Source organism: Astatotilapia calliptera, chromosome 8 (assembly GCF_964374335.1).
Source record: "Astatotilapia calliptera chromosome 8, fAstCal68.1, whole genome shotgun sequence".
Lineage (NCBI taxonomy): Eukaryota > Metazoa > Chordata > Actinopteri > Cichliformes > Cichlidae > Astatotilapia > Astatotilapia calliptera.
The window spans coordinates 29,383,971-29,629,080 of record NC_137429.1 but is presented as its reverse complement, the minus strand read 5'-3'; the positions used below and the strand labels follow the sequence as shown (position 1 = coordinate 29,629,080).

The following is a 245,110-nucleotide window of genomic DNA, read 5'->3' as shown; positions in this document are numbered from 1 at the left end:
TTAAAGTGTTAGTATTATCTTATTTTTCTAGTGTTTAAAGTTTTTTTCCATGTTTTTGTCCATTTATTATTTCATTCGTTTAGTTTTATGGAGCTTTAACCATCAGCTTAGTTGATTTACTGTTCCAGCAGGTTCCAGTTCTATATTTTTGATTTGCACTTCACTTCCTGCTTTAAGTTTGTTATTTTTCGCTACCTGTTTCCCATCTTTCTGTTCTTTCCTGGGGTTATAATATGAACCATGGTCATCCCAGCCAGGCTTTCTTTGTGCTAGCTGTCTCAACAAAACGTAAACTTCCAGTTGGTGATAACAGGTACCACACCAGTGCTTCTCATCTAAGCTGGCCTTTGATGAGAAACGCTGGCGTTTTGCAGGCGATGTGATTCTGCCACAGGAAATGATCCCTCTGAGGCCCAACCAGAGACGTTATTAGCCGATGATGATAATAAAAGGACAGTATATTTAAATATACCATTACATTACGACATTAAAGACCAGGTAACAAAGTTTTGCTTTATACATTTGTGTGCAGTGCTGTGAGATGAAAAAATATAAAGTGAAATACAAAATTGAAAAAGACAAAAAATATTAGAGGATAATTAAATATAGTATAATAGTATTCAATATAAGTAAAATAAAGTATATGCAAAGTGTGTTTGCAGGGCAAGAGATGCATGTATCACAGAGCCATGGCAAAGTGCCACGCGCATGAATGTGAGCCTGGCCTGACCCGAATGGTTTTTGAGAAGTTGAGCCTCAGTGGCTCCTAAATTCAGTCTAAACTGAAGAATCACATGGATCAGTCCCTCCTAGTAACACTCTTTTGCCTCGTTGTTCAGCTTCTCTCTGTATCATATTGTGTTGCTGATCTTCTCGCAGGTCAATTGGGTGCTTTCTGTAGCGTTTGTTAGTGGTTTCGTCCATATTACCTGTTTTCTCCTATGACTATAATCTGTCTAAAAATCTGTGTATTTAGCCTCCATTTGCTGAAACTTGGTGAAAGACAATAAGAGAAAACTGTGTAGTTCAGTGTCAGCCTGCTTCACAGTAAATTTATATGCAAAAACAATTCAATAGTCAGACTGATTTTTGGGTGGATGGCAGCAGCAGGGAGGTTACAGTGAGGCATATAAGACTGTTGAAGTGGGCTGGCATCTCCTCTAACAGGGTTTGTCACAGAAAGTTTTCACTTCCACATCTTTTGCAATAGATCTGCGATCTGTCCACATTGTACCATAAAAGCTTGAATAAACTCCAGCCCTGAATCGGATAAGTGAAAGAAAATGAATGGACATTGATGCGTATAGAGCTGTTTGCAGCAGGCAAAATGAAAGGAACAGAGCTGTGTCTAAAAATCAACATGTATTTTTACTGTTCTGCTGCCACAGGCGGTCAGAATAATAGCTGATGGTTCAGTGTGCAACAGGACTGCACTGTCCCCACAAATATTGACAATATGTTCTTGTGCATAATCACAGCAATATCAGCTCTTTGTTCAACGAGGTACTGGCATATAAAAGTTCTAAGCTTTAATACTGTACCTCAGGGAAAACTGAAACTCTCTGCATTGCATGATAACACACAGACAGGGTGTGAGACCCTGGTGATAGCTGACATTTTCTTTCCTTTTGCAGTTGTGTCAGGAAGTGCAGCCAGCGTAAAACTGCTTCCCACTGACAGACGGGAGCAGCCTTTACATACATACACGGCTTTTCTAAAAGCCGTGTATGTATGTAAAGAAAGAAAGTGACAGTATTTTACAAAGTATGTGATTTATTAACATTATAATATATGTAAATATATTCATATCCCAGCCAATTAATTAATTAACTAGCATTCTATGAAAAGCAGCAAATTCAAAAATCAGCAGACCAAGTGAGACAGTGTGATGGAGAGAGGGATGCAGGCCTAATAACAAAATAATATCAATGCGAGCTCTGGTTTTACTCGTGTGCTTCTCTATGAAAACAGTGAGAGGAGGATGAAGGACATGTGAAAGGAGAACCTCTGGTAGAAATGAGCACTGAGGCTCAGCGTGCAGCATTTATCCAGAGAGGAGCTGCGTTATTACAAACTATCTCACTGTGTAAATCTGAAATCTGTGTAACGGCTGAAGAAACAGAACTTTGCGGTCAGTGTGTTAATGAATGTACTCTTACTGTGTAAATATGAAGGCTGTGTTCTTTTTCTATCAAAGGAGAAGGCTTGAGGGAAAGCGCTTTGCTCAGATGAAACCAAAATCAAGCTCTTGTGTATCAACACAACACGCTGCGCCTGGAGAAACAGAAATGCTGAGTAAGACTCAAAAACCCACCATCCCAGTACTGAGGCACAGAGATGGAAACACAGGACGACTACAGGACGGGCTATGAACTCTGACGCTGGGTCATAGAGTGATCCAGCCATTCTTCATTCCTCAGTCCTGGAAACCCGTGGACGGAGCCGAAGCTTTGAGTTGCCGAGATAAGAAACCTGAAGGATTAAGAGAGTTTGTGTAAAGACGAGTGGCCAGAATCGTGATGTGTGAGCAAAGCTGATGACCAAGAAACAAGTGCTGTGCTGCCAACAAGGGTTTCTGCACCAAGTGCTGAGTCCTGTTTTGTTTGGGGATCAAACACTAATTTCACTCAGTGACGTGAAAATCTGGTTATAACTTTAATGGTTTTTTGGATTTTTGGTTGATTTTCTGTCTCCGTCCATTTAAATGAAACTGACTTAAAAAGTAGAGACTCTTCATTTCTTTGTAAGTGAGCAAACTTATAAACTCAGCAGAAGAAAACTAAAAACATAAAAATGAAAATAAAGACACACACACACACACACACTGCCATTGCAGTGCTTCGTGGCCTCAGTGCCAGCAGGAGTCACATTTCTGCAGGAAGTCCCAGTAAAACATTGTGGAGCATGAAACTGACAGCCTGCTCCATGGCTGCCAGCCCAGCAGGCGCTGAGGTGACTCTGAGTGATTACGCGTGTGTGTGCGTGCGGCGTGTGCGTGCGTGCGTGCGTGTGTGTGTGGCGTGCGTGCGTGTGTGTGCGTGCGTGAGTGTATGTGTGTGTGTGTGTGTGTGCGTGCGTGCGTGCGTGAGTGTGTGTGTGGCGTGCGTGCGTGCGTACGTGCGTGTGTGTGTGTGTGTGTGTGTGCGTGTGCGTGCGTGCGTGCGTGTGTGCGTGCGTGCGTGCGTGCGTGCGTGCGTGCGTGTGTGTGTGTGTGCGTGCGTGCGTGCGTGTGTGTGTGTGTGTGTGTGTGTGTGTGCGTGCGTGCGTGTGTGTGTGTGTGTGTGTGTGTGTGTGCGTGTGTGTGTGTGTGTGTGTGTGTGTGTGTGTGTGTGTGTGTGTGTGTGTGCGTGTGTGCAGGGCTTCCAGGGGACAAACTGGCTTTATTCAAAGCTCGATCAGAGATGAGCTCCTGACCTCATTCACACTCGTGCTGCATCTGTGGTTTGTTATTGTTTAGGACTGATGACACTGCAAGCATGACAATAATACATTTCATATTACAGACGGTGTAATGAGTCATGTTTATTGTTGTCTATGGTAGCATTAAAGCTTTACACCGCTGCTGGTGGGCTGTGGGATCTATCGCCTGTAACAGTGGCTTGTTTTGAAACGTCCTACTTGTTTTTATTAAGGTAGAAACATGTCAAATGATTCAGCAGAATAATAATGATTCCTACAATAACTTGGTTTTCAGACTTTCTGCTTACTTAACCCTAACACACCCTAACAGAGGCGGTGCAGTTACCAGCTTGGACATACTCAAATAACGAAACGTCTGCTTTCATGTTTTTAATCAAGGGACAAATGAATATACTGTAATTACTGGGACATGCATTTACATTGGGTACAGTAACAATATATCTACCCTGTCACAGCTTCATCTGTTTTTTATTCACACATATGAGATGATGACACCTGTACTGCTTTCGGGCACACACCCATACTTCCACATGGTGGGACGGGCCCCCGTGGTTCACGTGAAGAAGTCGAGGGGGTCGTTCAGAGGACAGAAACACGCAGGCAGTCTCCCGTCTGCCCTCCAATTAAACCCTTACAGCACACGCCTCCTCTCCTCTCTTTCCCCTCTGCCCTCAACTTAAACCCTCACCCCAATCTTACCTCAACCCTCTCCACGCAACCTTAACCCCCACCCAGCATCCAACGCCCACTGCCTTTTCCCTCTGCCGCTTCTCCTGCCCACACACACACACACACACACACACACACACACACACACACACACACACACACACACACACACACACACCCTTTCCCAGAAGAAAACAAAGACATTGGCCTTAACATGGCTAAGAAATGACAGGAACCAGTACCTTGTTTTTAATGCCTGCAATGAAATATTGTGTATTTGATGACTCCTGTCACGAACCTCTGTACTGTATTTAAATGGTCACATGGTCTGAAACAAAAAGATGGCAATAGAAGCTTTAGAGTTCATCTGACATGCACGAGGCAGCCGAAATCTGAAAGTAAAACCATCTCTCAGATATCTGTGTGTGAAATTTATAATCAGAGTATAACATTAAGTCAGTCGTGCCTCTGGGATACTGACCTCTCAGCAGTCATTAGCAGGGTTGTTAATCAGTTTCAGCTGCTTTGGTATTAATGAAACGATCAACAGCTGCACTGGAGGGCACTTTGAAAACACATCAGATGTAAATGGGGTGAAAAACATTATGAAATCATGCTGTCAGTACTGATGTCGAGTAATGTGTCAGGAGTGAGAGGATGCGACATCCTTTGATGGAAATGAAATGATCAACCTGCAGACGACTGGAATTAAAGACCCGGGAAGTAAATAGACAAAATTATGCAGCCGACTCGTCCATTTTGCAGAAATTGCAACAAATCCAAATATTCCTCAGTAGTATGTTTGGCCCACACGGGGGTGTCAGATGTACCGAAATATAACGTCCCCGTGGTGTTCTATTGGAGTGAGGTAAGTGAGCGTGGGGGTCAGTCAACAGCATCAGTCCCTTCATCCTCCAGGTACTGCCTGCATGCTCTCACCGCATGAGGTCAGACATTGTTGCTCAGCAGGAGGAACACACTGCACCACCTAATGGCAGCCAGGGTGTTGTTGTTTCCCATCCTGTAGAGCGCAGGGGGGACTCCAGGCCTCGAGGGCCGGTGTCCTGCAGGTTTTAGATCTCACCCTGGGCCTACACACCTGAATCACATGATGAGTTCGTTACCAGGCCTCAGGAGAACTCTCTTAAACCAGCTGTGTTGGATCAAGGACACATCTAAAACCTGCAGGACACCGGCCCTCGAGGCCTGGAGTCCCCCCAGCCCTGTGGGGTGTCCCTCCATGGATATGACCCCCCAGACCATCACTGACCCACGACCAAACCGGTCGTGGCAAGCTTTAGATTGTAAGGTAGAATAATACATACAGAGAAAAACCCTCGCCTACGAGCAAGCACTTTGGCGACAGTGGGAAGGAGATCGTGTCATTTTGAAATGTGACAGTGCTCTTCCTGGCACCTACAGCTGTACAGCTAGCATGTTTCCAATATGCTGTTTTATGCTGCTGAATTTTAAAGGACTGTGGAATATGGTGACAGAAGGAATGCTTCAGAGAGTATTGGAGAGCTGGTTTGTGTGATGAATGACAAACACACCTCTGGTTCAAACCTCAGTGACCCAAATGGAGGCATGCTTACACACACACACACACACACACACACACACACACACACACACACACACACACACACACACACACCCAGGTGTGTCTGGCAAGCCTTGTGCGTGTTCACGTTGGTGAAGACATGGTGGGAGGCTGCAACCTCCACGTATATTAATCTGTGAGGCTGAGCCACAAAGAGTCAACACATTTTATGAAAAGAGAGCAAGAACAATGGGGCGAGCGTCTGTGTTTGACATGTTTCAGTGCAGGGCTTCCACAGAACGAGTGCAACAACCACACCAGCCAGTTGTGTTTGACCCATTAGTAACTGCTTTTGTTACTGTGACATCGCTGAAGGGTTTTCAGAGTCAAAGACTTTCTTCTCTTTACCACTTGTTGCATCTTCCACTGAGCGGTCTGGGATCTCTGTGCTCCTGCATTTACACAATACTGAATCCATGCACAGATCGACCTACTGCAACTGACAGATAATTTATGCTCACAGACATTGTTCTTGCGCTTTAGTGCCATTTCAGCTGGTGGTGTAAATATATATATAATCCACCTTTTTTAAGCAATTAAATGAGTTCAGTGCGAGAGACATGGAGTGCCTCCAAAGGTCACTGCACCTCTAACCTCCCTGATGTTTCAAAAGAAACAGTAAATACATCACAAGTTTAGAGAAAGAGAGAGCAGATTTCTCCTGTTTTGGCTTCCTGTTAAATCCAGAACTCAAAATCCTGCTCCTCACATACAAGGTCTTAAATAATCAGGCTCCATCTTATCTCAATGACCTTGTAGTACCATATCACCCTATTAGAGCACTTGGCTCTCGCTCTGCAGGCCTACTTGTTGTTCCTAGAGTATTTAAAAGTAGAATGGGAGGCAGAGCCTTCAGTTTTCAGGCCCCTCTTCTGTGGAACCAGCTTCCAGTTTGGATTCAGGAGACAGACACTATCTCTACTTTCAAGATCAGGCTTCAAACTTTCCTTTTTGCTAAAGCATATAGTTAGGGCTGGACCAGGTGACCCTGAATCCTCCCTTAGTTATGCTGCAATAGACGTAGGCTGCCGGGGATTCCCATGATGCACTGGGTGTTTCTTCCTCACTCACTGTGTTAACAGACCTCTTTGCACTGAATCATTACTTATTATTAATCTCTGGCTCTCTTCCACAGCATTGAATTCTGAAGTGCACAATCCTTTACTTTCTGCTCAGATTCAGAGAGAAATGGTGCAAAACTGAAGGCGCTTCAGTGCAAATGGTTAATGTGCCAACGATTACTGCAAAAACAGTCCAAGAGAAGTGTAGCCACACAAATACACTCACAATTTTGTTATCTTTGTAAAGAAATGAATCCCTTCCTATCCAAAATTCAATCATCATAACTATGTGAGTGCTACCTCAAACCATGATAAGCTAAAATATTTCTAATTTTAACCCTAAAACGAAGTAATAATTTAAACCTTTATGAAACGTCATCAATCTTATTGTGTAAAACTGCTCCTACAAAGGTGGCTAAACATGATTTTATTCTATTGTTGTAGGCATCCTGTGACAAATGACTTCAAATACTCATGTGATGTCACAGCAATGTCATCAAAGTTAATTCAGCTAGAGCTCGAGAAATTTAAGAAACTCTGCTTTGCAAACTGATGGTGTGTAATTTGACAGGTTTGATGAATAACACTGAAGATGAAGGTGTCCCAAAAATCCACCACCAGATTTAAAACCATTCCAAGTTATTCCTTTCACATCCAAATTTAGAACTTAGAAAACATCTTGAGGCGACTGATGTTCTCAATAAAAGTGAATTGAATTGAATCACATTACAGTGATTTATTTGTGTCTTGTGTCACTAAACCCCAGCATCTCACACCACCAAGCTTCAGTGGACACCACGTTTTAAAGGGTTTTCTTACCATCATAACCATGAGAGGAAAGAGACCATGCAGGTAGGACCAGGTAAAGGCTCAAATGAAGATGAAAACCTTTCAATAGTTAAAAATATACAAGACAAATTATTATCTGAAAGCATGAGAGACGTGGTATGGCTCATCTCGCTCGGGCGCCTCCCTGTGAGAGCGGTGGTAAAATGGAGTTGTTTTGTTACCACCATGAAATGCCCTATGACAGGTTGTGATGAAGATGAGACCCTAGAACATCTTCTATTGGATTGTTATAGGACAACTGAGATCAGGCAGAAAATGACAGAAATTGGCTATGATGTGGATGTTAATATTAAAGCAGTTAAATATGGTTTGTTTAAAGAAAAAATGTGTGACGACAAAAGGAGACTCTTTTGGTTAGTAATGTGTGTAATAAACACACATATTTGGAAAACTCGTGCCAAAGGAGTGTTAGAACAAAAGATGATAAGTAGTGATGTGGTGAGTAAACATATCATTACAGACCTTCGGAGAAGACGAACAATGGACCTGAAACTTGGGAAAGTTTTCCCCTGGAACGAATTAAAACTGTAAGTCTTGTGAGCGTTGTGTGGACTCAGATGCTAGATTTTCCTCCTTGTTTCTCCCTTTTGTATGTGCTCAAGGTTTTGTATATGTAATTGTATGTGTATGTGCATTTTATATGTAAAATTGTTTACTTTAAATAAAGTTTTTTTAAAAAAAAAAAGTAAAGGCTCAAAAAAAGGGAAAAAAGAAATAAATTAAAGAAAAATAGAAAAAATAAGAAAAAACAGAAAAGAAAAAATTAAAGAAAAATAGAAAATAGAAAAAAGAAGAAAAAACAGAAAAGAAAAAAATTAAAGAAAAATAGAAAATAGAAAAAAGAAGAAAAAACAGAAAAGAAAAAAATTAAAGAAAAATAGAAAAAAGAAGAAAAAAACAGAAAAATTAAAGAAAAATAGAAAAAAGAAGAAAAAAGAAGAAAAAACAGAAAAAATTAAAGAAAAATAGAAAAAAGAAGAAAAAAGAAGAAAAAACATAAAAAATTAAAGAAAAATAGAAAAAAGAAAAAGAAGAAAAAACAGAAATGAGAAAATTAAAGAAAAATAGAAAAAAGAAAACAGAAAAGAGAAAAGGAAAAAGAAAAAGAAAAAAAACAGAAAAATTAAAGAAAAAAGAAAAAAGAAAAAAGAAGAAACAACAGAAAAGAAAAAATTAAAGAAAAATAGAAAATAGAAAAAAGAAGAAAAAAGAAGAAAAACAGAAAAAATTGAAGAAAAATAGAAAATAGAAAAAAGAAGAAAAAACAGAAAAGAAAAAAATTAAAGAAAAATAGAAAATAGAAAAAAGAAGAAAAAACAGAAAAGAAAAAAATTAAAGAAAAATAGAAAAAAGAAGAAAGAAGAAAAAAACAGAAAAATTAAAGAAAAATAGAAAAAAGAAGAAAAAAGAAGAAAAAACAGAAAAAATTAAAGAAAAATAGAAAAAAGAAGAAAAAAGAAGAAAAAACAGAAAAAATTAAAGAAAAATAGAAAAAAGAAAAAGAAGAAAAAACAGAAATGAAAAAATTAAAGAAAAATAGAAAAAAGAAAACAGAAAAGAGAAAAGGAAAAAGAAAAAGAAAAAAAACAGAAAAATTAAAGAAAAAAGAAAAAAGAAAAAAGAAGAAACAACAGAAAAGAAAAAATTAAAGAAAAATAGAAAATAGAAAAAAGAAGAAAAAAGAAGAAAAACAGAAAAAATTGAAGAAAAATAGAAAATAGAAAAAAGAAGAAAAAACAGAAAAGAAAAAAATTAAAGAAAAATAGAAAATAGAAAAAAGAAGAAAAAACAGAAAAGAAAAAAATTAAAGAAAAATAGAAAAAAGAAGAAAGAAGAAAAAAACAGAAAAATTAAAGAAAAATAGAAAAAAGAAGAAAAAAGAAGAAAAAACATAAAAAATTAAAGAAAAATAGAAAAAAGAAAAAGAAGAAAAAACAGAAATGAAAAAATTAAAGAAAAATAGAAAAAAGAAAACAGAAAAGAGAAAAGGAAAAAGAAAAAGAAAAAAAACAGAAAAATTAAAGAAAAAAGAAAAAAGAAGGAAAAACAGAAAAAATTAAAGAAAAATAGAAAAAAGAAAAAAGAAAAAAGAAGGAAAAACAGAAAAAATGAAAGAAAAATAGAAAAAAGAAAAAAAGAAGAAAAACCAGAAAAAATTAAAGAAAAATAGAAGAAAGAAGAAAAACCAGAAAAAATTAAAGAAAAATGGAAAAAAGAAAAAAGAAAAAAAAAACAGAAAAAATTAAAGAAAAATGGAAAAAAGAAAAAAAACCAGAAAAAATTAAAGAAAAATATAAAAAAGAAGAAAAAACAGAAAATAAAAAATTAAAGAAAAATAGAAGAAAGAAAAAGAAAAAAACAGAAAAAGAAAGAAAGAAGGTAAATGACCTGTATTTATATAGCGCTTTACTAGTCCCTAAGGACCCCAAAGCGCTTTACATATCCAGTCATCCACCCATTGGTGATGGCAGCTACATTGTACCCACAGCTGGGGCGCACTGACAGAGGCGAGGCTGCCGGACACTGGCGCCACCGGGCCCTCTGACCACCACCAGTAGGCAACGGGTGAAGCGTCTTGCCCAAGGACACAACGACCGAGACTGTCCAAGCCGGGGCTCGAACCGGCAACCTTCCGATTACAAGACGAACACCCAACTCTTGAGCCACGATCGCCCGCTCCAACTCATTAAAAGAAATTCATCACAGTGTTATCTTATCTTGACAGCAGAGGTTCTCACAATGTTTGAAGAGTAAAGGTTAAAACGTGGTGAGGAGTGAAAGGACAGACAATCACAGGTGAAGTGCCCACATTTACAATATCAAGCAGAGCCTCGGGTGGGTTCAGAGCCTCGATTAAGGCTCCTCAGCAATGATTGGTTGGTTTTGGTTGAATCATTTCTTTTTTAATCTGCATCGTCTCTGATTTGGTTTTGTTACCTGCTGCTTTCACAGTCAGACTGAAGCAGCCTGTATGAGATGACCTCATGTTCAGGTACATGTGTGTGCTGCAGGCACAGACGGGGGGAGCAGCAGGCTGCCTGCTGTCAACACTCACAATTTATGATACCTCACCTCACTTTGAGGAACAGCTGCTATTTGTACACACTGACAGTTGGAAGCACTTCACACACAGATACACACAGAAAGCAAAGGAAAAACAAGTCACAGTGTTTTGGCCAAACACTATGAAAATAAGTCTTAAAATGTTGTTTCATTAAATACATCTGTGGGTTTGGGGATTGGAGGGGAGATGGAAATGTAAGTAAAAAGGGTTTTCTGTTGTGGGTGCATGTGACAAAAGAGGAAACCATGGAGACTTAAAAGAATAATGTACTTCTGCTTAAATACAAATGCAGTTATTAAAGAAAAACAGAATAAAAAAGTTCTGTGGAACAAAAGCCAGAAAGTTTGACACAAAATCAAACTAAAAGTCCTTCACTTATGCTACGAATACTAACATCTAGGAGTATGAGTCCCGACAAGCTCAGGGTCAGAGCATAAGGAACTGGAAACTACTAAACTCTGATCAAATGTTTGTGAACCAGCTGATAGAAATGCATCATGTTTATTTATACATGTAACAAACTATGTGAAGCAGCTGAGTATATAGAGCATGGATGTAACAACTGTAACGTCACCTATTGCTTTGTGTAGCCTCGGCGTTAAAGTACCGGCAGCGGTGAACGTTAACATTTATGACGTTGAAACAAGCATATTTGGATATAAACTGGGGTGGAAATTATCAGCTGTAGAGCACAGACACTAACAAAACACAATAGCTTCACTCAGTAAAAATCTTCCTTGATAGTCTGTACCACACAGCATGTTGTTTGTAACGACAGACACTCAGCAGCACAATCCTGTTGGAAAAGTCCGGACAGTAACCGGAATTAGTGGAAGTTATGACTCGTGGTTACTTTTAAGTTTTACTCATCATTTGGAAAAAGAAAACAAAATCCCGACCATTGTTCATCTGTGTGTGCAAACGTGCTTTTTAATGCTGTTCAGGCACTTTGACAGTGCTGTCTATAGGGGACGACTCACTTTTGGGGGGAGTTGTGTTACAAGTAACCTGTGGCTGAACCCTGAACACACTTCCTCTGGTTACAGGGCCGACTCTCAGGAAAGGCTTCAAAACAAGAAAGAAAGAAGTAAAGCTCCGTAATGACACGCATGCCCCAAAAACTGCAAATGGAAAAAACTCTTTAAAAGAATAATTTAAAAAAACAGAGCGAGAAACGAAAAGCAAAAAGGCAAGAGAGACAGTGACCTTTCTCTGAACCCAGTGATGAACTTCTGCCTCAGTGTACTCCACACACACACACACACACACACACACACACACACACACACACACACACACACACACACACACACACACACACACACACACACACACAGCACATTTTCAGCTTATGTAATGGAGAGCAGGATCGCGTGTGTGTTTCCACTTCAGTATGAATAGGAGGTGATCCCAGCATCAGTCAAGTCAGCACTGTTCCTCTCTCACACACACGCACATGCACGTACACGCACACACGCACACACGCACACACACTACTGGTTTCAGCACAAATGTGACCTTCAGTTTTCAAACTAAACTGGTCACAGAGTAGAAATCGTGGCTCGGGCTGAGGACGAGCACCCACATGTTAATCAGAGCTGCAGAGGTTTAACCCAGGACAAAGCTCTTACCTGCAGTAATTTATTTTAACACCTTCCTAATCAGGAATATGCATGAGTATAACTATCTCTAAAAGACACTGCTCCCACTGTGAACCTGAGTGTGGGATTCCTCGTGTCTGCGCTCTCAGGGCAGTTAGCTGCGATGGTAATCACTGTGGTAATTACTTACCCAGTGCTGACATTCAGCCTCATTTAGTGAAGATTCATGAATTTATTTCATTCCCTTTATTCTGATTTGTGGAAATCAAATGTTCTTCTGTAGTTGCTAGAATTACTGAACACAGAGTTCTGTAGACTCTCATCGTGCTCAGTGGAGCCGTGTGCCACTGAGCATGTGCAGTGTCACCTCACAACAAAGGGTTTGTGGTTCCCACATTCTCCGTGTCTTTGTGGGTTTCACTCCATAGTAAAGAGTAAAATAAAAAGTACAGTTACCCTCCATAAATCCAGTTGTAACCTCCAAATAACTTCAGGATTGACCCGTAGCGTCCTCTTCTGGTGAAATGGAAGTACTGTATACTAATGCGCACAGGGTGTATGCTCATGCTTCTGTCTTACTAGCTGCACCATGCGTCCTGCAACTGCATCAGAAGTTGAACTTGTTGTTTGCGTTAGTGTTGTGTAACACAGTGATTTGATTATGTTAACTTATTATAAACTGTCAAAGTTCAGCTGGCGCAGGGAAAGAGGTGAGTTACTCTCTTTCTAGTCCCTGTCAGGACTCTTGCTGCAGCATTTTGGATCAGCTGAAGGCTTTTCATAAATGCATGAACTAGTTTTTCAGCGTCACTCTGAGACAGGATATTTCTAACTTTAGAGATGTTGCACAAATGGAAGAAAGCAGTCTTACATATTTGTTTAATATGTGCATTGAAGGACATGTCCTGGTCAAAAATGACTCCAAGGTTCCTCACAGTGTTACTGGAGGCCAAGGTAATGCCATCCAGAGTAAGAATCTGCTTAGATACCATATTTCATGGGCGTAGATTTGGCGTGGACGGAAGGGACATGTCCCCACCCATAATTTGATCTCCTCGAATAAAGAAAAACAAACCCGATAGAAAGAAAAACCGATCTGTCAGCGTCTCAGTCTATGGAACGCCAGGACTGCCATAATGAATTAATTAAATACACCATTAAATAATTAATTAAATGTGTCAATAATTAATTAAAATTGGAATTAATTAATTAAATAAATAGTTATGACACATGTAATTAATTAATTATTGACACATTTAATTAATTATTTATGTATTTCACATTTTAATTAATTATTGACACATTTAATTAATTATTGACACATTTAATTAATTATTTAATGATATATTTATTTATTTCATTTTGGCAGTCCTGACGCCTGGCTCTCGTCATGAAATAATTTTATCTGTCAGCCTCACCCATCAAACTCAGGGGGCGGGGTTAACGCTGCCCATGCAGCTTCTCTAACATTTGATTGGTTGCCGTGCAAAGTAAGTCAAAACAGGTCGATCCTAGATAATCGATTGCTTGTGTAGACTTGGGGCAGCCAGTTATCCCAGAATGCAGATCAAATCACAGGCCGTTTTTCTGTCACCAGCTACACTTTTAACAGTGTTTTAGCCGCGAATGTCGCGCCGTATGTCTGGTCAGGTTGTCAACACAGAACATGTTTGCAAAAGTGCTCAGATGTTTTCAGAGATTTCACTAGCTCTGCTAACAGTTAGCATGCAGAGCGCACCGAGGGGGTACATTAACCGGTTTGTTTACATATTCCACTCTCCGTGTTCCACATGTTGCATTCGCAGATTCTCATTTTCACCGAACGATCGTCTCTTTCCGCCTGGTCTTGTGTCTCTGTGCTTCTGTAACATAAAGAACGAGCTGACATTTTTCTCACGAAACCAGCGATCAGCTCAGCAGACCCTCAGTTTACCTGCATGCATCCTCCTCCTCATCTGTCAGCTGTTTAACACCTGCTGCTAATTCAAGAAACAGCCTAGTTACCTGGTGATAGTCACAGTTTAACTGCACAAGATAAGTAAATATAGTATTTTCCCCGAGCGCAGAGCTGCTGGAGCTTGTTTCCTTACAGAGCACTTTATAGGCGAGCCAGCTTTATCAGCGGCTGATGTCCAATCACCGGCACACAGCTTTCAAACCTCAGCTGAGTTTTAGCTCTCAGTGGTTAAACGCTGGACTTCATTCACTCAGGTTCTGTCTGTCGGGTCACGTTTACTTCGCTGTTTTATTTACAACTGAGCAAATCGGTTTGGCTGAGGTTAAAGTTACGTTTCATAACTGCATAGTTTCACAGACGTTTAATGAACCACTGGCACATGTGTTAGACTGAACTATCATCTAAATATCATCTGTTTTTTAATAGTTATTCAACTGTATTCTAAGCACCAGCTGTCTGTTAGAATGTGATTTTTTTTTCTCTCTCTGTTGGCAGAGGTATAAAAATGCGCAGGAAAATCTGACGTGCATGGCGAACTTCACCGACGATATTTAGGGAGGAATAAACACACATCAAACATAAATGAACCATTTGCCTGTCTCCATAATTGAGAGCATTTTCTCTTCTTATGTCAACACTCTCTCTCTCTCTCTCTCTTTTTTTTTTTTTTTTTTTTTTTTGCTTTTTCGGTCATGTTATGTTTACCTGTCAAAGGCTTGTTACAAACTATGAAACACATCGTGCAGACTTCTGGATGTTAGAAGAAAACGAATACTGCTCATGAATGAGACTAAAGGCAGGAAGGTGTCCTTTAAAACTAAACATGTTAATAGGACCTCCCTGTTTATATCATAGTTTATGATATAGCACGTGTATTTCAGTAATAGCCTGCTGAGGCCACTATACGTGCTGGCCTCATATCAAATGTGAAGGCAGACTGAGTCTATGTTTGACGTTTTTTATATCTAATCTTCCTTTTCAAACATTTAAACAGCAGCGAGTCTGCAGCTGAGGGAATACAAATTCAAATTGTCGGAACAGGTTTGCTCGTTTCTTGGATTCATTTGGTGATTTATTAAATGTATAACTGTGTGGTGGGGCGTGGTCTGCGGTGCCGTGCAGGGAGGGCGGACGCACCTGCACGGCATCCTTAATCACGCCCGCCTAGTTAAAAACACGGGGACTGAAGGGTTTGGGGGTGTTGTGGTGTGGTGAGATGTAAATAAAGATGACTCTGAACGTTGCTTCGTGGTCCCGCCGTGTCTTATTCACGCCACAAACTGTTATTCTAATCTGCTGCTGAGTCTCTTACACTTTTCTTTATGCTGTATATTTTCACGTCTCTGGAATAGTTGGCAGTTAGATAGTCAGCTGGCAAACTTTGTGTTAACTCATGGAGCTGAGGATATCGTGGATATGCTGACCTCGCTGCGTGGTGTACAGAGCGAGGTCAGCATGATTAATATTCACAATAAAAATATTAGCCGAACATCATGAAGTCTGTATGTGTTTCATAGTGTCGAACAACCTTTGTACAGTTAAAGCCAGCAGTTACTACATGACGGAAACACCAACGTTATCTCTTTTATGCGTTTATACACAGGTCACGCTGATTACTGAACAAAAACCCAAAGATCAGATGTTAAACAGATTTATTTGCTCTCTCTCCTCCTTAAACATGTTTTTAATGTTAGTTATAATTCAGAATTGGCGACTGAAACACGTAGGACACATAAGAACATCAGGAAACAAAACACCGATAAATATAACCTCAGTAAAAGAAGTCAGCGGGGGTTACTACAGCTGTGTACCGGGGCCTGCGCTTTGTCGGTGGGATTGCTTGCGAGGCGAGCGGGTCTATCCCACGCTTTGCCGTGAGACTGGGACGACATCTCCGAAATCATCGAAACACTTTTGCAAAGAGGCTGTATCTTGACAAACCGACCAGACACATGAAGATTAAACCACTACATTCTCGGCTAAAAAAATATTAAAACGGTATTTGGTAACACACAAACAGGGTTTTTCAAAGCTCAGTTCTGTTAGCTTCCACATGCCGGTTGTGTGCTAGAAACAATGGCCACCAGGCCAAAGCAATGGTTTTGACTCGATCAGCGTTAACCCCGCCCCCTGAGTTTGATGGGTGAGGCTGACAGATAAAATTATTTCATGATGAGAGCCAGGCGTCAGGACTGCCAAAATGAAATAAATAAATATATCATTAAATAATTAATTAAATGTGTCAATAATTAATTAAATGTGTCAATAATTAATTAAAATGTGAAATACATAAATAATTAATTAAATATGTCAATAATTAATTAATTAAATGTGTCAATAATTAATTAAAACATGAAATACATAAATAATTAATTAAATGTGTCAATAATTAATTAATTACATATATCATAACTATTTATTTAATTAATTAATTCCAATTTTAATTAATTATTGCCACATTTAATTAATTATTTAATGGTGTATTTAATTAATTCATTATGGCAGTCCTGGCGTTCCATATCAGTCACCCAGCGGTGCAGAAAGAGTGAAATTACTTCTCTACTGGAGTCCTACGTCATGTGACAAATATGGCCAATGTGATTGGCTGAGCCTTTCAGGGAGCTCTGTTTTGTTTCAGCAGCGGCAAACCTGCGCTGCGAGGAGGAGGAGAGGAGGACGGCAGCAAAGAACCTGGATACAAGAAAGTGTTTTTCAAAGAAACCTGTGAGTCACTTAAAGCCAAGCTCACTCATAAAATGTGTCACAATAACGTTACAGGCTGTGCCAGGCTTTGGCCCACATCAGTCTGAAACTGTATGTAACCATGAAGAACGTGTTTGCACAGCAGGCAGCACTGTTAGTTCTCTCAGTCTCAGAGCAGCGTTTCTCATGTTGATTGAAGCTGTCAGAGAAAACGGAGCCTCGAGCAGCCCGGATATTAGTTTACAGAGGCTGTTAGAATTATATGTCTAATGTTGCTGACACAATAATTTCATCCTAATGGCACTGACGTATTCATAGGGTTCATCTTTGAGACAAAATGTCATGAATAGTCATGATTTTGCAAATATTCCACCTTGTAGTGCAGTTTGCACAAATTGTTTTAAAAATGCACTCAGCCTGCAAACATCACTGATGAGTCATCAGTGATGTTTGTATAGAGCCCAAAATGTTGCATAACTTTGCTGAGAGATCTTTGACTCTGTGGTCATCTTAGACAAGCAGTTTTATGGACCAAACCCAGCAGGTCACTCAGTGTTGCCTTAGTGCTGATGTGTCAGAGATGTTGGTGTAACTGAAGTAATGTTGTTAAGTCCTTAAAGTCATATTCTTTTATTGTCACGACTGTATTTGAAGCTATTTTTACTTTTGTATGATACCTGATTTATATGGAATGTGGCTGAAGTAAACTAAAGCCTAAAATACTTAGTCAGTCATTTGTTTAATAGTAACTTAACATTATATAATTCACATAAAACTATGAATTGTAATTTTAAATGGTTTAAAAGCAGGTAGAATAGCATATGTAGGCAAGTATATTTCTCCTTTTATCAAGAAGCAAAGACAAAAAGGAAAAAGAGAAACGGGGCAGGTTGGGTGGTCGAATCATCCGTCCCCACCAACGCCAACACCAAATCTACGCCCTTATTTCTAAGCTTTTCAGGGCCGAGTACAATAACCTCAGTTTGATCTGAACTAAGAAGCAGAAAGTTAGCGGCCATCCAGGTCTTTATGTCTTTAAGACATTCCTGCAGTTTAACTCATTGGTGTGTGTTATCTGGCTTCATGCACAGATAGAGCTGGGTGTCATCAGCATAGCAGTGAAATATTCACAGGCTGCTTGGATTGAATGACCTGCATAAAATGAATTAACGAATTAAGATGCACATCTTCTGCACATTGTAGTTTCAACACATCTGTGTCACATTAAGGAAACCGCTGTGACGTCGTTTGTCCTTATCAGTTCTCCCACCCAGAGGTCGGGAAAAGGAGACGGCACCCAGTGAACAGCTCCCGTTCACCCTCAGCCCTCAATCAAAAACACAAAAGCAAATCTTAGATAAATCCATTTTAATGGAAAATGTAAAACCCTTTTGAACTTCAATGTACAAAGCATGTAACACTTGCAAGTTAAAATTTGAAATTGAAGCAAGCCATGTTTTAAAAAAATACCTCAGTGGATGTATATATGTACATATTATAGTTCATTTTTTCTTTATTTTATGTTTTAACTTCAAAATGTCACCATAGTAAATCCTAACAAAAACAAGACAATCAATTCTTTTCTTAAATAAATTACATCTTTTCTGTAAATGTCTCATTTTTACAGCAAATACTTATTTCATAAAATGCTGACGTGTATAAGCCATTTCGTTTGTTTTTTCCTTTACATAATACAACTTTACACAGTCTACAATAGTTTGGCAGGTCATTTTCAGAAAATGTATTTATGGCATGAGGACTGTAGAGCGTCAACATTTCCCAAAGTACAGGCATTAGCTGGTGTGTGTGTGTGTGTGTGTCCTCCATCACAGTAGAGCCGTATTACAACTGAAAAACAGCAAAAGAAAACAAACTGTACAACTCACATTTACATAATGCATTTTGTTTCAATAACACTGCATTTAATAGAGCTATGAAATAAATACATCTTCACAGAGGAGATAAAACAAGGTTAGATGAAAGAAATCCTGAAAAAAAAGCACAACAAAACTAGAAAAAAGGACAAGAACGACACGAAGGAACGAGAAACGAGGGAGCAGCAGAGGCTACTGACTAAAACAGCTGAGATTTCTGGTTTGCATTTTCCGCCCTCGTGTGTCTTTTTGCCTTTTGAAACATCAGAGATGCCAGTTTTGATCCTAATGCTGCTGGTGATGCTGACGCCATCAGCTGTGTTAGCTGCTGCCATAGGTTAGAGTTCCTGGCCTTTATCGTCCAAAGCAGTGAGCGCGGCTCCACCAGTGCTGCTACGACAGTCTGAGCCTCCGTGGAAACTGCATTTCAGCTGGATGCAGACGCGTTTGGAGGTTTGTAGTGCTGATTCACTCCATCACACTGGCTCTAGTGAGGCTCCCAGCCAGCGTTCGCTTTGTGTTTGGAGCCTGTGGGGCTTTCAGCCCTCTCAGCCCAGCTGCTCTTCAATTTGTCTCCTCTTGGCACTAAAGGTTTGGGGTGATGACAAGGGCGGCAGTGCCTCTCACTGGCCACTGGATGTGTGACATGAATGTGGGTCACACTGTGAGGTCCTCTGGATCACATGACCAGCTTTGAGCCAGCCATTTATTGTGGTCACGTGACACAGCCCTCCATGGCAGAAGGAGGAGGGTGTGGAAAGGGCGAGGTGCTGATGGGAGTCGCAGCCATCTGTGGAAGGCATGAACGAGGCTGAGAGGGCATCATGAGTTGTGTTCCTCGTCGTCTTTCTCAGAGCCGCTCTTTCTAAGGGAACTCGCTGCCTCCTTCACACAATGATACAGGATGTTCTTCACCTGCAGGGAAACAGCAAGGCGACACGGTGTAAGTGCTGGACCTCATCCATTTCTTTTACAAGACTTATGTTCAAATCTCAAACGTCAAGCAGCCTGTCAAATCGCAGACACACACCCAGTACTGCCAAGCAGCAACCTTTGGACCTGAGAAGCTGCCGTTCCTCTGAGGACCCCTTGAGGCTCCACAAACAAGTCCATTCCCATAGGTTGCCATATAACCAACCAGCATTAAAAGCTGTGTTCACAGTCTGCCCCCCCAAAATGTTTTTTTCCCCTGTGTGGATATTTCATAACAAGCGTGCAGCAGCAGTGAAGGTATGGCTGCTCTGACTGACTCGTGTAGAACTGCTAGCTGCTAGGCTTCACCAAGAGTCACTGAACTTGACCTCCCACTGTGGAGCATTTTCATGTCGTTGTCTGACACAATAAGATCCCTCTGATGATGACTGCCCCTCTGACAGACTTCGCTTTGGTTTTCAAACACAAACGCAGCAGAATACAGACGATACGGAGACGGAGTCTAACTCAGCCACAGAGCTTTAACCACAACGAGACTGCTGTGCTCGGTGTTCTGCTGACGCTTTTTGTGTGGCGTGTATTGTATTACCTGTAGTTTGTCTTCATAGTTGACCTCCTCGTTGTTGGGTCGTAGCTCCTGGGTCAGGTGGAAGGAGTTAGCCACGTGCTCAGGAGACACAAAGTCATTGATGACTTGAACACAGCTGTGGAGGTTTTGGACCTGCAACAATCACAGAATATCAAGTAAAAATAAGCCAAACATCGATAATTGAGTGTGCCTATGCAGATTTAATATTCTTCTTCTTATTTTTCTTCTTCTGCCTAAACCTTTGCAGCGAAACGCGTCGTAGCTTTGAGACAACGCTTCCATATATCGTTTCAAGCGGCTCGATTGGGTACGGTGTGCCGGGGATTTTGGTGGCAATTCGTGGTTTTTGCAAAATTCCCCAAAACGAATAGATTTTTAATTGTTCCCCATTCATTTGAATGGGAACACATCTGAAAAAGGCACAAACGCAGGCCACTTTGAAGGCCTACTGCTCGGCCAGAGTTGATCACAGAAACATCATTCAAACATCACATGGGTCACAAGACTTTGGACTGTTATTGACTAAAACCATGCTTCGATAGCTTTTATGGTTTTTTCACAACATCAGTATAAATTTTAAGAAAAATTAGATTTTTCCTGCCACGGAATGATCATGTGACCTGCTCTAAAGACGGCGTGGAGAATCATTTGAAACAGAAGTCTTTCTTTCCCAAACCTTTTGCTCTACATGTATATTATATACATCAGAGCGTAGCTCCATTGTCCTCTTTCACCCAGTCACGTTTGAGACAGCATGTATGGATCTCTCAGAGATGAAGCGCAGCCTCCTCCCCGTCTCTCCCCCACAGGCAACCATGTGTCTTTACACTGTTACCACCATGATAAACACTACAGATATGATAATGTAACAACGGGATATTTTGTAGACTGGAAACGTCTTTCACTCACGGTGAAAGACGTTTCCTGAGAGTTTTCTGTAGGGAAGCAGTTGTTTCAAAACTTGAATCTTGTTTGGCAGCTGTGTGTCTGAGTGTGCGTTTCTAGTTAGTTAGTTACTATAGTAACCAGTCCTCACAGCTGATGACTGTTTGAAACGCCACGCACGCAGAGCCTGACGTCTTTGAAACCTGACCCAGCAGCAGCTCAGGCACACTCAAAATGACTAGTTTGTGTAAACCATCTGCTGCCACAATATTACGTACAATCACACCATCACCCAAACTGTGTGAAACTGTGTGAAAGCTCCACTGTGCAATAAGAATAATAAGAAATAATGTCAACTACGCTGCATTCAGTTTAAACTATGAAACATCAAACACCATCACTTCCTCTATTTTAATTGTGCGCTTCACAAAGAGGCCGCCGACTATTAGACTGATTTCATTTCTGCTGCATTACATTTGGTAGAGTTGGACGTGTTGTCCTTATCAGTTAGTGATCAGTGTGTGTGTGTGTGGTAAATACCTGATGCATGGCCCCTGCAGGTATAAGGACAGAGTCTCCCAGGAATTGAACGACTGTCCAGCCCTGGACGCCATGCTCATCCAGCAGCCGCTGACGCTGCTTCCTGCTCAGGTACCATGCGTGCTTTCTGATGGAGTCCTGGTCCAGCGACACGTCCAAACCCTGCTCCTTAGAGAGCTGAGGTGGTTGTTGTTGAAGGGGAGGAAAAGGGTTTTCTAGGTCAGCGCTACGCTGAAATTCACTAAATTCACGTTTTGAGTGTGTTTCTGCGAGTGCCGACCTTGTGCAGGAAGTCTCGGACTTTGTCCATGTCTCTGTTGAGGTAGATGTGCCACAGCGCCCCTGGTGTTTCACTCGAGTCTTTTAATCTCTTTCGAACCCCCTCATCTAGATCCTCCTCTTCCAGACGCTTCAACACTCCTTCAGAAAAACAAACTCGTCGTTCATGTATTATCATTTTTTAACAACGACCTTTGTCAAACTGTATCTATGTCATTCAGCTCTCAAAAATCTAAACTAACAGTCGTTTAGTTTATGACATAATACAGTAAACAAACCACAGATTAACTCATGTTTAGTTTTCTCCATTTTGACTCTTTGACAAAGTTTCTCTCAGCCAGCGATTCAGGTAATGCTAACAGCTCCTGTTAGCCCTCACACGTTTCACCAGCCTTACCAGTTTTGGACAGGACTCCATTGCCTTTGGCTATTCCAACATAGACCAGAACAGAGACCACATCGGACACTTCCACGTGGAGTTTTGCAGTCCCAAAGTCCTGGTCCTGAGATGCAGCTACACCTACAGTGACACCATAAGAGCACTTAAAATAATGCATGTGTGGAACTTTATACACATAGTTCTGAGTATTATGGTAAATGGCCTGTATTTGTATAGCGCTTTTACGAGTCCCCCCTAAGGACCCCAAAGCGCTTTACACACCCAGTCATCCACCCATTCACACACTGGTGGAGGCAGCTAGGGTTGTAGCCACAGCTGCCCTGGGGCGCACTGACAGAAGCCAGGCTGCCATATCGTGCCATCGGCCCTTCTGGCCAACACCAGTAGGCGGTAGGTGAAGTGTCTTGCCCAAGGACACAACGACCAGGACTGTCTGAGTCGGGGCTCAAACCAGCAACCTTCCAATTACAAGGCGAACTCCCAACTCTTGAGCCACGATCGCCCACATTATATTATATATGTGGTCATCCTGCTCCTATGCCAAAAAAGTAATGAGCTGGTAAATAAGATGCGATTTAAGACCTTTAAATGTGTAGTTTTTATGTCCTGGGGACTGAAACTCAAAATAACAGCTAGTGTTGGTGGGAGGGCTTTCTTCTCAAAGAAAATGGTTTTCTGGGAAACCTCGACTCCAACTGGGAACGTGGAGGCAACCTTGACACACTCAGCATCATTTTCAAGTTTCTTTGTAGGAACAAAGAAATCAATGTCACGATGAGCCCCAGAAAGTTGATTCTGATGAGCAGAATCTGGCACTGCTAGATATAAACTGACGGCTCCTCTTACCATAGGCACAACAGAGTCTTGGCCCCAGATCTGGCCTGACAAAGAATGAAGGCAGGTGAGAAGCCAGGTTGAGGTTCCCTTCTGGATCAGAGTACTCTGGCAGAGGCAGGTTCTTCATCAAGTCATCATATCTGCAATGAATACTTGTATTTAGACGGCTTCGTCGTCACTACTGAGTCATTTACGTACCTTCAGACCTGTTTTTAAAAGCAGTCTGAGGATCAACACCGGTGCTGTGTACCTTGAAGGCATGAGGGCCATAAACTCTTCTCCAGATGGCCAGTCCATCAGTCGGTAAACCATGGGCTCGCCATCTTTGGACTTTGGTCGCTCTGAACAGTTGCAAAGGATCCAGTCAGACTCGGTCACTGATGGTTTACCATAGTAATGCTCACAAGACTAAATGCAGATGAACTTACTGGTGATGTCTTCAAATCCATCCCAGAACTCCTTGATCCCAGAGTTGGACAGCACCTGGTCTTTGCAGTTCAGGAGGTCTCCCTGATGGTCTGCAAACTCCTGGTTGAAGGAGTCGGCCTTCCACAGACTGGCATTCAGTCGCTTATGGATCCCAGACACCAGCACAGGCTACACAAACACACAAGACACACAATGCATCTCAACACCAGGGTGATGAAGCTTAGTGGAGCACTGCTAAACCGACTTGCTGTACACGGATGTGCACCTGTCCGAGCTTCCAACACTCTCTGAAGAGCTTCCAGTTGTTCTGGTTGCGGTGATCTCTGAGCCACAGTAGCCGTCTGTTGTTCAGCCAGCAGTGAGGGATGTCTGGATGCTGACTGCTCGAGTCCTCCGCTTCTGCTGCAGTAACAGGTGCTGACTTCTTCTTCTCTGCTTTGGCTTCCTCAGCTGGGGCGTTATTGTTGATACTTAGGGTGATGGGCTCTTGCTTCGCTGACAACTTAGTGGTGATGTTCTGGCGGCTGGCGGGGATTTTATTCTCTACAACCGAAGCAATGATGTCATCGAGGATATTGGGCATGCTCCGCCCACCCTTCCCAGTCTACAGAAAAAGGAAAGAGGATCACACATATTACAGGAAATAAAAACCTGTGGCTTCTGTTTCTTTTTCCTTTCTTTACATTATGCTGGGACATGGGAAGTGGTCGGGTAGGACTGGACTGAAAAAGCAGCCCATGTCCAAAGATAAGCTTTAAAGAGTTTCAGAAAGACGGGAGAACTATGGCTCGAGGCCGCTTTAGACAATTACACAAAAGTCTGGCTCCTTGGAGCAAAAATCTAAAAGAATAGGTGCAGCTTAAATAAATAAAAAAATAAATGATTGCACACAAACATCCTCTTACATCCAAAAACAGAAGTGGAGGTGATCAGTTATCCTACCGTTTGCTGCTTTGTTACTTGTTCAGACTCCTGTTTGAATTGTGAGCATGTCCTGCATTTGTTTTTTGGGTTACAACTTAATGTATCCTTTAAATTTCTTTAAACTGTGCAAAAGTCTTGAGCCACCCATCATTTGTCTATATTGTGACTAAGCGAGGGGAGACTGTCACTGTAACTTTCTATAAGAGAGTTTGAAGGTTGGTCTTTCTCTGATTCAGTTCCTGAAAGAAGGAGCTTGAAAAGAAAAGAGAACTGACTTCTTTAAGTTTCTTGAAGGCGTCTCATCTCTGATCCAGAAAGCTTCTTCAGTTCTAAGACCAAATGGTGGAGAGTTCCGGGGTATTTAGGTCCTAGTGGGAGCCCTCTCTTCAGAGGGTGGCTGACCCACTGTTGATCATGTGGCTCATCCAATGAACCACGACGTGAAAGTCATGGGTCACTATCAGCAGAGGTCTGGGGTGAAACCGCTGTCAGAGAACCGATTAGAACTAAAGAAGCTTCTCGGCTGAAACTTCCAGTCCAGTCACTTTTTGCTCCAAGCTCCTCAGACTACCATGACCTGGATGACTGAGGATCTATACAGGCCTAATTTTAAAAATGTCATAAAGTTTGGGGAAATGATTTTTATAACAGTGTTCTGTAAATACTTCCTGCAAAGAGGGCTGTGTACGAGTGTTCAGAACCACTGCCAGGCATGGAGAGCATATTTGTCACTGACCTAATGATAGTCTGGGCTCTTATCTGTCCCTGAAAAATATTGGCCTTAAAATTATTGCAGCGATTTATCAGAGATGTGCAGAAAAAAACTTGCTGCATTCAGGATCCAGAAATGAATGATTCACATTTAGTTTCTGCATTTTATGCAAGAACATTAGCAGTGCAGTTAAATAATCACTTTATGCTTTCATTATCAGAAGTCACCAATAATCAGAGTGCACGCATCACTTCCTGTCTCCTATCCTGCTTGTTCAGTTTGCACAATCTGTATTTGATCTGCTACACACAGATGTCTGTATCAGTATTTAGGCTCAATGTTATGATTCTGGTATAATTACAGAATGCCTGTACACTTTACAAGCTACATAAATGCATGTGCCTCCACACAGCTCCCCCTGGTGGCTACACAAGACATCGCCATATCTGCTGTTTAGGCCATTTTAAGTGGCTATACCTGTATGAATCATATTTAAACACTGAACACAGCAGTACCTGTGAAGCAGCGGAGTAGACCGGTGCAAAGGCAATTCCTGCGTCAGTGGAGCCCAGCTTCAGCTTCCCTGCTGTGCTGGTGAGGAGATCTCTGAGTGTGGAGCCCTGCTCTGTACTGTTACCCAGTGAGGGGGTTTTGCACTGCTGCAGGACTTCCAGGCTGTCCCCTTCTTTGTCCTCCTTCACAGATTTACCCAGCACCACCGACTCTTTGTTTTCTGTTACAAAAAGAGGACGGAGCCAAACTACACATTCAGCGAAACATTTAAACTTAAAGAGTTAATGGTGTGGACGGATTATTAATAATAATTTGTGGCTTCTGTTCCTCTCACCTTTCTTTTCCTCCCTGGATTTCCGCTCTGCCAAGTCTGCCAGGAAGTGCAGAGGCGACTGGGACTCTGGCGGGGTGATGGGAGCATTTGCACCGTCGTTACCTGGACTGGTTCCTCCACCACCTCCTCCGTTAGTTTCTGACTTAACTCCTCCTAGGTCAGAGGTCTGCAGAGAGCCTGGCTCAGCTTTCACCAGGGACAGCTTGTTGCTGTGATTCAGAACATTCTGCAGAACCTGGACAGAAGGAACAGTTGGATGAACTCACTTAACTGCATGAAATCACAAAGCCTTCATGTCAGAGGAAGAATAAACTTTATTTAAACAGTGACCAAGCAAAATGCCTGTCCACAGTATTGATATCCCCTGGGTTACGGGTTAATAGATAGCTATGATCACCACACACAGCTACTGTATTATTAGTTCAACCACAAAGCTGTTAGAAAACTACTGTTAAGCCTGCTTAAAGTCCACCATTCATTAGATAGAAGAGCCCAGATAATAGCACCTGTTTTCGGTTCACTTACTACTAAACCACAGTCTATGATTAACTCTAGTGCAGGAACTGATGGACCGATGATGCCATTTCTGTATGTTAAAGCTATTAACCATGATGTGGCTGGTGTCGGCTGCAGGTCCTGTGTCTCTCACTCAGCAGTGGACCACAGCGACCCACACATGTTGATCTAGTCTGTGCCACAAAGGTAGCATCATAACAATGTCATAAAAGACTGCCCCCACCCTACCTATCACTTAGAAAACGTTGTCAATGACGTTACACGGTCAGTGCTTACAGCTGTGAATGGCCCGATCGATATCTATCATCTATTGTTTTGCTTTACGAGTCATGCCCACTGGTGAAAGCTATTCTTTTCTCTTGATCCCATTTTATCTTTTCTTTTCTTTGCAAATGTGGTTTACTGGTGACAGCACTCATGTTCCAGTGGTCCCACTTAACATATCTGTCTTATGAGCTATCATTCCAGCGCATGTCTGTATCCCGTCTTACTTCTCTCACCCCAACCAATCACAGCAGATGGCCCCGCCCCTCCCTGAGCCTGGTCCTGCTGGAGGTTTCTTCCTGTTAAAAGGGAGTTTTTCCTTCCCACTGTCGCCAAAGTGCTGCTCATAGGGGGTCATATGATTGTTGGGTTTTTCTCTGTATGTATTATTGTAGGGTCTACCTTACAGTATTTTTTGTTTTTTTGGTTTTTTTTGGATTGTTGTTTTTCCATAACTTGTGTATCTGCAAATATACACATTCTGTATTTTTCATATGAAAGAAACTATACTGTGGTGGGGCTTGCTAATTTCTTGTTTTTGATTTATGTATGTTATGTTTTGTTTTACTTCATATGTTTATATGTTTCATATATTGTTTGTTTAATTTAAGACAAAAAAAAATTAAATGAATGAGAGGTAAAACTTGAGGGGGTAGGGACAAATAAGTAAATACTTCAGCCTACTCCTTTTCAAACAAATAATGGAATGATATTTTGTAATGATTGTGAAGGCACATGTTTGAAATGTTTGAAATAAAAATGAACTGAACTGAACTGAACAGTATAAAGCACCTTGAGGCGCCTGCTGTTGTATAAATAAACCATCTGCGATTCATCATTTTGTGTTGCAGTCAAGGCCAGACTGACTTGCTGCACCATCCTGTGGAATTACATGTTCTGCTCTGTATCATGGAAATTAATGAAATGAGTCAGAGGCAGAGAACAAGCGTTTTCAATGTAACACAAATCCAATGTCAGAGGAAGTAGATCTGCAGTGTGTACGCACTGCTGAGCAAACACACAGGCCTTTATCTCTATATCGAAATGTGACTACAAACCTGAAGAAAGCCAAAGCCCGGGGTCCTGTGATACTGAACAACATACATGTCATGATCATTTCAGCTAACTCTCAGCGTGTTGGGCCATGCACCCATCTCACTCTACATTACCACCACTAACAATCACAGGCAGCATCGCACTATGCTGCTTTTCAGCAGTGAGCGACCTGCCACAAAAGCACAGCTAACAGGTTTTTCTGACCTGAACTCTGCACATTTTAAATTCAGCACCTCTTCAGAAAGTCTTGACAGTGAGTCAGGATGTCATTGACTGGAAGAGGGTGTGGTACCTGTGAGACTCCGTTGGTGGCAGGCAGTTTGGTGAGAAGGTTCTGTTTGCTGGCACAGGGACAGTGAGAGCTTATGTTGTGTTTTTCTCTCAGGGCGTGCATGGACGTCACCAAGTCTGTCAGCACTGAAACATCAAAATCAAACACACAATATTAAATAATTGTGCTGCAAAGTATCATTCAGTCATAAAACTACACACCAGCTGTTGTTCAGGGAAATGGCAACACAAAGAGCTAGGATGGACTGTACCTGAGCCAGGGATGATCTGGGTGGGCATGAGGTGTTTGTGGTCGTGGGCTTGGCCTTTAACACACTTTAGCCATCCATACAGCTCTTTATCTGATCATAGAGAGAAAAAAGTCCCGCAGTGAACACACTCAGACACAGTGGAGAGAAAGGTTACATACACGCGCATGTTGCTGAAAAAGACTCCGGTTCAACTGCTTCTGACTTTTGGTGAACTGTCCAAATAGCCACACTGACCTTTGGAGCTCTTTCTCTCCTTGGCCTTGTAGCAGTCTAGGCAGACGACAAAGCCACATTTCTGACAGACCCAGTGGATGTTGAAAAGTGTGGCTTCACATGCGTCACACATCTCCCTCACCCCTCTCACTGCTCGCTTCCACGCCAGCTTGGCTGAAACACACGATAAAGGTTCAGAGGAAAACACGCTAAGACGTGTTCATCTAAACTCTGACACTATTTTTGAGAAAACTTACCATCCTTCTTAATCCAGCTGGATGCAGTATTCTCTGTTGCTACCATCTGACAGAACTTGTCTCCTATGAAGCTCAGGATGTACTTGGCTGTGCTTTGGTCCAGGTGGCTCTGCTCCATCGGCCCCGGGACCCACAGGCTGAGGGCCTCATCGTCAAACTGGTCTGGAGTGGAGAAGCCATCCATCCGGATGACGCCATTCTTGCTGTAGGAAAGCCTAGATGAGAAGAAACATGAAGGCTATCTCAGTAAGGTGGTGCACACGTGTAGGCTGGCTGTCCAAAGAGGAAGCTGATGAAAGAAGCGCATCTACTATAAAAATGTTCAAACAAGGTTGTGCGTGACTGTATTTTGGTTTCGGACGTGTTTTTGGTGACAAAAAAACAAATGTTGCTTATTTTGTCCTTACAGTCTTAATCAAATAGCTGAGAAAAAACCAAAAGTGTGACATGTTTTTAAAGCGCATGTAGTTTTAAACATGACGTTACTCTGAATCCAGCATTAAAGTGCCAGACTGCAGAAACAGACACACGCACTAAAGCAGCTTTTACTCTCAAACAGAAGCACGAAAGAGGCCTGATGTCACAAACAACTGTTAACTTGTTACACACAAAGTTCAATAGTCTGACTCGTGTTAGCCAGGATGGGTGAAACTGTCTAACACCCAGGCAGCCTGCTTCAAACAAAGACTTTATTACCACAGAGGAAACAACAACATCAATATGACCTGGACGGATCATTTCAGGTAAATCTCAGCAGGTGTGCCACTCTACGAAGGAGCCAGTGCACAGATAAAGCAGGAGAGTTCATAGAGTGAGTGCTTTACCGTCTGAAATAGTAGAAACGACAGAAGACGGGGGAGTGAGCGGGCTCCTCCCCTTTCTTGCTGCGGACCACCCTGCACTCCCTACACTTCTGCAGGTTGGGGCCAATTTCTGAACATGAATCATCCTGCAGGAAGGACTCTCCCGTCTGCTTCAGCTTCTTCACTTTCCTCCAGTCCTTGAGCACAGAGCGAGGGATCCCATCTAACATGCATAACATCATAATCATTAACTGTGACTACGCTTCATTTTTAAATATTAACATAGAGTTGCTCGTCAAGAGAAACACAGAAAATACATCAGATAAAAGAGGAGATTTTCTTTATAAGCAGGGCGTAGATGGAGACGCGCTCACGTCTTTGCCACATTTTCTCTCATCTGAAGTTACAGAAATCACTCTGAGTAATGTGACTTCAATAAATAACATTTGATTAAGAAAAGCATCCAAGCAGTTTCCCTTCAGAAAGAATGAATATTATATCCTCTGATAGAACATATGAGACCAGCAGTCACATGGGTGCTTCATGCCACACATGCTGTTTAGCATCTACACAAACAACCTTTTATGTGATAATGAAGCTAAAGCTGGGAGGTCATAACTGTCACTCCTGTGTATCAGAATATCTTCACTGTCACTGTAACAACAGAATTAAGAGCAGTCCCTGCAGTGCCACGAAAGTTTAAATATACTTACAAAAGAATAATAACAGAAAAGAGGCAGAAGCTCATAATGAAGGAAACCTTACTGCACCTGCCAGGCTGAGCTGCAGGCTGTGTCAGACACCTATACTCATTTATAAATGTAATTGTTACATCAAACAACACCTTCACCTGGACTCTGTATAACATGCACGATGATGCTTCTGGAAAGTGAAGCCATGCAGAAATACTAAAGCTGTGCTCAGAAAGAATATTCAGACTCTTTAGAGTGTGCGTGAGTATGAGCACGGCGAAACTACTCCCTGAGTTTATGATCGCAGCTGCTCATTTTGCAAATATAGCCCGTGTTATGTTCAGGAGGAGGATGATTCATTGATCTGTTACACAGTTTTGTTCCTTCGAGCTTCCCGAGAACACGTGAGAGACTCTGGCTAACACTGATTCATTGTGTAAATGTTACCCCCACAGCTCCCAGTTGCACTGCTGTGACAAAAACACTGTTGCATGCTCCCTAACAGCAGTGACACAAACCTACAGCGAGACACGAGCGAGGACTTACTGCTGCTGGCCAGTTTGAGTTTAGTCTTCTCTCGGGCTGATCTGAAGATGCCGTTGGGCTTCACGTCGTCTTCCTCTCTGTCGTTGTCTCCTTTCTTCTTGGCCATGTCGTTCTGCTTCTTCTTGTAGGTCGGTTTAGGCTGACGCTTGGCTCGGCCCTCCATCTTGCTCTCGCTGGTGTCAGAATCATCTCCCCCGCTCTCCGAACCAGACTCGTATGTGCGTTTGTTCACCCTCCTTGACCCCACTTTTCTCTCCTCCCCGCCTCCTGGAGCTCCGGCCAACTTGTCCTCAGGCTGTCTGTCTCTGTCACCTTTGCTTCCAATGTCTTTGCTCATCTCGACCTCGTTGGAGGTGGAGGCGCTGAGATTGACGGTACAGGGCTTGATCATTTCTGACATTGCTGCTGTGTTGCTTGTGGTAGTGGTGCTCGGACTTTTCTCCACTTTCATACTGGAGCTTGTAGTGGTAGCGGTGTTCCTGTCCTCCTCGGAGTGCCGGGTTAACCAGGCTTTCTTCAGCTTGTGGTAGTTGTTGGGCTGCGCAGAGCTCGGTAAGGCTGATCCCAGGGACTGGCCATTAAGCAGGGGACTTGACTTGCCTGGTGTGGTACTCCTGCTCGCTGAGCTATTGCTGCTGCTGTCAAACGAGACCGAGGAGGCCTGACTAGTAGCAGGTGGAGGCGGGGAGCTGGAAATGGGGGTTTTCTCAGTGGAATCCACAGTTAAGGAAGAATTTTCAGCTGTGACTGACGAGGGAGGAGTAGAAAGGTTGCTTCTGGACTGTGCCGCAGCTAAAGCAGCTTTGTGCTTCTTGAGGTGGATAAACGAAGAGGCGTAAGGCTGACTCGAGCCAGAGATTGAGCTAGGTGTTGGGGTAAGGCTTGGGCTGGGGCGGGGTGCTCCTGCTACACTCGCAGGATTCAGAGAGACGCCTGGAGATGCGTGTGAGCCAAAGCCCTCCTGGAGCTCCTTTTCCGTCTCTGGTCTTATATGGCAGAGCACCCGACCCCCAGTGCCAGGTTTGAGCGCTGCAAAGTCACATCGAGCCGAGTAAACTGGCTCAGGAGTAGCGCTCCTGGTTTTACTCTGAGAGCCAAAAGCTGAGGAGACTAAAATGGCAGTCCTGCACACAGAGTTTGTAGCACCGGCTCCCACAGGTCCTGACACACCTGGCACAGGAGTCTTTTTATAACCCTCCAGGTTCAAGTTAGGCTGGATGACCCTACCTGCTGCAGGTTCTCGTGGACATTCGTCCTGAAACTTCGATGTGTAGAACCTCCCCTGGGGGAGCTCTTTGTGGATAAGAGCACCAGATTTCTTAGCACCAACGGGACTGTCGTACTTTATAGACGATCGCACAATGACCGATGCCATTGCCGACTGGGGCTTATTTTTAGAGAACCCCTTATCTCCAGAGCACACCCCTCCTCGTTCCTCGATCAAGTCTCTGCCTTTGCACCCATCTGCGGATGGAGCCGCCATCTCTCCGGGGGTGGCAGAGGCCACAAAGGTGATGGCAGCAGCAGTCCCGTGACCTTTGATGTCCCTGAGCTCTGGCAGCAACGTGGGGGGCTTCTGCTGCTCTGCTGATGTTTTGCTACCAGTTACTGGCTGAATGGGAGTGAGGGTTGGAGGAGAGAGGCGTCCACCGTGCGCGGCTCTTTCCCTCTCTGCAGCCTCTTTGCGTTCCAGCGCGTGCTGTGTGGGTGGATGGAAGACAGGTGCTCGGTGGAGAGATGGCATTGCCCTGAGCTGTTGCTGCTGCTGCAGGTGATGATGGTGATGGTGTTGGTTAGAGGCTGAAGATGAAGAGGACAACGTGGAGGAAGGAGGAGAAATAGCAGGGCTGCGACGGTCTATCCTGTCTACGCCTGCGTGGAGCTGATGCTGCGGCTGAACGAGGGTCACCTGCTGACTGAGCTGCTCCGTGATTTTCCCCGCTAAACCTTCTCCTCCCTCCGGCTGGTGCTTGATGAGAGGAGGGGGCTTGGAGAGGGAGTTTTTGGAGCTGGTGTGGTAGCTGCTCATCGACAGAGCTCCTGGGCTCTGCACGGCGGCCCCAACACCGGCCACGACCCCCGGGGCCCCCATCGACACTTTGTCATAGTAAGGACCGACATCTTTGGAGGGGTAGAGTCTGGGAGGCTCATTCACCACACTGTTAGACAGCGTGGTGTAATAGTTGCTCTTTTCTGACTGCATGGTATGAGTGAGGGCGTGGCTAGTCTTGGGGCTTGGCGAGGGAAGACCCGGCATCCGAACACAAAAGCTCGAATCTCTGCTTCTCTCTCTGTCCCTGTCCATCGCAGGGTCGACGGAGCGCTGTATTTTAGCCGTGAAGGGAGCGACCTCAATGCTCTCCTTCAGGATTTGACGGTTTTCCTCTTTGTATTTGCAGGCGCGGTCTGCTGCCTGGAGCGCCTCCTGAGAAGAAAACAGAAACGCTGCAAGAAACGCTTCTCACACTTTCTCCTACATTTGTCACTAAAACAGAGACCACGGCCATCACAGTCAGTTTAAATGAGGGCTACACTGAGAAACGGGAAGCAAGGGCCAGACGATCCATAGACTTTAATCAAGTGGAAAATAAATGTCTGCAAAGGCATTTGACATGCAAGCTTAGCTGAAAGTGTCTGTGCAGCATCAGCTTTGCTTCTTAACAAAGTGATAACAACAGGGTAGCGCGCTGATATGGCCCATGTGCTTTAATATTTACACATGACAGACAAATATACGACTCTGATGCCTGAATGTGTCCGCTACTCTCAACCCGCCTTTCTTCCATCTGCTTTAAAAGTGAGTGTTTATCAGGAGAGTGTGCGAGCAGCCACGTACCTGTGGACTCGTCAGACGGGCCTTGCTGTGGGGATCCAGGTAAAGGCGGTGCAGATGGACGTCTTTTCCTGTTGGAGTGCGACTTCTGTCTGTCTGCTCCTGCTTCAGCTGTGCCAGTGTCATTGTCCTCATGGGATCCACGTAGCCTTTCTTATCCACATCTCTGCACACGGACAGGACAGATATTCAACTTCATGAAACAAGCTTTTACCATCTTTTTCAACAACTGCTCCTACTGGAAAGATCTAACTGTGTGTGTGCAGGTCAGTGTTCATGACTCAGAAACAACTGATGGATGGTTTAACCTCAGCCATGTTTTGTGTTGGGTAGTCAGTGATGTTGGTTGTGTAAGGCGGCTACAAGCTGCTGAATGAATGGCATTCTGGGTAGACTGCTTCTGTCATGGTCCGCGGCTGGTGTCCAAGGAGCTGATGGGATGCCCACGCCCACGCGTGTGGCTGTCGACTCCACACCTGCATCCCATCCCAGGCGATCAGGTGGACCATTTAACCCAGCTCTGCCAGCTGCTCCACGCCAGTCCGTTAGTCGCCTCTCAGCGGTAACATGCTTCCACGTGAAGGTGGTTGCGAAATTCTCTTTTGCTGGAACAAACGCTAACCCTTTCCTTGTGCGCTTAGGTAACAGCTCGGCGTGTTTGGAGCCCTCTCCTGCCCGCCTGGAGTTTTTGGATCACTACTGGCACTCGTCTCCTCTAATCACCTGGAGTTTCCCCGCGGACCCTCAGCCCTCCCTCCGGTTCCCACGGCCCCGTCTGGACCGTAAGATTAATTCTCTACCCACGTATGCTGTTATTTCTCCGTTCCCCAGTAAGCCTCTTCCTCTTTCTGTTGCAGCCTCCCACAGTCCCGATTACGGCGTTCCTGAGTTATTTCCCGGTCCCTTGGTTTTCTAGTTACCTGGCGTGTTTTCCTTTGACCCTTCCGGGACACCCTTAGTTAAAATAAAGTTTTTTGCGTGCACCCTGGCGTGTGTCTCTGCTTCTGGGTCCAGCTTGTGTGCTGAACTACGGTTCATGACAGCTTCAGTACGGCATTAGTGCCACTTCATCTGAGGTATTCCCTGCAGCTCAGAGCCACCTCAGGTCTGCTCTGTGAGAGCTCTCTGAACACGGAGCTTTTGAAGTAAAGAGGAGTTCAAATGTCCAAAGCAAATATTCAGCGGCTCCTATATTTTGTGCTTCTTTTTACCCACAGTAGTTAACTTTTTAATGCATATTGAAGCCACCAAAGAATTTCCTGCTTCCCCTCAGTGCACGTTTTCATTTCATGTGTGAGGTTCAGTAAGAAGTGAAACACAAACATTTGTGTTGTACGGAGAATGAAGAATCTTAAAGACTCCTTAGAGTACCGTGACCTGCGAGACCGTCTGGTTTGACAGGAAGTAGTTCTTTTCCTCAGCGTGGATTTTCTCCACTCTTCAATAACAACAAGTCACAATGGCAACGTGGCCAAACTACGATCTTTATGTTAATTAAGTGTTTTTAAGTCAACACTTAATCCAACCATCCATAATCTGTCCTGTTGAGCCTGATTTACCTCGCCATCACCTCCTCTAACGTTTTGAGCTTTTCCCTCCATAGGACACAAACACAGGTAGGAAACACAAATCAGCTACTGTGGGACTGTCGGTCTGTGTCATTCATCTGGTGTTGCAGGGTGTAACCCATCAAACATCAGCAGCTCTTTGTTTTCACAAGTTCATATTTTCAGTTTTCACTGAAATGCAGAGAAACAATGATTCCAGGTTTCATCAGTATTAACGCGGGTTTGGTGACAGAGCGACGGTGCAGCTTTAACTACAGCACTGATCTTTCTGCTTACTCTTTATGAAGATCCATGCTGGTCTTTGACAACGGAGGGCTCGTGTGGGCGATCTTGACGGGGGGGCGGTGGGCATCGGCGCTGGCTGGCCGGACAGGAACGTGGCTCAGCATTCCCAAACTGTCAGCAGCAGCAGTCTTATGGAGCCATGGACTGGCAGCATTCTACACACAAACAAAAACACCACTGTTATTCTGCTCATGGCAAAAAACTACGTGAGGAAACATGTGGCCAACCAATAATGGGGGGAGGTTATTATGTGCCTTAGACACTCGCGTCTGATTGGCCGGTAGCTTTTTTAACACAGGCTTCTTCATCAGAGGTCCAACAACACAGCTGGGAAAAGCAGCTTTATTTCAGCTTTGATTAGTATGACGAACAATCCAGTTCAACCAGGACATGTATGAAAATAAAAGTCTCGGGTCCTGAGTGGAAAGTATCTTTAACAGATGCTGTAATTCACCTTTGGGTGAACGAACCTGACATGAGCTTTCAGTTCCAGCTGAACAGGGTTCAGGCTCTCTTGGCGCATGTGTGGGTAACACAGTTCATTACTTTTAACCAGTAATACTCGATACAGGAACTATAAATGCATTAGGGGTGGGGGAAAATCGATACTGTGTAGTATCGTGATATTTTGTTTGCTAATAATGTATCGATACAGCGACAGCAGAAATCGATATTTTGTAACAAAAAAGGTTTTTGTGCTCTGACTTCAGAGCATGTTGATACTTTTTCTGAGCAACAATCCTGACACTGTCCAAATGTGTTTAACTTGTTTTTTGGCAGCAATAAACATGACAGTTTACTTATTTTAATTTAAGACATGTTTTATTTTAATTAAGTTTAAAACTTTTTTATTTAACGTAAAATTATATTTTGTTTTAATTTACTTTCAAATTCTTCAGTTGCTGAAGGGGCTGCATAGTTTTCATATTGCATAGTTCAGAATAGCTATAATTGTACCAGATGGTTGCATTCAGTTAAGTTGGACTAGACTGTAATACAAACCGTTCAGTTTGTCAACAATAAAACTGAAATGAGAGAAAGACTGAGTGTGAGACTTTGATATTAGATAAAATGAATATTGATAAAGTTTAACTTTATGTTCAGAATCTGAATATCGCAAAATATTTTAAAAATTGCAATAATATCGTATCGTGCGTTAAGTGTTGTGATAATATCGTATCGTGCGTTAAGTATCACATGATATGCTATGAATATGAAGATACTGACAGACAGCCAGTTTGTCTGACCTAACAGCAATAATGTTGAAACATGTCATGAATCACACTGTAAATGTTTAGATAGTTTTTTTCTCACAGCATGTTTCATATATATGATTGGAACATGTTTGTGCAGCCTGTTTACTAAAACTACTGAATATATTTAGTCAAGTTTAAAGGTGTCACGTCAGTCGTCCTCAGCTCTGACCATCCTTCACTTCATGGTTAACGAATGTGTTTTTACCTTTGGAAGCGCGCCTCGTTTTAGAGACACATGCAGGGTTGTGTATTATCACTATACAGGGCTGATCAGGGGAGGAGCTCAAAGGAGGGGCGTGGATGCTAGGGACAGGATGAGATGAAGGTAACGATCCACCCATGAAGAGAGCGGCCGAAAGATAAAAGAAGAAGGTGGCAGGTGTTGTCAGCTGATTGTGCGTTTCCTCTAATCAACATGAAATGGTTAATGGGCTGATATGGACTGATAATAAAGGCCTTGTATTCCACTTTTCTGCTCACCTAAAACATATTTGTGTTGTTGCTTTGAGTGTTTTAAGTCACATTCAACAACGCACACCTACACACAGCACTTTCTAATAATCACACTCAAACTCTGACAATCACACCAAACTCTGGAATACAGATGGAGGGAACAAGCTGCTGGATGTCATCAGCCTCCACATGAAGGGGTCCGACCCCAGGTTTCCTCCACGGACTACGAATAATGACTAATGCAACCTGAAGCCAGAAACTCTCCCTGGATTGGACTAGTCACTGCGATGTCACCCACCGGTGAACCCACTCCACACAGGGAGGACTTTAGTCTGCTCAGCTTTTTAAAACCAAACGTCGTCAGCGCGTCACAATCCCGGGAACACGAACTGTGGATCTGAGGGACGCTGCACGCTCACTAGCTAACAACCTGTGATTTATAAGTCACATGTCTTTACTGAGGTCACAGAGCAAGACAGCAAAAGGTCACGTAAACCTCTGGTCACCAGTGAAGCTCCTGCTGGAAATGAGAAATAACTGGAGGTGTAAGGTGCATCGTAATCGTCTGCATTTCTCAGAAACAGATGCTATATCGCTCTTTTACACCCATTCTACTGATGCTAAATGTGAAAGTGGACATTTCAAGGCTGTCAGTTTAAAGTCTACGTTTCTGAATGAACACACAACTGGTGTTACTTTGGCACCAGCTCCAGAAACAGATCGCTCACCTGACCTGTTAATAATGGTTTAGACGACTAAAACATAAAACTGAACAAGCGCTACACACCATTAAAATACTAAAAGAATAATTCCTTTCACACCAGCCAGTTGTATGTTGTTAAAATATAATCCACAAGGTGGCAGGCTTCGGTATCACAAAGCTCTGTACTACTGCTATTACTAGGATCAATGTAGCGTTGTAGTGCTGGCATTTTAGGAAGGTGCAGACTTTCACAGATCCATCCATAGAGCTCAGCGACGTGCATTTGGGCTTTACAGGTGAGCGTCTTATTTCATTATTGTGTCACACATCATGCTCACGGCCAACAGGCTTATAGGAAACCAGGGGAGCAACAGCATCTGCCAGTGTTAAAGAAAAAACCAGCCTTTGGAAACCACAGCAGCGAACTTTTGAACATCAAAACGGGTAAATCACTGTAAGCGTCAGCACGCTGGAAACAGACATCTCGATAAAATAAATATGGACATATGGACACGTGTCATCCTGTTGAATGAACTGTCGTATAACAGAAACAGACTATAGCTTAAAGGTGACACTTCTTCTTTCTGCCAACCAAATCTTTCCTTCGCCTTTACCACATCCTTTATCTTTGTTCACCAGTGGAAATATGAACACAAACACGCTGACATGGGTGCTCCTGTACACCTACCCTCCTGAGAGAGGCCTCAGAGTTCACAGTAACAGGATTTTCAGGGTGGACCCACTTAGCCGTGGGTCCACCCAGGTTGAGCCCTGGTGGGTAGGACGTTGGCGTTCCGTTGGGGTACTGCCACAGGATTGGGTACAGACCAAGTCCTGCAGCCCCGCTGTGAGCTTGGGCTAGAAGAGATGGCGAATGGTGGCCCTGGCCCTGAAACACACAGACGCATCTTTAGCTTTTCTTTAATGAGGGTAAAAAGACAAAGACACTACTCTTCTCCACAGTACAGGACTGCAGCACACAGGAGGCACACCTGTAGGTACTGCTGCTGGTGGGGCAGAGCAAGGTGACCCAGACCTCCCGGAGAGTCGAGTCGAGGGTGGAGAGATGCTGCAGGAGGGGCCATGGCTGGGAGCACAGTGGGAGGCAAAAGGTGTGGGTGAGGCAGGGCGGAGGTGTGAGCAGGAGCAAGGAGATGGGAAGCTGCGTGGGGGTGTGACGCAGGGGTAAGGCAGGGCGAGTGGGGGGAGTGCAACGTGTGCAGGTGGGGATGGAGATAGGCTGCCACGTGATTGGATGAGACTGTTGCAGAGGCGGAGTTCTCTGCGTCGGAGCGAACCAGAGCTGGGTCTCTGTAAACAGTGAAGGGCTCATTCTTCTTGATAATCAGCGGACTCTTTGTGTTGCTGCTCGTACTGACCGCGCCCGACTCTAGCCGCACTGGCTTGAAGCCAGACCGCAGAGGTTCTGCCAACTCTATTTTAACTGGCAAACGAGACGGTGGAGGCGGGGAAGTATCCGAGTACCTCAGCATTTTATGTTTAGATACCTCGGGGGAGGTGTTAGGTTTAGGTTTAGAGATGTCCGCCAGGCCTGCGTGGGCCTTAGCTTTGACGAGATCAGCTTGACTTGCGTTGGGGTAGGAGGGGCTCTGAGAGCTGTCGGGGCGGGATTTCTGCTTCAGGGAGTCCAGGTGAGCTGAGCCGGGGTTTGGGCTGGAGCTGATCTGAGGTTTAGATATGTCAGGGGGGAGCACCGTGTTCATCTTGTGGGAGGCTGGTTGCTGCTGAGGGTGCTTTCTTGTCTCTTCAGATAAAGAGGGACTCTTCATGCCAGCGTGGAACGACTGTAGTGTATGGTGCTGCTGCTGATGAAGATGATGGTGAGGAAGGACATTTTTCTCCTTTTCCACCAGCAACACATTTTCAGCTATAGATGTGACAGGCCTGGGAAAAAAGCACAGCAGGAAAAGTAAGAAGCAAGTATGATGTTGACCATATTTGAAAGACTATAAAGTTAAACGTTGAGAGAAGTCCTCAGATCACCATGTGGTCCAGGGCAGGTTTCTGTGATTGCATTCAGTTACGATCCAGGACTGGGGCACGTTTCTTTTTCAGTTTCAGATCCTCAGTCCACTTTGTCTAACCCTGACCCGACCAGGTCATTTTCCATCTATCCATGTACTTCCTGTTAGCCTAGTCACAGGTCTATCCGAGTGTGACAGGAGAAACAGCAGGGTGCATCTAAACATGCTGCTAGTCTATCTCAAGGCTACAAAAGGCGAGAGAAGGTGGGAACCTAACATTCATGTCTTTGCACTGGAGCCTACAGTAACCAGAAAGAGTCTACATGAATGGCAAAAACATGCAAACACAGAGGGGTCCTAGTGGGCTGCTCTATTTAACAGTGACATCCACCATCCAGTGCGCTGCCCTACATCTTGGCTAAGTGAGCAATACTTTTGGTACACAAAGCACACTGGAGGAATAAACACATACGTAAAGAATATATATTTATGCATACCAGGTAAAACAAAGTTCAGTATCTCCCTCAATCTGCAGGTTTTAGGGAATCACAAAGCCACAAATGTGCAGTAGCTAGGAGCCAGAGCAGGCCGCGATCACAGCTGTGCCAGATGTGGTTCTAGTTTTGATGACCAGAGATCCATTGTGTTTGCTAAACTTGTGTTGACTGCTAATATTTTAATATAAAAAGGTGTTTTACTCTCCTAAAATAGGCCCACAAATCCAGCAGTGGTTGAGCTTGCTTGCAGTGACCTATTGACCTATTGTATTAAATTCTCTGCTTTCTTTCCATTATTGGTGTCTTTTATCATGGTGGTACAGTCTTACCTTGCTATAACCTATGTGCTGCAGTTTACTCTTATTGGTGGCTTTATCTGTGAACATAATTCGTTACCTTTATGTATTTGATGTGTGAACTGTTTTATTTTTTATTGTTTTATGTAAAGCACTTTGGTATGCCCAAGGCTTTTAAATGTGCTCTATAAATAAAGATTGTTGTTGTTGTTGTTGTTGTTGAGCTCTACGATCAAACAGCACCGGAAATATGTCCAACTCCTGGTTTTGGAGTAAGGAAAAGGCCCTGGGAAAAGTAGTCCCACTCCACAGCTGGATCACCACCACATTAATGTTTTTACAGCCGCAGCTCAGGCACCACACCTACGGGATGAATTTCAATAGAATATGTCGCCTTGATCTCGAATTATCGCAGTCACCAGATTTTCAGAAACCTTGACCTCTGACCCCTGACCTTGAGATAACAGCTATTGTATCAATGTAAACTCGTACGTCGCTTCATTCTGTCACAGGCATCCATGTCGCTCGGGCGCCGTCCCAGCATCAGGTAAAAACACGTGAGCTGAAATATTTAAAACGTTGTCTGCACTCACCTGATGACCTCAGAGGACGCAAACTCCAGCCTGCTGCTTACGCTCTTAGTCGCCGTAACGCCGCCTCCCAAGATGCCTTGATGCTGCACGGGAGGTTCCATCTCCGTCCTGCGGCCTCCCTCCGATGGCGAGGGAGACGGCGCTACAGGAGGCGATGAGACGGGTGAAGGGTTGAGAGAGAGGTAAGGTGAAAGGGCCGTGGACTCGGCCTTTTCGGAAGCGAGCAGTGCCGACACAGCCTCTGAGCTCTCGCGGTGCACGGTGGCCTGGGCGTCATCTGTGATGTCAATCACACCGGCGCTGTGGAGGTGGGACAGCGACGGCGTCTGGGATCGAGACGACGCTAAAACAAAACACAACAAAGTAAGAACACTGAAGCGTCGTCAGAGATGAGAAACTTGCAGCAGCTCACCTTTCACAGTGTTCTTGCTGTTCTCCAGAACGCCGCCCTGGACAACATCAGACATCAGCGGCGTCTGTTGCCGTGGAGACTGGGTGATCTGCGTTACGGCGACCAGTTCCTCGTCTTCCTTTGATAACATTTTGCTCGTTTCCTTCACTACGCTCTTTTTGACATCCTCTGTTGCTTGAAGCTCCGCCCATGGAGACAGGCGGCCAATGACAGACGAGGAATCGTTGGTCTCGGGTCCCTGCAGAAGCGGCTTCTCGTCCTCCTCCATTTTAGAAATGGCACTTGGTTTCACGTCGCTGCGAGTCTTTAGCTCGTTCTCAGAGTTGGGCTCTGAGGAGGAGGAAGAGGAGGAGGAGGAGGAAGATGAGGAGGTGGAGGAAGAAGATGAGCAAGAGGAGTGGGCGGCTCTCTTATTGTGAGGATTTTCTGAGTCGCTGCTCTCGGACAGATCGGATGTCATGTCGGTCTTCGGCTTCTTTGGACCCGCCTTCTTCTCATCTTCGTCACCTTTCCTGCGTTTGTTCGCAGACTGCTTCACCTTGGACTTGGGCTCTGAACAAACGACAAACAGGTGGGATCATTCTGCACCTGTGTGAGACTCGTGGTAGCGACAGATTTATGTTGGACAGATCGTCGTGTAGCTGGGTTCCTTTACAGACATTTGAAACATTTTCAGTATCACAAACAAAGGCAAGCTGCTGCTCAGATGTTAAGGAAAGAGACAAGAACACTTGCACAGTCACATAACACACACAACTTTCTGTTAATATGTTGGACTGTTGAATCATCATGTTGTTAGGGGCTGTCAGAATGCACAGTTTTAATATTCAGCACTGGAGGTAAAACCTCAGTCTGACCATGACCGTAATCGCCGCAGAGCCAGTGAGAGGTTGGACTGGTTTAGCCACTAAACTGGGTCAGATCCACACACATGGGTGAGGCGCAAAAGTAAACTTTCCTGAACAGAAACCTACAAACTAAATATGATGGTGCATAATACATCTAACATCTAACGTCTGGTCCGAGTCTTACGTTAAGCTAACCTTTGCACAGCGACCAAAAATTGCTTCTTTTTTCCATAGGTTAGGTTAAGGTCATAGACTGTACATAAAAGATGGGGAAAGCCACCGTGACATCACATTCTGGTGAAGTCACTTTGTGAAAGGTGAGCATTTATGCTGTTGTGATTTCACTGAGACACAGGCATGATATTTGTTCTGTTTGACTCGATTTATTGTTCTCAATATGACATGAAACTGGGCTTTTTACCACAACCACTAACTGGAGTTTTAAGTGGCTTCCATGAAATGCCTTCACGTGTGTGCATGTTTTAGCTCTCTTGTGATGAAACCCGACTCACCTCGCCCTGCGGGCTCTTCTCTTCGGTCCTTTTCCTCCTCTGGAACGCTGCTATCTGATCCCTTCCTCCTGGAAGAACGAGAGATGCGCTGCTCTCTCTGCTCCCGCCCGCTGCCACCAGGCGAGTGGTGTAATTGGCTGGCCGGTTGCTGACTCTGCTGCGATTGGCTCAGTTGTTGGGAGGCCAGCATGCCCTGTGAGGCTTTAGAGTTGGGGCCTATTGATGTCATGATGGGGCGAGGGCTGTTAGCCTGGGCTCGTGTGTAATGACTCTGCAAGAATGAAAACAGAAATAAATAACAAATTCAATTTATGAACAGAATCACAAACACAAGTCTGAGTTTACCCACCAGTACGTGCACCTCAACAACATCAGTAAAGTCTACATCAGATTCTATTGTCTGGTTTCACTGTTACGGCTGGCAGGCTGTATGCTGCACACAATCAAGCATTGGCTGACACATTTACACATGACATCAACAAACAAAAGAAGTAACTGGGCTACCATGGGTGTGAAGCAACTGTACAGATTATGAGGTAAGAAAGGAACACTGAAACAACTACTACAAACACACCGTTCTTCTATATGGTATCTATACGACAGTCAGATATGTATGACTGCTTGATATACTTCTGCAATTAATTTAAAACACGCCTGAGTTTAGCTTCAGTCAGAGGAACGTCCACAGACACGAACACTCCCTGCAACAGGCTGGAGTCATCAGGCTTTACTTTGTACTTTCTAGTTTCAGAGAATGTTCCTATTTATCACGTGGACAGGAACAAACCTCCATCTGTGCAGTGTTGAGGTTACCCGACAGGCTTTGGGTCCCAGTGACAGCACAGAAGCTTCTGGTAGACAGTAGCTATTATGCAGTTGCCTAGTTTAATATGTGAAATCATGTCAGTGAAGTTTAAACTACTTAACTTGGTGGGTGAAGATGCACAGCTAACACTATCAGTCTGCTGGGGGGTTGGTGTGAAAGAGCACAAAGTTAACATCCCCGACTGCAACTGAGGGTCACTGCCTACTGTCATTCAAATGACCCACAGCAGACAGGAAGGACAATATTGCTATGATGCCCCCACAGCAGTGATGGAAGATGACACACGGATGACTGGAGCTGTCCTTAACTTGGGTTTTATAGGCTGCAGAGTGCAGGGCAGTGAGCTGATCTCAGGCTAGAGAGAGCTCATCAGTGACAGCATCACTGCCCCAGCACATCCTGATACTGTGACTCTCGCACAGCAACAAAGACACTGTCATTCTGCTTCTTGTGGTATATTAGGTAACGAGGTCCCAGAGCTGCAGAGAACATGAAGGTGCATTTGTCTGTAAAGTAGATGAAAACCTACAAACCAGTACGCTCAAATGATTGTAACCAGTATAGTAAAAGACAATGCTGCACCTGCTGATCTATTTCTGCTGAAGGTGTTCAGGGGTCTGCACGCTGATAACCCCTGTCCCTGAAAGCACACCTGCTCAATACGATTTACTGTACGCATGCAGCAGAGTACTATGCAACACAGCAGTCAGTGCAATTCACAAGATGTTTACAAGGAACTAAATTTGCTAAATGTCCAATTTGTATTTACAATAAACGAGCTGCATGTGATTATCTAGGCTTAGCTCTGCTTTGGAAAACGACATGTTTTTCATTATAGATGACAGTGATGCCGATCTGGCTACATTTGTGCTGCACGAGAACGTCACCATTTGTAAGTGAAATAAGTGAAATGAGGTCTTTAGGAGTTTTTTGTTTCCATCGCTGTGAAGGCTGACACCGAGGCCTCATTACCAGGCTGCGGCTTCACTTCCTGTTTGTGGCAGTGGGCGCTCCTTTCTCTCCCATTAGTCAGCGTTATCCTTAATTCCCAGCGTCAGCAGGTCAATGAAGTTGCCTCAGAGTGAGTCATTGAACTAAGCACCTATCCACTTTTCATGACCAACATGGGCCCGTGGTTATTTCCCCGTAATCACTAGAAGCTGACAAACACTGACATTCAGCGCCGTGTGGTCGATCTTAGTCTGTTCCTGTTAGCACAACTCCTACAGACTCTGACTGACATGTTGGAGGCTGCTGTGCCAGTGTGTTTATTCACTCTGTCCCGTTGCTGACCGTGAGAGGGACACGTGCTAAAGCGGTCAAACCGTGGCTTTGATAAGGACAGAACCTACAGCCAGGCACATGATGCACAGCACATTCAGTGTCTGTGAGAGGTAGTTCTTGAATCACGTGATCTAATCCTTGGTGAAAGGCATAGCAAAAAGCAACCCCACACTGCTGCACTGACCTCTGTGGTCACACACACCGTCACAGCTGGGAGCAGCTATATTACCCGGGGTGTGGCGGAGGCTAAAGCAGCCAGTAGATGGCGCTGTGAGAAGCACTTTGGCCCGGTTACTCTTTTAATGAACATGTGAAACGTTGCAGAGCACAGATTTAGGTTTAATGCAATCTGTGTTCACAGAAAACGTTTTAAACTGAATTAATGGCCGAATATTACACGTTTCAGATGATTTAGGCAGGTCAGCTATATTCATTTAACAAACACTGTCACAGAGTTTAATTTGTCTGCTTATTCGATTACTCCACGAGCAGTCCAAAAGACCAATGGAGTAAAACTATTGATAGTTGATGTGACCGAGTGCCTGCTGAGGCAGCCAGTAGTATTTAATAAAACCTGACTTACAGAAATGAACCTATAAGACTGAGAAGACAGATCAGTCCGCTTCCACTGAAGCTGATCACTGACCGTGTTTCCAGCTTTGTCCCAGTGTGTGACGCTGGCTCCAGACTGCATCTCAGTGCAGATGTGTGGAATTAGAGCTCCACTGCAGATACTCAGCTTGTTCTTTTATAAGTACCAAATGAAAACAGTAATCGCTTCACGGCGCTTCACACTGTAAGTACAACCCTGGGCCTGAGTTAGATTTAGGGGTGTGTGAAAATGTTGAGCACAGAGGACGTCTGTCAGCTTTGTTCTACTGCAGAAAGTGTAGGACTGGAGGGTTGGGAGGTGGTGTAGCAGTGGGGGTTCTGGGGTACCTGAGTGCTGCCAGTGGTCCCGCCGGGTCTCCCTCCCGCCATCTTTAAAATGTCAACGACAACAGGAAAAAATAATAAAAAGAAAAATAACAAAATGAAATGAACACAAAGAAAATGTGGGACAAGGAGAAATGTTGTTATTGACTGCGGGACTGGCTAAGAGTTCAACGTTAGCTCCTTACACCAGCTTGCTTCAAACGAGTACGTGGCAACTTGACATTACATCACCACAGTTTAATGGTCACCTGCTGACACCGCAGGCACATTACACGGAGCCGAGAGGTGAGCAGAACAACAGAGCGCCTGAGTGTCTAACCTCTTAGGCGAGGTTCATAGAAACTTTTACGTTAAAGGCAAAGTTGGCAATTTAAAGATACGGTGAACACAGAAAATAAGGAAGGACATTGGTCAAACAGCTCTGTGGAAGATTCGGAGCCACAGCCCTGTTCAGGGAATGCTGAGGATAAGGATGACGACGCGGAGCGTTCAGAGATCTGTGTTGACCAATGTCTCTGACACGGACAGATACACAGGAGGATGCAGATGATGCTGAGATTAGATGAAAAGCAGCAGCTGCTCGCTAACAGAAACAACACCAAAAGCCACGTGCTGGATGCATTCAGCTCGACAGTCATGAGTACACCAATCTTTGCTATTCTACAGCTTTGTGTGTTTCGTCTCAACTCCACACCCTCATCAACTCAATATTTTGCATACAATCCATCTTTATTCCTCATTTCTAATTTCTCACTGAGTACCTACAGCACAGGTGACAGATAGTTTATCACTGTATGTCATATTTGCTTCTGTGTCTGTACTCACGTGGGCAGCGTTGTTGTTCTGACTGGATCGCGACCTGCGCCTGGAGGTAATGCCGATGTTTTCCCCTTTCAGCAAAGAGTGAACAACGTCATCCAGAAAGGTCATCTGGACCATGGATGGATCCACGTTCTGAGGCTCTAGCACCTGAGCACACACACCAGGTTCATTCGACACTCGTATCTTGGAGAATTCAAATGATATCAAATGATGAACAGATGCAAATGTAAACAACATCATTAGAGTATTTACGTTACTCTGCATGTACAGGTCTATAGCAAGAACAGAATATCTGCGGACTGCTAACCAACCATTACAGGTATCCTTCAGCCTCAGAGTAGATACACCAAAACGGCCTCTGACTCTGAGGTGACTAAGATTCAAACACTTCTGAGACTGAGTAGATCCATCTATGGTATCAATCTGATTTCAGTGTAAATCAGTAACTGGGCGGTGTCAGATTCATGCCTGCTTTCATTGAAGGCTAACGGGAAAAGTCAAACTCCACTCCTTTTGCCTCTGTCTCTTAATAGCAGATGAAATCAGATGAAACGTCTGTAAATGATTATTATTTTAAACACGATGAAGACAGAGGGGTGTGTCTCAGGTTAAGGTCACACGTCCCATCCTTTCGATCCATTTCACACAGTGTAAAACTACTTAAATAATAACATCACATAACTGTGTGTGAGTGCATCCACGTACCTGGTCATTCATAACGACCATGTTTCGACTGAAGAGGTCGTGATGTGTAATGATACCAGTGAACCACTGGGTGGCCGAGTCTTGTCTGTACACACGCACACGGTAGCCATTTAATGAGTAGGGACCTGCGAGCCACAGGAAACAGTTCCCACTGCAGTTATAGTCCCACTGCATGTTCCTTATACAACAACTATTACAGTAACGATGTCACTGACGTGGTGAGCTTTAGCGAAATAAGACGGCATGCTAAAATGCGACCACACAGTCCAAACAAAGACTTACCTTGCATAAAAATCTCCTGCACCTTCTGGTCTTTGAGCCAGCCTTTCACTTCTTCGTGGAGCTGAGGGTTGTCTCTTAACACTGGGCTTTGACTGTCCACCTCATCCTTAAAGACACCAACAAGTACCAGCAAATGATTAAACATGTGTTTGAGTCAAAGCCAGCTCAGAAACAACCAGACTGACACAGACGATGGTTTCTCAGCTACCGGTGCCACCGTGTTCATTTCAACTTCAAAAGCTAATAACTCTTTAGAATGTTTACATTTCTTTATTAACGTGACCACAAAAGTCCTAAATGTAAGAAAAGAAAGAGTTATGTAAGTGAAGCCCACACGTCACAGTGTGTCAGAGCCTCCGTGTCCTTCTTGCACAGGCTGCTGCTAGCTCGTGGATCTTCTGCAAAGTCTAATCTAGACGTCTCTTCCTTGATGAATGGTTCACACCCTGTGCTCAGTCCAGACTGGGATCATCATACTGTACTTGCTGGAATGTGGGTGATGAAAAGATCCAATGATCCTTCTTTCCGGTTCTGGATTTTTCCGTCTGTAATAACAGACTGATTTTGCCTCTGCTAACATCCCTGCTTCCTCTGATGGATGTGTCACTCGCACAGTATGTTGTGGGTTCAGATAAAAAGCCTGGAATAATCTTCAGACACTTTTCCTGCTTAATTCAGTTCATATCTACAGAATAAAGGTTTTCTAATGCATTACATTTCAGTGTTTTATGATGTTTTCATGCGTGTTCATACAGCAGTCGTGTCAACAAAAACGTGCCTTTTTGATCGTCTACATGAGCTTTAGCACGATGTACAGCAGCATTGTTGTTTAATGACTGAACATGAGGCTGTTAAAGGATTAAATACTAACTAATGCAGTCTCCTCCCTCAGTCCAGACTTCTGGGAAGGGTAGCAGTGCTTGTTTATTTGTGCAAAGGCCTGTCTTGGTAAAAGCTAAAGCAGAAACATGATAGAGCTAGCACGGGGAGCTGAACTCTGTGGGTGAAGTCAGCAGTAGTAACTACAATGACAGAAACTTGCACAGGAAAAAGGGTTTTAACGACCTTATTTTGGGGCACAGATACAAGCTCTTTGTTGTTGTTTTGTGCATTCAGTTTATTTATATCCCGATGACCGCTGAAACTATTTATATAAAGCTGCAAACTGCTCGTCAAAGGTGGCTTTGAAGCAGATGGCAGTTACTTGCACACGTGTCATCCTTTGGTTGTCTCGGTAATCCTGTAAAAGCAGGTCATGTGTCAGCCATCGTATCCTGCCCTGGCGCTCGCAGTCACCGCACACCTCCAAGGTGAGAAAAGTCGGGACCATCTCGCATCGCCGCTGGTTATTTTTCTCTTCGTCACTTGAAGTCATCAAACATCATCAGAGCAAATCCCGCCCAGTGTGGACGCAGCATCTAAAGCGCCAGCATTACCACCATGGCTGAGACATCAGCGGATTCTCACCGCAGTGACTGAAAACATCTAAAAATCCAACTCCTGTCAAAATCTGATGATGTTTATAAAAAACCAGATTCAGTCTGAAACTAGAAACCAGGAAAAAATGAAGTGTTTTTGAAAGACGTGATATTATGTTTCATACAGCTGTGAAGCTCTACTGTCAGTGGCACCGAGCCACAACCAAGTGAAACAAATACCAGAAAGATTCACACACACATATCCCTACATGACACCTTGTTGGAGTAGTTTCTTAGATCTAGTGTACTGGTTATTTATTTTTAAATTATTTGCTGGCTTTATTTACAGACACAGTGAAGAGTGACAGGACAGCAGAGTGAGAGAGGGGAAGGGCGGCCAAGGGCTGCAGCTCGCCGCTCTTCACCATCATACGGCCGCCCGCTCATCCCTCTGAGCCGACTCATGTATTAATGTACACTTTGTACCACAAAGTGTTCGTTTTTACTCTTCTGTGACCTCGTTTTGATTTCACAGTATAAGGCCCTCACTCTGCACACTACTACGTGCTCTTTTATTCTTTATCCCTTCGCTGTAACACATTCAAAGTATCAATAATTACGTTTTTCTATAACAACAGATTTTCTGCTGTGACAGTAAAAAGGTAACAGGTATCACAGAGACATCACAGACACAAAGGGATGCTAAAAGACGACGAGTAACCAAACCACAGACACCACACCGTCTCACAGCTCCGTGCAGCTCAGTCAGGAGCTTATGTGCACTACAGCTCGTGTAGTAACGATCCATTCTGAGATGTTCCAGAATAAAACGGATTACTGGTGTTTCAATCAAATAAGACGAGTTGCTCCTTATCCTGGTGACGGGCTGAGACAGCTCAGAGCTGCTCTGATCTCTGAGCGTTTTCTCATATATGAGATCATCTATAATCTTCTCTATTGTTAATTACTGTTTACAAAACTGTGAGATAAGAACTGGGTGTGAGCACCCGTCCGTGTACGTCTCCTCACAGATAAAGAGTGGCAGGAGTCAAAAAGACACAGAGGCAGGAAGTGAGGCCGCTTTCATTTCACCTTCTCTTTCATCTCCTTCCCCTCCCTCTCTGATCCTGCTGCAGTGCTCTACTTTCAAAACCTTTTTTAACTCCAAATTAAACCAGTGTAGCCTAAAAATAGCCCAGTGGAAAGCAGCGTGTCTCATATTCTAGAGTTTGTCCTTCTGATGACTAATGACCTCTGTTAATAGACTCCTCTAACTCGTAATCCATCCCAGTGAGCGCACACACTATTCTCTGTGTGTGAACAGCGGGGCTATGATGTTGCCTGGTTTGTTAGTCAGTATGAAGCTTCAAACCTGCAGTAATGTCAGTTTGAAACGATGTTCTGAAACTAACTCGAGTCCAGCAACAATTTGACTCCTTTTTCTGACGGCAGTCAAAACTGAATGAGTGATGTAAGCTGGCAAAGACGAGCAGACTTCCAAAGCTTTTGTTTTGTCAGATCTGAGTGCTGACTCTATACACGTGGTTTTACGGCGCTCTTACATACGTTGCATCATAGTCTCCCACACAAGTCTCAGTCAGACACAGCAGGTGACTGTGCAACAGCACAGAGCAGCTTTTGTATTAGGAACACTGCAGGGCATAAAGCCAGAAACTTGCTCTGAGGCTGTCAGCTGAACACTATTAAAATGGGTGTGTCAGCTGCTTGCTGCCTTCCTCCCCCAACAGTCACATTCATGGAGGAAAACAAAGAAAACTTCTTAATTTTAAACACACAGAAGTGATCCTGCAATGTGAACAATACTGAACGTCCCCTCATGACACCATCAACGGTTCGGGCTGGCAGCAGCTTCCATGAAACCCAATACTTGGTACTTTGTGGTTTCCAGCCACATCTCCATTGGATGTTCCTGCTGAGCTCCTAAACCCCATATCCCCTTCATCAGACTCGACTTTTCAAAGTGAATTTACACTTAACAGAAGGAAACTGTGTTTGGTCGGCTCTATTATTAACAGATGAATCTGTATTTGGTGCTCTAGTAATAAATTGGGGCAGCGGGACAGCATCTGTTCTGTGGTTTATATGACTCGGCTGTTTTGATACTGGACTGATAAGCATGCTATGTGGTTAGCACTTGCCTCCTAAGCTTGCTCCTGTCCACTGTGTTTGTGCTGTTGAAGCATTTTAGGAGCATTTAATGATCACATGAAGTAAAGTTCTACTCTGCTGTACGTGAGAGTAACAGAGAGCATCTCTGCAGAAAGGTGGAGCGACAGATCTGAAACACAGTGTGTGCATCGTTTGGTCAGATTGGTGAGTCAGCACAAACAGTTTTATTATCTGGCTGCTGCTCTTCAGCTTCAGACCACAATTTTCTAGTAACAGACACACACACACACACACACACACACACACACACACACACACACACACACACACACACACACACACACACAGAACTGAGCAGCAGCCTGGGTTGGCCCACTAAACACTGACTTCATTGTAGCGTTTATGCCAAACAGATTGCAGTCCCCGCCCCCTCCCACTCTCTTCTTCCTGTCCAACTCCAAAAAGAAAGAAATAAAACTCTCTGAGGCTGCAGCGCACAGAGAGTGAGAGACACACGACTGTTTTTACTAAAGAACGGGGAGCTCTGTGTGAACATGAGTGATTTAAGAATAGAGGAATTTGCATTGTGTGTGTGTGTGTTACAACTCCTCTGCAGTCAGCACTGCCCCCTCCAACCTGACACTCCTTCCTGTTTCAGTCACCACTCATGTGGCAAACTGTGTAGTGTCAGTGTGTATATTGTAGTCATGTGGTTTATCATGAAGTGTGTATTCATTTGACTTCCTTTCAATATTATTTATACAGCACCAGATCACAATGAGTTGTCCCAAAGCATTTAATATTGAAAGGTAAAGACCTCTATACTGATACAGAGAGGCCCCAACAACCAAGCAGCCCCCTACGATCTGCTGCCACCAGCTGAGGGTGAGGGGAGGTCACCTGGTGATTCTAAATCGTCCACAGGTGTGGATGTGGGTGCTCGTCTCTCTCCCCTGTGAGCAGATCTGTCCACAGAGCACCCCCGCCTCTCGCCCTATGGTAGCTGGGACAAACTCCAGCCCCCGCGAGCCTGATAAAGATAAGTGGAAGAGCATGGATGGATTTGCATGCCTAATTTTGATATACTGTATTTGCACATTCAGTGGCCGTGTTGTTTACTCTAACAATCACGCTACATCATGCATAAAAGTTGTACAGTGTGTGGAAATCTATAAAACAAATCACGGCAGCAGCTGATTCAACTTCTGTGTGACTGCAAACACAATACATGTTGCTTTTTTTGACTTGGGTTAAATATGAACTTCTGCCCAAGGTGTGAGTCAGTCACGTGCAAACATGTCAATCAGAGGACAGACTGCACACGCAGCTTATGGTCATGTTCAGGTTTGGCAGTGTTACATCCAGCAGACAGACCTCCCTGCGCTCCACAGCCAGCGTCCCTCCATGGCTGCTGTATCCAACATAATTATGAATGACTCATTTTTCATTAGCACATTTAATTTGGTTACAATGTGTACAAAATGTGCTCAAAATCAACAAATCTGACGTTCTTAGTAAAGAAATCCTCTTGATGAAAATCATCACTCGCATAAAGGCAGCAGGGAGGTCTGAGTTTCCACGCTGCTCTCAGTCGCTGTGAGCAGGTTAGGACAGGACAGCCAGAAGGCTCATTTCAAATCAACATTCCTGCTTTAATGAGCCTTCTGGCCATAACAGAAATGGGACCAGTATGGTTGGAGCGTAGAGTAAAGCAGGAACGACGTGGCCATTTTCATTTCCGCTCATTAAAGAAAAGGCACCAGCACTCAGCGGCACACATATCAAAAGTAACAAAGTACTATGATTGTTCATCATTTTTATTAAGGCTGTTTCAGTTTCATCTCATTTTTATAGGCTGCTTCTTCTTTCCAGCTACAGCCTTCAGGCGTTGCCACAGCAGATCATTCACCTCCATCTCACCCTGTCCTCCGTATCCTCCTCTGTCACTACATCCATGAAATCTGCCCAGTAGCTCCACATTCATCACACTTTGTCCAGTATTTCCACCATCCCTGCTTTGCACATGCCCAAACCGTCTCAGCCTGAACTGCTGCTCCGATGGACTCGTTTCTAATGCTGCTCACTCCCAATGAACATCTGAGCATCCTCAGCCTCCTGTCTTGGTGTAAGAGCCTCATCGGCACCTGCTTCTCTCTCTCTAACTCCGTCTTGCTTCTAATGACTTTGATTTCTCTTCTCTGCCGTCTGCAAACATCATACTCCGCACACACTCCTGCATGACCTCATCTGAGGGGCTCAAAGCAGATGCTGGTGTAATCCAGCAGCTGCACACTTCACCACTGTGTCGCTATCCCCGTGGATGCCCTGCACCATCCTCACATACTTCTCTTCTCCTGACGTCCTCATGCAGCACCACATTTACTCTCCTGGCACCATCATAGTCTCTCTAACTCCACGAGACAAAGTGCAGTTCCTTCTCTAAACGTCTTCATAAACACTCGCAAAGCTAACAGCACACCTGCAGTGCTGCCCCGTGAGCATCACATCAGCGCGTCCCTCTGTAGTTACTACAGTGCTGCACATCACCTTTGCTCTTTAAAACAGGTAACAGTACACTTCTTCATGCATCCTCTCACTCATTATGTTTCCATCTGTATCCCTGATCTCTGCCCAGCCAGCTGATACAGGTCCCACTGTGTTTCTCTGGTATCCAGCCTCGCCTATAACTCACTATAAACCATTCCCACCTCTCTATATGCCATACTAGTCTCCCAGTACTCCTGTCTACTGTCTACATCTCCCTGACTTTTCTTTACTCATTCTAAACCGCAGCTCTTGCTCTGTAGGCTCCAGAGGAAGAAGTTAGTAATGAGATCAAACACCTTCCTGGCAGCTCCCCTCAGCAGTACTTTATCAGTCATGTGGTGACTCGTCCCTACCACTCATCGCCCAGCTCAAATCTTCCCCTCACCAACATTCTTTCTTCGTTAGTTTCCACCATGTAATCCAAGCCTTTTGTCTTAGTTCACTTCCTCTTCTTGATTTCCAAACTCATCCTACAAACTAGCCCCTGACCACTCCCCCGGCAGCTACTGCCACCTCACAGTCCCTCTTTCAAATTGCAGCTTCTGAAAATCATGCAGTCCACCTGTGTGTACGTTCATCCACTTTTGCACGTCACTCTATACTGACCACAGCCTTTTCACAACATCCACTGCCCTCCTTATCGACCCAACACCATCTAATCAACCTCTGTTCAGGGGCGGCTGTAGCCCTGGAGGTAGAGCGGGACCATCTACCCACTGAAAGGTAAGTCTGCATGCCCAATGTTCTTAGGCAGGGTATTAAGACCAACCTGCTCTCTAATGGGTCCATCAGAGGGAGACTGTTATGATAGCAGTCTCCCTCTGTCAGTGTAATCATAGAAAGCACTTTAAACAAGTGCTTGAATGGATGGATGAATGAGGCACGTAAAGAGAGAAGTCTGTTTACTTCCTGTGCCTACGCGTCCAATGAGCTGCAGCCACCGATTTCTACTCACGACCACGTTATCCAACTTACCCCAGAATGTCTTTTTCTTCTGACACCCAGCCTATGAGGAATACATCCTGACATTCAGCCTTAGATTCATGATCGTAGCTGACGCTCTTCACCTGCACACACTACAACCCGATCAGCGGATCAGTGGATCAGTCCTCCGCTCATCCAGTCCAGGGCCTACTCAGTGTTTCTTCCTATCTGCACCTTCACTACCTGCTATTCAGTTGTATATCCAACCCATCATAATCGCTGAAGGACACATTTCTTCATTAAACAGACAAACTGTGGATTTTAAACTGTTGGTCAAACAAAACAAGGTGTTACTGATGTGCACTGTATAGCTTTCATCATCCAAGGCTCCTGCCTGGGTGCTGCAAACACAGTGACCCACTGTTGGCCTACAATAGATGGATATCAGACATATATCAGCCTCACTTGACCACTTCTATCTGCAGTGTGGGTTTGTGTGCTAATGTAACAGCAGACCACTCAAAGCTCGCTGTCAGCGCCGAGTTCCTGTCAAGTGTTTCTGCAGACAAACAGACAACATGAACTAGCATCAAAAACATTTATGACGTAATGCTGTTCAACCTGCAGGTGTACAGGTGACATGCTCACTATTCCCAGGAGCTCTGTATGTTTTACTACTAACTAACAAGTCTGTGTTACTCTGTGTTAAAGGGCCACCCTGTCTCCCTCCACTCTTCCTGACAGAAATCTCTTGCAGGACAAAAGTTCAGGAGATGAACAAGCGTCACGAACGTGCCCATCTGTGCCACCGCGCACCTGGCAGGCTGACCACCAGAAACACTCTCCGTCTGTTTTCTCTTATTTGATGATGACGGATCGGTGCAGACACTCACATTATTTTAAAGGGTTAAAGTCCTGTGTGTGTCCACGCGTGCCTGGACACGTATGTGTTTGTCATATGTGGAGATGAGACATGAAAGTCTAGAGAGTGAATAGAAATCAAATAATAACTGTAATGCATGATTGCATCAGCAGGAAATTCCTTCCACTGCTTATCAAGCTGTTTCCTGCTACTATGACCACGATCGATTTCATCACCGTCTATGGCACCACTCTAAGTGCAGTGACGTAGTAGAAACTACAATGAAGACGCTAAATTCTGCTTTTAGGTTAGTAGGGCCAAGTGCAGTGACTCATGCAACAAGATCCTAAAATACGTCTGATAAATTTGTTTAATATCACGAATAAGCGTGATCACAGCGAGAGGCAGGAATGCTGAACAAGTGGCATGAAACAAAAATTCATCTCAAGGATTTTTTTTACCTGACTTTCAGACATTTTAATGAAAGTATGTGCGTAAAAGCAAATATCTGGAAATAGAAAAGCACAGCTGCTGGTGTAGTCTTTTCAATCTCTGCGTAATCGAAACAGCAAACACCAACACTGAGATGAAAAAAGCCCGTCCAGCTGTGAATACCTGGTACGGATGGTAGGCTGAGTGGTCTGACAGGAAGTCCAGCTGCCGGTCCAATAAGAATTCCACTGCTGCCACTGAAGACAACAGGCGCTCCCCCACCACCGGCTTAAATGTCTGTAAAGAAAACACATCACCGTCAGCAGCTGCAGTTTTATGGTGGAGCTCGTTTCTGCGAGCAATCGTTCAGATGTCACCAGAGTATATTTAGATCTCAGTGTTTCATGGAAATATTCAATTCTACAATACATTTCAGGTACGATTCATTTGGAGCTGCAGCTAATGGGACGAAATCAGATGTCAGAAATGTAGGAAGAGGAAACGGGGAGAACGAGAGACAAATAACAGAGCTATGGAAAAGATTAGGGAGGAAAAGCACGAGCGGAGACATGATGAAGAGAGACAGAGACGCAGAGCAGGGCATGAAGAGGAGCTCCAGAGTGATGAATAAATTAATGAGCAGAGGAAGGCTGACAGTTGAAAGGCAGCACACTCCACTTTGATGTTCCCGCTTTTACACAAAGACACGCACACGCTCTCTGACAATGTCAGCCTATGGCTCAGCTGCCCATGCTGCGCAGAGAGCGGCTGCATCCCGTTAAATAGAAATATATACGTTTATATTTCAGCGCCTGACGTCAGTCGACCAGTCACAAAACTAAATGGAAACGTGAAAGAACGAGGCTCACGGCAGTGGACGAGTGCATGTTTGTGCTGCTGTGGGTTCATGGTTACATAACGAGGCCAGTCTGGTGGAGAGATTAGAGGTGAAAACCATGGCTACTGTGAAGCTCTGCTCCCAAACACACACCCACAGGAGGCAGAAGCACATCGTGTGTGTGTGTGCAACTCTATTTCTGTCCATGCAGATCATATTTCCAGCATTTACGAGCAGAATGCAATTGCTAGCATTGTATGTATTTAAGAGGGTTACGGTTACAAATGTCACAAGTGTCCAGGATGTCATACATCATCAGCATTTCTGGCCAGCAGGGTCTATCCAGGGTTCTTCTGGACCCTGGTGATGCAGGTCTACCCAGGTCCAACAAGCAGATCTGCCGTTTCTAGTCTTGCTTGTTTTTTCTGCGACTCTGCTGGATTTAAAGATCGTCTCCAGCTGATCTTAGAAAGAAGAACTCAGTAGCAGGAAACACGTCATCTGTATCTCAAATTCACAATCTTCCCTTTTTATGGGAAGCATTGAATTATTATTTAACAAAACCAATGGTCAACACATGAGTCAGGACATTTTATAAAGGTACAGGAAATGATTTGCAACATACTAGTTTCTAAAAACCAAGACTGCCCAGCGTGCACCGTCAGGTTGTTTAAAGGACGCAGCAGGAGGTTAAACCTTTCACACTTATGTTTCATTATCACCACAAATGTCTTCAGAAACATCCACAGCTATGTGCATGTCCTCTCAGACCCCTCTCTTTGGTCTCTGTCCTTTGCCCCACTGCTTCAGTATCTGTCTGTGGACGCCTCCATGACTGCATCATTTAGCAACAGCAGAGGAAATGCAAAGGTTATATGCAATTCACAGGTGCAAGGCTGATGAGTCACGGCACTCTCAACAGCTTATTGTGAAAGAAAATTTCACAACGTCGCTTGTGCCAGCGTAGCTCAGCGGGTAAGCAGCAACCACAGAGCAGTGTCCTGGGTTCGAGTCTGTCTTCCTCGTCACTATGTAATTAAGGCAAATGCCAAAAAAACGATATTTAATTTTTCGAGCATTTCACGTTGATTCAAGACGAATTTCAAAACTGGCCGAACAGTTCAGAAAGCTCGGCCATCGAAAATGAACATCGAGCCCAAATTCAGGTCTCAAAACGTGCGTCAGTCTTGTGTTCAGGTGAGTGTTTACCCACTGAGTCACTTCCACACACACAGAACCCATGGAAAGGTTTTATAAACAGATACTGGAGCTGTCCTACACATCAGAAGTTATGCTTGGTCCATTTTTATAAATAACACTGGAATCACAAACTTCACCAAATTATATTTGAAATAACATTTTTGACTTGCATCAATCAGAAAAAACAAAAACAAGAAGCAAAGATCAAATGATTTTTTCTACATTCCACTTCACCACGATGGGTTTGGCTCGTAAAACAAATGCAGGTGCTCTCTAAGCTGAAACTCTGGTGTTCATGCATTTAGTCCAGGTCATGGAGAAAAAACACTTTGTTCTCCTAAAGACAACAATTAATGCTAAAATGAGTTTATTTAAAAATGAACAAATGCTTGAGTCATAAAAACGTGACGAGATTATGTTTTTAAATCATCAGTGGTAAATCACTGAGACTGCTGGATTAAAGAGTGGAACTTTTTAAATAAACCTTGATCGCCTCCCTCTGAAAGGACTTCAGCTCCTCCATCTTCTTAAAGACACTGCACACTGATTCAAGACAGGCACACACACACACACACACACACACACACACACACACACACACACACTGAGGTCCTTGTATTTAGAGATAAAAATACAATGAAAACTCTCGGGGAACCAGAACATCTCGGGAGAACAGACACGGCACAGCGGCATGCTGGGAAAGCAGATCAGTCCCCGTGAGCACAAAGACATCTCTGCTGCTGTGTGTCTATAATTGACAGAAGTTCAATAGATTGTAAAGGAGAATGAAGAGGAGATTATGAGCTCATGTCTCGCTAAGAAACCTCAAGAGGTTACCACACGCGAGCTTCAAGGAAGCCGCTGCCTCATCAAAGACAGAGCGAGAACGAGCATCAGAAAAAGATTGCGTCAAATTGAAACACACATGAGCAGTTTCCTCTCGACTCTCCGTATCAATAAGATGTCCAGTGAACCATCAGAGCGCCCTGACTGCTCAGCCAGGGCCCAGAACGCCACCTACACGTGCAAACATCCCTCACTCGGTGAATTGTGCTGCTAGGAGACACTGACAGATGTGCATTCAAACATTTGGTGTTTAGTGAGTCTCATTAAAGTTGTTTGTGTTGCTGTTTTTAGCACGCTTCCACTGAAGGGTCAGTGTTTCAGGGATCAAAGCCAGGAGTTGAATCCACAGTAAGTAATGACCCACAGCATCCACATAAATGCACTCAGAGTGTTGGTCTGTGTACAGCGGGCACATTATGTCTGTGCTATAGAACACTGCTAACTGTACGAGTGCTGAATAAACAAACTTATATGATCACTTACAGATCTCATCTGCTTGGATCACGTGACACATGCATGCATACTAAAGTGTTTTTACCAGCTGGAAACGTCCAGCTGGGAGCTCTTGGGAACACTTGGGAAGTGCAGGGTTTTTACAGCTGAGATATTGTGTATCATAGCAACTAAAGTAAGGGCCCTCAGTGACTGCGAGTTACCCGATGAACCCATGAAGAGTGAGACGTCCTTTAACCATCACTTTGTAAATGAATTCAGATAGTGGACCAGGTGATATCTGCAGGTGACTACACCAGGTGACGATACTGTGCATGGACAGTATCGTTTGATAATTTCACAAACTATACTGTCGCTGTCAACAATTATTCTAAATGTCATCATATAACTCAAAAGCAGCGTAGTGCAAAGCTGGGTTTGCACCAGTACTGTCCCTCAGTGATCCCACATTACTGTGGCAAAGCCTGAACTACAGAGCTGCATGTCTGCTGCATCAGACTGCTGCTGTTTCCTCTTGATAATAATAATCAGTAGGTTCTCTATTGGCTTCAGGTTAGGCAAGGTGGTTGGCCAATCAAGCACAGTCTCATGGTCAGCCAATCACTGGTAGTAGTTGTGGCACTTTGACCAGCTCGTCAGCAGAGGAATGCTCTAAACGTTCCTGGCAGATGGCTGCGCTGTCTTTGACTTTGATAAGACATAATGGACCAATCAGCATCAACGAAGCGCATGATACAGCATCTACAATCATCACAGACTGGAAACTGTACACTGCACAGCGCTCCCTCGTTTATCACGCGAGTTACGGTCTAAAAATAACCCACGATCATCAGCAAAGTCAGCTTTATTTTCTACAATTATTATAAAGTTTTAAGGCTGTAAAACCTCACTACACACTTTATACACTCAGACAGGCGTGAACATCTTCACACATTTGTCTCTTGTTTAAACTCTCTCAGAGTTCAAACATTCGTGGAAAAATAAGTCCAGTATTATATTATAATCTAAAACATACAGTAACTTCTAGGGCTGGGCCATATCATACCAGTAATACCAGTATAATGTTGGGCAATGATAAGAAAATGAGATATCGCAATAGAATATGGGTAAAACGCGCAGGCGCAGTGCCTTTGTTTTCATACGCACATGGCGGAAAAAGCATGGCGGCGACGCAGAACGAGAAGAGCGAAAGCGGATCGTTGAATGAAACGATGAACCAGAGCTGGTTTGTAAAAATGCTGCAGCTTCACTGGTGTGGAACTGGTGTAGCTTTCGTCCGTCAGATACACAACAAAGCACATTTTTTGGTAGCGTGTGCTAGCGGGCCGTCGTTATTACCGAAACGATTTTATGTGCACGGCGCTCGAAAAGCCGTCAGATGTTTCAGTGCGACTCTGCTAAGCTACGAAGCCGCACCGCTTGATGGATTGTCGGAGCATTACAGCTGTCGTAGGCGGAGCCTCGCGGAGTGATACGTGCTGTGCTTCAACATAATGTTACTGTATTGTGTGTGTATAACCTCTTAAGTTTTGTGGATGTTATACATGTTATGCTGAGGATATGTCGGCCAGTTTCCACTGGAAATGCCTTTTGGTTAAACTGGAATTTGCATTTGCACTGTTACATTTTTATATAACTTTAATGCACATAAACAGCTGCTTGTTTAAGTGACAATACATTGATTTTTTTTTTTTGCACTAATAAAGTTGTGGAGTTGTAAAGTATTTTGTTTCACGTAAATTATATCGTTATCACAACTTTTAAATATATATCGCAACAAATATTTTTGGCCATATTGCCCTGCCCTAGTAACTTCTACCTTCCTTTAGCATCTTGCTCTGCCTTTGGGTGCTACCACAGGAGCCTTTGATGGTGCAAAACGTTTCATCGACGTTGTTGTGTTTGTTGGGGAGAAAACGTACAAACATACAGTGCAGCAGAGTCACACTGCTGGGATCGAAGATTTATGTAAATGTGACAAGCTGAACGCACTCTGTGCTGTACAGGAGACACAGCACGAGACTGATTGACTATGGTCTACAGCCAATCGGGACGCAGAACACAATGTGCTGTAATAAAACAAAAAAAACCTGCAAAATCGACAAAAATAATCCGCAAAAGAGCAAAGCTGCGAAAGGTGAACCGTGTTATAGCGAGGGGCTGCTGTACTTCAAAGAATCTTCCTCCACTGGGGACAATACGGCACAACTGTGCTCTACACAACCGCACAAACAACACTCTGCAACACAGACATGATCCTACCTGAAACATGAAATGACCTTTAAATCCAAATGAGGCTCAACTGTACGTGAAAACCTCTCTTAGTATCAGAGATTTATTCTTCCATGGCGTTGAAAGCAAACGAGCAGCTCAGCTCTCCGAATAACAACGTCGTCTGTAGGTTCTCTACACGAACACAAGAGCGTGTTGGGCACTTTTCATGTTTGCGATGTCTAAAAACGCAAAAGATTTATAAGATTTGTGAATCTGATCTTGGTGCAGTGCTGCGCTGACGAGCGGTGCTGTCTAAGTGGGTCACACACACAACGGTTTCTACTCCAGAAATCCACAGGCTGTGTTCAAAGCTACTCATTACTTTGATGGTAGATGACTGGAGTCATCAAACCAAACTGCTGTCGTACATAGTAATGAACCGTTTGCCTCGGCTGCTGGAGGTCGAGGCCTGTGTGTCAATCAGGCCCGTAACAATGACACGACTTTGACACTCATTACATGTGCCCTGCAATTTGATACAAGGACGACATATGCAATATTGCAGAATCTCACAGCATCTAATAAACTGTAGAATTTATTATATAAAATTATTTGTATAATAGTTTCTAATAAACTCCTTTCATGCTTTGGCTGGATTTCACCTTTAGCTTCAATATCCACAGCTCTTTAAGCTGCCTCATCATTACTGTCTTACATCCACAGCGATATGCTAATCTGATTCTCTGGTAGTTTTGGAGAAGCAAACAGGATCAGCTGGTCCTGGATCAGCCGGTCCTGGATCAGCCGGTCCTGGATCAGCCGGTCCTGGATCAGCCGGTCCTGGATCAGCCGGTCCTGGATCAGGGAGCTGCCTACATGCTCCCGGTTTGTCTCACGGGTTAAGTTCTCACTTCTTCCAACTGCGATTTCTGTCCGAGTTCACAAAAAACCAGATGAATTTGCTGCTAAACACATTTTAGTAAGAGTAGTTCCCACTGAGTATCCCATGTGATTATGGATCACACGCGTCGTGTACAGGAACATCTGTGTTAATACAGCCTTTTATATTTGTTCATTACAGCTTAATGGCAGCTTCTGCTCCACAGCAGTCGTTACACATGTAGGACGGGCAAAGTACGTGACATTTTTTGGAGCAGGTACAAGCGGAGGCAGAAAAAGCAGCTCTCCAACACTCAAACACCCCAGAAGACAACACCTAGGACGGAGCAGCATTCCCAGAATAGAAGCTGTGGGTAGTTTCCACAGTTCACAGCCAGTATGTGTTACTCAAATGCGTTACTTCATCAATCAAACTCAGGCCTGCTTCAAAATGTAAACCACAACAGTTCTTCCGAAACAGCAGAGGATATAAAAGTGTAACATTACCTCTGTCCTCCGTGTCCAAACTAACACTGAGAGGCGATGGCTTTGGAGAAAAACTAGCTCTGATCCAGCAACCGGGGCAGAGACAGGAAGAAAGAAAAGGATGACGAAGTGAAAAAGAACGGGCGAGGAAGAGCAACAGAGTGCGGTTTCCTCCTGTGGTAAGAAGAGACAGATGGCCAAGAGGGAGAGAGCAGAGCGGAGGACTAGCTACACAGCCGACATTTTAACTGCTGCTGACGCAAGGAGGGAGAGAGATGAGAGGGAGGGAGGGAGGGAGGGAGAGAGGCAGGGCCGGCTGACACACACTTCCTCTCTCGCTCTCTCTGTGTGACGCAGGACCGTCCTATTTCCTCACAGCGCTCTTTGACTGAGCGTCTTTCACTTTCTCCCCTCGCCTTTCAGATTGTTCCCTCGCCACTGACCCGCCTCACTTCTGCTCCTCCACTTCCTTCCCCTTCAGCTCCGTTCAACACAAGTTTACTGACAATCGTGTGTTTACAAAATGACAACATAGCAGGAAGGAGACAATACTACGAGTGCCATTACTCCTGCTATTATTAGCAACTCCATTCAGTATTATTAGCAGGCGGCTACATTCACCAGATGCTGGCAAAATGTTGCCCAGCATCGAGTCGCTGTAGCAGGTCTAACGTGTAGGAAAGTGCCTGGTGGTGCTCAGAGGAGACAGCAGCAACGACCCTGTTACCTTCCCTCCCTCAGGGCTGCTTAATATTTGAGCTCATAATTTATTTCTCACATACACATTAGGCAAAACGACAGCTGCCAAATGTGCCACTGATCTACAGTATTCATGTAGACCAACCAGCATTTAGAAAATGGGCTTTTTTGGCCTTCCTGCCTGTGTACACAGCCAGGTGATTTAAACAAGATGTGACTGTACGAGTTTACTTGAACTCTTTAATGATTACAGTGTTTCTTACATTTTAAATGACTCCATTTCTCCTTATATACACAAGACTAAATCAATAAAATACAGTTATCCAGTGTTCAATGATGAAACTACAACAGACGATCTACCAGCAGAGGCAGCAGCCAGCCTCATTCGTCCCTCTGTGCTGAGAAACCTGATTGGAGTGTTTGAAAAGCCTCATTTAGTCAAAGTAAGCAATCAGCTGTTCAGTGACGATCGCTTCTAAAACCCTGGAGAGAAAGTGATGTTTAGAAATGGGACCACAATTATCCAAAGAATGAGGGTCAAAGAGGTTGCTTTTATTAAATAGGTTGCATGACTGCACTATTTAAAACAAAACAGGGACAGAATAGAGGAAACACTACCTTTCTGCAGGAGGAGCGATTAACTCTATGAAAATGTCCCTAAACTTTATCAACTCAGATAGTCAGTTATCTCAGTGTCTATGGAGCAAAAAACAACCACTGATAAGGAAAGAAACCCTGCAGCTACCTCAGACAATCAGTGGCCGGTCCCTTCCAAACTTTCTACACCATTACTGGGCAGCAAATATTCGGCCATTGCTTTACTGGATGAATGGAGCCAGATGCGGTTGGGTGGCTCAACTAAACAAACTTGTCTTGCAGCTCTACAGGTTATTCATTCATTTCTAATCTGGAATCAATTCAAAAGAGCCTTTAATCTTCCTGAGCTGTGGCTTGCTGCTCCAATAAGGAAAGCCCACCTGTTTACACCGTCAGTTAGACACAGAGCATTGACGGCTGGCTGGAGTCAATGGGAGATACCGGCTTTGCTTCCTTTGCAGAGTCGTCTCAAAGGTTTCAGGTATTTTTAAGATATTTGCAGATTAGATGTTTAGTCTCATCTAATCCTGGATGTTAACCTTCACCTTCTCCAATGGACATGAAGTCCATCATTTAAAGGATCAGACTTGAAAAGAAAATGGACTTGGAACAGATCCTGGGTGAAACGTGTTTAATGAATCCAGGTTGACTTTCTTAGAGGGCCTTAAACACAGATGGGAGGCGAAATGGGACAAACAATACCAGAGACAACCTGGCTGCAGGGTTTAAAGATCATCTCCACCTCATCAGCGTCTCCACTGGTCTAAGGACAAACTGTGGACCCCAGCTCCATCCACAAAGTGTCCAAAGTTACATGGAGTTCAATCTTTGAGACCCACCAACCCCTCTGACTTCACTGCTTGGTCTGATTCCATCTGATCCACCTCTGAATACGCGTGAATCGAACACGACTGCGTCCTCCTCTTTGCTGGCTAGAAGACCGATTCTGACCAGGTGGGAGGACCCTCGACCCCCAACATTTGGGAAGCGGATTAGAGACGTGATGAGACGATTAGGTTCACCATCAGAGGCTGTGCTGGAAAATCCCAGGTTCCTGGCAGCCATTCATCAGTTATGTTGAGAATATGTGATATGGTTTCATGATTATGTTGTGTTTGATGTGTAGAGCCCACTGCCTGACAGTGATCTGTGCACACCCTGAGTATATATCAGTGTTTGTGGAGGGAAGCGGTGGGAGCAACGCTGCACGTTTACCTGCGTATGTTTATGTGTTTAACTGCTGGAAAAACAATAAAAAGAGCTGGATGAAAAAGAAGCTGAGTGCCCCGATGCTGAACCCACCCACAGCATCACGCTTTTATCAGCTGACCACAAACCAGATTTAGTAATCTGTCCATTGCTGCTCAGCAGGTTAATCCTCTACCACTGTAACAGCACACACTGGTCCAGGTACTGGTCCATCTAACACACACTCACAGAGACACAGACACACATATTAAATCTTGTACAACAACCAACCAAGTGTAGTTGTACTTTCTATTTCTCAGCTTTACTAAACATGTGTGGTGCGGTTATCGCTCATCAAAGTGAGTGGACTGAACTGCTTCAGCAGAAGGAGACAAACGTTTCATCTGCAGCCTGCACTGCATAAAGGTAAGCTCTAATTACACATGCACACACAGACCCACAGGAGGCAGGAGATTACACTAGCCCTGCTCCATCTGCTCAGGGAGAGGAGGGGCTTTTTATTGACCCAATTTCAACCAAAATTGCATCTGACGCGGCTGACTGGTTCTTCTCCAGGCTGGCTAACAAGCCTACAAGCAAGGCACGAGGCCCCGACTGTTTCAGGTCTGTGCATGCAGCCGCACAAATACACACATGCTGAGTGGAAGGACAGACAACCTATGAAGGCAGGCAGAGCTAGAGAGTCAGCTTTCAAAGGAGAGAGCTGCACCACACACACACACACACACACACACACACACACACACACACACACACACACACACACACACACACACACACACACACTCCTTTGTTCTCATGTCATGATGAACAGAGCCAGTACAGTTGCCAGATAACAAGAATGCCTGCTGATACTCATGTGTGTGTGTGTGTGTGTGTGTGTGTGTGTGTGTGTGTGTGTGTGTGTGTGTGTGTGTGTGTGTGTGTGTGTTTTGCAGAGTGGGCAACTGTTGCTAGGTAACATAGCATGACTTGAGCAGTCTGTAGCCAGGAAGGAGTCGAGTGAAACAAAGATCTAACACACACACACGTTCATTCATTTTAGACAACCTCTCATATCAGACGCTGTCCTTTCTTTGTTCTTTGTCTAAAAACGGTGGTAAAATAAAACGCGTCAAAACAACTATTGTCTTTATTCTTTCAGTGATATGGGAATGTTTAAGTGAGTGTTTTGATAGAGATATGGTGACTTTGCAGTGTTAGTGATGGAGAAAAGAAGCTTAAAGCCAAGAAAAACTAGACAAAATATCTTCAACAGACTCATGAAACATGCAACATGTAGACATCAGTGCAACATGTACGATTCAAAACATTTGACCAACATTACAATTAAAAAAATGAGACTCAGACTCAGACAGCATTTCTCTATTCGTATTTCCTTAAACTTCATTCTTCATGAAGATGATTCATCTGAAGGGCTCACACGGAAACAGGCTTCAAAAGTAAAGCTCCAGTGTCGTGAACCACACACTAATAACCAACGACTTCAGAGCGCACTTTATAAATGTGCCTCCAGGTTTCTGTCATAAATCACAACAAGATCAGTCCGTTTGGCAAACCATGTAAACAATGTTTCAACACAAACTCACTACTTCTACCTCATGCTTCATGACCTCCATCTCATTATTTCACCACTACTACCATGCTGTGCAAAACATCTTAAGCATTTACGTCTTTGTATTTGGCTATAGAAATGTGAGAAACTGTTAGTTATCAAAGTATGTGTCTTATAAGTAGCCTTCAGAAAAATTACATCCATCTATCTCTCTATATAGACACACACACACACGTTCACCTTCCTTACCCCACCAACCAGTAAACTCTCCCCTCCCTCTTGTATCATGTGGCCAATAGATTTCACTAGATCTTTGAAGGCAGTCTGCAGTGAGGCTCTTTAATGAGTTCACACAGTGCTCCTGGTAGATACAGAGATGATGTAATAGCTGGATCAGAGATGCAACAGAGGGTTTAATGTGAACACAGAGAGGCTGAGCAGACAGACGTACAGCCCAGGACAACTAAGACTCTGAAGAACATCAGTCCCTGTCTCACCCTTTAAACACCGGTCTGTCTCTCTCAGTGATGCTGTCTTGCTCCCGGCTGGATCTCTCTGTGGTGTCAGATGTGTTTTCGTGTCAGAGCTGGAGGAGCTCACAGCAGAACTGTACCAAATAAATCAAAACATGTCACAGCTGGATGACGGAGCTAATAACTGCTTTTTAAAAGCTAAAATGTAACCACGTATGCCAACGAACACAAAAAATAGTTCAGCTGAAAGCCTTTATGTGCATGTGTGTTTTGTTCAAGATGGCTGATATCAGGCGCGTGTGTGCCAAGAGGCCATGTAACAGGATTGCTTCATTATTTCCTCTGCTGTTGTGTAACGCTGGCATTTTGCTTCAGTAACAGGGTCGTGTCAGTGGAGGAGTGTGGTGGGCAGGGGGTGGAGGGTGCAGTGTGTCACTGTGGAGAAGCCAGAACAGTACAACCCTCTGTGGATGAACACAGCCGCCACGAGCTGTGTGTGTGTACTGATGGACTTTCCTACTACAGTACTGCAGAAACTTCATCTGATTTCTCTCAAACTGTGTTTAAATATTGCACCAATTTTTTAAATCTTCTGTATAATGTCTTTAAAGTGTCTCCTCTTCCACAATGTGCCAGTCCAATCACGTTTCCCTGTTTCTAACTCTGTTAACACAACACAAACTACTTTCAAGATTAGGCTTCAAACTTTCCTTTTTGCTAAAGCATATAGTTAGGGCTGGACCAGGTGACCCTGAATCCTCCCTTAGTTATGCTGCAATAGACGTAGGCTGCTGGGGATTCCCATGATGCATTGAGTGTTTCCTTTCCAGTCACCTTTCTCACTCACTATGTGTTAACAGACCTCTCTGCACTGAATCATATCTGTTATTAACCTCTGTCTCTCTTCCACAGCATGTCTTTATCCTGTCTTCCTTCTCTCACCCAACCAATCACAGCAGATGGCCCCGCCCCTCCCTGAGCCTGGTTCTGCTGGAGGTTTCTTCCTGTTAAAAGGGAGTTTTTCCTTCCCACTGTCGCCAAAGTGCTGCTCATAGGGGGTCATATGATTGTTGGGTTTTTCTCTGTATCTATGAAGCGCCTTGAGGCGACTTTTGTCGTGATTTGGCGCTATATAAATAAAATTGAATTGAATTGAATAACTGAGGCCAAATGCAGCTTCTGAACAGCTTCAGTCACACTGAGTGAAGCTGCGCTGGTGCTGCGAGTGCTCAGGTAGAGCAGAAACGTGCTGAATAGGAACCAGTCGATTTACCACTTAACTTATTCAAAGACAATCAACACCTTCTACTACACCAGTTTAAGAGTGGGACACTGGAAGTGTGCACAACATGTCTAAGATGTCCTCATCAAACACTGTGGACGCCACAAACTCCCTCTGTGATGTAAATGCACAGATCCTGGCCCAGTCCTCCAGGACGGTGCTGTGAAACTGACACAGGTGTTTTTCATCACAGTGGACTATCCCCACCTGCCTTAGGATATCCACGACAGTGCCAACTCCCAACATCCTGGTGTAAACTGTCTCAGGGACTACAGACCAGCGGCTCTAACAACAATAATCAAAAGCCCTGAGAGGCTGAACTACAAGTTCAGTCGACACACTCTGAAAGCATACACACTGAAAACCAACAACATAACAAATCCATGCAATACTATTCACTGTCATTTATTATTTACACAGAAACAATACTTTTACAGAACTATTAATGGTCATTTTTATTTTCTTTAGTTGAGACAAAAACTAAAACCTTGACACTTACTATTAAAACATCACAGAGTGAAAGGACACAAAGACATGGTGGCACTAACGAGCTCCAGCCAAAGCTCAGTGCAAAACCAGGAAGTAAGCATGACCTCAGCAAAGAGGCCGACACACAGGAGATGACGAGCATGACCACGACATGTTAGTGAGATTCAGCACCTTACAGTAATGTGAAATGTGCAGGTGCTCAAGTAAACCACACATCTTAAAGTTTAAATGGCCATGGGTAGTAAATACACTAGAGGGCTGCCCAGTTACTGTCACTTATGACCTCTGATCAGCTTCAAAGTGATAAAACCTATGAAGCCCATAAATCCTCTTTTGAAGCAATTAATATAAAATTATATATTATTTAAGAAGGATATATATTATAATTATATAATTATAATATATATCCTTCTTCTTGCTTCATTTCCTTTAAGAGAAACCAAACAAAGAACAACACCTCAGCTCAGGCCTGACGGAGGAAACCACAGTTGTTTCTTGGACGTGTTGAGCCCATCAAACCACAATGAAAAATAAAATCAATTTTGGCCTTACTGAGGCTTTGGGCTGTTTGCATTTCCAGCCTCTGCTTTGGACAGCAGACTGAAAATTTGCATAGAAACAGGTGGATGGAAATGTGCTGTGGTTAACACGACGCTCTCTCCTGTCAGGTACATCGAAAATATTTGAGACATTTCTGTGCAATATCCTTCTGTTATTATCACTATCATCATTATTATCATCATCATTATTATCATTATTATCATCATCATCATCATTATTATCATTATCATCATCATTATCATCATCATTATTATCATTAGCATCATCATCATCATTATTATCATTATTATCATCATCATCATTATTATCATTATCATCATCATTATCATCATCATTATTATCATTATTATCATCATCATCATTATTATCATTATCATCATCATTATCATCATCATTATTATCATTAGCATCATCATCATCATTATTATCATTATTATCATCATCATCATTATTATCATTATTATCATCATCATCATTATTATCATTATCATCATCATTATTATCATTAGCATCATCATCATCATTATTATCATTATCATCATCATCATCATTATTATCATTAGCATCATCATTATTATCATTATCATCATCATTATTATCATCATCATTATCATTAGCATCATCATCATCATTATTATCATTAGCATCATCATTATTATCATCATTATTATTATCATCATCATTATCATCATCATTATCATCATCATCATCATCATTATTATCATCATCTTTATCATTATTATCATTATCATTATTATTATTATTATTATTATCATTAGCATTATCATCATCATCATCATCATCATTATTATTATTATTATCATTAGCATTAGCATTATCATCATCATCTTTATCATTATTATTATTATTATCATTAGCATTATCATCATCATTATTATTATTATTATTATTAGCATTAGCATTATCATCATCATCATCATTATCATCATCATTATCATTATTATTATTATTATCATTAGCATTATCATCATCATTATTATTATTCTCATTAGCATTATCATCATTATTATTATTATTCTATCACTGTAGAATTCAACAGGTCTGTCTGTTTAACTTGGTTCTGTGATTTTTGTAAATGGGCCAAACTTCAGTCAGCAGAACAACTGAGATAATCCGTCCACAATAATCCATCCTACAACACTGTGCACCATGTTTCAAAGAAGCGTTTAGGAGTGTTTGCTAACTGCAAACAGCAGAGTGAAGTCACAGAAACACACGGTTGGGGAAAACATGCAACATAGTGAAGATGTTCAACCCTTAAAATGTTTAATTGTGTTTGTATGGAAGCAGAGAAGTACAGTCAGAAGAGGCAAAAGCAAATCCTGTCTCACATAAAAGTTCACCTGGAAAAACTGCCATCGATGTGCCATAAGACTTATTTCCCACAGCACGCATGCACACAGGAGGATGAGCGCTTCATCTACAGTCCTGCTAACAACAACAAAGTGAGAGGAATGCACAGCTGTATGTGTGTGTGACCGTATTTAGATGTGTACATTTTTCTTCCATACAACAGTGCAGCCTGGGAGCAGCTGTTATATTTACATGTAATGAGCAGACATGCAGGACGAGGCATGCTTTCACAGACAAAGAGGAATGGCACCTAAAGGTCACTTTTCTCTGGGCTCAGCAGAAAACAATCACAGGAACAAGCTATATGTGTGTCTGCACACAAGTGTAGTGTGAGCAGCACATTTGCAAAGTAGCTGCAGCACCGGTGCTCCATCTCTGTCAAACAGGAGGCATTCAGGCACAGAATGAAGCTGTTTTCTCCCACACCTCCATGTGTAACGACCATTATGGGAGGGAAAACAACAGAAAACAACAGATATCTTTCAACGTAGCACTCTTAATTCTTATTCTCATGAATATATCTCATGTATATCTCATGCCATGCACATATCTTTCCACGTAGCACTTTTAATTCTTATCCCTACTTTTATTTTTTTCCATGTCTATTTAAGTGCTATTTATGACAGTATGTTTGCACTGAAGCACCGCAGCAATTTCCTAATGTTGTAAACCTGCTCAACATTTGGCAATAAACCCCATTCTGATTCTGATTCTGAAAGATCATCTCCTGGTCGTGTTTTAGGCTGGACACTGAGGATGAGCTTTGTCGCACAGCAGGTCCAATTACTAAAGTACATGCAAGTACAAGAGGCACATTTACTGCAGCAAAATTCTTATTTTCAGCTCAAATCTGCCAATGATTAATTATTTCATCATTAACTGTTCCTGACTCGTCATGTCTCCATGTTAGGGTGTAATTATTGAGGTATGTGGTTCTTTTATTTCTCTGCTTTTTATCCAATATTCAGACACCAGCGGATGCATCGGTGAGCAGCTGGAGGTTAGGAGGTTAGTATCTAGCCCAATTATACTTAGACTGGTGCAGCCAAGGATCAAACCACCAGCCACGACCTCCTCTACCTCCTGGGGTACAACCAGAAGTAATTCATAAAGTTAATGCTGTTCCCACGTCTTAAACTCTCACTGTGGAGGAGCTCATGGTGCTGAGCTCCAGGCGTGTAAAAGACTGGAACCAACACAATGAAGTATCAGATTTTAGTCTCATTAGTCCGCTCTGTCTTCACTGCGATACTGTAAAGCAGTATTTTTAGAGCAAAGTGACGATTGTGGCACATGAAAATCACTGTGCTGAGCAGGGTGACGTTACATTTGTGTCCACAAGAAGAACCTAATCAAGCATTTGTACGACTGCAATGAGAGGCAGAGAAAGACCGTAAAAGTATCCATGTATCATGACGTTTTATCTCAGTTCAGTTGTGCTGTTCTCGTGCCAAATCAATCGCAAATGTCTCAAGGTGATTTTTATATTGTAAGATAAAAACCCTCTAATGTTACAGAGAAAACCCCAACAATCAGGTGACCTCCTGTGATCAAGCAGTGTCACAATGGTGGGAAGGAGAAACTCCTCAGGAAGAAGTGAAGCAGTGACAGACACATAGTGAGTGAAGAAACACCCAGTGCATCATGGGAATCCCCCGGCAGCCTACGTCTATTGCAGCATAACTAAGGGAGGATTCAGGGTCACCTGGTCCAGCCCTAACTATATGCTTTAGCAAAAAGGAAAGTTTGAAGCCTAATCTTGAAAGTAGAGATAGTGTCTGTCTCCTGAATCCAAACTGGAAGCTGGTTCCACAGAAGAGGGGCCTGAAAACTGAAGGCTCTGCCTCCCATTCTACTTTTAAATACTCTAGGAACAACAAGTAGGCCTGCAGAGCGAGAGCGAAGTGCTCTAATAGGCTGATATGGTACTACAAGGTCATTAAGATAAGATGGGGCCTGATTATTTAAGACCTTGTATGTGAGGAGCAGGATTTTGAATTCTGGATTTAACAGGAAGCCAACACAGGAGAAATCTGCTCTCTCTTTCTAGTCCCTGTCAGGACTCGTGCTGCATGCCACCAGTTCTCTAAGTAAACATATTTCTAAAGGTGCCACTGACATGAGATTATTATGTCAGTAACAACACTTTCAATCCACATGTAACGAAAAGAAACCATAGATGTAAATAAATAATGTGTAAGAATGAGAAGTGACACAGGGAAAATGTATTGAACACATCGACATTTATTCTGTATGGAGAAACCAGTCCCAGCTCAGGTGTGACCCACTCACCACACAGTCCCAGCGTGGGATCCTTCTATGAGCTGTAGTTCTTCCCACAGATTCAGGTCAGGTGACTGAGTCGCAGCTTTACGTTCTGTCTCTGAAAGTTACAAACTGGAATCAACGCCTCGTTGAAACCTTGTTGGTATGGTGTTTTAGGCTGAGGCCTTTGACCAAACATGGTGTGTATCACAGCATTCAATTTGGGTTTATCTGACCAAACTATATTCCCCCATATTGTCGTTTTACCAAGATTATGTGACCAGGATGCAGGTTCAGATAAGAAGCTGTATACTTGCACTATATGCAGACCTCCTTTTTTGGGCTGGTCCATGAGGGGTCGCCTCTGCAGATCATCTGCCTCTACCTCACCCTCTCCTCCACTACAGCCATGAACCTTATGTGTGGTGTTCCGCTTTTCTTCACTAAATGCTAAATTAAAAGCCCTCACTGAGGTAATTTTGAGAAAGGAAAAAAAACCCAAAACAAAACAGGGGAGTGGGGGTGAGATGAGACGCAACAGAGACACAGACAGTGTTGTTCTGCTGTATCTATGGGAGACCAGAGGAGAGCAACATACAGCCAGAGGAAAACAGAGCAAAGTAAACACAAGAGAGCTAAATGAAAGCCAAATGTCTGTGTGTGTGTGTGTGTGGGGGGGGGGGGGGACTGTCTTGGTGAGTTATGGGCTGGGTGGGGTCACTGGGAACTCTACAACATGAGAGACCCTAAACATGCAGCCTGTGGCAGGTCCTGTCTCAGGCATGTTCACCTCATGCACAGTTGTGGTCAGAAGTTTACACACAGTCATCATAAACATGAATGCAAGTTAACTCTGGGCTTGTCATATTTCTTTGTTCCAGGGTGGACGATGGTACAGCACACAGACTCAAGAAGTAGGAGCACAAGTTTGAACTCAACACAGTCAACAGTGTATATGCAGGCTCACATATAGCTACACAAACATGTCTTGTAACTTGACGAGACAAAGGCCTATTAACTTCTCATTAGTGTTCATGATTTGCAACAGCTGGCAGTTTGACAGCAGTCATTGATGGACCAATACTCAGAACAACGGGTCCAAGGAGCAGGATGTAAGAAGCAAAGATTTACATAAGTTAGGAGGATCTCTTGTAGCCACGTGTAAACAACTGCAGATTCATCAGTTCAAACAATTATATGTACACACAGGCTACTGAGACGCTTCTGAAAGGAGACCCAAACTGACTGAACAGTTAAACCTACCATTATAGAATAAAATAACCAGTTTTATGCATTTATGTGCCTTTAACAGATCATAAAGGCATTGCTGGCTTTTTGTTTCACTGCCAACAGGGAAACAGGCCAAATAGGTCAACAGCATGGCATGTAATGAATATGCAACATTTTCTTGTTATTGTAAAGTTTATTACAACAACGTAGAGCTGGGCGATATGAGATTTTTTCATATCACGATATGTTTTTTTCATTTCAGGCGATAACGATATCTATCACGATATAAGCCAAATAACTATATTTGTAAGATTTAAATGTGCCGTTGCTCACAAGTAAAATGTGAAATAATCAGCAGCTTGTTTTTATTTAAATATTTATTTCCCATAATAAGTTCAACAGGGTAGATGTACTTAAGGAACATGAGACTTTTTCAGATAAATAAAGGCAAATATTGCAAACTACACAAAAGGCAGCCGCTAAAGCGTTTAAGTTTCAAAATAGAACAAACAAAACAGACTAAATTGTCAATTCCACTTAGAAACAAAATATTAATTCTAAAAATAAATCTTAGTTTGTTTTACAGAAGAACAGACAAAACTGACTAACTTTTGTCAATATCAAATAAACTGAGAACTAAAAGGAAATTCTCAATCTCTCCTTGTTGTATAGCTTAGCTTTTCAAACAGTTTTAACAGTTACTTTAGTCTGACAAAAGCCGAATGACGAATCAGCGCTTCCAGTCAGAGACTGAGGCTACGTCCACACGTACACGGGTATTTTTGAAAACGGAGATTTTCCGTTTTCGTTTTAAAAAATAATCTCGTCCACACATAAAGGCAGAAATGAAGGAAAACGCTGCTATGAACATGCCAAAGCAGCAGGTGGCGCTAGATTCCTAACCGTGCAGAAATGTTGGCCAATCAGAAGTCTAGAAGCCTCGGTGGGAAAAAGTAAACAAAGCTGGGGCATAGAAGCAGAACCGAGTCGTATGTGTGGAGGGACAGTAACTGTGTGTATATGTAAGCATTTAAACACTGCAGAGAGTAGAATTAACAGTATTGTAGAAATTCATTTCACCGAAACAATAACGTGGCGCACAGTGTGACGCATGCACCAGTTTATTGTATTTCCAGACTTGCTTTCGGCACATTTACAGTGCACGCTACTCTGTTTTTTGTCAGACTTGAAATAGCCGAAATACCTTCACACTACGGAACTTCTATGGCTCTTCCGTTCGACAATCTCTCCGGCGTTGGAACCATCATCTGTTTTCTCTTCGGTCACGCTCGGTTGATTTTTCTAGTCGGCACACTCATTTCCTCCATTACCCGCTAGCTGCTTCCCAAACAAACACACGTGTGGCTTGGCACTTGTGCTGTATGTAACAAGTCACGCGACGTGACGCTGCGGCTGTGATTGGTTCGGCTCTGCGCTACTGAATTTGGATTGGCTGACCTTTTTTTTTTTTTTTTTTTTTTTTAAGAGGACAAGAGCGGCGAGGTCTATCGCGATAGCTTAATTTCTCTATCGAGTAAAAGTTATATCGCGATACATATCGTTATCGTTCTATCGCCCAGCTCTACAACAACGAGACATTGTGTCCTTGTGTATAATTGGATGTGTGTCAGTAACTGGGCTGTGACCCAGACACAACGGTATCCAACTACATAAATGGGATTTCTGTTAAGTGTTGGTTCAAATCCAAATGATGTAACAGGGAGAGGGTACCTGGTGTGGACCTGGAGTTTACACCCCCAGGCTGAAAGCAAGACGAATGTGGAGCTTACAAAGACACTCTTCACATTTATCATCAGACAATGCAAATAAGAAATTACAAAAGAGAAACATCAAATGAAACTTTGGGATCTATGAGATCATAAAATCAGAAAGAGTGGAGGCAGGAAATGAGCTTTTTTACTCAGCAGCTCTCTAACACAAAAACAGGCATGTATTTAAGCCTTGAATGGAGCTAACACTTGAGATATGGCTATCAGACTGCAGGATCCTCCTACAGCTGTTACTACTACCAGCAATTCATATTCTATTAATACTCTCACACACAATTTTCCTTTACGGCTGGGTCGACTTCTGCTCATCACGCTGCCTTTGTTCTCTACATCTAATAATCTGACAGCTCACAGAACGATCTGGCGTCTGTGGAGGTCTCCACACCACAGCTTCAGTGAATAATTACACACCTCCATGGATCTGGGGCGACCGTGGCTCAGGGGGTTGGGAAGCGTATCTCAGGGGGTTGGGTCGCCGGTTCGATCCCCGGGCTCTCTGTCCTGGTCGTTGTGTCCTTGGGCAAGACACTTTACCCTACCGCCTACTGGTGTTGGCCAGAGGGGCCGATGGCGCGATATGGCAGCCTGGCTTCTGTCAGTCTGCCCCAGGGCAGCTGTGGCTACAACTGTAGCTGCCTCCACCAGTGTGTGAATGTGAGAGTGACTGAATAGTGGTATTGTAAAGCGCTTTGGGTGCCTTGAAAAAGCGCTATATAAATCCAATCCATTATTATTATCTGCAAACTTCATCCAAACTCTTGCTAGTGACCTCGAAGAAACTGATGCACATTTTACTGTCATACTGAAGATGAAACATAGAGATGACAGCAGCTTATGTATAGATGTGCATTTCAGTATATTAGCAGTAGGGCTGCACGATTTTGCATAAAATGAGAATCACGATTTTTTGGCTTAGAATTGAGATCACGATTCTCTCACGATTTTCTTTTCCAGTATAAATATTTATTGCGCTTATTAACTGCACATCAACTTCGTTTGTCTCTGTTTGTGGCTTGGTTGGGTTTCTTTGCTTGGTTGGGTTTCTTTGCTTGGTTGGGTTTCTCAGGTTTCCCAATAGTGGGCAGTATTACCCCTTCAGTTTGTGGCTTCTTCTTTGGTTATTTGGTGTGCACTACACTGCCCCCTTTGGTGATGGGTTGTAAGCAGCAGGCAAAGTTCACGCAGGCAGTGTGAGAAAATGCATGGAGCAGAAAACAAGCTGCACAACTTTAAGCCCAGTTTACATCGTTGGGGAGTTTGTTGAGCCATAATCTGTAAGTAAGCAATGTCCAACTTCATTTTCTGTAAGATTTGTTACTTTCATGTTACTTAAAAGGTTATTTGAACGTATAAGGAAAGATGTTAGTGATGAATGTAAAGCATAAGAAAAGCTATGTTGCTAACTTCTGTTTTGTTTACAAAATATGTTGATACTGATGCTTACGTATTATTTCACTGTATGTTCACAGTCTTACAAATTAAAAGAGGAAAAAACGGTCTTCAGTTAAAGACACAAAGACAAAGCGATGTGTCCTGTCGTTCCTGGCACGTCCTGGATCAAAATGCGCTACAATCGTCGTCGTCTTTTTTTTTTTTTAATCGTTGTCATTTGGAAATGAGATCGCACACAAGTATGAATCGAGATCGCGATTTTCTAACGATTAATCGTGCAGCCCTAATTAGCAGTACAATAGGTTGGAGGACACGTGGACACCCACAGAGACAGTGAGACTAGCAGATCCTCCCATATCACAGCAGCTCTGCAAACAGACTTACACAAACACATGTATGAACCACACAAATACACAATCAGTCCAGTCCTGTAAACTCAGAGTGAGCTTCAAAAGAAACCAAAAACCCACACTGAGAAAAGCCCAGACAGAGAGATGAATGACAGTAATTAATAGTGAATTAATACTGATGAGTGCAACAGCCCCTCTGTGTGTCTGTGTGCACACTTATACATCCTTGTGAGGACCAAAAATTCAACTGTTACTATACTTGTGGGGACCAACAGTCCCTTATGGTCCAAATGCCCGTCAAACAGCTTTTGAAGGCATGTTTGAGGCTGAAATTGTGGTTTTAGTAGCAGGGTCACAGTTAGGTTATGGTTAGGGTTCAGGTAAGCAGCTAGGGAAGGCATTATGTCAATTACATGTCCTCACTGAGATATAAAAGCCAAGTGTGCGTGCGGATAGTTATGCAACAACAAAGCGATCTGCTGGGTCCACTGGCCTGCTCATCTATGCTGTCTCTGTCTAGCAGCAGCTGCTGGGGCTGAAAATTCAGGCAGGACCCACGTGAGGTTTTAAAGGCGAGTCAAAGCCACACACTGGAGAACAAAGCGCTTGGAAGCAAAGGACTCGGTGTGAGTGGTGAGGGTTACTCAGACCAGGGCTCAGATTGGTGAGGTTTGCTGACAGGCCGAGTGGCTGTTTGAGAGTCTGCAGATCTGACTGACCTGAGGCGCCAACCAGAGGGCAGCGGGTCAATCAGGTATATATTTCAATGTTGTTGCTATGGCAATAGCAACGGTGTGATAAATCTGTGAGAAACAGGAGCAGTAAGAGAGGCAGAAAAAAGTGTGCGTGTCTTTGAACTCTTATCTACAATGTGTGTGCCAGATGGCACCGTGCACTCTATTACATAACCAAAACAGTGAATCACATTCGTACGCACACAGAGAAAAGAGCACAGTCGGAAAATAAATGACATCAGTGCCAAACATTTCCGAAGCAAGTCCTCCAATAAGTGACAAAGCCAAAAACACGAGCAGACCCACAGGATCATCTCCTCAGACAGTGGTGCGACATCGAGACAGCGGCATAAACACCACGGTAACCACACTGCCACCACACCAAAGTGTGTGAGTGACGCAAGCCGCAGAGCAGACCGAGCCTCACGTGATCACTTACACACACTTTGAAGGCCACTTACAGACAAATGTAGTTTGACTAAGGTGAAACTGAGTCCAAGCCCATCTCTGTGGCTCTGCCATTGGCTGAGAGACTGAGGATGTTGGGCTCAGTCCTCTCCTAACCCTGCTGACTTTATCCAGTGATGACCTGCTGCCTGTGCTTGTGCTACTGGAGCCCTTGTAGAGTGTGAAGCAGCTGGCAGGAGGATTAGCACTTGCAAGTCTGAGGCGGGGTTCTCGGTTACCTAGACTCCTCCCCAAGCAGACTTCAGGTAACCATCAAATAACACAACAACAAATTGCTCGCCATATCCTTCTGCTTATCTGAATTTGAGTTGCGAGGGCAGCACCCTAAGCAAGGAAACCTACACCCTCCCTCTTGCCAGCCACCTCCAACAGCTTATTCCGGGGAACGCCGCAGCGTTCTCTCATCTCAGGGCCTCCTGCTCCAGTAGGCGACTGCCTCGGCTGGCTCCTTTCGATGTGGAGTAGTGGCTCCACTTATATCTGCGATCTCATTCTTTCGCCTTTCAACAATTAACAATAACAGACAAAAAGATCAGAACAGCAACTACAGTGCTCCATCTGATGGCAAATGGCTGCATAACATTTAGGACAACAATTTACCTGGTGCTGATTTTAACTGTAAACCAATTAGATTAAAGGACTAGTAAGTCTGGTACAAACGACTGACAAGACTAGTCCTCCAGTTAACTAGTCAGGCACATCAGGCACTAGTCCCATCTGTACCTCAATGACTGCATGGTGCCCAGGCTCTGTTGCTGCAAAACAACCCAAATCATCCCCCACCATATTCTCCACAGAAACTAAGATTGGGGCTGCAGCTGCAGTGATGCGGACGCTGCACCGGTCCGTCGTGGTGAAGAGGGAGCTGAGTGTAAAAGCGAAGCTCTCAATTTACCGGTCGATCTACGTCCCTACCCTCACCTATGGCCACGAGCTGTGGGTAGTGACCGAAAGAACGAGATCGCGGATACAAGCGGCAGAAATGAGCTTCCTCCGAAGGGTGGCTGGCCTCTCCCTTACAGATAGGGTGAGAAGTTCGGCCATCCGGGAGGGGCTCAGAGTAGAGCAGCTGCTGCTCCACATCGAAAGGAGCCAGCTGAGGTGGTTCGGGAATCTGACAAGGATGCCCCCTGGGCGCCTCCTGGGTGAGGTGTTCCAGGCATGTCCCAGTGGGAGGAGGCCCCGGGGCAGACCCAGGACACGCTGGAGAGATTATATCTCTCGGCTGGCCTGGGAACGCCTTGGTGTTCCCCCGGATAAGCTGGAGGAGGTGGCTGGGGAGAGGGAGGTCTGGGCCTCTCTGCTTAGGCTGCTGCCCCCGCGACCCGGCCTCGGATAAAGCGGATGAAGATGGATGGTTTCTGCTGAACAAAGCACTGGGAATCATGGTCAAGCATCTCCAATTTGACCTTGTCTGGCCAAAAGACATTGTTCCAGGACTCCTGTGGATTTTTCAGACACAGCTTTGCAAACCTACGCTGTGCTGCCATGTTCTTCTTTTTTTAAGTGTACTGTCATGAACATTTATCATGGTCACGGAGCCAGAGATCCAGGTCTATGTCTTTCCATGTTTCGGAGCACTGCACTCTGAATCTGCTGGGACGTCCACTCCTGGAAAGTTTGCCCCGCTGTGTAAACACACGTCTGAATGCTCCACACCAAACTGTCACACCCGCTGCTTCCACACAGATCGTCACACTTGCTGATCATAAATGAATTTAAAATCAGATATTAGTTCATTTAAAAGAGATTTTGGAGGAGTTGACATATTGTCACAATCACTGGAATCAGCCTTTGTTTGTGGCTTTAATCAGTAAACACAACAACAGTGAACATAGTAACAAAGTATCCACTGTGCCATAATATGGTGCTGTATTATTGATCTGTATCAACTAACTCACAGCTATGATCACGGGGTGTAAAGATTATTAGAAGAAAACAGATAATAATCCATAAGAAACAGTTTGTCATCACTATTGTTCAGTCATCATCATGCAGCAGGCAGCTACACCTGCTAGCTGCCTGCTGCAGAGAGCCAGATGAGATAAAGCTAACATGAGTTTTTATGGTGACAGAATCATTTGTGCCACACAATCAGACCACGTGGATAACGACAATAATCCAGGTTCATACCAGTTGCAGCAGCGGTGACTGTGCAGAAAACCTAACCCTGGACAGCAGCTGCAGAGGACGCATGTTGGCTGTGAGCAATCATAGCTGAGCAGCTGAAGAACTTAAAACTTCATCAGTTCACTGATGATTGACAGGAAACGGAAAAGCATGACACGCCGAGCAAACAACAGCAGGAGCCAAACAAGTTTATAGAAAAGCTTGTAAACAGCAACACCTTTATGCAAAACCACAGAGACGATCCACAGAGCAGCAGATTAAAGTGCAGAGAGAACAGAATACTTGGAGCTCCACGCATGCAGCAGAGTCAACTTGGCTGGCCAGTCTCATTACCGTGCCCAGCCTATAAATAGCAAACACAGGTCTTACCAGGGCAGGCCACTGTATGTGTTTGGCCTTGGATCCCTGCAGTAGGCCTCCTGCTCCTCCTCCTCCTGCTGCTGCGCACTCCTTCCTCTTGGCCCAGACCAGCTGATGCTCTAGTAGAAACAGCTGGAAATCCTCATAGACCTTCACCCACTCCCTCTTGTCCCACTCCTGGTCATCAAACTCCACATAAACCTGTACACAACACAGCAGAAGGAAAACACACAAAAAACTGTTAATAACCGATAAAATGAACGCAATCAGTATCGTTTGGTTTAGCTCATCAAGACCCACATTAAGCATCTGCTACACACAGGAAGAGGAGGAAGAGGAGTTAAAAGGACAAAGAGTAATATCTCTCACATACAATGTAAATAAGTAGGATTTACAGCTGGATAATAAACAATAAAGATAATTATCATGAAATAAGTTAACCTCGATATAAGTATGACGCGATCAGTCACCCATGTTTGGACAGACAACGTGACAGACCAATGACAACCATAATAGCCCCCCACAGAACCAATCACGTGGCTGGGACAGACTTCAGGTTAGGTTGATTTACACACGTGCTAATGTTTGGGCCGCAGCAGCCGTACACACCAGCACGCCGGGAGCAACAAAACATGGACAGTGGCAGAGTTAACGACCACGAATCCAACAGGAAGAAAGAAGAGAGCGACGTGTGCCAAAGCATGTTTCCATAAAAGGCAGGTATCAACACAAATCATGTTTAGCAGCAGTGCAGAGACATTTGGACAGGCACCACACAACATAAGACATACAGTAACATGACAAATGCAACATGATCCTGAGTGTAGAAGGACAGTCGCACAGCTGAGCCTCGCTGACCAGCTCTGCAGACACAGAGCACGTGCGATCAGTCTGCAGCCGCTCTTTAGTATTCAAACGCTGCATTGCTGACATCAGAAGATAGTCCAGTGACTGACTGTTGCACATGTTTGTGTGTCTGTGTGTGTGCAGTGATCATCTCTCTCTCTCCATCCTCATCATTTACTCCCCCTCCCCCACTCTTTCCTCCACGAGCAGGGAGACAGAGGAAGAGAGATCAGCGAGTGCATCTCTCTCCTCATTCAGCCTCCCACCCACTCCGTCTCCCACAATGCACTGCTGCAGTCGACTGAGTGATAGCTCCCAGCCAGCACACGCTGAGGACATCATTGTCGTGCCGTCTTTGTTTACCCTTGCTGTTTTATCGCCACATATTACTCATCTGTTTATTGCTGCATACTTTTACCCTCCACTTCAAATTCAACACTGGCCTCCTTCTTTATTTTGTTTGGTGGAGTAGTGCTCATTCCTTTACACCATCACCCTCATCACCCTTCCCTGCTCATGTGATCATCCGTCCATCCTGGTGTGTGTCTGCCACTTCGGATTCTTTCAGTGCTTTCCCTTCATTTCATTCTGGGGCACAAGCAGCAGTTTACTCACTGTCATCATTCATTCTTACTGGTTTCATCATTATACTGGTGTCATTATCATCAGGATCATTAAAATGCATACCTTCTGTCACCACTGAAGAGATAATGTCGTTCCAGCTGTTTCCTCTGATACCCACCACTGTTTGTCTTTAAACAAGGCAAACTGAAACGTTATCGCTTCGTGCTATAGGACACTGATCACCACACGTGTGATTTTACAGCTGTGACAAGATCAGAGAAGAACGAGTGAGATAAAGAGAAGTGCTGCTAAGATACAGTCATAAAAGAAATTACATGATTGTCCTCATATCCAACCATTTTTACTCATCACTCGTTTTCAAATCTAATCCTCACCTCATCTTTTCAATATTCTATATACAGACGAATCCAGTCAAACTCAACAAGACGGCAAGTCATCCTTCTAACTTCAGGAGAAGCAGGCTTAGAATGAAATAAAACCAAAAGCTCAGAGAAAATGAGCTGCTGGCCTGATCAGAACAGTGACAGTGTTTCAATTAAACTCACCTAAACAGCTAAATCTATCATACTTCAATCGAGTTTTGCTATCAGGATCCTATTTTCACTTTAAAGTGAGACAGACAGAAAGACAAAGACACTGAACATTAGGGCTGCCACGATTAGTCGACTAGTCACGATTACGTCGACTATCAAAATCGTCGACGACTGATTTAATAGTCGACGCGTCGTTTGAAGCTTTGTAAGATCCCAAAAGACGCAGGAATAAGTAGCAGGATTTAAGAGTGTAATAACGGACTGAAACAGAAGATGGCAGCACTGCATGTACAAGGATGCCAGCTGCCGTTAAACTCTGAAGAAGAAGAAGAAGCAGCTGTGTCCCAGAATTCATAGCGCAGCCCAGCTTAGTTTCCAACAATGGCGGCAGCTAGTTAGTTTTAATATTACTCTTATTATTCTTTCTGGGTCCCAAAATAAACGTTTAACATATTTTCAGGCGAGAATGTAGCTGTGTAAACCTCAAATATCTGCTCAGTTTATCAGGACACCGCATATTTTCAAAAGCGCTCCGACGTTTTCGGAGACGTCTGTTACCCACTAGCTCAATAGTTAGCCGGGGCAAGGCTCACCCAAATCGTTTTCAAACCCACCGCTGTCTTTCCTACTCAGGTTAAATATATATGAGTCACTTAGATAACTTAAAAATGTTATTGTTTGGCTTTTTTAATATTTTATTTGTTCCTGAGTAAATCGGTTTGGCTGAGATTAAAGTTATAGTTTTTACACAGCTGAATAAACGTCAAGCAGACAGCTGATTATCAGAAGTGTGAGATGCTCCAGAATTTACTCCGGTGTCCTGTTATATTTTAGATAGCAAGGAGTTTATTAAACTTCACCGAAACAATCTGCAGATTTCATTAAAATTGAATAAACTATCATCTTGTCTTTATTTTTAGTTAGCACAGACCTTAAACACTTAAAGCTGTAAGCTAATGATAGTGATCATTATGATGGTAGAGCAGATGCTGCTGGTGCAAGAATCTATATGTTTTGCGTCCAATGGATGATGATCTGATTAGTCGACTAATCGCAAAAATAATCGGTGACTAGTCGACTATCAGAATAATGTTTTGTGGCAGCCCTAGTGAACATTCACCTCTAAAGATACAAAACATGTAGTAAGTAGCTCATACAGACTGAATTGTCCATATAAAAGTACATTTATAATAAGCTAAAGCAATCGTTATAAATAATAATATTGATAAAACAAAACAAAGCAAAATAGAATTTAAGGATATCAGCTCACAGGGGAAACGGTGTCAAAGCACAGAGTTGGAATAATACAACGAGAAATCAAAGTGTTTTATTGCAGAGTTATAGATTTATTATAGATTTCTTGTATCTGTCCTCGTGGCAGCAGAGCTTAAACAGCCCCGCCTCCCGTCCACAGCATGATCGGTAAACGTCTCCACCACAGCTGTTTCCATTTGAATGACTTATTTAAATACTATTACAGTATGTAAAACCTCAGCTTTAAGATAAACATCAAAGAATCCAAGTAAGAGAACAACAGTCAGCAAGCAAATGAGGAGCAGGGAGGCCTGTTTGACTTTACCCACTGGAATCTCTAAACAAATACCTATGTGAGTGTGTGCGCTGTGCGGGATCAGCGTGATGGGTCACATTCTCCTCAGCGATCTGCTTCATCCAGCTCTACAATCTGGAGATTTCACTCTCAGTCGAGCACAAGAGACGTGCCGACGACAGGGAGAGTGAGACGTTCCTGCAGAACCCGTCTGCGTCTCTCAGCAGCGCACAAACCGGAGCTCACGCGTGGGACGTCTCAGATAGATGAACACATCTCATGGCGTCTGAGCATTTAGACAAAGCTGCAGGAGAAGGAACGCCGAGGAGGAGAGCTGCACAGTCTGTTCCCCTGTCGGGACGATCCGTCTGCGAGCACGTGTTACTGTTCACAGCAAGGAAGACATGGCACACACAGACGTATGCAGATGCACACACACACACACACACACACAGACGTATGCAGATGCACACACACACACACAGACGTATGCAGATGCACACACACACACAGACGTATGCAGATGCACACACACACACAGACGTATGCAGATGCACACACACACACACACACAGACGTATGCAGATGCACACACACACACACAGACGTATGCAGATGCACACACACACAGACGTATGCAGATGCACACACACACACACACACACACACACACACACAGACGTATGCAGATGCACACACACACACACACACACACACACACAGACGTATGCAGATGCACACACACACAGACGTATGCAGATGCACACACATGTAGAACTCAGTCACGAAAACACACCATAGAAACTGGAAAATGGAGAGTCTGGTGAGTTGGTTGCTATAGTAACTGAAGGTCGCACTAAGCACTGGCTATGTACACACACACACACACACACACACACACCTAGTTTCCTATTGAATCTTTGTGTGTGTTTCTTGGTTTCCACCTTTCACGTGCAGCTGAGCGTTCAGCTTCAAACATTTCAGAGCTTTGAGCGTGCAGCCAAGAACAACAGCAGATGCAGGGTGGGGGCAGAGAGGGACAAGCAAAGTTTATCAAAATCTCACATATTTTCTCTGTACAGATGCTTTAGTGTCTGATTGTTTTGGAGGTGTGTTTAGCAGTGCAGCAGAGTATAATCTGCCCATCACTAACAGCTGCAGAGCTGCGTTCTGGCTGGCTGCACCGACGGCCGCTGGCAGCCAATGAGCACAAGTCATGAAAATGTAGAACCAATGGGGGGAGTGCAGTCAAATCTGCTTTTTAAACTGAGCACCAGGGGAAGCTGGAAAACACACCCACACACACAAGAAAGAAGACAGAGAGGAGAACAAAGGTTGTGACTGAGAGAGCACTTCATGACCATGATGACAGCAGCAAGGTGTTTCCAGTGGACTTACTGAGATGCATAAGCATAAAGCACAAACATGCACATCCTTGCATGGAGTGGAAGTGGTTTGGCCTTCATATGAGACTGCTCGAGTGCACTGCAGGAAGCACACATGAACGTGCAGGTAAACCATTCTAAACAATCTCTTCATGTTTTTGAACAACATCACATACAGCTGCAGCAGCAGACTGAAAGCCTTCTGGGAGTTTTGTGATTGTAACTGCAGGACAAATCACGCACTCTGTCTTTAATTTCCTTTCTCTCATTACAGTGAAAACTATCTATGAACATTTGAAAAGAGTCGACAGAGTGATTCAGTGTTTTTACCCCTCTGATGACTTCATAACTTTCACAAGCAGCTACACCCTCTTCCTTTCCTCTCCTCTCCATCTCCCTCTAGATCCGTCTGAGCTCCAGTCTTACCCTCCAAACAGTCATGTCCACACACACGCACACACACACACGCACACACACACACACACGCACACACACACACACACACACACACACACGCACACACACACGCACACACACACACACACACACACACGCACACACACACACACACACACACACACACGCACACACACACACACACACACACACACACACACACACACGCACACGCACTACTATTCTGCTTGCCAAAAAGTCTAATCTGATTTACTGAGCTTGACTGGAGAGAAAACATGCTAGCCAAGCTAAAAAGACTTCTTTATCCCCCCCCTGGAACCTCCACGGCCTCACACACAGAGGAGGAAGCACACAAACACACTTAGAACAAGTAAGGAGATTTAAACTCAAGCCTTTCCATCCGCAGTAACAGGAGAAAGAAAAGTTACATCTGTCACCACGAACAAGCCCATCCTTTATACTACTTTGAGTACTTGTGTGTTTGTGACATTATTTGCCTCATTACATACAAACTGTAGGGTCACGTAGAGCTGACTCGGGGAATGAACAGGCCGAAGAATGCAGAGATACAAAGGCAGTGAATTTGCACCATGAAGAGGTGAATCTGTGTCACATTACATGAACACAAATCTGCATATCAGCTACAGCATATCAGCTGGGGACTGTGGATTCCCCTGAGAGCAATGATCAACAGTCAACAGTATGTGGTGACAGAACAAGGAGTTCTAAAAATACTAAGAAGAGAGGTGAACTACTGAGCATGAACCAGGCTTACAATACTGAAGCCAAGGTGCCACGTAGCAACAGATGATGCTGGAGCATTTTAGAGTTACAGAATATCAATCAGCACGGTGACTTTCACAGAGATGGTCCCCAAGAGGCACATAGATATATGAAGCAGCTGCTGAAACGTGTCAGTCTACCCTGCAGCACAGATGGTTATGATCTCCCAAGTTATAAATAAAACTTCGTCGCTTTTCTGTGAGGAAGCATGTGTTAAAATGTTAACATTCAGGGTCTAGTCTGATTCACTGAGCATCTTCAATAACAATCATCTATATTCACAGTCACCAACTGAACAACATGGTGCTTCACAATGAAACGAACTCCAACACAGAGACAGACAGCACTCTGTGAGAGTGTCTCTTTTGTGGAAGGTCACTGGGTTAGAAATAACACGAAGGCGAGAGATGCAATAAGAGAGCAGATGAGTTGAAGTAATGCTCAATGACAGCATGAAGCCACGTCCCTTCTTCTAGAAGGTCATCTCTCTCTGCTCGCACCACGCTGGAAACAGACACGATGCGTAGCACAGACACATGCAACACAACAGAACTGGAACCGGGAACATGTGGAAGAAAGTGGAAAAAGGTTGAGACAAATATGTAGAGTGAGCAACAGACAGATAAAGGAAAGCAAACGTCCTCGAGCAGAGTGACCCAGCTTTTCCTGCCGCTCTCCTCTTTCATCCACTCCTCTCCTTGTGAAAGATGTGTGGGCCCAGGAGCCAGGAGGGACTGTGCTGCCGACGCTTCAAGACAAATCACATTGTTGTCGTTTGTAGATATGATCCAATGCAACCAGGAGAAAACAGCTGCGTAGTGTTGTGCTTACAGGACAGTCACACATCCTAACGCGTGTTCATGGAGGCACGACATAGGCCTGCTTCTTTTCAATTTCAACATTAGCTCCTGAAAACACAACATCTCAAATGAATACAATATTCTAGCATGAACCTCTGGGTTTAGTGCAGCGCAGGAAACCACAGTCATGGTGAGCTGAGCCACACAAGGTCACTGATGAAGATTAATTATTAATTATTATTAGGAAAGTTGACAGTGTGGGAAACGTGTGGTAGGAGGAGGTGCACAGAGACGGCCACAGCCTTCAGAGGGTCGTTCACAAAACAGGAACCAGTGTGAAGTGTCTGTTTGTGGAGTCATCTGCTGCTGCTGGTCCAAGTCTACAGTCAATGCAGCCGTCCAGCAGGAGGATTCACTTCATCTTTCTATGCGCTGACATACACAGATGCCAGTTTCTTTACATTTCCTAAGGAGAAACTACGAGGAAGATGAGGAAGACCAACCCAGTAACACTTCAGCCGACTGCCTCCATGCAGTGCCGCTTTGAAGCAGTAATTTGTGGTAAAGGTGAATATATGATCGAAACATTCTAATGTGAGACACTCGATTCATGATATTCATGAACTCTAAACTAGAGATGGCACGATACCACTTTTTTATGTCCGACACCGACATCATAAATTTGGATATCTGCCGATACCGATATGAATCCGATATACTGTGGTTTTTAATCAATAAAACTGTTTTTTAATATCTTGCTGCATTTTGATAAGTTCATACTCAAGTTTAAATAAACAACAACACTAAAGCTATTCTGTTACACCTGTATGTAAAGAACACACTGCACCCAAAATATTTCATAGATCAGCAAAACTGATCAATCTAATGAACTTAAACCTGCTCCATCCTCCCTGTTCTGGTGTTTTAAAGAGAACTTAGCAGAAATATTAAGAAACCTGACTAATAGGGTTGCAAACTCCCAGCAAAAAAAAAAAAAAAAAAAAAAAAATAGGGAACCACCCCTCACTCAGCTGATCAAGCTTAAACGTGCTGCTGCTGTTCAGCCGCTGGTTTCCTCTTTCTGCTGCAAAGTGGGCCAAAAACAAACAAGAGAGACGGACTCACGACAGAAAAGCCGATCAGCTGATCATTGATCAGTTTCATGATTGAAGTAGGAGCAGGAGAGAGAGAGAGGCAGTCGCTCCATATATCGGTTGTTAAGCTTAACGCTGGAATGCTTTACAAACATTCAGAGATGAACTTACACACTTGCTTTACTTCTCTGGGATCACTTCCTCGGAGATGAAATGCTGGTTTGGTAGCGAGGCTACAAACACACACAGCGGCTCTATCACGTGACCACACTGCTCCGACGTGCTACGGTTATGAGCCGAGTCGCCATGTCGCAAGTTTTGTGAGGTGCTTTTTTGATATTTAATGGATCGGATTACATTTTTTATTTCTCTCCGATATCCGATCCAGTAATTTACGTCAGTATCGGACCGATACCGATACGTAATATCGGATCGGTCCATCTCTACTCTAAACCACGTAGAAGATAAAAGAAGGCCTGAAACATTTCACTTTACACACAATGAATATAGAAGGTGAGATTTTATGACCTGTATAAACATCTTAATGATATTCATCATTTATTATTGTAGTCAGTATTAAAGACATGTATGTGGTAGGGCTTGATGAACTGCTGGTTCTTTGGACTCATCATGAGACTGAGCACGTGTCCCGACCTCACTGAGGTGGCTCGCATGTAGGGCTGGGCCATATTATACCGTTCACGGTAATACCGGTATAATGTTAGGCAACGATAGGAAAATGAAATATCGCGATAGAATATGAGTAAAACGCGCATGCGCAGTGCCTTTGTTTTCATACGCACATGGCCGATTGTTGAGGAACTAGAATTGGTTTGTAAAAATGGTGCAACTTCCGTGATGTGTAACTGGTTTGGTGTTTGTCCATCAGATACACAACAAAGCACATTTTTTTGCAGAACATGCAAGCGGCCGTCGTTATTGTCGTATTTGTCGGACTAAGATGCTCTTAAATCTGGGAGTAATCTGGGTCCTAAACTCCGTATATTTGACTTCAGGTCAAACAACACTGCAGCATCACTAAGAGTTAAAAACTGTCTCAATTCTTTCATCTTTAATAAAACGATCAGCATTGCTGCTTTACCAGGTGTAACTATGAAGTTTAACTTCCAGGCATCCATGAAAACAAAAGTTATTACATTTAACGGAGTTAGAAGTTAGCAGGAAGCTAGCGGAAGTTAGCTCGCTAGTTTCGCTAGTTACCTAAGCATGATATAGCATGTTCTGACTGAGAGATTTCTGAAAAAAATCAAACGTACAGCTCTGCTATCACTTCCAACATAAATGAAGACAGGAAACTAAACAGCAGTGACGTTTGTAGGGTTACTGAAGTTGGGCTAGCTGGTATATAAGGATGTGCTACGTGATCGCTAGCGACACAGCTATGTTAGCATAACATAAACAGTGAAGCTGGAGGACGAACGCTAACACTTTTCCACTTATAAAAGTTAACGTGAAGGTTCTTCATGGTTAGAGACAAATGCAATCGCATGGCAGGATGCTGTAAACGGACCAAACTTCAGTCAGGAGAACAACTGAGATAATCCATCCACAATACGAGGTTAGTCATTAATATACTGCAACAACATGGGAATAGAGCAGCTGCCAGAGAATTCAACATTAATGAATCACTGGTACAGAAGTGGAGGAAGCAAGAAGAATGAGTTTAATAAAGTTTGACTTATCTGACTGCTTTGTTTCGCTTAATGTGCCTTATAATCCCGTGCACCTTATGGTCCAAAAAATACGTACTGCACACTGCAGTTTAATGTTGCAAAGCACCTCTTTTTAACTTCAGTGGATATTATACATGGTTATGCTCAGGACATGTCAGCCCATTTCTACTGGAAATGCCTTTTGGTTAAACTTTCAGCAAGGAATTTGCATTTGCACTGTTACATTTTTATAAAGCTTTAATGTACATAAAAACCAGCTTCTTGTTTAAGTGAAAATAAATGGAAGGTTGTCTTTTTGCGCTAGTAATGTTGTGGAGTTGTATTTTGTCTCGCATCAATTATATCGTCAGTTATATCGTTATCGCAAATTTTCAAATATATATCATGATAAATATTTTTGGCCATATCGCCCTGCTCTACTCGCATGCGTTTGCTTTTCTATTATTATTGCTTTGTTTTCCATCCATCTACCATCTCTCTACATGCCCGAGGAGTAAGATCCCTTAGACTGACACACACACACACACACACACACACACACACACACACACACACACACACACACACACACACACACACACACACACACACACACACACACACACACACACACACACACACACACAGTTTAACTCCAGAAGCACCTGCAGCCTTTTACCTGTGTAGTCCACATGAACTAACTAACTGAGCTGCTGACAGGAAACCCAATTTGTTTCTTAGCTTCAGTCTTGAAGCCACCTGTCTCTGATCTGTTCAGTAGTCACACTTTATTAAACTGCCTTTCACACTTTTCTGGAACTTCAAAGAATTTTATTTTTAATTGCAATTAAACTTTGATAATTATCAAAGGAGACTTGGTAATCTTTCTGCAGACCTCAAACAAAGCCTAAAATGCACGGGTTGTTGCAAAGACACAACATAGCCATGGATGTGAGACAGGTAACACACTTCATTGCACTTGCAGCTCTGCAACCCTCGTGTGAAATATCAACTCCTGATGGGAACAGAGAAGCCGACTTCTGAGGGAACCAAATAAAGAACTAAATGTTGAATATTCAGCAGAATATGAGGACACACTGAAGGAAAAAGAAGGCGGGGCTTTCTTCTCTGCATTGCCTCCCCTCCCTCTTCTCTCACTCCCCGTCTCCTGATAATACAGCTCTAATAATAGTCTAGTTGCAGCGAGACAATCGTTCAGTGGAATCTAGGGCAGCCACTGCAGAGCCAGCATGGGAAAATCCCTCCTGTCCTCTCCAGCCTGCATGCCTGCCTCTGCATCTGTGTGGGTGTTTTCAGTTCATGCTGCACAGGAGGAAAGAGAGCACTTGTGTTACATTTAAAGATCTTTATCCTGAAAATCGGCCAACAACTCAGCCATTTCTTTGACACGTGGCCTCCCAAATATGTGTCCCTTGGCATGTGGGAGCCTCCTACAGTGGGGGGGTAATGAATAAATAAAGCCCTCTGTGCACGACGAGCTCTGGATAGAAACAGCATATATGGACTCAACATATATGTGCATTCATCATACTGTAAGCTGTAAATTCGTGCTCCTCTGTGACGCGTCGGGTGAGCTCTGGTCTCTGAATAAACAACCGTGACAAACATCTGCACACCGCCACCTCTGTGGATGTGTCACAGTGCTTCAGGGCTGTTTAATAATCTGTAGTACATCTTTAGTCACTGTGTTCTGGCTTTATTGTATGAACAACCACAATTACTCGCTGTCTCAGCAGTGATTCCCTCCAACAAAGATCTGCTTCCTGAATATAACCAAGAGCCGTCAAAGCCCGAAGCTTAAACTGCTTCAGTTCCATAAGAAACCCTCTACAGGCCTTAACGATTTCTCCTTTATACTTGATAATATGCAGGGAAGAGCTTTTGTGCGACAAACACAGAGATGAGATTTGGAGTTGGGTGGGGACGGGGTGCCATTAAGCATCATCTCATTAATGTCACGGGTAAATAGTGACCTGCAAGTTTTTATGTTTTTCCTCAGAGAAGACTCCTGGATGAAGTGAAGGAGTGCATGCAGAGGGTCGGATTCTTCTCTGTTTGGCACTGAGTCGATGCACCGACTGCGTGGGCATGTCTAAACTGAAGAACAGAACTGAGCTAGGCTAGACTGGTGCTGTGCCTGGAGACACCAGCTGGGATCTAGTCTCACTCTAGCTTCCATCCATGCGACTGTTTTCTACGTGTTACGCAATGACAAATATGGGGGTCAAACTCCAGCTGTTATCAGCTAGAAAGTGACAGTTGTGCAATATTACACAGCCAACAGCAACAACAGTGTGTTTGTAAACCTGAAGTAGTTTGATTACACTCAGTGAGCAAAAAGAAAGAATGAAACCAGTTCAGAGTTCAGAGACACGTGTTCACTGTGCCAGGAACACTGTAAGGCCTGGGTTTAGTTACCGCGTCCTAATGGGGAACTTTTTAAACCAGTGTCATCCAGTCAGGGGTTCAGTGAGCTGCTAATGGTCCCACGCGTATAAGAAAATAACGTATTCTTCAAGGGTTTATCCCTAAATTTAAATGGAGAGATTTTTCCTTGTGAAAATCAAACCCTCTGCAGCCTCTCGGGGATAACGCCGTCTGTTTTTTCCTCTGTCACATTAGGAAGTAGCTTTAGCTTTAGCAGCGAGGCATTCTGGAGTTTAAGCCAACATGGCACATGGCACGGGCCCGTCACACAGACACAAGCTGGCCCAATGTCTCCTCACCAGAATAAGTGTTTATGCCAGCTGCAGTCTGCACTGTAATAATATTCATGTAAATGACTCGAGCCTTTGGAAGAGAAAGGGAAAAAGAAAGGCTTGTCTGTCTGTGGGTGGAATTATCACAGGAGCAAAAGCTTCATTGTTGTCAGGTATGTATATGTACATGAATGTAGCTGAAACAGCTGCTGCTGTCTTCACACAACAACAACAGGCTGAGCTGTATGAATATGGAAACACTGGCTGAAACCACGACAACTGAAGCAGAGATGCGTCACACACACCCAAGGCTGGTCGGCCCTGTGCTGTAGTGCCAGGCCAGCTTAATCAGCCGGGCTCCTAGTACCGAGTCATGTGACTGCGCCGAGTCTCAGCTGTGTGCGCCCATGAGAAAGGAGGCAGAGAGAGGGACTCTGCTGAGGTAGGCAGGAGTTTCCACACATGCACATACACAGCAAGCTCTGGGGTTGATACAGTGAACAAAGAAGACCTCTATTCAAGTGAGCATTCACAAGTAGGTCTGCATCGAGTTAGAAGAGCTAAAAGTTTGTGTGTGAAGCACGTGTGCTGCAGAAAACAAATCTCCAGCTTACAGACGAACACCCTGGTACTGTTAGTGTTTCCACCTTAAAAAGCACTTCAGCCCTCAGCATAGATGAGTTCAAGTTCGTGTGTTGTTATTTGCCTGCTCATAGTGTGCGCTGGACTCCAGATTGTTGTTCTCGGTGTGCAAAGGCCACTTTAGCCGTGAGTTTAAGAGTAACTACTGAGTTTGAAGTAACTCTTGCAGTTCTTCTGTCTCCCCTCAGTAACTATGTGGGTAGGTGTTAATATTTGTGTTAATAAATATGTTGGAATTGTGTTTTCAGACATGAAACGTCAGACTGTTTTATTCTGCTCTGTTTCCTGTAAATGTTGGGGACCATAGCTGACCGCTTTCACTCATATTTAACCTTCAAGCTTCGTAGGGTCTCTTTGAGTCAGTCCATTGGAGTTCATTCAGTTTAAAACAGGAACAATCAGTCAACTCTGCACTAGAGCTGGGCGATATATCGAGTTTTTTAAAAATATTGATATATTTTCATACGAGATATAAGATGTGGCAATATCGTTTATATCGATATAGTCTATGTTACGTTATAATTATACTTGTGGAGCCGCAGGTTTGCCTCTCTTTCGTCCACTTTTGTCTCTACGCAACGTTACTCGGCCTCGCCTCTCCTTCACTGAACACAACTCCGCCTCCCCCATAGCTTCACCTGCAGGCAGCGACAAGATGAAAGCGGAAAATCTCCGTTAGCGAGTTACCGTGCGTGGGGCTGGTCGGCGTCAACGTGTTAGCGAGCTAACCGCGCTAACGACATGCAGCCCGGAGGAGCTGCACGGCCTAAAATCCTTTCATTTTCTCAAAAATCGACAGCGCGCCTTATGTATGAATTCTGGTTGTGCTTACTGACCGCGAACCGATTTTATGTGGTACACAGCGCTCAGCAATCTGTCAAAAAATGTTTTAATATGACTTTGCTAAGCTACGGAGCTGCACCACTTGATGGATTGTCGAGGATTACGGCTACAGAGGAGGAGCCTCGCGGAGTGATACGTACTGTGTGTGTATAAGGACCACAAATGGCACCTGTTCAGAGACGTGGTGCAGCTGTGAAATCTGTCTCTTTGTTATTATGCTCAGCGTCTTTTAGTTTACATTTTGACTGAACAATTGTGAGCTTTTTGTTATGCACAAAAACAACATTGTTTTCTTTTATTTATGGACCATGATTATTTAATAAATGCTGATAATTTATTTTTGAGTAATTTCTTCATGTACATCTACGCTGTATGTAAATAAAAGTGCCCGTGTGACATCTGGGACACAGTGTGACTAAGAACTCTCTTTTTGTTCTTAACTTATGGCTTTAAAAAAAATATCGAGATATATATCTTATATCGCCATCCAGCTAAAAAATATCGAGATATGAATTTTGGGTCATATCGCCCAGCCCTACTCTGCGCTGCCGGTCGCTGCAGCCAGCCGTGGAGGCAATGCTCATAACGTATCATTGAAAATCACTTGGTGTCATTCTGCAGCACCACACTGCACTACTGTTGCTTTCTGCCACCACTGTGGAGACATGCAGCCATGAACTACACGTGGGCAGATGTTACTAAGAAATCCTTGAACACGTGTGGTGTTAGATACTTTATACCTGGCAGTTTACAACAGGTAACACAGATTTGTTTCAGACACAAACTCAGTCACAACAAAGGAACACTGTTCTGCTTTGAAACAGAAAAGCAAATCATTCAAACATTAAAGCCTTTTGTAACCCGTAGTAATAAAGTGTGTCCAAGGGCAGAGAAGAGTTATCTCATTAAAAACACCTGTAAGCGCTCGCTCACATGCTCGGGCTGAGCGTTACCTGCCTGAAATCTGATTCCACACAAACCCTCCCACCCAGCAGGAGGGTGGGAAGCCGGTTTCCACTTATTCTAGTAGTGTAAATTACCATAAATGAACCAGCAACACACACACACACACAATCTCGTGTTTCATGGCAGAAGACATCAGTGGAGAAATGTAATTGTGTTACTTGGCCCTCTAACCTGTCCTCTGCCTGACCCATAAAACTTCTCTTATCACTTCACTTAGTGGACGAAGACGCTGAAATAATCCAGTTTCTTTTCCATTTGTACGTGAATCCGATACTTTACAGCTAAGCAAGCAAGTGCTCTCTGCATAGTTACGACCCAGTAGAAAAAGGATTTCCAGTTAAAGATACAGACGTGGCACTTGTTATCACATGGTGAAGTTAATAACTAGATGACTGATTATCCTCATATGAGCATGAAGGCACCAGCAGATAAACTCAGTGGTCCTGAGAAAAGGTTTTGTGTAACCATGACACACACGATCACATTCACATTCAGAGATGTTGACCCACTCGAGCCTGGCAGCGAGCGCGTCACAGCAGTCACCAAAGCGCTGCCCTGCGCCTGTTAAAAATGCTCCAGAGGTTCCCGTGAAAGATAAAATGAAAGTCCTGCATGAACGCTGAGATTAAATATGGCTTCTACTCTGATCTGAGTAAGTAAGACTAATAAAGTGCCTCAGATTTCCACTGATGACACGTGTTCAGGTAAAGGCTTCTTCCCAGCTACACAGACCTGAAACCATACTGGAGGATGTGTGAAGGATTGACTAACTCTTAAGAGGATTTATCTATTGTGGCATTGACAGCCAGTAAATGTGTGGAAGGACAGACGACACAGCTATAGGGTGTGTGTCTTAACCACTAATATGACTGACACACCTGGGATTTCCAAAAATCCATGTTGTGTTCATTTCACTCTTATTAGCAGTGCATGTGTCCTTTCCTCCTCCACACATGAACCACCGTGACAGCAGCACTGTTTGAGTGAGTGCCTCCAAACAGGAGTGGTCCACAGGCTCCCAGCAATTAGCAAGCAGCCAGAGACAAGCAGAGGCAAGCAGTGATGTAACGATAGACACATCCAGCGCTGCTGGGTTACATGAGACCGGTTCAAAACAAACTAGTGATTCATGCAGAAGGTTCAGATTTCATTCATTAGAAAAAACAAGTACAATATAAACAGCATGTCTGCAAGCGGAACTACTTCAAGACCGAGTGGAACAAGAACAGATTAGTGCGTAACATCCAGCACAGCAGAAAACTAGTCCCAGCGCTGATCGGAGCCCGGTGGTTCTCCTTTGGTGTCTGCTCCCTTCAGGTGAGCAGGAGATCCCTCATGCAGCAGGGTCGACACCCTGAGGTTTTTTGTTGCATCGCTGCACAATCAAGTACATTTCATGCACTTGAAAGGCCTTTACTGAGGACTGTCAGTGCGATGGGAGATGTGATTGGTCTGTAATGCTGTGAATGTGGGAAGTGCACGTCAGAGTAACATCATGCTTGAACAAAAGATCCAAAGTTTCCCACTCACACCGTAGCAACAGGAACATTTTGTAGCAGCTTAGAAAAACATTGTTACTTTTTCCATAATTGTGAAAAAGTAACAAATACAGCTGGGATGAAACGATATTGCATCTACAGTGTGTGGCCATGATGTCTTTTACTTGCGTTATCTTTGTCTATCTCTAATATTTAAATTTGTTTGATAAAACATTCACACCACTGCATTTCTTCCATGGTCACCAATCAACCATCCTGGTGTTCTGGTCTCACCGACCAGCAGCAGCTCTCTACGCTACATTCATACAACTATACACTATATTCAAAATTTGGAGTCACTAATTAAGCCCCCAACCTGTTTTTGACCTGTGGCAGTAAGGCCCCACAATCAAACGGACAACCTGGCTGTAACAGCAGCAGTCTGTGGCTACAACACTACTGTCATTCTCACTGAGTAGTGTAGCTCATAGTCTCCATTACCATGACTGGCATCGAGTAACCGAGACTATATTTACACACACGTTCTTAATATAAGAGGCTGGCCTCACTTCTTCTATCAGCAAATGACAACTTAGCTCCAGTTCCCTTAATCACAGTGACTACTGTTGCAAATTAAGACCTGGACTCGTTTTCATTTTGCTTGTTGCTGACAATGACATGAGACAAAAAACAAGCAAACAAAAAGATAACGGGAAAGACAAGAATTGTCTGTAATATGATCTGATACAGGATTCAAAGAGAGGATGTGGTCACGGACAGAGACCCTACAGATATTCAGCAGAAGCCAGTATGTAGAACATGAGTTGTGCGGTGTGGATGCAGCACGTCTGACAGCTGCACGTCTCAGAAACCGAGCTAACAGCGAGCAGTCCCCACATCAGTTTCTCCTCCCCTCTTATCAATATTTCAAATTGTTCTGTGAGAGACAAGTTTGTGCTCACGCAGAGAAAAACATACACACAACATATGCAGTGTGTTGCAGCTGCAGACCTTATAAAACTCGATCTAGTTCTCCTCAATCCGCTCATGTTTCCTGTGTTTTGTTTCTGCATACTTGGTGTATCCATTTGTTCTTATATACACAACACACTTCATTTTATTCTAGACTCAAATTGTGTGGTTAATGTTTGGAAGTGTAGTTTAGTATAACAAATCAAATTACAAAGCAAAGCTGTTCTTTTTGTCCTGGCACTGGGAGCACCATGCTTACAATGTTCAACAACGGGCCTTAAACCTTAAGCAGGAGCAGGGTGAGTATTGTGCCGGCTTTCTACCTGCTGTGCTGGATCACCAGAGATGAGCAGCAACTCAGAAGTTCAAGTCTGTGGACGTTCTACTGTTGAGACAGACTTTCACTGACTAATAAACAGAAAAGTGAGTGTTGCGGTGAGCGTGTGTTATAGTGGCGACACTCACACAGCTGACCAAAAGTACAACATTAACCAATTCAACACAGGTCATTTTATTATTGATCAAACAGTGGATTTTCTCAGTTACTCCTAGTTTTTAATGTAAGATCTGTAAAAAGAATAAATCTCCATCCAAGCTTCACAAAGGCCAAACGTGCCCAGGAGACTACAGGAGATTAAATTATAGTTTATTTGTGTTTACTTTGGAGCACATTTTCAAATGTTTGAAAATCTATTTCTTTGATGGAAATGAAGGAAAAAAATCACTATTTTGGAAATCAGTGAGATTACCGTGACCAGCCTCGTCTCTACCACTTAAGCATAAACGATGTATTCAGATCAACGTAGCCACCATTACAATATGACCACTGAGGTCATCGGGAGGTTGGTGGTTCAATTCCTGGCTTCACCCTAGTCTGCATACTCATGCATCCATCAGAGAATGAATGTGTGTGTGAATGTTAGGAAGCATCGTGTGATTGGGTGAATGCACAAGTTGTGCAAAGTGCTTTGAGTGCTCAAGATAGTAGAAAAGCACTCTATAAGAACCAAAACACAAACTCAGCTCAAAGACATGACCCAACAAACACCCACTGATACTATAAAGTTACTATAAAAATGTTAAAGCACCCAGAAGAGTGCAGGTTTTAAGAAAACAAAAAGGGGGACGCAGAAGCAGAAAGCACATCCACTGACAGCCTCTTGGTACATCTTGTTTCCAGGCAGAATTCCTTCTAAAGACTTCAAATCCCTCAGTTTTACATCTTCAAGGTTTTGAGATCCAAGATCCTGACTTCACACTGAGACGTCCAATCTGGGATGAAGCAGAAGCAACAATGAAATATCCTGATGAAAGCAAAGGGCCCATTAAAGAGACGTCACCACACAGCTCTGAATATGTGTGCTGTTAGATTAAACAAGATTAAGCACAACCATCCTTTGTAACAATATTCAGCAAGAGTTATCTAACCAGCCACACTCAGTGTGTGTGTCTGTGTGTGTGCGTGTGCGTGTGTGTCTGTGTGTGCGTGTGTGTGTGTGTGTGCGTGTGTGTCTGTGTGTGCGTGTGTGTGTGTGTGTGCGTGTGTGTGTGTGTGTGCGTGTGTGTCTGTGTGTGCGTGTGTGTCTGTGTGTGCGTGTGTGTGTGTGTGTGTGTGCGTGTGTGTCTGTGTGTGCGTGTGTGTGTGTGTGTGCGTGTGTGCGTGTGTCTGTGTGTGCGTGTGTCTGTGTCTGTGTGTGTGTGCGTGTGTGTGTGTGTCTGTGTGTGCGTGTGTCTGTGTCTGTGTGTGTGTGCGTGTGTGTGTGTGTCTGTGTGTGCGTGTGTCTGTGTCTGTGTGTGTGTGCGTGTGTGTGTGTGTCTGTGTGTGCGTGTGTGTCTGTGTGTGTGTCTGTGTGTGTGTGCGTGTGTGTGTGTCTGTGTGTGTGTCTGTGTGTGTGTGCGTGTGTGTGTGTCTGTGTGTCTGTGTGTGTGTGTGTGCGTGCACGTGCAGGAAACCACACGCCCCAAACAACAGACAGTTATGAAAACAGTCCTGTCTCTGGATTCTGTGCAGAGAGCTTCCCATCACACAGCTTCCTCCAGCTGTTATTCTAACACCAGCACTATCGGTTGAGTATGAGTTTTGCATATTCTGATAAATGTTATCAGCACTGTAATGATATCTAGCATCATAAATCCCTACAGCAGCTGAAGTCAGTGCGTGTGGTAATGCAACAGCACTGCCTCTCTGAAAAGACATGCTGCTGCAGCGTGCTCACGACCATCTGTTCAACAGCAGACCTAAATAGTACAGTGGTTTAAACCAGCATTTGTATCACATGGGTATATGCACACACACAGAGACACACACACAGGCCGGATTAAGGCTGTTCAGCAGTGTCTGCAATCTGAAATCACTGCACTCCCCCACTGTGGGTTTCACGACAGCGAACAATGGGAGGCAAAAATCAATCAAAGATCTTTCTGTAGCAAAGCAAAGTTCACATAACAAGGCAGTAAGCAGAGCTGATGCCTGCTGTGTAAACAGAAGGTTTAGGTGTCAGAGGGCCATCAATCATTGACCCTCTGCTTTTTAATAATCATGTAACTAAACATCAGCTCATATTGCGTGACTTTTCCTAAAATGGGTAAAAGTCATGGATTTTGGAGTGTGTGGGACAAGATGGTGGAAAAAAGGAAATGTAAAGAGTTCCCCACTCGCCCTGTGGGCAGTCTTTGTCCACCAGAGGCCTGGGAGCTTGAGGGTTCTGCACAGTATCTTTGCTGCTTGGTTATGGTGCTCCATGTACGCCTGCTAGCATCTTGCACCCTGCTGTGATGTGCTGGGTTTTCTCATGGGCATCTTTGCACAGCCTGCACCCGGCTCTTCCCTGGTTGGTAGACCCCTGCCTTCATCACTTTTGAGCTTGAGCTTGCTCCTGCACAGCCGTTATCAGCTCCTCTGTCCTGTCTCTTAGGCTACGTCCACACGTACACGGGTAGATTTGAAAACGGCGTTTTCGTCGGAAAACGCTCCATGTCCACGCTAGTGTTTTCAGTCGTGCGTCCACATTGAAACAGCCGAAAGCGCCTTTCTGTCTGCCGCTTATTTGCGGCTCTTTGAAACGTCGCGGCAAAATGTCGAGGAAAAGCACCGAGTTTTTTAAATGGACTAACAACGAGGTGTTGTTGCTGTGAGTAACACAAAAGTACAAAGTTGCAAACGCGAGTGAGAATTAAAGAATTTGAAGAAAAGCTCTCAGGAGCACGTACAGACTGATATTCATCGTTAGAACAGCTGCTGCCCTCCACTATCTTTGGTCACATGACTGCATCACATGACTAACATGCGTCATCGTTTTAGAAAGTCTCCGTTCTGACTGTCCACACTGCGACACGAAAGCACCGTCTTCAAATGTATTCGTTTTCGAGAGCGTTTTCAAAACGCCGTCGGCTACGTCCACACGTACACGGGTATTTTTGAAAACGGAGATTTTCCGTTTTAAAAAATAATCCCGTCCACACGTAAACGCAGAAATGAAGGAAAACGCTGCTATGAACATGCCAAAGCAGCAGGTGGCGATATATTCCTAACCGTGCAGAAAGGTCGGCCAATCAGAAGTCTAGAAGCCTCTGTGGGAAAAAGTAAACAAAGCTGGGGCATAGAAGCAGAACCGAGTGGTATGTGTGGAGGGACAGTAACTGTGTGTATATGTGTCACGGTCCTGGGTCCCCTGACCCAGCGTTTTTAGTTCCTTGTGATGTTTGCATTATTGTACTTGTGAGTTATTCGATGGTTTCTAGTTTCGATCCCTTGCCCTTCATGTTTCTGTGTCCCCTCTGTTCTGTGTAAGTCTGTGTCGGCATGTTTGAGTTCCCCTCTGTGTCTCTCGGTTCTTAGAGTCCTCTGCCTTATGGTTTATGTCTCTGTGTTTCTTAGTTGCTGTCTCCACTGTGTCAAGTTTGCGTCTCTGTGTGATACTTCCTGTTTTACTTTGAAGGTCCGTGTCTTATGTGAATGCGTCCTGCTTTGCTTGTCTCGTCAGTCCTGATTTCTCCCAGCTGTGCCCTCCTTCTGTGTCTCATTCCCCTCGTTACTTCCCAGTGTATTTAAGCCCTGTGTTTCTCTGAGTCAGTGTCGCGTCGTCCCTCATGCTGTGTGGATCGCCCTGTGTCTCTCTGTGAGTTCTTAGTTTGTTGTTCCCAGTTTAGTTTGTCTGTTTTTTCCCTGCCAGCAAATAAAGCTGTGTTTTGAGTTCACCTCCCCGAGTCTGTGAGTCCTGCACTTTGGGTCCAACTCCTGCCTGCCGCACAGCGATTCATGACAATATGTAAGCATTTAAACACTGCAGAGAGTGCAAGTAACAGTATTGTAGAAATTCATTTCACCGAAACAATAATGTGGCGCACAGTGTGACGTCAAAAAAGGCGCACACCTTTGACGCTGCGTTTTCTCCGTTTTTCTCGTCCACACGTAAATGCAAAAACTGAGTTTTCAAAAATATTCACCCTGGCCGGAGTTTTTAAAAATCTCCGTTTACAGTGACTGAAAACGCCGTTTACGTGTGGACGGAAGGTGCAAACGCATAGAAAAATCTGCGTTTTCAAAAATACCCGGGTACGTGTGGACGGGAGAGAAAACGGCGAAAAAACAATGAGTTTTCAAACGAAAACGCATCAGTGTGGACGTAGCTTTAGTCCAGCCTCGCCCAGCCACCGGTAGGATTCCCTTGGTGCTTCTACCTGCTCCTTTCTGTGCCCCGCTCATGTACTGAGCCATGCACCTGCTCGTCTTAGCCAGTATGCTGCCTGACAGGAGCTTCCGGGTGGTACTGAGGCAGGTTATTGGCTGGTAGTTGGATGGGACCGATCCCTTCTGGGGATTCTTGTGGATCGGGACTGTCAGCCTTCGATTAGCTCTGATTACCGGGGGTTTTCGTCCACTAGCAGCTGGTTCATTTGTGCCGCTGCAGAAAATAAATAATGTTAACTTTGAATCTTCACAGAACTGAAAAGGAACCTTTAAGCATGACAGAAACATCAAACCTCACTGATATGAAAGACAGTTTACAGAACGCTTTACATCAAGTAATCCTGGTCAGATTCCTTCAGACTTTTACAAGAAGTCAGAATAAGAACTCTACTGTGTTACTCATTTGCTACGTCCTGGTTGGAGCGACTGTGACTTTGATAGTGACAGGAGCTGAAAGTGTGCAGGCTTCTGCACAGCAGAGGGAACACACGACAGGTCTGACTTTCACCGCACTGCTCTCACCGTTACAGTCTGTGACCTTCTCCTCTTCTTCCTCCTCGTCTTTCATTTTCCTATATGTGCCTTCATCTTCTCCTTTCCTCTGGTTATTCACGCACAGTGAGCGGTGAAGGACGAGAAAAGGCAACGTACAGTCTGACTAATGGTTCCAGACCAAGATGGAGTCTTTCGGTTCGTGTCAGGGCCGATGGCGACCTCATGATTCAACAACAGGAACTTAAAGTAATCTTTCTCTGTAGGACTTCAACAATCTTTCAAACCAAAGCTGTGCTGCTGTTCTTTTTTGAACAAAGATACTTTCTCCTGGGAACCTTCTTTTTCTGATTGCGCTGTCAAGACATTTACGTGTAACCGAGCCTGCAGAGTCTGGCATGTATGTTTTTGTTGGTTCTGTGCATTGTGTAGCATCGTAAATACACACCTGAATGCTCCAGACCAGCAAAATGCCAAACCTTTTACTTTAATGGAGCTGCTCACACTGTTAATTAAGTTAATCCTACATGGCTAGGGGCAAAGAGCTGCTACCTTGCCTCTTAACTCCTATAGAAGAAAGTAAGAGCGTCCTTGGTTTTCCACAGGACTCCTCAGACAGCTGCGAGAACTTCACGACTGCCCCAGAAAATACAAAAAAACAAGCATTTCAGTAACATTTGCCCAAAATGTGAGTCTTCAGTATGCAAATGATCAGCGTGGATCTTTTACTGCCTGTGCAACATAAACACACAACACAAACATGTCTAAGAACAGCGTGAGTGTGACACGAGCAGACTGCTGTGCTGTCTCTGCTTGTTAAACGTAATCACAGTCTGGTTTAAATTTAGCTCCTGCTTAATTACACAGCACACAAGACTCAAACCTCACAGTGCTATTCTGGCGCCCAAAAATATAAGAATGCTTGTGCTATTACAAGACATGTTTACTGTTGGCTGTGTGGAGCCCAAAGCATGGAGAGCTGCATCCACGTTTCAACGAGAGACAAAGCACCAACTGCTAACACATGACAGGAGGGCGCGATGTTTTATCTATTATCTTTTTATTCCAAATTATGTAAAAGCCTGTAAACTGAGCTGGAGCTGCAGCGGGCACAGCATCTGTCTTCATGTGGCTTTGAGTCGAGCTGCACAGCTTGACACAAAAGAAGAAATAAGATGAAGGCGGGAGGAGCAGAAGAGCTGTGAGATACTGTGTGTGTGTGTGTGTGTGTGTGTGTGTGTGTGTGTGTGTGTGTGTGTGTGTGTGTCACATACTCTAAACTACACAAAAAGAAAAAAAGATTTTGATCAAATAGCGTGTTCCTAACTCTGGCCTTCATCATTTTCATGCTCTGTATGAAGCAAACGCTCCCGCTCCTTTAAAACAAAGTATTTTTGGATGATTGTTTTTATTAGTCAGCACCACCTGTTATTCACATCAATGTTAATGTGCAGGGCCAATATAAAAGGAAGCTAGAAAAAAGCCCTCAGCTCTCTAAACTTCAGCTTCGTGACACTTTATTAAATGAAAGGTCCCAGACAGAGGTGAGCACTGCCCTCTGGCCATCAGCCATGTTTACTTGATGCTCATGTGCCAAAATCTTATAGTACGAGTCATATATTTGACAAAGATTAATACGATTAATAAGACAGCAAAAAACATAAAACATTTAAACGTTTAAAGATCATAAACATAAAACTGGGGAAAATAACCATGATTCTGATGATCATCTAAATATCCAATAAATCAGATCACCTGACTCAGCTCTGTCTTTGAACCTCTCACTCGTGTTCTTGCTCTTCTTTTAGTCTAACAGATGCAAATAATTGTCATGCCTAAAAGAATCTCGTGTACAGTAACAGTCACACGCACTGATCCATGAAAGCCAAGAGAAAGCAGGACTGCTGAGCACGCTCACTGAAGCACCGAACTACACTCGGTCCTGCCCATCCCTAGCTTTAGGGATCGTAGTCCACTACAGCGTCAGAGAAACACCCACTCAGGACATGTCACACCAACAGGCTTTGTTCTCGTCGTCTCTCTGCCTTCCATCTTTTGTTTTCCCTTTTCTCCCCAACTGATGTCTCCTTTTATCTCCGCTCGCTTCCCTTTAAAAGGTGTCTTCCCCGCTTATATCTCATACACACTAATTCCTCCAGACTGTCTGTGCTGCACCACTGTGCTGCTGCCCTCCCCCTCTCTCAGAGATGGTTTGAGGTCAACCGGCTCACGTGTCCTCATCTCCTGCTACAGCATGTGGGCTAGAAATTCCATCATCCCACCGTTTCAAATTGCATGTTTCCTGGCTCTGAAAGAGCGGCTGCACACACAGTCTGCCTCCTGCAAAAAAAGACCACTTACACACACACCCTTGTTATTCACTTCCATGCACACACTCTCCCATGCGAACACACAAAACTGAGTAGGCATTATATAAGCAACAACCTGCTAGTGTGAAGGCAGAAAGCAATGAAGTCATTTCTGAGACATGGCACATATCATTATTGAGAAAAGACTTCAAAGTGATGAGCTGACTCTGCTCACAGTCCTACGTCCACGGTCAGCCATTTGTTTACTCGGCTAGTTAAGCCATCATGTAAGAATCAGGTTTGTTCCTGCTAACTGACGGACTAGACAACAAGAAAGAAGGAAAAGTGACATGTTTGCATATCACTGTACACAGAAATACAAACAAAATACGATGCAAATCTTTTTCAACCTACATTTATTTGAATACACAACACAGACAACATATCTAATGTTCAAACTGATAAACTTTATTACTGGTTTGCAAATCTTCACTCATTTTGACTTTGATGCCTGCAACACGACCCAAAGAGCTGGGACAGGGGGATGCTGACCACTGTGGTATATCAGCTTTCCTGTTAACCACACTGGGAACTGAGGACACTAATTGTTGAAGCAGTGTAGGTGAATTCTTTCCCATTCCTGCTTGATGTACAGCTTCAGTTGCTCAACAGTTCATAATGCGCCACACACGGGAGGCAGGTTAGGCTGCTCTTTCACTACGAAGCCACGCTGCTGTAACACATGCAGAATGTGGCTTTGCACGGTCCTGCTGAAAGAAGCAGGGATGTCCCTGAAGAAGACAACGCTTGGATGGCAGCATGTGTTGCTCCAACGCCTGTATGTGCCTTTCAGCATTAGTGGTGCCTTCACAGATGTGCAAGTTACCCAAGCCATGGGCACTAACACGCCCCCATACCATCACAGATGCTGGCTTTTCAACTTTGCACTGATAACAATGCGGACGGTCCTTTTGCTCTTTGGCCTGGAGGACACGACGGCCATGATTTCCAAAACCTATTTGAAATGTGGACTCGTCAGACCACGGCACACGTTTCCATCTCAGATGAGCTCGGGGCCCAGAGAAGCCGGTGGCGTTTCTGGGTGTTGTTGATAAATGGCTTTCGCTTTGCATGGTAGAGTTTTAACTTGCGCTTGTAGATGTAGAACTGTGTTAACTGACGATGGTTTTCTGAAGTATTCCTGAGCCCACGTGGTGATCTCCATGTCAGAATGATGTCGGCTCTTAATGCAGTGCCGCCTGAGCGATCGAAGGTCACGGCCATCCAGTGTTGGCATTCGGCCTTGACGTGCACAGATTTCTCCAGATTCTCTCGATCTGTTGATCGTATTTTGGACAGTAGATGATGAAATCCATAGATTCCTTCAAATTGCACGTTGAGAAACGTTGTTCTCAAACTGCTGGACTATTTGCCCACACAGTTGCTCACAAAGTGGTGAAGCCCTCCTCGCCCCATCCTTGCTTGTGAACGACGGAGCCTTTTGGGGATGCTCATTTATACCCAATCAGGACAAACACCTGACTCCAATTAACCCGTTCAACTTTCCCAGTCTTTTTTGGAACGTGTTGCAGGCATCAAATTCAAAACGAGTGAAGATTTGGACAACAACTACAAAGTTTGAACATGAGACATCTTGTCTTTGTAGTGTATTCAATTACATATAGGTTGAAAAGGATTTGAAAATCATTGTGTCACATGTATACAATGTCCCAACTTGGGGCTGTAACATCACCATGGAACAGTTTGTTCAGTGTTGACAGAAACAAGTCAGGCAGGATTACTTTTTGTAGCCTTTTATAACTAAAATGAACCAGCTTGCTTTTCATATAAGCTCATTATAAGCTTGTATTTGTGCGTATGTTGTAGTAATCTCTTACACACTTGACAACACTCATATCAGTGTCCGTATGCAGCATTTAGGACCTTTCAGAGTTCCAGAGTTATGGAAAATCAGGCACCGTCATTCTTTCTGTAATGTACTGACAAAATACTGGACAGTGTGTTTAACACAGCGCTGTGCACAGTCTGTCCACTCTGGTTCTAGTCGGTGCTCAGTGTTCATTTACTACCCAACTCTTATATCATTCTTGCTTCTGCACTGAGGACTTCACTGCTTTGTCTTGTCATCAAGAAAAACATTCATTTTGAAATTACTTTCAAGCACATGATTTTCTTCTTACACGTTCTTAAATCTTTCTAGTAAAATGTAAACATTTTGTATTGTTGTTTATGTAAATATGCTAATGCTTACTGTGAGGATATCAACTGACATTTAGTCTCAAGACATCCACACAGGTCAGGATTTACTCGACTAACTACTCTACATACCTGCACATGTATGTACACTGCTCAGAGAACTTAAAGGAACACTTTAAGTTCGCATCATTTGATGGAAATAATAATTATCAAAAAAAGAAGGGGGGTATCATCCTCTTCCTGCATGAGGCCAGGCATTGCAGGGCCCACTGCACCACCTAATGGCAGTCAGAGTTACCGTTGCCTATCCTGTTACATGCAGCACCACACTCTCCCCAGCGTTTGTTAATTTCATTAATACCAAAGCACCTGAAAGTGATTAACCCCCCCTCTGCTGACCAGAGTTCAACTGACTTGATGCTGCGCTCTGATGTTTTTTGAGCAGTGTCGTTTCTCCACACCCTGTGATTGAACATTATGTTTTGCATAACACTTGACACCTCTATGGGTTTTAGCACATCATCACAGTACCATCACAGGACCCAGTTCCACTGAGAGTAAATAAATGACACTGAGTTATGACCCAGTCCTAACTGTAACGGCTGATAAGAGTCACTGATTAGGGTTTGTGTTGGTAGAAAGCTTTAACAGAGTGCAGAACAGCATCCAATCAGAGTTCACCAAAGCCTTATCACCACTGCTACCACAGTTCAACAGGGTCTGTGATTGTGTGTGTTCATTCATCGTAATCCTTGTCAGTTAGTATTCAGACACATGGCTGCTAGCAGTGAGTGACCATGCAAATCATCTACACCTTATCTGTATCTCTTTGCAAATGCCCATAAATAAGGACCATACACTGTTGTAGTTGAGGTTATGAGCCTCAGCCAGTCACTGTGTTCCCCTTCGCCCTGTACTTCCAACTGAAACAACACCACAGCCTGTCTCGGTCAGCACAGGCCTCAAAATGTTGTCACAATATACTGTCTCTACTGAAGCAAGGTGCCAGCACCCACAGCAGCAGTACATGGCAGTAGTAATGGCACAGCACTATATCCAGTGACACAGCACAAGCTCAAAAGTACCACAGGAACAGTTTTCCCTGGAAAGTTTCATTAAAAATTATAAAATAATACTGTCACAAAGAAAAGGTGAAAATATTTTACCTGGGATGTTATCTCTAAACTTAGCTTAAAGCCCAGCACGAAGTGTCCCAGCAAAACTTGCTGGAGTCATTTCAATTTCACATCACCAGCTGCTAGCATCTCCTGCTTCGTGGCTTAGTTGCACTCGATGGTGTGTTTCTGCTTCAAGTGGCAAAACAAGCGTATTGTTTCCACCTTCAGCAGGAATAACTTTCTTGCATGTTTTCCAAAGTTGTACGCATTGTTGGAGGTTGTTGATGTAGTTCCCTGTTCAGGTACCAAATCACCATCTGAGGCTGATGTGTGGCTCTCGCTCTCAGACATGCCCGGCCCTTTAGTAAACACACTGGCATTGCCATAGCAATCATATCACAATATGACACTTTCTACTGCTATTATCATGGACAATACGATGTGACCTAGGGCGGACAGCACCAAAGGAAAGCTTGCAGCATTACTAGGACTAGAAGGTGTTTATACCATGACAGCAGTGGCAGCCAGTGTTCAGGGTTGCGGTTTAATAACTGAGCAAAGAAAATCAACCAAAGCCTGTGCGTAAAGTACACCATGGAAGTTGCAAACAAATTTTAAAAAGTGCACAATGAAATAGTGGCAGAGGCACTACTGCTGCAAGCAAGATTACACACAGAACCTGTGGTGTTGCTACATCCCTGCAGTGCCAGCATTAACAGTAGTAGTGATGACAGTGACCACAGCAAATGAACACTGAGCCAAGCTGATGAGCCAAACTGTGATTTATCTCTGTCTAAATGTGAAATGGGTTTTCTGTGCAGACACCCTGACAGCTGTCTCTCTCTCCATCATGCTAAAGCTGTATCAGATGTGCAAATAGTGTTCTCCACGGGCTTTAATGCAACTCGAGTTGCAACTGTAGTTGCAATTCTGCAACCGTCAGTGGTGAGAGCTGGAACAGCATCACCAGACATGTTGATTTATGCAGAACGCCTTCAGACAGCACACTCCCACCACATTTCATCACATTCTTCTATCTGATGGAAAAACATCGCTGTCAAGTTTGAATAATTCAAATCATTCTCTGGGGCTGATTTAAATAAATAACAAGTAGGAAATGAGGCAAAAACATAAACAGTTTGAGGTTTTAGGCTAAATGCTGGATTATATTTTGTACACAATCAAGTAGAACAACACTACACAAATGAGGTTAGACTAAAATGTACAATTCTATCAATTAGCAAATGAAAAGTTAGAAATCAATCTTTGACTTTCTCTAGAACTTTTCCATACGGAAAAAAACATTTTCCATGATGACTTTTAATATTTAAAACAGGTTTTTACAGTACTGTGGCATTGATATGTGTGCTGACACAGCCTACAGTCCACAGATAACCCTGCCTCCTCTCACTGTCAGTGCTGTCAGTGCTGTCAGTGCTGTCAGGCAGCTGAATAGTGTTGTGTTATTGTGTTGGAAAATGTGAAGTTTGGAGCTGTCATGAGTCCCAACCCAAAGAGGATAAAGAAAGCAAGCGTGTGAGACACAAGCGAGCTGATATGAGAGTGCTTCTAGGAAACTGCAGAGTGCTAACACCTCTAATTTAGCAAACAGCAGAGAGACATGCAAAGCTGTGACAAGAACTGGACAGCTCGCATTTTAGCATCACCTTGAAAAACAGCCCAGTACATCATCACTGTTAAGTGGGGATGGGGATGGATAAGAATTTAGAGATTCCAATTCCATTATGGATATCACTTATCGATTCTCATTGGCTCCGCTTTGAGAGTCGCCCCATCACCAAGCAGCGTATCAAAGACATTACATTGCATTCTGAGGTGGGAATCACCATACATCCCACGATACGATATTATCACAACACTTAACACACAATACGATATTATCACAACACTTAACACACGATACGATATTATCACAACACTTAACGCACGATACGATATTATCACAACACTTAACGCACGATACGATATTATCACAACACTTAACGCACGATACGATATTATCACAACACTTAACGCACGATACAATATTATTGCAATTTTTTAAAATATTTTGCGATATTCAGATTCTGTACATAAAGGTAAACTTTATCAATATTCATTTTTATCTAATATCAAAGTCTCACACTCAGTCTTTCTCTCATTTCAGTTTTATTGTTGACAAACTGAACGGTTTGTATTACAGTCTAGTCCAACTTAACTGAATGCAACCATCTGGTACAATTATAGCTATTCTGAACTATGCAATATGAAAACTATGCAGCCCCTTCAGCAACTGAAGAATTTGAAAGTAAATTAAAACAAAATCTAATTTTACGTTAAATAAAAAAGTTTTAAACGTAATTAAAATAAAACATGTCTTAAATTAAAATAAGTAAACTGTCATGTTTATTGCTGCCAAAAAAAAAGTTAAACACATTTGGACAGTGTCAGGATTGTTGCTCAGAAAAAGGATCAACGTGCTCTGAAGTCAGAGCACCAAAACCTTTTTTGTAACAAAATATCGATTTCTGCTGTCGCTGTATCGATACATTATTAGTAGAGCTGGGCGATAGAACGATAACGATATGTATCGCGATATAACTTTTACTCGATAGAGAAATTAAGCTATCGCGATAGACCTCGCTGCTCTTGTCCTCAAAAAAAAAAAAAAAAAAGGTCAGCCAATCCAAATTAAGTAGCGCAGAGCCGAACCAATCACAGCCGCAGCGTCACGTCGCGTGACTTGTTACGTACAGCACAAGTGCCAAGCCGCACGTGTGTTTGTTTGGGAAGCAGCCAGCGCATAATGGAGGAAATGAGTGTGCCGACTAGAAAAATCAACCGAGCGTGACCGAAGAGAAAACAGATGATGGTTCCAACGCCGGAGAGATTGTCGAACGGAGAAGTTCCGTAGTCTGAAGGTATTTCAGCTATTTCAAGTCTGACGAAAAACAGAGTAGCGTGCACTGTAAATTGTGCCGAAAGCAAGTCTGGAAATACAATAAACTGGTGCATGCGTCACACTGTGCGCCACGTTATTGTTTCGGTGAAATGAATTTCTACAATACTGTTAATTCTACTCTCTGCAGTGTTTAAATGCTTACATATACACACAGTTACTGTCCCTCCACACATACGACTCGGTTCTGCTTCTATGCCCCAGCTTTGTTTACTTTTTCCCACCGAGGCTTCTAGACTTCTGATTGGCCAACATTTCTGCACGGTTAGGAATCTAGCGCCACCTGCTGCTTTGGCATGTTCATAGCAGCGTTTTCCTTCATTTCTGCCTTTATGTGTGGACGGGATTATTTTTTAAAACGAAAACGGAAAATCTCCGTTTTCAAAAATACCCGTGTACGTGTGGACGTAGCCTCAGTCTCTGACTGGAAGCGCTAATTCGTCATTCGGCTTTTGTCAGACTAAAGTAACTGTTAAAACTGTTTGAAAAGCTCAGCTATACAACAAGGAGAGATTGAGAATTTCCTTTTAGTTCTCAGTTTATTTGATATTGACAAAAGTTAGTCAGTTTTGTCTGTTCTTCTGTAAAACAAACTAAGATTTATTTTTAGAATTAATATTTTGTTTCTAAGTGGAATTGACAATTTAGTCTGTTTTGTTTGTTCTATTTTGAAACTTAAACGCTTTAGCGGCTGCCTTTTGTGTAGTTTGCAATATTTGCCTTTATTTATCTGAAAAAGTCTCATGTTCCTTAAGTACATCTACCCTGTTGAACTTATTATGGGAAATAAATATTTAAATAAAAACAAGCTGCTGATTATTTCACATTTTACTTGTGAGCAACGGCACATTTAAATCTTACAAATATAGTTATTTGGCTTATATCGTGATAGATATCGTTATCGCCTGAAATGAAAAAAACATATCGTGATATGAAAAAATCTCATATCGCCCAGCTCTAATTATTAGCAAACAAAATATCACGATACTACACAGTATCGATTTTTCCCCCACCCCTAGTGATGACCCATAAATTAAAAAACACAGAACACTGTAAGAGCAGCACAGTAATGGCAGAGCTATGCAGTGTGTGTGTGTGTGTGTGTGTGTGTGTGTGTGTGTGTGTGTGTGTGTGTGTGTGTGTGTGTGCGCATGCATGCGTGCGTGTCTTTGGCAGCCGCACAGACATCTGCTGTGAAGGTCAAGTTTCAGTCTGTATGGAACCAATCAATGAAGCCAACGCTAGAACACCCCTCCCTTTCATCTGCTACACTGGGACACACATGGCCAGAAAGCAAGCATTCACAGGCCAAGTATGATAATGCACACGTACAGACACAAAGTTATCACGGATACACAAGCTGACCACAAACACACAGCCGCACTTTTACTCAGCAGGTCTCTGAAACCTACACATTTACTGGAAAACGCATCTCAGAAGCCATTAAACACACAACTGAAGGCAAACAGGCAGGCTTAACACACACAGACCGACACACGTGTGGAGAAGGAACCTTGCCCTAGATTCTCAAGGAACACTCTCATGTTACATCTCCGGTCTAACTGGGCTTTGTAGCACAGCAGTCTCTCAGCCCTGCAGGGACAATACATCACACTCGTGCAGGCTGCGGGCATACTATTGTTTGGAGATTTCTCCTGCTCTGTGTGCAAAATGTGCAAAAAGTTTAGAAAGCAAACAAGACTGAACAACTATTGAAGAGTTAAAAGAAGCTGTAAATTCTGATTGGACACATCACCACGGGCCGTTAAAGGGAAAGCACTCTTTGTTATTTTCTATTGTGTCAGTCTTCAATACGGCAGCATGTTAGGGTGAGTGCAGGTAGAGTGACACCAACAAAGATTCAACACTTCATCAACTATTTCCATTTTTTTCTCTTTACCATGACAAACAGAAAACACGTACACATTTAAAACTGTTTGTGCACGTGCACACACACACACACACACACACACACACACACACACACACACACGGAGCTTAAAAAAAGAAGTTGAGCTTAAGGCTGCTTTTTAGCAGTAGTGTTGTCTTTCAGAGAGGATGTAACAATGTGACAGCACACCCTCCACATGCACACACACACAGACAAACACACACACACATGACAGTGTGCAGAGTATTTACATATCATGCATCTAGTTCACTGGGATAGTATTTGCTTCATTCAGTCTTCACAGCGTAATACAGAATACAAAATGTTCTGAAATAACTCTTACAGTACCCAAGACATGGAACCGAGCGTGAGCTCAACTGAAGAGTAAAAAGTTGAGAATATGTGAAAATCTAAATATGATCCAATAAGGAGCTCGTTTAATCAATCCATGAAAACTCATTTGTTAACTATGATTCTGTTTGAATACATTATCAAACTGTCATGCTGCAGATCACAGAAACTGAACAAAGAGCTCAGGTTTCATTGATGCACGTTTTACACCATTAATCATTTTGCTGTTTTAAATCACCTCTCTCTCCATTCACAATCTTCATCAACATGAACAACACCACTACTACAGACAAGTGTGTGTGTTGCTCAGAATCACCTCCAGCACTGTTTTCCTCAAAGGTGTGTCAGTGTAGAACTGTAGTCCAGTCACTTCTCTTTTCTCTGCTTGCCAACACTACAAAAGAAATGAAGCGGGCCTTGTGTGTGGGCAGGCATTTGGAGTCCACATGTGTCTTTTCTTTCAAGTGTGAGTGCTAGCACAGGGGGCCAGGCTGACGTACACACTGACAGGACAGTGGAAAGAAGCCTGGCTGCATGGCCGCCAGAACAAAGACTACTTGTCTGACAAGCTTTACTGCTTTGTGACTGCGACACTGTCTGACTGCTCAAACAGGGAAATACTAATCGTGTACTATCGAGTATATAGCAGCTACTGGGGCTATAGGCAACTTGGGTACACATCTGGATTATATTCCTGTTTATTTTGACATATCTTACACTCATTCTCTATTCAGAGAGACAGACGTCTGTCGGAGCTGCAGCTGCTGCATTAAATGAAGATATTACTCTTAACCGACTGGTATTTCTAGAGCAGACTGTTATCCAATTCAAATTTCACTGCACAACTAAAATATGCCACAATAACTCACAGGATTTTAGCCCATGAGCAGCACAAAAGTTAAAAAGAAAAAGAGCAGCACTGAAGACATCTGTGAAAATGTGACAATAATCAGGCAAAGGATTCATTGTAACAGCTCATGTAAGTGATTAATCATTAAAAGTATCTTCTGACTGTTGATTTCACAAAACAGGCAGCAGAGCTCTGAGCTGCTGGTGATGCTACTGCATTTATAAAGGCACAGTTTTCTTGAATTTCATAAATCCAAAATAAATCAATATTGTCGCCTGCATGTGGGGATAGTACGGTTTGCTGCTTTGATGAAGAAAGAAAGAGCCGACCAGCATTCAGCCTGCTGATGATGATGATGATGATGAGCTCTTCTTTGGGAGGGAATATTTTCTCTCTCAGGAAACAAGAGTTAACTTGTTTAATTGCAATTCACATTCCAGCTGAGACACGTCAAATACAGGAGCTACTGAAGCAGTTTTCAAGGCTAATCACACAGCAGTGTTCAGGGGCGGTGGTGGGGCCTACTTAATTAAAAATACTGCTCTCCATTCATAAAGGTGACATTACATAAGTGTAACTGAAGCACAACCATTCAGCTTTCACAAACTGAAACCATCCCAAAGCAAGCTTATATTAAACTCAGTGTTTTAATAATCACTTTGTACTGTAACAGCTTATAACAATCAAAGAACTGTACAATGAACTCTTCACAGGCAGGTCTCCAAATATTATTTCCAGCATGTTAATGTTTTTTAATCTAAGACCAATTTATTTCAGCTCTAAATGTCCAAAATAGTAAGATATAGAGTACTGAGGTCCAGCCTGGTATCTTCTAATGATCAGTCCTACATAGGGATGGGTACCGGTATCCCGGTTCTGGCATAAACGGTAGTAACCAGACTGAAAAGCAGCGCACATTTCGGTGCTTTATTTCGGTGCTTTTTTTTCCTGAGCTGTGATACACTTCTAGCCAATCATTTTACGTTTCCGAGGATAGTAGGCGGGGCCAGGTACGTACGTTCTTTTAGAGCAGAGCTACAGATTAAAAATGCCCAAGGCGAAGCGGTCAAAAGTCTGGCTCTACTTCACAGCAAAAGATGCAAACTCAGCAGCAACAAGTGCTTTAAGCTGATACTGTGATACTGTCAAAGGAGGTAACACCTCGAATCTGATGACACACCTGGTGACGCATAGCGTTTTTTTAAAAAGCTGAGAAATGCGCCGTATTTGATAGCTTGCTGCGAGACCTCACACCGAGCACATCTACTGCGGGTGTGGTGCCTGTTATCGGACCCGGAGTTAGCAACATCCCCCAGAAACCCGAAGAGGAGAGTCCTGGCCCCTAGCCCTGCCAGTGTAGCAGGAATGATGAAGATGATGATGCAGCAGCAGCCGTTCTTCTCTGCGTGAGTAGCTTAATGTTGTTCGTGTGTAATTTACGTTGAGTAGGCTAACAGGAAGATGGTGAAGGACCTCAGCCATCCCAACAACAGACTGTTCTCTCTGTTGAGGTCAGGAAAGCGATTCCGCTCCCTGAAGACCAACACAGAGAGACTGAGGAGGAGCTTCTTCCCGCAGGCGATACGGTCTCTCAATCACACCACCACACAGTACTGACCCACACATACAGTTCTTACACACACTGGACTTTCTGGACTTTGGTTTTGCACAACACTGGTCACTATATTCTTCATTTCCGGTTAATACTTGTACAGCTGCTGTTATTGTGTATATATTTATTTATTTATATTTCTTCATACATTCTTATATAGTTCTATATTGTGTATTTTGTTGTACAGTTATTTTATTTTCAACTTTAATTTATATATTTATCTTTATCTTATTCTTCCCAGTTAAATTTACCCTTCATTCTAATTTGTGTTGTACAGTTATTTCATTTTTAACCTTAATTTATATTTTATTCCTTCCTAGTTAAATTTACCCTTTTTAATTTTTCATATTTATTTCCTATCTTATTCATAGCCTTTTCCTTTTTTGTTCTCTTTAGGTCACGAGCAGTTGTCCAAGCATTTCACTACATATCGTACTGTGTATGACTGTGTACGTGACAAATAAAATTTGAATTTGAATTTAACCACGTTATTACATTAATGCATGTAAGGTGAACTAGCAAACATCATCATAGCTACATGCGGCTGTCTTCTTGTTTGATGGCAGATACTCCCTTCACCCTGGCCAAAAAGGCTAAAATGACCAAAGAAAAAGTGGGAAACAGTTAAACATGAGAGGTTTAGGACAAAGTTTGTGTTTTTTCCATTGTTTAAGCACTGCTTCCAGCCAAGAGTGATACCATATATGCCCCATAGCTGCAGAAAAGGCTAACATTGTTATCTTTTTACAAAAAAACAGCTGAACATGAGAGGTTTTTGGACCAATTTTGTGTTCTCCATTCTTTAAGCACCGTTTGAGCACCGGCACCATTTCAAAAGTACCGGTTTGGTACTGGTATCGGATAAAACCTAAACGATACCCATCCCTAGTCCTACATGTGAATGATGGTGAAGCTGACCTCATGGCTGATTCTCAGTCGTTATGTATATTCAGCTGAGACTGAAGGAGTCACCTGGATGAGTGACGAAAGGTTGGTCTCACTGAAAACTCCACGTCCAGATGAACAGGATCAACTTTTTGGGGATTCTACATGTGAGTCTGTTTTTTTATGCAGCATGACGGCAGCTCGAGGCTCTAGATGACGAAGCATTATTAGTCCTGTATGAAAATGTCACTTTGGCTTCACGTGTCCTTCTTTCTTCATGATTCTTTCCACCCTGACATGACTCCCAGATCCAGATGCATGACGCATCCCCACAGCAGATACTCCACGTTCATGGATCATGGTCTTCAGGTTGTACGCCTCTCCTTCTTTCTCCAAACATAAGCAGCATTTCTGTGAGCTCCATACTCATCTCATCGAAATTGGAAGTTATCCTTTAGTTTGAACTTGATTTTATCATAAAGTTAAAGCATATCATTAAACAGCAGTGGTTTTTGCTATGGCTCAATAGAAAAGGACCGTTTTCGGGGGGATAAGATGAAAAGCAAAGATCAACGAGAGATCAAGGACAAAACAAAACCGTGTCCATCCGATGCTGAGCACAAAAGCCAGATCTCTGCTGTTCTCTTGAACCAAGCAACAGCAGCATGTACAGAATTACATACAGAGGAACAGCAATGTTTCTTATGTTTATTTACTTGACTGCAAACTGTGGTCACAGTGAGCTGACATGCTTTCCCTCTCTCGCTCACTCACTCATTTACTTTCACTGTCATGATATTCAGGCAGGAGCCTGAGAAGCTGAAAGGACGGTGTGACATTGCTGTTAAGCTTTACTACGCTCGAGTATAGCGCGGGATATGGATTCATAATTTCACACTGGTACTGGATCAGTACGCATTATCAGCAGAGACCCACAGCCAAAGATCCGGATCAGGTCTGACCTGGATCAGGCTGGATCCCAGCTCTGATTCCATCAAGACAAAATGAAACAGGATTTTAAGTGGACAGCATATTAAACTTTGTTAAACTCAGTTTAAACTCACATGTCAGTCTTCACGTTCACATGATACACTCTCTGTCAGGTCACAAGCTAACGGTGTAATTCTTGGGTAGCTATGCTGGGAGAGAGAATTACTGTGAGGCTTACACTTCACCCACTGGCTTTGCTACCTGGCAAACACAACAGGAGCAGACACATCACAGTCACAAAGACTCCATCAGACACACTCAACTATCTCAGAAGTTACTCTCAGCTTTATGGCACGAAACAGAGCTGGGAGAGCGCTTCACTGTTGTTGACTTTTGTTTGTTTCTTTTTGTGTCTCTCTGACATCTTTGCAACATAATAACACATCACTGTTCCAGTATAAGGACTAGTAACATTAGATGTCTTACAACCTTGCATTGCTATGTCTTAGTTTAAGAATGCATTTCAAATAAACAGAAGCAGTTCAATACTGATGTGGACATCAGTGCCAATATTGGGTCACCGAGTCATTTGGTTTAGTGCTTATGGACACAGCAGCAGAGAAGAAAGTGGCATTAGCACTACGCCATCTGGAAAGAGTTAGCTAGCTGCTGAACGAAGAGAACAGAATGAACAGAAGGCAGCAAAGGCAAAAACAAGCTCTTTAACGTTTCGACTGCACTCTTAGTGAAACGGAGATGAAGCTCTGCTTTGAAAGCACTACACACTCAAATACACGGCCCTTCACTTTGTTTTGGGGTTTTTCTTGGAAGAAAAAGAGATGTTTCTATGTCTGTATTGCACAGGCAGAGTGAAGCTGGACTCCACAGGGGAGCCATGCTTTCTCCAGTCAACAGTCGTTCCACCGTTTCACTCTCACAGTGCTGTAAACCTTAACATAAGTGCACAAGCGTACTCTGATCTCCTCCGCATGATGTTCAGTGCACGACTCTGCTGAACTATGTTAAAGATCACTCATTAGGGAGCAGTATCCCTGCATTTCAGTGTGTCTTCACTAGAAGCTGCTCAGCTGCACTAAAATAATTGTTGCATGTGTAAAATGTCTGCATTGCATTACAGGACTGTTGGCTTTTAATTGTGCAAATGTCATGGACACCACTGTATTATATTGCACATATTCTATCAGATGGTAGAGCAGTGATTAGTACTGTGTGGTCAATGAACATCTCTGTCTGAAATCAACTGAAGACGCTACAGTTGGAAAGGATACAGTGTGCTCAGATCCTTTGTAGATCTTTGTTGTCTTGTGCTCTGTGCCTCTGCTGTAAGCTGGCACTGAAGGAGTTAAGCTCTGTGCAGCGGGTGAACTCAAAGGAACTGCCGTTCACGTGGCTAAGCCGCTGTTGCTATGGGAGAGAGGCCAGACAGAGGAGAAAGAAACCCCTCTCTCTCACATTCCCATTTTCTCTCTCACGTTCCCTTTCCCTCCTCCTCTGCTCTCGTTCCCTCTCTTCCAGAGAGCCTGGCTGGCTACAGAACCAAACGGCTAATGAGAGTACACAGCTCTCTCTACTCTGTCCCTTCATTTTTCAAATAACAGCCGCTCGCTCCTTTCTTACAGCTCTCTGTAACATCATCTCTCTCTCCTCCGTCCCTCACTCTGTCTCTCTGAATGCCAGCTAGTGAGTCATGCACCAACAGCAGAGGGCCAGGCTCAGCGTACCAGTGTGTACATCTATCAGTTTCTCTTATTTTCAGGTCCAAATCAAGGAGCTTGTGATCAGAAACATTTCAGCAGCTTACCACAGCCGCTGAAATGTTCACATTTTTCAAAAATACAAACAGATTCATTGCTGAAGAACATGAAGCACAATATGAGTTCAGAAACATGAAGTGTCGCTGCTTCTAAAGAACTAAGAATCGGGAGTCTGGTTCAGCCAATAGCTGATATCAGCCTGTGATTCAAGTATCACACTGTGGTGTACGTGAAAACAGCTGTTTTACCCACTGCTGCACCACCTAATAGAAGAAATCACATTCTATTCACCACCTCTCCCCTACACTCACACACATACATTCATATCTTTTAATGCTACTGACCGTCTGTCATTGGCTCTTTACTGCAAGCATACCTGCTGCTGTTGGTCATGTGCCATACTGTCTGTGTACACAGGCTCTTTTTGAAGACAGACAAACAGTATTTTGATTCTCCTGCATGTCCTGTGCATGCAGCCAACTGTCTTTGACTCTAAATGAAAACAGCAAACGGCAACATCCATAAATGAGATCGTCCAAATGACCTGCACTGTCCCTTCAGTCAGTGCTGCACATATTACACATAACTGTGCATAGGGCTGTTCGATATAACCATATATATCTGATGATGATATAAAAACATCTATCGTTTCATAAACTGTTTACAGCAATATGTTTTCAGTGGCTGTATTCATTAGTTAAAGTTCTCTCTCTTATATTTAATATAACCACACTACGGACGGACAAGCACCTGTTTTTATGCGTTGTCGTTAGCAACAACGACGGTAACACCATCGCGTGTCCGCTTGTTTATTTTCTACATAAACCTTTCACAATAAAGCTCAAGATCCTGTTGAGACTTTTCAAAATAAACTGAATCATGTGAAAGAGCAGATTATTTACGGATGAGAAGTAAAAAAGACGCCAGGTGCTAAAAAATAAAGCTCAGACTCAAACGTTAGAACAGGCTTTTCCCCGCAGCACGCCGTGTAATAAATACTCACAAAGAAAACGGCGCCGTTACAACTTATGTCTAAAAATGTATCTCCAAAAGTTAATTCTGTTCATCTGGACGAAGTGACGTCTTCAGTCTCAGCTGACTGCAGGTTCCAATCTTATAAACAGGACATGTGCATAATGACTGAAACCAGCCCACTGAAGGAACAATGGGCTGGGAGGTCAGTTCCTTAATCTTAATTATGCAAATTCTCATGACCACTGATCAATGACCACTGATCAATGGCCATGAGTCCCATTGACAGAGAGTTGGGGAATGGCTGCCTTTGATTTAGTTACCTGGATGATTGAGCAAGCATCAAGATTAAAAATGTATCGTTTCATACATCGGTTAAAACACTCGACTCCAGCTACACGACGCCCAGCAGGAAACACTTCACGCAAGTCGAGCTGCCCGAGATTCACAGACTTTACAGAAAATGTTACATTTTTGTGATTTATATGGTTATCGGACGATAGATGTCTTGTATCGGGATATGAGATTCTGGTCATATTGCACAGCCCTAGGTGTGCAGAAATCTTTTTGAGCTATTTGATCAAACAGACGGACAGAGGTAAGAGACAAAGAACCGACAGTGGGTTTTGCATTTCCTGCTATAACGTCATTCAGTGGTTAGCATTCAAACTCATTTAATGGTCAAGCGATCAACTTAGATTACACCTCGTCTGCTGGACTATACGTTTATCGCCTGGAAACTGGATCTACACATACAGCTCGGAGGTAAACTGGAGTACAGCACATACAATAACTTCCATCTGGGTATACCCAGCAGTTAAACAAAGAAGTATTCGGTATACTCGTATCACAGCCGGGTCGAGGCAGGAGGAGGTTAACGTGCACCATTTATTCTCCACACTCTGTGCTACCCAAACAGAAGAAACTCAGGTAAAGACTAGGGCTGCCACGATTAGTCGACTAGTCACGATTACGTCGACTATCAAAATCGTCGACGACTGATTTAATAGTCGACGCGTCGTTTGAAGCTTTGTAAGATCACAAAGGACGCAGGAATAAGTAGCAGGATTTAAGAGTGTAATAACGGACTGACACAGAAGATGGCAGCACTGCATGTACAAGGATGCCAGCTGCCATTAACCCCGAAGAAGAAGAAGAAGCTGTGTCCCAGAATTCATAGCGCAGCCCAGCTCAGTTTCCAACAATGGCGGCAGCTAGTTAGTTTTAATGTTACTCTTATTATTCTTTCTGGGTCACAAAATAAACGTTTCACATATTTTCAGGTAAGAATGTAGCTGTGTAAACCTCAAATATCTGCTCAGTTTATCAAGACACCACGTATTTTCAAAAGCGCTCCGACGTTTTCGGAGACGTCTGTTAGCCACTAGCTCAATAGTTAGCCGGGGCAAGGCTCACCCAAATCGTTTTCAAACCCACTGCCGTCTGTCGCTACTCAGGTTAAATATATATGAGTCACTTAGATAACTTAAAATGTTATTGTTTGGCTTTTTTTAGTGTTTTATTTGTTCCTGAGTAAATCGGTTTAGATGAGATTAAAGTTATAGTTTTTACACAGCTGAATAAACGTCAAGCAGACAGCTGATTATCAGAAGTGTGAGATGCTCCAGAATATACTCCGGTGTCCTGTTATATTTTAGATACCAAGGAGTTTATTAAACTTCACCGAAACAATCTGCAAATTTCATTAAAATTTAATAAACTATCATCTTGTCTTTATTTTTAGTTAGCACATACCTTAAACACTTAAAGCTGTAAGCTAATGATAGTTATATAAGAGCAGATGCTGCTGGTGCAATAAGCTGTAGTTTTACGTCCAATGGATGATGATCTGATTAGTCGACTAATCGCAAAAATAATCGGTGACTAGTCGACTATCAAAATAATCGTTTGTGGCAGCCCTAGTAAAGACACACGTGGACGTTCATATACAACAATGAACAATTTAGAACACCAGAATTAACATAAGTGGACTTCATCAGTTAAATAGCTGAGATATAATTATTCCTTAATGGTGGCCTCCCAGCACACAGTGGAGTTTGCACCGTCAGATTAAGCTTTCATTTAAAAATCAACACTGCTGACGTCATCATCCTTGGACACAACCCTGCACTGCAACAAACACATCATGTGGTAGATACATGAAAAACAACTAATTCCACATAAGTAAAGAGAGCATCCAACACATAAAATATAACGGCAGCTTTTTAGAGATGTGATTATTATTGCAATGCTTCTTTAAGTCCAATAAGGGCACCGACCGGAGCCACAGGTGAAGCCAAAAGCAGACTCCATCAGACTAGATGCTCACCATATTATTAAAGGACTATCAGGAGAACATTAATCAGTAATATTAATGTTAGTATAAAGCACACCCCGCTCAGTACAGTGGATCCCCCTGCATGACAAAAACAATCACCAGAACAGACGTGACCAGCATCAGCCTGGCACGGTGCCCCAGTGGGTCTAAGCCATACTGGGAGCACGGTGAGCCCTACCAGGATTAGGCAGGCGATTAAGGTGTTACCTTATTGTTGTTTATAAAAACACATGGTAAGATTTAGAGAAATCAACGAGGTGGTGTGCTTCAGTAACCATGACAGCCAGCATCTATGGTGGTGGTAGTGACAAAACCATAATAGGAGATTTATATTGTTCATCACAGTCTTATCAGGTAGGAATGGTTGGTGTCTTTGCTCACAGAGAACAAAGTGTTCTGTTTAAAATTCATCTACTGAGGCTGCCGGCACGCCAGCTGTCACTCTATGCTTTGTAGTGTCCCACTGGCACAGAGCAACCACGTTTAATATAACGAATCAGTAGATGACAAGATTAAGTGAATTATGTTTCAGGGCCGACTGGTTTCAGCTAGGACAGAAGTCGGGCGCATTATGTAAGTTGAAGCTCACTGCTCACAGGTAGCAGACAAACAACACTCCACTCACCCTGTGCTCCAAAGCTGAAGACGGCAGCAGAAGAAAAGATGAACGCATGCGAGCCACAGTGCCTCCATCAATCCATGTGGGAGATGTTCCAAACTGAATGAGTACAACCTCCTCATTACTGGCTACACAAAAATAGCTTCGCTCACATTCTTTGGTAACAGTCTCGTTAGAGGGCCCAGCCAGTCTCCTGGTTGACTGACAGCAGCGTTCAAAAACACACAGAACAGCTCTGGGCTGGACTGAAATGAGTCTGAAGTGCGACACAAGTCATTTATTGAGTCGAGTTGCTTTTATGAGAGACATCCCATGGTGGCGTTGATCTATACTACTTATTTGGATCCCAGCTATATACAAATTGAAGAAACATTTTAGACATTAAGTCCAGTCAAACCATCTCAGTGTGTAGTATTGCATTACCTCTTTTATGCCAAATCAGCCAAGCGTGAGGACAGAGGTGCTGAAGCAGTCAGACGAGCTCAGGTTTACTCGCTCCTTATGCTTCCTCCCTACATGCTTTACTGAGACACTGACTTTGCTGTGGAAACCCCACAGGTCAGCTCACATGTTTTGATTTATCCGTGACATTGGCCTACACAGTGCATTATGTAGTTTGCTCAAAGCCGTCTACAGAAAAAGATCCTGACTAAACAAAGCTGTTCACGTAGCTGTTGATTCATGCCTACACTGAGAGCTTAGAAGGTTTTCCAAAGAGCTCGGCCACGCACTGTTATCCTCCAAAGGTAAGCCACTCACTGAGCTGTGATCCATTACTGAAGCCTTCCCACAGAGTGAAAACAGGGCATGAGGTTAGCTGATATGATGACAGTTTAATACTACTTTGCATTGTGTTTTGATTTAATTGAGTTGAATTATTTGGGGGAGGATGATGTGAAATTCAACATGAGGCCAAAATGTAATAAAAACTACACAGTCTGTCTACACACAGAAATTAAATCATGTGAGTGGTTTGTGTGATGCTCATTTATTTTATGAAAAATTAAAATGACTGTCCTTTTTCTTTAGATGTATAATCATTTTCCAGCTCACCACTGTAACGTCGCTGCATCACTCATTACTCACTGTGTTGGGTTTTTAACACAGAAAACCAAAAGATGAGGCATTTACCTTATAGAGCAAACAGTCAGTGAGGAAGAGAAGCTTTAATGGAAGAAAGCAGCTCAGACGAACAACTGCAAGGTTTGGAGCGGGCGGATGACACCACCTGATGAAGGCGTAGACACTGATGATAGCAAGTGAGTCAATCTGCAGGACGATGCTTTGGGATCTTCCTTCTATAACTCAGTTATACATGCTCTGCTGTGAGAGCGGAGTACTGGAAGTTTCACTGCTCTGGCTGAAATATTACACAGTCAAAATCCTGATATGGGAGCTGTTTGGTGTGTCCGCCCTCGCACACTGTGCAGAGCACATCGTTCAACTGGACGGTGATTCGGAGAGCTTGGGAATTCTCCAGTAAGGCATGAGAGGTTAGTTATTGTTTAGCTTCATTAGTGCTTTCCTGCTGCACTTTGATGTATTTCTATTTTAAAATGTTGCCGTTAAATGAACTTTTGAGTATTTTCATGATACACAGCTTTACTGTTGCTTTGCCTTACCTCCTGACCATTACTTACACAGGGAAAAGAAATTAGTTTTACTTCTGGTCTGTCAAGAAAGTCCTTGAAAGTGCTCCAGTTCAATTTGTTTAAAAACTGTTTTGGAAACTTGAGCTTTTTTCTAGTTTGACCACATTATCTCAGTAACTAGATTACTTCTTACCACTACAAGCGAGAAAAAACAAAGCGAAGGAGATGGTACAGTGGCGATTTTTGTTCCTTCCACAGATGTTGATGATATTAGGATTCCCAATCATGCCATGATAAAAAAAAACTCTGTTATGGTTGCAGTGTGCCTGGGAAAAGAACAACTTAACCCCAGGATATATAGGGGTTAAATTACACCGTAATATTACATGAAATGCTCCTGATCGGACGTTGTGGACCTCTGCTCTGCCCACTGATTGTGCCACCTGGCCCTCTCGTTATGGTGCAGAGTCATTTCTTTGCAAATAAGATGGGTGGAATATCGTACACCCAACCTATTACAGGGAAAAGTCAACCACAGAGTATCAGACTGAAGCTTAGTGCAGCAGAGCACAGTGCACCTGACTCAAACACCCTCTCCAACAAGTCATCATTTAAAAAGTGCTCTACAAACCTTAGCATCAGTTAGCATTACTGCTACCTGATGCATTCTCTCATTTCAGTGCAGCTAGCCATCAATGAAGAATCACTTACTGCTTAATAGACAAAGTGAAAATGGACAGCCTTCCTTTGGTTTTAACATTAAATGTATTGCTGCAGCTAGGAACAATACACAAGGTTATAATACGTTTTAGCATTATACAGTTACACCATGCCACACTAAGAACAGAAGAACAGCCCACTGAGGTCTGACAAGGTCCTGCAGGAAGCTAGAGCAGCTGCTGACTAGAGGAGCCTAATATATTCCCAGGGATATCTAGGAAGCCCGAGAGCCTGTAGAAGACTTTGTGGCTGCTGTATGAAGCAATGAGGTTCAGTGTGTGTGTGTGTGTGTGTGTGTGTGTGTGTGTGTGTCTGACAGCAATGGGGGAAGGGTGCATCCAGCCATCCCAACTTGGCTTCAGATTACATTTTGTTTCCTTAGGCACCAGAAAACAAACCACTAACATTTGGTGGATCTCGTTACCGCGCTGCACAGACACCTCACAGCTTGGATGTCATATTGCAAAATGTAGCTCAATGCACTGATGCCAACCTAATAAATAAATATAACCATTCTACACATTTCATTTATTTACCTGATTGAACTGAAACGAATGCTATAACTAATGTGAGAAACGTAGTACTACAAGAATATCCTGAAGAATTTGCAGTACATTTAAAGTCTTAACTGTGCTCAGCTAACCTCCCAACAACATCGTTTTTCAGCTTTACATCCTGTGTGGCTCACGAAACAGACACAAGTGCTTCTTTTCTCCCAAATCTTTTTTTAACTATTCAATTATATAATGAAATTTAGAGTATTTGTCGACAGCTCTATGAGAGATTTTTACAGAGCATAAAAGAAATGAGTGCGCGGTGGTGAGAAGCTCGGCCTGAGATAATACAAAGCTTCTTCACAATATTAACAGAAATTTTACAATATTTTTTAACCATGTAACAAAATGAATTGAAGACCATGTGACTCATATGTACAGTCATGTGACTATAATTTGGACTGGCCTGTTGAAGAACACATTTTAAGTGAAAACTGAAAAACAGACGAAGCACCGAACAACAATGCAAAGAACTCAAATCCATTGTGTCTTGTACAGAATGATATAGTATATGGGTCTATTTCATGTGGACTAAGCCTACATCTACACAAGAAGCTGACAGCATCTATTCTGCCACATTTATTCCCTCTGCTTCTAAACAATGTTGTTATTCACGACCCAACACACACACTCACACACACTGCAACACCCATGCATGGATTCTGTATGTGGAAGGTTCTTTTCCACTCACAGCCTGTTATTTTCTGCTGATTAGCCACACAGTGATGGACCGAAGGCTACAGCCTTAAAAACAAACTGGCACCAAAGGTTCTGTACACACACACACACACACACACACACACACACACACACACACACACACACACACACACACACACACACACACACACACACACACAGTGGATTGTAATGAAAAACAAAAGCTCCTATAGGCAATGACCTGGCTGCCCTGCCCTTTCTATTCACTGTGAATCCAGATGAGTTTGTCAATTTTGTGTCTAATGTGCCAGAGTAGAGCTTTGCTGCTGAGCTTTGCCTTTTCTTTAAGCATGTGTCACTGTCTCTCAAGCAACTGAAAACTATGGGGGCCTATAATGCTGTTTAGACATTGTTTAATATGACTGCTTCACAGATGTTCAGCTCTCGGGTTAATATTTATCATTTTATATCAGTTCCATTTAAACCTGCTACCAGTTTGTGTTTCAGAGTGCTTGCAGAACCAATACTGGCTCAAATGCAGAGGAACTCACAAAAATCATCAATGGAGTAATTTATTTTCATTTTCTGAACTTTATTCTTTTTAAAAATCCTGCCAGAACCGAAGCAGAGCTAATTAAAATGACTTTAGGCTTCTCAGGTGGCAAACACCTAGTGACACTGCAAATAGATTAGGAAGTAACAAGAGCCTGACATGATATGACATGAGATGGAAAATAAACACACGTAGACTGAATCTAACCCTGCGGCTACTCATTAAATATCATTATAAGCAGAACCAACTGTATCAAACTAAACTGTTATTTCATCAAAACAGATACATTGTATCTTATTAACTAACAGTTATGACATTCTGTGTAACAGGATTAAGATTTAGTTACAATGTATTTGTAAGCCTGCTCCTGGGCAAAAAGATGCTCGTGAAGAGATAAACAAACACCTCTGGCAAGGGTCACTCTGACCAGGAGAGGAGTGAACAATGGTTCATGTCACATTATGTCAAGCTCACTGAGATGAATGAGGCCTACAGGTTGTAGTCCAACATAATGAAGTCATAGTTAAACTGCAGGACACTGAGAAGCAATCAGTGTTACTTGTTTATTTGTCAGAAAGTACTTTGAAAACAAATGATTTGAAGACAAACAGAAAACAGCGTTTAATCCATCCATCCATTCGCTTCCACTTATCCTTTTCAGGGTCGCGGGGGGCGCTGGAGCCTATCCCAGCTGTCATAGGGCGAGAGGCGGGGTACACCCTGGACAGGTCGCCAGTCTTTCGCAGGGCCAACACACAGAGACAGACAACCATTCGCACTCACATTCACTCGCACATTCACACCTAGTGGCAATTTGGATAAATCAATTAACCTATCCCCACAAGCTGCATGTCTTTGGACGGTGGGAGGAAGCCGGAGTACCCGGAGAGAACCCACGCAAACACGGGGAGAACATGCAAACTCCACACAGAAAGACCCCGGTCTGATGGTGGAATTGACCTCAGGACCTTCTTGCTGTGCGGCAACAGTGCTAACCACCGTGCTGCGTTTAATTCAGTGTTATTTATATAGGACCAAATCACTACACTCAAGGTAGGACTGGGTTAACATGAGGAAAATCTAATATCATGATATTTTTTTGGGCTATATCACAATAAACGACATATATCACGATATGTTTACAACCTCCAAAACCAAATGTTATTTTGAACCATACACCGTTCAACATTTTTTTTCAACATCATCATGAATTCATGAGACAAAATAAAAACTGAAAGTAGGAGTAATAACGGAGTAATAACGGAGTAATAACGGAGTAATAATGCCTTCGCAGCGTGTGGGAGAGGAAAACCTCATATGCAGACAGCTTAATATTTCTATGGCAATTTATACTCAACATGGCTTTATCATAACCATTAACCATCGTACATGCAAAAACTAGCAATACATCGAGTATATTCGATATATCGCCCACGCCTGACTGAAGATGTTTTATATTAAAGGTAAAACAGGTTCTGCCACTTTACTTGATATACAGCTTAGCCAGATGTCAAATTTAAGATCTTAAATAATTTTGACATAATAAAATCTCTGTCAGACACAGTCCACAGCATTTCATGGCTCTTTGAATTTTGAATATTAACCTGGTAAAATCACACAAAGACAATTATGATTATTTCCATGCTCACTGACTCAATCCACGAGTGTTAGAGTGAAAAATGCAGAAGTCAAAATACCAACGAGTTTCACTTTTTTGTTTTCTCATGTCATACCTGGGAAAACTCTACATTAACTCAATCAACCCTGATAATATAGCTTAGAAGACCTTTATAAACAACCAGTTACCAACAATGACCTCCAAAGCACCCTGTACCAACCCTTGAGTAAACACACAGGGTATATGGTCACTTAATTCGGAGCTCTTCATATTTACACACAATTGTTAAATTGTCTTATGCAAAATGAACTCTAGAAACTGTGAGTAGCCAACATGGTTGGCTAACCATGCAACCAAATGAATACGATATGAATACGTCTGACCGATCACATCTCAGTGCATCAACGCTGTCTGTGATCAGGTCACACGGACCGCACTGCAACAATCAGAGAAACAACATATTTGCTTTCTTTTTCCAAATCAAGTAATAAGCTCTTCCACTCCATATAAGAGTTAAATAGGGCTGTGCGATATGTCCAGAATCTCATATCCCGATATAAGACGTCTATCGTCCGATAACGATATAAATCACAAAAATGTAACATTTTCTGTAAATTCTGTGAATCTCGGGCAGCTCGACTTGCGTGAAGTGTTTCCTGTTGTGCGTCGTGTAGCTGGAGTCGAGTGTTTTAACCGATGTATGAAACGATACATTTTTAGACATAAGTTGTAACTTTCTAACGTTTGAGTCTAAGGTTTATTTTTTAGCACCTGGCTTGTCTTTTTTAATTCTCATCTGTAAATAATCTGTTCTTTCGCGTGATTCAGTTTATTTTGAAACGTCTCAACAGGATCTTGAGCTTTATTGTGAAACATAAACAAGCGGACACGCGATGGTGTTACCGTCGTTGTTGCTAACGACAACACATAAAAACAGGCGCTTGTCCGTCTGTAGTGTGGTTATATTAAATATAAGAGAAAGAACTTTAAGAAATTGAAGAAGAAGCCACTACAGCGACCATCAGAACCATGAACAAATATTGCTGTAAACAGTTTATTTTGCGACACCACCAAATAAACGATAGCGTAAAATGAAACGATAGATGTTTTTATATCGTCGTCCGATATATATCGATATATCGAACAGCCCTAGAATTAAATGCAACTTTAAGACAGTGAAACCAAGAGGATCGTCTTTACAGGAATTCTTAAGTGCTGTTCTGTCCAACGGATTTTTGATACACACTCACTGATTTCTACTTCAGCCACAAACGTGAAAAACATTAAGGGGCGTTCTCTTTTTTCTACATTTGTATCTGCTGAGTAATAAATCTCAGTGAGCATTAACAGTAAATATGAACTTTTGGCCTATCTGATCAGAGACACTTGACAAAGGCCTGGCAACCTGGCTTGACACACTTCCTCTAATCTACTCTCAAATCCCTCTCCACTGTATTCACTCTGATAGTTAAGCCCCTTGCTAATGAGACTGTGCCACACTGTATGGAATTAAAGTAGAACACTACTCCATGCCTAAGTTACATCACAGACAAGGACCAGCTCTACTGGGCATTAGTAATCTGGGGACACGGCTGTTGTCCAGTACAAAGAAGCACATGTCTGATCTAGTGAAGGCACCAACAATGTTTTGTTATGAAACTGTAATTAATTCATGAAAGATAACCACCCATGCCAGCCTGATACTTTGATTATATGAATAACAGAAAGCAAGGAAGGTGTGACAACACAAATTCGTCCACTCTCTAATCAAAAAGACATCAGTATTAATCAGTTGCATCTATGGTCTGCCAAGGACTAAGAACACTGAAAAAAAAACGTTTAAGCTTCAAAATCGTTGGAAAATATGCAAGAAATTAACTTGACAAATAAAATCATACACAAAGAATAAATCCGCCACAGAGCTCTGTGACAATCACATGATTAAATTCGCCATAAGCTTTAAAGCCAGACGCTTTACTGCTCTCAAAAAAGGGAACATATAGACAAAGACAACAGGCTAAAGCATCAAATCAGAGCTGGGCTGGGGCTTCTGCCAGTTATCTGCATAGGCAGTCAAAAAAGACTGAACAAAAGAAAAGGGGAGAATGCACTATACACTGCGTTCGCCAGCCAAGGGCTTGTCAGGGCAAATATTTCATTGTTTGCTGGCTTTGGCACGTTAGCCCGTTATAAAAAATGCCTCTTTATAGGAAGGAGGGTTGTGTATTTACTGCCCGGCTACTATTACGAATGCAATTATTACACGTGAAGCGGGAAACGTATGGGCACCTGCGTGACAGGAGCGTGACAGAAGGTCCTTTTTGAAAATGCAAACCATATATTTTACTTGAAGACAAAATGGCCTTTGTTCAGCCTGCAGCGAGCCTCTTCTGTTGTGTGTTTGGAAATCCTAGCATTCCCGCACCCGTGCGCAAGTCCGAGTGGCCACAAGAAATGCCCTAATAACACGGACGGAGACTAGTAACCACGAAGTAATAACGACTATTTAACGTCTGTGGAAAGCCAACTTGACACGCGTCAGCTGATCTGCAGTGTAAAGCAGGGACTCAAATTCCTACACATGCTTTTCTCCAATGACAACATGAGCCATTCACGTGTCACTCGGTGCTTCGCATTGATTATGTGTCAATCGACCCTTACAATATCCCTCAGGCTGGCAGAGGCACACCGCGCTTCAAATGATCTGGGCACTAACTGAATAACCAGCCCACTTAAATCAGTCTGAGCCACAGCGCGTGCCTACTGGAAGACACAAGTTGGAGGATTTCGTGTAAATAAGCGCAGAACTTAGACCTGAACTAACCGTTTGCTTTCCAAGCTACCACGCATTGACTCGCAGGCTTAAGCGGTCCGAAAACTAGCCAAACTCACACGTAAACAATGCAACACATTCTACTAATCAGGTGTGCATACACACCACAGACTCCTGCGTCCGAAGAGTCGCAGCGACCGAAAAGAAAGCCGCAAAATAATTTCCGCCTGGCAAGCCTACAACAGTGCCTCGCTGGCTAGCCACCAACCACAGAGATTTTCCCGTTTGCTTTGCATGTAACAGACAACTACGAGGACAAAGTCAGCATTTTCCTTACCGTCAGCTCGGCATTGTCGCTGTCACGATGGTTGACGGCCCGTATAACCCCGGACCTCCACGGCCACCGACCAATGTCGCCGATTTCAGGCGGCTCGGCACCGCTGACACAGAGGAACCGCTTCCCGACCAGCTCCGGCCGAGCCTCGACTGCCATGGCCCTTTGCTGGTCAAACCCCCCCACCCCCCCCGGAATAAACTTCCCAACAACGACGCCCTTGCAGACCTGTAACTTACGACATTAAAACAGCTCTAAATAATCCAACGGATGGGAGGAAAAGGAAAAAAAGAAAAGTTGGCCTTGCTGAAAGATGAAAAACCGACCCGGGGGATTTAAACGTGTAGCAGTCTCCACCCGTTCAAGCGTCAGTCGCCTTTTCTCTCCACTTGAAAAAACGGTGGAACATTGAACCGCAGCACAGCCGCCATCCATTGGTGTTTCTCCGCTGATCCCTAGACATTCACAAACCGCAGCACGCTGGTGTCCCTCCGCTCCGTCGAATAATTGGTACTATTTTTGCTAATACTACACCGACTATTACCGCCACGAGTCGAGGCTAATATAATGAACGGCTAATGTTCAAATTCCTTGTTATGCTCCCGCTCTGTTAGCGGGACTGCACTTCTATTTCTGCCATCACAAGCAGCATTAATATAGGAAGGTAACAATTCAGGAGGAAATTATGTTTATATCATCTATATTTTGTTTAATATGTTGTTTATATTAATATATATTATAAATAATGTAATCATTTATCCATTCTACTAAAGGTATACGTTTTTCATCACTATCCCAGTATGAAAGTTGGGGTTTTTTGGTGCGTGTGTGTGTGAGAGAGAGAGTTTTTTTTTTTTCTTTTTTCTTGCAAAATTACTATTAATCTCTACTCTTTAATGGCTACAAAGAACATACCCAGTGTGCTTGGGGGGTCTCAACAACAACAGTCTGCCTCAAGCTGCTTTATGTTGTAAGGTAAAGATCCTACAATAATACAGCGAATACCCCAACATTTAGTTGACTCCTTATGAGCAAGCACTTTGGTGACAGCGGGAAGGACAAACTTCCTTGTAACAGGAAGAAACCTCCAGCAGAACCAGGCTCAGGGACTGACGGGAAAAAGACACACAACTAGAGATTATTAATAACTAATAATTACATGCAGAATGGTGTACAAACACACATAAAGGTGAGTCAAGAAGAAACACTTAAGGAAGGATTAAGGGTCATCCTTATAATATTCTTTGTCAAAAAGGAACGTTTGAAGCCTAATCTTGAAAGTAGAGATAGTGTCTGTCTCCTGAATCCAAACTGGAAGCTGGTTCCACAGAAGAGGGGCCTGAAAACTGAAGGCTCTGCCTCCCATTCTACTTTTAAATACTCTAGGAACAACAAGTAGGCCTGCAGAGCGAGAGCGAAGTGCTCTAATAGGCTGATATGGTACTACAAGGTCATTAAGATAAGATGGGGCCTGATTATTTAAGACCTTTTATGTAATAATAAGGGTTTTTAATTCAATTTTGGATTTAACAGAGAGCCAATGAAGGGACACCAGTGAAATATACTCTCTCTTTTTAGTCCCTGTCAGTACTCTTGTTGAAGCATTTTCAGGCACTTAGCCTATTCATAGGTTTACAGTTTTTAATGTTGAAGCATTAATAAATGATAGGGCTTCTCTGAACAGTCTTGTTGCAATGGGGTCTAAAACACACATTGATTGTTTGGAGGAAGTAATTACTGAAGGTGAACTCACAAAGATCAATTGGACAACAAAAGTCTAAATAAATATCAATGGTATTGCGCTGTGGAGATGTAATACTTCACAATGTATGACTAGCCGAGTAATTGTTGTTGTTGTCACTGGTCGGATTTACTTGTTTAATCTAATTGTTATGTTTTTATGTGATGCCCAATGTCAGTAAATTATTGTGTCCTGAATGTTATGCATCCATCCGCCACCAGGTGGTGCGTTGTTGTTTGGGGGAGTCTTGTATCTCAGTCCGATCTTCTTGTTAACACAATTAGACTGAGATACAAGCAGTGGAAATTTTCTCAGAAAGGTGGATGGGCTCTGCCTTAGCGATAGGGTGAGGACTTCAGTCAGTCAGGAGGTGTTCAGAGCAGTGCTGCTACTCCACATCGAAAGGAGACAGCTAAGGCTAGGTGTTTTGGCTGGGCATGTCTTTCCAGGAGCAGGCCCAGGGTATACCTGGAGACATCAGATAGAAACTCTGATTAAGGTCCAGGAGGACGACAAATATCAACAAATACAATTAAAACACTTTCTGGGTCTTTGGTTGATTGATAACCTCGAGTGGAAGATTGTTGCCACTCACCCGCCTCAACTTGAGCTTCAAGGATTCTAACAGTTAGTATGACTCGGGTGTTGATTCATTTAAACTAAGATAATCCACCTGCTGTAACCAGGTGTCCGTAAGGCAGAGTACATCAATACGTTGATGAATTATTAATTCATGTACCAATAGGAACTTAAGAGAGAAACTTAATAATCTGCATTTCACTGTTTTACTCTTTGGTGCAGTTGTAATTCAGTTGAAATTAATTCATTTATATAGCGCCAAATCACAACAACAGTTGCGTCAAGGCGCTTTATACTATAAGGTAGACCATACAATAACACGGTAGACCCCGCAATAGTTGTAGATACCACATTGTTCTTTCTTTGGGACTTTTTGTTGTCTTTTGGTGGTCTGGAGCTGACGCAGTCAGGTCATCTACTAATCGGAAGGTTGGTGGTTTGATCCCTGTCTGCTCCAGACTGTGCACTGTATGAACACTGAGTTCTCAGAGTAGAAAAGCACTATATAAGAACCAATCCATTTACCAGACTGAAACTCTGCTTCCTGGTCTCAACTCTGGATAGTTTGGGGGGTTTGACCAGATCCCTAGAAAAGAGATTAGCTCCATCCAAGGATTGGATGTTGTAGCTCCTAACAAGACCAGGTATTCCCCAGAAAGTCTTCCAATTATCTATAAAGCCCACATTATTTTTTGGAACCGTTCAGACAACCAGCAATTTAAGAAGGACATGTGGCTAAACACATCACTCCTGGTCCAATTAGTGGGAACCAGAGAAAACTACCTAGTACAACATTGTTTTGACTGTTACATACTGATTCAATTCAAATTTTAGTGACCTCTTATTGATGTAGCTGACTGGTATTACTGCCAATGGGAGTTATAGTTTTACAGAATTTATGTTTATCCTTAGCCAACAGTTTCAGAGCTCCTGCGATGTCACCTGCTTTGGCCACTGGAAGATACTTCACTATGGTTGTTGGTGTCAGCTTCATGTCCAAAAACAGAATCAGCAATAGCCAGAGTTTGTTTGGTGTTGTTTATTGGGTTGGATGATTGAAGTCCTAAGAAACATGACATTTTGGCAATTTAACAATTTATTCATTTAACAAACACAGGCCATAGAACCATGTGGAAGGACGATACACAGCCACAGCAGGCTGGCACTTCCTTCTCATGCTAGTCACCACTTGGTCACACACTGCTGTGGGCATTCCATTCTTCAATGTCACAAGTCAGCCAATGTGAATATATTGGTCACTCTGGCATGAACAGCACGGCCAAGTTGATCCCACAGGTGTTTGGTGGGATTGAGGTCAGGACTGCAGGCAGGCCATTCCATTCTCTCCACTCCCAAATTCTGGATGTAGTCTCTAATAAACCCCATTCTCTGGGGAATTAACATTGTCATTTTAGAGGATAGAGTCCAGGCTCAGACTGTGGAGATATGGCATTGCTGTTATGGTAAGCTGTTTGGCAGGCAGGGGTTGGACCCAAACGCAGGACTCTGAGACGGAGAACTTAACTTAAAGCAGCAGCTTTTATTTGTTGGCAAAAATGAACCTAGAAACAAAATACATGAACAATAAAAGATAAATAAAAATTCAAACTTGGACTAATGAGCTAAACTTGGGAGATGAGACGAGCACCGACAACTAATGCAGAGAATACTGCAGCTTGGATTTGCAGAACACCAGCTTGAAGTTGCCCAGTGGCATGGGCCCTATCCACATCAACCAAATGTGGCATGCACCAGCAGATGCCAAATGACTGCTGTAGCATTATTGTAAGCACCTAGGATATCAGAGTCAGTGGCACCAAATCATAACAACAGTCGCCTCAAGGCGCTTTATATTGCACAGTAGATTGTGCAATAATACATACAGAGAAAAACCAACAATCATATGACCCCTATGAGCAGCACTTTGGTGACAGTGGGAAGGAAAAACTCCCTTTTAACAGGAAGAAACCTCCGGCAGAACCAGGCTCAGGGAGGGGCGGGGCCATCTGCTGTGATTGGTTGGGGTGAGAGAAGGAAGACAGGATAAAGACATGCTGTGGAAGAGAGACAGAGGTTAATAACAGATATGATTCAATGCAGAGAGGTCTGTTAATACATAGTGAGTGAGAAAGGTGACTGAAGAAGAAACACGCAGCCTACGTCTATTGCAGCATAACTAAGGGAGGATTCAGGGTCACCTGGTCCAGCCCTAACTATATGCTTTAGCAAAAAGGAAAGTTTGAAGCCTAATCTTGAAAGTAGAGATAGTGTCTGTCTCCTGAATCCAAACTGGAAGCTGGTTCCACAGAAGAGGGGCCTGAAAACTGAAGGCTCTGCCTCCCATTCTACTTTTAAATACTCTAGGAACAACAAGTAGGCCTGCAGAGCGAGAGCGAAGTGCTCTAATAGGGTGATATGGTACTACAAGGTCATTAAGATAAGATGGGGCCTGATTATTTAAGACCTTGTATGTGAGGAGCAGGATTTTGAATTCTGGATTTAACAGGAAGCCAAAACAGGAGAAATCTGCTCTCTCTTTCTAGTCCCTGTCAGGACTCTTGCTGCAGCATTTTGGATCAGCTGAAGGCTTTTCAGGGAGTTTTTAGGACATCCTGATAATAATGAATTACAGTCGTCCAGCCTGGAAGTAATAAATGCATGAACTAGTTTTTCAGCGTCACTCTGAGACAGATATTTCTAACTTTAGAGATGTTGCACAAATGGAAGAAAGCAGTCTTACATATTTGTTTAATATGTGCATTGAAGGACATGTCCTGGTCAAAAATGACTCCAAGGTTCCTCACAGTGTTACTGGAGGCCAAGGTAATGCCATCCAGAGTAAGAATCTGGTTAGATACCATATTTCTAAGATTTTCAGGGCCGAGTACAATAACCTCAGTTTGATCTGAATTAAGAAGCAGAAAGTTAGCGGCCATCCAGGTCTTTATGTCTTTAAGACATTCCTGCAGTTTTACTCATTGGTGTGTGTTATCTGGCTTCATGGACAGATAGAGCTGGGTGTCATCTGCATAGCAGTGTAAATGTATGCTATGTCTTCTAATGATGCTGCCTAAGGGAAGCATGTATAATGTAAACAGAATTGGTCCTAGCACTGAACCCTGTGGAACTCCATAATTAACCTCAGTGTGTGAAGAGGACTCTCCATTTACATGCACAAACTGGAGTCTATTAGATAGATATGATACAAACCACTGCAGCGCAGTTGTTAAGCTGAAGGAGAGGACTCTATGGCAGAACACACAGAGATGTAAGAAGTGCAAAAGGTGCTTTTTATTTACAGTGCCCGGAGTATTTACATAGGCTGGGAGGTTGTAAAATAAACGAGGGAAAACCAGGGAAGGAAGCTGACACGCATTCGGAGTGAACGGGGAAATCAGCGCACACAGGGTGGATCTACGGGAAAAAGGGAAACGAAGTTTTAGGGGAAGACACCAAACAATCGATAGCAAACGGCAACAGGCATGGGGAGAGTTGGGGAGCTCACTTGTCACAAATCTCCGGGATGCAGAGGTAGATCTCAAGGTTGATCTCCATAGAAATCCAGGAAATGCGGCTTCACCAGCACCTGGCAGCACCAGCACCAGCACCAGCACCTGGACCCATCACCCGGGTGATGGGTCCAGCTAAGGATACAGGAATGCGGATAAGCAGACCAAATCCAAAACATGGGTTTGCCGTAGTGCACACCGCACAGCTCAATCAACACATTAAAACTCAGGGAGGCGACAACATTCCGACACCAGGCGTCCGTCGCGCTGCTCCTTAAGAACGCGCTATCAAATGACGTCTGATGTACCGCTGGTGTGCCAGCATCCTGTGACACACCGCCCCAACTACCTGTGCTGAAAAAGGAAGCAAAACCCATGAAACCACACCAGAGAGACCCCACCAACTCCTAATAGCAGTACCTGTAATACCTACAGCATGTTCTAATCGCTCTAATAGGATATTATGGTCGACAGTATCGAACGCTGCACTGAGGTCTAGCAGGACAAGCACAGAGATGAGTCCACTGTCAGAGGCCATAAGAAGATCATTTGTAACCTTCACTAAAGCTGTTTCTGTGCTGCAGGCATGTGCAGGCAAGGATGTTTGATATGAAAGGAAGGTTGGAGATTGGCCTATAATTAGCTAAGACTGCTGGGTCTAGAGATGCTTTTTGAGTAAAGGTTTAACTACAGCCAGCTTGAAGGCCTGTGGTACATAGCTGATTATTAGAGATAGGTTGATCATATTTAAGATTGAAGCATTAAAATGGTAGAAGTTAACTCAGAAAGATCAATGGGAGAAAAAGACTAAATGAATATCAATGGTAATGAAAGTAGCTGTAGATAATGTTACATCTGTGAGATGATTATGAGTTATTTTTCTCTAATGGTTAAAATATCTATCTATCTATCTATCTATCTATCTATCTATCTATCTATCTATCTATCTATCTATCTATCTATCTATCTATCTATCTATCTATCTATCTATCTATCTATCTGAATTTAAAATGCAGCTGGCATGTTTGATCTCTCTCCTGTGTGGTTTACTCCACGTCTTCCATCGACTTACTATAAACAAGCAAGACTAAAAAAGGAGCAGTGAAGGCAAGAGGAGGAGAATAGGGCAGAGCAAAGCAGAATGAGAGAGGGAAGGTCTGTGTGAGTCTCCTACTCATGTGTAGCCCTGTCCAGGATTGCGCATTTGTGTGCTTTTGCGTTCATGTGCTTACGTCTCAATGGAGTGGAGTGGAGGCATCTTAAGGACATCGTCAAGGTTTATATGCGTGAAGCATGTAGCAATCAGCCTGCAGTGATCTCCAGGCTTGTGGGATGCAAGATAAGGAGAGAGCGAGAGCTTGACGAGCGATGGAAGAAGAGCGGCATTGAAAAAAAAAGGGAAAAGATCCTGAGGAAATGCAGTCATAGAACGGACGGACAAGGAAATGCAAGAAAGAGAAAACAAAAGAGTACGAAGAAGGCACAGAGCAGCGGTAGGTATCAGCAGACGAGTAAGACCAATTTGAAAGCAAGAGTATTGTGATAACTATGAAGAAATGACACTGTGGGATGAACATTATTGGATTCTATACTGTACTGTACACATTTATATTGTGCTTTTACATAATACAAGACCTGCTGGGGAGCTCTGCTAAAGACATCCCAGTTCCTTAAATTAGCAGAAGAACTCACTGCATATTCAAGGTTCTTTATTTGTCACATGCATAGTTATACAAGTATAACACACAGTGAAATGTAGCCTGACACGCTCCTCGACATGTGCATATTCATGCTATTTAAAGAAATACTTCAACGGCTTTCTAGATTTCTAGCCCTAGATGAGTTGGTCAGATGTGACCAGTCACAGTCAGTGTACAGCTGAGTAGGGATGTGTTTGGTCTTCTTCGTCTTTCAGCGGCCTCCATCTAGCCCTATCCCTACCATCCTCCATCACACCAAGCCTCTCACTATCCCTCCTCTGCACACATCCAAATCATTTCAACCCTGCCTCTCTGACTTTGTCCCTCTGATATACTCATTTCCAATCCTGACCAGCCTGGTCCTGCTCTGCTTCTGGTTTTTCGTCAGCACTACCATCTCCAAACCATACATCATAGCAGTTCTCCATACCAGCTTATAAACTTTTCCTTTCACTCTTTCTGCTGTCCTCCTGACACTCAGTCCGCACTGCCTGCTCTCTTCTTCACAGATTTTGTGCACTGTCTGTTGTTTTGGATAATAATGTCCAGGTATTTAAATGTATCTACTTTCAAACACTTGACTCATCCCTCTTCTCTTCAGTGCATACCTTCACCTCTCTAGGCTCTGTTCCATCTGCTCCATACTCTCCTTACAGATCACTGTAGTCCATGCCTGACCTCATGTGCCAACTTGTCCAACACTATCACAAATAATGAGGGGCTCTCAGAACATCTGTGATATAATCCCAGCTGCATCTTGAACCCATCTGTTACTTCCACCCTACAGCTCACCACTGTCTCGCTGTCCTTATCGATGCCCTCCACCACGCTCGCATACTTCTCTGACACTTTTGACTTCTTCATCCAGTACCACACTTCTTCTCTTGGCACCCTATGATATGGCTTCTCTAGATCCACAAAGACACAGATCAGCTCCATCTGACCTTCTCTAGATTGCATTGGTAGTGCTCTTTCTGGGCAAGTACAGCTTCATGCTCACTAATCATTACCACTCTTTTTATCCTAGCTTTAGCTTTTTCCCATAGCTGCATGGCTCATTAATCTCTCTGTAGTTACTACTGTTACATAGATTACTCTTGTTCCTGAAAATCGCTACCAGCACATTTTTCTCCACTCCTCAGATGTTCTCTTACTTCTTGAAGATTGTGTTAAACATATTACAGTTTTTCTCGATTGGTTTGGCTCATTTCTTGAAACCGAGATGACATTCTCAAAACCATAAGGTCATTTGGCCAAACAGTCTTACTGTCATGGTCCGCGTCCGGGGTGCTGTTGGGATGCCCACGCCCACGGGCGTGGCTGCTAACCCCACACCTGCATCCCATCCCAGGCGATCACCAGGTGGACTATTTAATCCTGCCCTACCTGCTGCTCCACGCCAGTCCGTAGTCGCCTCTCAGCGATCACAACTCGGCGTTTTTGCGAGCCACCTGCCTGTCCACCTGTCCGCCTGAGATTCGGAAGCACTATCAGCCTCGCCGTCTCGACCCTTTTGGAGCCCCCCCCCTCTGGTTCACTCAGCCCGGCTACCTCCGTAAGACGTATACTCCACCTTCCCTCGTATGCTGCCTTTTTTCCGCACCCCAGTAATCTGTTTCTCTTTTTTGTTTTGCAGCTTCTCACAGCCCCGCTCTCGGCGTTCCCTGCGCAGTTCACCTCCCCAGTCCCTCGGTTTCTTCTGGTTCCATACGTTGTTTTTTCGGCTACCCTCACGGGACACCTTTAGTTATAATAAATTTGCTTTCTTTATTCCCTCCTACCCTGGTGTGTGTGTTCTGCTTCTGGGTCCAGCTTGCGCACGGAACTTCGGTTCATGACAGTACGGACTGGCCAGTATGGACCCAGCAGATCCACTCCGCTCCGCTATTAATAAACAGGGCGCTATCCTTGGTCACCACGATCAGCAGCTCCAGTCTCTCCAAGACCGCACCTCCCGGGTGCATCGCTGCCCTCCAACAGATTGTATAACCTGTCTCGCCCCGAAAGAGAAACCATGGAGAATTACATCCAGGAGTCGCTAGCTGCAGGACGTATTAGGCCGTCGTCCTCCCCCGTGGCTGCGGGTTTTTTCTTTGTGGGGAAAAAAGGACGGGACGCTTCGCCCCTGCATCGATTACTGGGGTCTAAACGACATCACCGTCAAGAATAAATATCCCCTCCCACTCATTAGTTCTGTTTTTAACTCACTCCAGGGAGCCACAGTCTTCACCAAACTGGACCTGCGGAACGCCTACCACCTGGTACGGATACGTGAGGGTGACGAGTGGAAGACCACCTTCAATAGGGCATTTCGAATATCTGGTGATGCCGTTAGGGTTAACGAACGCCCCGGCGGTTTTTCAAGCCCTAGTCAACGACGTGTTACGGGATTTCCTGAACGTGTTTGTTTTTGTGTACCTGGATGATATTCTGATTTTTTCCAGGACGCTTGAGGACCATCGCATCCATGTGAGGAGCGTGCTGCAACGGCTGCTCGAAAACAGACTGTATGTCAAAGCGGAAAAATGTGAGTTCCACGTCTCATCCATTTCCTTCTTGGGCTACATCCTCACAGGTGGGCAGGTGAAGACCGACCCGGTGAAGGTTAAAGCGGGATTGGAATGGCCGGTTCCGGAGTCACGGAAGAAGCTTCAGAGCTTCCTGGGGTTTGCGAACTTTTATCGCCGCTTCATACGGAACTACAGCCAGGTGGCCGCGCCTCTCACCCAACTCACCACACCCAAGGTGCCTTTCACATGGTCCCCTGAAGCCCATGCAGCCTTCGCTAAGTTGAAGCGATTATTCACGTCCACACCCATTCTAACCCATCCTGACACTTCAAAACAGTTTATTGTTGAGGTTGACGCGTCTGATGCGGGAGTTGGGGCGGTTCTCTCCCAGCGGTCTGGGCCCCTGAATAAACTCCGGCCGTGCGCCTTCTTCTCACGCCGACTCTCCCCCGCGGAGAGGAATTACGACATCGGCGACAGGGAACTCCTAGCAGTAAAACTCGCATTGGAGGAATGGCGTCACTGGCTGGAAGGGGCCGAACAGCCCTTCCTTATATGGACAGATCACAAGAACCTACTGTACCTTAGAACCGCCAAGAGGTTGTATCCACGTCAAGCTCGCTGGTCCCTGTTCTTCGCCCGCTTCAACTTCACGCTCTCCTATCGTCCCGGGTCACGGAACATCAAACCCGATGCGCTCTCCCGTCAGTATTCCCCCGACAGTGAGGCGCCCCCCCCCCCCCCCCCCCCCCCCCGCCACCATCCTACCCGCCGCCTGCGTGGTGGGCGCTCTCACCTGGGAGATTGAGGAGACCATTCGCCGAGCGCTCCCGGGGGACCCTGACCCAGGGACTGGACCGCCAGGACGGCGCTTCGTTCCCGCCGCCGCCCGGGGAGCGGTCATCCACTGGATCCACACAGCACGATTCACGTGCCACCCGGGCGTGAGCAGAACGGCGCGCCTCCTCAGCAGACACTTCTGGTGGAAATCGCTAACACGGGACGTGAGAGACTACGTGTCTGCCTGTGCCGTCTGCGCTCGTAATAAGTCATCCACTAAGCATCCCGTAGGTCAGCTCCACCCGCTCACTACACCCCACCGGCCCTGGTCTCACATCTCCCTTGACTTTGTTACTGGTCTCCCTACCTCTTGTGGAAAGTGTGTCATCCTCACAGTTGTGGACCGGTTTTCTAAAGCCGCTCACTTCATCCCGCTGGCCAAACTGCCCTCGGCTGCTGAGACTGCCCAAGCATTAATCACTGAGGTTTTCAGGCTCCACGGGATTCCCCTGGACATTGTCTCCGATCGTGGTCCCCAGTTCCCCTCACAAGTATGGAGGACCTTCTGCTCCATTCTCGGCGCCAAGGTCAGTCTGAGTTCCGGTTTCCACCCGCAATCCAATGGGCAAACTGAACGTCTCAATCAGGAGCTGGAGACTATGCTGAGGTGTGTGGCTAGTCAAAACCCCTCCTCCTGGGTTACCTACCTGCCCTGGGTGGAGTACGCTCATAACACCCTTACCTCGTCCTCCACCGGATTATCTCCTTTCGAAGCGTCCCTCGGATATCAGCCTCCACTGTTCCCTGAAGAGGACTTAACTCTCTCCGTCCCGTCAGCTCCACATCACCTCCGGCGCTGCCAACGTGTGTGGCGCAGCGCTCGCCGCGCCCTCCTGCGACACGCGCACTACGCCGATCGTCGCCGCGCCCCAGCCCCTGACTACCGGCCGGGACGTTTGGTTTGGTTAGCTGCTGGGAGCATCCCGCTCCGGGGCACGTCCCGCAAACTGGCTCCCCGTTTCATCGGGCCGTACGAGGTGGACCGAGTCGTCAACCCAGTGGCGGTCAGGCTCCGGCTTCCGGCCTCTCGGCGTGTACACCCCACGTTCAATGTGTCTCAACTTAAGCCGGTCCGCCTCAGCCCCCTGTGCCCTCCTTCTGAGCCCCCTCCTCCTGCCCGGCTCATCGGCGGCCATCCGGCCTATGCGGTCCGGCGGATCCTGGATGCGCGCCGGCGCGGGCGCGGCTGGCAGTATCTCGTGGATTGGGAGGGGTACGGCCCCGAGGACCACCTCTGGGTCCCGCGCTCCTTCGTTCTGGACCCTCGTCTCATCTCTGCTTTCCATGCTTCTCTCCGCAGGCGGGGTCCCGGCCAGTCGCCTGGGGGCGACTCTTGAGGGGGGGGGTACTGTCATGGTCCGCGGCCCGGCGTCCGGGGTGCTGTTGGGATGCCCACGCCCACGGGCGTGGCTGCTAACCCCACACCTGCATCCCATCCCAGGCGATCACCAGGTGGACTATTTAATCCTGCCCTACCTGCTGCTCCACGCCAGTCCGTAGTCGCCTCTCAGCGATCACAACTCGGTGTTTTTGCGAGCCACCTGCCTGTCCACCTGTCCGCCTGAGATTCGGAAGCACTATCAGCCTCGCCGTCTCGACCCTTTTGGAGCCCCCCCCCTCTGGTTCACTCAGCCCGGCTACCTCCGTAAGACGTATACTCCACCTTCCCTCGTATGCTGCCTTTTTTCCGCACCCCAGTAATCTGTTTCTCTTTTTTGTTTTGCAGCTTCTCACAGCCCCGCTCTCGGCGTTCCCTGCGCAGTTCACCTCCCCAGTCCCTCGGTTTCTTCTGGTTCCATACGTTGTTTTTTCGGCTACCCTCACGGGACACCTTTAGTTATAATAAATTTGCTTTCTTTATTCCCTCCTACCCTGGTGTGTGTGTTCTGCTTCTGGGTCCAGCTTGCGCACGGAACTTCGGTTCATGACACTTACAGTTCTGCCCAACATTATAGCTCACTAGCAAAATCAAATATCTTTCCCCAAACTCTTCGTCCATGCTTCAAAAGCATATTCCTTTCCCATATAAAAGGTCAGTACAGTCAAAATAGCACAGATCCTTCTCAATTGCCTTGGCACATGTGCATTCATTTAGTGCTTTTGTCAAAATAACCTGGATGGTTTAGCACAACACCATGGATCCCCTGCAAAAGCTCATATCTCTCCCAAAAGAGTTTATCCATGTGTCAAAACTAAATATCCTTCTCATATAAATAGTCAATGCCCCCAAAATGCATTATACCTTTGGCATTGTTTAAGCACTGCAAGTCAAAATGCTTAGACGTTTTGTCACTGAGACACAGGTCTAGCAACAGAATACCACTATGAATAAAACTAAAAGACTTTACAGTAAAATCAGCCTCCAATAAACCACTCATACTCAAGGAAACTGTAAACATTTTCATTCGTACAAAGAAATGTTAACATTAGAGAACATACTGTGAAAAGAAAACATATACAGGATTCTGTAAATGTGAACAGTCATAAACACAAACAAAAAACAAACAAACTCTAGCCTAACATACTGTAAATAAAGTTTCAGAACTATAGTACAGTAATATTTTCAGTGGTCGCCATTGTCACCCTCTCTTTCCTGGCCACCATCCTCATCCCCCTGGCCATCGACGTGCTGCTCTCTGTCAGGCCATAAATTCTCATCCACATCGCAACGGATATTTTCTCTTGCGATGCAGCGAGGGAAGAAACGGCGTGAATGTCTCAACCATCCCCTACATTGATCCCCTGTGATGTCCTCACATGCAGCATCCATTGCATGCAGCAGGGCCCTCTGGTCTTGAGCCTGATGCTCATACACCCTCCACCTCCAAGCTGAAAAAAACTCCTCAATTGGATTTAGGAAAGGAGAGTAAGGTGGAAGAAACTCCATTAGCATCCGGGGATGGGTGGTGAACCAGGTTCTGATGCGTGGGCTGCGGTGGAAGTTCACATTATCCCACACAACGACATAATGTGGTAGCTGAGGTCCTTCTTCACCTCTCTCATTTTCTGGGATCAGATCAGTATAAAGGTGGTCCAAAAAATTGAGGAGCTTTTGTGTATTGTAGGGCCCTAAACTGGGAATGTGTGTGGCCACACCTCTTTCTGATATAGCGGCACACATTGTTATATTTGCTCCTCGCTGGCCTGGGACATCCACAGTGGCTCGGTGGCCAATGATGTTACGGCCAAGCCTTCGACCTTTGGCCAGGTTGAAGCCAGCTTCATCAACGAACACTAGGATGTGAGGGGTTTCGTTGCCTTCTAATGCCATTATTCTCTACAATAGAATAGAAATAAATCTAATCAGTCAAGTAGAGACAGATACTGCAGGGAGGATCTAAAGTACTGTAAAAACAGGGAGTGGAAAACTGAAGACAATTTCTAGGCAAAATGCTCTAGTCACACAAAGCTGGATTGTGAAGGTAAAAAGGATAACGCAAAACAAAAAAACAGTGGTAACCATGTCTTACTGTAATAGTGTTACAATGATAGACAACCAGTAGTTGACTTACATGCACATACTGGTACCGCAGCCCTTTCACTCTGTCAGAGTTTCTCTCAAATGGTACCCTGTAAATCTGTTTCATGGTCATCTGATGTTTCTGCAGTACCCGGTCTATTGTGGAGATGCTGATAGAGTTTATATTTTGGAACATTACATTGTCTAGCAGGATTGCATTACGAATCTGTCTCAGTGTGATGGCAGTATTTGCAATGACCATGTTGCATATTTCTCGTTCTTGTTGTTCATTTAGAAGTTTTCTTCTGCCACCCACTTGAGGCTGTCGTCCAATCCTAGACATACAAGTCAAAGGTCAACACTGTGAATTTGTTACAAAATGAGTTACCAATGTAATTGTACTGCTGTTTTATGGTACTAAAAGTGTGATGCACTGCACAGTGACTGGAATACTATTCACAGTATTTTCTCCATTTTTTTCTTTGTCATTTTTATAGTATCATATAACATGACATGAAGATATTACAGTACTCTAGGCCTACACACACACCAACACTGAATAGTTCAATAGCATAGTTCTGTACCTGTTTTCCCTGCGAAAGGTTTGGATGATGGAGGAGACTGTAGACCGAGGCACATTAGGCTGCACTCGGCGACCTGCCTCTGCCATTGTGAGGCGATGGTTTATAACGTGGTCAATAAGGGTGGCCCGGATTTCATCTGGGACATCATGGTGCCTCCGTGCTCCTCGGCCTCTTCCCCCTATTCCTCCACGCGTTCTCACTCCTCCTCTTCTTCTTCCTCCTCTTCCTCGAGCAGGAAGTTGCTGTTGTACTTGGCGAGGTGCTTCCATGTTCACACTGCAAATGAAACTGGCCCTGGGCCAAGCTCTGTCTATATACTTTTGGCAGCAGTCATAATCATAGACAACACCTGTCAGGTATCTAAACGACCTGTTTGATTGGTCATCTGAGATGTGGGAAACTGCTCCTTCGTTAGTTCTAATTTCACCTGATTGATTGTCAAGTACTGTCATAACTTTATCAAATGTTCCAAGACATACTTTCATGGTATTATATCTTTGACTAATTTTGACAGTTGAACAGACAATTGTGCATATGATGACTTACACAATGAAACCATGCTGATATGTTTTGGAGTGAGTAACCATTTCACTGAAAAATCAACTAATCAGTTTAGATCGCCAAGATCTATTTATTTGGAAAATGTGCTAAATGTGGGCTCATTGTGCTAACTGTAGCTACTTGTACATAATCATTTGAAAAGAAGCACAGAGTCACTTGAGACATGTACTAAAGCATTAGCAATTTGATGAAACCAATGAAAAATGACATTCTGTTGTGAAGGTGGTTTGGAGATTTGTCCATGTTATTTTGAGAAAGTCAACTCGGTTTCAAGAAATGGGCCAAACCAATCGAGAAAAACTGTAATAAAAAATGTCCACGATGATGCGGCTCATCTTTGGGGAAGATCAGTGCACCTACAGGATTGACTTGGAATCAGTGATGGTGTCATGCAGAGACAACAACTTCCTTCTTAATTCACCAAAGACATTGGAGCTCATCGTGGACTTCAGGAAGAAGGAAAGGTTACTCAGCCATTACTCGTTAACAGGAAGTGTATGGAGAAGGTTTCAGTTTCCTGGTTTTTGGGAGTCCACATCACGGCGGACCTGACCGGTGGTGTTAACACAGCTGAGGTGGTGAATAAGGCCCAGCAAAGACTTCATTTCCTGAGTGTGATAACAAAAACAAAAACCCCAACAACATCCACCTCAAACTGCTGGTATCCTGATATCGCTGCTCAATAGAAAGATTACCGACGCATCGTCTCTGTGTGTGGTTTTCCAGCTGCACAGCGGCACAAAGCACTTCAGCAGGTTATCAGAGTTGCCCAGAGAAAAGTCAGTTTGCCCTCTCTGGAGAAACTTCACAATACCCACTGTTTCAGGAAAGGCCCCAAATTTTGTGTGACCCATCACACACATATCAAGATCTTTTAAATTGCTGCCATCAGGCAGACAATACAGGACAATAAAATCAAGGGCAAATAGGCTAAAAAAAGAGTTTCTACCCCACAGCCATTCAAAGATTAAACGCAATTAAAGTATAATTTCTAATTATTATCAATGAGATTGATGCAATCTCCTGTATATTGGGGGCCACGATGGCTGGTTGAGGGTGTGTTCAGGCCAGATTAGTACTAAGACCGAGAAAATGTGATGAATAAACACTTACAGCTGGCAGTCACTATTGTAATGATAAAGTGAAATTTACACTTTGATCTGAGCAGCAAAGCTCTGCTAATATTTCCTGACTCATTTTTACAGGCTTCACACTCTGAATAAAAACACACACACTAAACAATATGTATTATGTATGTCTATGATTCTATTTTGACTTCTTTCAGTTGAATGATTGGGACAAAGAGAGATTGTTGCTTTCATTTCATTTTAAAGTTGCCTGGTGTAATTACTGGGATGCAGAAGTAAAAATTCAACCGCCACCACTGCAGTGTACTCACAAAGAAAGACCCAAACACCTTGCGTAATGGGAATTGCCTTTTACCAGAGGCTGATCTTCAGAATACAGCATATTTGTTCTGTTTGGTTTGTCTGCAAATGTGTATGTTTCTAATTAATGTTGTTGCTCTCTATGACATTAGACCAGTGAGCAGCTGAGGGTGAGGAGGTGTTTTCTGTTCAGCCCTGAGCCTCTGATGCTTTCCCAGACGGATTGTGTGACCAGACAGGCTCCTCTGGGAATCTCCTCGCTGAGCTACACGCTGTAGCAGCCGCCTTCATGAATAACAAGTAGCTATAAAACCAGACCCCCCTCCCAGTCTTACCCACATGCCTGAACATACCTGCACAATACACTAACATGTCTGCATGGGTTTACAAATATCCTGATACAGAAAGGCACAAGCTCATAGCTGCAATTGTACAAGCTCAGATGCTGTTATTACTTAGATTATTATTACCTAAATTATTATTATTACCTAAAGCAGACACACACAAAGAAGCGCCATTCTGAAAGCTGACAGATGGGGTTTGTGTGTACTGATTACAGTTAGGTCCGTGAGTATTTACACGATGACACAGTTTGTGTTATATTGCCTCCGTACACTACCACGGTAGAGTTTAAATCAAACAATCAAGAATTGCAGATTCTTACCTTTAATTCAAAGGGATGGCAAAAGTGTTTTTGTACATAGTCCCCATTTTCAGGTGATCAAAAGTAATTGGACATTTGACTGAAAAGCAGTTTCATGGTTGAGGATGGCTTAAGCAGATTAAAAAAAATCTGGGGTTGATTCAAATGTTGAACTTGTATTTGGAGGCTGTTTACTGGAACTCTCAATATGAGGTCCACATAGATGTCAGTGCAAGTGAAGAAGGCCATCACTAAAAAAAAGGCCAAATCAACAATGAATGTAACCACAAAGATGATGAAACACAGCTAACGTGTGGAATTCTGTCTGTGGTTAAGAAAATGACTTCAGAAGCCGTCATGAATGTAAACACAGAGGGTTTCACAACAAAGTGCAAACCGCTGGTTAAACTCAAGAATGGGAAGGGCAGATTAGGCTTTGCCAGAAAACAGAGCTTGCACAGTTCTGTAAAATATTTTTGGACAGATGAGACCAAGATGAATTTGGTACCAGGTGAACCAAAAAGACTGAAGAAAGAAAAGAACAGCTGATGATCTGAGTGCCTATGGAGTCAGGTCACTAGTGCTTATTGACCATTACATGACAAAACACTTTTCTGCATAACAACAAGAAACAGACACTTTTTATTTGGCCCATTGGACTTTATGAAATGCTTCAATATTACTTACCCTGATGTACAGTAACCACCTAACCCTTTGCTTTCCAACGTTTATGCGATTAAAGGCATTGTTTATTTTAAAAAATCGTGCTTTCACTTTTAGGTTATTCAAAATGTATTTTGTATAATAACAGCTACAGACATGAAGACTGAACGTAAGGTGGAGGTCAAAGGGCGCGCACCTGCCGTTTTCATGCTCTGAAAAATATTTCCCTCGTGGTTGGCTAGAGCTCGCCACGAATCGACAGCAGACCAATCGGAGCACAGTAACTGAGTTTAAAATGCCACTTGCTTAACCAAATGGATGTGATTGGCTAGCCAAACGTGGCCAGCCAATTACAATTTCAGGTTCGTCGTAAACAGACTGCACTGGCCAATAGCATATGCGGAGGGAGGGTGTTTATTTTCCCTAATGACGACAGCACCTTTCTTGTGCCAGGAACTGAGCAGCGAAGCAGAGAAGGAAGGAGGAAATCTGATGGGAGGGAGCGACTACAGCAGGAATATTTAGGATACGCGCTTCGTCGTGTAGCTATGACTCCAAGGACACTGCAGTGAGGTGTTCCTGGTGTGTTGGCTAGCTGATGTACGACGAGATTAGCTAGCTGTTTCTGTTTACCGAAGTTTGGGCTGAAAAGTTCACGGCGGTGCGGGATCGGCGTTTAACATTATTATTGGCTCTGTTCTACTGCTGAAACAGACCTACAGATACAGAAGACATGGTGTCCTGGATGATTTCGAGATGCGTTGTGTAAGTACAGAGACCGCTCAAGGAGAACTTTCCTCGTTTTATGAGCAGCCGCTGTTTGCCTGGCCTGCTTGGCTAACCCGTTGTCGTGCTTAAGCTAAGTGGAGGCTCGAGTCATTTAAACTTGTACATTCGCTCTAAAACAACATCGCTTACGTCCATGCAGAGCTACAAAGTTGTTCTGTTTATGAAATCTAGTGTTGTGGGGACGCAAGGTATGTAATCTTGTCTGAAGCTAATGCTAACAGAGTCATAGCCATCCATGGTGCTGGTGAGTCAGTCCTAAGGAACTGTGACTATTGTGAAGTGGAACATTACAAGCCTTTACATGTTCCACTGTGAAGGAGTGTCAGGTACAGCTGTCAGCCTGGAGATATAACTAACCAGCAATGCCCGGTTCAACCTGTTATCCACAATGTTGTCAAGACGCATGAAGAAGTGCGCTGCTATAAGTGGGGGACGGATTTGGTTACTGGATAGTTATTAAATATCCAATGGCATATCACTGGATATTACGTTGAAATTACGTATGATTAAAGCAGGTGTTTAATGTGTTGGGAGCACGAGAGACATGTTGATCTGGTAAGGAAAACAGTAACTTGGGAGTCGACATAATTCCTTTCTTCCCGTCTGCTCCTCCCTGTGTCTGCGTACGTCCACAGGGTAATGGCGGATAGGAACACCAAAAGCCCTCTGGGGAGAGAATAAATGCTCCTCATTTTTAACTAGTACAGCCTGTTACTGTATAATGAACACAGTCATGGGCTGACGGTGCTGCACTTGGGCAGTTATGACAGAAAGAAGGTGTGTTATTGTCTTAGACCAATAATTACATGCACACACATTCCTTCTAATTTTAGATTCATTTGAACAAAAGGAAAATTGTATAGCCAAGTGTACAAACCACATTCGCCTGTACAAATTGTAGCTAGAGTGATAATTTTCATTTTACTTGGACAATAACTTATCCCAATCCTGCTGAGAAAAAGCCTTTAAATCAGCATGCGGTCCATTCCACATGCTCTTTTCCAGTTGCTGGTTTGAAATTCAGTGTAATTTTGTTTAGTCACACATTATTATATGCTTATGCATCGCCACAAAGAGACTGTTATCTCCTACACAGATAATGTGGCGAGTGTTACCATCTTTTTGCATCTCTCCACGATCTCATAGCTGGTGTATTTTATTATAGCTGAAATAAATAAGGTTGTGTCTACACATAACAGACAACTTGTTGTTAAAAAAGTTCTGTACTTAGACCCCATTTTTACTTTAACTTGCTAAAGAAACGCCAGCGGTAACAGTTTAACAGGCATCAAATTGTATTTTTGCTCCCACAAGATGATTCCAAAAAGCTGTTGGTGGAACATTCAGCATATCTAAAGTGGAGGACAACATCTCAGATGAACAATTGCTGAAAGTCATTAAATGAGAAGAAAGAGGACAGAAGTTTCAGACTCTCCTTTGCACGTTGTGTCAATCAGCTGCCACAGCAGCTCTGCCTCGACTCATTGATAACAGGTAGTCAGAAATGTGTATAGAAGGACTTTGTGTTGGTATCCTCAGATGCATGTTACCATTTTGGAATCAGCTTTGTGCCACAGCTTAAAATGTTTGCAGTTGCTAATGTTGTAGAAATGCTAAAGGTAACATAATGTATCTAATAGCGTTTAACACTACTGCCTCCTCCACAGTCAGCACCAGCATGTGACTGATTCACAACGACTTTTTAGTAAAAGAGCTTAAACAGTGTGGTACTGGTACTGACTATTACATGTTTGCTGTTGTGATGTCCCTACTTGTGAATATCCATTTTTATGGACATTGCTTACTTTTCACATCTATTTTCCTATCTGTTCTTTTCCTTATGCTTTTATTTGGCTCTAACTCATTTTCATATAGAGTTCATGTTATCTATATGTTAAAGCCATAAAGAACGGCACACAAGGATATAATACTGTGAAATAAGGCAACAGCACAGATGACGTGGCAAGCATGCAGTAACAGCAATCAGTCAAAGTCACTGCCACAGGCCCAGTTTGATTAAGGCAAACCCCAGGCTAGAGCTTTGGTTGGTTTAGCCCATTAGGCTGTGCAAGTGACCTATGTGTTTAGGCTAATGCAGGAAAACATCCCCTCTGTAAGCAGTGTCCTCATGGTCACCACCAAAAAAGGAAAGCAAGTCTTCAATTTGAGATCAAGGACTTCTGTCACTCTGCAAAGAGAACATGTAGGTATAACTAACGGTTTCTGTAGTGCACAGGGAAACCCTGGAAGTGTCACCGTAACATAGGGATAGAATCCAAGAGTTGACATTGTTCTATTTTAAGGTGATGAACTCAGCATGAGGAAAAGAGCAGCAGCACCTCATTCTTACGCGTTTCCTTTTCACTTCAGTGTATCTCCCTTTCAGCAGCTATTTCCCTCGTCTGATTGTGCCGCAGTAGAAAAATAAATCAAAGGCTGATTTTCAACCTGTTTCTAATTTTAGGCAGCACCCTCACAAGTCTGCAAGTTAATGTGCTAAATTTTTGTGCCTTTCTTCAAGTCTGTGTATTCAGCTTGTTTCATAGTTGCCGCGTCCTTTTAAGTTTAGCGACAAAGATGTTTGAGTAACCTGCTTCAGAGATAACCTGCTTCAAGATAACAAAGGAAGCAGTGATTAAAAGACACAGTGGGATTTCAGCATGCTCAGCTGTACAGGTCCAAAAAAGTTTTCCTTCAAAAGAAAGTTTTTGTTGTAGAAGCTCGCCTGTCTCTGCCCGTCTGAGACCCTCACGTTCACTTGTATTGAGGGGAACAAAGTCAATATTCATGCACCAGCTTCACTGTGCTAATGTGTGTGTATTATCCTAACCATAGCTCTCTAGCTAACCACCATGTGGCGCACCATTACATGCCAGCTAGCCAACTTCAGTAACCCTACAAATCAGGCCGCTGTGTGGTTGTGTCTTTATTTATATCCAGTGATAGCAGAGCTGTATGTTTTAGTTTTTCAGAGCTCCCTCAGTCAGAAAACGTCCATCATCTTTAGATAGCACAGAGTTAGATCACTAGTTTCTAACTTGTAACGCTGTTAAACTTCTTAAATCCTGTTTTTCATGGATGCTTGTGTGTTCAGCTGGATTGTCACACCTTTTAGAGCAGCCACACTGATCATTTGGACGGTTTTTGACTCAGCAGTGTTTGAGTTTGGGAACTTAAGAGGAGTTTGGACCCAGAAACAGCCATTGACTGTGTTTTTAGTGGAAAAGTCATGTAATCAAGTTCTTATTCCTAAGGCTCAAACCAGATGGTGGGAGCTAAAATCTTGGATATCTCTGGGTCTCCCACTCCTCCTCTCTTCATTGTGTGTGTGTGTCTCCTGTGTGTTTTTCTTCTGGTTTTTTTTGTTTTTTTTTTAAACACTGCTCTGTGTTTCTCTGTTCTTTCCTTCCACCTCCATCCATCTGGTTTTTGGTGGTGTACGATGTCAGGAAGCCAGGGAAACTGACCTGTCGCCCAGAGTCAAAACCCATCTGAAAGCATTATTTTCACAGCTGCATGCAGAGAGAGGAAGGGGTGGGGCTGTGCTGAAATGAAGCTAAGAGGAAATCAGAGGGAATATAAAGAAATGGACAGATGCTAGTTTTGGCATGATGACATTCAACATGTTTTCTGTGAGTATTTGTAGTTTTCTTTCTTATCCTCGTGCACAGGATACGTTTAAGATCACGAAAAATGTCAACGTGCTCTTGCTACCATAGTAACTATCTAAATGTTTCCTAATAGACTTTTTTAATATAAAAATATACGACACTCCTGTTGTTGTACTAAAGTGGTACTCACAGAGGTCAGACACCATGGCATCAGTAAAGATGAAACCTCTATGTAAAGTCTGTACCAGAAGCATGCCAAGGGTGTGACATACAAAACAAGGAGTCCAGCCTGGGAACGATAGACCTCCGTGTAGATGGGACACAGCTGAAAGTCTAAAGGAATCTCTTTGATCCTGAATGATTCAGTTTAAAATAAATATTAGTACATAAATCAGCACAGTCACATGACCCATAGTAATCTAATTAGGCCATGTGAAGCTCGATGACAGGAGGACATTTGATACTTTTTTCAAACTTCAGATTTGTCCTCAATTCATCTTATGCCAGGTTCTGCTCTGGTGTTAGTTTGCACAGGTCTTTGGCTAAACAGAGTAAAGGACTGCACAGTAACTGTAGTTTAAGTGTAAATAATAATGTCTTGGTTAGCATGTTAGTTTTCTAAAACCAGAAGGGACCATATTTGGATGATGTGGTACAGTATTAAGTTGTTAGCAAGCTGTGAAACACAAACACATGTGCTAATTAGTGCTAACACTAGACTTTCATTCACGAAGACTGAGGCTCTGTTTCATACAGAAGCTATTTTAAAATGCCATTAAAAATACTGAAGAAGGTGCAAACACAGTGGAGAGGTCCAGTTCAAGCCTCAAACAGGACGATTGGCTAAAGTTCCCAAGTCAGGAGCCGTGTCAGATCAAAGTGGCTGCACTCCAGCGTCATAAGTAAATTCACCCACTTTACAGTAACTGTCGATAGAGGAACAGAACATTACTTTTACTAGGTAACGTATCAAAGTTGATAGCTATGGGGATGGAGGCCAGATTCACTGGCCGGTTTGCTGTTGCAGCACGTACGGTAGCTGCTTCTTCACAGTTTCTTGTTTTGCACATCACCAACCAGAACCTGCACCAGGTGAAGAAACGACTGGTGCGACTGCGCTGAGCTCAGTGTAGTTGTAGAGCAGAACAAAGACTACTGTGGCTGCTGCAGTCTGAAAGGGTGAAGTGGCAGTGACTCTGCAGAATGAGAAACTGCCCGAAGAATTGGCTGAGTATATTACTCAGTTATTTTTTTATAAATAGTTTGCAGAGAATTACAGAAAAGACAGATTAAAATGCATTAATTTAATAATGTAAGACAGTGTGCTGAGAAACAAGCTGCAAGTGCATTAAGAAGGATTCACTCACCCTTCCAAGTCATCAAATTCAGCTGTTTCATCGCCCTTATTGTGACAGGTGTATAAATCAAGCACCTAACCATGCAGACTGCTTCTACAAACATGATGGATGCCACCTGTGCAACAAGTACAGCTGTGAAGTTGCCTTACTGCTAAATATTCCACAGTTGGTGGTATTGTAAGTGGAAGCAACTGGGAAATGACAGCAACTCAGTCACAAAGTGGGGTCAGCTGATGTGGAGACACAGCGTGTGCAGAGTTGCCAAGCATCAGTCACTCAGAACAGTGCTTCATGGAGTGGCTTTCCATAGCTCAACAGCTGCATCCACAGTGTTACGTGTCGTGACTGGACTCGAGAGCAGTAGAGATGTTCTCTGCAGTGACAATCACACGTCTTCTGTCAGGCCAACAGATGAGTCTGGGTTTGACAGTTGCCAAAAGAAGGTTAGCGGTCTGACTGCACTGTGCCAAATGTGAAGTTTGTTGGAAGGTGGATTATGGTGTGGCGTTGTTTATCAGAAGTTGTGGCGCAATCCAATATAACCTCTCTGAGATGAGCCAGGAATTCTCGGGATCAGTGCCTGAACACACAAATGTGCTTCTTGAAGAATGGTCAGAAATGTCCAATAACACTCCTAAACCTCGTGGAAAGCCTTCCCAGAAGAGTTTGAAGTTGATATAGCTGCAAAGGGTGGGCCAGCATGTATTTATAGACAGACATGCAGTACAGTGTATGTGCATGACCTGTCCAGAAAATCTCGGAACTATTTTCCCTCCAGTTCTTAAAAAAAGTTTGAAATAAAGCTTTATTGCTCTTGATCTTGGAATGGGCATTGATTGGCTGCTGATGTTTTGATTTTGTGTGGCTTAAATATTTTTATAATAAAATGTATGAAATAGCTCAGGTGACTCCTGCTGAGACAAATCCACTCTTGAGGTTTGATTTTCCTGCCTGTGATTGTCCTACTTTCCTGGAGGAACCTTCCACACCCGCCTTCACTTTCCTGCATAACATACCGTCCTTTAAGTTTAACAGCGTTCACCACCAATATGGGTACTCATGGATTTGTTACCAAGTAATATCTTTGCCATCATATGAAACTGAAAAGCCGAATCCTACGTGACAGCAGATGTGGAAGACTCACTTTACATCTTCGGCCACATACAGCTCTCTTTGATTTTAAGTGGGCTGGACTTTCATTGGGAAAGTAAATTCCCAATGAACTAAAAACATTTAACTGCACATTTAATCTCTGAGTAAGAGTGTGTGTGACGAGTCGTCTAATCGTTGCTGCTGTCAGGAGTCGGTACAAGGCGTGGCTGTAGCTGCGGCGGTAGAGCAGGTCACTAGTGATGGGATTTCCGGCTCTTTTTAGAGATCCGGCTCTTTCGGTTCGGCTCACTAAAAAGAGCCGGCTCTTTCGGCTCCGAACCGGCTCTTCAGGTTGTTTTGTTGCTTTAATTAATTTATTATTAACAATAATATAAAATTATGCACAAAAGGAATTACTAAATCAACTATTCACATTTCAAGTTTTAACTATTTAAATTTTCAGCTTTTTCCTTTCACAAATTTAAAGTGAAAAGAACACAAAACACTGCAAACCACAACACAATTAAATATAAATTATAATATGAAAACTAAAAGAACATGCATATTCTCTGTCATATGGACCTGCATGAATAAACTTTCTCAATCCTTTATCATCTGCAACCGAAAATAGTTGTGGATGATTACTATACCTTTCTAACGTTGTTGTCCCTGCCTCTCTTTCTCTCTCTCTGGCTCTGTTCCTGTGCTACTGAGTGTAACTACCGCCCCTCCCCCCTCTGCCCAGCGTAAAGCACAAGGCTCGCGTGCAGAGTGAAGCGGGAAAAAAGTGCGAGAGAGAGGCTGAGAGAAAGAAAAAAAAAAAACCCACGTGACGGCTCGCGATAAGGAGCCGGCTCGCGTCGTTCACGTCAAAGAGCCGGCTCTAAGAGCCATTTCGTTCGCGAACGACCCATCACTACAGGTCACCTACTAATCAGAAGGTTGGTGTTTGGTCCCCGTCTGCTCCAGTGCATGGCAAGTATCCTTGGCTAAGATACTAACCCCAAGGTGTCTCTGCTCCACCGTCAGATTATAGAACATATCTTACATGCAGGAAGAGTGCTTGTGTGACTGGGTGAATGAGGCAGGTTGTGTAAAGCATGTGCTCAGAGTAGAAAAGCGCTATATAAGAACCAGTCCATTTACTAGTCATTTAATTGAATTATTTTCGTATAGCATCAATAGCTGTAGTGGAGATTTTTATCAGTGGGACAGGCTGTAAAATGTGTGACAATACAGTTAAAAGAAGAAGAAATCAGTGGGCCTGACTGCAGTGTTTTCTGGGCTGATTCTGAATCTTGGACCTTATGTTTGACACCCTTGGTATGGCGAGACCAGGACGTCCTTGCAGGCTCTTGTCCCTGTGTGTCTGGGTAGTCCAGGGTCTGATCTTGGCAGCTTTCCTGTCTGCTTTAAACGCTCACACAAAACCCATTCAGCACCAGAACAGAGAAACAGGATTCAGGTACAGAGTTTTGTTTTCCGTCGGTGGCTCGGCTGTGTGCTTCTCTGCCCTTTATCGAACAAAAAGCACATTTTTGAACCTGCACTGACATGACGCAGAGACGTGACGAGCGTGTGAAGTCTTGGTTACCTCGATGTTTCTATAGCGACAGCTGGAATATAAACAGCTCTGTTTGTTGGCAGCTCGCTGGTTACTGAGGGGACTGTGGTCCGAGGCGGTGTGTCTGTGTACGATACTGTATCCGTGAAGTCTGTGGTTAGAGATTTTTATAGTGCAAAAATGATTTAAAGGCTTCCATGTTTCCTAGAAGTCTGAAAGTTGTTCATAACTAATCAGTAAATAAGCCGATTATTTACAGCCACGGGGCAGTAAATACTCAAAGGATCCGTTCTTGGTTGCTGAGCTCTTGGTAAAATCCTCAACATGTAGCAGAAGGGTTAAATCAGCTCCTTTATTCTTACACCATCATGAGATTATCTGATATTTTTGTCTTTATAAATGTCGAAACATTTTGCAAACATGAAAGTATTTATGTTGTATCCCATCACTGCTGTTGATGTAAGTGATCAGAGTGATCGGGCACTGGAAGGCGGAGTCTTGTTTTTCTTTTAATCTGATCCAATACTGGATGATTAGAATGATCGATGTCTCCGGCCTGTTCTTGCTTCCTTGTGAGGCGTGTTCGGTATTATGAACATCAGTTCCTGTTCCAGCTGCTCGTGAGAGGAGGCTGTGTGCCTGTCTGTGGCTGCAGCGCTGTATTGTGTTGGGTGCTAACTGGAGAAGTTGAAGATGGCACTGATATGGATGATGGTATTTCTCTGGATCCAGGCTACACTTGGGTACGAGAGATTCTGTTTAGTCCAAATCTGTGTTTAGCAGATACCATTTAATCTGCTTTGGCTGTTTCCTCTGTACAGAGTTTCTCACAGGCTTCTTATCATTTGGTTTTCTCTGGTGTTTGCAGTGCTGTTGTGAGACTGGTCAGGTGTATTTGAGTGGAGGCACAAACAGACTACAGCATTAAGATCAGGATTATTTGATTTGGATGGAGAGGATCGTCCCACGCTTATGCGAGCATGTCTGGACTCGCTGTAGCCGCTGCTGTTGTCATGGTAGCTAGCGGCAGTCCGGTAAAACTCATGAAGCCCGTCTTTCTAACGTGTGTGTTTTAATCGTTTCCCGTGAACATCCGCAGAATTAAAGCACTGAAATCTTTATGATGTTAACATGAATCATTCTCACAGTGTTACGTTCCCCCCGAAAGGGTCTAGGCATGTGAGTGAGGGGACTAGTAACAAATGAGTCCAGAACAGAATGAAAGGAAAACAGACCAGTGTTTTCAGTAAATAAAATAGTCTTTATTATAGATCATCTTAACATAAAGAGCCGGCAACGCCGTTTTACCAATAACACTTGGAAAAAGAGAGAAAGGGTTGCAACAACAAAGAACACAACAACCAAACAAAAACTCCACACCACGAGGAGGTACTTCCAGGGGCCCACAAGCTCACCCTGTCACTAACAGCAGCTGGCTTTGCTGCTGCCAAACAAAAACTCCACACCACGAGGAGGTACTTCCAGGGGCCCACAAGCTCACCCTGTCACTAACAGCAGTTGGCTTTGCTGCTGCCAAGGCTCACAAGCCCACACTACTCACGCAAAGCAGCTATGCTGTTTCCACAACTCCACACTTTGAGCAGGTTAACCACACACACGACACAGAGACACCAGAGAACACCCCACACCCTGTTCACAGCTCATCCCCAGCTTATATGACCTCCGAGAGGTGATTGCTGACTGGGCCCAGGTGGTAAATGAGTCCAATGAGCAGCAGCTGTGTCCTGGGGAGAGAGAAGAGCAAGAGAGAGACGGGGGGTGGAGCAAAAGAGGAGGAGGCGGAGAAAAACACCACACCCACACAAGGGCAGTATCAGGAGGCCCAGCTAGGGCCGTAACACACAGTTAGCACAAATTGAAGACCACAAAAATGTTGGGACTTTCTGCAAGACAGGGAGCAGGTCCATGACCACTCCCAGTCAGCTGCAGTCTTCAAAGCAACTTTAATGCGTTCAGACGACAGCAGTAAGACACGGCGAGTCTATCATTCGTCTGGTTTTTGTTTGATATGGGGCTAGTTTGGCAATTACATCGATTCTGTTTGTTATAATACAGCGATTAACCATTAAAATGAACAAAATCACAATTCTGTTTCCATCTACATGTATAGAAAATACAACTACACAAATGTAGTTGCTTCCATTCAGAGTCTAGCCAGAACCTTCAGACTTACAACAGAAATGCCCCCACAAAGAGCCATGCAGTTGCTACAAAATGTCTACATAATGTCAGCAAATTCACTTTTATAAAAGAAGAAAAAGAGCGCGACTAGTTTAGTCTCCTCTTCCAGAGAGGCGCTCGCAGGTACTGGGACAGCCAGATTGCAGTAGTTTGCTGATTGCAATTAGACAGACATTATTTGCAAACCTTTGCCAATCTGTGTGAGAGTGATTGCAATCAGACAGCTATGTTCCAGCTGTGTACCTAAACCTTGCTTTGTGATCAAAAGTGGTGAGACTGTTGCATCCTGGTCCATGCTCGACCTCTCAGCCACTACATAAGTTAGTTATTTATTCATTTTTGTGAAAAACCCCCAAGAACAACCAAACAGTCCAGTAAAACTAGACAAGGTAAGCAGGGTAAAACAAGGTAACCCACAACATTGCTGATGGCTACTAGCTAACTAGCTAAAAGAGTAAAAGTTCTTTACTGGTTTTATTCTGTCCTATCGACGAGTCAGACAGCTTTAAGAAAAGACTGGTGACAATTTCCACACTTTTTACGTTAAATGTGACGTACAAAAACTGCAATGATACTAAAGCACTTATTTTGTGCTGTAGCCATGCTGTGCTTCTCCTGTCTGTCAGTGTTTCCTGTAATCTGTGCAGCTGAGTAATGTTGATGGCAGCTGACAAACTGAATGCCGCCCAAGAAGCTGTGTGTTCTTATGTGGTGCACAGTCAGGGTATATCTAGCTTGTGCATACTGGAGAGACCTGCACACTGTGCTGTAGACAGAGTAACCTCAGTGCAAGAGGAGCTTAAGGAAGAGGGATTGGAGGAAAGGAGTGTCCCACTTTAAATTTATCGAGTCGCTTATCTTGCATTGTGAGTCACTCCTTCACAGGCTTCTACCATGAACAGTATATGGTGTTTACCTAGTGTGGGTGTGTAGATGTTCATTGTTTTGCTGTGTGTAACGAGAGCTCTCCTAACGTCATCTGAAACGCTTGATCCTTTATTGCTCGTTGTGCAGTTTCTCTTTCGTTCAGGTGAAATTCAGTATATAATTAAAAAAACGAGGCCTGCACAGTCAAAAGCACCTCAGCTTCAGAAACCCAGCTTCACATTCTTCATATGATTTTCTCTGCTTGAATCTTAGCACACAGTCCTGAGTGAACAGTGCAGTATTTTGGGGTAGTGTTGAAAACTGCATAGAAACCAAACTGTTGCATTATATGACAGAGGAAAGTGGGATATAAATGAGTCCCCACATTGTTCAGATGCAAGAAATGATGGTTTTTAACAATAAAAACGCAGTTTTGGACGTTTGCCTTAGCTTGCATGGTGGCACTGCAGGCTTTCAGCAGTGTATGCATTGGTACAAACAAACCAACATAAAGATAATTTCTTGTATACATGTGAAACAGAATGTATAAACCTGCAGCACTGGTTCACCACTCAGTATCTACTGTATCATATACACCATGTACGGGCCCATCTTCGCTATGTGTGCCTGCTGATCAGCGTGTTGAAATAGGGTGTGGGTTTAAAGGCAAAGCTGTGTTTCCACATACCAGCGATGTTACAGTGCAGAGAACTTTCCTGTTAAACTGTATTTGTGTTGATTAAATTTGAGAGAAGTTGTCATGTGTTCTGTCTCCATGCAGGCTGCTGTTTGGGACTCTGTATCCTGCGTACTACTCTTACAAAGCTGTCAAGACCAAAAATGTTAAGGAATATGTAAGTTCAGAAATATTACTTTTTATTTACTTCTCTTCTCCTGCATGACTTCATCTCACACACAGACACACTGTGGGGGGGTGAGGGGGTGGGTCTAAGTTATTAACATTTGTTAATGTTGTTTTTAAACATTAGAAAACATTTCATTTCAACAACTTCGACAAATTAGGAGGTAACGTGGGCCAAAATGATCTGGAGCATGATTATAGCTTTTTCACTTAATGAGTAATTATTCCAGCAGGCATGCAAATGAATAATATCATCAAGTGACGTCATTTTGTATGTGAATGCGTCCAGCATGGTCCTGCTGACACAGCCGTCGTGCTTCATGTGCTTCATGTGCTGTCTGCATATGTCAGTGAAACTGAACATATGATGTTGTAAGTTTAAAATGTATATCTTATTTTCATCATTATGTACCTTTTTCAAAATAACCTGAATGGTGATATTAACTCAGAGATGATATGTGCAGTACAGTAATAGACTATGTTGGACTAATGCAGAGCAGGCTGTGTATCCACTGTTAGTGACATTGACTGCACAGCCCCTTTTCCATCAGTACCTACTGGGATCGACTCGGTATGGTGTGCCACAGTTTTCCATTAGGTCATAGTACCTGGTACCAGGTGTGGGGTTTTTTTTTAAAATAAAGTACCTGCTTGCCCCGGGGTTCCAGGCGATCCAAGCAGGCACTAAAATGTGAGGTCATCAGACTGCATGCCACTGATTGGCTGGTCAGTAGCGTCACTCGGTGAGTCACGGACAGTGTCTCCTTCATGAAAATTAAAATGGCCATTTTTGAAACTCTGCATTGAATGAAATGGCAAAAACCCCCAACAAAAACAAGGCCATGATCTTTGAGAGTGACGAAACGCCACGGGCCAAACACCAGGTATTGTGTCGACGTCCAACTTTGTTGTAGCGTTCGTGTCGCATATTAATTACATTGCAGGATGCTCGGGCGTGTTGCTATGACAACAACCTCGTTAGGTAGTACTGGATTGGGCGACCAGTCAATCCGTGGGGAGTTGATCCGAGGAGGTACTGATGGAAAAAGGAGCTCGTGTCACATTTTTCTACATTCAGGCTGCTGATGCTGTTTATTTTGACTTGACAACTTCCACTCGTTACACAACAGCATCTTTGTGCTGGTTAGCGGTGTGAAAGCAGCCAGCGCTCATGATGTTCTCCCGTATACATTCTCCTATTTACTGACCACTTTATTAGGTATGAATCGATCATTCAGTGTGCCTCTGTCTGACTTCAGAACTGCTTCATGACTGCATCGACGCAGATTCAGCGAGGTGATGGAAGCAGTCCTCAGAAATGTAGAAATGGATTTCTACAATGGCGGACCTTTAACTTGACTCTCTGCAGTGTTTACATGCTTACATATACAACACAGTTTCAGTCCCTCCACACAAAGGGCTCAGTTCTGCTTCTCTGCGCCATCTTTGTTTACTCTTTCCCACCCAGGCTTCTAGACTTCTGATTGGCCAACATTTCTACACGGTTAGGAATATATCGCCACCTGTTGCTTTGGCATGTTCCTAGCAGCGTTTTCCTTCGTTTTTGCATTTACGTGTGGGCGGGATTTAAAAAAAAAAAAAAAGAAAGCGGTAAATCTCAGTTTTCAAAAGTACCCGTGTACGTGTGGACTTAGCCTGAACCTCAGTTTGAACTTAAGCAAGCCGACTTGCTTAACTATTAAATCTATTGGTAGATTAATAGTTCTTTTGAAGTGAGTTATTTCTCCCCTGTGCCATTAGAGGACTTTAGAGTCACCCTGCCTACCAAAGCTCACTTTCATCTGTGATTACAGTCCTCCATCCTTTGAAATATTTTCTTCTCTGTCAGTTTTAAAAATGCGTTTGATGGTTCGAATGATTTGATCTTTCATCTCGATTCAGACATTCTTGTCCTTGTCTTAGGGACTAGCCCCTCTGGTAGATACCAACTTGCTTTCTTTAAGTCTTTTGCAGAATGTTAAACAGGTCTTGGGACTGATTACACATTTGAAGCACGGCTGGATGCATATAGACGATATGCCCTAGAGGTGTTTTGGCTAAGGAGTCGGGTGATGTAACTAATACCAGTGAGAGTGACATTCCAGTCTGCTGAGTTAGTAACACATTCACATACAGCTTTAACACACCCTGTCTCAGACTGCTGCGTCTTTCACCCACTTACTTTATCCTTATCTGCTCTTCTTGTTAGACCTCTGCTTTTACTTTGCTTTTGCAGAGGTTCATAAAGGAATGGTTGGAAATGAAGATCAGTACTGTTTCTTGTTTCATGAAGCAAGCTGTACTTAAGCTGACCAGGAGAAATACTTTGTGTGCAGCGCAGCAGCTATTCTGCGTCTCGTTGCTGCTTGTTTGTAGCTGCAGCTCACCCTGCAGAGGTTACTCCAGTTCATGACAAACTTGAAACAGATTCAAGTCCCAGCCTTCTTCTTTGTTCACTGCTTATGAAAACGTACACGTACCATTGCGCTCACTGACTGATGTTAGTGATGTCGCTCAGTTTCCAGCAGCGTTGTAGTCGGAGTTGTCCATCCATGTACAGTCGACCACACTCAGTTGTAGATAAACAGGTCTGAGATCAGCCGTGTGTATCCCTGCCATGATTGAGCAGGCCTGTCTGCTCCACCATGTGAGTACATACAACATATCTTTTGCAGTGTGTTTTGGAAAACTTAAGCTGTTGTGCATCAAATGCTTTCCAGATGGTGTTTCCTGATTTAAATTTATATTAATTTTGACAAAATCTCTAACACGGTGGATTGGACTCTGTGGTTTACAGATGGCTGTAGACGCTGTACTTTCAGAAAGGTTTGTGTTAGGTGGCTACAAAAACCCAAACAGTCCTCCGGTACAAGGACTGAACTGTAAATGAGTATGAAAAACAGCCAATAACCAAATAACAGCTTTCAAAGACCTCCAGAAAGCTTGGAGAGCTGTTGCTCAAGACCACTTAAATCATTTTAAGAAGGTCTGGGATGAAATGAAGGATGACTAAAGACCTGAGCACATGAGATGTTGCTTTATGGTGCTTCAGTGGGGCCAGTATATCGGCCAGTATCAGCTATTTGCCAGTTCAGCGTATCTGCACTTTTGATGGCTGATCAATGAACATAGTAAAGCAGAGATGTGACAGATGGCCTTAAATCATGTTGCATGGTTTTAAGCAACTTACCTTTTGGCAGCATGTGTTTGGAATACCACCAAAAGAAATCAGCTGATCCAAGTATAGTCTGGCAGAGTGTAAACAAGTAATCCACAAATCTCATAACTAACTACATACATCAGATTCTTTTTAATCCCTAGATATCAGCGTATTGATCGAGTGGTGCCCTGTCAGCACTGCTTGGTGAGGTGGGGAGAAAAACCTCTGGGAGAAGCTCCAGCACAGGTCGTGAGAGAGAGAGAACTTTTTAGCACCGATGTAAAAGAAAAAGCTGCAGTCGCTGTCTGTGCTTCACTTACAGGCTTTTCAACCAGTCAGCGTTCTTTGGACTGAATGTCATTGCCAACATGCTGGAGCCTTTTCGGAGGATTGAACTCAAAACCGCCATAAAGCCTCCGTATAAGGAATCATAGTTTGTCTGCAAAGCCCAAGAACTAAATAAATTAAGACCAAACATTATGAGCGATGCAAACACACTTTAAATAAAAGCTTGTTAGTCTCTGCAGCTGAGGAACATAAGATGTGGGTCAGTGCTTGAGAAAAGTGTTGTGATGCTCTGTGTGCACCTTAGAAGTTTGGTATGATAGATGACAGATGATAGATGACAATTTGATGACTAATCGATAAAACTTTAGTGTTTCTTTCATTTAGTCAGGATGAATTGATGGATGGTTAATCAGCTGCTTGGATGCAAGTTTGCTCAAAATTCTTTGAGTTTGTTTCAGAGGCACAACTGAAGCTCGGGTGGTCGTAACTGTTGCCCACCTTTTAGCATTTGACCTCTTAGCTGTAAGCGTGGGTGTTATCACACAGTGGGGCTGGCAGTGTGGAGCATCTACTAGGAGGCTGAGGTGTCGGGCCACCAGAATTTTGATCCAAGTTTAACCTTAGCAGTAGTGGCTGTGCAAGTCTAATGTAATGTTTCTTCTCCCCCCCCCTGGAAGGCAGTTATTCAAAGACAGGGTCAGTAAATGTCTACTGTAGCCCCAGGAAGCTAAAAGGCTGGTGTATAGGTTACATCTTAATGTCCTTTGTACTGATAAAATGAATGAAGGAGGAAAGGAGCAAATATTCTATCAGAAATGGAAAGCAGAAGGAAGCTGGGAGCTGAAATGTCTGAAGCAGAGGGAGACTGAACGTATAAATTAAACCTCTCAGTGTCAGCTCACTCTTTACATTTAGTGTGAGTGTGAGAGATGGGTGAATGTGTTTCCCTGTTGTTTCTCTTTCAAACACACTCTCACAGAGATGAGTGAAGTAATGTCATTAAAAACGATGAGAAGTCTTGGCTGACTTTCCATAATCTGCATTTTTTGATCTTGGATGTTTTTCATGGTGAACAGCTGTTCAGCATGACGGAGTGGTAGCTGAAAACCCCCCTCTGTGGGCAAATGGGACACAATTAAGCATCACTTATTTACTCACACACACCTACTGCTTGGTTTAACATGGAAATCCAGTCAGACGGGACTGGAAAGCCGTCAAAGAGGGACGAAGGAAGCCAGACCGCCGGGGGGGGGGGGGACCTTTGTCTAAGGAGCTTGGAAAGAAAAGCGTCTGGACTTCTTTAAGTTGCTTGAAGACGTTTCACCTCTCATCCGAGAAGCTTCTTCAGTTCTAAGGGCAAATGACCTTAGAACTTAGACCTTAGAAGAAGCTTCTTTGACTACGATGACCTGGATGACTGAGAACCTTCACAGATGTCCTCAACCTTTGTTTCACTGCTGCCAGCCTGTGAAGGAGGCAGAGGCTTAGAGAAAGAACAACATCATTTAAAAACGAGTTTATTAGCTCAAAGCTGTCCACTGGGGTTCGTGACCATGTTCGCTTGTTACACCAGTGTGGAGCAGGGTTCTTAGTAGAATAACTTTTGAATGCTCTGCTCAGTCAAAGCTGAGGTGGTTGATCATCAAAAATGATCAATTCTACCCATTTTCAAAATGCAGCTTTTTAGAAGCACCCATTATGCCTCAGGGCATGTAATGTAAGTCAAAAGAAACCCCAAGTATGTCACGTTGTGGGCATTACTATGCTATAAACGTCTTCTACTGAAGGACGCTGTCACAAATACAGGAAGTGTGCCTGTGTTTATTACACAAAGTGATGCACTCTGGGTCGATGATGCAAAATGGTGGCACTCCAGAGCCGCTTATTATAACTAACTAACTCTAACTGTTCAGAGCTACGCTTCCACTACTGTAGATATATTCATAGGACATCTGTTTACCACACACCGGCACATCTGTATATATGTAGCATATCTTTATATTTGTTCATAGTACACCTGTATATCTGCCCGTCTGCACAGATAGAACATCTGTGTGCTGTACAGATCACCTGTATTCATCTCTACTCGACTTATCTGGATATGCTCTGCTCTTATTGCACTTGCTGCTCTTGCAGTCTGCATCTAATCAGAAGTGTGTTTTGTTACTCTGTATTCATTCATGTGCAATGACAATAAAGTGGAATCCTAATCCCGACAGACCAGAATATACAAAATATGAGCTGCTTTTGGTTTTAACTTCCTGTGCGCAGGAAACGAGGGATGCAGTATGAATCCTCACGGTTATGGAGGGCCAGGAGTGACAAAATGAATTAATTAAATACACAAATTAAGTAATTAATTAAATGTGTCATTAATTAATTAAAAATTGGAATTGATTGAATGAATAAATCTATCAATAATTAATTAAAGGCACGATCATTCCATTTAAAACATTGAATTATTTATTTCCTATTTTATTAATGACACGTTTAATTAATTATATAATTGCTTAATTATTTACACATTTAATTATTCCGGTTTTTAATGACGTATTTATGTCATTCATTTTGGCAGTCCTGGCCCTGTGGCTGTTCATGAATGAATTTCAGCCCATCAAAGTCAGGGGCGGGGTTAGTGCTGAAGTCACACCCATTGCTTTGGGCTGCTGCGAGGCTGTATTATAAACTGTGATATGAGTCTGTAGGTGCTCGTATCCTTCTTGCCTTCAGTCGTATTAGTTTCCTTCTGGAAGTGTGTGATGTGTTTCATAGTTTCTAACAGTGAAACGTAACGTGACATAAAAAAGCACGCCCCACACAATCAGATGTTAATCTGATTTTATTTTTATTTTAGTAAATCTAAAGAATCCTAACAGACAGAGGTGCTTAGATTACAGTTGAATTAAAACAAACGGATGATGTCATCATTTCTTCATGATCAGCATGCTGGTTCAGACGCTGCTGCTCTCGGTGGACATGCTCCCTCTCTGTCCTCCTCGTATAACAAAGATTTTTAATGTTAGTGTTAATATTAGTAATGTTAAGAGGTGATGCATGGTTTAATGCTCAGCCAGCCTTTTAAACGATGATTCATGTCTCTCTGCCTGTAGGTGCGATGGATGATGTACTGGATTGTATTTGCCCTCTACACTGTCGTGGAGACGATCACTGACCTAACACTGGCATGGTGAGTTTGCCATGAATGTTAAACACAAACGCAGTGAATCAAACATTATGTAAACCTCGTGAACTCACATGTCGTACAGATACATCTACACTGACTGTGTGAGTGGAAGAAGTTGTTTTCCTCGCTACCCTGAATAATAATGATAGAAATGTACTCTTTCCTAGTGTAACTAGAATAAACTTGTGGTAATGTGGATGTGCACTGTGTAGGAACAGAGTCACATTTGCAGGAACTTCAGGTCGAGTTTCAGTGATTTTATGAATCTCTCATGTGGCAACATTTAGCTCGAAGGAACAATGTAACGATTTTGAGGAATTGATGGAGAACGATGTTTTTTTTTTTTTACAGATGTTATATGCAGTTAAACTTTAAAACGCTGACATTTCTAAAACCAATGAGAAGTTTTTGAATATTTATTATTACTCATTAATAAGAGAAAATAATTTCTTACCCGGTTACTCGATTAATCGATAGAATATTCGATAGATTAGTCCATTAATAAAATAATCGATACCTGCAGCCCTACAGCTGATGTTTTATCAGACAGTCACAGAAAGTGCTGGAACATGTCGGTGCAGTCCAAAAAACCATAATAAACCTTCAGAGCTGTGTGCAACAAAAACTTGACAACAGGAGTGGGAGTGGGTGCATATCTCTTAACCTGTTTTTCTGCAGTGGAAAGCATCATTATGTACCATGGGTTAAACTTACCGTGTGTGTCTCCATATCCAGGTTTCCTCTCTACTACGAGCTAAAGATAGCTTTTGTGGTCTGGCTGCTGTCCCCTTACACCAGAGGAGCAAGTCTTATTTACAGGAAGTGTCTGCATCCTTTGCTGTCCTCCAGAGAAAGGGTACATTCATCCGTACATCCACGTGTAATGCAGGTCACACTGCTTTGTGCCCAGTTCAACTGTGTTCTAAAATGTAATTGTTGTCTTCCTTTAGGAAATAGATGAGTACATTGTGCAGGCCAAAGAGAGAAGCTATGAGACCATGGTGAACTTTGGCAAGCAGGGCCTGAGCATTGCAGCCACCGCTGCGGTCACTGCAGCCGTCAAGGCAAGTTATTCTTTTTTTAATTTTTCACGTGAGTGCACTACAGTTTTATGTTAGATAGCATGGCTAAGTCAGTTTTCATCTTCTTTCTCACTACGTTGCTACAGAGTAGGGCTGTGCGATATGACCAAAACCTCATATCCCGATATCAGACATCTATCGTCCGATAACGATATAAATCACAAAAATGTAACATTTTCTGTAAAGTCTGTGAATCTCGGGCAGCTCGACTTGTGTGAAGTGTTTCCTGCTGGGCGTCGTGTAGCTGGAGTCGAGTGTTTTAACGATGCATGAAACGATACATTTTTAGACATAAGTTGTAACGGCGCCGTTTTCTTTGAGTATTTATTACACGGCGTGCTGCGAGGAAAAGCCTGTTCTAACGTTTGAGTCTAAGCTTTATTTTTTAGCACCTGGCGTCTTTTTTACTTCTCATCCGTAAATAATCTGCTCTTTCACGTGATTCAGTTTATTTTGAAAGGTCTCAACAGGATCTTGAGCTTTATTGTGAAAGGTTTAAGTGGAACATAAACAAACGGACACACGATGGTGTTACCGTCGTTGTTGCTAATGACAACGCATAAAAACAGGCGCTTGTCCGTCTGTAGTGTGGTTATATTAAATATTAGAGAGAGAACTTTAAGAAATGAACATAGCCTCTACAGTGACATCAGAACCATGAACAAATATGGCTGTAAACAGTTTATTTTGCGACACTACGAAACAAACAATAGCGTAAAATGAAACGATAGACGTTTTTATATCGTCATCCGATACATATCGTTATATCGAACAGCCCTACTACAGAGGAATAAAATACCAGTCTGCGGCTTCAGCTCTCTTTGCTTGCAACAGCTTCCTTTGTCTGTGTTCTACAGTAGCGCCTGTGGGCACTGAATGTCCTTATTTAGCGTGCTAAATCAGACGTAAGAGCATACAGACCAGGGGTCGGCAACCTGCGGCTCTTTAGTCCTTACAGTGCGGCTCCGCGTGGTTTGGGAAAATAAATTAGAAGTGTTTAGATGAAGTTTATGTTATTTATATTAGTTCTTTTTTAACTTGTAGTTCTAAATTGGAAGATTATTGTGATATTGAAATATAAAAATAAAATTCTATTATTTTTTTCATCGCTCAAAATAAGCGTCACACTCGTGGAAGCTGAAACGGCGTGCATTTATCGAGACTTTCAGCCCCACGTAGGCCAGTTATGGACCTTCGGATCCACATTATGTCAGCAGCTCCACCGTGAACTATGTTAAAACAAACACGCTCACGCCCCACAGACGACAGCTTACAGTCCTGTAAAGATAAAGTGACTTCGTACAGCCCCGACCTGCAGACGCTGTGCGCAGAGGTTCAGGAGCAGAAGTCCCGTTGTAAACATATCACGGCAGACCCGACGATGTTTGCATGAACGCGCTTTTCAGCATCTCTTTATTGACCACCTTACACACAGTTGCTGACGCACACAGCCGGCTGTAGCTTTGCAGCTCACAGCCCCACACATACCACCAGACGTTAAGGCGGCGAGGCCTGATTGCGGGTGCAGCTCAGGTGCGTCCGCCTCCCCTGCAGCGGCGCTGCAGACCACGCCCCGCCACACACATTAACCAGGTAAAATACATATTTAGGCAGAATTTTGCAAATATATATTTTTCATTTTTTAGCAGCATAGTGCTTATTTCCCCAGTTATTTATTAAAAGTCAGGTCAAGGCTCCAAAAGCACAAAGGCGATATGAGGGGGGCGGCTCACAGCAGATTTTGTTTGCTGGATTATTTTAGTTCAGCTTTTGTTGTATTTCTTTAAGAGTTCAAAATGTGTTCATTACATGAATAAAATGTAGTTTTCTCTGTAGCACTTCATGGAGTTCATAAGCAACACGCCTTAGTTGTTCACACAAAGCATAAAGGTAAAAAACAATATACACAGTGTTATCTTCATTTTAGATGTCAACAAGTATTTTCTTTTGCGTGGAAACCGGCTCCAAATGGCTCTTTGGGTGTTGAGGTTGCTGACCCCGATATAGACAGTCACTGTGGCATTGGTGCATGACTGAGTGCATAGGAGATGAATCGATAGCCTGTACGAGATCTTCACTTGACGATGTGTCTGATAGCCTTTGCACATGCTCACACATCCTCTGTGCATGTCTGTGCCTCAGATGGTCTTCCTGCAGAGCCAGTATAAATAAATGACATTTGAACTGGTTTCTTCAGCATTTCTTGAATACCTGAGTGATTCAGATACGCCCAGTTGATCTCACGCTTCACAGCACCTGAGCAGTGGGGATGCACTACAAAGAAAAAGCGAATGGTGTCAGGTTAGATCCACAGTAGTACAGCAGTATTTAACTGTGAGACACTACAAAACAGTGAACCCCTGTAACAAATTAATAACTGCTCACATTATTATTATTATGATGCTGATGATGATCAAGGATTAGTCTGGTATTAAGTAATTTTATTTGTTTATGGGAGCAGCTGAAAGCAGCTTTATTAAGCAAGACTGAACAATTGAAGCCCATGTTCAGAAATGGAGGAATAATGACTAACTAGTACATTATTAATGATTAATAGTATGTAGTTATTATAATATCGAACTATAATACAATTCTATTGTGTGTTTGTGTGTGTAAATAAATAAAGACGCAGAATTAATCTGAATTGATTGGACCGCTCAGCCAGGATTTAGCAGGTGCAAAGTTCAAGTATCAGAAAATGTTAACATTATGTTAGGATGGTCTCTGTTAGTGTTACTATAAGATGACATTAGCTATGTTACCTTAGCCTAAGCATTTATCCAGTGCTTGCTAACACTTTAGCCTGTGGAGCGGTGTCGGCCGTGTCAAACTAAACAACTTGAATGTTGTTAATGAGTTCAAACTGAAGGAAGTTGAGTTCTTGAGTGGTATTTCCACGACTGCATTGAACTAGGTTCTGCTGACCGTGCTACCCATCGACTCTGAATGGAGTTTTTAACAGGCCATACTTCATTTAAGCGTAACTGAAGTTCTTCAGTGGGATTAGTTTGTGGCTGACTTCAGCTGAGTAACAGTGTTATGTTCTGTTTTAGAGAAAGAGCACCTGCTTTTTCACATAATGAACGAGGTCAGGTGTGCATATTCTAACACAAAGAGGCAGCACTCAGCAGGATCAACGACAGGTCTGGTTGTTTTTGTGTCCTTGCTGTGTCAGTGCAGCCTCCTGTCTCCACTTACCTGAAACACCCTGTTAATCAAAGCGATGCCTCTGTCACTGCCCTGCATCTCACTTCTCTCTCGCTGCCTCACTTTGAGTCTCCTATGGTTCCTCCTTGACATGAAGATCTTCTTACATATTTCATCTTTGTGTTCCCCGTTTGTCTTTACAGTCTCTCTTCTTTTCTCCGCATGCATGTTTTGTCATCACAGGGTTAGTAGCAGTTTTTCATTTCTTTAAAATAGGCTTGCATCTTACTAGGAATTTGATTGACCTTGGCTTTTACAGTAAAACCATCTGAAATGCACATAAAATCAATCTGTCTGAAATGTTTTAGCTGAGCCTAGAGCTGTGGTTAGACATGCAAACCTGGCACCTACACCACATGTACCTGCTGTCACAGACTGAGAAGAAAAGACATTTCAGAGCTTTTCCTCCGTCCAGTTTACAGTTCAAAGCTGCTTCTTTGTCCATCTCACAGCATGGGACCAAGATTCAATAAATGAAGTCATAGCAAACAAAGTAAAATCTAAAATGTGTTGTAATGTGGAAGCTTGCAGTCCTGGCTGGTTTGGTAACCAACCAGTTTACCAAATGAGTATTACAGCTCGCAGTGCTCCTTTTGTGAGATGTGTCTGTATCCACACTGATAATTGATAAAACATTTGCATTGCTCTTGGTAACTACGGGACTGAAGAACTTATTGCTAATAAGATCACATAAACATAGTTTAGCTTTGAACAGGTAATGAAGGTCACATCACAGCAGATTAGATCCGAGTACTTTCTAACCATCATCTAGGCAACTCTTGGTTAACAATTTGCTAGTTTTAAGCAGATGCAAACAATATAAACAGGGACTATTTTGATGTTCCTGTCACTGCTATCCGGATGGTGCAGACACGCAGTAAACATGCATTTAAGTTGAAAACACTGTAGTATGAAAATGTAGCATCATTGACCCGAAATGTAAGCAGAATAATTGCTTCACTGTATTATTGTTAACTCGGAGTGCCCCAGAGAAACCCAACCACTGTCCTCCTCTGTGGTTGTGTTTTTAAGAATTTGCTGATTGCAAGTGTAACAAACTCGACTAAATATGAGTTGATATTGTGTGTTTGTTGGTCATCAGCATGCAGGGTTGTGAATGTTTTGGATCCTGGGGGAACACTGCAGATCTCAGCTGGACGTTTGCTTTTGAGATGATGTTTTCTGCATCTGCACCAACTTGCCTCCTGTCTTCCCTCTGACGTTTGTTTCTTTTCTGTCTGCACTAACATCCTTGTGTCTTCAGGGTTTCGGTGGTTCAGCAGGCTGCTCTGGGAGGTAAAAACCAGTCAGTGTAAGCAGCATGGACAGAATGTTCTGTTTCGTACAGCTCAGCATCCACCCTTTGATTATCGTCTGTGTCCAGACCCGCTGCTTGAGAACATCAGTTTTAATTTGATTCTTCTTTTTGGTTTTGGTTTTGACATGGACTTGGTGGTGTTGCAGATACATGTCACTCATTATTTACGACACGTTTGTTTTTCATTGTATGTCCCTTAATGTGTTTGACATTAATTTCATTGTTACAGCAGCATGCCGGGGCTTTATGTTTACAAACAACAAACAAAAAGAAATTAAGAATTATGTATCAAAACCTTCTAAATCACAAAGCTCTAAGAATAATAATAAATGAGCTTACATTGGTGCTACAGGGTGAAAATGTCCCTGTGAATGTCTGACTTCATCATTTTGTTCGTATTAGCGTTTACCTGTAATAGCCCAAATATACTGCTGTACATTACAACAATACCCCCCCCCTGCTGTTCATGTTCTTTGTGAAGTGTTTCCGTGGTAACATCTTCATCATCATTCAGTAGCATCCCTGATCTGAATGTATTCTGTACCTCGTTATTCACAGTTAGCGTATTCTTGTCATCATCAATTATTCGTTATATGTTTAATTGATTTAAGCTTTAATTCCCAGATCTGAAGCAGACGGTATCATTTAATCAATTCCATTAGGTATCATTTACACTAGTGGGTCTAGTTACAGTGGAAATGCAGCTTCAGAGTGCTGAAGCCTGTTGCTGTTGAAGCTGTGGTGCTGTGACTGTGGCTTTGGGCCTTGTTAATGACTCTGCACCCTCTCTGAGAGTCCAGTGTGGATGAGAGGCATCACGAAGGCAAACGAAGCCTGTTTCAGGCTTTATTTGTTCCTGAGGCTTGAAAAACAAGTGAACTAATCCTTTAATGCAGAAGGTTCCTTTCATGATGTCTCCCAGTATTTCATGTTTCTAAAAATACAGCAATGATGAAGGACAAACACAGATCGGCAGCACAACAAGAAACGAGTGTTGTGGAAAAACATGTAATGCTTCTTAAACTTTTTAATGTAAGAATGTTGTCACAGCAAAGTCATTTAAACGACATGTTTGCATTTCTGTGCTCCACCGTCGGTTTGTCTCACAGGTCTTTAAAGCTGCATGAAGCCCTGTACAGTAACAGCGCAGCAGTGCGGACTGAAGTTTAGTTTTCTCTAATGTAAATATTCTCTTCTTCATGTAAGATACTGATAGTCCAACATATGAACGATCTCCTCCACCTCCATACTTCAGTAAACTTGGATCTATTTCCAGAAGTGAAGGCTTGCTCAACAGCAGCTCACAGTGCTGTAGTTTGCAGTGTCTGTTTTTACTGTCAGATTTCTGCCGTTCCAATAATATCTGTCCTGTATTAATATATCATAGTGTTCCCAGTGAACTAGTAAAATCTGAACAGCTCAGTGTTGATATTAATCAGTCACAGCTACACGATGACATTCTGGATACAATGATGCATAAATATGTGGAATTATAATGCATCAAATTTGAATTGTAGCTGTTTAGATGTGACGTGTGTCTAAGGTACAGATAAGCAAAGAAATATTTCCAATTATACAAAATAGTTATTATGAGGATTTTGATTGGTGAGTAATGAACTCTAGATATCTGACACTAGTTGCAAGCACACAAATACGTCTGCTTTTAATTTAGACAAATTAAAGTCTACAGTGTCTGTTATAACAACTGATGGGATCAGGAACCTGTATGACTGTAGCCATTCACGTGAAAGATGACTGCCACACCTGGAAACATGATTCAGATTATTGATAAACTACAGGCTCTTTCTGTGATTGTAACACATCAGCACTGCTGATCTCTGAGATGTTTTTGTGGTGTAATGCTGAGTGTTGTGTGTGCTGCAGGGTCAGGGGGCCATTACTGAGAAGCTGCGCAGCCTGAGTATGCATGACCTCACACAGATAGACCAGCAGGACGACAGAGGAAACCAGCTGTACCAGTACAGCTCCCATTCTTCCAACCCTGCTGTCAGGAGGTCTCGCAGCAGTGACGCTCCGGATGGAGATGGTACACACACACTCACACACACTCGTGCGCTTCTCTCATAAACGTAACACAACTTCTCAATCACAACAATTCATGGTAAAGGAAACAGAAAGAGTAGAGCAGCTGCTGCTCCACATCGAAAGGAGCCAGCTGAGGTGGTTCGGGCATCTGACAAGAATGCCCCCTGGGCGCCTCCTGGGTGAGGTGTTCCAGGCGTGTCCCACCGGGAGGAGGCCCCGGGGCAGACCCAGGACACGCTGGAGAGATTATATCTCTCGGCTGGCCTGGGAACACCTTGGTGTTCCCCCGGATAAGCTGGAGGAGGTGGCTGGGGAGAGGGAGGTCTGGGCCTCTCTGCTTAGGCTGCTGCCCCCGCGACCCGGCCTCGGACAAAGCGGATGAAGATGGATGGATGGAAACAGAAAGAGAAAACAGTTCGTAAACAGAAACCTAAAAGAATAAAATCTGTGATTAGAGGTTTGACTAGAACCCTGACAGCTGATTGATAACATGTTTGATATGGTAGCTTTTTCTAAACAATGCTAAGATGAGATTTCCAGCCAAAGGTCAGTCCTTCGTGGTGGATGAAGGTGGCGTCGTTCTGTCTGTCACTGGTTCTCGCCACAGTCTCCATGACAACTACAAAACGTCTCGTATCTGAGGAAGCCTGCTGGGGTTTGGAGCTTTGCAGTGAGCCGGTGACTGGACCTTTATGTTCCCCCTGAAAAGTGTCTCCCTGCTGTGCACAGTTCAAAACCAACCAGGACCCTGAAGAGCCTGAGCTCAGCGTTTAGACTGTTGTGTGAGCAACGATGTGCGCAGTGAGCACATGTGCTCAACACTCAGTCATGTAAGCACATGCAAACCTCACACATGCCATGAAGGGATGAATCCCAAACATGACTCCTGGAAAGATATCAGTGAAACTCTTTCCAGTGATATTACGTTTTATTTTATTATGAGTTTGGCAAAAAACGCCAAAGCAGTAATCCATGAAGACTGACGCTGGTGATGAATGAGAGAACATTATTTTATTACAATGTTGACTAATAATAATTAAGAATAATGACAACCATCATAAATAATGATGATGATGATGGTCAGAAGAGAACAATAAGGCACACATGAGCAGGACTTTGTTAGACAGCTACATTGTTACCTTTGCACTTCTCTGTGTGTGTTTGTCCTCAGCGTGATGACAACTGCAGGCTGGTTGGAGTGTGAGATGACTTCCCAGCAGACACAGGGGATGAGATAAGGCTGTGTGGGATGCCAGTGGAATGTCAAACACACTCTCCTGCTCGCGCTCTCTCTCTCACTCACACACACACACACACACACACACACACACACACACACACACAGCAAGTAGGTGAGGTGTGGAAAGAGACAGAACGGGGGGTGAGATGAAGGAGGCGAGGACAAAGATGAATGGAGATGTAGAGACGGATGGGTGGATGTAAGGGAGAAAGGCTGCTACACAGCATCAGGATACTGAGAGAGAGAGACTGTATTATGTATTCAGCTCAGACGACGAGGAGGAGCTACAGAGAGATGAAGACGGAGATGTTTATGCCTAACAACTCTTTTGTGTGTGCTCCTCGCTGCCTCTGAGGCTTCATATGTCTGTCATCCTTTTAACAGACTTAAAAATGACTGGTGATGATGCACATTAGGGCTGTTCGATATAACGGTGTATATCTGATGACGATTTGAAAACGTCTATCGTTTAATATTACTATCGTTTGTTTTGTGGTGTCACAAAATAAACTGTTTATGGTTTATTTTCTCATGGTTTTGATGGTCGCTATAGTGACTGTATTAATTTCTTAAGGTTCTCTCTTTCGCTTATATTTAAAATAACCACACTACGGACAGATAAGCGACTGTTTTTACGCGTTGTCGTTAGCCACAGCAATGGTAAACCCTGCATTTGGCTCCGCTTGTTTATTTTCCACATAAACCTTTCACAATAAAGCTGAAGATCCTGTTGAGATTTTTCAAAATAAACTGAAGTGATGACAAACAGAAGGACCAGTGAAAACGAGGGGCTACCTCTGTAGCATGGACATGGTTTGGTTATGAAAAGTCTGACACGGACCAGAAAAGCGTACTGAGGTCCCCACCTCAGACTCAAACACGACAAACCTCTACCACCCACGCAAGGATCACGTGAAACAGTGTGGAGAGAGTTTACAGATGAGAAGCAACGAAGAGCCGTCAGGTGCTCAACATAAACCTTAGACCAGTGGTTCTTAACCTGGGTTCGATCGAACCCTAGGGGTTCGGTGAGTCGGTCTCAGGGGTTCGGCAGAGCCTTCGCCATGGCTCATTTTGTGCACCAGTAAAAAAATCACATTTTATTTTTCACTAAAGAGGGGTTCAGTGAATGCGCATATGAAGCTGGTGGGGTTCGGTACCTCCAACAAGGTTAAGAACCACTGCCTTAGACTAAACGTTAGAGCACGCCATCTGATAAATACTCACAAAGAAAATGACGGCCGTTATAAGTTATGTGTAAAAATATATAGTTTCATGCATCAGTCAAAACATTCAGCTCCAGGTACACGACGCCCGGCTGGAAATACTTCAGCTGCCCGAGATTCACAGAATTGAAAATGTTTTTGTGATTTCTATCGTTGTCGGGACGATAAATGTCTAATATCAGGATATGAGATTGTGGTCAAAGGGCACAGCCCTACTGCACATTCATTTTACTATTAACAGATCTGATGCTTAATAAATCCTGCATAGAACCTTTGTGTTGTTACGACCACGTGTGGATGAGACGCACGGAGTCGGGGATGTAGAGGTGAATGAGCTTGAATACCTTGAGCCATAGTTTTCACGTGATTCGAGAGCTGCGGTACTGCGGCCTTTTGCCTTCCAGCCATCCTTTGAATATCTTTGAGTTTACCTTAAGCAAAATACCAGACAGTTGCTGTGTGAGACGTACTAATCAGCCTTTACTTAAAGCTGCCACGAGAGCGTCGAGTACGGTACCAGCACGTGAACGCACCTCCCCTAACCCTGCGTTATAGGCTCGCACCAATCCCTGCTTCTCCACAGCGACCCGGCTGTCAGTGGCGGCTCATGTAAACTATAGGAACAGTTTACCCGACATCGGGTGACAAACGAGAACACTACCAGAGCTGGTCCTGCACTGTCCAAGTCAACAAAACATAAGATTTGTGGTAGTTTGTTTAAACCAGCTATGTAACACTTAATTTTGCTTTAACGATGAATAATACCTGTTTTCACCTTCTTCACATTGACCCACCCAGATGGAAAATACATGTAGCTGTCCATACTTTGAAAGCTTTCAGTCCTGTGTTAAGAGCCTACACAGTATAAAAGATGGGTGGAGCTTCTGTGGCATCACCCACTGGTTTCCATTGTTGGAAGGATGCAAAGATATGGACGGGGAGGGATGGTTTGTGACTGTAAACTGTACACAAACTGTGTATGACCCAAAATAGTGACTGAGACCATAAGAAGCCAGGTTTTTCTCACTGACGTCTTCATGACTGGAAGTCTTTGTGTAACCATCGTCTTTATGGAAGAATGCAGGTTACAGAAGTCACAGCCTCGGTTTGTACTGTCTGTGGTTCTTTGCCACAAAAACACAATAGAAATAACAACAAGGTCGACAAGAAGAATTGAGGATGACATCATTGCTATGAAAATTGCTGTCAGTTAATTGAAGAGCAGGGAACATGTTCCACTGGACAGTCTACAGATCAGAGCACTGCTGAGGCATGGTGCACTGTTCTGGATCTGCACTGACCACAGGGTTAGGGTGTTTGAATCCCCAGCAGTCTACACCTATTGCAGCATAACTAAGGGAGGATTGAGGGTGACCTGGTCCAGCCCTAACTATATGCTTTAGCAAAAAGGAAAGTTTGAAGCTTTAAAAGTAGAGATAGTGTCTGTCTCCCGAATCCAAACTGGAAGCTGGTTCCTGAAAACTGAAGGCTCTGCAGGATGTTTCTGTGCGAGCGCCGGAGCCGTGCTGTGCAGTCGTGAGTGTCGTTCTCTGTCACAACACATGATGTGGTTTCTTCTTTCTGCTAGTAACTGATTGTGAGTGTGTTTGGTAACGATTCATTCATCCAGTCCAAATCAACTTTGTCGTCATACTAATATTCAAGTATAGTGCATACAGTTGATACAAGTAGGAGTGTGTATTGGCGAGAATCTGGCGATACAACATGTGTCACGATACAATATATTGGGATACTAAAAGCCAGACGATATTTGTGTTTGTGTTGATTGTATGAGAACTGTCAGGGGTTTAGACATTTGTTCAAAACACAAGTAAGAGAAATGAGACAACTGCAGACCGACTCAGAGAGTAATTAGAAAACGTGCGCACGGGTGAATGCCTCTGAGAAGACACACACACACCGAGCACAGGCTCGCTTGCTTTATTTATAAGGCAAAAATGGGTTACATAGTACTTCCTCTTTTTAACTGTCAGGGAAGAGATTAAACATTAAATCAGCTTATCTGATCTTTCACACACTGGGATAAAAATACAGAAGTATATCATGCTTTATCTGACATCACAGACACTATAGGAAAAGAATGCATCATTATATCATGCTGTCAAACATCTCAGACACTGAGGTAAGGAATGCATCAGTTTTCCTTTAACAATAGACTTGATTAGGTAATTCTTCAACAATAGGTTTGGTTATGTGAAAATATATGAACACACAAAATATAAGGCATACTTGGTTAGAATATAAGGCCTACTTGATTATATTGTATTATAGAGATTTGGTTATAATGTATAATGTAGAAAATCTCTAACAAGAACTCACAGTAAACAGTCCAAAGTGTTAAATGAGCTGTTAACTAAAACAGAGGGATACGTTTCACTCTCCAAGTTCAAAATGAATGGAGAAATGTCTTATCAGAAGATAAACAAAAACCACTTTACTGATAGAAGTAAACAATGTAACACTGAGGTCTTACTTAGTGAGTACTATCATTTTAAAATACTAATCCAAAAACTGCTCTCTGCAGCATCAAAAAGAAGCACTTTTATGTGACCTTAACATAAACAACTATACATGAAAAATGAAATTGCTTGAAGAATTCATCCAAGTAAACAATATAAAGTGCTAATAAAAGAAGCCCTGCCATGTCCACCAGTGGAACACTTTTTGTGCAACCTGAAAAGGAGTTTGTTCGTCTGTGACTGAAGGTTCCACGGATCAGTATGTGATGAGCTGTGATCTCGAAGTCCAAGCAGCTGTCTGCTGAGCTGGGAGTCCAGGACTGTCGCTGTGACTTCTTGGTACAACTTTGGAGAGCGATGTCTGCGATATGTTGTCCGGAGAAACGGTGTAACGGGGCTCCAGCGTTGTAATCATATCACCGAATCCTTTATTCTCTACTGCGCTCAGACAGCGCAAATAGAAACAAGTACTGACTGCGCTGGTTTTGTTGCACGAGTCAGTTGCTGGTAGTTTTAAGGTTAGCATTTGATGCTACGTTGCTATGGTACTCGTAAATTTGTGTTACCTGAGTATTTGACTGTGGCGGTGCAGATTTTACGGACTTCGTAGCTCTTGTCAAAGTTTTACTGCCTTGTTTTGTCCTAAATCCAAAAGAAGTCCACACATCTGCTTTGAAAGCTGCTGTGTCCTCTCCTCTTCTGTCATCAGTGAGCTAGCACAGTTTGCCACACGTCCGCTGGTCCACTTCTTAGGTTTGGTAAAATAGACGCTTCTACGGCACATCCAGTGTTATCGCGAGACCTTGTTTTTCCATCATAGTGAAAGCGGTAAACACTAGCGGCCGGAGTTTGAATTGCTACACATAAAAGAAATTACACAGTAAATGCAAGTAAATTCTCAATAAAAAAATCGATAACACTGCTTTTGAATATCGATTCAGTATCGTAACACGAAACATCGCAATATTCCAATGTATCGATATTTATCCCTGCGATAGTGTGAGGCAGTCCTGTCCATGATGTGATGTCCACGAGCTCGTAATGATAAGCTCAGTGCAGTGAAGCTGCAGATGTTATTAATAATGAGCTTGTGCTGTTGTGTGTTTATGACAGTGGAGCCAGAGAGAGGCGGCACTTCTGGTGTGTGCTGCCCTCTGCTGGGACACATGCGCCTCACAGTCATCGCTCACACTCTTCAGTGTTACAGTTTTCCTGTTGTTGGTCCTCACAGGACCTCACCAGTTTGATGGTTTTGTGTCTCGTTGTTGTTTTAGTATCGTTGTGTATTTAATTTGTGCTTCTGTTTCCTGTTTATATTACTGTACTGAATATTTCAGTTTGAGTGTGCTTATTGACTGTGGGCCCTTTTAATAGTAAGAACAGTATAAAAAGTCTTACGTTGAATTTGGTGATCATTGTTGAAACTCAGACGTGTTGGTCAGCACGGACGCCTCACAGCAGGAAGGTCCTGGGTTCAAATCCGGGCACTCCAGCTCCGCCCAGAGTCCCAAACATGCAACTCTGAGTCTGTCACAGCTGTGAATGTGAGCGTCTTAATCTCTGTGTGTTAGCACTGGGCACCTGTGCAGGGTGAACCTCTTAAGTGGAGGAGAACAGATGGATGCAAACATTGTGTGTCTTGGTGATTCCTGACGTATGTGTTTCTGTTCTCCAGAGTACTATTATGATCAGGAGGAAAGGACGGACGAAGAGGCCGAGCCAACCTTCTCTGAAGACGAGGCTGTGAGTCAGAAAGGACTGAGGCGATCGCAGAGCGTCAAACTGTCTCGATCCAGAGTTCGCAAAGACGTGAGTGTTCTGTTCCACTGAGTACGCACATTAGTGTGTCGATACATCCTTCTGCCACAGTCAGTAGTGCTGAATCTCTGGACTGCATGCACACTGATGAGTGTTTTTCTTAAACGTTGTCACCAGGCTCGTTACGGATCACTGAAGATTAAAGGCAAGAAGAGACCAGCGCTGAGCGCCGTTAACTACGGAGTCTGAAGACATTACTGCTGTCACATACATACACACAGCTGAGCAGGCTGCTGGTTGGTGGATGGTACTGTCAGCTTGTTTTTAGCTCTGACTTTTCACTCTGCTGAGCTCTTTGACGATCACCTTTCTGCTGACATATTTATTACACGCAGTGGCTCAAAGAGCGCTCGCTCTCAGCGAACACGGGCTGACTTTGTTGTGGGACGTGTGATTTGTTTCTTTCTTCGTTAGCATTGTAGACATGTTTCTATGTGTGTCTAGATTTTAGATGAGCTGTTGATTTGTTTGTAATTTTACAGGACACATGCCACCTAAGGCGTCCTCTGTGAGGAGTTCATAAAGTCATGCTTCACTAGTTTTCATGCTGTTGCATCACAGCATAACAGTAACCCCTCAACAGGCACAAGCTTTGGTTTCTCCACTATTGTCAACTTTTTGCATCAATGATTTTTCTTGTGCAAAAGACCAAAATCTCAAAGTTTGAGTGAACCTTCAACTATTGTGTGCTTGGCTGGAGTCACGTGACACTAATGGCTAACACTCATACTCTACATAGACATTTACATTGCTTTTAAAATAGCTTGTTAAAAATCTTAATTAAAGCTTTATCAGGCAGTTGTTGTAAGAGCAGCAGAAGAAGGGCGAATGTCTAATAACACGTCTGTCTTATTAGCAAACATGAGCGAGCTGCACATTCAGCTACACAACAACAACACAGTTGTGTTACTAAGTGCATTCAGGAGTAAATCATCCTGATTTGGATTGAACTTCATTCCAACTTTCAGCTCAGAGTGAAAAATCACTGTTCTCGTGGTGGAATATAAAATGTTGAACTTGCATTTAGAATAACCAAAGTTGTTTTTATTATATATGTTTTTATGATTTATTTAGCAGTTCAGCTTCAAACTCTATTCGAAAAGTTTGGCATTAGTTCTGCTTTTGCTGCCTTTTAGCTGTTTTACCTGCTCGTACCACTATTGTTGGAGTCTGGACTTGTGGCCTAATTGGTACCCACTTACAGTACCAGTGGAGAGCAATGTGAAAGCATGAACATTTGAGGAGAGCAGGCCTGACAGAGCTGATATTCAGACTCTTCTGTCGGGGGGAAACAACGTGAATAAGAGAGAGTGTCAGCACTTGTGCAGGCCTGCAGCTCCCACTCTTGATGATTATTTTCTGTTTTTTATTGGTGCACTTTGTACTGTGTCCCGATCACTCCCTGGTTGTAAATTTCAAGTCGTGTTTTGTGCTATTACTCAAGTTTTGCTTTCTGAATGGTGTTTTTTTTTGTGAGGTGATCAAAAGGTGTTTAGTATGCAACCACATGTTTTGCACATATACCTCCTCTTATACTTTTTTATCTTTATGCTGTCCTTGCTTGTCATCTCAATTTTAATGTAACTAGCTGTGAGAGGATGCAGAGCACGAGGTGGCTGATGGATGCTGATAACAGCTGCTCGTAGCATTCGTTTCCTCGCACACTGCTGGTTGAGCGACGTTGTGATTTCTGCGTTTCTCTGGCAGAAACGATGTCGATGTGTCATCGTGCTCCTGGTTCAGCAGGTCGTCCTAAAGCAGAGGAATTTTCAGCCTGTTTTTATTTGCTTTGATGCAACAACAAGCCAAACGTATTCACATCAGCGGGTCCATGTAACCATTGTAACTGACTAATGATACCAAAGCTTTATGTATCCACACAAAGCACTGTGGCTGTATGACCTTTGTGGGGAAGATACCTGGTGTGTGGAGGTGTAATAAAAGAAAGTTTGTCTGACTGCAGTCAGGCCAACAGATCCTGTGGTCTGTCCATTATTATTCAGTTCTGAGAGTTTGCAGTGGATCTGATGTAGCGCCCATATTTCCTGTTCAAATCTTTGTGTGAGACTATGAAACAATACTGTACAGTGTTAATATTACAGAAGAACCGCAGGTGAAACAGACAATTCATTTTATTACAAAATTATACAAATGTATGAACTGTACTCCTGTGGTGTTGGGCGCTGTAACAGTACTCTGGCCCATGGTCATAATTCATATTTCAGTGTGTGGTGCCACTCGGGCTTTTTCAGGAGCAAAGTGTGGACAGATCATTTTTCATTTGCTACTATTACAGTTTTTCTCAGTTGCTTTGGTGCATTTCTCACAACAGAATTGATCTCTGCACCACTACTAAGGCTCTTCTCAAAACAATTAGTGCAAACTGCAAAACATGGTGGATAACTTGCAAAAGCGAGTCACTTCATCAAAACAAATATATCCATCCAAAGCAAGTACTTATATCAAAGTGTCAGGGCGTCACAATTACAAGTCATCACACCAGCACCTTTGCTCACAAAATCAAATGGTTTGAACATGTTCTCATTGTGACGGAGTTCTTTGTAGGTGCTTCCCAATGACATGTCAAGTCTGGACAGCATGCACGGCATGTTGAAAACCATAACTTGTAAAGGAAAATCAAGACACTTCCTCTGCACTCTTGATAATATTTAATTGAAACTGTTCACAGCTTTGTGCAACTGGGGAAATACAGCAAATCAAACATTTTACAGCAAACAAACTCACTTAGACAGTAAACCTTACTGCAGTAGTCATGAAACAAAAACCTGAAAAACAGATCAATCATTGATATCTAGACGCTCCCGTCTGTCTGCCCACATATTTGCATCAACATCGCAGCGAATGTCAGCTCTATCGATGCATCGGGGAAAGCATCTTCTGGAGTGTCGAATCCACCCTCTGCAGGACTCTGCTGTGATGTCATCACAAGCTGCATCCATAGCTGCTAGCAGGGTCATTTGGGTACGTGGATGCCTGTCATATACCCTCCACCTCCAGGAAGAGAAAAACTCCTCAATTGGATTTAGGAATGGAGTGTAAGGAGGAAGAAACTCCATAAGCATCCTGTCGTGTGCTGCAAACAACTGCCTGACTACAGCAGAGTGATGGAATCTAACATTATCCCAAACCACTACATACATTGTCCGATTGTCACCAGGATCATCCCTTTCATTTTGTGGGATTAGGGCCCGATAAAGAGCGTCCAGAAAAGCCAACAGGTGTTGTGTATTGTATGCACCAACGTGAGGAATATGGGTGTGAACGCCATTTTCTGAGATTGCTGCACACATTGTAATATTTCCTCCTCGTTGGCCTGGGACATCAATGGTGGCTCTTTCGTCCACGCCGTCTGCCTTTTGTGAGATTGAATCCAGCTTTGTCAAGATATACAAACGTGTGCAGGGGTTCCCTGGCCTCCAATTCCAGGATACACTATCCAAAGGATGAGAATAAAAAAGTCTGTAATGGTGCATTTGGCACAACAGATTGTACAGTTTGAACTGTGAATAGGATTACAGTAACATGCATAAATGTAAGTGCAGTACATGGCCTAAACTTTTACAGTAAACAGAGGTACATATGCAAACATGTTTTACCTGTACATACTGGTGACGGAGCTCCTTCACTGTTCCGTTCAAATGGTACTTTGTACAATTGCTTCATGGACATTTCATTCCGTCTCAGGACTCCGTCTATTGACTGAATATTTCCAAAGATGGTGTCATCTTCTACGACAGCTCTTTGTATTTCTCTCAGTCTCAAAGCGTTGTTTGCAGCCACCATTGCACAAATTCTTTCCTCTTGCTGCGGAGTCAAAAGTGGACCTCGTCCACCTCTTCTAGGTTGTCTGGCAGTCCTTTAAGCGCAAACATGCTTACAGTAATGGTTACAGGACTATCATTCTAAACTCCTTTCTTTACAGCATTACTGTATTGTACCACAGCACACTGTGCCACACCTGGGCCAAGTCTGCGCTTCAGTTACACTACGTCTATATGTAAAGATCTATAAGGTCATGTCCTAATGCAAATCTCCTGTATGACTATGAAAGTGCAGAGCAAATTAGTTTGTGCTGAATAACTACATTACAGTATGCTCGCCTGTTTTCCCGACGAAATGTCTGAATAATGGAACTTACAGTAGTTCTCCCAACATTTGGCTGCACCCTTCGACCAGCCTCGGCCATTGTGAGGCCATGGTTTATCACATGACCCACAAGTGTTGCCCTGATTTCGTCAGGGACGTGTCTATGTGGTTGGCCTCTTCTTGCCCGGTTTTGTCCTCGTCCTCCACCGATCCTCACCCCTCTTCCACAAGGCTGACGTTCCATGTTCTGCAGTTTTGTAGATTCAGTATGCACCTCATGCCAATCCTGTCTGTTGGTTTACATTATATATATACTTGTAGAGTAGGGGATCCTGTAACGCGATTCACCTGTGACTGGGTAGAAGAGGCTTTTCATTGGTTGCAAGTAAGAGTAACACACACCAATATTCACTAGTGTGAGATAAGGTTCACCTGAGAAAAGTAATTTATGGAGATTTTCATGGAAACTCCTTAAAAATAGGGTTTTCAAAATGGGTGTACAAATTGTTTGACAAGATGTTCAACAATTTTGAGTGCACTGACACAAGCAATGAAATGAAGACTATTAGTTGTAAGGACAATGACTATTCAGCCGGCACAAGTATAAATAATTGTGACATTCATGATCAAAGCAAGGAGATGGTGATGAACAGCAAGTCAAAAGTGACCATTCTTTAGATATTTGTACTTATTCAACTGCTTCATGTCCAAAGGCATTTGCCTTTGGACGAAATGAACATGAAACTGCCACAAGGTTGTGCCAAAACGACTACATGTTGTGGAGGTTGAACTGACTATTGTGCAAAGTTTAATTCTGTTGTGAGAAATGCACCAAAGCAACTGAGAAAAACTGTAATAAACTACGTAGAAGCTGATGATTGAAGCCGCCCACAGAGCAGCTTTTGGACTTCTCCCTTTGCCAGAAAAACCCGTTTTGCCAGAGCTGCTCTGCTCAGAGTTCACACCAACAGCAATTAGAAGTGTGTGCAAATCACACAGTACAGAGTTTGTATAGGGCTAAGATGAATCTGACAACAGCACATGAATGTGGTTCTGTCAATATAAGAACACTGCCCGTCACTGACAGCAGTAAAGCCAAGAGTCTGATCCCAAAGGCTGATTCTGTTCATCTGGACGTTTTCAGAGGGAGAAACTTTCATCATCAGGTGACGTCTTCAGTCTCAGCTGACTGCAGGTTCCAATCTTATAAACAGGACATTTGCATAATGACTGAAACCAGCCCACTGATGGAACAATGGGCTGGGAGGTCAGGTCCTAAATCTTAATCATGCAAATTGATGACCATTGATCAACAACCACTGATCAATGGCCATGAGTCCCATTCGCAGAGAGTTGGGGAATGGCTGCAATCACAGCATTGTAAGATGGTGACAGATGTACCCTCAGGCCCCCTCCTCCATTCAGAGATGGTCTTTCCCTCCTTGACTCCGCCCTAAAACCAGCGTCCCTCCCTGTCCAGGATGTTACATCCTCATCACTGAAAGAGTGTCCACTGGCCTGTAGGTGTAAATAGGCTGCAGAGTCCTGGCCTGACGAGGTGGCTCTGCTGTGTTGTGCCGTCCTCTTAGCCAGAGGTTGTTTGGTTTCCCCGATGTATAAATCCTGGCACTTAACAGCGTACACTATGTTACTCTGTCTGTGTCGGGGACCCGATCCTTGGGGTGGACCAGCTTTTGGTGCAGCGTGTTTTGGGGTTGAAAAGCCAGAGAAGTCACTTGGATGAGTGACGAAACATTTCTGTCATTGAAAACGTCCAGATGAACAGAATCAGTCTTTTAGGATTTACTTACCTGGATGATTGAGCGTGCAGCGAGCATGCAGCACCTGGACGACACTCCAGAACTGCCTCTATATGACATCAGTTACAAAGCTGCAAGAACAATGGAACCAAATGAGATTACACACAGAGCTCTAGAAGATGTGCTTCTGTTCACTGATCTTGAAAAGGAGATCAGCCAGATTTAAAATAAGATTTTTATTTCTGGCTTTAAGCCTTTATAGATGGGCTTAATGACTTGCAGGAAAAACAGTCACCCCAGCCATAAACTGTTCAGACTGCTTCCATCAGGAAGGAGGTTCTGCAGCATCCGGTCCCGTACCAGCAGACTGAGAGACAGCTTCTTCCATCAGGCCATCAGACTGCTGAACACGTCATAGACACCTCAGCTTCACTACTGGAACTTCAACATTATGCACTCCACACTGTATATAAATGCCACTTGTTCTGCACATATTCAACTCTGTATATTTTATATATTTTATTATTATTATTATTATTTTATTTTTTTACTATTTAATTTGTAAAAATGTGTGTACACACACACACACACACACGTAGGAAAATATTTAGTATACACATCCAGAAATGCATACACTATTATATATTGTACATATATTTATTAGTTTCAGGTTGGCCATTCTTGTATTTTGCTCGTTTGTGTTGTTGTGTTTGCACATCTCTGTTGCTTGTGGGGCTCGCACACAAGAATTTCACTCGCATGTGCTGTGCCAGTGTGCCTGCACATGTGATGTGACAATAAAAAGTGATTTGATTTGATTTGAAAATGGCCCAGTGTGGTCCCAGGCCTCTGTAGTAGCAGCATATGAGCCACCTGCTCAACTAACTTACCTATACTGGTGGCCCATTCTCAGAACCAGTGCTTACTGAACTGCTCAAATACTACTTGACATTTCCCTGTAGTTGCTTCGACAGCTCTAGGTGGTTTGCAAGTGAAACCCTTAAAGTGAAGCATCAGCAGTAAGAATGTCTTCAGTGGTGTTTTAACAAATCTCTGATCCAACCGGCCACAAGTGGCGAGCTGGGACACAGATGTGTGGGCCTTAGTTAAGCGCTTGGGCATTTGGAAGAACTGAGGTGGTTTTAGAGCTGCTGCTTTCAGTCAATGAGTCAAAAACTTGTCCAAAAACAAGACAACTTGAAGCTTTTTCAGCCGCTGTGATTCTGATAGCTGACCATCTGGCAGGTTTGTCATGCTGCATTCATGCCCTGTGAGAATGATAAAGCAGCTTCTGTAAAGCTCATTTCAAAAACACATGAATAACATGAAGTCCAAATGACACTCTGAGACTGACAGTCAGTTAGCTTTATTCAAAAACAGAACATCATTTTGTACAACTGTTCACATCACCATCGATTTAAAGGCCAGCTAAGCCAAACACGTGGCTTACAATGAATGAGTTTTGCATAGCTGGGAAATGCAGCAAAGTGTCCTGTGTGTAGCCACGTCTTCATCTTCATCATAGTGGATCCAGGAAGGAAATGCACTCTCTTAAGTGAATACACGAGTTTGTACAAGTGCCTCGAAATATGTGATAGTATGCATGCACGTGCTGCATGCATTAGACTGCAAGCAACACAGTAAACAAGTTGCCTCGAGTCCTCTTTATTCTGTTGTGCCGACATAAACGATCAGCTTTGCTCGTAGACATGCTGGACTAAACGCTGCTCAGCTCGGTTAAAGCTGCACCACAGCTTCAGTTCAGGAGCCGGTGAGTGTCGGGACGTGAATGATCCATCAATAAGAATCTTTTAAAGGGATGGCTTTGTGATTAAGCTGGACTAGCCTCGCTGGATGTTCACTGACGGCCTATGATAATATAAACGTGCCCTGCCTGCAGTTTATGCTGCATTCTGCTCCTTCTGTTGTCATGGATGTTTGTGATCAGATTTTATGATGTGGATCAAAATATCTTCAGTTATTTGAGGCATCCAAACAAAAAGAAATTCACAAAGTCACATCCTGGGATGACTGTGAGCCAAACATTTAAGAGAGCTTCAGATTACCGAAGGTGCTTCTTTTGGCTTTGCAGGTAATGTACAAACTGCCACATTTGGGACTAAAAACGTGTAACTGACATAAATTGTAGTTCCTCCACCGGCCACTTGAAGCTCACGCCAAGAGAGACTCTTTCCCCTTAGACTCCCACGTTACAATGCCCAGCTACCCACATTAGAAAGCATGTTCACTGGCCTCAAACAATAGTTTTACCCTGCCACAGCTATAAGGAGGGTGAGCAGCCTTTCATGCCTCTGCTATTTGGATACTGGTGAGGCTTAACTTTGGGGCTTGACACAGAGTCAGCCCGTCACCGTCTGCTCACCCCAGTCAAGATGAGTTTATTTGAGCTGAGTGCTCTGCTGCCTTCATGCTCTTTGTGTGTTGGAAACCAGGCCTGCTGAGATGCACCCGTCCAAGAAGTCAAGTATTCTGACTGTATTCACATGTGGTCTACAGTAAACACAGCTGATGTTACCATTAGAGCACACTGTAGTTTAATGTATGCGTGACCACCAGATGATATGGTACTGCAAACGCTCAGGACTAAACATTTCCATTAATGAATAATTACTTGGTTTCAAAACAGGAAATAAAATGCAGACTACAGTTTGTTAGCAGAGTCAACAAGACACGATGAATGACGTCAACATCATAAACAGTACAGACATGAAGATCCTGAGACACAACAACCCACAACTACACTTGTTTTTGAAGAACTGTGTGAAGCATCTGATGGACTCTGCCCTTTGACCTTTGAAGAACACTGTCATTATTCACATGGTGTTTGTTGGAAACCTTAATGTATCAACTCTTCAGAATAGATCAACATATCTGCTCGCTGATGACACTGTGTGCGCGTCAGCCCTCATTCCTATTGATCCCCACTGACACCCATTGATAACCCGTGTGTCTCTACATTTCTGGTGGGGAATAAGAAGAACATCAGAAGGCTTGTTTGTTTTATAAGCCTTCAAGTATCTGCTCAGAAAAACATCAATGAGTCTATTACAAGCTTTTCCCTAACACCAGTATGCTTTCTTATAATTAAGTTACACATGATCTGAATGCATCTGTGTGGATACAAAAGAATTTTAGGAGCAGTTCATCCAGACAATCGACACTCAGTCTTTACCTCTCATGTCACTTAAAATCCAGCTCAGGCCTGCGGTGCCGAACACCTGGAACAAAACGTCCAGGACGGAGTTCATCCGCAGGACCAGTTATTCTGAGAACAGCTGAGTTTGGAGCCACAAAGCACACATACACAGAATTATGTCATAACTCTTGTAGGAAAGCTGTGTGTGTGTGTGTCCTTTCATAATAATGCACACACTTGCACACACCCCCGCTTCCACAACACCTTAAATAAAGTCTAAATCTGTGGGAAACATCAGCTGATCTGCTGCTGACAGAACTAAGCTGTCGTTGAATGCTGTATGAGATCTGGGTCATGTGATAACACAGTAGAAGTCTGAGACATAAGTGAAAGTTTTGGGAAAACCTTGAACCTTGCCCGTATTCCTGTCATGCTGACACACAGCCTCGCTGCTGTTCTCACAGATTAGTGAACGTTTCCTTTATCTGTGGCTTGGACTGCCTTGCACCAGTGATAGTAGCGTTATCACTTCCTCCCTCTCTGATGTTCCCGTTTGTCGTCTGATTCCACCTGAGCAGAGGCCTCGTGGGTCGAGCCGGTAGCTTTCACTGTATAACGTTTTGGCATCTGAACTCAAAGTCGTACTGGTTGAACCACATGTATGTGTGTGTATGTGTGTGTGATGTGTTCTATTACAGCTTATCCCTGTCTAGTAGCTCCTGCAGTTCATTCTGGATGTCCTCTGGCAGCTCCAGAGGAGGCAGGTCATCCAGACACAGGTCTTCCTGAGCTGGCATTTCCAACGGTGGCAGCTGAGGGATTGCGATCTCCTTTCCCTTCCTTTTACTCTCCCCTCCCTGTCCAACTCCGGTTCCCATAGGACCACCTGCTTGTGGGAGCACCCAGAGCTCGGAGCGCTCCACAAAGTCGGCTGCCTCCGAGTGCAGCCTCATGTTTTCCAGTCGTAGCCGCTCGTTCTCGGCTCTCAGCTGCTGGTTTTCGTTCGTCAGGCCGTCAACCAGGAGTCGCAAGTTCTCAATGGTCGTCTGTTGTTCTTCCAGGCGCGTTTTGTCATCTTTGGTGGTCTTAGATCCCGAACACACTGGAGTTAAAATCTGTGTTCCTCCAGTCTGCCGAGTCTGAAGCTGGTATAGTAAGGTGTCATACTCCCTCTCCCCGACGCTTCCAAGCTCTGCAGCTGAGGCGCCTGGAGAGGCATAGGGCCGGCTGCTGCCCGTGGACGGAGATTTTGAAAAGAACCCTGGCCCGGTAGCCTGCACTAGACCAAGTCGTGTCTTAACCGCCTCTCGCCGAGCTTCTCTCTTCCAGCGCTCTTGGATTAACCGTTGCTGTTTAATGTGACTGTCCCTCTGCAGCTCCATGGACAAACGAGCCTACAGCCAAGGAACAAACAATCACTCTCCTGATACAAGACATACACAAACAATCAGCTCTGAAACTCTGACGATCAGGCAGGTGGGTGAGTGACTTCTGACTTTCCTACGTTTAAGATTTGTCTGTTTTTAAGACTACTACAGATTACTACTTATTGAGATTTGCACAGAGACTGATTAACAGTAGTAGTGCTAATAAAAAAAATCCTCAGCATATCCAACCAAGAAGAGGCCACGGAGACCACATGTCAATGTAGTTTTTATTTACAGCAGACATGTGCAGGTCACCTCTGTCACTACACCCCTGAATCTGCTCTGTGGTCCTGCTCTGCCCCTCTGACACCCTCATGTCTAATCCTGTCCGTCCTGGTCAGGCCTAATGAGAAGTCTTAGCATCTTCAACTCTTTTTGTTTGTGCTGCTGTCTCCAAACCATACATCACAGCAGTGTGATGTACAGGGTCTGCGGTTACACCCGTCTCCTTCACACATGCATTCTGTCTCACGTCTACTGATTTTCATTGCTCTTCTTCAACTGTCAACATGACCACTGACCATCAGAGCTACTGATGTACTCCTGCCTGAAACTCCGTCTGTCATTCCTGCTTTTACACCTCACCCACTGTCTCGCTGTCTTCCTGATGTTACATGTTCAACATTACATTAAGTTTATTTTCCCCTTAAATTTTTCTTTGATGATAAGATGGACATTTTAGAGGAAGTGACCCTTAACTTCAGCTGCTGCTTTAAAAAAAACAAACAAACTTGAGTTGTCATGGCTTCAGTTTTCCTCTGGGGTCTACGTCAGCGGTCCCCAACCTTTTTTGGGCCACAGACCGGTTTAATGTCAGACAATATTTTCACTCATCGGCCTTCAAGGTGTCGCGGATAAATAGAACAAAATAAAATGACACGACCGAGACAAAAACTGGTATTTGGTAAATATAATAATAAACATGAATTCACTGTGTAATTGTGTAACTTTTTTAGCAGCGTCCTCCTGAAATGCGCCAACAACATTGAGAGTAACATCCTCCTCTCTGCCCCTTAATGCTCTCTGGTCGCTATGGTAACATGTAAATATTTCTTTCAAAATAAGACACAACTACAACACGGGAAAAGACCCGGGGAAACAGAGTTAACGATAAAAACCCTGAAAACCATAAATTTCACACCCGAGCCTCAACTCTCGCTGCCCGGTACCAAACGACTCACGGACCGGTCCGCGGCCCAGAGGTTGGGGACCGCTGGTCTAGATGATCTACAGCATGCTACAGGTGGTGTTAGAACTGTGTGTGAATCTGAATCAGCATGTTTACATGACAGAGAATATGTTTCACTCCATCACTGATCAAACACAGAGAGATAAAAAGATAAAACTGAGTGTCTCACCTGCTCACACACGGGTGCCTTCATTGCCTCAGTCAGAAAATCTGGTAGTGAGACAGTGTGTGTGTGTGTGTGTGTGTGTGTGTGTGTGTGTGTGTGTGTGTGTGTGTGTGAGAGAGAGAGAGAGAGAGAGAAAGAGAGATGAGACAGAATACACACCTAACACACACACAGTATATTGGATTAAACATCAGTTTAATGTATGGTCATCACAATAAGACAGGGACAGTATTTGTTGCGCTGGATTGGAGTGAAGTGGATGTAGTAAAAAAAACCCAAACCCAACAACACCACCCTTCCTCAGACGCTTTCTTATAAGATGTTACCATGGCTACAACATAAAAGTATATAGGAAGTGAAATGCAGTTTGCTTATGTGAGGGGAGTCAGCACTGTAACTTTCTACTCGTTGTTTGGTTACTTCCTGATTCTGCATAAAAGCAGATCAAGTCCAGAAAGAGTCCAAAGCACATTCAGTGAACGACCTCCGCTCTGCAGAGCATCTACAGAGGAGCAATGCACTACATGGCAGGACTGTAAGGAGTGTGTGTGAAACTGAGACTACCTGCTGCTTTTCCATGGCAGGAGATGGCCTCTTCATACTTCCCAGCAGCTACCAAACGGTCGGCCTGTCTGCACTGCTGGTGAGCCTGAAGAACGTAAGACAGGGAATGCAATGTGTTACGAGAATGTTAAAGAGGTGGTGGAATGAAACCAGGGATAATATATGAAGCAAAAATACGAAACAGAGACTAGCTTCCCCTCTTTACTGTAAGAAAACTTCTTGTCATACGTGAACATTAATGCTATGAAAATGAGACTGATGATCCGATAGAATCTGAAGACTTTAAGTCTTCAGATCCGATAAATTGGATTTTATGTGATTTACTGTGTTTTTTGTTCTTGACATGTTACACTAGCTGGTAGTTCTACTGTAATCCTGGATGACCGAGTTTCAGAGCTGTAGCTAAGTTAGGAGGAAATATTAAGATCAAATGGAGAAGGGTTTCATGTGTCGCAGACATGCTCCTGATCAATCATCTAAAACCCTGACTGTGCATTGCTGACATGGATGGCCTATGTGTCTGCTAAATGCTGACAAGCGGGCCAGAGTCAGCATCCAGCTGACGTCAGAAGGTGCCGTTTTCATCTGGAACGCCTCCTCAACCAATTTATACTTGGAAAGTCGGAGAAGCCACAAGAACCTTAAGTTAACAAACAAGGATCGCGACAATGAAGGTAAAGATTTTAATCTGTAATCCCACTATTGTATTTGTGACTCACTACATAAACCATACGAAGGAAACTGACCAGGCTCTGTCCACTGCTTCAGTATCCTGATATATATCCTTTGTGTACATACAGCACCTACATCTCCTGATGATTTGTGCCCCACGAGTAAATTTGACCTGGGTGCACTTTATTTTTTAAACATCTTCTCTTTCACTTCTGCATCTCTATGGTGCGGTTAGCGTATATTGCTAACTATTGCATGATCCGCCATTGCTGTAAAAAACGAAACGTTCCGTTGGAGTGAATGGGGATGACGCGGCTCTGGTTCTGATTTCCGAGGTTTGATTTGATTTGATTTGATTTTATTGATTAGCATTCAAATTCAAATCTCAGTGAAAACAGTGAAAAAACAAACAAACAAACAGTGAAAACAGAACAAAAATCTACCATAAAGAAAGAAAGCATGAGACAAGGCTAATCAAAAGGTATTGGCTGAAGCATTTGCTTATTACGCCAACCCTTTTCACAAAATATCTTTTTGTATGCAGCTCCTGTACACAGGGCTTGAAGAAAATAATAAAACAAAGCAAAAACCAAACAAACAAACAAAGAAAAAAAAAAACAAAGAAAAAAAAAAACTTTCCACCTTAGATAAGTAACTACATCAAAGCAAAAGAATCAAGAGGTTGTTTTTTTTTTTTTCTTTCTCCTTTTTGCTCTTTTCATTCTTGATTTATATATTTTTCTAATACTCTATTTTTAAACATATTTTTAAACAAGGAAAATGAACTACACCTTTTTAAATCACTGTCATAACTATTCCACAGGTTAACTCCTCTAACAGAAACACATCTCTGCTTTATATTTGTCCTTATCTTGTTTTTTTTAAAGAAATCTGTTCCCCTTAAGTCATATTGACTCTCTCTGACTTTGAACAGCTTCTGAGTACTGGGGCAAAGCAAGTTATTTTGTGCTTTATACATTGTCTGTGCCATTTTATATTCAACTAAATCATAACATTTCAGGGTATTCAGATTAATAAACGAAATGTTAGTTGGTTCTATATAGTTTGATTGGTTTATAATTCTTATAGCTCTTTTTTGTAACTTGAAAATAGGAAGAGTGTTCGTTTTATATGCATTACCCCATATCTCCAGACAGTAAGTCATATATGGAAGCAACAGAGTACAATAAAGTGTGTATAATGTTTTTTTGTTCAGGACATGCTTTGTTTTATAGAGAATAGCAATGGTTTTTGACATTTTTGTTTTCACGTGGTTTATATGAGACTTCCAACTCAGCTTATCATCAATTATCACTCCAAGAAATTTATTTTCGTACACTCTTTCAATTTCAATTCCATTAACCCTTATTTTAGATACATTTTTCATTGGTCTAGTGCCAAAAATAATCAATTTTGTTTTCTTTATATTTAATGATAACTTATTTACATCAAACCAGTTTTTTAATATATTTAACTCCTTTTCCGCTGTAGTCAGAAGCTGTTCTAAGTTTTTACCTGAGCAGTACAGAGTGGTATCATCAGCAAACAATACACATTTTAACAGTTTGGAAACACTACATATATCATTTATATATAATATAAATAATTTAGGGCCCAGCACAGAGCCCTGAGGAACACCACAAGTTACCTTCAACTGCTTAGATTTTACATTATTGAATTCGACATATTGATATCTTTCATCCAGGTAACTTTTCATCCACTTGTATGCTATCCCTCTTATGCCATATCTCTCTAGTTTATTCATTAATATAGAATGATCAATTGTATCAAACGCCTTTTTTAAGTCTATAAAAACACCAACAGTAACTGAAACGTTCCCATAAATTGGATTTCCAACTCAGAAAGTCGAAGTAGCTCCACCAATGAGTGTAAACAGCAACCCAACCGTGCCGGTCTGTTCGGCCACGGTTGTGTATTTGTCACCGACTAAATAAACCATGCGCAGAGCGCTGCTTAGCCTCTGTTCGGTGTGTTATGAGGCATAAAAGCATTGCGCTATGTTGCTAGTGATGCCTGAATGGCTCTGCTAACGAGTAAAACAGATCCATATATTCTTGTTTTTCCCGACTTTACGCCTTGAGAGTAACGCCAGTCTCTGCTCCAACATCTGACTTACGAAGCAAATGGGTCGCAGCACAACAGCAGCAAAGCTAACCACAAAGCGGCTAGCCGCTAGCTCCTAGCTGCTGTAAAGATAGCCTCTTATTGCAACATCAAACTTACAAGGTTGAGCGGGCTGTCCACGACCTCCATGGAGTCGATCCTTCGACGGCTTACACTACATGAAACGCGCCTCTGTCCCTCACTGACTGTCATTCGCACTGAGATTCAAAAGCTCGAATAAAATAATTACAAGAAAATTACTGTAAAGGAAGCAAGAGTCGCCTCGCTGCACAGCCACAGCAGCGTCGTGACATCACAGCTAGCTTGCATCTTGATTGGTCAACTGTGGTGCTGGGTCGGCTTTCTTCTTCTTCTGTTAATTATTTTAACGGCGTCGGTAAAGCATGCAGCAGCATCACCGCCTGCACTGGCGTGTGGACAGATTAGCAGAGGAAACGAGCTGTATTCTCAATCCTGTAGTTCAAAGATGCTCCTGTAATAATAACATAATCTGTGGTGCTTCCTCTAACATGTAAAGTTCTGATTACGATCCTTTCAATCACGCTACTAAATCTCTCCCCACTCGCACTTATTGCATTTTTAACACTTTCTGTCATAATAGAGTAAAGACGGGGTGTTGATGGGTGTAGTGTATGGGTCAGTCCTATATGATCTCCTGCTTTGGGTTCCTGCCCTGCATGCTGTTCAAAACTACTTACTACTTAATGGATTCTCTGTAGATGTATTTGTGTGTCCACTATCTCAACATTCATATCAAATCTTCTGCATATGATTATGAATTATATTTTTTCCTTTGGTGCTAATTTTCTATAAAATGAATTCATTTTTGCCAACAAGTCCACCTTTATATTCCCTGAACACATACACGTACGGGCAGATAAGCTCTTCTTTCCTCCCGTCTACTTCGACTTGAGACACACACAAAGCAGAAACTAGACTTGTGTCTAACTTTCTTTAACACCAGTTTAGCTTCTGATCAAACAAGCATGTAGAAATCTCACCACGTGCACCTGTAACCATGAATGTACTGATTTTTAGTATTTTTTTTAAAAAGACATGATTTTTTTAACTGATAAAATAAATAAATATAGGATAAATCCCGACTTATTTGCACAGTCTTCTACTTCCTTTCCTGCAGGCTGCATTTTATTTCAGAGACATTCCATTTTTCTACCCAGTGCGCCCCATCTTTAGCATAACGCAATTTTCCTACATTTCAATCAATCAATCAATCTTTATTTATAAAGCACTTTTCATACAGAGAAAATGTAGCACAAAGTGCTTTACATAGTTAAGTCTTTACATTTGTTCAGTCTTTTCAAAAACGTCATTATTCTTTATGTTAAGTAATATACGACACATCATACGACAGTCTATTTTTACTTCTTTTGTCCTACCAAACAGGAATTCTAATGTCAACTTTTACAATTTGCTATTTACTGCTTGTTTTCTGAGTTGCAGAAGTCCCTCACCACATTTGATGAGGAGCCTCTGTTATCATCAACTCTATGCTCCCTGATCTTAATGCCATGGATCTATAGCTTAACAGATTTGTTGGGTCTTTACCTGAATTGACTATTTACACTATAACTGCTTGGTTTGATTGAGGGGATTGGGATAGCTTGTGCCCTTTACTAATATACACACAATCATGATCATTTATGAACTTTTTCAATCTCTTCATTCACATGAACGAGTTCTGCTACGACTCCCCACATCACATTTCCTCTGATGGGGACACCAACGTCATTCAGTATATCAGTTCTCGGTGTGTTGCTAGGATTATGATAATAGACCACACAATGACATGATATCGTCACACTATGTTTATCTGTCCATACCTTGATTACATTCATAATATTATACCATGTCCTATTCTGGGATAAGACATACCACATGTATGTCCTATTCTTCACCTTTCTAGTCTGTCTGTGACTCCTGATTGTATACCAATATCTGACACAATCAAACTGTCATTTCAACCATATTTCTTGAATACATATTAAATTAGGCGTTTCTAACAATTCTGAAACAATTTTGTAAAATTCTTGTCCATTGGCTTCAAGACTCATTGAATTCCACAGTGAATACACGAAGAGCCATCAGACCTTGACAGAAAGTTAGTATTTCTGGAATTTAACATTCTTCTACTGTTTCACAGTGTAGTCCTTAGATAATAATTGTATTGTTTTTTCCTGTCTTAAACAGTAACCGCAAATACAGTAACACCCGGTTTCCTTGCAACAAACAGAGTCACAGTTTTGTGTGAGAGCTGCTCTTCCGAGCACATCCCACGGATCTGTTTACTGCGGAGGCCTTTTGAGTGTTTTTCAATCTTCTGTTTCTTTTTGGTGAGTCCGAAGTGTGGCGTCAGTTTCCTGTTCTTAGCTGACAGTTGTGCCCCCCACTGTGGTCTTCTGTTGCTGTAACACAGATATGTAAATAACGCAGAGTCATAAAGATACACGCAAAAGAGGTCATTTCTTTAACGCTGTCTGTAAATCCCGCTGACTACAGCTCATTCATTACACATAAAACCAGACAGGGAAACACAGGCATCACCGAACATCCTCCTCCTGCTGCTGCTGATTCAAGCGACCGGAAATAGAAATGTTTCTGTAAAAATAAAACCTCAACGATATTCATATGTTAGCTTGTTTATGCTACGTTATGGGTCTATTTTTTAAATTCATCTTTATTCAGTGGTTATTTCTGAACTCGAATGAATCTAGTTTTTTCTTTTCTTTTTCTTCACGCGGTTTTATTGCGACATAATAAACAGAAATGCTTTGCGTGCTTGTCTCACGTGACAGCCTGTTTTGTTTTCGTTTAGTGCTGAAGAGGAAGTGTCTTTCTGTTTGGTCGGTGGGATTCAAATATATAAGACAATCGCGAGCTTTTAACCGTATAATATCTTAGCAGGTATCGTACGAAGGTTCTGCTTGTTCCGTAGCCCGTGTAGCTAAGCCGACTTCCGCCTGTGCGTCCTGCGCGGACACGTACGCAGCATCCTGGCAGCTTTAAAACGAGAGTGTTAAATGAAGTACACGCCAACAGCAAAACCACTGATGCTGATGACAAAGACAAGTCATACGTGTTTGATAGTTTCCAGCATGGCCTCTTTGGTCCTGCTCATGATGGTGCTTTACGGGACCATGAGCAGCCAGCAGCCGGGCGGCTCGAGCCTCAGACACGACTACCAGCTGCTGGGCAGACCCCTGTACAAACTGGATCTGAGCTGGCCCAAGAACCCGGAGCTCTACACCGGAGACGTGTTTGGAGTGGCAGTCAACCAGTATGCTGGGGTGGTGTATGTGGCTCAGAGAGGTAATCACACTCTGTTGGTAAAGTACTTCAGAGTCAAACATCATAATGGTGACTGCGTCATCAGTGTGTCAGTGCAGATGAAGATGATCTTAATTGTTATCTGTTACGATAAGGTCGACATTTGGAAACTGCTTCATTACAGAAGTTAATTTAAACACAACAAATATAATAAAGCTAGTAAAACAGTGCTGCTGAGGTCAGATGAAGTAGCTCACTGTATCAGAGTGTAAGGGCACCAGGTGGCAGCGATGCTTTTATAGATGTTGCCAACGCAACCCAGTGTGGAGCAGGGCTGGACTGGGACACAAAATGGGCCCAGGCATTTTGAGTAGAGCCCCCAGGTATTGTAGGAAAAGCTACAAAGCCTTTGAATGAAACACTGCAGTGACAGTGATGTACAGTCTTGTTGGTATATGTATGATTTCTATACAGGTTACATCAGATGACCACTTTAGTTTAAAGATTCAGATAAATATTTATTAAAAGTGAGACATTTTAAATAAGAATAAGACAGAAAAGTATTTCTTTGTGCCCCCCTCTCCCTGTTAATGCCCTACCTGCCCCCTAGCAAAACTTTGCTAGACCCGCCCCTGCACAGTTACCAGCTGTCAGCTACTTAGAAAAGGATCCTGGTGTTATTTGTCTCTCAGAAACAGTTCATAACTTCAACTCATTCATGTCACCTAAAAGGTAAACCTGTTTCTCCATCACAGCTCTGATGGTTCAGTAAGGACATCTCCTGGTTTCATCTTCATGTTTCCCTCTCACCAGATAACCAAACCATCATGACCAGCAGCTTTACAGCTGTGGCTCCAGCAAACATCAGCTGATACTAGAAAGTAATATTAAATCAATTCTAACAACAGCTGATCAAGCTTAAACGTGCTGCTGTTGTTTAGCGCGACATCTGCTGGTTTCCTCTTTCTGGTGCAAAGTGGGCGATAAACAAACAAGAGAGAAAAGCTGATCAGCTGATCATTGATCAGTTTCATGATTGAAGTAGCAACAGGAGAGAGAATGAGAGAAGAAGAGGCAGCTGTGCAGCAAAGACACAGAATAACTCCAGCTTTGTAGCTGAAGTCTGGGACGAATCAATACTATTTTCTTCTGTGTATCTGTGATAAGACAAGGGGGCGGGTGCATCTGACCTCCTCGGCTGTAATTGGTCCATTTCAGAATTGATCATGGCACATTGTCCAATCAACCACCTTTCATTGTTTATGCCATTACAAAATAAGCAAAAACCAAAAAACCTTGGCCCGTAAAAACGAAAAATCACCATCGGCCGAAGGCTGGTCGGCTGTGGTGTGGAGGGACATCTGTGTGTGGTATTTAGTACATGATACAGCGCAGTTTTGAATCTGTGAATGTATTATCAAGGTATCTGTAATCTGAGTAGATACACCGAAAGAAGAAGATGATTTTAAAAAAGAAAAAATCACTCAGAAAATTACAAAACGTCAGTACACACGAGGGGTTTGACATTGTGCTGCAGTTCTCTGTTTAACAAGTGCATCAGTTTGTGGACAAACAAATTCTGCAGTGTCACAGTTTTGTGGTCAGGAGTCAGTCGTGTAATAATCAGCAGTTATTTCTCTTCTCCTCCTTTAAATGAAGCACATGTCAGCTCTCAGTCCATTTAACCCAGCATGTCAGCACATCTTTATCCCACACCGCTGCGACCTCTCCCTCTCTCACACATGCACAGCATCATACAGTTCACATGCAGATCTTGTTAGTAAGAGAGTCGCTGCATCAAGCTGACTTGTAGAGCTCCTCATGGACAAACACCAGCTCACATCATTGACCTTTTACAGCCATACGTCCTCAGCAGGGACTAAAACTAAAGGACACCAAGCTTTGTTAAATGCTGGCTGCATGTGGAGTCTGATGCAGTGCAGCATATATGTCACTGTGCTTGCATTTACTTTCCTTTAGGTGACAACGCCCCGAAGGTGCTGGTGTTCACTACAGACGGAGATTACCTCATGTCCTGGAATACAACCACCCTGGAGAAGCCTCATGGAATATTTCTAGCAGATGCAGCTTCATCGAACCCCACCGTGTGGATCACAGATGTGGGGAACGGCCCGTATGGTCACTGCATCAAACGTTACACGCCATCAGGAAAGTTGCTACAGGTGATTTGGTGCTAAGTAAAGCTGTTTCTGAAGTATCTAGTGTGATTCTAGGAATAGAAAACATCCTGTTGATTCTCGATTTGTTCGTCTCAGGTGCTTGGAACGCCAGGAAAAGCAGGTTCTGGACTGGACCCCCTGCAGTTTGATCAGCCCGCCGAGATATTTGTCCACGACTCTGGGGAAATTTATATTGTGGACGGTGATGGAGGGATGAACAACCGCCTCATTAAGCTGTCCAAAGAGCAGAAGGTGATGTGGATGCATGGAGAGAAAGGACAAGGCCTAGCTCAGTTCTACATCCCACACAGCGTGACCGTGGACACGGCCCAGAGGGTGTGGGTGGCTGACAGAGGAAACAAGAGGATCCAGGTTTTTAATTCTGTCACCGGGGAGTGGCTGGGGACGTGGGGGAGCTGCTTTACTGAAGATGCACCCTATTCTGTGCGCCTTACCCCAGACAAAAAGTACTTTGTTGTTGTCCAGCTCAACACCAATCAGATTTCACTGCTGGATGCACCGCCTGTAGGCATGATTGGCCAGTGCAGAGTGGTCAGTGTGATCCAGTTGGCTGATGATGTGAAGCCCCACTTGGTAGACCTAGACCTGAAAACTGGGGCTCTGTATGTGGCTGAGATCGGAGCTCAACAAGCACAGAAGTTCACCCCCTTTAGTCTGGGTGAAAACTTCCTGTGACACAAGCTAAAACAGCCTGACTGATCATAAACGGTTTATGATCGAGCGTCAACAAACAGGATGTTTAATCCTTTTAATTAGCTGGCTTGAATCAAAAATCAAAAGGGGCTCTATCGTGTACTTTACAACTCTTTTTCTTTCTGGGACTCCACTACAGCAGCTTTGCATGATCACAGTAAGCCCACTGAGGCCCAAGTTTAATCCATGACAGCCCCAACTTTAAACTCTAACCGGAGACAGTCCGGATATTTCTGTGGTTTAGAAAATGTTCTGCTGAGTATCAGGGAACAAACCACTCACCAAAAACAAACTAACACGTTCTCTAGAATATAGGGCTAGACTTGGGGTCCAATCACTAATGGAGGGTTAAAGAAACTGCCCTTTATTTTAAAGTGAACTTTAAAACTGAAAAGTAGTACAATTTCACAGCCTTTTGCTCAGTGGAGTTAATTTTACCTCCTTAGTTGAAGCCTGTCCTCATTAAATGTGAACAAACAGTTTAGTCTTGTAGACACGCACGAAGAGGGGAGATGAAATGAGGTCTCCTTTAAGCAAAGACTGGTCTCAGATTCACTTCAGTTGAATTCAGTTGTATTTACATAGTGCCAATCTACAACAGCAGTTGCCTCAGAGTGTTTTATATTGTGATGTAAAAACGATATGACAGTAATAGACAGAAACCCCTCTGAGCAGGCAGAACCAGGCCCCTCCGGCCCGGCGGCTGAAGGAGAAGAGAGCAAAGAGACAAACTCGAGCCAGAGTTAATCACTGATGATTAGATCCTGCGTTACAACAACGTCTTGTTCTTTCAGCTACTTTTCAGATTTTGTCTTTTGTCAAAATAAGATAAAGGTGAAACAGAGTATCATGGTGATTTGTTTTATCAGGCTGTTGTTGTCGGTCCTCGCTGTAGTCACGTGCCATTTGTAATGTTCTGATTTTGCACTGTTTCAGCAGATCAGAGCCTCTCTGAGATGTGTTCCTTCTTTGCTGCAGACACTTTAAGTTTGTGTGTTTTGCCTGAACCAGATTCTGGTTCAGGCAAAAGGCTGGAGCTGTTCTGATAATATCATCTGATAATGTTGTTAATTCATGTATGATTGATTTGTGTTTTTTGACACAGCAGATGTGTAAAATGCTGCAAAATATTTACATTAAAATCCATCCTAATGCTGTCAGCACTCATCATTGAACACGAGCAGCCATAAAGCTGTGTCCATCACGTGGTCAGAGTCTAATCTGGCCTCTGTTCCTTGAGCACAACGAGTGGTTTGCATGTTGTTGGAAACAGGATTGTACATCTAGAATCAAGGTGTTTCCTAGCTGTAGTTTCTGACTTGGCTAAATGTTGTGAAAGACTTTTCTCCACAGTCATTCACTTTGAGTTATGCTGTGCTTTGCACGGCAATAGTCACCCGCCACCATCATCACCGTGCAGTGCAAGAATCTGCTTTGCTCAGATGAGACATGCTTTAGTGTTTAGAGTAACGGGATTGTTGTATATATTCTCCCCTCATAAAATTCATGGACCGCAGCTGTTTGTGGAGGCTTGTACATCAGTGCAATGGAATACGATTTATGGGCAGTTTAACGTTCTGACTTTGTTTGTTTGGCTTCTTCCAGTAACAACTCAATGATACATTAGAACGTGACAGCAGTCGGGATTTGATCAGGAAAATCAGCCTAAAGTATGAAGCCTGATAATGCAGATCCATAACAAGGGTCTGGTTATGGGAAGAGCCTTATAACATACACTGCTGAGCAGCGGGGGAGTGAGGAACAGGTGACTGCATAAGTCAGGTGACTACAGTCACATGGCTGACAAACAGGCAGAACACGTTTACTGAGCAGGGTCAGAAATCAGATTTAGTGCGTGTTAGATTTGTATTGTTGATTGTCATTTATGATTAGAAATATTTACTTCTATATGCTTAGAGTTTTGTAATTAGTTGTAGATTGGTAGAGGTTTTGATCCTTGATAGTCTGCAAACTTTGTGTGTATTAGACAGCACTTTGGGAGCATGAGAGGTCATACCGTGTCTTATTGTTTTATGGTAGGATTAACGTCGTTGCGTCTGTTCGAGTCTAAGTGCTCTTTGTTTAGATGAACTGCAGGACTTCCTCACCGTGTTATCTAGGATGAACCATCTAGGGTGAGGGGGAGGCTACCCTCTTCCTGACCAAGGATGTTTGACCCTTTGATCAGCAGTCCACACACACACACACACACACACACACACACACACACACACACACACACACACACACACACACACACAAGGTACTCTTTGTGTGTATGTAGACGTCATATGTTAATGAACTTATGCATATTCATGTAACCTCAATAAAAGAACAGTGGTACGGGAGAACGGACGAGAGCAACTGGGGTCAAGCGAAGGAACGGTGCCTGTCCGGTTCTCTCCCGTGCACGAGAAACATGAAGAAGCTTGCCTACTTGTGTCTTGCTTTGCAGTGTAATTATATTGTCTTCAACGTTCCAGCGGATGGGTTCAAGCTACAAACCTATCAGTGCGTCTGAATCTTAGTCAGAATATCTCAGCCTCTACTGCTTTGGTTACTCGTAGATCACCTATGTTTCTTCCATAATTTCATTATAAATGTCAATCATTGTTTATATTCATTGTGTTTAAGAACCGTTGCCACTCACTGGTTTACGACATTAATCTGTGATCCCATGAGGCACATTTTCAGACTTGTTGGAGACTGCTGTAATATGTAAACAGTCGGTCTGTGTAGTTTCAAAAGATACCAATACTGAGTTCATCCAAACATGTATTACTGTCTGCTCTAAATGCAACTACAATTTAAATCCTTTACGTTCAATAATAGTCCGTATTTGGGAAATTGATTTGCAGAATATCAACACATCAAACAACACACAAAGGTGTCAGGTCACTTTAAGTAGCATCCAGTAAGGGTCCCTGTCTGTCTGTCTGAGGCGCTTTTATTTTGGTGGACTGTGTTTAGGTGCTACCACTAGGTGGAGCTGTATCCACATAGTTTGTACGTCTCTCCTGCTTCTACAGCTGAACGCCAATAAAGAAATACAGCATGATGAATCTCTTCATCCTTCATTAATGTTATTGATTCACTTTGAAAGGAAGGAACTAACTAACATATTCATGTCCACACTCTGGCCTGTAAACAACCTTTTTCCTCTGACTGAATAACACACGAGAGTCTCTCAGTAACGAGGAAGCTGTCCTGGGGTCAGTTTAAGCACGTTTGCAAGGTTTTTTGTGTTGGGCCTGGAATCTGTTAGAAACAGGAATGGGTGTGTGACGCATTGAATGAACAGACACTGTTCAGCTGCAACAGCACATGTGATATCAAAGGAGAGGTAGAAGCACCTCGTGTAGGTCAAACTGAACAATGCTGATTTTATTAAAATGTGCTAACCTCAGCCTTAATGCTCATTTGGGCTTATTTCCCAACTGATTTCATCCTCAGTTATTAAAATGATTTGTAAGAGAAACTTTCAATGAAAATAACCGTTGGTTTCACCAACGTAATGTCAACGTTGTTAAAAGTTTCAAAATATGATTGGGGACATAAAACACAGGGACATAAAGGTGCTGGCAATATTTGTAATTACATTCTGCAAACAGCAGCAAACCCGGGGCTGTTGGAGCCTCGGTGCTCAGTGTGCTCAACTAAAATACTTTCAAACAAACAAAGAACATGCCAAACAGTAGAAGTCCAAGTTCAGGCTGTTTAATTCTTTAAAAAGGTTAATTGAGGTTAGTGTTCAGAATAACAGCCTGACCTATAAGGAACAGTGCTCTCTGTACTGTTCTGCCCTCGCCAGTGTCTTAGAGGAACTCTGTAGGCGTCCATGCAAACAACAGAAAAATGTGAATTGACTAATGCCTCATTGAATAAAAAGAGAGAAGCGAGAGAGATTCAGGAAAAGAGCAGAGAAAGATGGGAGGACTCGGGGAAGAAAGGGGAACTATACCGAGATGTGTGTGAGAGGGAACGGGGTCACATGGATAGGAAGATGAAGGGGTACAGATGAATAAAATGCCACACAAAGCTTGGTAACACAGTGGGGTCATTGTTGCCCCGTTGTAGTGGCCTCTCAACACAGGAGCACTAATGAAAGAAGAGAAGACGGGCGAGGAGAGCGCAGAGAGATGTAGCAGCCCCGCGCTAGGAGCTGTGCACTGGGCACTGCGCACTGGGCACTGTCATGGTACCGCAGAGGAGAGCCAGAGCGTCTCAGCAAGGTCAGGGTTCAGAAATCATGAGTCTCAATTCCTTTGATTCACTTTGATCATTTCATCTTAATTTATTTAGATATTACATTTTCTACATGTATAGACAACGTCTCGTTCGCGGCACATTTTAAATAAAGACTGTGGCAGGCTGCAGACCCTGCCATCTGACCTATCCTCTCCCTCTGGGACAAACACAGCTCTTTGAAGGCAACTACAAAGCTCATCCTTCTGACCTCATTTCCAGTCAAGCATCTCAGTCTCAGTAAATGCTCAAAATTAGTATAATTACCCTGCCAGGTAATTATACGAGCTATTGCATTCATTTCTTGATCTTCATGTAACTCAGCTGACTTTCTTCAGGGTAATATTAATATTTCATCCTGCTAGTCTATATGATCTGTCTGCTAGTTCAGTAGTTTGGACAATCGTCTCACAGCGCTAACTAGTAATCCTAGTGCTAGTAATGCTGTTGGTTTTATTAACTTAAACAACTGCTAATTTGTTAGAATACATACAATTCTACAGTGTCATCAAGCTAGTCATAGAATACAAAGGACTGCATGCACTAATTAATGTTGTGTTCAGTGGAACAATGAGCACAAACACAGGACACACAGGGAGGATTTTTATGGTTTATTATTGTTGTCTTTGTTGTTTTTCTTTTGAAAAACAAAACAAAAAGAAAACGTTCAACCCTGAAACTCTGGAATCTAGTAAAGTAAATAGAAACATGAAGTATAATATATAATTTGACAGTATTTGAAATATGCATTTAATAACATGAAAGAGAGTGTGTGGGATTTCTTCGATCCTCTGTGGACGAGTCTCGTTGCTGCTCTTGCCCCGTGACCACCTCGGCCTGACGAGTAAACACAACGCTCTCTGCTGCTGCTCCTCAGGTTTCTCGCTGCATTCTCACTCGGGGGAAGCTTCACGCCCCCTGCGAGTATCTTCCTGCGACAGGTACTTCTGCTTTTCCCGATCAGCGTGCAGCTGTCGGGGATGTGTGTGTCGTTCCTGTTGACTTCCATATAATATAAAGGAATGTGAGTGTAGGAGTTGTCCTATTCTGCACACCAGGATGGTCCCACCGACACACACTTTGTGCATCTGCATCACACTTTCCTTATCATGCACGTTTCTTTTTGCTTGGCATTCTCACTCTCATACAGCTTTTGTTCTCCTTGTTCTCCTCTTCTTTTATGGTTTCTGCCTCGTTGGCTGTTTTGCTGACAGGCTCCAGCTGGATGTCATGGCTCGGAGAGAGGCGGGATCCTGAGTGTGTAGGTTGGTCTTTAGAGGCCTTCTGTATGGGGAAAGCCCACACAGTTCACCCACACACCTTCCACGCACACCCAGGAGGGATTCCACTCACCACAAAGGGCACTTCCCTGTTAGAGCTATTCATTTGTTAAACGTGTCATATTAAGGACTGAGCAGTCCCCCCTCCACCCTCTTTTTAAAAACCTGGTCAGGAAAATGAATAAAAATGTTACCAAGTTAAAATCAAAGTGTTTAGTTTGATGTTTCAGTGACAGCAGTGGCGCTCAGCTCTGCGGCTGCATCTTGTAACCAGGATCAAACACAACTTCATCAGAATCCTGCCAAACGCTTGTGTCTGAGTGTTAAATGACTATTAGTAACTTAAAAACATCCAGATAATGATCATAAATGGTTCACATCTATTAGTGAACATTATTCTTATCATATCCTCGTCTAACAGTAAAAACTAGTAACTAAACTTTTATATAATTTGCATTCATTATTATAAAGTTTTACAATTGATACAATATGAAGTTGCTCATGTCTTAATCTCGCAGAGGGTAGAAAGAACATCCATTTTTACTTTTTTAAAAATCTATTTTGTATATATGTGTGGTGTAATCATTTCTGATGGTGTGACAAATTATTTTCAGTTGCTGAAACGTGCGCTGGATGCATCAGGGCCATGCAGGACAGCTGTATGTGGGTTTCTTTGTTTGTTTTTATTGTCTTGATTTGACAGATGTGACATGAATTTAAAACGGAAAGTAATTTACTTAAATGCCACATGTCTGCCTCACTCTTTGCCTAATGAAGACTTTGAGGAATTCAAACATTACCTGTTTTCACTCAGTTAAATATTAGACAGCTTCTATCTGCCCATTGTGCAGATAGAAATGTGTGCAAACCGTGTGCAGGGCAGGAACAGCTATATCACTAACACAGCTGCAGCTCTTTGCAAGCATCTGTACAGACAGCACACTAATGCAGCCTGCTAACAAAAGCAGTGATGAGTTTATAGCAGTGTGAACTCCATTTCTACCTGTACATGTATCTGCAGTAGAATGTGGAGGTTGTATTGACACTGCATTGAATTCAGCACACTGTGTGATGCAGTGGGACATTATTCATGTTATTACATACAAAAGTTGTCTGTGGTAAGCACTTTTCTGCTCTGCACGAGCACTCAAAGCGCTTTCATTCCCCCATCCACACATGCAGTTTATTAAACCTTCACACACATTTTATCGGCGTCTCCAGTGACCAACTCTGGCTTCGGTATCTTGTTCTTGGACGCGTAGAACTGGAGCAGCAAAGGATCGAGCCACCTGCTCTACCTCCTGACACACAGCACGACGAGCTCCGATAAAGTCATCTTGAAAATGATTATTTTTCCCATCACTTCACACCCACTCACTGACTTCTCGCTGTAGCAGAAAGCTAAAGGCATGCATGGACATTACTGCTGCTGTGTCGTCAGTCCTGTCATGTCCTGTCAAATACACAAAGACACGGGAAGATGGATGAGTTGTGGCATTGTACATGTGATGGCGCACTGATGGCGCTCTTTCTACACTTAAGGAGGTAAACAAATATCAGATAACTGCAGGCAGACATACTACTTTAATCAGTCTTACACATTACTTTGGATCAACTGTGGGCAAAAATCCTGGAAAATCACAGCACACGTCAGCTGAGCTCAGGAAGATCGTTTAAATGATTAAAAGCAGAACAAAAGTTAAACTGACAGAGTTTCTTTGACACAGAGAAATGAGATGTCTGAATTTACTTATGTAAAGCCTGGGAATAGCAGTCCTGAGGGGCTGGGGACAAAAGAAACAGCAGGGGGTAAAAGAGTACACTGGTGACTGTCTGGACACACACACACACACACACACACACACACACACACACACACACACACACACGCACACAGTAAATACATTAAGCTTTTAGTGATCAACACTATCATCAGAGCCACAAAGAAACTAAACTCCAAAACTAAACAGAGCAATGAGATCCAGCTCTTGCTCAAGCCGACAGTAATAACACGACAGTCTACGTAACTGCAGACGTGAACTGTTCTCTGTAAATCATCGATATCTAAATATCATCAGAAATGGTATCTGGTTCTACACGATGGACAAATCACCTCCGACAGAAGAAAGAAGGAGCAGTCGGGGCTGACAGATCGTATGGAGCTACCGGCCGTGCGGAGGCTGGGTGTACTGACCATCACCTTGGAGATGGATACCTGCAGTTTTGTAGCGTAGCACCGGCACATTAAAAGAGTGCACGACATGTGCAGAAAATGTGCTGTGTCGGTTTAGTTTATGAGACCCGTGACACATTTTTTTCAGCATGTATGTAAACCTCGTAATCATTCTTTCACCTGCAGAGAGCTTCCTGACCTTCATTACAGACGGTTCATGGCTTCTGTTTCACAGGTTTAGTACCAAAGGATTATCTTTGTATTACAGTATGATGCTGACTTTGTCAGAAAAGCTTTAATGTTTCGGTGGGCTCTTTAAACAGGAGGCAGAGAGTTTTTCACTTGTGCCTGAAAAATCAAAACAATTAGCTGCTCGTGATTACAGCCTATTTTATTCATTATTTCCTGGTTCATAAAATTCTATTGATGCATAATGATATCTAAAGATCTAGCGATTTGGTCCGGTACCATAAAGTTATCATTTCATTAGTAATCATAATGGTCTCAATAGTTTTTGTAAAATTTCCTGTTAAACTTGAAAATAAATGATGACTTTAGTAAACAGATCAGACTTCAGTTGATTAAATAAACTACCAGGATTCTGTGAGGAGACAGGAGCCTGTCCGACCTGCTCTGGATGCTCTATATTGCCAGTGTGTATGAGACTGTCGCGCTTTGGTTTTTGGCCAAAGTGATGAATTGTGAACACAGAAACACCAGATTTTGATTTGTGTTTGTCAAATAGAATAAAACACTGATCCTGTTCAGATCTTCTGTCCACTCGGATTACCCAGTGATGAGCACACAAATGAAACGGGTACAGTATCGTTCCCCGGCAGAAACACTGCATCAGTTCCTGTCTGTGGTTGAACATTAACAGGCTGTGAATAGGACTGAATGTAGCTCCTGCTCTTCTGCTGCATCCTGAGGCCCTGCTGAGAGAGACAGGACACTGCTGGTGTCTCGACACCACTGAGCCCTTCAGCCACATCCGTCTTTGTTTGTCCGGACAGGACAAGACAGTGATGACAACATGTCAGCCATAATAGCCTGGTTTGTAGTTTTCTGCTATAGCAGGAACTCAGTCAGCGGCTGGCTGTGACAGAGGAAGCAGGGAGGCAGATGAGAAGCATTATGCTGAGCTTTTAGACTCGTTCCATCAAGATGCTTGTTGTCACAATTTGTTTTTCCACTGCTCTGCTGACGACCCACCACCACATTTCAACTGGGCTGACTGGGCCATTGCACCTTGTTGCTTTTCTTTTCTTTAGACATTCTCTTGTAGATTTGTGTGCCTGGGATTTACATCCTATTACATGATGCAGTTTCAGCCACGCTGTAGCTCACAGAGCCATGTCTTTATATTTTCCTCTTAAGTGCTTTGCAGAGGAGTTCATGATTGACTCAGCGACTGCATGGTGCCCAGGTGCTGCAAAACAAGTCCAAATCATCATCTGTGTGCACGGTATTGGTTTAAGGTGTTTCTGCTGACGTGCTGTTCGGTTTCCTCCAAACATGCAGCCGTGCATCACGGACAAACTTTGGTGTGAGCTGTCCAAACAACATCGTTGCAGACGTTTGGTCCTTTGTTCAAATGCAACTTTGTGCTTTGTAGAGAGAAGTGGCAGGCCTTCCAAACACATCATACCTGTTCAGTCAGAACTTAAACATGTGGCATGCTAACTGAAGTCTGTTGAGTCTGAGACCTCTTGTGATTTTGCAGTTTCTCTGATCATTGCCGTCTGATCTTTGGATAGATTTACTGGAATGTCCACTCCTGGGAATTCTGAATGTTTTCCTTTACTGCTCATTGGAGAATAATAGACGTTAAAATGTTTAGAATCAGCCTCGTAGTCCCTCCCACATTGATGCGCCACACTGCAAAAACCTGTAATATTCTGGCACACGGGCCACCAGAATTATACTGGAAATGTACCATCCCATAAAAATAAAGAATTTTCTCCATGATCTAAAAACAAAAAGTTTACGTAATAATGAATAATGTAAAAGTTAATACAAATAAATAGTAAAATGATAAATAGTAAATGAAAATACCCTAGTTGTTTTTAACTGACATAAAATCTAATGTGTTTTAACATATTTTTTTTATATGAAATAAAATGTAGTTACATGTGTAAAAACAATAAAATGACCTAATAACATGGTCAGCTGTTCTAATATAATTAATCAGTGCTGTTATTAGTTTGGCTTTATTTTCTATTTCATGTGAAAATTCAATAAGTGTAATAATAATGTAATAATCTGATTCATTAAACCAAAGTCACTCACTGTTATAATTACAATATAATGACAAACACAGAGCTTATCAAGTGCATCCTGATGGAGGGGCTTTATTTTGTGTGGTAATGCTATAACACTGCTGCAGCTGAGAGACTTTATCTTTTTATATAATGACATAATTTAGAGAACGACGAGATTCATTTTGCAATGACAAATCTGAAACGGTAAAGACACACTTACTTTCTGTGCCTCAACTTTTAATTCTGTTAACAAATAGACAGAAACAGAAAACTTTAACCAGTTTGTTGTGAAAACAAACATGCTCTGATTTTAATGAGCCATAAATAACAGAGTTAAAATCAAAACTGCCAGTGATCAAATGAAGGGTTCCCTCACACAGAGCATGTTTCCCTGGTGCTTCAGACCTAAAGATGTTTGGATACGTTTAAACAGCAGAGTTACGTTTCAGTCTTGGTGCGCTTGACAACGTTTAGGTTCACTGTGAAACGCTTCACAGGAAGTCTATCAGGATGGCACGTTCAGAGGTGCAGTTTGCAAGAAGGTTTTCTGTGTCTCCAAGCACAGTTTCAACAGTGTGGTAGATACATGAGGAAGGCAGGACAGGACTGTAGGAGGGACAGAGCACACACTGCCAATCTATTAGTGGACTGCTCACAATCCAGCACCAGAGATGATGTAATAACATAGTAATAACATAATAATAACAATTAACACTGCGGACTAGGCTACATTAACTACAGTCCTTTTCATGTCTGTCTACAAAGAGTGTTACATTATGACACACAAAATGAAAGCTGATGGTGACAGTAAACAAGACAATTGAAAGCACTGTATATATACATACACATATACATATAATTTCATATACAGGGCCTTTTAGGCTTTTCAGTGAAACATCACAGCCTGACAAGTGTAATTTCTGAAAATCCTAAAAAGCTCTTGGTGCAAACTCGCCTTTTTAATAACCGTTGACACCAACAAGTCATATAATGAATCTGCTTAGAGAATAAAAAACAAACCTGTGTGAGTTCAGAGGACGTGGCACTGATGCAGTCTTGGCTCTCTGGGAGGATTTTACCTAACACTGAACCAACTCTGACTGCTTTCTACCTGCTTAGTGTTTGTAAGAAACTGTGTAAAATTTAAATAAAAAACAAGAAAATCAAACAATCGTACATTTGAATGTAATTCAATTCATATATTTACATACGTGGCCTTAATTTACTTAATAGACTGATATTTAAATTCTAAGCTTACTAAATGGTTAATGCGTGGTTTGTGTCTTGAGGGTTGCTGTAAAGTTTCCACTGATATTTAGAGTAAACATGTTAAAACAAGTAAAACTATAAACCAGCTGTGAACCTGCTGTTAGCCTGTAATGGTATTAATGGTTTGGGCTAAAATACGCCTTTGACAACATTAACCCTACACACTGAAACATCATGTTTAAGAGCACCCAATGCATTTAAAGGTTAAGCCAAGGGTTGCTGACAGACAGCCATATTCACTGCTGCCCGCACTGGTGCATCACGTAACCAAAGGACACATCGTGTGCGCTGTTTTCCATGGACACGAACTGAAATCAGACTGTTATAGTGCAAGTGTGCAGGACGAGAAAAAGCATGTTCCCTTCTTTCTATTCACCCAGGGCACCGACAGCTGAAGAACCAGAGTAACACAAGTCGCAGCATAAGGGTAGCTTTAATGTAATTAGAATCAGAAGACTTTATTACTCACTGAGGAAATTATGTACTATTACTATTACAGCTTAGTACATGTAACATGTAACATCACCACGTTACTGAAAATGTGCTGTGATTACAGAGCACCCACACACCGCATTTTTCATCTGCAGTTTGATCTTTATGAGCGAAGCTCCTGCAGAAATGACACCGTTGTCTCCGTCCTGCTGCTCGCCGGTGTGTTCTTGAGCATTGCACTCATTTTGGTCGGAGTTATAGCAGGTAAACATTTCCACCTTTATCTCTGCTCCTTACTGAGTAACTCACCTTCATCAGTGGGACTGGCATGGGATTTTTTGGTGCTCCTCAACTTGAATTTAAACCTGACAAAGTTATTTTCTTATCCCTCTGCATGATGTGGATTATAAATGGTTAAAATGACTCGAGAAGCCAAACAAACACACACAGCTATAAAATGTCATGTTTGTTTGTTGTCTGAAATAACATTTACTGTATGATATGTATATGTTGTATATACCTGTTTTATAAAGTATGTAGAATAAGTCCAGCCATGCAATGTTAGAATAATAGGAAACAACTCACTGCACACAGAAAAAGTTGGAAAAGAAATCTTTGTTTCTGTAATACAAAGTGCTCGTCTGTCAGGTGCTGCCCAGGCCGCCTCTTAGCGTCGCTCTTGCTTTTCTTCAGTGTTCCTGCCGATCTCCATCTGAGGAACGCAGAAAATGAGCGCAGAGCTCGAGGGCACACGACACACGATCGGATTATTCTCACAACTGAGTTTGAACAGGTGCAACAACACTAAGTGGTCATGGATGGGTTGCATTTTGAAGGCAAGTGAACAAAATGTGCTAAATGATGCAATTTGTGTTCAGAGATTTGCAAAACTGTGATTTAGAATATTTGACCAATGGTACAGTGCTTAGAGTTCAGCAGCTGGAAGTGATGTTGTTGGTAAGTCATGAAAAAGTTATGTGTAATAATGAGAAATCACATGAGGGGAAAATACTGAACACGGTTATTTAAATGTATTTAATACTTGTCAGTTTGAAGAGGCGTCCTGTACGGTGAAACTGTGAGACTGGCAGGTAGAATCCAAACACAGGACTCCACAAACACAAGGTGAAACAGTTTTATTGCTGATCTCTTCACAAGGAAAACCAGCGAGGAAAAAACCAAACGATCATTCTTCACAGGAAACACTCACAAGGAAGGACACAGCCACCAGGGAAGACTGAGACCACAGACACACAAAGAGAATAATGAGGGAACAGACCACAGATGCAAACACAACCGACACTAACTGAAGACTAAAGGGACAGATGAAGCACAAGTGGCCAACGTGCACGGCTTGACCCACAGAAGCTGAAACACAGACTGAGGGAACAGAATGGGATATAAAGGTAATACACAGATTACTGCAACATAACACTAACACTGACACAAAGAGCCTGAACGACAACAATACAGAATAAAGAACAAAAAGCGAAACCCTGTAAACGCCCCAAACCCTGGGTCAGAGACAGGGACCATGCTCCACACAAACAGTCTTCTGCATGCTCCGTGGGACCCTTCTGTGAGCTTTAGGTCTTTCCACAGATTTTCAGCTGGATTCAGGTCAGGTGACTGGCATTTTTATTGGCGTTTGGGATCACTGCCTCGCTGAAACGTCCACTTTGTTGGGGCGAGGCCTTTGGGGCTCACATGGTGTGTGTTATAGCATCCAAACTAGATTCTCCCAGTATTTCACAGACTTGTTTAAATGTTGTGCAGCAACAACATGTTTTTCCTTAAGCACTGGAGTCTTGCATGGTGATGGTGGCTGAATGCATTACTACTGTACCTGCTGGTTCCAGGTCTCCACGAGTTGCCCTTGGCTCTTGGACAATAGCTTGGACAATTCTTTTCAATGTAATTAATGAAGTTCTCGTGGCGTCTGACAGTAGACGCGTCTCTATATGCCCTGCTAGATTTGAACTAAAGGCCCGTCTGAAAGAGAACCCCATCTTACAGTCATTTTGATCAGGATATGTAACAAACACATTAAACTTATATCATGATGTTGCTAAAATGTAAAACTAGCCAATGCATTTGTTTCTCGTCGCTGTGAAGCTCGTCTGAGAGTTTCCTGGAACGTATGAATTTAAAATCCTTCTTAAGCAGTGATGTCGACAATTTAAAGAGAAGACTGAGTCTTGAACTATGGCACAACTTTCTGTAACTGTCTACCATGTATCACCCAAAGCCAGGCTGTGTTATGTGGTCATTTTAGCATACAGGTACTGCACAACGTCAAAGCATGAACTGGAGGACCATCTGTTTGGTGATTAAGACGGGAAAAACCTAAAGTCTCCTCCGTATGGGTCCTTTATGTGGCAGCAGACTAACAAGGCCAAACTCTGACTTAAACCGTTACCCATGTCTGTCTTTGCACTCACATACACAGAGTACTCGTTCTTCTCTTGGCTACTTGCTCTCGGGTTTGGCGCAGCAGATGATCTGCCTCTAACTCGCCCTAGCCTTGGCATCCTCACCAAGCCTTCTCATGACCTCATCTGTGTTATTCCTTCTTTCCTCAAACTCCTCAGCCTGTCGCTCTAACGTGCTCAATGCTGCCTAACCCGGTCACTCCCAATGAAAATGTTAACATCCTCAGTCTTTTTTAATACAACCACTACAAAAACAATATTTATGTCCAAAATGCTGACTTCACTACCATCTTCTAGATCTTTCTGTCACATATCACTCGTATACTTGTCTCTCTTCTTCACCTCTCTGACCACAGGTAAATCTACTAGTTTATAATCACTGACATACCTGCTTTGGACTGTGAGAACAGAGACTCTACCGTAGCAGCAAATCTAAACCCACAATCTGTTTGGTGTGAGGTGACAGCACTGCACCACATACTACTCTTATCTACAGCTGTGATTAAAGCAGTTGGGAGTTAAAGGTGTTGACTTGCACAGAAACAAACGAACGATGGCCCCATTGTTCCAAACAAATTCACTGAGCAAACAAGACGGCGCTGAGCAGAAAATGAGCAAAGTGACTCCGAGTGCAAGATTCTTGAAATTTCACTTTCACACAACAGAACTAAAAGTTTCTCTCCTATTACTCCCTGAGTGAATTTGTTTCTTTGCATGCAGATTAAAGGGTATTATTCACAAGAAAGGGGAATGGAGATTGAATAACTACAAAACTAATAAGGGAAATGGTTTGAGGAGTTTCTTTACATTCCCTTCTTATGAAGAGAGGGAGAGCTTTTGCTATATTTGGCTTCCATCAACCTCAGATCACATCATTTGCACCATTCAATAAAACAGTAAATACATCAGCACGGGCTCCGAGGCCTCTCTACAGCAGAAACACAACACACACAAAGATGATCAGCAGAGACAGAGGGATTCTTGATGATTTTCTAATCAGGTTTATTCCTCTTTCCTGTCATTAGTCAAACGATGACAAATCCATTTGATCTCCACTGTGTGATGTTATATGAACTTCACTGGGGAAACTCTCTGCTCTCCTGCCCAGATGAGCCTGAAACCTGAACCCTCACATTCCCTTTTTTGTTTAATTGAAGCATTGAGAGGCAAATTAAACAATAGCCTAGTGTAATTAAATCTCAGCAATACCCTGTTGTGGTACTTTCAGCTGTAATGATGTTTTTGCCTCACTCCTCTCTCGTGTTCCCCACCAATTAAAACTTGCTAAAGAGCATAAAGACAGCTGGATCGAGTTCTGCTTAATGCCACTGTTGTGGTTTTTGATTCGTCCTCCAGTGGCGCTGAAATCCAATAAATGCTATAATTGTGCTTCCTTAATGACAAGACACAGGTGCAGGGTGATTTGTTTTTCTTGATTTGGCGAGCGCCATAAAATTTATGCGAGACAAAAAAAAAGTTGCTTAATTGCTACAGAAAAAGACACTGACTTGAAGATTATGTGTGGAGGTTTGAATATAAGGAATGACCCAGAAATCAGCGCTACAACAAAAAAACGACATTTAATGACTGTATATTTACAATTTTAATATTTGGAGGATCTAATTGAAAAAATGGAGATGTATGCAAAACGGGCTTTTGAGACGGTGAAGATATATTTCAATTCCCTGTTGTGTTCTTTATGCTGGACACAAACATCCCTGTGCCCTTTCCTGACCGATGCCAACCTGTTAGATGTCTGCCTCGTGTTTTTCCTCCCCAGCATCTCCAACGTCTTGTTCATCAGGAATCATATTATTCACACTATTCTCTGTAATCTTATAGGCCATTAACAGGAGCGCACTGAACTAGTAACAGTGTTTCAGGCTGGGAATGTTTCTCCCTTGCAGATCACTCTGCTCATGTTTTGTTTTTCTTGTGCTCAGAGTGCACGTACACAGCTACGTGTCTTGGTGGTGCCTAAGTGCACCTAACTGTTGCATAATGAAGGTGACAAAGTTACAACTGAGGCAAGGAAGAGTCACAAATCATGTCGAGTGAAAACAACGCAGCACTTTAAATATCTTACACTTTGTATCACATCACAGTTCATATGTTCGTGTGTTTGAGAAATCCCTTTGTTGACTTGACGTGCAAAGTTCAATGAGCTGTAAAAAAAGTGTGAAATGTTTAAAATAAGCGGAGCCTTGTCACAGTCTGCTGTGTGACCTGCAATTTAGGACCTAAACCCCAGGAAAAGATGGAAAACCCAAAGAACAACTGTACTGCGTGAACCAGGTGACCACAGGAAAACTCAGACCACAGGAGCACAAAGCAAGTGGGTCTTTTTCCTCTGCAAACACTACAACAAACTAAGAATCAGACAGAAGCATTAAATAACAGAAAAAGAACGTAAAATGAGAAAACTCCAAAATGCTAGCTCACACACCCAGGATCATGACAAGCATTAAACATCTTCAGCAGTAATGCTCATTAGTATATGTCAGGGTGTACTTTCCCCTGCAGGTGGATCGGTGGGCGGGTCTTGCCTCACCTGCACCCTCCGAGTCGTCTGCTCATCAGGAGGCTGTGGATGTAAGCTCAGCTGTGACTCTGGGTCTCTGCCAGGTTCTTCTCATCATATTACCTCTGAGCGTTCCTGCCAAGTAGTTATTCCTGTGTCTTGTGTTTCTGGCTTTGATTAACGATTTTGTTTGCTGATTTGTAAAAACTCACCTGGCACAGGGCAGACACTCTGCTTGTCTCTGTAAAAGTCAACACATGCCTCTGATTTTTAACAAAAATAAAACAGACGCCTTCGTAAACTATTACCTATGAATGGGTATTACATCTATTTCTCTCAATATTTGATTGTTAAATAGAAATAATCAATACAATGAATAACTGGCACTTGATGAAGTTTATTTATTGCAGTAATTTACTACGCAAAAGGTGTGATTAGTAATTAGTTGAAACACTATAACTTCCAGGAAGTGTCTGCACAAGTTAAGTTTAATTGGTTAGTTTAATTAATTTAATCAGTTTATAAATCGTTTGAGTCATACCAGCTTTAATGTTAACATCTAAATGCATTTTAAATGGTTTACTTTTAATAATAACATAAAAAAGAGACATTCACAAAAAATTCACAAAAACAATTTACACATTTTTTAACAGCTTTACTTCACCACTGAAAACAAAGCCTCATCTACTAAAGCCAAACTCAGAGTGTGGAGGGGGACAAGAGCACAATCAGTACACGATGCACGTTTATATATTATATTCTACATGTAAAATTAAAGTCAAATTTATAAAGTCAAAAAAGAAATGCTTGTGATTACTATCACAGTAACTCTGAAGATTTCTCCCCTCTCCTCTCCTCTCCTCTCCTCTTCTCTTCTCTTCTCTTCTCTCCTCTCCTCTCCTCTCCTCTCCTCTCCTCTCCTCTCCTCTCTTCTCTTCTCTCTCCTCTCTCCTCTCCTCTCCTCTCCTCTCCTCTCTCCTCTCCTCTCCTCTCCTCTCCTCTCTCCTCTCCTCTCCTCTCCTCTTCTCTTCTCTTCTCTTCTCTTCTCTTCTCTTCTCTTCTCTTCTCTCCTCTCCTCTCCTCTTCTCTTCTCTTCTCTCCTCTCCTCTCCTCTTCTCTTCTCTTCTCTCCTCTCCTCTCCTCTCCTCTCCTCTCCTCTCCTCTCCTCTCCTCTCCTCTCCTCTCTTCTCTTCTCTCTCCTCTCTCCTCTCCTCTCCTCTCCTCTCCTCTCCTCTCCTCTCCTCTCCTCTCCTCTCCTCTCCTCTCCTCTCCTCTCCTCTCTCCTCTCCTCTCCTCTCCTCTCTCCTCTCCTCTCCTCTCCTCTTCTCTTCTCTTCTCTTCTCTCCTCTCCTCTCCTCTCCTCTCCTCTCCTCTCCTCTCCTCTCCTCTCCTCTCTCCTCTCTCCTCTCCTCTCCTCTCCTCTCCTCTCCTCTCCTCTCCTCTCCTCTCCTCTCTCCTCTCCTCTCCTCTCCTCTCCTCTCCCCTCTCCTCTCCTCTCCTCTCTCCTCTCCTCTCCTCTCCTCTTCTCTTCTCTTCTCTTCTCTTCTCTTCTCTTCTCTTCTCTCCTCTCCTCTCCTCTCTCCTCTCTCCTCTCCTCTCCTCTCCTCTCCTCTCCTCTCCTCTCCTCTCCTCTCCTCTCCTCTCCTCTCTTCTCTTCTCTCTCCTCTCTCCTCTCCTCTCCTCTCCTCTCCTCTCCTCTCCTCTCCTCTCCTCTCTCCTCTCCTCTCCTCTCCTCTCTCCTCTCCTCTCCTCTCCTCTCCTCTTCTCTTCTCTTCTCTTCTCTTCTCTTCTCTTCTCTTCTCTTCTCTCCTCTCCTCTCCTCTCCTCTCTTCTCTTCTCTCTCCTCTCTCCTCTCCTCTCCTCTCCTCTCCTCTCCTCTCCTCTCCTCTCCTCTCCTCTCTCCTCTCCTCTCCTCTCCTCTCCTCTCTCCTCTCCTCTCCTCTCCTCTCTCCTCTCCTCTCCTCTCCTCTTCTCTTCTCTTCTCTTCTCTTCTCTTCTCTTCTCTTCTCTTCTCTTCTCTTCTCTTCTCTTCTCTTCTCTTCTCTTCTCTTCTCTTCTCTCCTCTCCTCTCCTCTCCTCTTCTCTTCTGTGACAGGGCTGGTTGTTTAACTAGTGTCTGTACAACTGAGTGGCATTCAATTATAAGCGCTATTATCAGCCTGGAGGTTAGAGCCCTGTCTAATTCACTCCTACTCTGTTGTCACAACATTAAGACCCCCCCTGCCCCCCCGCAGCCCACTGTTTTCTCCTCTTTTATCTAAACTACACACATTGGCAATCTGATAATAATACCTGATAATGATGTCTACCCCACCTCCTCTGCTCCCCACCCCCCACTAACTCATCACCAGCTAAATGAAAGCAGGGAGCGAATGAGCTGCTCCTACGCTGCTTTAACAGCATTAAAGTGTTGGGGCAGGTACGATTTCCTATCAGTTTTATTCAGCAGGAAACACGAGACTCACCGGCATCATTAGTGAGCAGACATAATGTAATCACTCATGACCAAGAAGATGTGTGCTTGTGTGTGCTTGGCAAGGGGGTTGATAGGCCTATATTACATATTACACAGCAGCGATTATTAAAAGTGAACTTTTTGGACTTTTCCCATTATGATCTCTGTGTGTTTTATCCTCAGCCCTGTTAATCTAAGGTTGACGTTTCTGTTTTAAGACCTGGACATCAAGGGGATTGAAGGTCAGAGGTCACACATTTATCACAGCAAGGTGGCAGTTAGCCGAGTGACAAACAAACAAAGGATAAATAAAAGTAAACTAAAAAGAGGATGAAATGCACGAGAAAGTAGGACAATAAATGAGCTGACGACAGAGAATAAAGGCTGGGAAAATGAACAAATGGGAAACAAAAGGAAAGAAACAGGCACCAAAAAACCAAGTCGATGATGAAAGGAGAAAAGCAACAGGACAATATTGGAAGAAGGAAGACAAGCTTTCAGTTTTTCATGGCTGCCACAGCATCCTGCAGCGACATGCCACCTCATCCAGTTTGTGTTTAGTTGGACCATCATTTATTTTCCAACAGCACAATGAGCCCAAACACACCTCCAGGCTGTGTGAGGGCTGTTTGACCAAGAAGGAGAGTGATGGAGTGCTGCACCAGACAGCCTGGCCTCCACAGTCACAGTGACCTAAACCCAATGGTTTAGGTCACTGTGACTGTTTGGGATGAGATGGAGCGCAGAGTGAAGGCAAAAGGACCAACAGGTGCTCAGCATCTCTGGGAACTCCAAGACTTTTGGAAAACCATTTCAGTAATCAAAGCTAAGGGTGGATATTTTAAAGAATCTGAAATGTAAAACATGTTTTGAGTTATTTCGTCAAAAAGGGTGACAAATGTAAAAATGTGAAAACATGAAATCTGAAGAAAAACGGGAGTGGAAGTAGTCACTTCTAACTGAAAACAAAGAGAAAGAAATGGTAAATGGCCTGTATTTATATAGCGCTTTACTAGTCCCTAAGGACCCCAAAGCGCTTTACATATCCAGTCATCCACCCATTCACGCACACATTCACACACTGGTGATGGCAGCTACATTGTAGCCACAGCCACCCTGGGGCGCACTGACAGAGGCGAGGCTGCCGGACACTGGCGCCACCGGGCCCTCTGACCACCACCAGTAGGCAACGGGTGAAGTGTCTTGCCCAAGGACACAACGACCGAGACTGTCCAAGCCGGGGCTCGAACCGGCAACCTTCCGATTACAAGGCGACCTCCCAACTCCCAAAGAAAGTAAAGACAACAGGACAAGAATCATAGATGTCAGAAACAAAGAGGAACGGGGCAGCTATGATGAAGCTGAAAGACGAAGCAGGAAATTAGAAGAGGAAAGGAAGCAAAAATGAAAACAGGATGAATGAAAGAGAGATGAATAAAACATGAGTAAGAAAAAGAGATGAACGGTGGCTGAACACAGGTAAACAGGACAAAGGGCCAGTTAGAAAAGAAGACAAAAAGAGGAGGAACAGCAAAATAGGAGTGAAAACAAAGCAGAAGGGGGAAGTGTTGAGGAGGACAGGAAATGGGAGAACTGAAAATGTACAAGAAATGGAGAGGAGTGGAAATGAGGAAAAATTATGACATGAAAGAGGAGAAAAAAAGGTGTGAAGAGGAAAGAAAAGAGGGTAAGCGTGACCAAAAGTGGAGAGCCTCTTTATGTGTGATGCATTAGGTCATAATACATAAAAATCCTTCCAATGCACCATTATGCTCCCCATTCTCTCTGTGTGTGTGTGTGTGTGTGTGTGTGTGTCTGTGTGTGTGTGTGTGTGTGTGTGTGTCTGTGTGTGTCTGTGTGTGTGTGTGTGTGTGTCTGTGTGTGTCTGTGTGTGTCTGTGTGTGTCTGTGTGTGTGTCTGCAGAAGAGGGCTGTTTGCAGTTCACATGTTCATACTGCAATTTTGTACTCTGGCTCTTTTGTCCCTGTGGTTGTGCGTCGCTGATAAGCTCCATTAACTCACTCATATCACTGTTTATTTGCATTAAATATGACATGAGTCAGATGGTCCATGTTCACAGGTCAACATGAAGCTGCTACATGTGTGGAGGAGATAGAGTTGTCTATGACTCAGATATTGAACACAGACATTGTTTCAGATAATCCTCCCACGACTGCTGGTGTTGAGCCCATACCTGACTTAAAAAGGAGACCTGATCAGCGACATGATTGGATGTGTAGCCAGACTGACCCCACTTCCTGTAAATGGCCTGCTTCTAATATTCATACATATAGAACAGATATCAGTTGATTTCAAGCTATGGCCAGGAGACCATGTTGACTTTCAATCTGCAATGTCACCAGCACACAGCATAACTATCATGGTGGAAGTAGTCACTGTGACAGTCATTTGTTTGAGACTCTGCATCATGAAGCTTCAACATCAGCCTTTGGCTGCTGCCGTGTACATTTTTTTGAGCCAGACATTTTATAAATTAGTTTTCTTTCTTTTCTTTTCTTTTCTTTCACACCAACACAATGCTTGCCATGTTTGACTTCCTGCAACATTTTTCCACTTACTAACAATTACATTCAAATTGCTGCTTTCAAGTTGCAACTCTAGCACCTATCACACCGTTTCAGGAGCTGCTGGAGCCTGCTGCCCCTGATGGGGGGGGGGGGGGGGGGGGGGGGTACTCCATGTTCAGGTCACCATTTCATCCCAGAGCTAACACAAAGTGCCAACTACTAAGCCAAAAATAAAGGAGTAAACATTAATAAACAGGTAACATAGACAACATCATTATAAGTATTAGGAAAACGAAAAGACAGTAATTGTGTATCAAATATGTAACACAACAACAAATATGCACCCTGTCCTCACAAAAGTGGTCAGAACAGGACTGAGAGCAATCTAAAACAGCAGCAGTGCTGGAAGCACTCTAACACATACTATATAGTATTAGTACTACATAGTACTACATAGTACTATATAGTACTATATAGTACTATTTATTGCTATATAGTACTATTTAGTGCTAAATAGTACTATATAGTACTATTTAGTACTATATAGTACAGGTACTGAGACGCACTCAGATTTTTTTTGGTAATATTTGTTTTATTTGTAGATGTTCTGTATTTTAACAGGAAACTTCCAATTCAGTTCAATTGAAAAACATTTATATAGTGCCCAATCAGAATTTTTCCATCATAATGTTACCAAGTGCTTATGGGGGGGTTAATCTGATAAATGCAAACATATAATATAAAACTCCCTTTAACCCGAGGAAGCCTCCAGCTGAACCACGCTCTTGAACACAGTGAAGGGGAACATGACAAAAGAAACACGTGGAAGAAAGCCAGAGTTTAAAATGAATAACTAATGATTCAATCCAGCAGTGGTTTAAATACATGTAGAGTAAAAAGAGGTCAGTGGAGCCCATGCCTACTGCAACATAACTAAGGAAGAGTGTGCAGGTCACCTGGTTGGCCCTGACTATAAAGAAGGGCAGTCAGCAGTTCACAGACGTGTCCTTTTATGCACTCTGTTTACTTTTGTGTTTTTAAGATAAATGTAAAAATATGTCTGCTCGTTAGCTCATCAAATAATTAATGGCAAATCATTAAAATATGAAGTTCATCTTCTTCATGAAGAGACATTTTCATTTTTATAGCACCTTTTAACAACAAGACGATGACAATAAATGCGGCACATGAGGCGTGAAAATGCATTAAAATAACGTCTAAATGAACACAATGAAATATATAGAACATACATAAGCAGTATGTATGTACAAATAAAAAGTGTTGCTGTGAAGGTTTCTCTCCTGGTAAACGAGAGAGTCTGAGGCAGAGAAGAAAGGAAAAGCATTTTAACGTCAGGACAGAATCAATGTGAGGAAACTAATGGATCACAAGTAACACGAGTTGGTCTAAATGTTCCTGTGTGTCAGGACTTTATTGATGGAGGATCAATACAGCATAAGTGACCCCAGATCTGTTTTGTTGTCTTTATTTATGCACGGGGCAGCCCTATATACAGACACACACACACACACACACACACACACACACACACACACACACACACACACACACACACACACACACACACACACAAGATCAGGGGCGACACCAAGACGGGTGACCAAAATTTGCCAGCCCCCAAGACTGTCCCATTCTGGGAGAGCTGGTTCTGCTGAGAATCATTAAAGTGATGGTTGGGACTCTGGCAATCAATCAATCAATCAATCAGTTATTATGGATTTCAAACTCTTATTTGTTTGTCATGTGTTCAGTGATATCATCTGAAATTAGAGAATAAGAAAAGAACTATGTGCCTGGTAATTTGCCATATTTTTAAGTAACCCACATTCACCCATGTGTGTATACAACAGCATAATGAAACTGGAAATTCTGGTTTTCTGTGCCACCCAATATTTTTAGCAGGCCGTATACGTCCACCCCCATGAAAACATTCTGGAGGCCCACGATTAAACGTTAGAAGTTAACGAATCATTTTCACATTCATTTTCAACTTCGCTCACTTCATTTGAAGGCCTGCCTCAGTTTCATAAAGCTCATATGAGATAAACGTAACATTTCAATCAGGTCAGCTCAGGTCGGTGTTCTGCTGAAAAGGCCTCCAGGTTCTTCTTTATTAGTTTAGAGCTTCTGGTAGATGCTACAGATACTATATATACAGTATGTAATGTAGAGGAATTCTTTTAGTAGGATTACACTTAAAGCACAGCTTATTTTAATTGGCTCTTCAGTTGTCAGTATAATTCTATATTTGCTTATTTCACCAAATGACATGTTAATAAATGATAAGTCCGGTAATGTTGGTGAACAGAAAGGAAAATCCCGAGCTTGGACCAGACGCTGCTGAACCGATGGCCTTAATGTCAGACACACACTCATAGCTGAAGCTAACAAATACGCAGAGGGGATTTCCTTTCCCACCCACAACTTTACGTGTGTGTGCGTGCGCGTGTGCAGTTGTTTGTGTGGTTGCACAGGAGCATCCACACATTTCTGTGTCTTGAAATTGACATTTAGTTTGGTGTAGGCCTCCAGTAATACGAAGCAGTGAATTAAAGGTAAACTGGGGGTGGAGAATGCATATGCATGTTTTCACATCTATACTTAGCTTACAAGCTAAACAAGGCTTTATTCGTGCAAAACGGTGCTTTAACGCAGCACATGACAGACATGTGAGCAAAGAACAAAACAAATAAATCTTAAAGAACACAAAATCTGCCCTGAAACCGAAAAAATGAGCCAAATACTGTATATCACACTAAATGAGTAGGTGAAGGAAGCATCCAGAGTCCTATCAAAATAAAACTATTACTCATACTAAGTGTGTTATCTTTATTTTAAAAGGCCATTGTTAGACTTTTTAAACCTAGACATAGCACTGGTCCAAAGTATTGAATTTATTTATTTTTTATCTTAATTTATTATTAAGTATTTATTGAAAGCCTGTTTACTTTCAATAAAGCTGATTCTGGTAGATCAGTAAGTTTTAGCAGTTCCAGTACTTCAAATGCAACAGTTGCAGCAAAGATGCTAAAAATATGCTTGTGCATGTCAATATGTTTTTTCTGTCCATCACTATCGTGCTTCATAATGGCCAGAAAAGTGGTTTTACAGGTTGTCATCTCACAAAGTGTCATCATTTCGTCCTGTTAGACACTTGATTGACATAATTATATTGGCTTTGTTTTTGAGAACTGAGGCTGGGTTTGTCAAGGCTGGCTCAGCTGGTTCAAATCAGATAAGAGATTAACGTAACCCTGTGGCTGTGATCCCACATCGGCACTGAAAGTGATAATTTAACGTTTCCATATTTTCTCAAGTTCAGATTAAAACAGACAAACACTGAGCGCACAGAACGCTTTCACCTCTGTGCAAATTATCCCCTCATGTTAACGCGTTTCTGTAAGATACTTTTTTGCTGTTGGTAAAATGTGGATGGTTTTCTGTAATTGTAAGCTGAGCTGAAATTTGTTCATAGATTTTGATCCGGCCCGTTTCCACACATGCGGCAGTTTTAGGCTGCATTTGTTCTTGGAGCCTTTTTCTAAAGCAGATTGTGAGGGGAATGTAAATGAAGCCACATTTACAGACAGAAATAAGTCCCAGTTTTCATGACAAATGTCATATTATTTAGTTTAGTAGAATAATATCTTTATATTAATATTTCTGAACATTCATCCTGATAAAGATGAACCGTAGAATTGGGATGGATTATTTTCTTTGCATAGAAACAGCCCTTCCACCACCCTCTGTCAGCTTGTCATCGTGGTCTCTCCCTGTCTCTCAGCTTTGTTCACAAATATGATTTATGCCAGAAATTGGCACACAATCAGAGTTCATAATATTATCTTTATTTCTCTCATTCATATCATTTAACTGCACAATGAGGCCTGTGAATTTGATTTGTCATTTTATCAACTGAGACTAATTGATTTATGCTGAACCGCCCGGCCTCCCCGAAGATGGAAATTGGAAAAAAAGCAGCCATGTTGTAATGTTGATGGATGGTCAATACTGGGGGCCTGACAGTGAGAAGCTCTGACATATGGTTCGGGCAGCAGTCTAGGCCGCTTTTGACAAACAAGGGTTGGAGGTTTAGTTCTGGGGGTCAAAGAAGATCAGAGTTAACCTTTGACCTTAACGTTCAATTGTCCCTGCTAACATATTCAAACAGAGCGTGTTGTCTTTATTAAATAAAAGGTCTCAGACGACAACACGACCTGCATCCATGACCCAGTAGACGTATCTTATGAGATGCAAATTTCACATTTTACATTAACAGTCTCCTGTATCATCATTTTGATAAAGGTAATCATTAATAGGGTGGAATAACTCATTTCTGTTATTCACCAATCAGTGTTGGTCAACTGTGCAGCTTATGACACCGTAGCTTGGTCAAGGCGTACAGCCCTGCATTAAACGGCTAATGTCAGATAACTTGTCTGAGACTCCCAGTACTCACAATGTTCCCAGCACATCCTGTGAAGGAGTACTGGCAGGAAAACGGTGGAGGTCTGAGTTATAAGCAAACACTAAGAAGCTTGTTTTCAGGTTTGGGGCAGACTTTGTTTCTGTCTCTCTTTCAAATAATTGTCTTTGGACTTTGAAATGCTAACATCATTGCTAAGTGCATTTTAAAAGTAAGAACTATTAGCATAATTCTGGTGACATTTAACCACATTGTGCTCAAGGTTTGGTTGGATTAAAAAAGACTTTATTTTGTAGTTTATCTTGGAAAGGCCGATGAGGCTTTGAAATAGTCTTAAGAGACATTTGTTATCATGTTACGATCATAAAAAACTCTCAGCAGGTCTGACCGTTTGAAGCTTTTGTTTAAAGACTAAACATTATTATTAACTATTTGCAACATAATAAAAATGCGAGGTGGTAATTGTGATCCTCAGTTTGCTCCAAGCATTGATTCAAATCTAGCCTCCCCCTCTTTTCGCCTCCCTGCAAATGAGTCTAATCCAATCAGTATGTTATTGCTGTGACTCACTCTGCTCAACAAGTCCATTAACATAGCTAATAAGTAGACTTAATTGGCTGATTGGCCCATTTGGCCTGGGACCTGGTGGATCATGTTTTTCTTTGATTCAGTCTCAGGTTACCAGCGCTCAAAGACTGCTGTTGATGTAAACAAAGTAAACATCTTACATCCCTTCTTTAAACACTGACTGTGTTGTATAATAGAAGAATTACTCATAAATGTTAAGTGTAATGTATCTGTGGTAGTGCATGGTTTGTTCTACAGAACCAAACAGTGAAAATTGTCTGGAAAAGGGTGGACGCGTAGATACTATCTATCATGCCTCTATGAATAGTTCGAATCATGATCTTGGTGTGTGGAAGCTTTGACTGTGTGGTGTGACATGACAGCCTTTTGGTGTCTGCCAGCTCTCATTCCTGATTCGACTCACTCAGCTGGAGTCATTCATATCTACACTGTACCATGTTCTGCACTGCTGTTTAACTTGATAAGGCCAACGTCTGATCATCAGTTCCAACAATTCTGTGTTAGTACAACATATTCAGATGTGTCAATACTTTGCCAAACTCAGGAAAAGACCCAAAGTGTTACCCTGAGATGAGAGGAAGGGTTGTGATGTTCAGTCTCCACAGTGAAGTGAATATTTTGTGACTAAAATCGAAATCTTACTGCAACTGTGTGCATGAACAAGCCCAGTGTTTTATGGTTAGATGAGACAAAGACTGAACAGGAGGTGTATTTGAAGGAGTAAAGGTGAGGCTTTGAAACCTAAGAAAACTGTCAAGCGTGGTGGTGGTAGCGCCATGCGCCGAGGCTGAGACTGCACAAAGGGTTGTTGTAATAATGAAGAAGGAAAAGTACCTAAAAATTCTTCAACTTTAAAACCTGGAGATTAGCAGAACAATGCTACATATCAAAGCTGGTTTGGGACTTGATAAAGCAGGTCTGTCCTCACCCTTATGGAAAATTCCTTCTTAAAAACCAACCAGTTTAAATGAACCAATTCAGCAGATTGACCAAATATCCACCAACAATTATGCCAGAAGCTTGTGGCTGAGCTGTAACTTGCTAGGAGACATATGACCAAACTAGTGGCGAGGTTTCTGTAAATGTACAGATCTGAGCAGTGTTGGTCAAGTTACTTGAAAAAAGTAATCAGTAACTAATTACTGATTACTTCCCCCCAAAAGTAATCCAGTTACTTTACTGATTACTTAAAAAAGTAATCAGATACAAGTAACGCGTTACTGCCCATCTCTGGTTCTGAACCTGTGTGGATGAAAGAAAATCCAAAACATCTTTTTCTAACTCATTAAAGATGACTTTAAAAACAATATTCATTCAGCCCTGGTTTTTATTTGTATTTTTATTGAACCTTCTGACAAAAAAAAAAACAAAATTAAATATTAATTTGAATATATTAGTTTTAACTTGTTTCCTTTAACTTTAAAGGGTTTTAAGTACAAAATGAGCACAATATTGATGCCTTTGATCAGCGCTTTTAAAGTTGACCACAAATGTATAGCTGAAGTCGGGGAGTGAAACAGGGATGCTCAGTGTTTCCTCACAGTCTGGCACGAGACAGTCACCTGATCCAGTCACCTGATCCAGTCCTAAATGTATCAGGAAGGAAAGCTTTCGTCTAATCGTAAGAGTGGAGATGTCTGTACTAGTCTAGTATGAAAAACTGTATGAACCAATTTTTTAACTCTGAGACAAACTGTTTCAAGTTTTACGCAGAAGAAAGAAAGCCAACGAAATATTGTGCATATTATATGACATCTCCTGGTCACAATGAACTGTAAGGAAATGCATGAATTACTGAAGGAGCAACGCAGTAAAGGTAAAACAAACACACACTTAATTCTCTGCTTTGTTTGCTAATGACAGGACTCTTGCATGACAGCGGGGTCATTCATCTTTTTGACACCCTCCTACATGAACACACACACACACACACACACACACACACACACACACACACACACAGGAACAGGATGTCATATTTCAAATTAAAAAGCAAATCTTACATTTTAACACAGCATGAAATTGTGAAAGTAAAAGTTAATGAAGATGATCAGTTTTCATAAAAACATTGAAGTCATCGAATGATGGAGATACACGTTTAATAATGCCTGAATGCCAGTCTGCCATTATCAGGGCTGTAAAATTTTATGATTCGAGTTCAGTGGACGAGGATCTACACGTACAGTCGATGTGTGCGTCTGTGTTCGAACAGATCAGTCGGGTCACATCATCAGACGTGTTCTTCAATCAGTCCTAGTGTCAAGTTCACTGTCTGGGTCTCAGTGTTGTGCGTTGCTTTCTGTTTATTTTGATAGTTTCCCATCTCACGCATTGCCTGAGTTTTACATTGTAGTATTTTCTTTGAATTTGTAACAACAGCTATGAAACTGCCTATTTTAGTGCTGCAGTTTGGTCAGTTTGGCTGTGACAGTGATGAGCAGTCGGGCCGGTAACCTTCATTTCTGTGCCTACATATTTTTACAGTAGAATCACTGTGATGATCACTTTGCAGTTACATAGATTGCATGTGTGCCCTCATTACAACATGCCTATGAGCTGGTCTTGTGGGACTGTAGCTACAAGTTTATATTATTAACTGATAATTATGCAATCCAGCATTTCAGTTTACGTTACAGGGTAATGTGAAAGTAATACGAGTAGAATAACAAATTACTTTATCTGAGCAATGAGTAATATTGCCTTTATTGTAGTAATGACCCTAATGCTGCTGATTGTGATGGATAATTTACTTTGGAACAGAACAAAAGACCACAAATTAGCTTCATGTATCAGTCTGAAGCCAGTGGATGTCATTAAATGCAGCACGCACTGGTTTTTCGCATTAATGTTAATGAACTGGCAGATATTGACCCGTATGATGTGCGGGGGTCTTTAAAAACCTGATTTTGATTGAACCCTTGCGTTGCCAGTAGTCATTAGTTTCCAAACAACAGCAGCAACAGCAGCAACGCAGAAGACAAGTGAAGACATAAAGCTGATGTCCAACATTAAGTAAGGCTACTATAGTGGTAAATAATTTCAACAGACAACAAGCTATTGCTGAGAAACCTGATACTATGATTAATGCTCGCACTGACTAATGGAGAAAGTTCCACCTTGTTTAGAATGTACACAAATCAACACACAAACACCCCGATGGTTAGCTGGACTCGATCTAGCCCTTATGTCTCTATGTGACTACAGGTAGTAAATTAAATAGCGATTAGTTGAAGTCATTTGTTTGCCTGTCTGACACCTGACCGGCTCTCGGGAGGTCCTGGAAGACGAATGGAGCGCTCCACGAGTACGAAGTCAACAGGTGAAGATTAACTGGCTTTAATGATGCCATTTGCTTAATGTATTTGCTGTTTTCTTTCTGTCTACTTCGCTGTCTGTGTTTTCACCACAAAGAAAGTAAAGTGTGGGGAGAATTGGGAAAAATTAGGAAAATTCAGAGTATAGTCGAGAACAGCATCGATTCAAAACCCCCAAAATGTTTTATTGTTTTTATTCTTTATTTTGATTATTTTATCAGTTGGTTTTTCTTAATCATTGTGATTTATCCACCAGCGAAATGGCTACGTGTTGCTTTGTAAGTCTTGTAACATAAGCTTCTATTAAAAGTCTATTAGTGTCTTTGTCCCTTGTATCGCACGCTTGGCGATGGAGCGTTTACTAACTACAGACTGATCACTGACTGACTGTAAACCCTCTTTGTTTGATCATTTTCTAAATAACATTTCAGTTTGCAGTAATCGATTACACAGAATTGGGAAATACTTTTCTTCACAGTAGATGTGAAAGTGCTGTAACTAAGTTTATGGATATAATTCCTCCACTGTTATCTTCTTCACTGCCCTGTGCCGATACAGAGCAGCTACCTGAACTCCCACAGAGGTTGAATATCTTGTTAATAATTGTACATCTTCACTGCATACGACTCTGGATACTGTAGCTGAAAACGCCTCAAATCGCAAGTACTTGACTTCTTGGTATAAATTTCAAATGGGTGCCTTAAAGCAGATAATCGTAAGGTGAAGAGGAAATGGTGTGTCCCTATTTTTTTCTTTAAGCCTGTCCTGTCCAGCAGAATTCTGAATGCTTTGTAGTGCCAGACGTATTTGCTTTACCTCGAGGAGACTATCTGCAGGCTCCACTTGTTAATGTTTCTGTTTAAAGATCATCATTTAGCCTAGAGAAATAGTTTGCAGCTCTATTTTTTAAAAAGAAAATAAGAAAAACCCGAGGTTTCGCTTCAGCACTGTAGCCAGGCTGATAAAAAGCCAGCGCTCTGTTGAGCAAAGCATTCATTTAATCTTAACTAGTAATAACTGAGTGAATTTCTTCACAAATAAAATTTTAACCATTAGAGAAAAAAATATTCCTAACCATCTTACAGGTGAAGGGACTGATTCTTATATAGCGCCTTTCTACTTTCCCAGAGTACTCAAAGTGCTGTATACGACACGCCTCATTCACACAAGCACTTCTAAATGCAAGTGCAAACTTAATCTACAGTCACACTCTGATAAACGCATCGGAGAGCAACTAGGGGTTAGTATCTTGCCCAAGGACACTTGACATGCAGACTGGGGAAGCCTGGGATCGAACCACCAACCTCCTGATCAATAGCTGATCGGCTCTACCACCTGAGCCACAGCCACCCCATAAAAGTAGCTATCAATAATATGTACAGCTACTTTTAATACAGTGATATTTATTTAGACTCTCTTCAACTAATCTTTCTGAGTTAACTTCAGTAATTACTTCCTCTAAACCATCAACATTTTAGACCCCATTCCTACAAAACTGCTCCAAGTGGTCCTACCATTAATCAATGCTTCAACCTTAAATCTTAAATATGATTAGCGTCTAATAATCGGCTATGTACCACAGGCCTTCAAGCTGGCTGTAGTTAAACCTTTACTCAAAAAGCATCTCTAGACCCAGCAGTCTTAGCTAATTATAGGCCAATCTCCAACCTTCCTTTCATATCAAAAATCCTTGAAAGAGTAGTTGTCAAACAGCTAACAGAGCATCTGCAGAGGAATGGTTTATTTGAAGAGTTTCAGTCAGGTTTCAGAGCTCAGCACAGCACAGAAACAGCTTTAGTGAAGGTTACAAATGATCTTCTTATGGCCTCTGACAGTGGACTCATCTCTGTGCTTGTCCTGCTAGACCTCAGTGCAGCGTTCGATACTGTCGACCATAATATCCTATTAGAGCGATTAGAACATGCTGTAGGTATTACAGGTACTGTGCTGCAGTGGTTTGTATCATATCTATCTAATAGACTCCAGTTTGTGCATGTAAATGGAGAGTCCTCTTCACACACTGAGGTTAATTATGGAGTTCCACAGGGTTCAGTGCTAGGACCAATTCTGTTTACATTATACATGCTTCCCTTAGGCAGCATCATTAGAAGACATAGCATACATTTACACTGCTATGCAGATGACACCCAGCTCTATCTGTCCATGAAGCCAGATAACACACACCAATGAGTTAAACTGCAGGAATGTCTTAAAGACATAAAGACCTGGATGGCCGCTAACTTTCTGCTTCTTAATTCAGATCAAACTGAGGTTATTGTACTCGGCCCTGAAAATCTTAGAAACATGGTATCTAAGCAGATTCTTACTCTGGATGGCATTACCTTGGCCTCCAGTAACGCTGTGAGGAACCTTGGAGTCATTTTGACCAGGACATGTCCTTCAACGCACATATTAAACAAATATGTAAGACTGCGTTCTTCCATTTGTGCAACATCTCTAAAGTTAGAAATATCCTGTCTCAGAGTGACGCAGAAAAACTAGTTCATGCATTTATTACTTCCAGGCTGGACGACTGTAATTCATTATTATCAGGAAGTCCTAGAAACTCCCTGAAAAGCCTTCAGCTAATCCAAAATGCTGCAGCAAGAGTCCTGACAGGGACTAGAAAGAGAGAGCAGATTTCTCCTGTTTTTGCTTCCCTTAAATCCAGAAATGAATTTGAAATCCTTCTAATCATATGAAAGTCATTAATAGTCAGGCCCCATCTTATCTTAAAGACCTCACATGCTCTCAGACTGCTGATTTGCTTGTGGTTCCTAGAATGGGAGGCAGAGGGTTCAGTTTTCAGGCTCCTCTTCTTTGGAACCAGGTCCCAGCTTGGATGCACCATCTCCACTTCTAAGATTAGGTTTAAATCTTTTCTTTTACACATAGTTAGCACCTGATCAGGTTACCCTAAACCCCCCCCTGATTGTTTCTTCTTCACTCTCTGTGTTTAATTATGAGTTATTATTTCTCTCTGGCGCTCTTCCACATCCCTCGTCTCACTCCCAACTGGTCGGGGCAGATGCCCCTCTTGTATCTTCCCACTATCACCAAAGTGCTTGGTCATAGTGGGTCATATGGTTGTTGGGGTTTTCTCTGTAAACCTCACAATAAAAAGCAACTTGAGGCGTCTGTTTGATTTGAAGCTGTATAAGTGAAATTGAATTGAACTGAATATGAGGTGTTTCCAATAACATAAGCACAACAAGCAAATGAGCTCTTGCTTTGTCTCTCTCTCTCTCCCTAACTCTCTCTCTGTCTCACACACACACACACACACACACACACACACACACACACACACACACACACACACACACACACACGATATAGATGCAGATGCCCGTACCTACATTCATACATGCTTACAACAGACACACATTAGCGCTGTCTCCATAGCTGTCTAATGACTTTTTTTAAACGCTTTATTGCTGTTACAAAACATTATCATTAATGTTTTCTGATGATGGACCAGAAGTCAAATGTCAATGGTGGAGCCCAGCTTGGTCTAATGAGTGAGGCAGGGGATCGCTTTAATGAGTGGAAGCCGATAAAGTCTGACCTGCTGATCTTTGGCTGCTCCCTGGTGATCCTCCACACATGCGGTGGATGACAAATGGGAACCAGTGCATTCATTTCAAAATTGTAAAGCCATCACTTAAAAAAATGGGATCCTCATATGTGAGAAATCCTATCTGCCCCAGAGCTTTGAAAAGGAAATATCCTAAAACTATAAACAGACTTTTTGTTTCTTATATCACATCTGCAATTATTTAAATGGCTTTAGGTATGAATGAAAAACGTATTCTCATGTCAGGCACACGGCTCATCACATGTAACTAATATAATTTATATATTGTTTCTTTATATTTTATTTTAATTTATACTTTTCATTGAGTTACTTACCACTCTATTTATTTAAACTGTTTATTATCCGTTTATTTTTTAGTTAAAAAAAGGAATTTCTTTTACCTTTTATATTTTATGTAGCATTTAAAAATAGGAGTGAGGCTAGAACTTAAATATCCTCATATTCACCAGCCCCTCATTAAAGATATACAGCCGTAAGATTTGTCAGGGATGCTCTTTTTCTCAAAAATAAGACCGGCCCATTCCAGCCCCTATGCTGCCTCCTGCAGCTGGCCCACAGGCCGGTGCTGCTTCTCCGGGCTGAGCCCGACCAGGCACTGTCCCTCAAACCTCCTCCCCAGGCCGTGCTCCAGGTGGGGGACAGGGTGAGCCGGTATCTTGTCTAGATTTTCCTCACAGGAATTTTCTGAATCACTCCTTGTCTGCCCCTCACCGGTTTGTCTTGGGAGACCCAACCAGAGGTAAACAGCCCTGACAACATAGTTGTTGGGATCACTGGTACACACAGATCCCTACAATGGTTTAAGATGGTAATTAACAGAGGGGACAGTGGTAATTAAATCCTTTATAGACAGTCAAAGTGAAAGCACTGGTTTCTTTATGTGGACTGTACAGTTCTGTATCCTTTGTAAAATCATATCTCCTGTGATCTAAAACATACATTTATATTTTTATATAGATTTCTTCATTAATAAATAATATTAATTACAGTCAGATGATTAGTTTATCTTTCTCTCTCGCTCACTTTTTCTCCTTTATCAGTGCAGATTTCAAGATTTTGTTAGTATTAACATTCTGTATGTTATCGGTGTGCAGAGAGCAGAACAAATGGAAATTTTCTCTTTTGGAGGAGTGGGAGGCTCATTTTAATGGAGTGGGTCGCAGAATGGGCAGAAAAGGGAGATTTTTATCTTGTACCTCAATAATATTCACACATGCAGTGGTGTGAAAAAGTGTTTGGCCCTTTACTGGTTATGTTTGTCACACTTAAATGTTTAAGATCAACAAACAAATTGAAATATTAGACAGAGATGACACAAGTAAACACAAATGCAGTTTTTAAATGAAGGTATTTATTACTAAGGGGGAAAATCCAGACCTACATGGTCCTGTGTGAAAAAGTGATTGCCCCAGGAACAAATGAGAAACAAAGTAACTGGGATCTCTCAGTCTGGGAAAGGTTAGAAAGCCATTTCTAAAGCTGTGGGACTCCAGCGAACCACAGTGAGAGCCGTTACCCACAAATGGCAGAAACCTGGAACAGTGGTGAACCCCAGCAAGGACTCATCCAAGAGGTGATAAAAGACCCAGAACAACATCCAGTTAGTGTCATGACTCCACCATAAGAAAGAGACTGGGCAACATGGCTCGTCTCAGTTTCAGGAAACATCTTGATGATCCCGAGATGCTTGGAAAATACTCTGTGGACTGACGAGACAAAGGCTGAACTGAAGGTGTGTGTCCCGTTACATCTGGGGTAACTCAGCGTTTCAGGACAGGAACATCGTACCAGCAGTAAAATATGGTGGTGGTGACGGTCTGGGGCTGTTTGGCTGCTCAGAAAGACTGGCTGTGTAAATGGAACCAGGAATTCTGCTGTTTACCAAAACATCCTGAAGGAGAATGTCCGGATGAGCAAAAAAGCAAAATGAAGACTTTGGAGTGGCCCAGTCAAAGTCCTGAGCTGAATCTGACTGAGCTGCTGTAGCTTTAAAAGGTGGTTCATGATTGAAAAGCTCCCAGTGTGGCTGGATTACAACAACTCTGCAAAGATGAGATTATTCTTTTCTTTTAAATTCTTATGTGGGTTTAAAGCTTTTGGGTTGCTGTTTTTTTAGCATTTTATTTAGGGAACCTTTTTTCAAATTCAGGGTAATAAGATTAATTAAACATGTCATCAGGAGCAGAAAAAATTCTATTGTTCTTGTTTTTCAACTATCAAAATCAAAAAGTGCTGCGTGCGTGTTACGGGTGTAAATTTGATGACCACCTGTAAAACAGAAACAAAGCTCCACCGTCACTTTCACCAAAAATACTTTGATCATCTGGATTTCACCATTAATTCCATCAGAGGAATGAGTTCAGTAAAGCAATATTCTAAAATAGCCACAACAAAATGAGTGCGCTCCTCTCCACTGTCACATCACTTCAGTGCCCTCCTTCTTCGATTCCTTTGATGGTCAGTCTCAATGAGGAAAAAGCCACCTACACCAATTTACAAAGAAAAATAGAAACCTCCCACAGAAAAGGTAGAAGAAAGAGCCAAACAGGCAGCCGTCTCCCACATGGTCACCCTCACCGCTTTCTTTGCAAGTGTGTGTGTAACTTAGGGGTACTCTAACAGTGCGGGGTGACAGGGGGAATTTGAGGATGTGGGCGGACAGTGACGGGTTGCATTAAGGTAAACAGACAATGAGGGGTAAGGAGAAGTGGCAAGCAATGATTTCAACACTGTACTTACTGTCAGCACTTTCCTTATTTAACTTTTAAAAATTCCAGTTTATTTGATTCTTTGCTGTGGTAACACTTACGAGGGCCCTATATACAGCTCTCTTTAACTTCATAGAGTCACTGAAGCTCTACCATGTTTCTGGGAAATGGTGACATCATTTGGTATTAATTATACAGAAAATGTAAGCTGTCGCCGTTTTCCTGTTTTGTCTGTGGTTTGGACTAAATTTAACGCTTCATTCTAGGAAACTTCTTTAGAAATTTTTAGTTAATATTTTAGCGTGCACATGTCAGCCTCATTTTTAAGATGGAAAGGAACTGTGCTGAAGCTTAGTTAGAGTTAGAGAATTTGTTGTGTTTGTTTCCCCCAATATCTGAAATAGCATAACCTTAAAAAGCTGAAATCTCCTGGTCTGTGCAGCGCTCTCGGGTGAATCTTTAGAAGAATCCAAAGAATTTAATGGTTCACTCCTGAGTGTCTTGTTTTAATGCATCTTCAGAGTCTGACTTGGAAATGAAACAAATGACTGGCTCATAATAAATGGTCATAATTATGATGATGATGAAAAACAGAAAGTGTTATTTCTACTTTTAACGTTGGACTTTTCAAGATTAACTTTACTGTTTGTGTTTTGACTGATGTGTGACTGATAACTGTATTTAGTATATTTTCATGGAAAGAATGGAAATGTCCATGAAAGCAGAGGTAGATTAAAAATGATCACAATTCACTGTATTTTGAAGAGATTTTAAAGCAGTTTGTTGCAAACGCTCTGTGACACTGGATGGTTGCCTGTGTTGATACGTGAAATAGTAGATAACAGATAAGAAGCAGATACTAATCATTTACGTCAGTATTTTTCTTCACTGCTGTGGAGTAAAAAAACGATCCGCTTGGTATGTGGAGTGTTTGTCCACTAACTATTACTAAATGAAAACATAGAAGTAACAATTTGATACAAAGTTCGGTTTAACTTCATTTCTCTGTTGTGTCAGAACAACAGTTCGTTCTGATCCCCAAGTTCCCCATTAAATATAAAGCACAATTTGCCTTGTTACTTTAATTTATAACTTCATCACCCATAGTGGGTTTTAGAAGAAAGATGAAACAGCACAAAGATAAAATAACATAAAGTTCGTGCAGATATGGGGCCAGATTTCCAAGTGGGCTTTGGAACTGCATTTGATGTTAAAAAGAGAAAGAGTTGAACACAGAGGGATTATGTAAGCTGGTGCAGCAGCAGACAAATGTTGATTGATGTGGTGATAAGGGAGAGCTAGGCACTTGTTCTGCGTTCTCCTCTGACTCAGTCTGGACCTGATGTTGAAACAAAAGTGGTAATGAAGGCCCTGCGAGGTGTGGGTGTGCCATGTGTTCAGCCATGACACCCCCCGTCTCGCTCTACTTCTGTCCCGTCCTGCCCTCTGGTTGTCTTACTGTCCTTTGTGTCATT

The 245,110-nt window shown here is 42.9% G+C and overlaps 4 protein-coding genes and 1 long non-coding RNA gene across 12 annotated transcripts; 2 read left to right on the top strand and 3 right to left on the bottom strand.

Annotated features, from left to right (window-relative positions):
- Nucleotides 1–18,280: 18,280 nt before the first annotated feature.
- Nucleotides 18,281–134,879, bottom strand: jmjd1cb (jumonji domain containing 1Cb). 5 transcript variants are annotated; one of them, XM_080305680.1, is made up of 31 exons: nucleotides 134,450–134,879; nucleotides 82,358–82,549; nucleotides 56,658–56,771; nucleotides 48,162–48,267; nucleotides 47,880–48,004; nucleotides 47,178–47,321; nucleotides 46,356–46,397; nucleotides 43,307–43,577; nucleotides 41,947–42,498; nucleotides 41,535–41,877; nucleotides 39,156–40,068; nucleotides 38,852–39,052; nucleotides 35,743–35,906; nucleotides 33,902–34,064; nucleotides 31,066–33,490; nucleotides 29,849–30,050; nucleotides 29,025–29,239; nucleotides 28,789–28,941; nucleotides 28,555–28,644; nucleotides 28,305–28,429; nucleotides 26,177–26,411; nucleotides 25,845–26,089; nucleotides 23,959–24,297; nucleotides 23,693–23,861; nucleotides 23,515–23,605; nucleotides 23,274–23,404; nucleotides 22,425–22,547; nucleotides 22,029–22,168; nucleotides 21,749–21,925; nucleotides 20,324–20,455; nucleotides 18,281–19,716 (listed from the first exon to the last, which is right to left on the bottom strand). In XM_080305680.1, the coding sequence occupies exons 1-31, from the start codon at nucleotides 134,603–134,605 to the stop codon at nucleotides 19,624–19,626; spliced, it is 8,571 nt and encodes a 2,856-aa protein (XP_080161806.1). In that variant the 5' UTR covers nucleotides 134,606–134,879; the 3' UTR covers nucleotides 18,281–19,623. The 5 variants fall into 5 exon arrangements, with proteins under 5 accessions (XP_080161806.1, XP_026033327.2, XP_080161807.1 ...); XM_026177542.2 differs by having other exon boundaries at nucleotides 25,845–26,062; XM_080305681.1 differs by lacking the exon at nucleotides 46,356–46,397.
- An 18,175-nt stretch (nucleotides 134,880–153,054) lies between these two features.
- reep3b (receptor accessory protein 3b) lies at nucleotides 153,055–187,994 on the top strand. Of its 3 annotated transcripts, none has more exons than XM_026177545.2 (8): nucleotides 153,055–153,389; nucleotides 164,889–164,961; nucleotides 171,528–171,604; nucleotides 172,337–172,457; nucleotides 172,552–172,665; nucleotides 179,093–179,255; nucleotides 185,876–186,009; nucleotides 186,136–187,994. In XM_026177545.2, exons 1-8 carry the CDS (start codon nucleotides 153,358–153,360, stop codon nucleotides 186,205–186,207), a joined length of 786 nt encoding a protein of 261 aa, XP_026033330.1. In that variant the 5' UTR covers nucleotides 153,055–153,357; the 3' UTR covers nucleotides 186,208–187,994. The 3 variants fall into 3 exon arrangements, with proteins under 3 accessions (XP_026033330.1, XP_026033331.1, XP_026033332.1); XM_026177547.2 differs by lacking the exon at nucleotides 153,055–153,389 and adding an exon at nucleotides 163,496–163,629; XM_026177546.2 differs by lacking the exon at nucleotides 164,889–164,961.
- LOC113027760 (uncharacterized) lies at nucleotides 187,637–192,166 on the bottom strand. Its single transcript, XR_013911077.1, has 2 exons — nucleotides 189,636–192,166; nucleotides 187,637–189,471 (listed from the first exon to the last, which is right to left on the bottom strand). It is a non-coding gene; the product is annotated as an uncharacterized LOC113027760 (long non-coding RNA).
- A 1,069-nt stretch (nucleotides 192,167–193,235) lies between these two features.
- On the bottom strand, nucleotides 193,236–201,545 carry nrbf2b (nuclear receptor binding factor 2b). Of its 2 annotated transcripts, none has more exons than XM_026177551.2 (4): nucleotides 201,446–201,545; nucleotides 198,389–198,473; nucleotides 197,828–197,868; nucleotides 193,236–196,436 (listed from the first exon to the last, which is right to left on the bottom strand). In XM_026177551.2, exons 1-4 carry the CDS (start codon nucleotides 201,512–201,514, stop codon nucleotides 195,735–195,737), a joined length of 897 nt encoding a protein of 298 aa, XP_026033336.1. In that variant the 5' UTR covers nucleotides 201,515–201,545; the 3' UTR covers nucleotides 193,236–195,734. The 2 variants fall into 2 exon arrangements, with proteins under 2 accessions (XP_026033336.1, XP_026033335.1); XM_026177550.2 differs by having other exon boundaries at nucleotides 201,305–201,535.
- Nucleotides 201,546–203,890: 2,345 nt separating this feature from the next.
- LOC113027764 (NHL repeat-containing protein 3) lies at nucleotides 203,891–208,539 on the top strand. Its single transcript, XM_026177552.2, has 3 exons — nucleotides 203,891–204,532; nucleotides 206,471–206,673; nucleotides 206,767–208,539. Exons 1-3 carry the CDS (start codon nucleotides 204,244–204,246, stop codon nucleotides 207,364–207,366), a joined length of 1,092 nt encoding a protein of 363 aa, XP_026033337.1. The 5' UTR covers nucleotides 203,891–204,243; the 3' UTR covers nucleotides 207,367–208,539.
- Nucleotides 208,540–245,110: the final 36,571 nt, after the last annotated feature.

Bases quoted from the DNA above. Each gene is read 5' to 3' on its own strand.
- LOC113027764 (XM_026177552.2), top strand. From the start codon at position 204,244: ATGAAGTACACGCCAACAGCAAAACCACTGATGCTGATGACAAAGACA. The intron at 204,533-206,470 runs GTAATCACACTC...ACTTTCCTTTAG, and splicing joins GGTGTATGTGGCTCAGAGAG to GTGACAACGCCCCGAAGGTG. The intron at 206,674-206,766 runs GTGATTTGGTGC...TGTTCGTCTCAG, and splicing joins CATCAGGAAAGTTGCTACAG to GTGCTTGGAACGCCAGGAAA.
- jmjd1cb (XM_080305680.1), bottom strand. From the start codon at position 134,605: ATGGCAGTCGAGGCTCGGCCGGAGCTGGTCGGGAAGCGGTTCCTCTGT. The intron at 47,322-47,879 runs GTACGTGGATGC...GTGTGTGCTCAG, and splicing joins TGGTCGTTATGAATGACCAG to GTGCTAGAGCCTCAGAACGT. The intron at 28,430-28,554 runs GTACAGTCCATC...TTGATGTTTCAG, and splicing joins CCAGATCATCCCTGGCTCAG to TGCTGACAGACTTGGTGACG.
- reep3b (XM_026177545.2), top strand. From the start codon at position 153,358: ATGGTGTCCTGGATGATTTCGAGATGCGTTGT. The intron at 171,605-172,336 runs GTGAGTTTGCCA...CTCCATATCCAG, and splicing joins ACTGACCTAACACTGGCATG to GTTTCCTCTCTACTACGAGC. The intron at 172,666-179,092 runs GCAAGTTATTCT...TGTGTGCTGCAG, and splicing joins CGGTCACTGCAGCCGTCAAG to GGTCAGGGGGCCATTACTGA.
- nrbf2b (XM_026177550.2), bottom strand. From the start codon at position 201,397: ATGACAGTCAGTGAGGGACAGAGGCGCGTTTCATGTAGTGTAAGCCGT. The intron at 197,869-198,388 runs GTAGTCTCAGTT...TCTCACTACCAG, and splicing joins CTGCCATGGAAAAGCAGCAG to ATTTTCTGACTGAGGCAATG. The intron at 196,437-197,827 runs GTGAGACACTCA...CCTTGGCTGTAG, and splicing joins AGGCACCCGTGTGTGAGCAG to GCTCGTTTGTCCATGGAGCT.